The sequence below is a fragment of the Callithrix jacchus genome, chromosome 4 (genome assembly GCF_049354715.1).
Source record: "Callithrix jacchus isolate 240 chromosome 4, calJac240_pri, whole genome shotgun sequence".
In the NCBI taxonomy this organism is placed as follows: domain Eukaryota; kingdom Metazoa; phylum Chordata; class Mammalia; order Primates; family Cebidae; genus Callithrix; species Callithrix jacchus.
The window spans coordinates 43870486-44158843 of NC_133505.1; the positions used below are offsets into that span (position 1 = coordinate 43870486).

General features: G+C 43.7%; 7 protein-coding genes, 1 long non-coding RNA gene and 2 pseudogenes across 18 annotated transcripts in view; 6 read left to right on the forward strand and 4 right to left on the reverse strand.

The window, feature by feature from the left end:
- Nucleotides 1-4136: 4136 nt before the first annotated feature.
- Nucleotides 4137-154460, reverse strand: FKBP5 (FKBP prolyl isomerase 5). 8 transcript variants are annotated; one of them, XM_035295441.2, is made up of 11 exons: nt 154191-154460; nt 72237-72360; nt 66857-67001; nt 50753-50895; nt 49729-49843; nt 29355-29511; nt 22946-23036; nt 18565-18648; nt 10904-11089; nt 7496-7735; nt 4137-6459 (listed from the first exon to the last, which is right to left on the reverse strand). In XM_035295441.2, the coding sequence occupies exons 2-11, from the start codon at nt 72339-72341 to the stop codon at nt 6352-6354; spliced, it is 1374 nt and encodes a 457-aa protein (XP_035151332.1). In that variant the 5' UTR covers nt 72342-72360; nt 154191-154460; the 3' UTR covers nt 4137-6351. The 8 variants fall into 8 exon arrangements, with proteins under 8 accessions (XP_035151332.1, XP_054109894.1, XP_078225181.1 ...); XM_054253919.2 differs by having other exon boundaries at nt 49729-49839; nt 50749-50895; XM_078369055.1 differs by having other exon boundaries at nt 72237-72363.
- LOC144582129 (large ribosomal subunit protein eL36 pseudogene) lies at nt 38423-39048 on the forward strand (annotated as a pseudogene).
- A 7693-nt stretch (nt 154461-162153) lies between the features above and the next one.
- Nucleotides 162154-183864, forward strand: ARMC12 (armadillo repeat containing 12). Of its 2 annotated transcripts, XM_054253922.2 has the most exons (7): nt 162154-162590; nt 172608-173164; nt 173836-173981; nt 174186-174320; nt 182021-182194; nt 182339-182410; nt 183322-183864. In XM_054253922.2, the coding sequence occupies exons 2-7, from the start codon at nt 172921-172923 to the stop codon at nt 183652-183654; spliced, it is 1104 nt and encodes a 367-aa protein (XP_054109897.1). In that variant the 5' UTR covers nt 162154-162590; nt 172608-172920; the 3' UTR covers nt 183655-183864. The 2 variants fall into 2 exon arrangements, with proteins under 2 accessions (XP_054109897.1, XP_035151335.1); XM_035295444.3 differs by lacking the exon at nt 162154-162590 and having other exon boundaries at nt 165928-173083.
- Nucleotides 183865-183987: 123 nt separating this feature from the next.
- On the forward strand, nt 183988-188503 carry LOC108591162 (small ribosomal subunit protein eS27 pseudogene; annotated as a pseudogene).
- Nucleotides 188504-211585: 23082 nt separating this feature from the next.
- Nucleotides 211586-214856, forward strand: CLPSL2 (colipase like 2). 2 transcript variants are annotated; one of them, XM_078370657.1, is made up of 3 exons: nt 211586-211788; nt 212464-212586; nt 214661-214856. In XM_078370657.1, the coding sequence occupies exons 1-2, from the start codon at nt 211604-211606 to the stop codon at nt 212570-212572; spliced, it is 294 nt and encodes a 97-aa protein (XP_078226783.1). In that variant the 5' UTR covers nt 211586-211603; the 3' UTR covers nt 212573-212586; nt 214661-214856. The 2 variants fall into 2 exon arrangements, with proteins under 2 accessions (XP_078226783.1, XP_008992570.3); XM_008994322.5 differs by having other exon boundaries at nt 211586-211711; nt 214661-214851.
- A 1760-nt stretch (nt 214857-216616) lies between these two features.
- Nucleotides 216617-223451, forward strand: CLPSL1 (colipase like 1). The gene is made up of 3 exons (XM_002746468.6): nt 216617-216806; nt 222288-222410; nt 223158-223451. Exons 1-3 carry the CDS (start codon nt 216714-216716, stop codon nt 223299-223301), a joined length of 360 nt encoding a protein of 119 aa, XP_002746514.4. The 5' UTR covers nt 216617-216713; the 3' UTR covers nt 223302-223451.
- A 6295-nt stretch (nt 223452-229746) lies between these two features.
- Nucleotides 229747-231603, reverse strand: CLPS (colipase). The gene is made up of 3 exons (XM_002746469.6): nt 231485-231603; nt 230492-230614; nt 229747-230039 (listed from the first exon to the last, which is right to left on the reverse strand). Exons 1-3 carry the CDS (start codon nt 231566-231568, stop codon nt 229908-229910), a joined length of 339 nt encoding a protein of 112 aa, XP_002746515.1. The 5' UTR covers nt 231569-231603; the 3' UTR covers nt 229747-229907.
- Nucleotides 231604-234677: 3074 nt separating this feature from the next.
- On the forward strand, nt 234678-258353 carry LHFPL5 (LHFPL tetraspan subfamily member 5). 2 transcript variants are annotated; one of them, XM_035295464.3, is made up of 4 exons: nt 234678-235473; nt 243521-243757; nt 253095-253127; nt 257484-258353. In XM_035295464.3, the coding sequence occupies exons 1-3, from the start codon at nt 235062-235064 to the stop codon at nt 253103-253105; spliced, it is 660 nt and encodes a 219-aa protein (XP_035151355.1). In that variant the 5' UTR covers nt 234678-235061; the 3' UTR covers nt 253106-253127; nt 257484-258353. The 2 variants fall into 2 exon arrangements, with proteins under 2 accessions (XP_035151355.1, XP_017826526.1); XM_017971037.4 differs by lacking the exons at nt 253095-253127; nt 257484-258353 and having other exon boundaries at nt 243521-243972.
- Nucleotides 235625-244604, reverse strand: LOC144582131 (uncharacterized). Its single transcript, XR_013534189.1, has 5 exons — nt 244473-244604; nt 242458-242589; nt 241483-241633; nt 240425-240501; nt 235625-235790 (listed from the first exon to the last, which is right to left on the reverse strand). It is a non-coding gene; the product is annotated as an uncharacterized LOC144582131 (long non-coding RNA).
- Nucleotides 258354-264201: 5848 nt separating the features above from the next.
- Nucleotides 264202-288358, reverse strand: part of SRPK1 (SRSF protein kinase 1) — an 85125-nt gene continuing 60968 nt past the window's right edge. Inside the window, 4 exon segments of the mRNA XM_035295463.3 lie at nt 264202-266619; nt 269725-269817; nt 274020-274089; nt 284051-284158. Of these exon segments, the coding sequence (XP_035151354.3) occupies nt 266435-266619; nt 269725-269817; nt 274020-274089; nt 284051-284158 (456 nt within the window). The 3' untranslated portion in view covers nt 264202-266434.

The following is a 288358-nucleotide window of genomic DNA, read 5'->3' on the forward strand; positions in this document are numbered from 1 at the left end:
ACTGAGGAAGGGCCCACCCTGTAGCACTGGGCTGGATGTCAGCAGTGAGGTGGGCCCTCCAGCGTGGCTCTGAATGAGTGGGGAGAGTGGGGACAGCCAGGAGAGCTGGAGAGGCAGGCTTGAGTTTCCTATTTTGTAGGTGTCAGTAGCAGATGGCAGATGCTCTGTGGTGGTGCAGCCACCTGCATGCCTTGTTTTTCACTAGCCTGTGAGTCACTCAGCCCAAGGGCCCGCATCCTTCACCTCCGTCGAACAGTGCCCGGTTCACAATGGATGGGCCGTAAATGTTTGGGGGCTGGTGACAAGGGCACCAGGACTGGGCGGGGTGGTCTTAGAACACTTTCAAGGAAAATACATTTGATCTTTGTATTTGGTGAACTCTGAGTTATCTTGTGACTAAAAGTAGATTTAAGATCAATGTAGCCTGAAGGCCATGGAACCATTTTAACAGTTGTGGGCTCCCAAAATTCAAGTTGCTGCTGGTTCATCACTTGGAAAAGAATTCAAGACACAAAATCAGGCTGCAGTCACAGCCAGAATATCCTGGGCCTTTGGCCTCCACATCTCAGGTACAGGAATGAAGGGCCACTGGGATACAGAGCAGAGGCTGCCTTCAGCAGAACAAAGCCAACTTACTGAGCATCTACTAAGTTCTAGATTGGGGATGGTGGACTGGGTGCTGAAGATGGTGATGAGTAAGACAGTGTTCCTGATCCCTCAGTGGGAGAAGGGGAATCAGGCTTTACTAACTATAGGTAAAGCCTAGTGTCATGTTAGGAAGACTCTAGTACCCACAAAGGGCAATAGGATACACATGGGTTTAAGTTTTTGAGATGAAAAAAAATCAGGAGTCCTTAGTATAGAAACATGGTTGTGAGCAAATATAAAACAAACTCATCAAGTCATTCACTAGAACTAGATGAACTCGAAGTAGTCATTGCATCCCCAAATACTCATCATTAACTAGTCCTACCATTTATTTCCTTAGAAGCTTTAAGGAGATAACTTTATGCCAAGGCACAATGCCTACAGCAAGGAGTTATAAAAACACATTATCCCAGAACAGACCCAGGCTGGAAATATTTAATACCTCAAGAAAGGCTAAAACATGGGCTGGATGCTATGGCTCATGCTTGTAATCCCAGCACTTTGGGAGGTCAAGGCTAGCGGATCACCTGAGATCAGGAGTTCAAGACCAGCCTGGCCAACATGGCGAAACCCCGTCTCTACTAAAAATACAAAATATTAGCTGAGTGTGGTGGCTGGCACCTGTAATCTCAGCGAATCGGGAGGCTGAGGCAGGAGAATCACTTGAACCCAGGAGGCAGAGGTTGCAGTGAGTTGAGATCTCACCATTGCACTCCAGCCTAGGTAACAAGAGTGAAATTTGGAAAAAAAAAAAAAAAAAAAAAAAAAAAGCTTAGCCATGTGGTGTTTGCAATGTGTCAATTAAGCCAAGTTGGAAACACATGTCCCAGAATTCCTTCCCTGCTTAGTTCTGGGTTAGCAAGGACCAATGACCTTGTGTGAGATTTGAGAAGTGGAAATAATGTAGCCGCCACATTTGTTTTTTCTAATTATAGAGATAGGGTCTCACTCTGTTGCCTAGGCTGGAGTGCAGTGGCATGATCATAGCTCACTGCAGCCTTGAACTGCCCTCAAGTATCTGCTAACCTCAGCCTCTCAAGTAGCTGGGCCTACAGGTGTGCACCACCATGTATAGCTAATTAAAACAATTTTTTTTTTTTTGTAGTAATGAGGTCTTGCCATGTTGCCCAGGCTGGTCTTGAACTCCTGGCCTCAAGCAATCCTCCCACCTCAGCCTCTCAAAGTGCGGGGATTAAAGGTGTGAGCCACCGTCCCTGGCCCCCAGAGTGTATTTTAAAAAGACATCTCTGCTTAATATGCTGGTGAACTTCTCACTATAGCTTTATTTCAAAGTAGACTATGTGGCCTGTGGCTCTGCAGCCATTTCAATTACACCAGATATGTGGGAATTCTAAGGAACTACCATCTTCTTCCATGCACCAACAGCATCACTCCTCATACTAGAAAAATACCTATTTTAAAATGGTGTAAGGGCATCAGGTGACCTCTCAAGTAGCTGGGCCTACAGGTGTGCACCAGCATGTGTAGCTAATTAAAACAATTTTTTTTTTTGTAGTAATGAGGTCTTGCCATGTTGCTGGCTGCAACATGGGCTGGCTGCATCACCATTCTGGGTTCTCCCATTCTTGATTCTCCAAGGTTCCCATATCTTTAGAAGACAAAGAATCCCTGCCTTATAACCTGTGCTTGAGTTGTTCTAGCTATACACAGCAGTTACCCAAACAAGATGCTGCCAAAAATCTTAAGAGTTGTATTTAATCATGTTTCTTTCTTGGCATGTATTATTAAGGTCACATATGGAGAGTCTAGGCAATTACAGATAGTGCCTTCTCTTTGTATCCTTCCCCTACCTCCCACAGAAATCTGCACGTCAGACAAGTAGTAGAGAAAAATCTGAAGGGAAGTACTGAAGTTCTACCAAAACTTCTCAAGCCATCAGAGAATGTCCTTTAATGCACTTTTGTCAGTCATTCAAATGCACAAGAGCCAGTTGATGGAAAAAAAAAATATGCAGCTGGGTTGGGGGATTCTGAGTTTCAGAATTTTGACTAACTGGCTCAAATTCAATGCATTTCATTACCAATATTGGAGATAGTCTCCAGTCTCAGAGAATACAGGGTTCGAATGCACCACAGTAAAAGCAGAGTTGAGTGTGTTGCTAAGGCCATGTTAAGTATGGACAACGCCCCTCACTGGCAATCCTCGTGTTTTGGAGGTTATGCAAGCTGCCCCTGAATTACTGAGATCACAAATTTACAGCCAGGAATCTTCTCTGGCTCAGCCTTAAGATAAATAGGGTGATCATTATTTTAGAAAAAAAGCATGCAAATAAAAGGAATTTATTACTTTTATTGTTGAGATAGGATCTTGCTTTTTGAGGCTGGAATTCAGTGACCATGGCTCACTGCAGCCTAAATCTCCCAGGGCTCAAGTGATCCTCCCATCTCACCTGTGACTGGGCCTACAGGTGCATACCATCACACGTGTCTAATTTTTGTACTTTTTGTAGAGACGGGTCTCGCCATGTTGCCCAGGCCGGTCTCGAACTCCTCGGCTCAAGCAACCTGCCCATCTCAGCCTCCCCAAGTGCTGGGATTATAAGCATGAGCCACTGCACTCAGCTAGGAATTTATTTCATTACCAAATAATTTAACAGCAAGGAGGGAGCAATATAATTCAAATCCAGAGATGAAGCCAAGAATCCAGAGGGAAAAGGTGCCTAGAACCTGTACTGGCCCGTCTGTGGACCTCAGAGGTCCTACTGGCATACTATTCCAGCACGTGCCACCTTTTTTGTAGTGTGAAAATTAGTATTTGCAGTATACATGACATCTCCTTAGGCCTTGAGAGTCTGTGATGAGGAGTACTGATGACATATGCCACTTAAGAAAGAAAATGCACACTCAATACGGACCATCACCTGAGACATACTTACTTGTTTCAGACATTTACTAAAGGGCACAATTAAATTTTATTTTGCAAATTGAGCCTACCTTAAAATCAATTTAAAAAGGTGAAATATCCAGTGGTTAATGAAAAAAACAAAAACCTTTTATTTTTCCAATTACTTGGTCCTTGTTAGCAATGATCATTGTTCCATCGCTTTCACCCCAAGGTTGCTTTCAGGTACACCTTAGAGCAAAGAGCAGGACGATACTGTCCACTGCCACAGGCTGGAGTGCAGTGGCATGATCTTGGCTCACTGCAACCTCTGCCTCCTGGGTTCAAGAGATTCTCCTGCTTCAGCTTCCTGAGTAGCTGGGATTATAGGTGTGTGCCACCACGCCTGGCCAACTTTAGTATTTTTAGTAGAGACAGGGTTTCACCATGTTGGCCAGGCTGGTCTCAAACTCCTTATCTCAGGTGATGTACCTGCCTTGGCCTCCCAAAGTGCTGGGATTACAGGTGTGAGCCACTGCCCCCCACCTCTGACGTCTGATTTCTTCAAGTTGGCCCCCGCCATCGTTTTTTAACCAATATAGCTTTCTCTGAAAATCACTTAAGCAAAAACCAAAAACAATGAGAAGTCACTTCTTTTTGGATTTATTTAAAGAACACTCAAAAAGGTGCATCTAAATGATTTTTTTTTAAAAAAACAATGTTTTTAATTCATCATATGCTGATTCGGCAATCCATATGCAGCCTAAAAGGTGGTTGAGATGTCTGTGGACTTCTACACAAATTGTTTAAGATTACTGAATTTGATACAAGAACACTCGAAGTGCCTTCTTGAGTGGTAACGGGCACCCTGCAGTTACTTGCTCAGAACCACTCACACACCCTGCCCTTCCCCCTCCACACCCTTGCCAGTTCCCCCTGGTGAACCATAATACACACGTGGGAGACAGCTGGCATCATGTGAGTCTTGGAATAGCTTTCTTGTTATCTGCAAAAAGTCAGGTAGCCTTTTTAGTATCAAATTTCCATCTTGGCTTTACTGGAACCATACTCTACAGAGCTTTCCAAACAGTTCAGCAAGGAAGCAAAATCAACTTTTGCTCTTCCTATTTCCTAGGTGAGACTGGGGCTTTTAAAGGAAATATTTCATAAAAAAGACAAAAGCATAAATGAGAAATTAGAGGGATTTTAGTTATTAAAGGAAAAAACAAACTGGTTCCATGGAGAAGAAAACTATTATAAAAGGGAAATAATTTGATTTTTAGGTTTTAAGAGGGCCCTAGTCAAATACAAGTCTTTTGATAAAACCACCATAAAACTAAAATATAACTGCCAGTGTTTTTTAGGATTTAAAAAAGTGAGATGTTCCAGGTTTAAGTGAATGGTTCCCTGGGTTGCCAAATGCATTCCCGTGTTTCTTAGGCTGAGGGAATAGAGAGCCATGCTCAGTCTGTTTACCCGTAAGGACTAAAATTCAACTACATGTACACATTTATTTTAAGACTTGCCCTAGTTCAATGCTTAGCTCAAGTACTGGAGATTTAGGCTACTGGCTGTACCTGCATGAAGCTATCTTCAACTCTTTCACAACTCTCGCCAGAACAGAGAAGCTTGCTAGGGCAGGAAAAGCGAGCAGCTGTGTCAAACCTGCAGGTGAAACCCCTAATGCAGAAAAGCAACTACTTACTTGTCAAGTCTACAGATTTTGTGTTTAAAAATTAAGCTTAGTATTAAAAAGTCAAAATTTTTTTGCATGAATGATAGAGGAGTGTAAATAAAGTTCCATAAGCCAGGATACATATGCTTATGAGCCAGTAATTTTAAAAAGACAAAAAAAGCTGCATGGATCCTAAATGGTTATGTAAATAGATCCACTCCAGGTCAAATATACTGTAAGAACAAGCCTTAAATTCTTCATATCAAGGATTAGAATGAAACAAGAAGCTAAACAGTAGCAGTGCTGGCAGGAAGTACTGTGTATTGAGTATTATTTCATAAAAGGAATAGAGAAAGGGAGAAAAAGCACAATTCTGATTACTCTTTTCACATTTCAGTATCTCAGAATTTCATCCAAAATAGGAAAAACTAATCCAGAAACTCCTGTCTGCTCATTATCAATGGTGAAGGGTGTTTTAGGAATGACAGGATTACTCCCCCAGGGACAGGCTGTGTGCGGTAGAAACCCACTCTCAGTAGGAGGCTGGCTGAAGAGGGGGACTTTGGGAGGTGGCTAAGTCAGCAAGCAAGTGGCCTCTGAGGTTCTGGCTTTCACGTCTGTGACACTGCTGTGGAACTGGGGAGACACGAGACCCCTCTACTGTGGGTTCTGTTGTTTAAAAATGCAACAGACTGCATTTTCAGCACTTCAGTCATTTAAAAAACAAAACCTCATCCTCCTTCCCCTACCCCACCCACCTGTGGGAAAGGAGAAATTCAAGAAGTGTTTTTTTTTTTTTAAAGGTTTCTGCAGTGCTATGAAAGGTCAAAGGTAAAGACTAACAGCCCCACGTGGTTAGGATGTTCTTGAGGGACCCTGAATTGGATACTGAAGGCTGATAGAAACTGAAATGAGCTGGACTGAAGCTGCTGCCTCCCTCCCTCCACACCACAGTCATTTCTGTTTTGTTCCACCTGGAGTGGTCCCATGCCACCCTTCAGTGAACCCTCCGGGCAGCAGCAGGGGGCTGTTTTTGGGAAGCTACTGGTTTTGTTTTGCCATTTGCTTCCAGAATCACATAGACTATAACAAACTTGACATTAAACACTGTTCAGTCCTGAGTTGGGGGAAAGCCCATTGAGGAGGGGGGCCGAGTTCATTAGGACTCTTTCCTTCTTGGCGTAGCGTCATACGTGGCCTTCAGGTTTCTCTTCTTCCACTGCATGACTGACTGTTAATTTTTCATTAGTGACCCCTTCTGAAGTCTTCTTGCTCATTGCTTTATTGGCCTCTTCCTAAGGAAGAAATAAGCAATCAAGAAGGTTAGAGGAAAAAGAAGTGAAGTAATTCCTGGCTCCTCCAGACTGTTTATCAGGTCCCAAACATTAGAGTATTGCAGTGATTTTCTCTCTGTTATCTAGGTGGATAGGTCAGGGCTGTGCTACAGTAGTTAGAGTGGGAGCTTCACCTTTCTTTGGTGTAAATAACCAGCCTGACCCATAGGACAGCTGTGGGATAATGAAGTCTGGGCATTCATGGAGACTGAGATGAGACCAGAGTACCAACTATGCTGTAGGACATATGTCTCTCTAGACAGACCTCTCCTGTCACATTTGCCAGGCTGGCTGCTGACTCTCAAGATAATGGGTATGATTGTGGGGCTCCTGTAACACCCCATTTCCTGAGAAAGTCAGAAGTCTTAATGAGGAAGTATTACCTGAAAAAAAAAATCCTGATGGTTTACAATTTTTCAAAAATGACAAAAGGGTTGGGCATGGTGGCTCATATCTATGTTCCCAGCACTTTGGGAGACCAAGGCAGGAGGATCCTTTGAAGCCAGGGGTTTGAGGCCAGCCTGGGCAACAAAGTGAAACCCTATCTTTACAAAAAATAAAAAAAAATTAGCTGAGTGTGGTGGTGTGTGCTTGTAGTCCCAACTACTCAGGAGGCTGAGGTGGGAGGATCACTTGAACCAGGGAAGTTGAGGCTGCAGTGAGCCATGATAGCACCACTGCACTCCAGTCTGGGTGGGAAAAATGTTGGTGCAAAACTGTTTTTGCCATTGAAAGTAATGGCAATTACTTCTGAATCAATCTAATACAGCTGAAGGGAATTTAGTTCTCTCTCCTTTCACAACGTCTGCCTTGGGTGAGTGGAACTGCTGAACTGCCCTACTCAACCTTTGGATCCAAAGCAGCCTCGGCCTCAGATGAGATTGGAAATCGTTTTCCCTACTCTTGAGCCTCTTGGGTTAACTGTTCCTGTCCCTTAAAATCAAAGGGGCACAGTCAGGCTCTTGATCCACCTGCAGTCAGTGGGCTCTACACACACCTTGGCATCCTGCTCTGCAAACTTCTTGAACATGTTGGCGTATATCCTGCGGTCCCGCTCGTTGTGCTCCTTGGCCTTTTTCTGGCACACGATGATCTGCAGTCTTGCAGCCTTGTTCTGGGGGTTTACTTCCAACACTTTCTCAAAGTCACCTTTGGCTGACTCAAACTCGTTCATGAGCAGCTGGGCTTCACCTCTTCTATACAAGCCTTTCTCATTGGCACTGTCCAGTCCAAGGGCCTAGGAACAGACAGCATATATTTCAGAAAGGATGAATTTTGAAATTCAGTAAACAGTTTACCAAAGCTCTCTTGCCAAAAGAGATGGAAATAGTGTATTTAAAAAATGGTGCTCAAGATAATTATATACTACTGATCAAAATTTACTACCCAAATTATTTTCTGCACGTAATGCAATTTCTAGGAAGATCTCAAGGGGATTTGAGAGGGGCTCTTGAGAAGTTCATTTTAAAGTTCCTTAGAAAAAGTAAGTGCCCAAGAATGGCTGGGGGAAAAAAAATGGAAGAAAAGAAACGAGGCACTTGTTCTACCAGAGAAAAAGACATACTATAAAACTACTGAAATTAAGACAGTTTGGTTACTAGTTTGTGGACAAACAGCTCAGTGGGACAGAATAAATCATTCAGAAACAGTCATGTGTCTGCATATAAAACATTTGAAAACAACGAAGGTGGTATGTGAATCAGTGGAGAGTTAACTTTAAAATAAATGGGGCCAGGATGGCAGCTGTCCACATAGAAAGTAGAAGTTAAGGCCGGCTGCAGTGGCTCACACCTGTAATCTCAACACTTTGGGAGGCTGAGGTGGGTGGATCACCTGAGATCAGGAGTTTGAGACTAGCCTGGCCAACGTGGCAAACCCCATCGCTACTAAAAATACAAATATTAGCCGGGTGGGGTGCCTGTAATCCCAGCTACTTGGGAGGCTGAGGCAGGAGAATCCTGGGAGGCAGAGGTTGCAACGAGCCAAGATCGTGCCAATGTACGCCCCAGCCTGGGCGACAGAGTGAGACTGTGTCTCCAAAAAGAAAAAAAAAGTTAAATTCTTACCTCACATTATAAAAACAAAAATAAATTCTAGATCATATTTACATATAAAAAACAAAATGTATCAGTTATTTTTTATTTTAAAACACTTAGAGCCTAATTTTTTTTTTGAGGCAGGGTCTCACTCTGTCACCCAGGCTGGAGGGCAGTGGCTCAATCACAGCTCACTTCAGCCTCCATCTCTTGGGGTCAAGCAATCCTCTCACCTCAGCCTCTGAAAGCCCTGGGATTACAGGCCACAGGTATAAACCACTGTGTCTGGTTTACACCTCAGTTATTATATTTTTTTTCCTTTTTTAAGGAAAAGGGAAGGGGAGGGGAGGGGAGGGGAAGGGAAGGGAAGGGAAGAAAAGGAAGGAAAAGGGAAGGGAAGGGAAGGAAGAGGGAAGGGAAGGGAAGGGAAGGAAGAGGGAAGGGAAGGGAGGGGAAGGAAGAGGGAAGGGAAGGGAAGGAAAAGGGAAGGGAAGGGAAGGGAGGGGAAGGAAAAGGGAAGGGAAGGGAAGGGAAGGAAAAGGGAAGGGAAGGAAAAGGGAAGGGAGGGGAGGGGAAGGGAGGGGAGGGGAGGGAAGGAGAAAGGGAGGGAAGGAGAAGGGGAGGGAAGGAAAGGGGAAGGGAAGGAAAAGGGAAGGGAAGGAAAAGGGAAGGGAAGGAAAAGGGAAGGGAAGGAAAAGGGAAGGGAAGGGTGGCCTCAGTTATTTTAAAAATCTTGGTGTAGGGAAGTCTTTTCTAACTAAAAAGAAGATAAATTTGACGAAATAAACATTAAAACCTTTAAAGAGAAAGATATAATCAACAAAGTTAAAATAAAATTGCTGAGGTGTGATGGCTGATGCCTGTAATCCCAGCACTTTGGGAAGCCAAGGTAGGCGAATCGCCTGAGGTCAGAAGTTTGAGACCCGTCAGACCAACATGGTAAAACCTTGTCTCTAATAAAAATACAAAAATTAGCCATGCATGGTGGGAGGTGCCTGTGGTCCCAGCTGCTTGGGAGGCTGAGGCAGGAGAATCGCTTGAACCCGGGAGGTGGAGGTTGCAGGGAGCCGAGACCAAACCACTGCACTCCAACCTGGATAACAGATGCTGTCTCAAAAAAAGAAAGAAAATAAGGAGAACAGGCTTCCCACTGCCAAAGAAAGGGTTAGTAGTGATGCTATATGAGTACTTCTGTCAATAGAAGACAAATAATCTAGTCAAGGCTGTGCTGGGGGTGGTACCTCACAACTTTAATCCCAGCTCTTTGGGAGACCCCCATCTTTACAAAAATAAATTTAAAAATTAGCAGCATGTAGTGGCATGCACTTGCAGTCCCAGCTACTCAGGAGGCTGAGGTGGGAGGATGACTTGGGCCTCAGAGTTTGAGGCCATAGTGCACTACAATCATGCCTATGAATAGCCACTACACCCCAGCCTGGGCAAAAGAGCAATACCTTGTCTCTCCACACACACACACACACACACACACACACACACACACACACTCTCTCTCTCTCTCTCTCTCACACTCATTCTCTTTTTCTCTCCACTCTGTATTAAAAAAAGAAAAAAAATGTATAAAATTAATAACTGGTCTTGGGAGACAGGATGTGATAGGAAACACTAATCCACAAAATTCAAAAGTAATCTCACAAAGAATGAACAAAATAGTTGCCTTTTGTTTTTCTTATCCATTTACGTCTACCTTTATGATACATTCAATGATTAGTTTTTACTTTTACCCACACTACAATATACAGTGTTCACTCTGAGACCAGAAAGCTAAAACAGTATCAGCTGGTGTATAAATATCAGAACAGTACATATGATAAAACACTGTTATGGAGTACTGTGTGTAAGCGCTCAGAGACCAAAGACAGCATCAAGACAAATATAAAAATGAATAGGCTCTGTGGGCCTTTCAAATTATTTATGCCTATCAGTGAATAAATGATAATAAAAACTGACCTATATATATGCTTCATATGAACAGCTGCAGTCTGTTAAAGTCCAAAAAAGCTTAAGTTAAACCTGCTCTTAATAAACTGAATCTGAGGAGTTCTATATCTACTCTGATACAAACACTACAGTTATAAGGAAGGCCATGGATAAGAATTACTTAATTTTAATCAAAACTTTTCTTCAGAATGCATTATCACAAACAGTCTAGGTATCATAAAAGTCTGACTGTAATAACAATCTTTCTGAATTTCCCAATTAATACTGAGAAACAAATAATCCCAAACATTCAAATAAATAAAAAAGCAAAATGAAAAATCCTCCAACCTTTGGCTGAGAGGAAGCAAAAGATGGAGATGGAGAAAAGGTCTGGAATATCTAAAGCCCATCTCACAGGAGACATGTGTTACCTTGTCACAGCATTCAACAGCTTTGGCGTATTCTCTAAGCTTCAGGTAGCACATGGCCAGGTTCAGAAAGGCAGCAAGCAGAAATGATTCAGAAGCTTTCGATTCCTTTTCTGATAAACCATATTCCATCTCTAACCAGGACACTATCTTCCCATACTGAATCACCGCCTGCACGTATTTGCCTCCCTAGGAGAAAAAAGCATCATTATTGGTACTTCACTCTTGAGGGTACAAAAAAGAAGCAAATTCTCAGAGCAACCCCTCAATCAAACCCTGGTACACCTCCTCTTGGAGGTGGCTCTCCAGGTACCTTCCCTTCGGCCTTTCGAGCTGGTTTGGGGCAGCGCCTGAGCACTGCCTAGTGCTGCTCCCTAACATTTCCATCTGTCCCTGTGGCAGGTGTGCAGCAAGGCTTCTGGGCTACTTTCTTTGGCGCTAATATTGTTTTTTTAAAAAAAATATTAAAGAATATTAGCATCACGCCTGGCTCTGGTGCTAATATTCTTTAGTCTTTCAAAAGGATTGTGACCAGTTTTAGACAATGCCACTAAAAGTAAGAAGAGGAAGTTACTTTTCTCTTCAGCACTTCACAGCAACTACTGTCTGGTCAAGTGCTAGTTCCAAACACAGCAAATCTCATTTGAACCAGTCTCCGTTGTAACTACTAAACTCTTTGTCATTTGTAGTGCAAAAGCAGCTCTAGACAGTATGTAAATCAATGGGTGCAGCTGCATTTCAGTTAAACTGTACTTACAAAAACAGGCAGGGGGCCAGATTTGACCAGCACACTGTAGTTTGCTGACCCCTGATCTATAGGCAATGGGAATATGAATAATTGAATAAACAGCATACAACATAAATAACAACCATAAAACAATATATATCACAAAGCAAAGGTCTGCCAGTCAGCTATGTGAGAAAAATCCTTCTCATACTCATATTTTTGTTCTCACCTAATTAGAAGTAGAATTCTAACAATTTTAACAATCACATCAATTAATTAGATATATATATGCTCATATAAGAAATTCTGGGAGCTGGGCACAGTGGCTCACACCTGTAATCCCAGCACTTTGGGAGACTGAGGCAGGTGGATCACTTGAGCCCAGGAGTTTGAGACCAGCCTGGCCAACATGGTGAAACCCCGTCTCTACTAAAAATACAAAAATTAGCCAGGCATGGTGGCACGTGCCTGTAATCCCAACTACTTGAGAGGCTGAGGCAGGAGAATTGCTTGAACCTGGAAAGCAGAGGTTGCAGTGAGCCAAGATCGTGCCACAGCACTCCAGCCTGGGTGACAGAGTAAGACTGTCTCAAAAAAGAAAAAGAAAAAAGTAAACAACTCTGGTGCTGAGACAATGTGTTCACTGTGATTTTAAGATGAATGAACTGGGGGATCGCTGGTAAATACACAAATAGAAACAGGAGTGCAAGTAGGGATTCTCTTTTGAGGAGGTAATGGTAAGCTCAAAACCACAGATACATCCTGCCAGATGGCAGAAGAGCAGCCACAACTATTAGGACATTAAATTCAATGCCCGAACAGCAGTGTTAAGACCATGTTAGTAGGATTTACCACAGTCAAAATAGCGCGTACGTCTCATCACCGAGTTGACTCTCCCCACAAATACTCCAAACCTCACCCAAGGACTCTGAGTAAGAGAAAAACCATAGAGCAGGTCTAACAGGATGTGCCTGTCATACCGGACTTCAAGCAGGTGACGTAAGAAACGAGCTCTGCCTGTGGAAAGGAAGTCCTGATGTGGATTTTCTGGTGATGAAGATGGGGCAGACCTGTTCCAGCTGGAAGGCCTGGTGTGAAAGAGGGCCAGGCTACATCTCTTGAACATCCTTCTTCCCAAGTCACTCGCTTAGGAGAGGGAAGACTGGCACTAAAATAAAAGTCTGTCATTCTCTCTGCCTTAGGAATGTGTGATACAGGTTATTCATAAGAACATGAAACCAGGGCACTTTATTATAAATACTGAAATTCTCAAGGAAATTAGATTTGCTATGGACTGAATTGTGTCCCCCATCCCAAATTCCTATGTTGAAGCCCTCACCCCCAATGTGACATCTGCTGATGAAACATTTGGGGAGGGATTAGGTTTAGATGAGATCATGAGGGTGGAGCCTCATTGGATTAGAGCCTTTAGAAGAAGAAACATGGGGGCTTGCTGCCCTCTGCCCTCTCTCCATTCACATGCACAGGGAAAGGCCATGTGAGGACACAGTAAGAAGGGGGCTACAAAGAACCAGAGGAGAGGCGATCCCCAGACACTGACCCTGCTAACACCTTGATCTTGGACTTACAGTCTCCAGAAGTAAATTCTTGTTGTTGAGCCACCCAGTGCATGGTATTTCGCTGTGGCAGCCCTAGCTGCTAAGACAATACTTATATTTTGTTATAGCCTTAGGCCTACCACTCCTCTTTTGGATGCTACAAAAAAATAAGAATAAAGTCCTCACCAGTTTCAGGCTGGCATTTTCTTTCTGTCACCACCTGTTCTCTTGCTGGTCTTTGAGGACAGGCAGTATGTCCTCTCCCTTTTGGAATATCCAGGGTTTAGCACAAAGAGGCCTTTAATAAAGGTGTGCTGAGTAAATACTGAAGTCAAAGAAATATATGGAATCAAAACTTTTCTAAAGTGGTGTGGTGGCTCATGACTGTAGTCCCAGCACTGTGGGAGGCCAAGGCATGAGGATCTTTTGAGACCAGGAGTTCAAAGCTGCAGTGAGCTATGCTTACACCATTGCACTCCAGCCTGGGCGACAGAGCAAGACCCTGTCTCTCTCTAACAACAACAACAACAACAACAACAACAACAACAAAACATTTTTCTATTATTGGAAGCAAAAAAGGTGTGGGTAGAAATGAAAGGTATTGTTTCATTGGGATCAGGTGGGAAGGACAGGCATTTCCCCAGTCATGCCTCATTTCTTCATCCTCTCTCCTCCATCTCTAATATACGTATTAACTTTTCTGATTATCTCCCCATACATTGTATAGGGAAAGAAAAGAAGATCCAAAGACCTAGATCTGATCATTTCAGTAAGTTCTAAATAATCAGAATGGTAGAAGGCTAAGGTAAAGCAAAACAAACAAACAAAAAAAAACAGGTACTAGACTTAATAGTTCTTTTACATTTATAGGGCATTTTAATTTTTTGAAAGCTCTCTCATATATCATATAACTTTACTTAGACTTCAAATTCCGATGAATGAAAAGTCTGTCCAGAACTCCCTGCTTCTGAGGTACTAAAACAGTTCCCAATTGAGGGGTGATTTTGCCCCCTCAGGGAATAGCTGACATGTCTAGAGGCATTTTTGGTTGTCTTAACTGGGTAGGATACTACTAGCATCTAATGGGAAGAGGCCACGAATGCTGCTAAGCATTTGACAATGCACAAGACAGCCCCACACAACCAAAGATTACCCCACCCCAGATGTTGATAGTACTGAGGGTGAAAAATGCTGCACTAAAAGGAGGAGAGTGATAAAAGAGTGGGCTCTTCTCAGAAATTTTTTTAAAACCTCAAATCCTAGAGTCATAAATGACTTGTTTCTAAATCACATTCCTGGTATCTTGGAACAGCAAGGGTGGTGAAAATACAGCAAAGCCCCATGTATCTGAAGAGCTCAGAGGTTGAATGATTCTCCTTAACCAGCTTGTTTTAGAAATGCTTTCTTCCCAGGAGAAGCACAAGGGGGCGCAAGAATCTCATATCACTGCAGTGTCCCTAGCCTTCTCACCACTCCGCGGCCAAGTCAGAACAAAGAAAAACACTGAGCAGGTGTGAGTTAATGCTCCTGTCCTGCAGAACACTGTCAGCTATGAGGGCAAATATTGTGTCTGTTTAACTGGCTTGCACAACGTCTGGCTTAATATCATGCTGTTACCTATACTTAATAATTATTTTCAGAGCCAAAGAAAGAGTTCTTTCTCATTTTTCTTCTCTTTGGTATTCCAAGGCTGAAATGAGGATTTACATCCTCAATGGCAAAATCATTCCCACTTAAAAGCTGAGTACAGGGCCGGGCGCGGTGGCTCACGCCTGTAGTCCCAGCACTTTGGGAGGCCGAGGAGGGTGGATCACGAGCTCAAGAGATCGAGACCATCCTGGTCAACATGGTGAAACCCCGTCTCTACTAAAAATACAAAAAATTAGCCGAGCATGGTGGCGCATGCCTGTAATCCCAGCTACTCAGGAGGCTGAGGCAGGAGAATTGCCTGAACCCAGGAGGCGGAGGTTGCAGTGAGCCGAGATCGCGCCATTGCACTCCAGCCTGGGTAACAAGAGCGAAACTCCGTCTCAAAAAAAAAAAAAAAAAGCTGAGTACAATTCAACCCTACTCAGGAGAGAGACTTTACCCAGGTAGGTATAAACCAAACCAAGAGATCAATGGAAACAGAATTCCAATATGCAGATGGCATGAAATATAGATTTTTAGTTCAGCTCAGCTCTGTTTTCACCCACACATCTGGACTCTGTGCAAATGCATAACATGCCAAGTCAAATACCCTGGAAAGACAAGGCCTGAGAGGGCTATATGGCAGATTGAAACCCGCCCTCAAAGTTGGGAAGGGAATATGTACAGGAAACTATCTACTAACCATTTTGAAGTTTTACAGCTAAAGCGAGCAATACTGCTGGGATCTTTTACCTATAATTATAAAGGTGCCTCCAGGGAAGTTTTTAGTGGTACAAAACATTCAGAGACATTCTGGGAGAAAAGTCTTAGGTCAGTGGTTTTGAATCTTTCATTAATTTTTCCCCAATGGACTAATGTTTTGATAGATTTTGTCTATCAAATTCCATGTTAAAAATAATTTGTTCCATATGTATGACTGCTGATCCAGATTTTATTCCAAGATTGTGATTTTAAGAAGGTTCACAATATTACAACATACACAAATCACTCTTGCAGTTGTGATGCTAATAAGCAACAAAGTTAAGTAATTACAGACACTGCTTTCTGCTACTGATTACTAATTCTGGCCATCTCTCTGTAGATATATTCAGAACACAGCTATATGACACATGGCTTCATAACATTATTTCATTACCAATAATGTTCTCCAAAATTCTGTATCATAGCAACCAATTAGAGCCTCTGAATAGCTGAGCTGTTTTACTACACTGAATCAATATAATTCTAGTCAAAGGCCAAAAGCCTTAAATCTTTCCAAACTGTGAATATTCTATTTAGAATTATTGAGAAATATATAAAATACAGTTAAGGATTTTTATGGACTTCAGAAATACAGAAAATACTGTTAAGGACCCATGATCTTAAGAAATTTTGTAGAAACGTTTTCCACTCTATTGTTTTATGTATTTGGATATACAAACAACCCATTTAGAATCTTACTTGAATAGTTTATAAGTATCCAGTATACCTCAATTAGAATTAAAAACAAAAAAACACTCGTTCTTGAGTTTAGAAACTCACAGAAATTCAGGTTGGAGGGAAACCTGGGGAACATTTATTCTAACTCCCCTATTTTTCACTTGAAAATATAACCTCTTTGGACCTTAAATGACTTTAAATCATTTGAAGAGCCATAAAGCCCATTTTTCCCAATTCCAAGCTCATGCTATCATACCCCAATCCTTTCTGGTGATCCATAAAAGAATTTAGTATACATGGCTGTGCACGGTGGCTCATGCCTGTAATTCTATCACTTTGGGAAGCCAAGGCGGGCAAATCATGAGCTCAGGAGTTTGAGACCAGCCTGACCAACATGGTGAAACCGCGTCTCTACTAAAAAATACAAAAATTAGCCGGGTGCAGTGGTGCATGCCTGTAATCCCAGCTACTCAGGAGGCTAAGGCAGGAGAATCGCTTGAACCCAGGAGGTGGAGGTTGCAGTGAGCTAAGACTCAGCCACTGCACTCCAGTCTGGGGGACAGAGTGAGACTCCGCCTCCAAAAAAAAAAAAAAAGTTTAGTATACATAATAGATAATGATAAATAAGAATAAACATACAAATAATTACATATTATGTAAACCTACAACTTTAGATTTGTTTGAATACTACCCACAGTAAGAAATATGCAATCCAGGACATACTCATACACAAATAAAGTTTTATGCAACAAAACTGATTCTCTGTCGGGCGCGGTGGCTCATGCCTATAATCCCGGCACTTTGGAAGGCCAAGATGGGCAGATCACGAGGTCAGGAGATCAAGACCATCCCAGCCAACATGGTGAAACCCCGTCTCTACTAAAATATAAAAAGTTAGCTGGGTGTAGTGGCGCACGCCTGTAGTCCCAGCTACTGAGGAGGCTGAGGCAGGAGAATCGCTTGAACCCGGGAGGCGGAGGTTGTAGTGAGCCAAGATCTCGCCACTGCACTCCAATCTGGCAACAGAGCAAGACTCGGACTCAAAAACAAAGCAAAAACTGAATCTTATAACTTACTGCAATATAATTCCACAAAACTGATACCATGACCCAATAGTGTGTCTCAGCTCAAATTCTGAAAATACATGGTGCCCTCTGGCTGTGTTAAATTTGGGTTGATTATATATTCTTACATAATTCTCTAGTTGTTTCCTTTGGATTAACATTGCTACTCCTCCCTCCTGACAAGGTTGAAACTTAATAATAGCATGTCTCATAGCAGATGTCCCACAAGGTACACTTATGCCTCACTGCTTTATACTGTTGAAAAACATCTAATTTCTGTTCATTTATTACAGTGGCAGAAAATGAAAGAAACCTTGAGAAAACTCCCATTCTCTCTCTAATTCTCATCACTGAGGCCTTTCTGCCTGACATAGAGAAAGCATATATTTTGGATGGGGAAGGAACACTGATTACAACAGAATGAAGTGCAGTTTCTTTTTTTCTTTCATCTAGAGGTTTTAAGATCTAAGTGAGAAAATATCACACTCCTACATGCTCCAAGAAGGGTTTTTGAGAAGCAGTCTATGATGAATATCATTCAGGAATATCTAGAGATTCCTCACAAAAGCAAGTGTGCAGGAATCATCTTGACTGTTAGAAGCAATCAACAGTCTCCTGTCAGTTCCTTTTGAAATCTGTTCTCTTTCCTTTTGTCATATGTCCTAGCGACTTCATCAATGTATAAGGGGAAATGGGCGGGGCATGGTGGCTCAAGCCTGTAATCCCAGCACTTTGGGAGGCTGAGGCAGGAGCACTGCTTGAGACTAGAAGTTTGAGGCCAGCCTGGGAAACAAAGGGAGACCCTGTCTCTAATATATGTATATTAAAAAAAAAAAAAAAGGAAGGAAGGAAGAAAGGAAAATAATGTGAAACTTACCCCTATGAATTCCATTATTTGCTAACAATTATCCTATTCATTATTTTTTTTGAGTGCCAACTATGTACCAAGCCAGATGCTTTAGGCATGAGTGATATTGTGGTGGCTGGGGACGCCAGACCTGGTCTGCCTATATGGAAGGTTACAATCTAGAGCAGAATGTGTAAAAGAGGAATCTGTATTTTTTTTCACATTAATTTACTCTTTTCTCACCATTTTTCACATTGAAAATGACAGATTTGTAAAAATTCCAACTTATTTTTACTAACGGGAGTGTTGATAAAATTCAGAGTAGGGACTATCAGCACAACTCACTGACACTTGAGTAAATACTTTGAGATGGAAAGGATGGTAAGGGACTCACACACCTTGAAGTATAAGGTTCCCTTCTCTTTGACAATGGCAGCCTGCTCCAATTTTTCTTTGGTATCCATCTCCCAGGATTCTTTGGCCTGTGTGTAAATTTATGACAATGGTTAGATGAACACAGAGAGAAAAGCATCAGTTGAGACCCATTCGAACACAGAGCAGTTAATTCTAGAAGATACTCCAAACTTAAAAGACTCTGGCTGTTGAAACTGTGTCAGTGCCAATTTACTGCTAGGCCAGTGCTTCTTTACACTTTCCAGCATGACCAAGCTGCAGCTTGAACAGTGTTGCTCAAGAGGGAGGAGCCGCAAAAACACAGTAAGGAACATACTCTGGTAAGGACTGTTCAGACAAAGTGAATCTTAAGAATATAATGTGAAGCCACGCAAAGTTAGGGCCATGCCTTATCTCCCTCTTGCAAACCTCTCCACTAAGTTGTTTCTCTCAGGCCTTTGTTTTTCAACTCTAAAATGGGAACATGGTAGTTGCATATTCATAGAGAATTTTCAAAATTCAGGGTCAGGTTGTCTCAACACTCCAAAACAAACGGATATACTACTAATACTGCTAAATTACATCAACTTGCAGATGTATACAGGAGGATTTCAAGCAAAACATAACTGGGAATAAAGCTCATGCAAAAATCCACTTTAGAGCCATAAGTCAATGACTTCATTATCATCTGCTAGGTTGTACTGTGCGTATCATTACTTCCTTCATTACAGAAATAACTGGTCTTGCCATTTTAAAGCTGGATCTAGAAGGACCATAGAGTCAAGAGAACAGTCTGGAATCCTTCTGGAAAAGTGGCAATGGGGGTGGTCAGTGCTACTGACTGCATATAAATTATGAAGTTTAAACTGGTAACTAAAATTCTTGCTATTCAAAAGACAACAAGTGTGTGTTCCTGTTGTCATAGCCCCTGCTATCCTCTACTTTATTACTATTTTTTGAGACGGAGTTTTGTTCTTGTTGCCCAGGCTGGAGTGCAATGGTGCTCACTGTAACCTCCGCCTCCCGGGTTCAAGTGATTCTCCTGCCTCAGCCTCCCAAGTAGCTGGCATTACAGGTAAACGCCACCACACCTGGCTCGTTTTTTGTATTTTTAGTAGAGACAGGATTTCTACATGTTGGTCAAGCTCTTCTTGAACTCCCAACCTCAAGTGATCTGCCCACCTCTGCCTCCCAAAGTGCTGGGATTACAGGTGTGAGCCACTGTGCCCAGCCACTATCCTCTACTTTTTAAAAGTGAATAATGAAAGGGTTACTAGTCTTTCTGGCAACTCACGTAATTCTGTTTCCTAATAATGTAGCTCAATTATTCAAAAACTTAGTTATGGTTCAATTCCAGGTTTTGGCACTAAAACAAACAAACAAAAACACCTAGTTAACAAGTCTCTGTATTGTTTTTTTTCTTTTTGAGACAGAGTTTCGCTCTTGTTACCCAGGCTGGAGTGCAATGGTGCAATCTCGGCTCACTGCAACCTCCGCCTCCTGGGTTCAGGCAATTCTCCTGCCTCAGCCTCCTGAGTAGTTGGGATTACAGGCACGCGCCACCATGCCCAGCTAATTTTTTGTATTTTTAGTAGAGACAGGGTTTCACCATGTTGACCAGGATGGTCTCGATCTCTGGACCTCGTGAGCCACCTGCCTCGGCCTCCCAAAGTGCTGGGATTACAGGCTTGAGCCACCGCGCCCGGCCCGACTTCAGTCTTTATGGAATATAAATATACTCTTTTTTTGAGACAGGGTCTTGCTCTGTCACCCAGGCTGGAGTGCAGTGGCATGATCACGGCTCACTATAGCCACAATTTCTCAGGCTCAAGCAATCCTCCTGCCTCAGCCTCCTGAGTAGCTGGGACCACAGGCATGTGCCACCACATCCAGCTCATTTTTTCTTTTTTTTTGGTAGAGATGGGGTCTCACTGTGTTGCCCAGGCTGGTCTTAAATTCCTGGGCTCAAGCCATCCTCCTGTCTCAGCCTTCTAAGTAGCTGGGACTATAGGAATGTGCTACCAAACCCAGCAAATTTTTAAAATATATATATATTTTTTTTTGTACAGAGGGTGTCTCAATGTATTGCCCAGGTTGGTTTTGAACTCCTAAGCTCAAGAATCCTGCCTCAGCCTCCCAAAGTGCTGGGATTATAGGTGTGAGCCACCATGCCTGGAATATAAGTATATATATATTTTAGATGGAGTCTTACTCTGTCCCCCATGTTGGAGTGCAGTGGCACGATCTTGGCTCACTGCAACCTCCACCTCCTGGATTCAAGCAATTCTCCTGCCTCAGCCTCCCAAATAGCTAGGATTACAGGTGCCTGTCACCACACCCAGCTAATTTTTGTATTTTTAGTAGAGAAAGGGTTTCATCCTGTTGGCTAGGCTGGTCTCGAACTCCTGACCTCAGGTGATCCACCCGCCTCAGCCTCCCAAAGTGCTGGGATTATAGGCATGAGCCACTGCGCCCAGCCTGGCCTAGAATATTCCTAATACTACAAGGCAGTGGATTAGATCACATTGCCCCAAATATCATCATATACCTTCATGTGATTTCAATTATACCAAGCAGCAGTGTATGAATATACTCTTGGAGCAATGACAGGGCACAGGCTTGCTATGGCACACCACTGGGAGAGTGCTCCTAAATAAGTAGCGTCCAGGGGAAGAGGGTGCTTTAAAAAACGGACATAGGAGGCCAAGGCGGGTGGATTGCCTGAAGTCAGGAGTTCGAGACAAGTCTGGCCAACATGGTGAAACCCTGTCTCTACTAAAAATACAAAAAAATTAGCCAGGCATGGTGGCATGCACTTGTAATCCCAGCTACTTGGGAGGCTGAGGCAGGGAAACTGCTTAAACCAGGGAGGTGGAGGTTGCAGTGAGCCAAGATCACACAACTGCACTCCAGCCTGGGTGACAGAACAAGACTGTCTCAAAAAAAAAAAAAGAAATAGGAAAGCCAGAGGTCTATGTAACCACATGCTAAAGACTATCTTCTCTCTAACAGTAAGAAAAAATACAATATGCTACGAAGGCAGCATTAGGGGATCAGTGCTGAGCTAGCAGCCTCAATCCGTGGTCATAACCAGAGCATATGTTTGTCTGGAGGACATGGAGTGGAAGGGGTATGATTAGAAATGTCACTGTTGGAGGAGAATTTCAAAGCAGGCCTCCCCTCACCTTCTTAGCCCAAAGGTACAGGCCCACAGGAGAATGATTTTTTTTCTGAATCTACAAAATATAAATGGTCATGTTTCTATTCATATGAATGTGCTTAATGTGGCCAGGGACAGTGGCTCACACTGTAATCCCAGCGCTTTGTGAGGCCAAAGCAGGAGGATGGCTCAAACCAGGAGTTTGAGACCAGGCTGGGCAATACAGTGAGACCCCATGTCTACAAAAAATAAAATTAGCTGGGTGTGGTGGCATGCGCCTGTAGTCCCAGCTAGTTGGGAGGCTGAGGTGGAGGATTGCTTGAGCCCAGGAAGTCCAGGCTGTAGTAGCTATGATTGCACTCCAGCCTGGGTGACAGACTAAGATTCTATCTTGGGAAAAAAAAAAAAAGGCTTAATGTACAGAACGTGGAAGTAGCACTATGCAGGAATAAAAAAAAAATTCAAATGTAGTCCTTGAGGAGCTCCACAAAGGGTGGGGCTTTGGAAATGCCAGGGGCATGTGGCTGAAGATGACAGCAGACCTAGCTCAGGTATATGCTGTGTGTCTAGTTCAGCTGCTGGGAGCCTCCAGAGTGAAACTGAGATGGAAATATGTTCAAGGAGGCGTGCTGTCCCTGGAATCCAAGGCAACTGACAAATTCTCTCTCTTCTCCACTTGGAGAAGTATGAAAAGAAAAGGCCCAGGGTTAGGAGGTTTCTTTCTTATATTCCTGGTCACGGAGCCTAGTGGCCCTCGAAGACTTGCAGTTGGGATAACAACTTGTGGCTACAGTGCAGGCCTCTTCGTGACTCCTGTGAAGGGTACAATCCGTTCAGCTCTGAAAAGCTGCACCCCACTCCCCCAAGGAGTCACTTGGCAGAACGTGAACCTTTCTGTCCTCAACCCAGGGAAAAAAAAGTACAAAAAGAACAAGTCTAGGAACAAATAAGGGAACAAGTCTTGGATTCTACCCAAAAAAGTTAAAAAAAAAAAAAAAAAAGCTGACACATAGGAACAAAATAAGAACACGGAGCTCCTTCGTTGTATATCGGCTGTGCTATGTCAGTTGTCCCATTCTTCAGCAGCAGTGCTGGAGGCAAGAGACAAACTTGATAATGAATAAACACCATCCATCTATACCACCTACTAAGATAAGATACTGATTTATAGGAAGTGGATGCAGAAGACATCTACCATGATTTTAAGGAAGTTGGTATTTTCTCACCTTTTCGAAGCTTTTAAGTGTAACTTCATAGATAAGCTCAGCATTAGGTTCAATGCCAAATTTAGGCTTCCCTGCCTCTCCAAAACCATATCTGAAATGGAGAGTAAAAAGTAAAACTTTAAAAGAATTGGTGTATTTCCAGGCACTTCCTTTAGTATTTTGAGGCATCAACAGAGGCATTATTTGCAAGATACATATATGTCAGACACCCAGAAGACAAACCAGATGTTGACCAGAACATACAGTGTGAAGTATCATTGCTACAGTTTTCCTAGAAACCAGGCTAGGTTTAGTTTTCTCCTTCACATTCACGTGTAATGCAACACCTGTACTCCTTCGGACAGCTTGATTAATGGGATTTTAAATGTCACTGCCTTTTTCTATACTTGATTTTATATCTAGTTCTTTTTATAAAATGGCCATGATTTAGCTACTAGGAATTTTCCCCTAAGTTTTATCAGCAGGAAGGACAGGGAAGACACAGCCACTGTATTTGTTAGGGTGGTATTCATCAGAAGTGTGTTCTAATAAGGTTTTAACTTTAAAGTGCTGTCACCTTCTAGTAGTACCACTTCCAGTCACATAAATGAAGGGGAAAGGCTCACATATCAGGAGAGAAAAGTTTTCACATTATTTAAGTTTTTTAAAAGCACATGAAAAAACACAAATAACATAATGATATACTCAAAAATAAGCTGCCTTAGCAAGTTCTGACACCCTCTCTAGAGAAATATTCTTATGGCTGGTAGCTATCAGAGTGTAAGATTCTATACCTTTTAGCCAAAACTTACTGAATAAAATAACCGAAGACATATACATTTGTTTTTTGGATCAAGTAAGATCTCCAGCAAGTTAAATGTATTTGGGAAGCAGACATTTACTAGAATGGGAGCTCTAGCAGAGCTCTGTCTGGTTCAACTGTTTCCCAGTGTTTACAACAAGGCCCAACATATTAGTCAAGTGTTCACTGAAATATATTCTGTTCCCATTTGTTGCAAGCCAAGCTGTTCTTTAATATGTGAAATGGTATTACAAAAAACTTAGTAAACTCAAACTTTCAGGGACAGATTGAAAGAGGTCAAAAGCAGGTTGATCTAATACCTCCAGTTTTCTCTGGGGCAAAGGGCGTGAAAGGAAACACTCACATTTTGTTGCTTGCATCACTTTCTTTACCTTTTGCCTGAATTTTCCAGGAATAAAAATGCTTACTCACTCATCTCCACTGTTACACAGAAAATGGAAGCTGGAGCCAGAAAGAGGAATAGAGATACAAGAGCTGGTAGGAATGAGGAGCAGGGCACAGGGCATCTTTCACAAAGACATAAAAAAGGACATAATTACCAGGGACCAATTTTAAGAAGTGATGCCTAGTTTTCTACTTTGAGATCTTAGATGTATATATGTACTATTTTGTTTCTGCCATCTGATAAATAAAAAATAAAAATCCATAACTACCTCAGTAGGTAGGTGAGTCCTTGCTAAGCATATGTTTACTGACAGCATGTTACATTTGAAGTCCTGTGCTAAGCAGTTGCAAATGCAACAAATGATCTGGCATTTGCCTTAGACCAGTGGATCTCAACCAGGGTGATTTTAACTCCTCTTCCTTCCAGGGAACCTTTGGCAACGTCTAGAAACATTATGGGTTGTCACAACTATGGAGGTGCTACTGGTCTGGTGGGAAGAGGCCAGGAATACTGCTGGATATCCTACAATGCATACGACAGCCCCCTATGACCAAGGATTAGTAAGCCCAAATTGTCAACAGCACTGAGGATGAGAAAATCTGCCTTAGAGGACCGGGGGAGGTGGGGAGTGTGGGGGTGTATCAGGAGAGGCACCAAGTATCCTATTATTGAGGGTATTAAAGAAGACTAAAGGAAAATATTTCTACAGTCTCTCGCAGGTGAAAATGAAGCAGTTAAGATACGTGGTGTGGCGCACATTATCCTGCGGAGGTGGAAGCTCACGCCAAGCTATTATGGCAGCACTATCCTGACTTCCGTATTACGCAGAAAGTTGTTAGCCTGTGTAAAGAAGGAACCAGGGTACCCAACTCATCTGACTAAAAACACCACAAGAGGAATCTTAGGACCTAACCAAAAGATAATCTAGACTATAGTAACAGAAGAAATTCAGTATTAATGTCCTTGAATTAAGACTAGCCTCCAGAGATTAGAGATACAAATAATGACTATTAATGACCATTAAGTTTTAAGGTGCATATAAGAAGCACTTGGATTACAAGCTCTTATCAATCACTCCCTTTTTACAGATGAAGAAACAGAGGCTCAGAGAGAAGTGCTTCCTGAGAAGTCATACAGAGAGGCAGTGGTAGAGCCAGGGTTTAAATTCAGACCCTGTGTGTCCCCAGAAAATGTAGTGTTTTGTTTTTACTCATACTGCCTCATAACTAGACACCATGGCTCTTGGTAGCCTGGTGTTTTTTGTTTTTTTTTTTTGAGATAAGAGTTTCCATCTGTCACACAGGTTGGAGTACAGTGGCCCAATCTCAACGCACTATAACCTCCGCCTCCCAGGTTCAAACGATTCTCCTGCCTCAGCCTCCCCAGAAGCTGGGATTATAGGCGCCTGACAACACCCCTGGCTAATTTTTGTATTTTCAGTAGAATGGGGTTTCACTGTGTTGACCAGGCTGGTCGCGAACTCCCGACCTCAAGTGATCTGCCTGCCTCGGCCTCCCAAAGTGCTGGGATTATAGGTGTGAGCCACCATGCCCGGCCAGTAGCCTGTGTTTTTGTTTGGGGTTCATGCATGACAGAAACATAAGGAAAGGGAAGGAAAAAGTTAAAACTATCTACACTTGACCTAAAACAAAAAAGATTTATTAGTTTCAGTATTTAAAACAATACAAAGGGAAGATAATGTCCCAATAAGAAGAAAGAAAATCGGACTGTCTGGAAATGTTTTATGAATTTCTTATGAAGACATTCTAGGCCAGACGCGGTGGCTCACGTCTGTAATTTCAAACACTTTGGGAGGCTGAGGTGAGAGGACTGCTTGAGTCCAGGAGTTTGAGACCAGGCTGGGCAACACAGTGAGACTCTGTTTCTACAAAATGAAAGAAATTAGCCAGGCATGGTGGAGCACCCTGTAGTCCTAGCTACCTGGGAGCCTGAAGTGGGAAGATCTCTTAAGCCCAGGAGTTCGAGGCTACAGATTATGACACTCTACTCCAGCCTAGGTTACAGAGTGAGACCCTGTCTCGAGGCGGGGGGTGGGCAGGTGGGAGGAGAAAAAAACCATTCTTCCCAAGAGTCTATCAGAGTATCAGACTCAAAGAGAAGGTCTGCCTTGGAAATTTGCTGGAGAATGAAATACAGATGTCAGCGAGAGCTATTTGAAGATATGTTCTGCAACATTTAGATGCAATGTTTTATGTAAGTGGGAACCTGAGTAAAACAAGTAAATTCACTGCAAGCACTGAAAACATGCTTAGCCTGTAAGGTTTTTATACACACACACACACAGAGCATATAAGAAGTACACATACATACACATACATATATACAGCTTGTAGGGGTTTTCTACATATATATATATAGTACTATGCAATGCATATGCAGCAGTCTCATATTATACAGAATGCACTCCACATAATTCCTCAACATACCAACCAACACCTTGAACAAAAATTATGTTCCTTTCTAAATATGCTACATTATTTCCATAAAACACATAAAAAACTTTTTTTTTTTGAGATGTTGTTTCACTTTTGGTGCCCAGGCTGGAGTGCAATGACACGATCTTGGCTCATTGCAATCTCCCAGGTTCAAGCGATTCTCCTGTCTCAGCCTCTCAAGTAGCTGGGATTATAGGCAAATGCCACTGTGACCCACTAATTTTTGTGTTTTTAGTAGAGACAGGGTTCCATCATATTGGTCAGGCTGGTCTCGAACTCCTGATCTCAGGGTATCTGCCCACCTCAGCCTCTTAAAGTGCTGGGATTACAGGCGCGAGCCACTGTGCCATAAAAAACTTTTATTCCTAGAAATTTATGAAAACCTATTGACAACTTTTATGCCTGGAAAGATCTGTGAAGTCTATCTCATGTTAAACAGGCTTTCCTTTCTCTTGTGGTCTGAGGGTAAAATGGAAGAGATAGCAAGCCGTCACAACAGCAACGAAAGCTCACACACTGTGGGCTCATGTGTGCCCTACACGTGTAGGGTTTCATTCAGCTCTCCATAACTTTATGAGGTGGATACTGTTATCCCCATTTACAGATGGAAGTCTGAGGCTTAGGAGAGTGAAGTGCCTTGCCCAAGTGCACACAGCTGGGAAGTACAGAGTAGGGTCTAACCACTAATGATAAAACAAACAGTTTAAACCTGAAAATAACTGTTTGCATTAAAAAATATAAAGACAATTTCTATTTTTCTTTGCCATTAAATTTGAGACATCTGTTCCCACAACTGCCTTTTCAGCCAGGCAAAAATGTAATGTATATAAACTGGTTCACATAACATGTCCTCATAGTATATACAGAGTTTCTCCTAAGGGAGCTTAAATTTTGAAAACATACATTAGACATAAATCCACCTCTCTGAATTTAGAATTACTATTATGATGACTTGAAATGATGATTAAAACTAATCAGAGATGGCCTGGTGCAGTGGCTCATGCCTGTAATCAATCTCAGCACTTCGGGAGGGTGAGGCAGGCAGATAACTTGAGTCCAAGAGTTGGAGACCAGCCTGAGCAACATGGCAAAACCCTGTCTCCACAAAAAATACAAATATTAGCCAGGTATGGTGGCGCACACCTGTAGTCCCAGCTACTACAGAGACTGAAGTGGGAGGATCACCTGAGCCCTGAAGGTTGAGGCTACAGTGAGCCATGATCATGCCACTGCACTCTAGCCTGGGTGACAGACTGAGATCCTGTTTCAGAAAAAAAAAAGTAACTAGAGATTATTTGGATATGGAAGAGACAGCTTTTTCTATGCTCTATCTGAATTTTAAGAAGTGTCTCCTAGAAACAGAATTAGTTTCACCTAAGAGTAAACTACAAATACAGAGTAAATATTAATATAAATAAGACGCACTGGAGTGGGGGCTATGGTTAGTGGATAGAGGAACCAGGTAGAGACAAAGAAGGCATTATACAAAGGGTGCTTCAGTGAGGGCTTTTAAAGAGTTCAAGGTAGAGCATTTTGGAAGGATTTTCAAGTGGTAGTTGCATGGTTAAAACATCACCTCAAAAATATTATTATGGGCTGGGCATGATGGCTCACATCTGTAATTCCAGCACTTTCGGAGGCTGAGGCAGGTGGATCAATCACTTGAGGTCAGGAGTTTGACCAGCCTGGCCAACATGACGAAACGCAGTCTCTACTAAAAATACAAAAATTAGCCGGGTGTGGTGGCAGGTGCCTGTAATCCCAGCTACTCAGGAGGCTGAGGCAGGAGAATTGCTTGAACCTGGGAGGTGAAGGTTGCAGTGAGCCGAGATCATGCTACTGCACTCCAGCCTGGGTGACAGAGCAAGACTCCATCTCAAAAAAAATACATGATTATGGATCAAGTGCTGGGGCAAAGGTAAACTGCCGCTGGATTACTACAGAGGCTACAAAATAACACTGCAAAAGGCATAACATCACCCACTGGCAAGTGCAGGTCATCAAGATTCTCAGTAACTCAGAATCCCACTGTCTGAAATCCATAGAGCCAGAGGGAGGATACACAAGATAAGCAGATGCACTCTCATGCAGAAAGAATCAAAACACCCTGGGTTCTCTCAAGGCTCTGTTTCTCAAGACAGAAGGGTTGGATTCATGGTATAATTTTAGATCTAAAAATAATACTCAACATGTTTTCACAAGAGAGACTGTCAGTGTCTGATAGTTCTAAGCTTGGAAGTGCTAGTGGATATCCTTATGATGGGAAAAATTTAGGCAAAAAATGAGTCATCTCCATTGCCTTTATATCCAGGAAGAATGTGCTTTTCTTTTTTCAGGGCCTCTGTATTAGAACAAGTGGCACAAGTTCAAGTGGTAGTAAATCGTCCAAATGCTTCTCTGATTCCCAACCCCCATGTTTTCCTGCCTCCTGCCTAATTTAGAAAAAAGGGAAGAGGGGGTGAGAGAACCACATATGAGAAGGGTCCATAGCTGCCTGTCTTGGCAATACTGCAGGCAAAACAAATCATCATAAAAGCAAAAAGTGCCTGTAAGTCCTTTTCTGAACCCATATCAATCAAGTAAACATGCTCACAAACCTCTGTGATAGTGTAAGGCCCATTAATTTATGTGATGACTAACTGCAGCCTGATTTAATTGTTTCCGCTGTTGGATCAACTTCACTGAAAATGCCAAAACGTTGAATGAAAAAGCATATCCCTGTCCTTTAGGTGACTCCACTGTGTTCCAAACTGGTACGCTGCTTACCGTGGTCCAAGATGTAAAATACATTGTTCTTCCCGCTGCATTTTCTCCAGAGCTTTGTCAATTCCAATTGGAATGTCGTGGTCTTCTCCTTCACCCACAGTGAATGCCACATCTCTGCAGTCAAACACCCTTCCACCACAGCGGCCTTCCAGGTGGACTGAGGGTAAGGAGACAGCAAAGTCAACAGAGGTGCTTCTTAGGACTGGCTAATTCAGTGATGTGATAAAAATGAGTGGCCAACAGTGTAGCAAATACCATTTCCCCTTTCTCATTTCATAAAGAAACACACGCAGTATGTCTTGGTGAAGCTTCATCTACCCAGTCTGAAAGTTTAGGAGCAACCATATTTCTTTCCAAGTTAAACTTGTAATTACTGATATTTGTATCAGTCTAGTAGGTAACAAACCAGAAACAGGTTTATTACAGGCATGACCACCACGTCTGGCCTAGACTCTTACATTTCTAGGAAAAACAATTCTCTGAAACTTTACAACTACTTTTAGTATTAAGGGTATTTATTCTTTCCATTTAGGTTTTTGATGCAAAAAGAAAAATGGATGGCTGGTATGACAGCATAAGTGACCAAGCAATATAATAATTTGGATTTCATAAGAAAATCCTGACTGGGCGCAGTGGCTCATGTCTGTAATCCTAGCTACTTGGGAGGCTGAGGCACAAGAATCCTTTGAACCTGGGAGGTGGAGGTTGCAGTGAGCCAAGATCATGCCACTGCACTCCAGGCTCCCTCCAGCTTGGGATACAGAGGGAGACTCCGTCACACACACACACGCACCCTTTATTTCTACTTATGTAATATATGGCCTCTATTCACATCTAGAGATTTCCTAAAATGCTTCTTTTCTGACTGATCTACTTTAGATCAATAACTTGTGGAGAAACTAAAAATCACTCATTCTGTAATACTCATTCCATGCCCAATAAGACAACTATTATCTTCAAACAAAAATTCAGTTCTAACTTGTTCTGCTTTTGATCTCAATGAAGCTCTGAAATTCTATGATTCAATGACATGATAATATCACTCTCAATATCAACAGAGCCCAGAAACCAGCTTCAAATCTAATTTCTGCAATTAATCATTTAATTGAATTACCTCTAGCCCAGGTCTGAGAAATGAGAGAAACTGAAGAATGAACATGAATGGTGTAGACACTAGGAGCCAAAATGTTCCCTGAACATGTATGCTCTAAAACTTTCTACCCTTTTCCTCTCTTTTTTCTTCTGATTTGCTAAATCTTCTCTGTATTGTTCCAACTGTACTGCCAAAATGAGTACTGCCCCCACCTTTTTTTTGAGACAGAGTCTTGCTCTGTCTGTGGCCCAGGCTGGAGTACAGTGGCATGATCTTGACTCACTGTAACCTCCACTTCCCAGGTTCAAGTGATTCTCCTGCCTCAGCCTCCTGAGTAGCTGGGACTATAGGCACGCACTACCACACCTGGCTAATTTTTGTATTTGTAGTTGAGATGAGGTTTCATCATGTTGGTCAGGCTGGTTTTGAACTCCTGACCTCAGGTGATCCACCTGCCTCAGCCTCTCAAAGTGCTGGGATTACAGGCATGAGCCACCAAGCCCAGTCCACCCTACCCTTTTTTAGCTCACCAGTATTAATATCATCTTGATGTATTCCCCTTGCAGACACAGAACGGGGTCTAGGAAACTTGGGCCAAACTAGAAAGGGCCTAACTCTCGAGTCGGCTCCTCCAAACTAGGGCTAGCGCTGGACTGGCTGGGCAGAACTGGACTGGCTGGGTAGAGATGGTATATGCATTTTAGTTTATGTCCTACACTCACAGATGCTGATAATTCCTTCTGTTATATTTACTTTTAGAATGCTCTACATAAAATAAAAATTAACTTGTGGGAAATTGACAGTTCTTCTGAATTGGAAAACATTTTAAAAACAATTCAACTTTAAAATTTTCAAATATAGTCGTACTTCACTTAAGGATAGGGATACATTCTGAGAGATGTGTTATTAGGTGATCTCATTTTGGGAACATTTTAGAATGTACTTAGACAAATCAAGATGGTATAGCATATTGCTCCTAGGCTATAAATCTGTATAGCATGTTACTGTACTGAATACGGTAGGCAACTGTAACACAATAGTATTTGTGTATCTAAACATTGAGAAAGTAGAGTAAAAATATGGAATTATAATCTTATGGGACCACAGTCCTATGTGGAATCTGCTGTTAAACAAAATGTTATATATAGCACATGAGTGTACATGCAGACTAGAGAGGATCTACAGGGAGTCTGATGCTTAAGATATTTTTACTGAATTCTCTAAGGGTGGTGGCACACACCTATATTAAGTCCCAGCTACTTGGGAGGCTGAGGTGGGAGGATTGCTTGAACCTGGAAGTTCGAGGCTGCAGTGAGTTATTGCGCCACTGTAATCTAGCCTGGGTGACAGAGTGAGTCTCTGTACCCCCACAAAAAAAAGATATTTTTACTGGAGTAAAAATTGATGTTTCTAAGGAGATTAAGAGTTCTAAAAAGTTTACATTCCTAAATATTTAAAAATCTGCCAATGAAATTTAGACTAACGATAACACTTTTCTTGCTTTTTTTTTTTTGAGAAGGAGTTTTACTTTTGTTGCCCAGGCTGGAGTGCAATGGCACAATCTCAGTTTACTGCAACCTCCGCCTCCCAGGTTCAAGCAATTCTGTCTCAGCCTTCTGAGTAGCTGGGATTACAAACAAACACTGCCACCACACCTGGCTAATTCTGTATTTTTAGTAGAAACAGGGTTTCACCACGTTGGTCAGGCTGGTCTTGAACTCCTGACCTCAGGTGATCCACCTGCCATGGCCTTGCAAAGTGCTGGGATTACAGGCATGAGCCACCATATCCGGCAACACTTTTATAAAAGAAGATTTGCTGAGCAAAGTAAATTTCAGCTCATGTATTGTGGAATGTCTCAAGTATAGAGATTTATTGTCGTAGTAGCTTACAACTTAGTTAACAATTTTTTTTGTCTGAAGTTTATTGTTGGAAGTATCATCTTCCTCCCTTAAAGGAGAGTACATTTAGTGGGGGAGGAAATTATCAGTACATTTGTTGTGGCTTTCGGTTGATCAAGTTTGAATGTGTTTTCAAAACAGGAAATCCAGAGACTCTGCAAGGATTCCTGCCTGTGTGTTAGTTTCCTAGGCAGGGTTTTCAGCTTGATGTATGTATTTGATATTAAAATTACATAAGTAATTCCAGAAGTTCCCTTTAGATGTGATAACCCATCATTAGGGGGAAAAAACAGTGGCTACTAATAAACACTTTGGGGTAGATAAATGAAGTAACCAGGCCAAAACAACATCAAACTATAACAAAGGCATGATTAAGAAAGCAAAATATTCACTGTAGCTAGTCTCTCTTGGAGAGACAATAAATGACAGAACTAGGGTCTAATGCTGTAATAGGACAGTAAAAACTTGTGATAGATCTTATAAGTATTTTCTACTTTACATGTGGACCAATCTTTTTTCCTGATAAATCTAATCCCTCAAAACTGGACCCTGCAGCATTATAAAATTTTAAATGGGTATGTATCCAGACACATACACCCCAGTTTATATGTATATAAGAAACCATCACCTTGTAATATTGACAATATTTGGAATGTCAGAGTAAAAGGAGGTATCAGCCTCACGGTGAATATAGTCCATCGATTCTCTACATCTACAAGCAGCAAATGGTATTGCTGGGTTAACTGGTTTCTAAACTTGGAACACTGATATGACAAGGTCTACAAGACTGCTGACAAGAACTCATACACCACTTGGAGCCATGGAAAGACTGCTGATTGCCACAGTAGGGGCCCCACTTGTGGTAACAGATGCAGATGTGCACAGCTCCTATAGCTCCACTTACTCTTTTTAATATTAGTTTAAAAACTGCTACCAAAAAACCCAAACCAAATACAAAACAAAAACCATGGCAGCTCTGGCTGTGGAAGACCTGTGGTTGTTTTTTGACCTGGCATCTTTTAGTAAAATACTAACTTAATAAATATTTAATAATAACCATCATGACTCACTGGGAGTGCAGCCTCTAGGGCTCAGGAGGTCTGTTGCTAATCCCAACAAGCATAATTTACGGGAAGTAAATCATCTATGACGTGCCCAAAGAGAATAAAAGTACATACAGGATGCTTCTACTTAGGGCTTTTTTGGTAGAGAAAGAAATAAACAAGTTAAAAAGAGACATTTTTTTTCTTGACTTAAGGACTATGTAACTTAAAGGGGGAGGGAGGTCCTCCAAATCCCCACAAAGTCAAACCAAACCAAATTACCCAAGCTTAGCTGCGCAATCGGAGTGTAACCACATCAAGCAAGCTGCAAAACATCACTTAAACTGGAGCTCTGACTTATTGTTCTCTTACTGCCCTAGAGCAATTTTGTTTTGAAGAGCACAGAACACCCTGTTCTGAATGTGGCTGGCACATGAACTGGATGTGCTGACAGCAATTTGTACTTCGATTAAAATAGGAGGGGGAGAAAGGAAAGAGAGTGCATAGCAGTAACAAAAATGAAATGCAAGAACCCCTAAACCATGCAATTTGTATTTTAGGAAGCAAAACTGAGAAAGCCTCCATAACTTAAAAGAAAAAAAAAGGTGCTGTAAATGCTCCAGCCTAAAGACGTTAGCTCTGGTAAGTGTCTATTTTTCCCTTTTCTAATTATAGTAGTTGGTGTCTGATCGCTTTGCACTCATTCTCAAAACAATGACTGGGTCATGGGGATCTGAATGGGAATGTTGTAATGGCATTACTACTAGACAAGACTGGTTATCTGGCCAGAGAAAACTAGGTTGTGATAGGTTACTCCCACTGGGTAAGGGTTTTCTTTGTTGCCTAATTCATGCCAAATGGGCTTCTCTCTGCCTGTGTCTCCTGCCTAATACAGCATAGTATCTAAGAGAGTAGGATCTTAATAACCCCCTGAAAGGCAAGCAGAGATGGCTTTCTAAAAGCAGAAGAACAAAAGAAACATATTCATGCATGGTGGTCAGATTTCCCCCAAACTGTCCCCCTTCCTCTTCTGCATTGTTTTGTACTATTTAGAGTGAACACACACCACTGTGAGACTGCTTACAGAACTGATGGACAGATGTTAACAGGCATGGAACCTGGCTCCTGGAACTGAATAACATTTATGCAAATGATTTCTTTTCCTTAGTCTAAAGAAGAAGCATACACCCAGCAACAAATTCTCCACGAACACCAACCCTCACCACTCTTCCCTTCACACTACTATAGCACTTGAGTTAGACTTGGATTCCAGTCCTGTTCTGCCACTTCAATTATGGTTTTAGGCGAGAAGCTCAGTTTCTTCACTGACAGAATGTGGATAACATACTAGCTAAATAATAATTATTGAGAGGATTAAATGAGATACTGAATTAGAGCTTTTAATCTAGCACCTGATATTCATTCATTCATATGTTGGGGTGTCTATTCTGTGAAACATTTGTTAAGTGGCTATACAGAGATGGACTAAATGAATGTTAGCTATAATTATTTTCCTGCATCTAGTGGTAAATTATACAAGATTAAACATGTTTTAGATTTCTAAGAAAACATTTAATGGCTCAACACAGAAAGCTGTCAAAGTATGAATAAAATTCTTAGTAGGCAAAGGCAGTATCTTGTACTTCTTTTGTGTCTCACAGTACCCAGCACAGAGTTCAGGGCCAGCAAGTAAATATTTATTTAATAGCTAATCTTAAAATAGGGCATTAAGGACAGGGTGGCAATTTTTACTAATTTATACAAATTTTCCTTTTTGAATCTATTAGTATTCCTATTTTAATACATTCTAGGAAGCTATACAAATTCTGTATTGCTATGGAACCTTTGTTTTTTAATACTATTCTAAAGTAAGTGACCAATTGGCTGGATTTTTCTTTTTTTTTTTGTAACAACAAAAACAACAACAAATGACTATTTTCTTTCTTTTTTTGAGACAGTCTTGCTATGTTGCCTAGGCTGGAGTGCGGTGGTGCGATCTCGGCTTACTGCAACCTCCACTTACTGCAACCTTCACCTCCTGTGTTCAAGTGATTCCCGTGCCTCAGTCTCCCGGGTAGCTGGGCCTACAGGTATGCACCTGCATTAACCACGACCAGTTAATTTTTGTGTTTTCAGTAGAGACGAGTTTTGCTATGTTGGTCAGGCTGGCCTTTAACTCCTGACCTCAAGTGATCCTCCTGCCGTGGCCTCCCAAAGTGTTGGGATTACAGGCGTGAGCCACCGTGCCCAGCATTTTTTTTTTGAGTTGAGGGTCTCACTCTGTTGCCCAGCCTGGAGTGCACTGGTGTGATCATGGCTCACTACAGCCTCACACTCCCTGACTCAAGTTATTCTCCTGCCTCAGCCTCCCTAGTAGTGGGGACTATAGGCGCACACCTGGCTATTTTGTTGTTATTGTTAAAGATGGCTCTCACCATGTTGCCAGGCTAGTCTCATACTCCTGGCCTCAAGCAATCCTCCCACCTTGGCCTCCCAAAGTGTTGGGATTACAAGCATGAGCCACCATGGCTGGCCAAAAAGACTTATTTTCTATTATGATTTTATTCTACCTGAAGACTTGAAGATACCTTTTTAGAAGAAACAAACTATATAAATCCAAAATATTTGAAAGAATAAACAGTGGCCACTTTAGACCAAGTACCATATTACATTATTTTGTGAAAACATATAATAAAATGGTTTTAAGAATTTGCTCTCTATTCCTGGACTTATTTCCCAGGGCATTCATAAATACTTTAAAAGCATATGAAAAACAAAAATATAAAGTCTCACAGCTCTATCAGATCTCAATATGGGCAGATACGGAATCTTGCTTCTATTCTGAAGTTTTGGTACCTTTTTGATTTTGGTGTTTCATTTATAAAGAACACATAGCTAGATACTGATCTCACCTTATGAGAACTTTTCCCCTTAATAGGTGACTTTATTCCATTCATATTTTTTGTAATCACTGATGGGTGGTTTTATTCTCATATTAGGTTTTCTAAAATCATTTTTGCTCAACTGGTGAAGTTTTCCTTGTTCCTCTACTTCCCTACTCCACATGGGGTAGTTTGGAAGTTCTACATGCTATTCTTACTAGTACTTTCCATTAAAGCTTGATCATTTAAAGGTATACATATCTTCATCAATGTTCAGAATTAATCAGCATAAAGCATTCAATAAACTCCAACATCCCTTTATTAAAAAACCCTCAATAAACTAAGCATCAAAGGAACATATTTCAAAATAATAACCACCTATGACAATATCTTTTTTTTTTTTTTTTTTTGAGACATGGTCTTGTTCCATTGCCCAGGCTGGAGTACAGTGGTACAACCATAACTCACTGAAGTCTCCATTACCCAGGCTCAAGTGATCCTCCTGCCATCAACCTCTAAGTAAGTTGGCACTACAGGTGCATGCCACTATGTGCGGCTAATTTTTTTTTTTTTGTAGAGACAAGGTTTCAGCATGTTGCCCAGGCTGGTCTTGAACTCCTAGGCTCAAGCAATCCTCCTGCCTTGGCCTTCCGAAGTCTGGGATTACAGGTGTGAACCACTGCACCCAGATATCAATATTATACTGAATGGGCAGAAGTTGTAAGTATTCCTCTTAAGAACTGGAACAAGAAAAGGATGTCCACTCTTACACTTCTATTTGGCATAATACTGAGCCACAGCAATCAGTATGTGGCAAGTCCAAGGCAGAGCAATCAGGCAAGAGAAAGAAATAAAAGGCATCCAAATAGGAAACTAGACCTCTACCTCTCACCATATATAGAAACTAACTCAAGATGGATTAAAGACTTAAATGTGGGGCCTCAAACTATATAAATCATAGAAGAAAACCTAGAAAATATTCTTCTGGATATTACCTAGGCAAACAATTTATGACTAAGTCCCCAAAAGCAAATGCAACAAAAAGAAAAACGGATAGTTGAGACCTAATTTAAGCTTCAGCACAGCAAAAGAAACTATCAACGAAGCCAACAGACAACCTACAGAATGGGAGAAAACATTTGCAAATTATGTATCTGACAAAGAACTAATATCCAGAATCTACAAACAACTTAAGCAAATCAACAAGAAAAAACCAAACAGCCCCATTAAAAAGTAGGCAAAGGACATGAACAAGCAGCCAACGAACATGAAAAAATGCTCAACATCACTCAGCATCAGAGAAATGCAAATCAAAACCACAATGAGATTATCATCTCACACCTGAGTCAGAATGACTATTATTAAAAAGTCAAAAAATTACAATGTTGGCAAGGTTGTAGAGAAAAGGGTATGCTTAAACACTGTTGATAAGAATAGAAATTAGTTTGGAAATTTCAGCTCCTGTGGAAAGCAGTCTGGAGATTTCTCAAAGAACTAAAAATCAAACTACCATTTGACCCAGCAATCCCATTACTGGGTATACAACCAAAGGAAAAGGAATCATTCTATAAAAAAGAATGATTTGCACTGGCATGTTTACTGCAGCATTGTTTGCTTGTTTGTTTTGAGACAGTCTTGCTCTGTTACCCAGGCTGGAGTACAGTGGCGCAATCTCAGCTCACTACAACCTCCACATCCTGGGTTCAAGCAATTCTCCTGCCTCAGCCTCCCAAGTAGCTTGGACTACAGGCATCCGCCGCCATGCCTGGCTAAATTTTCTATTTTTAGTAGAGGCAGGGTTTTACCATGCTGGCCATGCCGGTCTTGAACTCTTAACCTCAAATGATCCACCCACCTTGGCCTCCCAAAGTGCTACGATTACAGCTGTGAGCCACCATGCCCAGCCTGTTTTGTTTTGAGACAGGGTCTCGCTTTCTTGTCCAGGTTAGAGTGCAGTGGTTTAAATATGACTCAAGTGATCCTGGACTCAAGTGACTCTCCCACTTCAGCCTCCTGAGTAACTGGCACTATAGGCATGCACCACCATGCCTGGCTTTTTTTTTTTTTTCCTGTAGAAATGGGGGTCTCACTATGTTGCCCACTTTGGTCTCAAATTCCTGGGCTCAAGTGATCTTCCCACCTTGGCCTCCCAAAGTGCTGGGATTAAAGGCATAAGCAACCATGCCCAGCACAGCATTTATTCTTAAGCACAGTTACATTCTTAGTAGCAAAGACACGGAATCAACCGAGGTAACCATCAATGGTGGACTGGATAAAGAAAATGTGGGGTTCCTTCCGCCATGGCTGCCGCTGGAGAGCAGCAGCAATGGCTCTGTGCTACCCTAAGGCCATGGGCCTCAACAAGGGCCACAAGGTGATCAAGAACATAAGCAAGCCCAGGCACAGCCACCACTGCGGGCACCTGACCAAATAAATACACCAAGTTCGTGTGGGACATGATCTGGGAGGTGTGGCTTCGCCCCATACCAGCGGCGTGCCATGGAGTTAATGAAGGTCTCCAAGGACCAATGGGCCCTCAAGTTCATCAAGACAAGGGTGGAGAGGCACATATGCACCAAGAGGAAGTGAGAGGAGCTGAGCAATGTCCTAGCCACCATGACGACAGCTGCTGCCAAGAAGGACTGAGCACTCTGCCCTGCCCTTTCTCCAAAATAAAGAATAGCTGGACAAATTTGGAAAGAAAAAAAAAAAAATGTGGTACATATACATCACGAAATACTATGCAGCCATAAAAAAGAATGAAAGGATATTCCTCTGCAGCAACATAGATGCAGCTGGAGGCCAGTATCCTAAGTGAATTAACACAGAAACAGAAAACCAAATACTCCACGTTCTCACTTTTAAGTAGGAACTAAACCCTGAGTACACACAGACATAAAGATGGAGACAAGAAACACTGGGGATTCTAAAAGCAAAAAAGGATGGAGGGGTACAAGGGCTGGAAAACTACTTGCTGGGTACTATGTTCACCACCTGGTGATGGGTTCAATAGAAGCCCAAACCTCACCATCACAGATAATATGTAACAAACTGGCACATGTCCCCCGAGTCTTAAATTAAAAAAAAAAAAAAAAAAAAAAGAATTAATTAGCATAGTCTCCCCTGGAACAAGAAATTGAGACAACTGGTTGTGGTAGTACACACTTGTATTCTGAACTACTTGGGAGGCTGAAGCAGGCAGATCTCTTAAGCCCTCGAGTTCAAGACCAGCTTGAGCAACATAGCAAGACCCCATCTCTAAAAGGATAAAAAAAGTTAGCTGGGTTTGCACCTGCAGTCCCAGCCACTCCAGTGGCTGAGGTGGGAGGATGGCTCGAGGGCAGGAGTTTGAGACTGCAGTAAGCCACAACTGTGCCACTGCATGCCAGCCTGGGCAACAGAGTGAGACCTCATCTCTAAAAAATTTTTTTAAAAAGAAAATAATCTTGGACATTTTGCCTTTTCCCCTTCATTTCCTACCCTCACCACCTTCTGTTAAAATGACCCAGAATCCAGACTGTTATATTATTATTATTTTGAGACAGTCTCCCTCTGTCATCCAGTTTGGAATACAGTGGTACAATCTCAGTCAGGTCACTGTCACTTCCGTCTCCTGAGTTCAAGTGATTCTCCTGCCTTGGCCTCCTGAGTAGCTGGGATTACAGGTATGTCCCATCATGCCTGGCTAAATTTTGTATTTTTAGTAGAGACAGGGTTTTGCCACGTTGGCCAGGGTGGTCTTGAACTCCTGGCCTCAAGTGATGCACATACCTCGGCCACCCAATGTGCTGGGATTATAGGTGTGAGCCACTGTGCCCAGCCCAGATTGTTGCATTATTAATATTACTTTTAACATTACAGCTGTACTGCCTCAGAGATCTTTCAGGATAAATGTATCCAATATGAAAATTTTTTTTTCTTGCTGTTTCTTATGCCTTCAGTTGTTGCTTCTAGACTTTTTTGTTTGTTTGTTTTGGTATATCCCCACAGTATTTTTTTCAAAAAGAATGAGTCTGCAAATTAATTTTGTTCTCATACATAAATGATAGTTTGGGTGAGTACAGAATTCTAGGTTTGAAATACACATAGCTATAGACAATGATCAAAAGTATTGTCTTTAGTGTAGTAAGATTCTTATTTCTTCGCACATAGCTTGTTCTTCCCTGGAAGAGTTCAGGATTTTCTCGTAAGCTATAGAATTCAGAAATGTCACCAGGATATATCTGGGTGAAAAACCACTCCTTCCTCCTGGATACCACTATCAACTGGCCTTTCAATTTTAAGATTCTTTTTCTTTTATCACCTATTGGAAATTTTCTATTACATGTTTGATTACATGCATATTACCTCTCCTGGATTTTTTATCCATGTCTTCTAATTTCTTTTTTACTTTTCATCCCTCTTTTTATCTGTGTTCTGAGAAATCTTTGGCTATCTTTTAGATCAACAGATTTCAGGGACTGTCCATTTTGCCCTTCAACCCTTCCTTTGAGTTTCAGTTTTGATTAATGATGCTCGCATTTTCAGAAACTTTCTTGTCCTCCCTTTCCTTATCAAGGAAGCTGGCTTTTTGATTTATGAATTTGATGTCCTATTAATGATTTCTGAAGACAATCATTGGTATTTTTAAAGTTCTCTTCTATTTCTTTCTTCTGTTCAGTGCTTCTTTTTTTGTGGTATTTGCTGATGATTTTTTGTTGTTTGGCCGTATTATAAAGGAAGGATTCAGAATGATCAAATGACTATAGTTAGCTGGCACCATTTTTCTAAGCAACTGGATATGTTTCCATGGCAGGCCTTTTCCCAAAAGGGTGGGCTGATTGTGGGGATCTAAGGGTGAAGATTCCACAAATATTTGTTAGGCATTTACTATGAGCTGAGCATGATGTGCACAGAAAAACTGATGTCAGGAGCAAAACACTTTAGCATTATTTACTGTGAAAAGCTGTCTTTTCACTTTTTTCCCCTTTATATTTGTTTTAAAAGTTTTTTAAAAAAATACATTCATTTTCCCTAGTCCAAGTCCTAACATTTAGAGCCTTTGAGGCACATTTTATTTTATTATTTATTTTTAAATTTATTTTATTATTTTTGTTTTATTTTAGAACCTGGCCTTGCTGGTTTTAGCTTGGGAGAAAAAGTCACAGCCAGGTCCTAGTCTAGTAGTTTTCAGTCCTTGACTGCAAACTAGAATCACCCAGGAGTTTTAAAAAAAGTACTTTTGCCTGAAGTTCCATCTTCTGAGGTTTGAGATTCTTATTTAACTGGTCTGTGCATCAGAATTTTTAAAAGCTCCCCAGGTAATTCTAAATTCACCAAAAGTTGAGAACTACTGCACTGGAGATTTACTGGCCCTGTAGTTTCATTCTGTTTCATAACAACCCTGATGACAAAACTAAGAAAAAAGAAAAAAAAAAGAAAAACAACCCTGATGATTGCTACTTGGGCTCCCTCACACCAGCTGACTATGAGCTTGGAGTTCCGCCTAAGCCTGTTGAGGAGAACGGTATGTACCTCTGCGGAAGTCCTCTTTACACCTGTCTTGGGTTGGATTTGCTGAGACTAGTTTCCATTGGTCCAACTTCATTGACTTTACATATTACAGAAATTCTGATCCACTCTTACATTCCTCCCGTTTCCAGCAATATTATTGATTTCTTCTCCTTTTGAAAACCTTTGTCCCCTCCATCTATCATTTCAGTGAGCTTTGAAGAAGGAAAGGAGGCATGCAAATAACTGGAACCTGTAGAACACTGCTGAAAATTTCACACTTAAAAATACTGCTGACTGTCTACATTCTTTGCATTCAAATGTGGCTGAAAGTACTGAGAGGCAAGAGAACCACATACAGCCAGCATTTTGATGGGCCTCTTCCAACCACTAAAGTTGACAAATCAGACTATGTGAGAGACTAGGGGATGGGGAAACAGTAATTGGTAGCTATTTAGACCTTATGTTAGCCAAATTAGATTTTCTAAGAAAGCAAAGCTTAAAAGTAGCAATGTAACCACGACTTAGAATTAAACTTAAGCATGAGGACTGAAGCAGCAGTCATCACAATCGTATCAATTAGGGTACCTAAGAACACAGTGACTTTTTAAATGAAACAAACAACTTTGAATAAAAATTACAAGATGGTCATCTTAGTTGACACAAGAAAAAGGATACTGAGACAGATTATAAAAATTGACTTGTAAGCATTAGGATCTTCATGTAAAGAGTAAAAATCAAAATTTCTTTGAGAAAGAATAAATCCCATCAAACTAATGTAAGTTTTCTCTTCCACACAGAGACAAATTATGAAAAGGAAGTAAAAGTTCACAATTCAGTAAAAGCCTTTTTGAGTCCATAATGTTATTCTTCCCCCCAAACCTAGAGAAATGATTTAGATAAGATTACTATTAAGATACATGATTAATTTGAAGACTGTTATTAGAGACAAATTGGGTCTATAATAACCATAGTAGAGCCAAGAGGATATGCTGACAGACGACATGTAGGAGATTAAAAAAAAAAAAAGAGGAGTTGGCTGGATCCAGTGGCTCATGCCTGTAACCCCAGCACTTTGGGAGGCAGAGGTGGGTGGATCACCTGAGGTCAGGAGTTCAAGACCAACCTGGCTAACATGGTGAAACTCCACCTTTACTAAAAATACAAAAATTCGCTGGGCGTGGTGGCATGTGCCTGTAGTTCCAACTACTCAGGAGGCTGAGGCAGGAGAATCACTTGAACCCAGGAGGCGGAGGTTACAGTGAGCCAAGATTACACAACTGCACTCCAGCCTGGGCTACAGAAGAAGAAAAAGAGGCATCAAGGATCTTTTTCCTTAGATTAATTAAAAGGAAGCAAAACAAATTAGAGAAACACAATATATAGGGTAGAAGAAATTAAGTGTCCACTAAATGTCTGACACTTTTTTTCATAACTGTTTGTATTAGTCCGTTCTCGTGCTGCCTTGAAGAACAGCCCGAGACTGGTAATTTATAAGGAAAAGAGTTTAATTGACTCACAGTTTCACATAGCTGGGCAAGTCTCAGGAAACTTACAGTCATGGCAGAAGGGGAAGCAAACACGTCCTTCCTCACATGGCATCAGGAGAGAGAAGTGCCAGCAGGGTTTCCCTGCCAGACACTTATAAAACCATCAGATTGTGTGAGAACTCACTCTATCATAAGAACAGCATGGGGGAAACTGCCCCCATGATTCAGTTACCTCCCACTGGGTCCTTCCCATGACACGTGGGAATTATGGGAACTACAATTCAAGATGAGATTCTGGTAGGGACACAGCCAAACCATATCACTGTCACACAACCTGTGGTAGTGAAAATTATTCCCCTTTTACAGATTTTAAAAACTGGTATTTTTTGAGATGGAGTTTCGCTCTCACTCAGGCTAGAGTGTAGTGGCACAATCTCTGCTCACTGCAACCTCCGCCTCCCAGGATCAAGCGATTCTCCTGACTCAGCCTCCCAAGTAGCTGGGATTACAGGTGCCTGCCACCACGACTGGCTAATTTTTTTAGTACAGATGGGGTTTTGCCATGTTGGTCAGGCTGGTCTTGAACTCCTAACCTCAGGTGATCTGCCCACCTTGGCCTCCCAAAGTGCTGGGATTACAGGCATGAGCCACCACACCCGCCTAGTTCCAGTTTTTATATCTGGTTTCGCATCTAAGTGTATTTGGTGATGCTACAAACAAAAGGCAAACCAGTAAAGACTGAGATTTCAAAAAGAAAAAGGAGATCTTGGTTTTAGATGGGGACCACCTTTAAGGTAATCTTTGTTCTCCTCCCCCAGATAGCTAACTTGTATAAAGGAGGAAAAACCAGGACATTTTAACCTTGATAAATGAAAGCATGACACAATACATTTCTATAAAATAGATTTGTCACAGAAAACCAAGAAGGTCTTTTGAGTGAAAAAGCAAAATCAACCATTTACTCTAAAATTTCCCAGGAAAGTACATTCTAACAAGATGAAAGGCAAAAGATTAGTCATTGCTCATTCTTCCTTTCCCTTTCCCCTTCCTTTCCTTTCCTCCCTCCCTTCCTTCCCTTACACACACACACACTCTCTCTCTCTCTCTCTTTTATTGAGACAGTCTTGTTCTGTTGCCAAGGCTGGAGTGAGTGGCATGAGATCACAACTCTCTGCAGCCTTGAACTCCTGGGCTCAAGAGATCCTCCTGCCTCAGCCTCCTGAGTAGCTGGGACTACAGGCATGTGCCATCACACCTGGCTAAATTTTAAATTATTTGTAGAGACAAGGTCTCTATGTTGCTCAGGATGGTCTCAAATTCTTGAGGTCAACCCATCCTCCTGCCTCAGCCTCCCAAAGTTCTGGGATTACTAGTGTGAGCCACCACGCTTGGCTCCCTTTCTTGAAACAAACGGAAAAAATAAAATGACATAAAACATAATGAAATACAGGAAGAAAAGCCAGGATCTAATGATATAATTAATGAGACAGGAACAGGGTGGAAATAATGAGGAAATGGGAACAGGTTAATAGGGATAAGGGGTAAATAACACTTTTGAGTATATTGTTTTTTGCATAGTTTAGAATCATGGTAATGTTTCACATATCCAAAACAAAACAAACAATTAAAATTAACCAGAACATGGCAGGAACCCAAAATGGAATATAAACAGTAACAAATGAACAACTTGTTACAACTGAGTAACACAATCACACTGACTGGGTTGAGGAAGAAAGAAGTTATCTGAGTTAGATAGCGAGTGTTTTTTACTCAATATGCTTAGAAATAAAATCAAAAGAAAAAGAAGGAAGTGTTTTGAATATACACTATAAGGCTGATGACAAAAGGAACTAAACACAAATATTTCCTAAAGTCAGTTTGTCACAGGGGTCTAGCTTAGCAGTTCCAAAAGCACCTTACATATACACTATTATGGAGCAAATGAGTATGCTGTGAAGAATTGAGAGCACTTTCTTACTTTTGGAGAAAGGCGTTTCAAATAAGCAAAGGGCAAGCAAACCTGCAGTGTTGGATTGGAACTGCAACTGCCAGTGTGTGTTCATGGTTTTAATATCTGTACAGATTGGCCAGGCACGGTGGCTCACACCTGTAATCCCAACACTTTGGGAGACCAAGACAGAAGAATCACAAGGCCAGGGGTTTGAAACTACCTTGGCCAACATGGCAAAATCCCATCTCTACTAAAAATACAAAAAATAGCTGGGTGTGATGGCAGGCACCTGTAATCCCAGCTACACTGGAGGCTGAGACAGGAGAATCACTTGAACCTGGGAGGCAGAGGTTGCAGTAAGCTGAGGGTGCACCACTGCAATCCAGCCTCGGTGACAGAGTGAGACTCAAAACACAAAACAAAACAACAACAAAATAGATATACACGCATCATAGATACATACAGATATATGTGTATGTATGTTGAGGTCTATATATTTATTCTCTACTGCTGTCTGCTAAGAGGGTCTAGGAATGATGATATCTCAAACTTGAACTCCTGACCTCAGGTAATCCACCTGCCTCGGCCTCCCAAAGTGCTGGGATTACAGGCGTGAGCCACTGTGCCCGGCCGGGAATGATGATATCTCATAGCAGGAGCAAACCTAGCACCCCGATCTTGGTTTCTAAATGCCTTTCTCCAATAAGAGCAGTCAGAGCTCTTTGGAGAAATGGTTAGTTCGAGGTCTAGGGCAGGAAAATTTTAAGATGAGCCAAGAGGGTCTTGTGGTACCAGGAAGTAAGGAACTGCAAAAAAACAAAAAAAAAAAACCAAAAAAAAAACAATGGGGATAATATTGAAAGGACACAAAAACAAACTTAAAGGAGTTTCTAATTGTCAAATCTGGGACAATAGGAACAATAAAATAAATAAGAATAGTAATGAATAACAACCCATAGAATAAAATAAATATCCACAGGTCCATACTGATATAAATAAACTGAATATATATACAGTAGGATTCCAATTAACGTAGAGAGAACAATAGCAACAGAAAAATTACCATTAGTCAAATGCCACAATGACTACTGCATGCAAAAATCAACAAATGCCAAAATGAATGTGTAAAGTTGTGATATAAAACAAGATAGTACTTCCATCCTAATACTTTTTAATTACAAAGGGAAAACAGTAACTTTGCAGTAGCAAAACATGGTTTCCCACCTTAACCTAGTGTTCTAAGTTAACATCACCAGTAATGGGACATCCCTATCATGTACCTCTTGATAATGATGAAAGGCACAACATCACTTCAGTGGTATTTTCCCCAAAATGCAAAACCTCAATCTAATTTAAAACATAACAGAAACCCAAATTGAGATATTCTACAAAATCATCAGTTGTCTTCAAAATAGTAGAGTAGGCCAGACATGGTGGCTCATGCCTGTAATCCTAGCACTCTGGGATGCAGAAGCAGGTGGATCATCCAAGGTCAGGAGTTTGAGAACAGCCTGACCAATATGGTGAAACCCTGTCTCTATTAAAAATACAAAAATTAGTAGGGTGTGGTGGCGTGTGCCTGTAGTTCCAGCTACTCAGGAGGCTGAGACAGGAGAGTTGCTTGAACCCAGGAGGCAGAGGTTGCAATGAGCTGAGATTGTGTCACTGCACTCCAGCCTGGGTGATGGAGCAAGACTCCATCTCAAAACAACAACAACAACAAAAAAGTAAACACAATGCTGGATCCTAAGTTTGATCTTAGACCAGTAAACGACAGGAATGTAATATAGTAACTGGTGAAATTAAAGTAAGATCTATAAAATAGTTACCAGTACTACATCAATGTTAACTTCTTGATTTTTATAAATGCACTGTGATTAGGGGTAAGATGTTAACGTTTAGACGAAGCTGTGTGAAGCTTATAAGGGAACCCTTTATACTAGTTTTGCAACTTTTCTGTAATTCTAAAATTATTTCAAAACAAAAAGTAAAAAAAAAAAATTGACTCCCATCACAAATATTACCAAAAGCAAGATTTGATTTAATTTAATCTGCTCTAAAGTAATCTCCACAGTGGTAATTTTGTGGTATTATCTATAATTGGAGAAAGCTTTTCCTCTTAATTTAGTTGACAAAACCCTCCAGTTTAAAAATAAATATTATAAATTACTGAATCTAGGGAGTTCCTGTATCCATAGGAATAAACCTCTATCTTTGTATATACATTTGAGATTTTTCATAATAAAAATTTAAAATACACATTATAGACAAGCTTAAGTGCTTACTAATATAGTGAAGATGATTTGCTATCATTCCTATAACTTTTGTAAGCATTTAGAACTCTATGATGCAGTTTTAGGGCTAGTAGGACCTTAAAAATCAAGGGGTCCAACCCTGTCTCACTGCATAGGAAAGAAGCTAACTCCCAGGGGTGAGGTCTAGTTGGAGCCAGCCTGAGGCCACGGCTGAGACTGGAATCCTATCTCCCAACTCCTAGTCTAGAGCTATTTCCCTGATATGCTATATTTAAAGCTCTTCATTTATTAAAAAAAAAATTATCCCAAATGACAGAGCTAAACACTTCAATTGCAGTAGCACAGTATTTGTAACTGCTTCCCAAAACAACAGAATTTAAACTGATTTGCCAGACTCGTAGAAATAAAATATGGGTTGAAAGTATTATATACTTTAAAAATAAGAAATTCAGCTATTCTAATTTTCTGTTTTAAATGAACTCTTTAATTTACTTTTTTTTTTTTAAGAGACAAGGTCTCACTATGGTGCCTAGGCTAGAGCATACTGGCTATTCACTGGTGTAATCATAGCACATGGTAGCCTTGAACCCCTGGCCTCTAGTGATCCTCCCATCTCAGCCTCCCAAGTAGCTGGGACTACTGGTGCACACCATTATACTTGGCTTTTGAAATCTTTCTTTTAAATAGACCTTTTATAATAACAGTTCATGTTCCTATCCTTGTTGAGTGATGTGATTTTTGTTCTTTTTTTTTTTTGAGACGGAGTTTCGCTCTTCTTACCCAGGCTGGAGTGCAATGGCACGATCTCAGCTCACCGCAACCTCCGCCTCCTGGGTTCAGGCAATTTTCCTGCCTCAGCCTCCTGAGTAGCTGGGATTCCAGGCATGCACCACCGTGTCCAGCTAATTTTTTGTATTTTTAGTAGAGACGGGGTTTCACCATATTGACCAGGATGGTCTCGATCTCTTGACCTCATGATCCACCCGCCTCGGCCTCCCAAAGTGCTGGGATTACAGGCGTGAGCCACCGCGCCCGGCGATTTTTGTTCTTAATGGAAGTATTTCTCTGTTTTCCCATAATTCTCTTCTGAAGGATTTCAGCTCACTAATGACAGTTCTCAAATATTTATCCATGCAGAAAGCCTTCATTAAACACCAAATGTGTGTCAGGCACTGCAGGTAATGGATGAAAACAAAAGGGTGAAGAAAGGTTCCGGTCTTCAAGCACTCACAGTATACTGGGAGAAATGGGCAAATACTGATTATAATATAAAGTGACAAACAGTCTACACAGTGGTATATACAGTTTGCTCTGGGAGGGAGGAAGAGTCAGCTATTTCAGCCCTCAGAGCTGCCCCTACTCCCACTTAGCAAATGAAGCAATAATCTGAATAGCTTCAGGTTACTCAATGAACAGCAAAGCAGGACTTGAACCTAGGTCTCCTGATATGGAATAGAATGAACACTATTATCCAATATTAATCTAAATGATGAGCTATTTTTTTTTTTATCTTGATGATAGCTGATGAGATGGATCTGAGTCCTAAAGGGGATTACAATCTACTACTCGTGTTTAGTAACTCTGTAACCTTGGGCAATTTATTTGACATCTCTGAACTAACTTTTCTCATCTGGGGATAAGAAATCTAACCTCTTAAGGTTGTTAAAAAATAAATGAACAAATTTATCAGGCAACTAATATAGTTGTTGGCACACCAGAGTCCACAGATTGAGAATTTCTTGTGGATGAAATTACTTTGTATTTATTTTTGAGTTTGTAGAGGCTGGTAGGGTGCCTGTAGATGTTGAATTAATATTTACTAAATAAAACTATTATTAAATAAATGTTGAATCTGAAACTATTCTTTTTTCTTTTTTGCGGGGACAGAATCTTGCTGTTGTCCAGGCTGGAGTGCAATGGCACAATCCTGGCTCTCTGCTGTAGCCTTGATCTCCAGAGCTCAAGTGATCCTTCCACCTCAGCCTCCCAAGTAGCTGGGACTAAAGGGACGAGCCACCACACTCAGCTAATTTTCTTGATGTTTTCAGTAGAGGTGGGGATTCACTATGTTGCCCTGGCTGGTCTCAAACTCCTAAGCTCAAGAGATCCTCCTGCCTCAGCCTCCCAAAGTGCTGGGATTACAGGTGTGAGTCACTGTGTCCAGCCAATATGTTCATTTATATAAAAGATTATTTTTAAAGTCTCCATTTTGTCCACATAAATGGAGCCCAACTTTTAAGGATTAGTTCCCTCTTACTTCAATACTTACTTTGTACTCTTGCTCCTTCATTTGGATTTGAATATCCCTCTCCTCTCCGTTTAGTTCTCCGGATAATGCCTCCATCTTCAAGTAAATCCTCTCCTTTGAAATCAAGAAGCTCTACCTAGAAAGCAAAAAGGAATTTAGCTGAGAAAAGATCAAATAAAGCCAATTTAATATATGTGAAGGCAAGGGCAACCAATTCTTTCATTTTATAAAATAAATGTTTAAAAATATATATATATATTCATCTATGTATCTTAATTATTGGAAAAGTAGCAAACAAAACCCACTATATTTTCTATACTTGGAACAAATTTCATGTAATAATAATGTCTTGGACTATATCCTAAGGGACTGCAGTACAAAGATAGGAAATACTAGGAAAACTACCCTGTGGGCAAAAAGCCAGAGCTACAAGGTAGTGATATAAAATTATTTTATTTGAGGCCATGACTTTCCCACCCTGGATTTAGAGTTTCCTTCTCAAAATGTAAGAATAAATCTCACGAATGTGGCCTATGACTGAATACAAGGTGTATCTTACCTAGCTAGGGTGGTTCTTAAAAATCAAGTTTTGCCAAATACATGTCATTCAGCAGAGGATGAATGATGTTTTATCACTATCAACAGCTTCTAGAGAGGTGAAATCTATAATATAGAAATCTTTATAATATGAAAGTACCTGCAACTTGACATAGGCATATTTCAACATCTATCACCAACATTTCCATCCTGTATTCTGGTCAGTTTTGAGTATATCACACTCACACCACAGACCAGAATCTTTATTTCCAAGTGTAGTGTCTTGTTTATTTGGATATGAACTTTCTGTGCTAGAAGCATGTTTCTAAGAAAGTACTGGCACGCACAACCTTGGGTGTGTGGGAAACAATTCAAGAAGCCATGCTCCAAAATAAATAAGTTGGATCTGATACTCTATAGCAAGCTTAGCTCCTTTTCCCACTGTTGCTTCAAAGCCATCTCTATTATAGAGCAGATGCTGACAAGGCAGCATCACACACATACTTGCCTCAAAAAAGAGAGTTGCATTTGAGGGAATTTTAGGAAGACTGCCAGTTGCTCCATATGCATATTCTGGTTTGCACAGTAAATGGCATATCTCTCCTTTCTTCATGGTAGCCACCCCAATGTCCCATGCCTTGATGACTTGGCCTAAGAGAAAGGAAAAGGTAGTTGAAAGCTATAAGGCTTCTTTTAAAAGATTTAACTTTCATAAACAAATATTCAAAGTTCCAGTTCTTCATACTGTGTATTCAGCTAGAACGTATGGGCCACAAGATGACAGAACTCAGTAGAAGTTACACACAAATAAATAAATTAAGATTTTTTTTAAGGCTATCATAAAAGATTCCCTGGTGATTGGCCCAGCACTTTGGGAGGCTGAGGCGAGAGGACTGCTTGAGCCTAGGAGTTTGAGACCAGTCTAGGCAACACAGCGAGACCTCATCTCTACATTAAAATAACAAAAACAAAAAACAATAACCAAAAAAAACCACAGCTGGGTATGGTGGTGCACAACTGTAGTCCCAGCTACTCCAGAGGCTATGGTGGGAGGACTGCTTGAGCACAGGAGCCCAGGAGGTTGAGGCTTCAGTGAGTCATGATTATGCCACTGCATTCCAGCCTGGGTGACAGAGTGAGACCCTGTCTCAAAAAGGATTCCCTGCTGAAAGGAATGAAAGTAGTATAAATTCCTAAACTACTCAAAAATGAAGTCTTTGAAAACTAGTGGTAACATTATCCATGAAATATGGCTATGTTGCAATCGTTGCTTAATTTATCATTTCAACTATATATAATAAGTGCATATTTTCTAGGCAGAGACAGAACAAAAATAGTACTGAAAAACAGAGTTTGTCCTAAGGAAGCTTATAATTTCGTTGGGTAGACAAAAAACAACAAAACAAGAAGTAACCAGAGTATAAATTGCAAAGGGTCCATGAGACACATTTCTTCTCAAAATTTATAATCAGAAGAATGTTTCTTTTGTAGAATCAGCTCCCACTGATTCTACATTGTAGTGAGTTGTATAAGTATTTCATCATTTATTACAATGTAATAATAATAGAAATAAAGGGCACAATAAATGTAATGCATTTGAATCATCCCAAAACCACCCCCCTCACCAGGCTCCCGACCTGGGTCCATGGAAAAACTACCTTCCACAAAACTGGTCCCTAGAGCCATCAAGGAAACTAAGTTAAATTTATTGCTCAATTGTAGAACTATATTAGGTTATATAATTGTAATCTCAATGTTTATAGTTCCTATGATGTGCATCATTATCTTACTGTAAGTAGTATCAAGTCCTTTGGGAAAGAGTAGAAAATTTAGGCAATTCAAAAGGCTAAACTACATTTTGGCTGGGCGTGGTGGCTCACACCTGTAATCCCAACACTTTGGGAGGCCAAGGTAGGCAGATCACTAGAGGCCAGTAATTCAAGACCAGCCTGGCCAACATGGTGAAACCCTGTCTCTACTAAAAATACAAAAATTAGCTAGGCATGGTGGTGCGGGCCTGTAATCCCAGTTACTTGGGAGGCTGAGGCAGGAGAATTGCTTGAACCTGGGAGGCAGGGGTTGCAGTGAGCAGAGATCACGCCACAGCACTCCAGCCTAGGCTACAGAGCGAGACTCTTGTCTCAAAAAAAAAAAAAAGGCTAAATTACAAATGAGGTACTCTATCAAAAACATTAAGTATCTGGGGACTGGGCACATTGGCTCATGCCTGTAATCCTGGCACTTTGGGAGGCAGAAAGATCCCTTGAGCTCAGGAGTTCGAGACCAGCCCAGGCAACATGGTGAAACCCCCATCTCTACAAAAAAATGTATTTAAAAAATTAGCCAGGCAAGGTGATGCCTGCCAGCTACTCAGGAGGCTAAGGTGGGAGCATCGCTTGGGCCCAGAAGGTCGAGGATGCAGTGAGCTGAGATCATGCCACTGCACTCCAGCCTGGGCAGCAGAGTGAAGACCCTGCCCTGTCTCAAAAAATAAAAACAAAAATTTAAGTATTCAAAGTGGGATCAAATAAAAGACGAACCCCAGAAGAAGTGAATTTAAAATGAGCTGGTGGTAAGATATTAAGACAAGGGAAACCCTACATAACAGTATGTAAGCAGGGATAGATAAAACATTTGTCATTCATGACTTTAGCTTAATCTTTATTAACTACTACAACTTTTCAAAATGTCAGCTACATTTATTTCAGTTAAAAATGTATGTAAGTGGCCAGGAACACTGGCTCATACCTGTAATCTCAGCATTTTGGGAGGCCAAGTGGGAGCATCCGCTTGAGCCCAGGAGTTTTAAGACTGGCCAGGGCAACATTGTGAGACTCCATCTCAACAAAAATTTTAGAAATTAGTGTGGCATGGTGGCACATGCTTATAGCTCCAGGTATTTTGGAGGTTAAGACAGGAGAATAGCTTGAACTCAGGAGTAAGAGGCTATAGTGAGCAATGATTATGTCACTGCACTCCAGCCTAGCTGACAGCAAGATCCTGTCTCTTGAAAAAAAAAAATTATTCAAGTAATACATGACTATTATTAAAACACCCACGAGAGAGATGAAATGTGAAAGCTGAAAGGTCATCCATTTGCTCCTTATAAGTCACTGTTATGTTTCTTTGGTATTCTACTGTGTGCTGTCACTTTTAAAAAAAATTAAACACCCAAATGACAGCAAAGTAGACATTCAGTTCTTAACTATTTTTTCATTTAATATATATCTTCATCCTCCTTCTCCATCAGTAGAAAGGCAGATGTAAACTTTAGAGGTCAAAAATGCAGCATATTGTAACCTCAGACCACCAGGATTTGAATACCAAGTCTGCCCTTTACTATCTGTGTAAACTTGTAAAAGTTACTTAATCTCCGTGCTTCAGTCTCCTCACCTGCAAAATGGAGATAATAACAGTACTTGCTATATAGTAACAGTCATTGTAAGGATTATTAGATAAAACATATCAAAGGCATGGCACAGTGCCTGGCACATATGTATTTGATGAAGAAAAGACATCATCATCACCATAAATACAAATAGACGTACCTCATTCTTAATGGATGCATAATACTACAATCTCCTATTGATAATTACCAACAGTAATCTAATGAGACTACCTGTCCATTTATGCTTGCCTATTCTGCATAAGTATATTTGGAGGGTAACTTCCTGTAAGTGCAAAGGTGATATGCACTTTAAATTTGATAACTATTGTCCAACTGTCTTTACAAAATGGCTACATCAATTCTTTTTTAAGAGACAAAAGTGCTCTGTCACCCAGACTGGAGTGCAGTGGTGTGATTATAGCTCACTGCAGCCTCAACCTCCCAGGCTCAAGCAGTCCTCCCACCTTAGCCTCCCAAGTAGCTGGGACCAGAGACATATGCCACCACATTGGGCTAATTTTCTTTTTTCTTATTGTAGACAATCTCATCATGTTGCCCAGGCTGGTCTCAAACGCCTGGGCTCAAGAGAACCTCCTGCCTCAGCCGCCCTAGTAGCTAGGACTATAGGTGCATACTACCGTGATTTTAAATTCTTCTGTAGATATGGGGTCTTGCTACATTGCCCAGGTTGGTCTTGAACTCCTAGCCTCGAGTGATCCTCCTGTTTCAGGTTTCCAAAGTGCTGGGATTACAGGTGTGAGCCATTGCATCAGCCCAGGTTTTTTTCCCTTTTTAAGAGACATGGTCTTTCTATGCTGCTCAGGCTGGATTGGTTCAACAAACTCCTGGTTCAAGTGATCCTCGTACCTCAGCTTCTGCGTGGCTGAGACTACAGGCACCTGGCTTCAACTGATTTTTAACAAGAGTTTGAGAAAGAAAAAGTAGCCTCCCCAACATCTGGAAACTGCTTGAACAATTACAGCTAGACCTCAGTGTTCTTTGAAGCTGGCCTAGGGATTACAGGGAGGCCGTATCATTCTCCTGTGGGACATAAACAATCTCACAAAATATCAACATCGGACAAGGTCACTCTGAGACTGTGTTCAAGTGAGACAAAACAAAAATACTTCACAATTTTGTCTGGTTGGGCCCAGTGGCTCATACCTGAGGTCAGGAGTTTGAGACCAGCCTGGCCAACATGGCAAAACCCCGTCTCTACTAAAAATACAAAAATTAGCTGGACGTCAAGGTGGGTGCCTGTAATCCCAGCTGAGGCAGAGAACTGCTTGAACCCGGGAGGCAGAGTTGCAGTGAGCCGAGACTGCACCACTGCACTCCAGCCCCACTTAAAAAAAAATGTTTTTTTTTGTCTAAGCCTAGAGAAAAAAACAAGGTCACTGTGCATTTTACAAAACACCAAACACCCCCCTCTCCTGGCTAATATGAGTGACTACTGCTTCTCTACCAGTTCTAGCTTTGGTCTCACTCTACTCTAGTTGGCCTACCTCCTAATAAGATATATTAAGACAGCCTAACGTAGAATCACTGCACATCCTAACAGCATCTAATCAAGAAAGCTCTGCTTTCCTAAAATTCCCCCAAATCACCTAATACAAGCCCAAGACCTATAAAATATCCCTTCTAACACTCTGAGATACTCCACAGTTCGCATGGTGTGCATCCTCCCTCACAAGTAGTGTACCAACATGTCCAACTATAGGTGTATTTCTAGTGGTCTGTGGCTGCAGGGCACTGACAAGGCCCACTCCATTTACGGGAGCAGTGTGTGGAACCACACCACAGGAAACCAGTTGTATCACTCAGCGTATTTGCAAACAGAACAGAGAGCATCAATTAGTCTGGAGTGGGGTAAGCAAGCTTCTATACCACATTTCCTTAGGTTAAATTCCTAGATGTAGAATTACTGGACCAAAAGCATAAATATTTTCTTGTTTTTGAGACAGTGTCTCACTTTGTTGCCCAGGCTGGAGTGTAGTGGCGCGATCTTGGCTCATTGGGTTCAAGCGATTCTCATGCCTCAGTCTCCCAAGTACCTGGGATTACAGGCACATGCTACCATGCTTGGTTAATTTTTGCATTTTTTGGCAGAGACATGGTTTTGCCACGTTGGCCAGGCTGGCCTCAAACTCCTGACGTCAAGTGGTCCGCCTACCTCGGCCTCCAAAATTGCTGGGATTACAGGCATGAACCACTGTGCCCAATCCCCAAAGCATAAATATTTTAAAGATTTCTCATCTTTAGGATGTTAGTCATGGGTAAAATACAGGGAGAATATATAAAGTCACTTTATTCTTATACTTCATCAATTTTACTAGCTTACACATAATTTACTTTATCAATTTCAGGAGTCTTACTCCATTTGTAATAAAATATGAAACAAGAATATATATGTACACAAATGCGTTAATACAGCTATCACTGAATTTAAGTGCTTTATATATATGTAACTACAGGCAGGTGAAAAAGTTTAAAATCATACAACGCCCAGTATAAAAGCAATGCATTAAACTTTTCCTTTCTTTTGTAATATTACATTTTTTCTGGTTTAAAAAAAGTATGTAACACATTTTAAGACACAACATTTTGATCCCTGAACATTTTTATTTATAGTAAAGACTACAGTGACCACTTCAGAACATTTTGACTACATGTTTTCTCCTTTAGTTAAAACACACACACACACACACACACACTCAATGAATTTACCACCTTAGCTATTTTAAAGTGCACAGCTGAGTATTTTAAAGTTTATTCACACTGTTGTGCAACCAATCTCCAGAACTTTTTCGTCTTGCAAAACTAAAATTGTATACCCATTACACATTTCCTCCTTCCCTAACCTTTGGCAACTTCTATTCTACTTTCTGTTTTTATGAATGTGACTACTCTAGATAGACACCTCATATATGTGGAATTCGTCTTTTTCATCACTGGAGTACTTCATTTAGTATAATGTCCTCAAGGTTCGACCATGTTGTAGCATCTGCTGGAATTTTTCTTTAAAATTTAAATATTCCACTGCACCTTTATATCACATTTTGTTTACCTATTTATCTACTGATGGACACTTGAGTTGCTTCTACCTTTTGGTTATTGTTAATAATGCTGCTACAAACATAAGTGTACAACTATCTCTTCAAGACCCTGCTTTCAATTCTGTTGGTTATATGCCCACAAGTAGAACTGCTAGATCACATGGTAACTCTATTTTTAATTTTTTGAGGAACTACCATACTGTTTTCCACAGAAGCTGCACTATTTTACATTCACACCAACTGTGCATAAGGGTTCCAATTTCTCTACATCCTCATCAACACTTGCTGTTTCCTGTTTTTCTAACAGTACCCATTCTAATGGGTATGAGGTTGATATCTCACTGTGGTTTTGGCTTGTATTTCCCTAATGATTAGTGATGTTGAACATCTTTTCATATGCTTGTTGTCCATTTTTATATCTTCTTTGGAGAAATTTCAAGTCCTTTGCCCAGTTTTAAAAAATTTTTGTAGAGATAGGGTATTGCTATGTTGCCTAGACTGGTCTTGAACTCCTGACCTCTAAGTGATCCTCCCACCAAGGTGTCCCAAAATGCTGGGATTACAGGTATGGCCACTGCAACTGGTCCTTTACCCATTTTTGAATTGGGTTATTTTGTTGTTTTTGTTGAGTTGTAGGAGTTGTTTATGCATTCTGGGTATTAACCCCTTATTAGGTATGAATTGCAAATATTTTTCTCCCATTCCAGAGGTTACCTTTCATTCTGTTATTGTTTGATATGCAAAAGTTCTTAGTTTTGATGTATTCTAATTTATGATGTACAGTAATTTATATTTAATTGTTTTGCTTTTGTTGCCTGTGCTTTTGATGTCATGCCAAGAAACCACTGCAAAATCCAATGTAATAAACCTTTTCCTCCATATTCTTTATTTTTGAGACGTAGTTTCGCTCTCGATGGTATGTTCTCAGCTCACTGCAACCTCCCAGGTTCAAGCGATTATCCTGCCTCAGCCTCTAGAGTAGCTGGGATTACAGGTATGTGCCACCACACTAGCTCATTTTTTATTTGTAGTAGAGATGGGGTTTCACCATGTTGGCCAGGCTGGTCTTGAACTCCTGACCTCAGGCCCGCCTGCCTCAGCCTCCCAAAGTGCTAGGATTACAGGCGTGAGCCCCTGCGCACAGCCTAGTTTTATTTTAAATTAGCTATAAAAGGGCTCTAATAATCATCCTTATTCCCTACCAATAGGAACGAATCATGAATTAAATAAATTATATATTTTGTTTTGTTTGAGTTAGGGTCTCGCTCTGTCACCCAGGCTGGAGTGAAGGCCTGTGATCATAGCTCACTGCAGCCTTGACCTCCTGAGTAAGCTGGGACTATAGGCGTGCACTGCCATGCCTGGCTAATTTGTGTATTTTAGTAGAGATGGGATTTCACCATGTTTGCCAGGCTGGTCTTGAACCCTTGGTTGCAATCGATCCTCCTCCCTTGGCCTCCCAAAGTGCTAAGATTACAGTCATTATGTTTAAGACTCTTTTTAAAGTGTTCATATCTTATGTTACATTGTATTTTTGTCATTTCTCTAATTACTAAGAGAACTAATCACAGGATAATCTCTCCCCACCTTCATGGCTTATAATTAAAAAAAAAAACAGGGAAAGAAAACAGATATGGTGGCATTATCTGTCCTGCAACAGCCATAAAGATCAACTCTGCCAGGCTAAATTGTTACATACTTGAAGGTAGGGGTCATATTTTAATTATTCTTTCCCAAACAACTACAGTATCACAATATTGTAGTCAAAAAAAAGAACAAAGCCATGATGTAATATTAAATTTAAATGGAGTAGGAAATTTGCTTAGCTCTCCACAGCCTAAATCAGCTCCTCCCTGATAATCCACTCAGCAGTGGAAATTGGAGGCATTCCTCCTCTACTGCAAAGTATCAGGAAAAATCAAAGTAAGTACTTTCTTAAAGTTTGCTGTCTTTCTAGCTTACACTTTTGGGGACAATTAGAAAAATTAGGTATTTTAGCCTAGAAGCTTTCCTTACAAATCTCCTGAATGCTCCATAACATGCAAAAAAAAAAAAAAAAAAAAGTAAATAGATATTAAGAACCTATTGGCTGAGCACAGTGACTCATGCTTGCAATCCCAGGACTCTGGGAGGCTGAGGCAGGAGGATCACTGAAGCCTAAGAGTTCAATGCTGTAGTGAGTTATGATGGCGCCATTGCATTCCTCCCCTGATGATAACAGGCATGGTGGTGTGTGCCTGTAAACCCACCTACTTGGGAGGCTGAGGCAGGAGAATCACTTGAACCTGGGAGGCGGAGGTTGCAGTAAGCTGAGATCACGCCACTGCACTCCAGTCTGTGTGACAGAGTGAGACTCCATCTCAAAAAAAAAAGAAGAAAGAAAGAAAGAAAGAAAAAAAGAAAGAAAGAAAGAAAGAAAGAAAGAAAGAAAGAAAGAAAGAAAGAAAGAAAGAAAAGAAAAGAAAAGAAAAGAAAAGAAACGAAACGAAACATCTACTGTTATCAGACACTCGATAAATACTGCTAACCAGGACCTACTTCATTTCTGTACCTGGTTTGGGGTATGTTTTTTTTTTTTTTTTTGAGATGGAGTTTCACTCTTGTTACCCAGGCTGGAGTGCAATGGCGCGATCTCAGCTCACCGCAACCTCCGCCTCCTGGGTTCAGGCAATTCTCCTGCCTCAGCCTCCTGAGTAGCTGGGATTACAGGCACGCGCCACCACGCCCAGCTAATTTTTTGATTTTTAGTAGAGACAGGGTTTCACCATGTTGACCAGGATGGTCTTGATCTCTTGACCTCATGATCCACCCGCCTCGGCCTCCCAAAGTGCTGGGATTACAAGCTTGAGCCACCATGCCCGGCCTGGGCTATGTTTTAAGCTTGAAGATCTAATATAACTTAAGAGACTACCTGAATTTGAATCCTGGCTCTGCCATTTACTGTATACTCTTGGGCAATTTACCAAAGATAACACAAGATTCTGTTTATGTGAAATTCTAGAAAAGGCATAATTACAGTAACAAAAACCAAGTTAGTCACTGCCTGGGGCCCCAGGTCCAGGAAGGAAAGTGACTTTGCAAAAGGACATAAAATTACTTTTTAGGGTAAAGAAATTGTTTTATATTTTGATTGTGGTGGTAGTTACAGAAATATTATCAAAATTCATCAAACTATATACTTAAAAGGGTAAAACTTTATTATATGTAAATAATACCTCAATAAAAAACATTCAAAGTAGCTTCAACACAAATGTTAATATGACTGTCACCTAAATTATACTAATTGTTTAGAGAATCCAAAAAATAGTAAGATTGGTATGTGAATTAAATGAGATAATACACATAAGGCCCTTGGCCTGGCATTGCAAATACTTAAAGTAACAGCTGATTAGTCTTTCAACATATATTTTCCCCTTCTTACCCCAGTATGCTACTGGTTGGCTAAATTAACAGGTATTTTTACTAATGATCACAGATCATAATGTAACAAAAGTAAGATTTTATTAATGTAACAGGCAGATTACTCATATTTACTTCATTATGGCCAAATTTCTCTAATAAAAGGATAGTATAGAAATGTGAAGAATCCGAAAGTATTGGCTTATTTTTCTCTTATTCCTCAAATCTGAGGGAAAATGATAAAAAGTAGGATTTTTATCTTTGTGATTCACAGGTGTGTTAGTCACATATGAAGAACATAAAAAGCAACCTCAATGAAGTGGCCTCATATCAGATATACCACCAGGCTTTTACAGGGGTGAATGGAGAGGGGTGAAGCTTAAGTACTCTTGGATTTACTTTTAAGAATAGGGTAGAGGTTCAGAGCGATGGCTCATGCCTGTAATCCTAGCACTTGGAGAGGCTGAGGAGGGCGAGACCAGCCTGACCAACATGGAGAAACCCAGTCTCTACTAAAAATACAAAATTAGCTGGACGTGGTGGTACATGTCTGTAATTCCAGCTACTCAGGGGTCTTCGCCAGGAGAATCGCTTGAACCTGGGAGGCATAAGTTGCAGTGAGCTGAGGTCGTGCCATCACACTCCAGCCTGGGTGACAAGAGTGAAACTCTGGCTCAAAAAAAACAAAAACAAAAACAAAAACAGAAACAGAAATTAGCTGGGCGTGGCAGGTGCCTGTAATCCCACCTACTTGGGAGGCTGGGGTAGGAGAATTGCTTGAACCTGCGAGGCAGAGGTTACAGTGAGCTGAGATGGTGCCACTACACTCCAGCCTGGGCAACAGAACGAACTCTGTCTAAAAAAAAAGAATAGGGTAGAAATAATTATTTCATCCTCCAAATCTATCACCTTCTTCCACTTTACTGAAAATATATTTGCTGTGGGGAGGAGGGTAAAAGAACAGAACTCCTATTACAGACTTATGTATGAAAATCCTCAGTCATTTTTAATTCAACTTCTTTTTAAATGGGCTATGACCAGTTCTAAGAATTCACATCTCTAATATTTAGTTTAGAAAACCTAGTGAGGGAAACCACACCTCTTCACTCTAATTTCTGTAACATATTCCACAGTAGTAATAATCAGTTCCCTTAGATTGATTCTGTCTTTCCCAACTTCCTGGGGCTAAGCCAGATGATTGAGCATTTTTTCAAAGGTTTGTATGCTTGCATGCATAGTCAACAGATAGAGTCAGGGCTGAAGATGTTTTAACACAGTTTTTACCAATCGATTATAAAACCAATCAATAATCCTAACACTGCAACAATAGTAATCAACATCTGAGTGCATACCATGTGTTAGGCTGAATGTTAGGCGATGGTGTACATGATCTTACTTAATCCTCAACATAACAGTATATACTTACATAATCATATATAATATATGATTATCATTACCTTAGATAAAGAAAGCAAAGCACAGAATTTAAAAGATGGTACAGTTATCTGGGTGTGGTGGCTTACACCTGTAATCCTAGAACTTTGGGAGGGTAAGACAGGTGGATCACCTGAGGTCAGGAGTTCGAGACCAGCCTGACCAACATGGTGGAACCCCATCTCTACTAAAAATACAAAATTAGCCAGGTGTGGTAGTGTGTGCCTGTAGTCCCAGCTACTTGGGAGGCTGAGGTAGGAGAATAGCTTGAATCCAGAAGGCAGAGGTTGCAGTGAGCTGAGATCATGCTATTGCACTCCAGCTTGGGCAACAAGAGCGAAATTCCATCTCAAAAAAAAAAAAATGGTATGGTAAAAGCAACAGATGTATACAAACCAAGTGTAGGTATAGCTTGGGATGTTACCTTTTCTTCTCTCTCTCTCTTTCTTTTCCTCCCTCCCTCCCTCTTCTTTCTTTCCTTCCTTCCTTCTTTCTCTTTTCTCTCTCTCTCTCGCGATGGAGTCTCTCTCTGTAGCCCAGACTGGAGTGCAGTGGCTCAATCTTGGCTCACTGCAACCTCTGCCTCCTGGGTCCCAGTTCAAGCAATTCTCCTATCTCAGCCTCCCAAATAGCTGGGATTACAGGCATGAGTCACCATGCCCAGGTAATTTTTGTATTTTTTAGTAGACATGGAGTTTCACCATGTTGGCCAGTCTGGTCTTGAACTCCTGACCTCATGATCTGCCCGCCTTGGCCTACCAAAGTGCTGGGATTACAGGCGTGAGCCACTGCGCCTGGCCATGATTATCTTTTCAATGGGATTTTACGGATAGGTTCTTATAGTTCTATTTTAAATAGTGAAGTCATACTAGAATCCCTAAATTAGAATGACTTTCCATTGAAATATTTCTATTTAGGCCGGGCACAGCGGCTCATGCCTATAATCCCAGCACTTTGGCAGGCCAAGGCGGGCAGATCACGAGGTCAGGAGATGGAGACCATTCCTGCTAACATGGTGAAACCCCACCTCTACTAAAACTACAAAAAATTAGCTGGGTGTGGTGGCTTGTGCCTGTAGCCCAGCTATTCAGAAGGCTGAGGCAGGAGAATGGCTTGAACCCAGGAGGCAGAGGTTGCAGTGAGCCAAGATGGTGCCATTGCACTGCAGCCTGGGTTACAGAGTGAGACTCCATCTCAAAAAAGAAAAGAAAAAATATTTCTGTTTATTCTCTTGGGAGAGGTACAATATAAGGGATCAATGAACAATATTTATGCTATTGTCCATTTATACTATTTTCTGCATTTTGATAAAGTACCTACTGCTATAAAATTTAAGTATAAAACGATAGGCGAGGTGCAGTGGCTCACGCCTGTAATCCTAGCACTTTGGGAAGACGAGGCAGGCAGATCGCCTGAGCTGAGGAGTTTGAGACTACCCTGGGCAATATGGTAAAATCCTGTCTCTACTAAAATACAAAAAATTAGCCAGGTGTGGTGATGCACACTTGTTGCCACAGCTACTCGGGAGGCTGAGGCACAAGAATCACTGGAGCCCCAGAAGTAGAGGTTATGGTGAGCCAAGACCACACCACTGCATCTCATCTTGGGCTTTAGAGTGAGACTCCATCTCAAAAAAAAAAAAAAAAAAAGTGGGGGGAAAAACCCACAAAACTATAAACTCCCAAACCAGTGTTTCTCGTTTTGTAGGCAACTAAATACATTATGTTATAGATGTTTTACCAGAGGTATATCGCTCTATACTAGTATTTCCAATTACCATCTTAAGGGGGCCTCTAAAGGTCTCTTTGTGTTGGTATTAGTTTTTTATGGTTTTTGTTCCCGCATTCTTTACAGATTGAACAAGAATGGAATCACGTAGGCTCTCTATAGACTTCCTTTTACAGAAGCAGATAAGATTAAGTGGCTTACTCATGTTAACATAACACAAAGAATAGTGAAGACAGAAACCCTGGCTTTCTAACATCCGGCTGGAAGCTTTTCCCATGAGACCACGCTGGCTCTAGACAAGCATACCGAGGTACAAAGTCAACTGAAAGTTGCCCCTTTTTTCTCTCAACTTGCATTTTTAAAAAACAACTCGGCCAGGCGCGGTGGCTCAAGCCTGTAATCCCAGCACTTGGGGAGGCTGAGGCCGGTGGATCACAAGGTCAAGAGATGGAGACCATCCTGGTCAACATGGTGAAACCCCGTCTCTACTAAATATACAAAAAATTAGCTGGGCATAGTGGCGCGTGCCTGTAATCCCAGCTACTCAGGAGGCTGAGGCAGGAGAATTGCCTGAACCCAGGAGGTGGAGGTTGCGGTGAGCAGAGATCGCGCCATTGCACTCCAGCCTGGGTAACAAGAGCAAAACTACGTCTCAAAAAAAAAAAAAAAAAACTCAAAAAATCTTTTCACCTTGCTTAAAATTCTAGGAAACTCATTCACCATAGTGTTTTTGCTGAGAAAATATTAGTAGAGAAGGTAGCAATATAAATTCTCAACAATTCTTAATTCTACTCACCAAGATAACTGCTAAAAGGTGACCTGTTACCTTAACTCTATCAACTTCTTTTAGACAGAAATTCTAAGGGTAAAGTAAGGATTTAGCAGGTGGCAGGAACAAGGGGATCTGACAAGGCCAGTCACTCTTAAGTCACCTAAATAACGATGCCATACCCATTCTGCCAGCCCTGGAGGTTCATATCCCGAAATCAAGAAAAATGAAAAAAAAAATTCTAAAATAAGTGTCATAATTATCTGCCACAAGACTGTGATTTTTACTGCTATCTTATTCAAACAAAAGATTAATATCACATGAGCCATTAATCTACTAAGGACCCAAAGGAGAAGGGAGCAGTGGCATGGTCAAAACTGGAGCCTGGAAAGAGCATACCTGGATGGGAAGCAGAATTCACCAGGCACACAAATGATACAGAAAGCAGGGAAGGCTGAGTGGCAAGAGACAGAAAGTAAATCCTCAGTTCCTACTTACTATTTCCTTTTCAGATCCATGCTTAGTTAGCAATTCAACTAGATATAGAGCTGAAGGAGAAGGGAATGAAGTCCACACTGAACCTTAGCAGTGAATAGGGTGAATACTTTTTTCCCTAATCTAGGAACAAACTACAATTGCTTGTCTGGCAGACAAGAATAAAAGCCGTAACTCAGCCACCAACTTCCAATAAGCCACTTGGTCTACAAAGTTGAATTTGATGTATGGGTTATTATTCCTACAAGATTAAAAAATAAGACTAAATGAACTAAAGACATTTAAAAGCATTTGAGGCCAGGCATGGTGGCTCATGCCTGTAATCCTAGCACTTTGGGAGGCTAAGGTAGGCAGACTGCTTGAGCCCAGGAGTTCAAGACCAGCCTGGGCAACATGGTGAAAGCCTGTCTCTACAAAAAAAAAAGAAAAAAAAAATACAAAAATTAGGCTGGGCATGGTGGCTCATGCCTGTAATCCCAGGTATTTGGGAGGCTGAGGTGGGTGGATCACTTGCAGTCAGGAGTTCAAGACCCGCCTGGCCACCGCGGCAAAGCTCCATCTTTACAAAAAATACAAAAATTAGTTGGGCGTGGTAGTGCACGCTTGTAGTCCCAGCTACTTGGGAGGCTCAGGCAGGAGTATCTCGCTTGAACCTGGGAGGGGGATGATGCAGTGGGCTGAGATGGTGCTACTGCACTCCAGCCTGGGCAACAGAGTAAGCCGGGCATGGTGGCACACACCTGTATACCCAGCTATTTGTGGGGCTGAGGTGGGAGGATTACTTGAGCCTGGGAAGTTGAGGCTACAGTGAGCCAGACCAGGTGACAGATTGAGATGTCCCCCCAAAAAAATAGCATTTGAAAATAAATTAGTAAAAAATCATATTTAATACTTGAAAACAGTAGTTCTCAACCTTTTTTCCTCAGGACCCCATAACATCTTAAAAATTGAGGACTCCAAAGAGCTTTTGTTTATATGACATATCTATTGATGTTTACTATATTAAAAGTTAAAGATTAGTTATTTAATAATTTTAGAACCCCATGTTAATAAGTAGTTTAATTTTGTATTTTTATATTTCGTATTTTCCAAAACAAAAGAAATTAGTGAGAAGAGTATCATGTTTTAGAATGTTATACATGGAGAAATGTTTGACTTGTAACATGAGAAAACCAGACTCTCATATCTATTTCTGCATTCATCTGTTGCAATTTTGAATGAAGTACATGAGAAAAAAATCCAAACCCACAAAGATAGATAGTTGAAAAGGGTAGGAGTCCTTTAATAACCTTTTAGATAATTGTGAATATAACTATCTGATACTACATCAAAACTGTACAAATTATAAGTTTTCATAAAAGTCAATTACAATGTAGAAACTGAAAGTATACCAATGAACTTTTCTATTGGTCTAACTTTGAATGAATTGTTTATTCACACATGATCTTGTAACATCTTGCACTGGTCACTGATAAAATATTGGTTCTTAGCTATAAAGATCTTCCAATCATTGTATAAGATTTAAAACCACACTCATTAATACCCACTGACCTCATCAGAAAAGCCTTTGGAAGCTGTCAAGCTCACAGTGGCAGATAGGAGTTCTCCTAAACTATAATTTTTACTTGAAAACTTAATGGCAAAAAACATTGTCAGTTGTTTTTCCTTGAAGTGACAGACTTACTCCATTCATTCTCAGAAAAACGCCTGCCAAATACTGAATCAAGTCTGCATGATTACAGTCTACCCTTTCAAGTAAAAATGGTGTTTCATGAAATAAATGTAGTTAGTTCAGATCTCAACTAAAACAAGAGCACAAGTAGTTTTCCTTGAGACAACCATCATACTTCAGGGTACAGAAGTGCTCTATATGTGCTTCCCTTTCTGTCACAGAATATCAAAGTGATGTGAAACTTGGGGATTGGGTTTTAATAAAACTAATAATTTTTACTGCTTTATCAGGACATTCTTACATGAAACTAGCTTTTTCCTTTATGTATAGTGAATGAGTGGCAGTGGAAAATACTATGACTACTGGAACAGCTTGCCTTGATTTGTGTTAAGGAACCAGCAGTTTTTTTTAACCACTGAAGCTTTTGTACCATCAGTGCAAATGTCAGTTCAATAAAAAGGCAAATAATATCTTAGTATTGTGATGAAAGCAAATGACATTTGGGACCCCCTAAAAGGATCTCAGGGAGCCCTAGGGATTCTGAGACCTTCTTTGAGCATTACTGCTCTAAAATATGTTTAACTTCTAGAAAGGATAGAATCAGCTGCTTCTACATATTATAAATAGTAATAAAGCTAAGTAAAACACAACTCAAAAAACTACCCTTTTACCTTTGCCAATACTAAAGACAAATGGTTCATTTCTATCATGACTGGAATCAAACTTCTTTCCATTTGACAATTTTCCGTTGTAATGGACATAAACTTTGTCTCCAATCATTGGTGTTTCCTCACCATGCCCCACTCTTTTGACAATCTAGAAAAGACAAACATTAAGAAAAAAAAGGTGAAATTTTTACTTGTAATCAGAGAATAAAAAGTTCACATAGTCCATCCCAAGACACCCAGGCAGATCTGCAAATATGCTATTATCCATTCTTTCTAACACCTTCCTTTATAGTCCTCACAGAAACTCTCATTGTTAGAAAACTGTCCTTTACCAACCTGTCTCTTATATGTACTTTTATTGCTAATCACATTATTTATTCCTTCAAAGAATTAACCAATAAATCCTGTTCATTGGTTTAATGCCCTATATTTTGACACTAAATTCTCTCATAACACAGACTTGTGAGCTAGTCCATGTACACACTAACTTAGACCAGAAAGAATGGTAGACTTTTAAAAATATTCCAAAAGAAGCTTAAGCAAAGTTTCAAAGGCATAACTGTATTTCCCTCCTTTGCTAAAAACATTAGCTTCTGACTAAATTCTGCTTGTTTAATTTCAGAAAGCCCAATTTCCTGGTAAAACAGGTTACACTTCCTATATTTGAAACATAGTCTATCTGTAAAAGACATGAGTATCATTGCACAGTTTGATATGATACTAAATAACTTGTTTTCTAGTATTTAGCTATCTTAAAATCCAGTGTATTTATTTTGTTCTTGGCTGAGCAAGCTGCTAATGTAGTTAGTCAGTTCTGGAAAAAGAAAAGCAAATACAGGTGTGTGGTGGTATAATTTAGTTTGTCAATCATCTATCCCAAATTAATCATTTTTAGTAGGTAACAGAGGATGGTAGCTAACATCTGATGAACATCTTTTTGGGAGAGGAGTCAGCTCTGAGTTTATTTAAATAATTTGACCATTTGCTCCTAAATTCTTTTTTGACAAGTAAACCCTCTGCCTAAAATAAACATCACATAAACACTGTGAACTTAGATTACATAGCTTTCTTAACTCAAAAGCCCAAACATCTTTATTTTATTTTTTGAGACAGGGTCTCACTCTTCCAATCAGGCTAGAGTGCATGCAGTGGTACCATCATAGCTTGCTGCAGCCTCTGTCACCCAGGCTCAAGTGATCATCCCACCTCAGCCTCCCAAGTAGCAGAGGCTACAGGCACATGCCACCATGCCTGGCTAATTTTTTTATTTTTAGTAGAGACGAGCTCTTGCTATGTTGCCCAGGCTGGTTTGGAACTCATGAGTTCAAGTGATCCTCCCGCCTCAGCCTCCTAAAGTGCTGAGATTACAGGTATGAGCTACTGCACCCAGCCTCAAACATTCTTTAAAGGCAAAGAAGCATTACTGCCTTTCTAGGACTTCAAAAGAAAAAAAACAGTTTCAAAACATTAATCTAAAAGATATCTTACTATTCTTCAAGTGCTCATGTTCATGAACTGGCTATGCTCAACTGTCAGCCTATGTGGAATGACTCTGCACTTCCAGGACTATAAACAATAACTGGGCATTTGGGATGAATGGCTACCAGAGAGTCATCCACACCAGCAACTGGTACTATGGTATCACTTCAGGCTTCCCTAGCAAGATGAACTTGTGCCTAAATCTAGAGTTGCCTTAAGGACATAATCTAGGTTCTATACATCTTTAAAATACAGATCCAACTTTTGTCTTCCTCGGATAGTTACTGAATTTCCAAACCAGCACTGGTTCTTTTTTTAAAATATATAATAGTTAATAAGATAGATTATTAGAGGACAGGCACTATGCTAAGTGCTTCACCTAATCCTAATAACTCTGTGAGATTAATGGCATTATTATTCTAATTTTACAAACAGGAACTTAATCACAGAGAGGCTAACTAAATTCCTCTAGCTTGGCAGTTACTAGACCTATTTAAATATTAACCAAAAGACTCATGGTGAAATCCGAGGCTCTAGACAATGATAAATGATATAATTTAAAGGGCTTCAAATCTCAAACGTTTTTTAATAAGCCTAAAAACCTTGCAATTAGATTTACTCCCTAGAACAAAACAGAATCTGAAGCAAGTTGGGGATCATGTTCCCTGGGCATGGGCACTCTGAAAAGATGAAAGGGGAAGTTGTAAACAGAGGCAGGGAGATGCTGAGGACAGCTGGCAGAGCCTCCACTGTCTCTAGAAGCTTCCTGGAATTTAGGAGGAGTAACTGTGACTACGAGGTTGAGAAGCCCTCTAAAAGAAAACAATAGGATGTAAATCTGTAGCGGAGAACACTTATTCTATAGCTACAAGTCTCCGAAAGTTGACTTGGCACATAGCAAGCTAACAGCAATTCACATATATTCAGAAGAGATCCTGGCACAGAAGAAAGGCTTTCATATAAGCAAGGTTAGACAAACAAAAATTCTTATTTGCTACTGCTGGCATAAGATATTAAAACTCAGCATCCTGGTAATATTTAGAATGCATCAGATAAGCTTTTCAGGAAAAACAAAACTTAACTATACAAAACTTTGTGTTAACAATGGTGTAGGAGAAATAACTTAATGTGTCTAAAGCCACTTAACCTCTCTCAGATTCAGTTTATTTACTTATAAGATTGTAGAATCAAGAGATGCTCTGACAGTCTCACCACACTGTTGTAAGAAACAACAAAAATTCACATGAAAATGATTACAGGGAGAAGAAATACATACAATCATGCTTTGCTTAAGGACAGGGATATGTTCTGAGAAATGTGTCCTAAGGTGATTTCATCCTTGTGTGAACATCACAGAGTGTACGTACACAAACCTAGATGGCCCGGCCTACTTACTACACACCCAGGTCAGGTGGTTTGGCCTATTGCTCCAAGGTTACAAACCTGTACATTTTGTTACTGCACTGAATACTGTAGGCAACTATAAAACAGTGGTATTTGTGTATCTAAACATATCTCAACATAGAAAAAGGTAAAGTAAAAAAGGGTGTAAAAGAAAAATATTGTACACCTGTACAGAACACTTACTATGAATGGAACTTGCAGGACTGGAAGTTGTTCTGGATGAGTAAGTGAGAAAGTGAGTGAATGTGAAGGCCTAGGATATTACTATATACTCCTGTAGACTTTATAAACACTGGACACCTAGACTATACTAAATTTATTTAAAGCTTTTTTTTTTCCTTTAATAATAAATCAATCAGTTTATTGTATCTTTTGTTTTGTTTTGTTTTGTTTTTAAAGAGTTTCACTTTTGTTGACCAGGCTGGAGTGTAATGGCATGATCTCAGGTCACTGAAACCTCTGCTCTGCCTCCTGGGTTCAAGCAATTCTCCTGCCTCAGCCTCCCAGAAAGCTGGAATTACAGGCACCCACCTTCACGCCTGGCTAATTTTTTGTATTTTTATTAGAGATGGGGTTTCACCACACTGGCCAGGCAGGTCTTGAACTTCCGACCTCAGATAGTCCACCTGCCTTGGCCGCCCAAAGAGCTAGGATTACAGCCATGATCCACCATACCCAGCCAACATTTTTACTTTGTAAACTTTGTAATTTTTTTTGGCTCTTGACTCTTTTGTAGTGACACTTAGAATACAAACACACTGTACAGCTGTGTAAAAATATTTTCTGTCTTTATATCCTTATTCCTTTATATCCTTTATCCTAAACACTTATTCTATCAGTGTTTTTCTATTTAAAAATTTTTTTTATTCTTTTATTTTTTAAACTTTTTTTTTTGTTTAAAACTAAGACAAACACATACATTAGCCTAGGCCTACAGAGGGTCAGGATCATCAATATTACTGTCTTCCACCTCCACATCTTGTCCCACAGGAAGGTCTTCAGGGGCAATAACACACATGGAGCTGCTGTCTCCTATAATAACAATGCTTTATTCTTGAATACCTCCTGAAGGACTTGCCCAAGGCTGTTTTTTATTTGTTCGTTTGTTTGTTTTTGAGACAGGATCTCACTCTGTTATCTAGGCTAGAATGCAGTGGTATGATCATAGTTCACTGCAGCTTGGAACTCCCAGGCTTACATGATCCTCCTGCCTCAGTCTCCTAAGCAGTAGAGACTACAGGTGCATGCCACTATGCCTGGCTAATTAAAAAAAATTTTTTTCTACAGATAGGGGTCTTACTATGTTGCCCAGGCTGGTCTTAAACTCCTGGCCTCAAGTGATCCTCTTGCCTTGGCCACCCAGGGATACTGGGATTACAGACAAGACCCTGCACTCAGCCAAGGGTGTTTTAGTTAACTTTTTAAAAAGTAAGTAGAAGCATACTCTAAAATAATCTTAGAAAGTACAGTAAGTATATAAACCAGTAATATAAACATTATACTATACATAACTGTATGTGACTGCAGTGCAGTAGGTTTGTCTACACCCACATCACCACAAACACATGAGTAATACACTGTACTACCATGTTACAAGCGCTATGACACCACTAGGCCATGGGGATTTTATAGCCCCATTATAATCTTATGGGACCACCGCTGAAGGTACAGTCTGTCATCGACTGAAATGTCATTATGTGGTGAATGATCGTATAGTGTTTAATGGTAAGAACGCTAGTTCAAAAGTAAGATATATTCTCTGAGAAAATTTTAATGGATATCTTCACTGTATACTAGAACACTGCATGTAAAAATAAACCCCTTCGAACTTTTCAAGTTAGCTTTTCTTTTCTTAAAAAGTCTTTAAAATTGGCATTAGCTAGCTTTGGTGTACTAAAATGATACATTAAAATAGTAACCCATTTGTATACTTAGAATAGGGAAACATAGCCCTTTAGAATGAGATATAACTTGGACTCGAACCCCAGGTAAATCTGCATTCACTAAGATATGTGATGTTGGGAAGTTTAATTTACCTAGCTCAATCTCAATTTCAACATCTGTAATCTGGGATTAAAAACTAAAATCTCTAGCTGGGTGCAGTGACTTGTGCCTATAATCCCAGCTACTCAGAAGACTGAGGTAGGAGGATCGTTTGAGGCCAGGATTTCAAGACTAGCCTGAGCAACACAATGAAACCCCCTCTCTCAAAAATTTAATTAATTAATTAAAAAATAAAGTCACAGCTACTCAGGAAGCTGAAGTGGGAAGATCACTTGAACCCAGGAGTTAAAGACCAGTCTGGCCAACGTAACGAGACTCCAAATCTTCAAAAAAAATCTTGGGAGTTATGAAGACAAAATGAGAATCTAGCTATAGTGTTTATTACTTAGTAACCCTCAATGAACACTGTCCACCCGAGACCCCCTCAGAAAGATGTTATAAACAATCTTTCCAGATAGCAGATTTCCTTGTATGTCATTCAGCTTTGTGACCTCACCTTTAATACACCCCTGTCTTTTTTGGAGGTAACATCCTCTCCCTGCTCAGCAACAGTGGCTGCGGGGTTTTCTCGACTGTTCTTGGCACCTTCATCAGTAGTCATTGTCTTTTAAGTAGAGAACCTGCTAAGAAGAAAAATATTTCATCACTTCTTTATGAATCTTTAATGCCCCTGAAATCTGAGCTCTACCCAACCTAAGATTTATTTAGGGCCAGCAAGCTTAGTTACTGAAAACAAAAACAAAGGCATTTGCTATGAGTATGTATTGATGTCATTGAGCATGTAAACAAAACATCATCCAATTCTTCAATTTCCCATCTAGCTCTGGTCTCAAAACAGAGAACAGTACAACTCAGTTTTGGTAGTGATTACATTCCTTAACATAACATGGTGAGCAGTCCCTTCACAACTTTGAAAACATTCTCTTCCTATAGCCATGTTCTTGACAGAGGATTAAGACCTTATCAGTTCTTAATAAACGAAGTGACAATGTATCAATCATAGTGAGAAACAGAACAGGCTTTAGAATCTCAGAGACCCAAGTCCAAGTCCTAGCTCCAGCTCTTGACATTTCCAATTTCCTTAATTTCACTGAGCCTTCATTTCTCATCTGCAAAATGGACACAGTACACGATTCATAGGGTTACAGTGAGGCAGCAGTGAGATAACACTCGTTAAGACATCAGCAGATTGATAACTTAAACATGTTTAAGCATTATTTATGATCATGATTGGGCCTTCTGTAGGGTCATTTTTCATCTTCTGCTCAAAATACCTACGGAATGAGGTTCTTCCACATGGCATTCAAGGCCCTTCACAATCTGACCCTAATCTATGCTTCAGTTCTAGCTGCCATTATTTTCTTTTACTTTCTTTCAAGCAGCTCATGCTGCAGCTAAACTAGGCCAATTCCACTTCTACAACAAGCCCAGTGCTTTCCCATGGTCATTCTATCTTCACTCCCTTGGTTTCCAAAACATCCACCTCCCTCAAATGCTACTGGGCTGGGCACTGTGGCTCACGCCTGTAATCCCAGCTCTTAGGGAGGCAGAGGTGGGAGGATAGCTTGAGCCCAGGAGTTTGAGACCTGCCTGGGCAATATAGCGAGACCCCATTCTCCACACAAAAAAGGAAAAAGACAAACAACAACAAAAAAGTGTAACTCCCCTCAAATGTTACTCTGTCACACCAATCTTGACCCTCTACTTTTAGGTCATTTTGCCCTTTTATGTACTTCCTCAGCTTTCCTCTCAATTCATTGTCTATAAGAGACTTATAAGACTTTATGCCTGTTAGGTTTAAAAGATCCTTCAGAGCAAGGTCTATGCTTTGTTCATATTTAAATTCTCTAGAATGCCTCTACCTTTTAGAATGGTAAGACAGAAAGTGCAAGGAAATTGTCTTGTAATCTAGGGGGGGTCTTCCTCTGCTCCTTACAAGCTGTTTGATGTGGAGCTACTTTAACTTCTCTGAGACTTTCTTCCTTGCCTAATGTATATGTTTAAGGTATACTATTCAAATGTTAGCTCTTATTGTTATTGTTGGTCACCTGACAGAGACTTTTTCATGCAAGACAAGCCAATGTAACAGGCTAATCATAGGCGAAACAAAACACACCCAGCCACTGCCATGATGAATTCCACAGTGCTCCCTGCTTGGGCAGGGAAAATTAAAAATGAACCAATCCTACAGCTATTCCACATTAGGCTAAAAACAAACTTAAGGCCCCCTAAAGTAATCTTCTGAGCATTTCTGTCTACGAAGAGTCTTTCTGCACATGTGGAAAATGTCTTATTGATTCAACTATAATTAGACAACTAAAACATATATTGTAGTATTTTAACTCATTTCCAAATGACCACCATTGATTTCAGTTCAACAATGACACAAATACAACTGTTGTGCCCCAAAATCTTCAAAGAGAACAGCAAAAACCAGGGCTAAGTCCTTCTGCTTTAGTTTCTAGTACAGTTTATACCAAACATAAAAGATTCAACTGTTTGGCTCTGGATAAGCGAAAGGCCAGCACAAATCATTCTCAAACAAACAACAAAATTTAAGTCCCTAGCTTTACATAAGGCTGGCTAGATAATCAGGAAAATCAGATGAATGGGATTTGTTCCCAGGTTCTAGAAACCTACTACTTGTAACACACTTCTGTGATGCACAGAAACTTGTAAAAGGCATTTCAATAACACAGGGAAAAGAAGTTTTAAATATTTGGAGCGTCCTGGACTGGATGCCTGGGAAAATATATGCCCCCCAAAAAATTTCCTGGGGCTTCACAGAGATACTGACATCCATCAATAGACCCCTGGTTAAACTGAGTTTTAAAGCATCGAACAAATTAAAACCACCAGGTGAGCAGTTACAGGAAAAGTACCCCACAGATTACTTATTATTAAAAAAGAGAAAGGACCTTTCAAATAAAATGATCCGATTGATACCACTTTAAGAAGTGATCTGCATCATAACCAAACTCTGCATCACTAATAATGAAAAAACTATTATTGCGTCTCCTAATGTGACGTAGTAATGTGATATAGATGTACTATCAGCTTTAACTTTTTTTTTTTGAGACGTAGTCTCCCTCTGTCGCCCAGGCTGGAGTGCAGTGGTACAATCTCGGCTCACTGCAACCTCTGCCTCCTGGGTTCAAGCAATTCTTCTGCCTCAGCCTCCCAAGTAGTTGGGATTACAGGCACACACCACCATACCTGGCTTATTTTTTTGTATTTTTTTAGTAGAGATGGGGTTTCACCATATTGGCCAGGCCAGTCTTGAACTCCTGACCTCATGATTCACCCGCCTCGGCCTCCCAGAGTGCTGAGATTACAGGTATGAACCACTGCACCCGGCCTGTGCTATCACCTATGTGGTATTCCTATAAAAATGTTTAACCAGAAACTAACTAATCAAGAAGAAAAGACAAAAACAGATTGTGGAGCATTCTACAAGACCATTGGCCTAGACTCCTAAAAAATGTTAATGACATAAAGAACCAAAAAGGTGGCGTGTGCCTGTAGTCCCATCTACTCAGGAGGCTGAGGCGGAAGGACTATTGATTGAGCTCAGGAGTCTGAGGCTGTAGTGAACTGTGATCAGGCTATAGTACTCCAGCCTGGGCAGAAGACAGAGAGAAAAAGAAAGAGAGAGAGGGAGGTCTGTTCCAGATTAAAGGAGATTATAGAGATATGACAACCAAGTGTAATCAGTGATCCTTGGCTGGATCCTGGGTTAGGGGACAAAACATTATAAAAACTTGGAAAAGCAGGCAGGGTGAAGTGGCTCACGCCTGTAATCACAGCACTTTGGGAGGCTAAGGCAAGGGGATCACAAGATCAGGAGTTCAAGATCAGCCTGGTGGCCAACATGGTGAAATACCATCTCTACCAAAAATACAAAAATTAGCCAGGCATGACGGTGGGTGCCTGTAATCCCAGCTACTCAGGAGGCTGGGGCAGGAGAATCGCTTGAAACCAGAAGGTGGAGGCTGCAGTGAGCCGAGATCATGCCACTGTACTCCAGCCTGGGCAAAAGAGCAAAACTCCATCTCAAAAAAAAAAGCTTGGAAAAGCAGACTGTATATTAGCTTATTATTACTATGTTAGCCTTCTGGAGTGTGACATAGTATTATGGCTTTATGTAAGGTGATACCATTGTTCATAGGAGACAAATGCTATAGTATATAGGGGTGAGGTGTCATAATATCTCCCACTTGCTTTCAAATCATTAAAATGCTAGAGAGAGCACACATGCCCAATGTCACAAAAAAATTTAAAACAAAGCATTGAGCAAACATAACTACAACACATCCAAAGACAATGCTTTCTTCTGAGTGTTATTCATTTAGAGTTCAGCTAAATTTTTATTTTTATTTTATTTTTTGAGACGGAATCTCTCTCTGTCACCCAGACTGGAGTGCAGTGGTGCGATCTCGGCTCACTGCAACCTCCGCCTCCCAGGTTCAAGCAATTCTCTGCCTCAGCCTCCCAAGTAGCTGGGATTACAGGCACCCACCATCACACCTGGCAAATTTTTGTATTTTCAGTAGAGATGGGTTTCACCCTCTTGGCTAGACTGGTCTTGAACTCCTAACCTCGTGATCCACCTGCCTTAGCCTCCCAAAGTGCTAGGATTATAGGCATGAGCCACCGCACCCAGCCTCAGCTAAATTTTTAAATGAAAATACTGTCAATGAACAATGTTTTCAGGCTGGGCAGGTGGGATCACTTGACGCCAGGAATCTGAGACCAGCCTGGCCAACATGATGAAACCCGTCTCTAACAAAAATACAAATATTATCTGGGCTTGGTGGCGCGTGCCTGTAATCTCAGCTACTCGGGTGGCTGAGGCAAGAGAACTGCTTGAACCCGGGAGGCAGAAGTTGCAGTGAGCCGAGGTCATTCTACTGCACTCTAATCTGAGCAACAGAGCAAGACTCTGTCTCAAAAAGAAGAGAAAACAAACAAATGAACAAAAAAAAACATTTTAATTTGGTTCTAACCTTGCTATTTTGGAAACAATGGCTTGCTTAAATTCAAGTAAATAGGCAACTTGTATAAACAGATTTAGTAGCTTTCTAAATCCCATTTGATAAAGAAATTAGCTCTTCATTTTTTGGCTCCAACACTTCAAGGGATGCAAGTAATTTTAGTAATCTCAGAAGATGACTCTTGTCAGTAGTACTAGTCCATATAAAGAGAAACACGATGAATAATTAAAACACAAAGATAAAAACAACAAGAAAACAAACTTTTGAACTTTCAAAAGCAGATAAATCTGGAAGAATAAAGAAATATACTGAATTTTCAAACTATTTCCCTTAATTCCAGTTAACCATTAGGAGTATAGGTTTTTGGAAGCTAACAAAACAAATAAAACTTTTTCCTTGATTGAATGTTACATGAAAAAGACAGTAAGAACAGACAATTCCTAAAAATCTTAACAACACAATGAGACAGTTTCACTGTTTTTGTAAGACAGACTTTTCTTCTTTCCCTCACTCTAGGTTTATTCTGGATTTAAAATCACTATGTAGCTATGGATATTAATCTATGATAAAGCTTATTGTGCTGCACTGTCCAAAGGTGGAAAATTGCTATCTAGTACATTAGAAAGGGAACACACAGTACATTCTGTTATGGACATGGCAGATAAGCATATACTCTCCAAAGTGCTAGTCAGCAAATACCTGAGACAATAACAGAAAAATGAGAATACACTTAATATTTCATCAACAGTATACTAAAAACTTCAGTTAACACAACTATCCGGTCCACCAAATGTTAAGTCATTTTAAAGCTATATCCACCAATTCCTCATGTAAATTACTGTGTTGTTCTCTTTCTTAAAATATCAGCATCTTGCCTCAGATTATGCTACTAACCGGAGAGTTTTCAGAAAGATATTTTTTTGGTGAATTTATTTTTCTTCTTAGTACAAATAATTACTGAAGAAAACAAAGCTAACAGATCACACTTGCCCTGACTCTGAGTGCTGAGTTGGATAAATTCCTGTTTTTAAGTAGGCAGAAATCAAAAGATTATATTAAAACAAAAGAAAACAAAAAAACTAGAAAATATTAGACTATCCAAATTGCTATTACATAATAAAAGATGAACCTGAATATAGTATTATTCTCCTTAATATGATTTTATCCTATTTGGCCTCAAAAAGGTCGAACAAGGACTAAGTCATTAACTTCCTCTCCCCAGGAAGATGGTGGGATGACAAGAAAAAGTTTTCTAAATTTGCAAAACTCTGAGATGGAAAACAGGAAAAGGTGTTCATAACTGAACCAGAACTTTGAGGGACTTTCTGAACACCACACAGCAGATGAGGTCAAATGCAAGGAGAGAGCAAAAAAGAACAAGTTGCCCCCCAAACACCAACTGCTCTTCCCAGGGGAGCCTGGAGAAGCTCTAGGCCTGAGGTCAGTCAAGAAAGCAGGAGTAAGCCACAGGAATGCACTGGAGAGAGGCATCTGGGGGAAAAAGCAGAACCTATGTTTGGATCACTTAGGCCAGGTAGGTTTCTTTCCCTCCAGAGGGCACACGGTGGCTCCCATCTTTTCTTCTCTGGAAGACATAATAATCTTTATTCTTGGGAGTTCAGACCCATCACAAGGATATGTCAAGGTACTTGTCTTCCTTCCTGAATTCCTGCAAGGGTCTTGATATCCTGGCCCTTAACTGCTGAAGACAACAAGTCTTGGGGGATCTCCAGAAAATTTTTCTAGTATTATTTCTTCTCCTTTGATGACTCTGTCCTCTAACTCTAAAAGTATTATTAGATAGACTTTGGACATTTTGGTTTTATCCTTCAGGTTTCTTACATTTTTCTAAACCTGGGCTAAACAACACAATCACCTGAGGAGCTTAAAAGAAAAGCTACTGATGCCTGGACTCCACCTGAGAGTCTGGATTTAATTGGTCTGTGATGGGGTGAGGGTAACCATGTTTTTAAAAAGCATGTTAGATGATCCTAATGTGCAGCCGGATATAGTTGAGAACCACTGGATATTTCTCTCATTTTCCATCTTTGTCACTTTGCTTTATATCCTAAGAGACATTATTTGATGGAATTTTTATTCATTCATTCATTGTCTCTTAAGAGAGGGTCTCGCTCTGTTGCTCAGGCTGGAGTATAAGCGGTACCATTATCGCTCACTGAAGTCTTGAATTCCTGGGCTCAAGCAATCCTTCCCTTTAGCCTCCTGAGTAGGTTAGGATTGCTCAGTAGTTCACACTTAATGTTTTTATAAAAAATTTTTTTGGTAGAGACAAGGTCTTGCTATGTTGCCAAGGCTGCTCTCAAAGTGATCTTGGGCTCAGGTGATCCTTCTTCTTTGTCCTCTTAAAGTGTTGGGATTAAGAGTGAGCCACCACGCCTGGCCTGATGGAATTTTTACATCGCCATTTGGTCATCAGCTATGTTCAATACATCATTTGGCATATTCAAGGGATTTTTAAAAGAATTTAGTGGCCAAGTGTGGTGGCTCAAGTCTGTACTTCTAGCACTTTGGAAGGCTGAGGTGGCCAGATCACTTCAGGTCAGGAGTTCGAGACTAGCCTGCCCAACGTGGCGAAACCCCATCTCTACTGAAAATATAAAAATTAGTTGGGCATGGTGGCGGGCGCCAGTAATCCCAGCTACTCAGGAGACTGAGATAGGAGAACCACTTGAACCCAAGAGGCAGAGATTGCAGTGAGCTGAGACTGTACCACTGCACTCCAGTCTGGGGGACAAGAGGGAAACTGTCAAAAAAAAAGAGAGAGAAAGAAAAAGAAAAACAATTCAGTAGGCCCGGCGCAGTGGCTCACCCCTGTAATCCCAGCACTCTGAGGTGGACAGATCACCTGAGGTCAGGAGTTCGAGACCAGCCTGGCTAGCATGGTGAAACCCTGTCTCTACTAAAAATACAAAAAATTAGCCAGGCATGGTGGTGGGCACCTGTAATCCCACTATCTGGGAGACTGAGGCAGGGAATCACTTGAACCCGGGAGGTGGAGGCTGCAGTGAGCAGAGATCACAGCACTGCATTCCAGTCGGGGCCACAGGGTGAGACTCCGTCTCAAAAAAAAAAAAAAAGAAAAGAAAGAAAGAAAGAAAAAGAATTTAGTAATGTTTTTCATTTTTTTCATATTCTTATCTGATTGCTCATTTTTTTAGCACTTAATCTTTAATTTGTAGATGCAATTACCTCTGAAATCTTTCTGAGGATACTACTGATAATAAAATGGAGCACTTCTTATAAGTGAGTATTTGGCTAAAAGTTTTTTTTTTAAAGGAAAAAAATGCCTCAACCTTCTGGGAGGTGGCATTTTGTGTATCCTCTAGCATCTCCCAAGAACACTAGGCAGTGGGGATTCTCCAAAGTTTCAGACAGTAAGAAGTGAAAATAAGAGAAAGGTAGCATATACTTTTAACATGAAAGTTAAAAGTAGAAGAGAGATGTATAGAGAGGCAAAAGTAACAGATGAGAAGTTTGATACTTATACTAGGGTTATAAAAAGGGAAAAGATGAAATTATTTGGGTGAAAGAGAAGTGGAGAGCAAAGGCTTGAGAAGAACCAGACAGGCTTAAGTGCATAGGGAAAAGAATCTAGGGGAGACAAAAAGTAATGATGCAAGAATAGGAAGAACAAGGCACAGATCTGTTCATCAGCTAAACACAGATCACTTAATTCCAGCTAAATTTTAACTGTATGGCTAAATAAAAGTATTTCACAGTTTTTCCCTCAAGAGGATAGTCATGGGAATATTTAAGTAAAATTTGGCAAATGCATACTATAAAAATACACAGTTTTTGAAAAGGATGAGATAAATAAAGTAGGGAATCATTTAGCTAAGAGTCTAAACAAAACATCCAAGCAACTTAATTGGGAAAATATTTTATAAATGTTCATCCATTAAAAACAATGTCAGGCCCAGTGGCTCACACCTGTAATCCCAGCACTTTCAGAGGTCAAGGTTGGAGCCCAGAAGTTTGAGACCAGCTTGGACAACACAGTGAGACTCGATCTCTGCTAAAAATAAAAAATTAGCCAGGTGTGGTGGCGCATGCCTGTAGTCCCAGCTACTGGAGAGGCTGAGGCAGGGCAGGAGTATCAGGCCATGATTGCACCACTGAACTGCAGCCTGGGCAACAGAGCAAGATACTATCTTAAAAAAAAAAGTAAAAAGGAATAGCATTGTAGTAAATGAAGTGTATTGTTATGGTGCATAGTGCCCGGTGATGATTTTGTTCTCTGGACGATTAAAAAAAAAAAAAGTCAGTTGATGATGCCACAATAGGCTAATACTTGTAATACAAACAGTGCAATTTATTTTTTATTTTTATTTTTTAACAAACTGCGAAAACAGTGTTACCTCTGGAGAATGAGATATAGGAGAAGAAGAAGGAATTTTCACTTCTTAGATTTTATTTTTATATTATTTAAATAGTTTAACATTAAACATGATCTTTTTAAACTTAGGGAAATAAGATGAAACATTTTACAGTTCCACTCATCAGGACTTTTTATTCTTTCTCTTCAATTTAATTCAAACATTTTGGAGTGCTTTTTATTGAGAGCAAGAGAACTCTGGCTGGCGCATGTTGAGCAAGGGGTGCTTGTGAGATATCCAGAAGGTTATCGGAGACAGGGCCTGAGCTCAGGAGAGAGTGTGGGTGACAGTTACATATTGGGGATTCATCAGATTCTACACAGTAATTAAGATAACAGTATTGTTGCAATTATGTACTACGAAGCAAATAAACCATGGCTCTCAAACTTTTAATGTTCAAGTCTCACTTTGATTAGGTTTAGCATTCCTAACTGGAAAATCCAAACTCCAGGATGCTCCAAACTCTTAAACTTTTTGAATTCTAACACGATGCCATAAGTAGAAAACTCTCCACCTAATACTTCTGCTTTCTAATGGTTCAAGGTCTACAAATTTTACTTCATGAACTAAATTATTAAAAATAACATATAAAATTACCTTCAAGCTGCATGTATGAGTACATATGAACATACATAAATTTCATGTTTACACCTGGGTTCCATCCCTAAGATACTGTATCTCATGTATACATGTATGTGTATGAAGTCAATCGACAATGTGACAATGGGCTAATACAAGTGATACAGTGTGGTTTATCATAGTTATTTGCAGCAACCAACCACAGTTCCTAATTGTTTGTAGATTTTAGTGGGTATAATCATTTTAGAGCACTGGATTACAATTATGCAAATATTATATATTATTACATGCCAAAATATCTTTTTCCCTTAGGGAAATATGTAAATATTCCAAAATCTAAAAAAAAATCCAAGATCCAAAACACATCTGGTCCCAAGCATTTTGGATAAAGGATACTTGACAACCTACAGTACTTTTGGCAGCATAATTGAATAGGTTTTTTTTTTTTTGTTCTTTTTTTTCTGAAACAGAGTCTCGCTCTGTTGCCCAGGTTAGAGTGCAGTGGAGCGATCTCAGCTCACTGCAACCTCTGCCTCCCGGGTCCAGGTTCAAGCAATTCTCCTACCTCAGCCTCCCAAGTAGCTGGGATTACAGGCATAAGCTACCATACCCAGGTAATTTTTGAATTTTTTTAGTAGAGATGAGTTTCACCATGTTGGTCAGTCTGGTCTTGAACTCCTGATCTCATGGCCTCCCAAAGGTATGAGCCACTGCGCCTGGCCCGAATAGTTTTTAAAACTCGACCAGCACTAAAGAAGTCAGCAAGACTACTATGATGTAGTAGTCTTGATTTTAAAAGATCTATAGCACTTAGAAAGTGGCTGAAGTTACTGTACTATTCCTCTCATTGTCTTTTAATACCATACCATTGTATAAATAAAACTATTTACTGCTCTTTTACCCCTGAAGCAACCTGAATCCTTCTCTGGCACTTTCTTGACTCTACACCCTGCCTCTTTGTTGTTGTTGTTGCTGAAGACTGAGCCTTGCTCTTATTGCCCAGGCTGGAGTGCAGTGGCACAATCACAGCTCACTGCAACCTCCGCCTTCCGGGTTCAAGCAATTCTTCTGCCTCAGCCTCCCAAATAGCTGGGACTACAGGCATGTGCCACCAAGCCTGGCTAATTTTATGCATTACCTCTTACCTCTCAGAAGCTGTATCCAGCTCCATACCAAGTCAAGAGACCCCCTTAGCTCAAAGGTAAATCTGACAGGCCTCACTGTTAAAGTTATGACAGCAGTTGGGTGCAGTGGCCTGTACCTCCAGCAACTTGGGAGGTTGAGGTGGGAAGACTGCTTGAGCCCAGGAACTGAAGTCTAGCCTGGGCAACATAGGGAAACCCTGACTCTTAAAAAAAGTAGTTGTGGGCCAGGCTTGGTGGCTCACGACTGTAATCCCGGCACTTTGGGATGCCAAGGTGGGTGTATCACTTGAGGCCGCCAGGAGTTCAAGACCAGCCTGGCCAACATAGTGAGATCCCCATCTCTAAAAGGAGACAGAAATTCAAAATCATAACAATAAATTAATTAAAAGCTGAAGGGTAAGTAGGAGCTATTCACTTATTTATTCAACAAATATCTACTGAACACCTACTATGTGCCAGGCGCTGTTGTAGCAAAGTATTACAACATTAAATAACAGAAAACATTCTGTCTCCATGGAACTTACATATTGATAAGACAGCAGGAATGAGCCCCTATTACTTGTCTAGGTTTTTTTTATAGAAAAGTCAAATTTCTACCTGTGCCACAGTGGTAGAAGTATTAATTTGAGGTAATTCACTAGGGCCAATGAGGTTGGTTCCAAGTCTCCTGATGATTTCTAAGAATCAACCAACAAGGTAACATATGACAGAAGTCTATAAACACTCTACACGTACAGAATGTGTTCTATTCACTTCATACTCCCACCACCTAGTATAAGTAAATGGTACAGAAGCAGTACTCAACAAATCATGAGATGAATCAATCATTATAAAGATGGGAAAATATAAGACACTATAAAGAACCAGTGCTGAAACACAATTACAAGCTGACTATATTCCTTCTCTAAATTTAATCTGAAAAATCTAATCTGGAGAATTACACTATACCTGAGTGTTCAATTATAAAAGTAAAAATAAAATTCCGTTCTATCAGGAGTACTAATTAAGAACATCCAAGCATAATTAAAATCTATCTCTGAAGTGCATTATTAGAATGTCTGTGCATATACAACACATAGCAGATTTATCTTATTAATTAGATTAGTTTGGCTTAAATACGGACAGTCAAGAACAGAGGACCATACCTAGCTGCCAATATTTGAGTATACGTTAACTAGCAAATGGAGGAAGAGAGGTTTCAGAGAGTTGAGATGCAGAGAGAAAAAACCCAAGGCAAAAGTTTTTAATACTACATCCTCTTATAATACTGTCTCATTAAAGCACTATCATATAAATTGTTTCCCAAAGTCTATTATATGCCAAAGAGAAAAACTGTACAAGAGTAGCATTTGGGGTCTGTATAGAAAGAATAAAAAACCTTGGCCATCTTAAATCCCCACCATAAAAATACGGAAGGAAGAAAGGACCAGTAAACTCAGGCCTACTTTTTCCTTTTGAGACATGTTTCACTTTCGTTGCCCAGGTTAAAGTGCAATGGTACAATCTTGGCTCACCACAACCTCCAGCCCACAGGTTCAAGCAATTCTCCTGCCTCAGCCGAGTAGCTGGGATTACAAGCATCTGCCACCATGGCTGGCTAACTTCATATTTTTAGTAGAAATGGGGTTTCTCTGTGTTCATCAGGCTGGTCCTGAACTCCCAACCTCAGGTGATCCACCAGCCTTGGCCTCAGATCCATTATTAATTAGCTGTGGAATCTCTGGCCCCTCACTCAGTTTCTACACCTATCCTTTCAGGGTGTTAGACTAGAATAATATCTAAGGTTTATTCCAATTCTATTATTTTGTATTTATTCATTAAAAAGTTTTACATTTAGGGAAAATGAAGTTTGCTATGTGGAAGGAAAAACAATTCCCGCGGAATAGAAAGTTATCTTAATACAGTTTACTTTCCATTGCAATCCTGACTTCTGAGCTTTACTCCCTTATATATATTAGTTTTCTATAGATGCCATAAGAAATTAACACAAACAGGCCAAGTGAAGTGGCTCATGCCTGTAATCCCAACACTTTACAAGGCCTAGGCAGGTCGATCACTTGAGATCAGAAGTTTGAGACCAGCCTGGCCAACATAGTGAAACCCTGTCTCTACTAAAAATCCAAAAATTAGCCAAGCATTGTGGTGTGTGCCTGTAGCCTCAGCTACTCAGGAGGGTGAGGCAGGAAAATCACTTTAACCCGGGAGGTGGAGGTTGCATTGTGCTGAGATCATACTGCTGTACTCCAGCCTAGGGAAACAGAGCAAGACTTCGTCTCAAAAAAAAAAAAAAAAAAAAAGAAAGAAAGAAATTAACACAAACTTAGTGGCTGAAATAATACCAATTTATTATTTTATAGTTCTGGAGATCAGAAGTCCAGAATGGGTCTCACTGGGCTAAAATCAAGGTGTTGGCTGGGCTGCATTCCTTCTGGAGGCTCTAGGAGAGAACCCATCTCCTGGCTTTTTCCATATTCTAGAGGCTGCCCACATTTCTTGGCTGGTGGCCCCCTTTCTCCATCTTCAACCAGCAATACTGCATTTCTCTGATCATTCCTCTGTAGTCATCTCTCTCTCTGAGCATGGTTGGGAAAGTTTCTCCACTTTTAAGAATTCATGTGATTAAGTTCAGCCCACCTGGATAACCCAGGATAATCTCCCCATTTCAAAAGTCTTTACCCTTGTTCATATCTCCAAAGTCCTTTCTGCCCTACCAGGTAACATATTTACAAGTTCCATTTTTGAGGAACAATTTATTCTCTCTACCATTAGTACCTAATCATCAAATCAAGATCAAAAGAACTTCTCTCAAGCTTGGAATTCCACTGACTTCCTCCATTTGGCACTTAGGGTGTCTCATAACATTCTTCCCTTTCCTTTTCTTTATCATCCAGTTGGATAACAATGTTTTAATCTAAAATAAATTTTAACATTATATGTCATTCTGAAAATTCATTCAGAAATTCAGAAAACATAAAGTAAAACATCTGGTTTCTCGATTTTGTCATAAGTTAAAATTACAAGTAAATTTGCTATACACAATGCATGTGTTACCTCAAACCCAATCACTGAAAAATTATTTTAAAAACTAGTCTCAGTCCCTTATGTGCTTCTGAAATTTGAGCAGCATGCTATAAATGTTGAACAACACACGAGGTATTTTTTTTTTACAGATTTTGAGACATAATTAAGCTACGATAAATTACACATTTAAAGTATACAATTCAATAAATTCTGACATATGTACATATATCCATGAAACCATAATGACAATTAAGATGATGAACATAACTATTACTCACAAACATTTTCTTCACAAGTCATCCATTTGTAGCTCAGGTCTCCGGCCAATCTGATCTGCTTTTTGAGTAGATTTTACAGAATTTCATAAATGTGTCATTTTTTCTGACTTCATTTCCTTACTAAAATTATATTGAGAATAAAATATGTTATACGTATCAATGGCTCATTCCCTTTTATTGTTGAATAGTATTCCATTTTATAAATATATCACAGATGTCCCTGTTGATGCACATTTGAATATATTCAATTTTTGCCTATTACAAATAAAGCTGCCATGTATTTGAATACAAATCTTTATGTGTTCATATGTATTCATTCCTCTTGGATAAATGCCTAGGAGCAAAATGGCTGCATCACTTGGTAGTGTCTATTTTAAGTCCTTAAGAAAATGCCAAACTGTTTTCCAAAGTGTTTGTACCATTTTACATTCCCAGAACAAGTATATAAGAGTTTCAGTTGCTCCACATCCTCACCAACACTTGTTACTGTCAGGCTTTTAAACTGAACACATTACAGTGGTATATTCTTATAGTTTTACTCTGTATTTCACTAATGACTGATGATGTTGATCATCTTTTTTTAATGTGCTTATTTGCTGTTCATGTATCTTCTCTGACAAAACTTCTGTTCAAACCTTTTGCCCAATTTTTACTAGGTTGTTTATTTTATTATTATTGAGGGTTTTTTTTCTTTCTTCTTTTTTTGGAGACAGAGTCTCACTCTGACACCCAAGCTGGAGTGCAGTGGCACAATCTCAGTTCACTGTTCACTGCAACCTCAGCCTCCTGAGTTCAAGCGATTATCAGGCCTCAGCCTCCCGAGCAGCTGAGGTCACAGGCCTATGCCACCATGCCTGGCTGATTTTTGTATTTTTAGTACAGATGGGGGGGTTTCAACACATTGGCCAGGCTGATCTCAAACTCTTGCTCAAGGGATCTGCCCACCTAGGCCTCCCAAAGTGCTGGGATTATAGGCGTGAGCCACTGGAACTGACCTTATTATTGAGTGTTGAGAGTTCCTTATATATTCTGAATACAAGTCTTTTATCCGATTATCTTCTATAAATATTTTCTCCCAGTCTGGGGCTTGTCCTTTTATTCCCTTAAACGTGGCTTTCAAAGAGATATTCTTAATATTAATGAAGTCCAATTTATAATTTTTTTCTTTTATAAATCATGCTTTTGGTGTTGTACCTAAGAAATCTTTACCAAGCCCAAAGTCATAACAATTTTCTTCCAGAGATTTTATAAATTTGGGCTTTCCATTTAGGTCTATGATCAATTTTGAGTCAACTTTTATGTATCATGTAAGGTATAACTCAAGATTCACTTTTTTATATATGAAGACCAAATTGTTCCAAAACCTTTGTTTTCGAAAGGACAATACTCTTTCTATTTAATTGTCTTGGCAGCTTCTTCAAAAATCAACTGACTATATATTTTTTCTGGACTTTTCTATTCTGTTCCATGAATCTGTTTATCTTTATACCAGTTACCACATATACTGTGTTTTAATCACTGTAGCTGTAAGTTTTGAAAATCAATGTTAAATCCTCCATCTCTGTTGTTCTTTGTCAAAATAGTTTTGGCAATTCTAGATCTTTGCATTTCCGTATGAATTTTAAAACCAGTCATCACTTTCTATATCTTTGGGGAAAACTGATGACAATATTGCATCTTCCAATCTTTGAACACAGTATCTGTTCATTTATTTAGGTTTTCTTTAATTTTTCTCAACAATGTTTTATAAGCTTGCAGTTAGAGAAGAGCTTGTATATTTTCTGTGAAATTCACCTTTATTTAATTTTTTTTTACTGTCATTATTATTTTTAAATTCTAACACCTGATTGTTCATTTGTTAGTATATAGAAATACAACTGGCTTTTCTCTATTGAACTTGTATCCTGTAAATTTGTTAAGCATACTTAATTGCTCTAATATCATTTTTGTAGAAATCATAGGCAATCATGTCATCTGTGAATAAAGAGAATTTTACTTCTCCCTTTTCAATCTGGAATACTTTTTCTTATCTTATTGCACTGGCTAGAACCTCTAGAAAAATGGTGAATACAATTGGGAATAGCAGATATCTTGACTTGTTCTAAATATTATAAGGAAAGCATTCAGTCTTTCAGCATTAACTATGATTTCAGCTATTGGTTTTTCACAGATGCTCTTTATCAAATTGAAAAGTTCTCTTCTTTTCCTTGTTTGCTGAGTTTTTATCAGTAACATGTTAAATTTTGTTAAATTTTTTTTCTGCATCTATTTAGCTGATCATATGCTTCTCTTGCTTATGTGGTACATGACATTGGTTTTCAAATGTTAAACCAACCTTGCATACCTGGAATAAACCCTATTTGGTCATTGCATTTTATCGTTTTTATATATTATTGGAGTAAATTTTGCAGGCTGGGTGTGGTGGCTCACACTTGCAATGCATTTTGGGAGGCCAATGTGAGTGGACTGCTTGAGCCCAGGAGTTCGATATCAATCTGGGCAACATGGTAAAACCTCACCTCTACCAAAAAATACAAAAATTAGCCTAGCATGGTAGCAGGCACATATAGTCCTAGCTACTCAAGAGGCTGAGGTGAGAAGATGGCTTAACCCCAGGAGGCGGAGGTTGCAGTGAGCCATGATCACACCACCACACTCCAGTCTGGGCAACAGAGTGAGACCCTGGCTCAGGGGGAAAAAAAAAAGAATTTTGCAACTATGTTCATGAGGGATATTGGTCTATAATTCTCTTTCCTTGTAATGCATTTGTCTAACGTTGGTAGACTAGATTTGTCTAGTTTGGCATTTGATAATACCAGTGCCATAGAATGACTTAAGAAATATTCTATCTTTATCAACTTTATGAAGGAGGTTGTATAAAATTGGAATTATGACTTCCTAAAATGTTTAGCAGAATCAGGAATACCATGTAGGCCCAGAGTTTTCTTTGGGGAATTCAATTTCTTTAACAGATACAGGACTTTTCAAGTTGTTTCTTCTTCAGTGAGCTTAAGTATTTTGTATCTCAAGGAATTTGCACATTTCATCTAGGTGTCTAATGTATTAGTATAAAGTAATTCATATTCTCTTATTTATCCTTTTAATAGTTATAGAATCTGAGCTTCCTCAGCAATTATTTCATTCTTGATATTGGTAATATGTGTGTTCTCTGTTTCCTGATTAGTCAGGTTAGAGGTTTGTCAATTTTATTGTTCTCAAAGAACCAGCTTTTGATTTCACTGACTTTCTCTGCTAGTATTCTTTTTTTCTATTCTACTAATTTTGGCTTTTATCCTTAACTCTTTTCCTCTGTTTACTTTGGGTTTAAATTTCTCTTCTTTTTCTAATTTCCTAAGGTGAAAGCTGAGGACGCTGATTTGTGATTTTACTTTTTACCCAATACAGGCCTTTAGTACTATGAATTTTCCTCTGATCATGTGCATTAACCACAACCCACAAATTCTGAATATTTTCATTAAGTACAAAATACTTTCTAAATTCATCTTTGATGTTCTTCTTCGACCTGTGGGCTTCTTAGGAATATATTAGTTTCTAAATATTTAGGAATTTTCTAGGTATCTTTCTATTATTGACTTTTAATTTAATTCCCTTTGGTCAGCATATACATACTCTATAATAATCTAAGTCACTTTAAATGCATTGACATTGTTTTATGAACCAAAATATGGTCTATCTTATGAAATGTCCTGTGTGCAACTGAAAAGACTGTGTATTCTGCTTGTACAGCATAGCATACCATGTAAATGTCAATTAGGTTAGTTGATAGTGTTTTTGACATATTCTAAGTCATTTTTTGTCTACTTGTTCTATCAATTATTGAGAGAGAGGTGGGGTACTGAAGTCTCCAACTATAATTTTAGATCTATTTCTCCTTTTAGTTCTGTCAGTTTCTGATTTATGTATTTTGAAGCTCTGTTACTAGGTGCATAAATATTTAGGACTATTAATTTCACTTGATGAATTGACTCCATTATCATTATTGAATGATCTTCTTTATTGCTGGTAATATTCTTTGCACTAAAATCCAATGTCTGAAATTAGTATAGCTATTCCAGCTTTCTTTTGATTAGCATTAGCAATAAGACATCCTTTTCCAGGCCAGGCACGGTGGCTCATGCCTATAATCCTAGCACTGTGGGAGGCCGAGACGGGTGGATCATGAGGTCAACAGATCGAGACCATCCTGGTCAACACGGTGAAACCCTGTCTCTACTGAAAATACAAAAATTAGCTGGGCATAGTGGTGCGAGCCTGTAGTCCCAGCTACTCAGGAGGCTGAGGCAGGAGAATTGCTTGAACTCAGGAGGCGGATGTTGCCATGAGCCGAGATTGCGCCACTGCACTCCAGCCTGGGTAACAAGGGCGAAACTCTGTCTCAAAAGAAAAAAAAAAAGACATCCTTTTCCAACCTTTCAATTTCAGCTCTATTTGTATCTCTATACATAAAGTATGTTTCTTATAGGCAGCATACAGTGGGTTTTGCCTTTTTATTCAATCTACTAAGCTCTGCCTTTTGAGGTGTTTAGACCACTTATATTAAATATGATTTTAATATAGTTTGGTGTAAATCTGCCATCTTATTTGTTTTCCATTCATCACATCTGTTCTTTGTTCCCTTTTTCATCTTTTTCTTGGATCTCTGAGTTTATAATTATCAAATTTAGAAATTTCTTGACCATTGTTTCTTCAAAATTATTTTCTGTATTTCCTCCTCTCCTTAAGACTACAACTACATACGTATTAGGCCACAGGAAGTTGTCACACAGCTCACTGATGCTCTATTCATTTTTTTCCTAGTCTTTTTTTCTTTCCTCTCTGAGTTTATTTTGGATAGTTTATGTTGCTATGGCTTTATAAACTACGGTTTATGTTGCAAGTTTTCTTTTTTTCTCTCCCCGTACCTTCCCTCCTTTTTTCTTTCCTTCCTTCATTTATTTAAGAGACAGGGTCTTCCTGCTTTATTGCTCAGGCTGGAGTGTAGTGGCATGATCATGGCTCACTGCAGCCTTGACCTCCTAGGCTCAAATGATCCATCCACTTCAACCTCCCAAGTAACTGGGACTGCAACTGTGCACCACCATGCCCAACTAATTTTTAAATTGCATTCATTTTATGGCCGGGCATGATGGCCTCACACTTATAAGCCCAACACTTAGGGAGGCTGAGGCAGGAGGATCATTTGAGCCCAGGAGTTTGAGACCATACTGGGCAACATGGCAAAATCCCATCTCTATGGAAAAATAAAAAAATTAGCTGGGTATGGTGACACCATGCCTGCAGTCTCAGCTACTTGGGAGGCTGAGGCAAGAGGACTGCTTTAGCCTAGGAGGTTAAGGCTGCAGTGAGCCGTAATCATGCCACTGCATTCTAGCCTGGGTGACAGAGTGAGACCCCATCTCCAAAAAAGAAAAATAAAAATAATTTTTTTAAGAAGAAAAAGTATATTTTTTAAGAGATGGGGGGGATCTCAAACTCCTGGCCTCAAGCAATCATCCCACCCTGGCCTCCCAAAGTGCTGGGATTACAGGCATGAGCCACTGCACCCAGTCTGGCTTCAAGTTTTCTAATCTTTTCTCCTGCACTGTCTAATTTGCTGTTAAACCCACGCAGTGTATTTTTCATTTCCCACATTATAGTTTTCATCGCTAGATGTTCAATTTGGGTCATATCTTCCATATTTGTATTTAACATTCACAATGTTTCTGGGTACTTTCTTCAATGTATGGAATATAGTTATAATAACTTTTAATATCTCTGTTTACTAATTCCATCATCTGTGTCATTTCTGGGTCTGTTCCTAGTGATTGATTTTCTTTTTCATAGGCTATATTTTTCCCACTTCTTTGCAAACTTGTTAATTTTTTACTGGTGGCTAAAATAAATTTTTACCTCAGTGAGAGCTAGATATTTTTGCATTCCTACAAATACTGAGCTTTGTTCTGGGATGCAGTTAAGTTACTTGAAAACAGTTTGATCCTTTGGATACTTGTTTATTTTTTATTATTATTTTTAATTGTACTTTAGGTTCTGGAGTACATTGCAGACCATGCAAGATTGTCGCATAGCTACACACATGGCAACATGGTTTGCTGCCTCCATCCCCCCGTCATCTACATCTGGCATTTCTCCCCATGTTTTTAGGCTTTTTTTATTTTTATTTTTGAGATACAGTTTCACTCTGCAGTCCAGACTGCAGGGTAGTGGCATGATCACAGCTCACGGAGACCTCTGCCTCCCAGGTTCAAGTGATTCTCCTGCCTCAGCCTCCCAAGTAGCTGGGATTACAGGTGCACACCCTGCACTCAACTAATTTTTTTGTATTTTTAGTAGAGACAGGGTTTCACCATGTTGGCCAGGCTGGCCTTGAACTCCTGACCTCAGGTAATCTGCCCCCCTCAACCTCCCAAAGTGCTAGGATTACAGGCATGAGCCACCATGCCCAGCCTTTAAGCTTTATTTTTTAAAAATTTATTACTATTATTTTTTTAATAGCTCACTGCAGCCTTGAATTCCTGGGCTCAAATGATCCTTCCACCTCAGCCTCCCAAGTAGCTGGGAATACAGGTGTACACTACTAGGCCCAGCCCATTTTTAAATTTTTGGTAAAGACAGGATCTCACCAGGCTGGTCTTGTAACTCTTGTGCTCAAGAAATCGTCCTGCCTCAACCTCCTAAAGCGCTGAGGATTACAGGTATGAGCAATCATGCCCAGTCTGCTTTTAAGCTTTGTTGGAGGGATGAGAGCATTCCTCACTCTAGGGCTACATTTGCCTCACTACCGAGGCAATACCTTTCTGAGTAATCTTCCCTATGTCCTGTGACTTACGAAGATTTTCTGGTTTGGGTGGTGGAAACCAACTATTCTTGACCCTGACAAAGAATTAGGAATTCTTCCCTCAAATTCTTTTGGGTGCTTCTTTCTCTAGTTTTTGGTAGCCTCCACACAACACATTCACTGATCTGTTCTCATTTGAAGACTTACGGGGACTGTCTGCAGACCTCTAGAGTGCTCTAACTGTGCAGCTCTCTCCTCTCCAAACTCCGGCCACTTTGGCCTTCCTGGACTCAAGCTCCATCTTCTCAACTCAAAGAGATTTCTGTGCTCTGCCTGGGGTCTCCCTCCGTACCCTGAAACCTAGAACTCTTGTTAGGCAGTAAGCTAGTATATAATTATAGGCTTTATCTTGTTTGTTTCTGCTTTCTTGGGATCACTAGGTCCTGTGCTGCCTGTTGTTCAGTATGAAACTGATGCTTAATATATTTTGTCTAAGTTTTTGCTTATTTTATGATTACAGCCAAGAGAATAAATCCAATCTTGCTATTCCATCTTGGCCAGAAGTTCAAGGCCATAAGTACAAGGGAGACATAGTAAAAAGACACGAATAAGGGGAAGAAAGTGTCTTATACACAGTGGCTGAACAAATTTTGACAGTCTGAAATGTAAAGGGGATAGGTTTTTCATGTCTCTATAAAAGTCAAAGCCTGTAACTAATGCTTTATTTTAAAATAGATACTATGTGTACATATTTCAAGTCTAGATAACTGAGTCTTATTTTGTTTCTTCAATCTATATAAAAATGGCTATTTTAAACCTTGCAAGAAAAAAAAGAAAGCCGGGTGCAGTGGCTCATGCCTGTAATCTCAGCACTTTGGGAGGCAGAGGAGGGTGGATCATGAGGTCAAGAGATTGAGACCATCCTGGCCAACATGGTGAATCCCCATCTCTACTAAAAATACAAAAAATTAGCCAGGCGTGGTGGTGCGTGCCTATAGTCCCAGCTACTCAGGAGGCTGAGGCAGGAGAATTGCTTGAAACCGGGAAACGGAAGTTGCAGTGAGCCAGGATCGCGCCACTGCATTCCAGCCTGGTGATAGAGAGAGACTCTGTCTAAAAAAAAAGAAAGAAAGAAAAGAAAAGAAAGATTGTGATTTTACATTTCAGAAGGCCATAACAAATATCACAATAAAAAAAACTGAGACAAAACTATGTTTCCCCTTGAGTAATTCAATTTAAAAATATGCCAGATAAATAATCTTAATACTTCAAAGTTATAATGCTACAAAAGTTACCTTTGGGTGACTTTGTATTAATAGGCTTTAGCAGATCTTTAAATTTCTCTTTCCCTTTGGAACAAACCCCAAATGCCCACCTATTATACTACTTAAATTAGAAAGAAAACCCCAAACTATTTAGAGCACAAACACTCTGCAACACACTTGCAAATAACAAGTGAACAGCAGCCATCACCAAGCCACAGAGCTCTCCCTTCTCTGTGTAAACTTTTAACTAACCCTAGCACCACCTGCAGATCTCTTAAAAAGCATATAATTTCAGGCTGGGTGCCGTGGCTCATGCCTGTAATTGCAGCACTTGCTTGAGCCCAGGAGACCAGCCTGGGCAATATAGGAAGGTCCTGTCTCTACAAAATAAAATAAAAAAATTAGCCAGACGTGAAGGCACACACCTGTAGTCCCAGCTACACACTGGGAGCTGAGGTGGGAGGATCATCTGAGCCCAAGAGATTGATGCTGCACTGAGCTGTGATCATGCCACTATACTCCAGGCTGAGACACAGAGCAGGACGTCTCCAAAAAAAAAAACTGTATTTATACACACACACACACACACACACACACACACACACAAAATTTCATAAGAAAACAATATATATTCTGCCAAAAATTGACAGAACTCAAACAGAGGCAAAAAAGCCAGTGAAGAGCTCTGCTTGAACAATTTCCTTTTCCCCCTCCCCAAATCACTTTCCAACAAAAACGGCTTCTGTAGCTCAGACTATACTGACTCGTCGCCTTCAGGGTACTCTGCCACTGTTCATTTCACTTACCAATGGGAATTAGATAAACTAGCCAGATTTCCCAAATGTCATCCAAAGGTTCTGATGAAAGTCCTAAGCTAGGGTGTGAGAAAGAGGCTTTTAATGGGGAGTGGAAAGACAGATAAGAAAGTAAACAAAACGGACTGGAGAGGGAAAGGAGCATTCAAGGAATTGAGTATTATATCTGAGGCTGGCCCACTCTAATCATAACCCTACCTCAGCTCCTCACCTTCACACAGTTTTCCTAGAAAGATGGGTACCTGGATTTTATCTACAGAGTGAAGAAGGGTTGTATTTTGAGTTATTTTATTAGCCAAAACTTAAATTTTAAAAATTATAACTATGTTATATATAACATAGTTTGGGAAATAAAATATGTTAACCATATACAAATATTACAATTTTACGGTGCTTTTTTAAAAAAATAGACTATTTGTTAGAGCATTTTAGGTTCACAGCAAAAGAGAGCAGAGTACAGAGAGTTCTCATATACCTGCTGCCTGCCCCGAGCCTCCTCCACTATCAACTCTGACACCAGAGTGGTACGTTTGTTATAACTGATGAACTTACACTGGTGATCATTAACAATCCATGAATCTACATCATTATCACCCAAAGTCCATAACAGTTTACATTAGGGTTCAGTCTTGATGTTGTATATTGTATAGGTTTGGACAAATGCATAATGACATGGATCCACCATTACAGTATCAGGGTAGCTGACCTGTCCTAAAAGTCCTCTGTGCTCTGCCTATTCATTCCTCCATTTACACTAACTCTTGGAAACCACTCTTTTTTTTTTTTTTTTTTGAGACAGAGTTTCACTCTGTTACCCAGGCTAGAGTGCAGTGGCACAATCTCAATTCACTGCAATCTCTACCTACCAGGTTCAAGTGATTCAACCTCCTGAGTAGCTGGGACTATAGGCATGTGCCACCACACCCAGCTAATTTTTGTATTTTTAGTAGAGACAGGGTTTCACCATGTTGGCCAGGCTTGTCTCAAATTCCTGACCTCAGGTGATCCGCCCGCCTCAGCTTCCCAAAGTGCTGGGATTACGGGCATCTTCTCCCTCCACCCTGGGAAGTCCCAGTCCCATCCTGGTGTGAGAATAGATTCGGGCTTTCCTGCTCCACCTGAGATAACCAACTCTCTTCCATAATCAGGAAACCAAATGTCACCTTCTCAAAGAAATTTTATTTTCACATAGCTGAAGTACAAAACATAGGTGACCATTTTTAATAAGCATAAATCTTAAGCCACAGAATATCTACAAGAATTATGACTTTAAAATACAACCAATTTTTGTATTTCAAAGATATCTGTACTCAAATAAATCAATTTCTTTAAAAAAAAAAAAATGTAGCTGGGTGTGGTGGCATGTGTCTTTAGTCCCAGCTGCTCGGGGGGCTGAGGTAGGAGGATCACCTGAGCCTAGGAGGTCGAGGCTGCAATGAGCCATGATTGTGCCACTTCACACCAGCCTGGGTGACAGAGTGAGAGACCCCGTCTCAAACAAACAAACAAAAAGTCCATATACAGGTTTTTGTCTGGATATATGTTTTCAACTCATTTGGGTACACACCAAGGAGCATAACTGCTGCATTATATAGCAATGGTATGTTTAGTTTTCTAAGAAATTGCCAGACTGTCTTCCAAAGTGGTTTTACCATTTTGCATTACCACCAGCAGCAAATGAGACTTCCTGTAGTTCAACACCCTTGTCTGCATTTGGTGTTGTCAATGTTTTGGACTTTAGCCAGTTTAATAACTGCAGTGGTATCTCATTATTGTTTTAATTTACAGGTTTTTTTGTTTTTCTTTTTGAGACAGAGTCTTGTGCTCTGTTGCAGTGGAATGATCTCGGCTCACTGCAACCTCCACCTCCCAGGTTCAAGTGATTCTTCTGCCTCAGCCTCCTGAGTAGCTGTGATTACAGGCACATACCACCATGCCTGGCTAATTTTTTTAGCTTTAGTAGAGACAGGGTTTCAGCATGTTGGCCAGGCTGGTCTCAAACTCCTGACCTCAGGTGATCCACCTGCCTCAGTCTCCCAAAGTGCTGGGATTACAGGCATGAGCCACCGTGCCCAGCCATGTTTTAATCTGCAATTTCTAAATGACACACAATGTTGAACATCTTTTCATATCTTTGTTTGCTATCGATGTACCTTCTTTGATAAGGCATCTGTTAAAAGTATTTTGCCCATTTTGAAATCAGGTTGTTTTCTTATTGCTGAGTTTTAAGAGTTTCTTTGTATATTTTGGATAACAGTCCTTTATCAAATATATCTTTTGCAAAGTCTGTAATTTGTCTCCTTATTCTCTTGGTAAGGGTTCTTTTAAACATTTATTATTATTTATTTATTTTATTTTTCTTTTTATCTCAGCATCTTCCCAATAAACATTTTTTCATACAGTTGCCATCACAGTGTACCTAATTTTATGTTCTGATGCTTCCAATTTAACACTACGCACATTTTTAAATGTCACTATGAGATAATGAGATTTAGTAGTATTAAAATAACTAAAATTATAAATGACTACATTATATCCTATTGAATGCTCTCCAAACTGATCAATGAAATCCTTGCCAAAATCTAAGCTGGCTTTGTGGCAGAATTTAGCAAGCTGATCCTAAAATTCATATGGAAATGTAAGAGACCCAAAATAATCAAAACAATCTTAAGAAGAAAAAAGTGGTAGAACACAAACTTCATAGTTTCAAAACTTACTACAAAGCTACACTAATCAAGACAATGTGGTAGTGGCAAATGGACAGACACACAGATCATGGAATAGAACTGAAAGTCAAGAAATAAAGTTACATTTAGCTGGGCATGGTGGATCACGCCTGTAATCCTAGCACTTTGAGAGGCCAAGGTGGGTGGATCACCTGAGGTCAGGAGTTCTAGACCAGCCTGACCAACATGGAGAACCCTTTTTCTAAAAAACCAACCCGGTGGCTCATGCCTGTAATCCCAGCACTGTGGGAGGCTGAGGCGGGTGGATCACAAGGTCAAGAGATTGAGACCATCCTGGTCAACATGGTGAAACCCCGTCTCTACTAAAAATACGAAAAATTAGCTGGGCATGGTGGCATATGCCTGTAATCCCAGCTACTTGGGAGGCTGAGGCAGGAGAATTGCCTGAACCCAGGAGGCAGAGGTTGCGGTGAGCCGAGATTGTGCCACTGCACTCCAGCCTGGGTAACAAGAGCGAAACTCCGTCTCAGAAAAAAAACCAACCAACCAACCAACCAACAAAATAAACTTACATTCATGGTCAACTGAGTTTTTAAAAGGGTACCAGGACAATTCTGGGATAAAGAACAGTCTTTTCAACAAATTGTGCTGGGACAACTAGCTCTTCACATGCAAACGATTACAACATTGGACACACAACCTTAAACCATTTACAAAGTAACTCAAAATGAATCAAAGACATAAATGTAAAATATAAAACTACAGAACTCTTATTAGAAATCATAGAGGTTGGCCGGGCACGGTGGCTCACGCCTGTAATCCCAGCACTTTGGGAGGCTGAGGCGGGTGGATCACGAGGTCAAGAGATCGAGACCATCCTGGTCAACATGGTGAAACCCTGTCTCTACTAAAAATACAAAAAAATTAGCTGGGCATAGTGGCGCATGCCTGTAGTCCTAGCTACTCGGGAGGCTGAGGCAGGAGAATTGCCTGAACCCAGGAGATGAAGGTTGTGGTGAGCCGAGATCGCGCCATTGCACTCCAGCCTGGGTAAACAAGAGAGAAACTCCATCTCAAAAAAAAGAAATCATAGAGGTAAGTCTTCATTGACCTTGGATTAGGCAAAGGTTTCTTATGTAAAACTGAAGGCCAAAGTAAAAAAAAAAAAAAAAAATAGAAAAACTGAACTTCATCAAAATTTAAAACTTCTGTGTTTCAAAGGATATCATCAAGGAAATGAAAAGGTAATGCACAGAATGGGAGAAAAATTTTGCAAGTCATACATATAATGAGATCTGTAGCCAGAATATACTAAGAGGCCAGGTGCAGAGGCTCACACCTGTAATCCCATGTAATTATAAGTAATTAACATAATTTAAAGTATGGGTTCTGTTCATTACATATGTAATCCCAGCACTTTGGGAGGCCAAGGTAGGAGGATCACTTGAGCTCAAGAGTTGGAGATCAGGCTGAGCAACATAGCAAAACCCCATCTCTAAAATAAATATATATATGTGTGTGTGCGTGTGTGTGTATATAAAGAAATCCTCCACGTCAATAAAAAGACAAAGCAATTTCAAAATGAACAAAAAATTTGAACAGATCTTCTCCAGAGAAGATGTAACAAATGGCCACATGAAAAGATGCTTGGCCAGGCACTGTGGCTCACACCTGTAATCCCAGCGCTTTGGAAGGCCAAGGTGGGCAGATCACCTGAGGTCAGGAGTTCGAGACCAGCCTGGCCAACAAGGTGAAACCTTGTCTCTACTAAAAACACAAACATTAATTAGCCAGGCATGGTGGCATGCGCCTATAGTCCTAGCTACTTAGAAGGCTGAGGCAGAAGAATTGCTTGAACCAAGATCATGCCTCTGCATTCCAGCCTGGGTGAAAGAGCAAGACTCCATCTCAAAAAAAAAAAGATGTTCAACATCATTAATCATTAAAAAGATGCAAATCAAAACTACAATAAGATACCAAACATATCCACTAAGATAACTACTATAAAAAAGATAAAAAGCTGTATACAGTGGCTCACACCTGTAATCCCAGCACTTTGGGAGGCCAAGGCAGGCAGATCATTTGAGATTAGAAGTTTGAGACCAGCCTGCCTAACATGGTGAAACCCATCTCTACCAAAAAATACAAAAGTTAGCTGGGCATGGTGGTACATGCCTATAGTCCCAGCTACTCAGGAAGTTGAAGCACAAGAATCGCTTGAACCCGGGAAGTGGAGGTTGCAGTGAGCTGAGATCACACCACTGCACACCAGCCTGGGTGACAGAGTGAGAGCCTATCCAAAAAAAAAAAAAAAAAGAGAGAGAAAAAGAATAACAAATATCAAAAAAGATGTGGAGAAAGTGAGACTCTTATTCACTGCCTTGGAGAATATAAAATGGTGTGGCTGCTTTGGAAGATAGCCTGGACTTCTCTAAAAAGTTAAAGAGTTAAAGCATTTGCCCCAATAATTCCATTCCTAGGTGTATTCCTAAGGAAAATGAAAACATATGTCCACACAGAAACTTATACACAAATATTCATAACAGCACTGTTTATAATAATAATAGCCAAAGAATAAAAACAATCTAAGTGTCCATTAACTGATTAATAAAGAAACAAAACATGGTATATCCACATAATGGAATATTAACCAGCAATGCTGTACTGATAACATACTACAACATGGATGAGACTTGAAAGCACTAATGTTAAATGAAAGCAGCCAGTCATGAAAGGCCATGCATTATATGATCCCATTTATATGGAAGGTTCAGAATAGGCAAATTCAGAGAAACATAAAATAGACTGGTGGTTGCTTAGGGTTAGGGAAAACAGGAGGAAATGGGGAGTGGGAAATTTCTTTTTAGGGTTATAAATGTTCCAGAGTGGGACAGCAGTAATAGTTGCACAAATCTGTAAAATATGCTGAAAACCACTGAATTATACACTTTATTTACCTTATTTTGTTTTATGTATGTATTTATTTATAGAGAGATGAGGTTTCGCTATGTTGACCAGGCTCATCTTGAACTCCTGGCCTCAAGTGAACCTCCCATCTCAGCCTCCCAAAGTGCTGGGATTACAGGCATAAGCCACCACACCTAGCCTAAATTGTACACTTTAAAGGGGAGAATATTATAGTATGTGAATTTTATCTCAATTAAGCTGCTAAAAAATTATTCTACTGAATGGATGACCATAATTCATGAATGATATACACTGCTTCCAGCTTACTGATACTCTGTAATACTGCTATGAACATTTTTGTGCCTAAGCTTTTATCACATGTAATTCAAAGTATGGCTTCTTGGTGGGCACAGCGGCTCATGCCTGTAATTCCAGGCACTTTGGGAGGCTGAGGTGGGCAGATCACCTGATGTCAGGAGTTTGAGATGAGCCTGGCCAACATGGTGAAACCCCGTCTCTACTAAAAATACTAATAGTAGCTGGGCGTGGTGGCAGACGCCTGTAATCCCAGCTACTCAAGAGGCTGAGGCAGGAGAATCACTTGAACCCAGGAGGTAGAGGCTGCAGTGAACAGAGATCACGCCATTGCACTCCAGCCTGGGCAATAAGAGTGAAACTCTGTCCCCACTGCCAAAAATAAGTATGGCTTCTTGAACACAGTAAACACAGTCTGCTTGAATGAGAATCTTAGCTTGACAATATAGCAGCTGTATGATCTTGTGCAAGTCACTTACCTTCTTTGTGCCTCAGTTTCCCTATCTAAAACAAAGTTATCAGTGTCAACATCTCTTGGGATTGTGAGGACTAAAGTAACACACATAAAGGGCTTTGTACAGTGCCTGTTACATGGTAAACTTTCAACACAGTAGTAGTAGATATTGTAACTGTCGTTTAGTTTGTATTACCTTCTCTTTTCAAATTTTTTAATATATATTTTTTTTTTAGAGGCAAGGTCTTCCTATGTTGCCCAAGATGATCTCAAATTCTTGGGCTTAAGTTATCTTCCTGCCTCAGTCTCCCAAGTTGCTGAGATTTACATGCAAAAGCCACTGTGGCTGGCAAGTTTGTATTATTTTCTTAAGATTCCAGAAGTGGTATGACCTCATCAAAAACAGTAAGAATTTATGTGTCTGATTTTTTTTTTTTTTTTTTGAGACAGGGTTTCACTCTGTTGCCCAGGCTGGAGTACTGTGGCACGGTCATGGCTCACTATAGCCTCAATCTCCCAGGTTCAAATGATCCTCCCACCTCAGCCTTCCAAGTAGCTGGGATTAGAGACATGCACAACCACACCCAGCTAATTTTTTTATTTTTATTTCTGTAGAGATGAGGTCGCACTCTGTTGCCCAGGCTGTTCCTGAACTCTTGGGCTCAAGCAATCCTCCCACCTCGGCCTCCCAAAGTGCTGGGATTATAAGTGTGAGCCACCGCGCCTGGTTGTGTCTGAATATATTTCAACAAAATACATCTCAAACTAGGTATACTAATATTTGGCGCCAGTAGTAAGTATATGTAAATATATAAGAGAACAAGGATTACCTAGCTATCATAATTACATTAAATTTGTTTTGTTAATAGAAATCTCATTTTAAATGTGCATTCATTTTTGCTTCTTTTGGCCCTTAGCTGTTTGAAAGCCAATAGTTTTTTTAATTATGTTATGAATCCTACATACTATGAATACCTACTGAATAGGAAATGTCTGTAAGACCCTGTTCTCGGGGCTACAGAGGAAACTGAATTAAGTTAACCCTAGGATTTTTTGTGAAGGCAAAAAAAAATTTTAATTCCAAATAATTATGATTACATAGAAGAAAGCTACAAAGTGTTTCTGAGTCCAAAACGGGGAGAAGATGTCAGTGTCTGAACTGGTTCTTGAAGGATGGGCATACTTTCAACTGGCAATGGTGTGGCAAGAGTAAAATCAAGGCTGGTAAAACAACACAGCATGTTTCTAGCCTAAGCAGCTTAAGTACAAAGTGGCTTGGGGCAGGAATGATGAGAGACCAAGAGCACAAAGAAGACCCTCTAAAACAGAGCCAGTGATCATGTGAACTGAGGGGGCGGGCTTCTCACAAGGCAAACTGTGCAGAAAGACATGAAGACACAAAGCATCATGACCCATCCAGGGAGGTGCATGTGATTCCATTTGGCTAAAGCTACGGGTACATGTGGGAAAGACGCAGATGATGCTAAATAAACAGGCAGAGGCCTGACCGTGAAGGACCTTGTGTGCCAGAATAAAGTACGTGAACTTTATACCAAAGGCAACAGGAACTGAAGCATTTTTAAGAAAAGAAGTGACAAGCAGACTAGCTTTAAGAAAAAATCACTCTGACACTCCAGTGGCTTCCCATCTCACACAGAATAAAACCCGAAGTCATCCTTATGCTTAATACCCTATATATACTGATCACTGGCTATCTCTGAAATTATTTCTCCTCTGCCCTCACTCACTGCTCTGGCAACAGTGGCCTTTTTGCTGCCCCCTCCCATATCCCCTTTCCTCAGGGCCTTTGCACTTGCTGCCCCCTCTTCCCTGGATACTCTTCGGAACTCTTCCCTGGACAGCTATATAGCTCGCTCCCTCACTCCCTTCAGGTCTGCCTTCATGTTTAAACATTTTCTTATCGGAGTTGCTTTTACTGTTACTGGAAGTAAAAGAGCAAAAATCGACTATAATCAGCCCCTGCTATGTTTTCCTCCAGTGTATTTACAGCATCTGTATACTGCCTGTCTCTCCTTACTAGAATGTAAGCTTTATGATGGATCCCTTCAATAACCATGTGACATTGGGATTGTTATTACTGCCATGTCCAGACAGCAAAACTAAGCAATGAATTAAGTAATCTATCCATGGATATACAATGCTAGTGAACAGTGGAACCAAGGAGAATGACTCCAAAGCCTGCACTCTAACCATTTTACATACTGACTCCCCAGTAGTGTCCCAGGTCTCTGACTCTGATTCTAAAGCATTTCCTGTGAACAGGCTCCATGCTGACAAGCACTAAGCCAGCAAAAACTCTGAATTCACAGTATGTCCTTCTAAAAAGACATCAATTCTTATCATTTGTATTAGCCAAGTTTTAAAAGCTAGGAAATATTTTTAAAATAATCAATCAAAATGTACAAGGTATCTGGACTTTAATCTATCCAAAAATTAGTTGTTGTTTTTTTAGCCCCACAGATATTCAAACAAGATGAAAAGATTTTATCAACTAAAAGGAACACAGCCTATGATACCAAAACTGCTTTCCCAAGACCCTTTTACAGGTATCATATTCAGTTTCAGAAATAAAACTCAATATCTTTAAAATCATCATCAAAATTTTCTGACACACCACTCCCAGAGGAAGAACAATGTGGTATCTACAGGAAAACATCCAGCAAATACAGTTATCATATGCACAGTAAAAGAATGAAAGGTAGGCTCAGTAACATTTCTCTTGATTCTTTTCCCATGCCTGAAATTATTAAATTTCCTCTCTGCCTGGGCATTCTTTCATCCCATCTCCTGTTACTGTCAGTATCCTCTCTTTAAAATGTAGTTTTCAATCAACAGTTGCTCCCATCAACCACTTCATACCAGAACTCATCCACTCTTAATTTCAACTACTACCTCTGTGAGTATAACTCCCAAATCCTAATAGAGATAGTAGTTGAAATTAAGAGCGGCATAATTTCTCCCTGTTTCCTTCTCCAATCTTTGATTTCCCTCACTTCAGGACCCTTGTACTTCCTTACATTTTTAAGGAAAATTAACTTTTTCAAAATTGGACCCTTCTCCATTTACTTCATAATCTGTATTATCTGGGCATTCTCCTAGGTTTGCAACTTCAACATAATTTTTCTCCACTTAATCAATAGGACCTGCCAACTATTCATTGTGTTTCCTACTATCTTAATTTTGACTCCATAGCTATCACCACATTCTGAGTTTTCTTCCTATCTCTTGTGAATTATTACGGTTCTCCAGAGGACCCACCTATCTCCAGGCAGCTCACTCACTTCCACTCATTCTGTATACACTGCTAGTGAAGGCTTTCTCAGCACACCTACTACATTATTCCCTAATTCAAGGACCTTAAATAGTGCCCCAGCACAACAAATCTAAACTTCTCAAACCAGCACTTGGTCTTCTGCTCCTTTAGAACATCACTAGCAAATGTTTATCTTAACCATCCTAAAAAGATAAAAACCTAGAAACCCAACATTGTGAACTTCCACATCTGAATCTGTACAATGCACACTATGGGTCTGTAGAGGTCATAGTACACCACCTTCCACCTAACTTCAACTGATCACATTAGCCAATGGAACTATAGACAGTCCCCGACTTATGGTTTGGGTTATGAGTTTCAACTTTTTTTTTTTTTTTTTTTTGAGATGGAGTCTCACTTTGTCACCCAGGCTGGAGTACAGTGGCGCCATCTCGGCTCACTGCAACTTCTGTCTCCTGGATTTAAGCAATTCTTCTGCCTCAGCCTCCCAAGTAGTGGATTACAGGTACCCACCACCACACCCAGCTAATTTTTGTAGTTTTAGTAGAGACGGGGTTTTACCATGATGGTCAAGCTGGTCTTGAATTCTTGACCTCAAGTGATCTGCCTGCCTCAGCTTCCCAAAGTGCTGGGATTACAGGCACGAGTTTCAACTTTATGATGGCGAGAAGGCCATACACTTTCATTAGAAACAGTACTCCAAGCACCCATACAACTATTCTGCTTTTCACTTTCAGTTTTCAATAAATTATGTGAGATATTCAACACATTATAAAATAGGCATTCTATTAGATGCTTTTGCCCAACTGTAGGCTAATTTAAGTGTTCTGAGCACAGGTAAGGTAGGCTATGATGTTCAGGTTAAGTATATTAAGTGCATTTTCAACTTACGATATTTTCTATTTACAATGAGTTTATCAGGATGTAAAACCATCATAACCCAAGAACATATATATTACCTAATCTCATCTTTTGAACATCTCGAGTCACCACAACAAGGATTCATTTTCATAAGTTTAATCCTCTATCCACAAAATAAAAGTGTGTACAGTTATCAGAAAAATAACACTTCATATCTTTAGTAAGAGTACAAATTGGAAGAATATTTTTAAGGGCAAATTTCACAATATTTACTGAAAGTTTATGAGCAAATATCCTTTAGCCCAGCAATAACACTTCCAGGAAATAACCTGTAGATATTCTCACAAGAACAAGCAAAAATACATGTAGAAACACTACTATTATAGCAAAAAAAAGGTGGGGGGAAGAGAGGTGGGTTTCCTTAATAGACCTATTACATATCTCTACAATGGAATATTTATAAAATTAAAAATAAAGACACAGTTACAAACGAACTGATATGGAAAGTTTAAGAACGGCATAAAGGAAAAAAATGCTATTTCCAGAATAGAATGTAATTGTTCTATTTGTGTAAAGAAAATGTGTATGAAGAGAAAATATCTAGAAAAAATATAGTAAGCCATGAATAGTAGCTAATTCTGAAGAATGGGGCTCAGGAGAAAAAACAATAAATTTTCACTTTTTGTTTTATATATATGTGTGTGTGTGTGTGTGTGTGTGCATACATACATAACATTCCTTTTTTAAAAACATAACTAATTTATTAAATTTACATTAATAAAGAAAACAGTATAGCAAAGGCTTTTAACCTTAGATGAATATAATTGATCTTGATTATTCACAGCACAAGAAATATGAGCTATTAAAACTGCATAATGAGAAACTTATCCATTCAACTATTTATAGAACATTTACTACATGTCAAGCATTATGCCTGATACTGACATAATGGTGAACCAGAAAGACCTAGTCCCTGCTCCCAAAGAACTTACAGAAAGGCCTTTTGGACTCCAATGTTTCTGTCTTCCCTGTAAGAACCACTCTGACTTACAAGTGTGTGCTCTCACTGTGCCTATTACGTTTATGGCTCCCATAAGACAGATATTAATTAATAGAATCACGATACCAAACAAAAAGAAAACTTAAAGTGATTAATTCCTGTTTCCTCCGTAATAACAAAAATTATTATTATTATTTTGAGACAGAGTCTCGCTCTGTCTCCTAGGCTGGAGTACAGTGGCACAATCTCAGCTCACTGCAACCTTCACCTCCGGGGTTCAGGCAATTCTCCTGCCTCCACCTCCCAAGCAGCTGGGATTACAGGCGCCTGCCACCAAGCCCGGCTAATTGCTGTATTTTTAGTAGAGACGGAGGGTTTCACCATGCTGGCCAGGATGGTCTCAAACTCCCGACCTCAGGTAATCTGCCTACCTCAGTCTCCCAAAGTGCTAGGATTACAGGTGTCAGCCACCACACCCGGTCCATAGTTACTTTTTAAAGTTATTAGAAGCACAATCTGTGGAAAGAACAATTCAACAAGCACTCTTTTAAATAAATACGAAGTAACCTAGTTGGCTAGGCACAGTGGCTCATGCCTGTAATTCCAACACTTTGGGAGGCCAAGGTAGGTGGATAACCTGAGGTCAGGAGTTTGAGACCAGCCTGACCAACATGTTGAAATCCCATCTCTACTAAAAATACAAAAATCAGCCAGACGTGGTGGCAGGTGCCTGTAATCCCAGCTACTCAGGAGGCTGAGGCAGGAGAATCACTTGAACTCAGGAGGTGGAGGCTGCAGTGAGCTAAGACCCCACCACTGCACTCCAACCTGGGTGACAGAGTAAGACTCTCTCTCTGTCTCAAAAAAAAGTAGTAACCTAAATATTAAATGAAGTTTAAGGGAAATTAGCTAACAACATTGAAAAAGGAAATAAAATTATAGGAAAATTTTATTTTATTTTCCTCACTAATTTACTTAATTTTTCTACAATGAATATGTAATAAGAAGGTAAAAGTTTTCTACAATGAATATGTAATATAATAAGAAGGTAAAAGTTATTATTCAAAAGAATCCTCTAATGGCAACAACAGATCAGCTACTGTATAAAATCCAACTCCTTTTCCCACTATACCTGGCTTTTTATGTTCTGGCCTTGCTGAGGCTCCTTGTGTCAGCCCAGAGCCCATTCCTCTTTATGCTGGAAACAGCATCGGACTTTCCTCTAGGAAGCCCTGCCCCTTACCACTTAGGCTAGGCCTAGTGTCCAGTTTTTGCCAGTCATTGCTTCCTATCCCCTTGACTACCACAGCAGTTCAGGGGTAAATACTCGACCCTAACAGACCAAAACCAAAATCAATCCTGAAAAGGACTAATTTTAATGAAACTATTAAATTGATTATAATTAAGTGACAGGTAATACAGCTAAAAATCCTTTTAAAAACTTTGTAATAAATGTAATTTTCACTTACTGTGGTCCCTAAATGTTTTGTGTGGCTATTAATTTCAAATCATAAAACTGGAGTGGAATAGTCATGTTACCTCTTTTGTTAAAACGCACAATGAAACAACAACAAAATATAATGGCATAATTTCCATTTCTAGGAAGCTATCAGAACTTCATGATTGTCTCAAAGAATCAGAATGTTAAATTCCTATCAATCACATCCTGTTAAAATACTAAGTATAGAAATAGTAAGAAAATACAGTTCAACCAGGCATATACGTTAGTCACATTTCCTCTGACAAATTTTTTTATAACTTCAAAAATAAAGACTCCCGGCCGGGGGCGGTGGCTCAAGCCTGTAATCCCAGCACTTTGGGAGGCCGAGACGGGTGGATCACGAGGTAGAGAGATCGAGACCATCCTGGTCAACATGGTGAAACCCCATCTCTACTAAAAATACAAAAAATTAGTTGGGCACGGTGGTGTGTGCCTGTAATCCCAGCTACTCGAGAGGCTGAGGCAGGAGAATTGCCTGAACCCAGGAGGCAGAGGTTGCGGTGAGCCGAGATTGTGCCATTGCACTCCAGCCTGGGTAACAAGAGCAAAACTCCGTCTCAAAAAAATAAAAAATAAAAAAAAATAAAGACTCCCGTAGGAAGTATTTTATATGGAACGTAAATGCCACAATATATAAGAAAACACTTAAGATGCATTTAACTTTCCAAAAAAGTTTGATCAATTAATTATTTTCTTCTCAACTTTAAGAAAGCTATAGAATGTATTAATAAATCACAGGAAAATAAAGTTAAATTCAATGTAAGAAAACAGAAGTTAACCATCAGAATTCCCTAAGACTGAAATAGGCTATTTTGTAAAACAGGGACCTCCTCTTCCTTGGAACTAAGCTAAAACTAAAACTCTGGAATTCTCTGGAAATAAGACATCCTTGAGGAATTCAATTGATGTGCCAGCTGTTTTATTTCTTGAAAGAATATAGCTGAACACATACAATAATCTGTTGCTTTTTTTTTTCTAGTATTGCACAATGTTCCTGGCCTACAATGCACATACTGTATCTATTATCATATTTAAGCATCTGACAACATTGTTATAAGAATCCTTAATATTCATCTCTAATTAAATACATACATAAAATTTTCAGTCTTCAAAAGAGCATGGCTTTCAGTAAAGTATCATATATATTTTTTCCACATAGTCTAAATACAATACATTTCCTGACCTTTTAGCTTTCAGTTTCCTGATCGTCAGTGGCTACAGCTCTAGAGGCAATACATAAACACATCCCAGCCATGGTATTTCCACTTTTGACAACAGTGGACATGAACTTAATATGACCAATATAATTATAGTGCATTTAATGGTATCTGACGGCTAAAACAACAACAGCAGAAATTCAATTATTTTCAAAATTAGAAATATAAATTATGTTCTATATGCAAGAATTCACGTAACAAACCTTTAAAAACTTATAACTCAAAAAAAGTGTCTCTCTTGTGAAAAACTGAAAAGGCTTTCTTTATTAGACAATAACTATAAAACCTATCCTGTTTCCTTTTTTCTCTTGCTTGCCAGGAAGCTCAGAGCTAAATTTAATGTTCAAACACAGAAACGATCTGGCCTCAGATTACTAATGTAAAGATTTCTTCCCATGCCCTCATTCTGCTCATTATTTCTCAGGTGATTTATGCTCATTTTCTACCTTTGTTTTTAATGGTCTTTGCCTGTTTTGTTTGAATCAAAAACTATCAAATCCTTTTCAATAAATAAGTTCATATAAATTATAAATTAAATAATGACCTTAGTTTGTATCTTCACACCACTGCATAACCCACTAATGCAATTCATAGAAAATGGAGGTTCTAAAAGGTATCTTTGCTGTTTTAAAGTTAATTATTTCACGATTCACTTTTAGAAAAGCCAATGACAATTTTTTAAAATAAAAGAATAACAGAATGAAGCAAGGATCGAAACTTAAACTACTGGAGACACTGAATTAGGAGGATTCAAAATTTTTTAATGTTTTAAGTTTATTAACAAAATTGGTCTGGCAAAGCTAGGTAACTATCATAAAAAAATAAACTTACATAAAGGGTATTAAATTCTGAGCAGGTGTGATGGCTCACATCTGTAATCCTAACACTTTGAGAGGCCGAAGCGGGTTAATCACTTGAGGTCAGGAGTTCAAAACTAGCCTGGCCAACATGGTGAAACTCTGTCTCTACTAAAAATACAAAAAAAAATTAGCCGGGTGTGGTGGTGGGCACCTGTAATCCCAGCTACTTGAGAGGCTGAAGCACAAGAATCACTTGAACCTGGGAGGCGGAGATTGCTGTGAGCCAAGATTGTGCCACTGCACTCCAGCCTGGGCAACAGAGCAAGACTTCGTCTCAAAAAAAACAAAACCAAACCCCTCATTAGCTGCAGAGTGGACAGCAGGTATAAAACCAGACCCCTCATTACTGCTATCCGTGTCATTAGCTGCAGAGTGGACAGCAGGTATAAAAATATTGAAATAGTCTAGGAATCTAAGAAAAAGGGGGAAAACTCAGTCACATGTTTCAAAATCATAAATGCACATATACACATGAAAATGTTTGTATATGGTAATACCAAAATTTGTTAAATGGAGATAAAAGGGAGGTATTAATTAAATTAATAAGCCAGGTACAGTTACTCTTGCCTATAATCCCAGCACTTTCCAAGGCCAAAGTGAGATGATCCCTTGAGCCCAGGAGTTTGAGCCCAGCCTGGACAAAATGGTGAAACCCTGTCTCCACAAAAAATGCAAAACTTAGTTGGGCATGGGGATGCACACCTGTAGTCCCAGCTACTTGGGAGGCTGGGGCAGAACGACTACTTGAGCCAGGGAGGCAGGGGTTGCAGTGAGCTAAGATCACACCACTACACTCTAGCCTGGGAAACAGAGGGCAACCCTGTCTCAAAAAAATAAATAAATAAACAAAAACAATAAAAGGAAAAGAAACTACAATTCAAACTGACAAATCTAGCCAAAATCTTAAAAAATATATCATGAATTTTAAAAACTCTAAAACACAGTCATATTAATAATGGAAAAGGGAAATGAATGCACTTAATAACAGAAAAGACAGCCTATAAAGTGCCTAACTTTATATGAAAGCTCCCCACTTTTAGAAGATACAAATAAAATGATAATAAATGGAAGGAACAAGACAGCCAAATAGTACTTATAAAATGAAAGTGAAAAAGTCAATTATCCCTTTCTCTCTCAAGATATCAGAATTGCAGGGTTTTCTGCACATTTGGTGGAGCCATACCGGAAAAAAACAAAACACAACAAAACAGAATTGCAAGGTTAATACCTAAAGAAGTTAAATCACAAAAATCTATATTCTAAGACTGAAGTTAACAGCAAAATTTGTTAATATGTAAATTTAAAAGGCTAGCAACCCCCCACAAATATAGCTTAACAAATTGTTTTTAAGCAGCAATAACATAATTCAACATAAGAAAACATTTAAAAAATAGAAACAGAAGTTTCAACACATTATATGAAGGGGCTAAGAGAAACCTAAAGAACTCCAAAAACTACTTTTGAGGCATTTATCTTCTCTCTTAGTAGCAATAATTAGAAGATAAAATTTGTTGTTGTTTTTTTTCTTCACTGGCTCCAGTAATGGCTATAAGCAAGACAAAATTTGATATACAGGGTAATCATCCAAATATAAAACAAGTCACAGATCAGAAAAGGGAAAAAAAAAATCCCTTTTTACCTTCAGAAAAACGAAGACAAGAAAAAGAAACCAAACCATGAGAAATACAAATAAATAATCTGATACAAGGTATTGAGAACATGGAAAAATAATTTGTATAGACATTTGTGAATTATATGATTCAACTTCACAGTGTTTAATATAGAAAAATGAATATTTCAGTAAAAATCAATCTAGTCTAGCAACTTGCTTTTTTTTTTTTTTAAGAAGTAATGTGGCAGACTGCAAAGGTCTAGGACATCTGTATAAAACCCAGGCCACTTTTTACTTCTTTAATCCTGGGAAAGAATATAGAACATGAAAAGTTTACCATTTGCAAAATGATTTATTGATTATGCTTATAGAGACTAAAAAGTATTTGTACATTGTGCAAATTTTCAAAATGCAGAGAGGGCAAATGTATTTAAACATATGTTTCAAAGGAAGAAAAGGAAGTGATGTGATAGTGAACTGGTGCTTGGGAACTAACATTATATATGAGAAAAAATTACCAGCCCTGTAAACGGGAAGAGAATATTACTGAGCAACTGATATGGCCAGACACTAAGCTTAGTGCTTTACGTATACCTTATATCACATTACATCTAGGTAGAAAAACAATGTAGAAGAAAATGCTTGAATACATAACACACCATTATGTGTTATGTGTGGCATATATTAAAATCTAAGAGATTGGCTGGGTGTAGTGGCTCCTGCCTATAATCCCAGCACTTTGGGAGGCCAGGGCAGGCAGATCACTTGAGGACAGGAGTTCGAGACCAGCCTGGGCACCAACACAGTGAGACCTCATCTCTGCAGAAAATTTAAAAATTAGCCAGGTACAGTGGTGTGCGCCTTTAGTCCCAACTACTTGGGAGGCTGAGGTGAAAAGATTGAGCCTGAAAAGGAGCTGTGATTGTGCCACTGCACTCCAGCCTGGGCAATAGAGAGAGACTTTGTCTCAAAACAAAAAAAGAAAAAGAAGAAAGAAAGAAACAAAAAGTCCGCTCTTTTGAGAATACTATTTATGTTTATAATACTATTATAATTTACAACTCTAAAAATGAGAGCAAGAAACCCTCTCCTCAAAGCAGATTTTGGAGTGTTGGTTTTAAGCATTACTTTAAGAATAGTGATGCTCATCTGAGAAATAAAATCATGGGCTTATTAATAAGGTTGAATTATTATCACATAGTTCCTGTAAGTAAAATTATCTTTTGTCTTGGTGCTTAACAGTAATAATACAAAATTTACGTATTGTACTACTAAAATTCCCACCCAGATGTCTGAGAATCACACTGAGATGATAGTAAAAAACAGCCTTCACCCATTCAAAAGTGGACAAAGGATATGAACAGACACTTTTCAAAAGAAAACATTTATAAGGCCAACAAACATATGAAAAAATGCTCATCATCACTGGTCATTAGAGAAATGCAAATCAAAACCACACTGAGATACCATCTCATGCCAGTTAGAACGGCAATCACTAAAAAATCTGGAGACAACAGATGCTGGAGAGGATGTGGAGAAACAGGAACACTTTTACACTGTTGGTGGGAGTGTAAATTAGTTCAACCATTGTGGAAGATAGTGTGGTGACTCCCTAAGGACCTAGAAATAGAAATTCCATTTGACCCAGCCACTGGGTATATATCCAAAGGATTATAAATTGTTCTATTATAAAGACACATGCACATGTATGTTCCTTACAGCACTATTTACAACAGCAAAGACCTGGGACGAATCCAAATGCCCATCGATGATAGACTGGACAAGGAAAATGTGGCACATATACACCATGGACTACTATACAGCCATAAAAACAATGAGTTTGTGTCCTTTGTAGGGGCATGGATGAATCTGGAAACCATCATTCTCAGCAAACTGACACAAGAACAGAAAATCAAACACTGCAGGTTCTCACTCACAGGCAGGTGTTGAACAATGAGAACACATGGACACAGGAAGGGGAGCATCACACACTGGAGTCTACTGGTGAGGGGGGAATGGGGAGGGACAGCAGGGGGTAGGGGGGTTGGGGAGGGATAACATGGGGAGAAATGCCAGATATAGGTGACGGGGGGATGGAGGCAGTAAACTACCTTGCCACATAGGTACCTACACAACAATCCTGCATGTTCTGCACATGTACCCCAGAACGTAAAGTGTAATTTTATATATATATATTTATATATATATATATATAAACAAAAAACAAAACAAACAAACAAACAAACAAAAAAACCAGCCTTCATTTAGTCCCAAAAGGGGCAGCCCTGCTCATTTATTAGCTGTGGATCTTGAGCATATGCCTCTACTTCCTCTGCACCTCAATTTCCTCATCTGTAAAACAAGACGGCTGGACTAGAGGATGGTTCCCTTCCTTCTTCCCTTTCTCCTTCTTTCTGGTCCTTTTCGCTTTATGGCTTGGTGATTTAGGATCTAGACTGGGGTTTTGGGAACAGAGAGGAAATACTAGCAGAAACCCACTAAACTTCGTAGAAAAGGAGTAAGGATTATGTAAACAACTAGAATATGGAGAAAAAGAGAAAGCCAAACACATTTACAAAAATAAATGGACAAATGACAAATAAAGAGGCAAAATGGCTCAGTTTAGAAGATTATGAGCTTTACTACCAAAATTAGCTTAAATAGAAGTTTCAGTTACTTTGAAATCAAGAAAGATGGGGAGAAACACTGGAGATACAGACTTAGAAATGATTTGTAACACATAAGACTCAACTTCCCAAGTTCCCTCAGTATATATGGAAGAGATGCCACACTCCTTGACTTAATCATTCATGACTCTGCCCTGACAAATTCATCCACTATTCTCCAGCAGGCTATCCCTCTGGCCAATTTGGTTTCATCATTTCAAACCAACCTAGAGTATCTCCCCTTCATTATTACTCAATGTTCTATCTGAAATGCATTCTCCCTTCTCTCAACTTATTAATAATATGTTACCATATTGTTAGAACAATGTTTGAGGAACCATTCTAAGTGTTTTATATGTATTAATTCATTTAATTCTCTCAACAATCCTAGCAGAGAGGTCAAATCACTTGCTTAAGATGATGCAGTAGCAGAACTGGGATTCAAACAGAAGCAGTCTGGCTCCAAAGAGACTGTCAACTTGCTAATTAGTCCTTCAAAGCTCAGATCAAGTTTTGTCACCTTCCTGAAGTTCTCATTTCCTTAGCAATTATTCCTGCCTCTTGAGCCCTTAAGTCAACCACTCATTTGCCACTTACCATTGGATCTAGGTTGTTATTCATCTTTTGTGCATATGTCCTATCTTTCCTGAGCGCAGGATCATGTCCTATTCATTTTGTTAACATTGCTTAGAACCTAGCAGAACTTAATAAATATCTGGAACACAGTAGTACTTATTAATGAAACTACAATAGTATTTAATATTTACTGAAGACAAACTAGGTGCTGAGCTAAGCACTTTACATGTATTGTCTCATTTAATCCTCACAACAACCTTGAGGTAAGTACTCATTTTGTCCCTCTCCCATGTTATAGATGAGGAAACTGAGACTTACAGAAAATAAGCATCTTATCCCATATTACAAAGTGGTAGGGATAAGATTCACTGAAGTCTTACTTAAGAGTCTACGCCATACTCTTAATCCCCAGGCTACCACAAAACACCTCTTAACAATTCAATTTGCACTTAGCAGCAGCAATACTTCAGCATTACTGAATGGTGTGGATTCAGGATTAGAAGTTCAGCTGCTGCCTTTAAGAAATTCATAGTCCATTATGACTTCAGGATCAAACTTTTATCATTGCCAAGAGTGACTATCATCAAAACTTATGATTTTAACTTATATTTTAGGGGCAAAATCAAAACAATCCTTGGAATTCTCTTCTACACCATTTTATCTACCTTCATGCTTGCCCACCTTCTCTCACCCTAGGACTCATCTCTCCAGTTCCTGTATAACAGAGTAGAAGAGTCCCAACTATTGAGAACGATGAACAACTATTGAGACATATGAATTTAAATCAGTAATAGCTTCGACTCAAGGGTCTATCTGATAAATTCCACAATCATAATGAAATATGGGTAATGAAGGATAGCTGGAAAAAAGCAGCAGCAAGAAGCAGAGAAAAAGGGATTTGAAGTCATACTGTAAAGCAAATAGAAAAGGAAAAGGCTAGAAAAGCAGGAAAGTGGATACAAATATTAATAGAAGGTGAAAGTAAGGGTCCAGAATAAATTCAGTGAAAAGATACAGATAAATCTAAATCCACTTTACAAATGCTGACTCCTTTAATTATTTCTTCTTCTAACCTCTAATGGAAACAGAAAAACATGTATGCAAAACAGCACCTGAAAAATCACTAACTAGGAACAGCATATAGATTAGGTGTTTTGTTTTGTTTTTTTTTTTCTGAGAAACCACTCATCTTAGAATTTCAGAACTGCAGAGGGACCTTAAGATATTACCTAAAATCCAACCTGCTCATTTTACACATAAAGGCTCAGAATGGCTAAGTAATTTTAACACACCCAAGATCATACAGCAACTTAGTGGCAACACTCCTGAATCTCATTCTAGGGTCTATCCTACCATACCAGGCTTCCTGGGGATAGTTTATTTTCCTTCTTTTTCCCCCCTTAATAATTATTAAATTAATTTCTGCATAAGCATTTCCAAATCCTTATATTATCTGTAGTTCCATCAGAAGAAAATAATCAGATGTTCTGAATTATCTAGGGTAATATATTATTTCATTCTCTTATCCCCAAAGTCAGTAATTACTTAACCTAGGTCTTGGTTTGTACCAGGAGAAAATTTTAACATTTCCCAGAAGGGCAGAAATAAGAAAAAAATCTCCATAAATGGACCAAAAGCAAGTCAAAACTACCACCCATCTGGAAAGGAATCATGCCCAAGACCCCTGGAAGCTAGACAACTGCTAGTGGGTAGAACAAAGGAGGTCAGTTATAATCTCATTTCTATTTTATATCCTCCAAACTAGGCTCAACTCCTATCTTTCTGACAAACCAATTCCAGAAGCCTGTAAAGAGAAGGCAGAGTAATGAAACAGAGTGTCATGTCACTTTAAGCAAAGGTAGATTTTCAAAGGGTCAGGAAATATGAGACACAGGATAAGAAGAGAGTCTTCAAGTAAATCCAAAGACCTGTACGTTCTGCCATAAAAACATTAGAAAGTCTTAAAAATGTGTTATATATACTCAGTTCAGCATTTCCCTTACTACAAAGCACTTGCCAATATTCTGGGCTGGGAGGAATTCATCCTGGGCCACAATGTGTGGTCTAAGAAAGTCTGCTGCTGAAACCCCTTGAAAAATCACGGGCACTGCCAGCCACCACTATTCCACCAGGTTATTTGAGCTGAGTGATTTGGCAATCTTCCATATCACCTTGGTTTAAATATAATTATTACCTATGCCTTAAAAATGATGTGTCTGCCTAAAGGCTGATTGAAGCCAATCTCTCTCTCTCTTTTTTTTTTTTTTTTTTTTTGGTAATTTAATTTTTAATAACAGAAGCTCTCTCTATCATCCAGACTGGAGTGCAGTGGCGTGATCATGGCTCATTGCAGCCTCAACCTCCTGGGCTCAAATGACCCTCCCACCTCAGCCTCTCGAGTAGCTGGTACTACAGGCACATGCCACCACACTCAGCTATAACTGAGGCCTTCCCTGGAAGGGAAGAAAATATCCTAGTTTACATCGGGGGCATATCTTAATTTTGATATGTATGAAGTTCATTAAAGATTCAGGATAACATCCTGCTTTAACATGTTACCCAATTAGGACAAGTGTAGTGAAAATGAAAAGGACAAAAAGATAAAGAGACATAAAGTTAGAAACAAAAGGATTTAGTGATTCACTGAGTTTAAGAAGAGTCAAAATGACCAGTAAGAATAATGGAGTCATAACATTAAAGAGGGAAGTCGGGAAGAGAAGTGTTTTGGCTGGAGGGAGTGGGGAGGGGTCATGTTGGCATACAACTGCTACAGAGATGGTATTTAAATATATTTCATTTCAAGACATAAGTGACTATTTAGACCTCAAGTTTAGACAGTGATGTAGGTTTGAGGCCTAAAAAAAGGGTGGCAGCTAAAGCACTGCAATGATGTTTTTAGAGAAAGAAAAGGCAACAGAAAAACATTTAGACAACTGCATTCCTCAGATATTACACTAACCTAACTTTCCAGATGAAAAGTACCTTATTCTACACATACAGAGTATTTGAACTAATTTATTCTAATGAAAAGCGTAAAAATTAATCTTTCTTTTTCTTTTCCAGGCTATGAATTGACAATAAGAGGCTAAAGACAGAAAGTTTCATAATTACCATTTGTCCAAAGTTGATCTCTGAGCTAAAACACAATGCTTTTTTATGTTTCTCTATTTATAACAAAACTTTGGGAAAAAACTCAGAAAAATCTGGTACACTAATACTGCCACTGTTTTATGATCTCTGTGAGAATTTAACAGTTTAAAAAAGCACACTGGCTGGACGTGGTGGCTCATGCCTATAATCCCAACACTCTGGGAGGCCAAGGCAGAAGGACAGCTTAAGCCCAGGATTTTAAGACCAGCCTGGGCAACATAATGAGACTCTGGCTCTACAAAAAAATTTAAAAATCAGCCAGTCATGGTGATGCATGCCTGTAGTCCCAGCTAATGTGGAGGCTGAGGTGGGAGGACTGCTTGTGCTTGGGAGGTCAAGGCTGCAGTGAGCTATGATTTTACCCCTACACTTCAACCTGGGCAACAAGCAGGACTAGGACCATGTTTCAAAAAAATAACAAAATAAAAATAACCAAAATGGCAGTAATCAATGAATCTGGGGAATGGGCACATGGAGGTTCATTAAAGAATCTGGAGAGTGGGTATATGGAGCTTCATTAGACTGTTCTCTCCAGTTCTATGTGTGCAACTTTCATAATAAAAAGTCTAAAAAGGTCTACTTACAGACATTTTTTAAGTCCTATCTTCAGTTAAGGCCAACGATTCAAAACAAAATTCTAGCAGACACTTTTTGAATAATCTTTTCTTCATTCTCAACAGATCAATTAAACACCATAGTGTTTAACTGGACCATAAAAGGGGAAAAGGCCTCGTCTGTCATTTCAGAGACACATGAACATGTTTATTACATGGGAAAAAGTCAAGTCTTTTTATCCATGTTGATTGATATGAGACATCTGTTATTCTTCAAAGATTTATGCTTTTGTTGAAAAATATATAGGTTAAATGACTAAAGAAAATGTGGTATATATGCACAACGGAATACTACTCAGCCATAAAAAGGAATGAAATAATGTCTTTTACAACAACTTTGATACAGCTGGAGGCCATTACTCTAAGTGAACTAACTCAGGAACGGAAAACCAAACACTCCATGTTCTCACTTGTAAGTGGGAGATAAACTAGAAATACGCAAAGGCATACAGAGTGATATAGTGAACTTTGGAAACTCAGAAGAGGGCAGGGGAAAGGGACAAAAAAACTTCATATTGGGTACAATGTATATTACTCAGGTAACGGATGCACTAAAATCTCAGAATTCACCACAATATAATTCATCTGTGCAACAAAAAACTACCTGTACTCCAAAAGCTATTGAAATAAAAAAATATTAAATTTAAAAACTAATAAAAATAGGTCAAATAAATGTATTATTTTCATCAGCAAAGGCAAAACAAATGTTTATCTTAAATGTCAATGATTAATTTGTTGAAGCATCTGGTTAGCCCTACAGTTACTTCAAACATCTTCCACTCCGCTAAAAAACCAAATAAACAACTTTCTAATGTAGATGGAAAAAACCGAAATATTTTTTAAAAATGAACCAGGCAGGCACAATGGCTCACACCTGCAGTCTTAATGCTTTGGGAGGCCAAAGTGGGAGGATCACTTGAGGCCAGGAGTTCAAGACCAGCCTGAACCACATAGCAAGTCTCTGTCTCTATGATTTTTTTTTTCCTTTAATTAGTCGGTCATGGTGGTGCATGCCTGTAGTCCCAGCCACTAAGGAGGCTGAGGCAAGAGAATCATTTGGGCCCAGGAGTTCCAGGCTGCAGTGAACTATGATCACACTACGGCACTCCAGGCTGGACAACAGAATTAGACCCTGTTTCAAAAGAAAAAGAAGAAAAGAACCAATATCCATTAATTATGCCTAATACTAAATTGTACTGAACACATACCAAAAAGTATATAAAATAATAAGTAGGGAGGAAAGTTAAATTTTTTTAGCCATTATTATTTAAGCTATGATTTAAATTGATTTAATCTAAATCAAATCACACTACTGAGGCTGTGGGAACATTAAAACTAGCAGACAGTGACGGATTCACCACTTAGATTTACCACTTACCAACGATCAAAAATAGTTTAGTTTATAAACACCAATGTCTTTCCTGCCTATGAAAAATAGCACCACCCAAAACAACAAGCAGATTTGTATGCCTCCTCTTCTTTGTCTGGTAAGTTCTAAGATAGTATAAACTGTTCATATCTGTGTAACAGCTAGCACATTGTAGGTGTCCAACTCTTCTAACAGAAACAGTCACCACTTCCAATTCCCAGAAAGCTATTGCTAGGTTTCAGTCGCTTTCCCTAGGTGACATGTGTAGGATAACAAAATAAAGTGGGTTTTCCTCATAGGCAGTTCTACCTTGAATCATTTTCAGGATCCTGTTTCCCGTAACAGAAACATGTTGTCATGAGTCTAAAGTGAAAAGCAGCATAAATATATATACATGAAGACAAAAGACAGTCAATGATTTTCTCATTATTAAACCATCAGTTAATTCCTAAGAGTTATTTCTTGTTTTTTAGATAACAAGATCATCCTCATTTTCTTTTTTTTTTTGAGACAGAGTTTCACTCTTGTTGTTCCCAGGCTAGAGTGCAATGGCGAGATCTCGGCTCACCGCAACCTCCTCCTCTCAGGTGCAAGCGATTCTCCTGCCTCAGCCTCCTGAGTAGCTGAGCTGGGATTATAGGCATGGGCCAACAAGCCCGGCTAATTTTGTATTTTAGGAGATATGGGGCTTCTCCACATTGGTCAGGCTGGTCTTGAACTCACGACCTCAGGTGATCCACCCGCTTCAGCCTCCCAAAATGCTGGGATTACAGGCGTAAGCCACCACACCTGGTGATTATCCTCATTTTCAACAAATTTTTTAAGGTTTCTTTCCTTTATTAAAATAAAATTTTACATACTATAAAATCTTAAATTTGAATCAACATGTTTGAATAAATGTACATAACAATTGGCAAACTGTATAAAGGTATACAGAAGTTCCTTGTACTAGTCTTGCAACTTTTGTGTAAGTTAAAAATTACGTGAGAGCTTATTTGGAGGTTCTAGCAGGGGAGCGCAGCTACTCGTATACCCTTGACCGAAGACCAGTCCTCCTCTATCAGGGATGGTCATCCTCTTCGACCGAGCACGCAGCTTTGGGAGGGACACACATGGAGTGGTAAGAGAGGAAGGGGACACCCGCCTAGCCAGCCAAATCAGCCAAATCAACCCTGGTGATCAATGGGGTGACAAGATGTCGCAGCCAGATTGCCCTCACATCCTAAAAATTATATGAAAACAAAGTTACCCAAAAAGTATATAATTGAATTACCATCACTCAAGTCAAGCTACAGAATATTTCCACCACGCCAGAAAGTTTCCTTGTGCCCCTTACCAATCAAAACCACTACCAAGAGGCAACCACTGTCCTGATTTCTATCACCATATCTTAGTTTTGCCTGTTATTGTATTTTTCATAAATGGTATCATAAACACTTATACATACTCATCTGTGCCCAGCTTCTCTTGCTGTGAACAGTAGTTCTGAGATTTATCAATGTTACTACGTGAATCAGTAGTTTATTTCTACTGTGAAAAAAGTTGCTATGAACCAATCATTTTGTGGGCATATACTTATTTTCTCTTGGTACAGTAAGATTTCATTGAAAAGAAAAGTTTTACATATAAATATGCCTGGGAAATAAAGCAGTATAGATACTGCTATAAATACATAAAACATATAGCAACTATATAGTTATATATAATGCAAAAAAGATATTTGATATCTACACATATATGTGTAATATACACACACATATACAAGCCTGAATAATTCTAAAAAGTCCACCAGAAAGATATTTTAAAAGAATTTATGGCCGGGCGTCGTGGCTCACACCTGTAACCCCAGCACTTTGGGAGGCCAAGGCTGGTGGATCTCATATGAGGTCAGGAATTCAAGACCAGCCTGCCAAAATGGTGAAACTCTGTCTGTACTAAAAATACAAAAATTAGATGGGCATGGTGGAGGGCACCTGTAATCCCAGCTACTCAGGAGGCTGAGGTGGAGAATTGTTTGAACCCAAAAGGTTGACGTTGTAATGAGCCGAGATCGTGCCACTGCACTCCAACCTGGGCGACAGAGCCAGACTCCGTCAAAAAAAAAAAAAAAAAAAATTTGCCAGGCGTGGTAGTGCACACCTATAGTCTCAGCCACTCAGGAAGCTGAGGCAGGAGAAACACTTGAACCTGAGATGCAGAGGTTGCAGTGAGCCAAGTTTGAGACACTGCACTCCAGCCTGGGCAACAGAGTGAGACTCCGTCTCAAAATAAAAGAATGTATAAGGTTCGTAGTGAAAGTAAATCTAAGATGGGAACGATGAGCATCTAATTTTTTCTTAGTAATTTTATGTTTTAACCTAACGATAATTCAAAAGGGAAACAAGTATCTCTCCATGTAAATTACCTTGTTAGGTTTCAAGGAAACATATTTTTCTCTTGAAACAAACATCTCCTCCAAGCTAGAACTTCAAAATAGTGTTACCATCCACTAGGTAATAATTTTTTTATGCTAGCAACAAAACCCAAAATGTGTGTTCAGAATACAAGACTGTTTTATTGTGTTGCTTTTTTAAAAAGTTAAACATGGAAAAACTTAATTGGTTAATAATCTAACATGGGTAAAGAACATTCCATGCTCATTCAGAATACATTCTGATGCAGACTCAATCTCTAGGATGTTTTCTCCATTTTAAAAAGTAACCTATCACACACAGCATTATATCTGTGATTGGGACATCTTGACTTTCAAATTCACTGTGCAATTTTCAGCTAACAATGGAGGAGGTTCTTTAGTTTCCAGAGATAGGAACATTGAGAAATGAATACAAATCTAACCTTTGAAAAGATCAATCTGAAATTTGCAACCCTACTTTTTACATGAAATGACCATTTTCTGGGGACTCCTCATTTATAACATCTATAAATTGCCAAAACTAAAACAGAATGCTACAAATGATTCTAGAAATTTACCACTGCCCACTTAGAATTTCCAACTACAAAAGAGAAAAAACAACCCTCTTCCACTCTAATTTTTGTTCACCTCTTACTCTTCTTTCCAAAAAATGCACAGTCTCAAAAAGATACAATTCAAATGTACAGTTTTAAGCCAGGCATGTTGGCTTGAGCCTGGGATCCCAGCACTTTGGGAGGCTGAGGCAAGGGGATCACTTGAGCCCAAGAGTTTGTGTGGAGGCTGCAGTTAGCCACCACAGTTCAGCCTGTGTGACAGATCAAGACGCAATCTCTTAAAAAAAAAAAATGTATGTATATATATATATATATATACATACATACACACACACACACACACATATACATACATAATGTATATATATTTTTTCATAAAAAGTATAAAAAGATACATAAGCCAATCTCTGTAATAAGTATATGTATGTGGACTGGGTACAGTGGCTCACACCTGTAATCAACAGTTTGGGAGGCCAAGGCAGGCAGATCACAAGGTCAGGAGATCGAGACCATCCTGGCCAAGATGGTGAAATCCCATTGCTACTAAAAATTTAAAAATTAGCTGGGCGTGGTGGCGCATCCATGTAGTACCAGCTCCTTGGGAGGCTGAGGCAGGGTCTCATTCTGTTGCCCAGGCTGGAGTACAATGGCTTGATCACAGCTCACTGCAGCCTCAACCTCCCAGGCTCAAGTGAGCCTCCAATCTCAGCCTCCCAAATAGCTGAAACTACAGGTGCACTCCATCACACGTGGCTAATTTTTCTATTTTTGTAAAGAGGGGGTTTCGCCATGTTTCCCAGGCTGGTCTTGAATTCCTGGGCTCAAGCAATCCACTCGCCTTGGCCTCCCAAAGTTCTACGATTACAGGTATGAGTCACTGCACCTCACCACCTTTTTCTAAGAAGAAAAACACCTTGATTAAGCCTTGATTTTGATAACAAAAATGACAGCAACTCCAAACAACTACAATCACAACGTTCAATATCTTTTGCCTGATTGTTTTAGAGAACTAAAATAAAATGTTATTCGCATTTTTTTTTAAATATTTTGATTCCAGACCAAGGGTAAAAAACAAATACAACAAATATATAGACCTCACACTCCCTCTGGTGGACCTTCACTCTCATTAACCAAATGTTTTCCAAAAGGCTATAAGTAGGCCCTGCACTGTGGCTCACACCTATAATCCCAGCACTTGAGGAGGCCAAGGCAGGAGGATCACTTGAGCTCTGGAGTTGGACACCAGCCTGGACAACATAGTTAGACCTTGTCTCTACTAAAAATTAAAGTTTTTTTAAATTAGCGGGTTGTGGTGATGGCTGCCCCAGCTACTTGGGAGGCTGAGGTGGGAGAATCACTTGAGATCAGAGGTTGGGCAGGAGGATCTCTTGAGCCCAGGAAGTCTGCAGTGAGCCCACGATTACGCCACAGCACTTCAGCCTGGAAAATAAAGCAAGACCCTGACTCAAAAAAGAAAAAAAACCTAGAAGTAAATACTAAATTAAGCATAAAATGTAGGTTCTCTAACAAACTACTATAAGAAGTAGAAATTATTTTGAGTAGAATTTTAGTGTTCTAAATATTGCTAAAACATTCTTATCAATCTGTTAGTAATGTGATAGTACATATGGCCCCACTGCAAATTATTTTAACCAGTTTTATTTGGCAGTACTGTCTTTTACATAGTAAACAAACATCTTATTTGCAAATTAAATCACACTTAAGTGTTTATTGTTTTAAATAGTTTTGTGATACACATACCGCCATCCACCCAGTCTCTACTGAATACAGATTTTCTTTTTCTTTTTTTTGAGACAGAGTCTCACTCTCACTCTGTAGATTTAATTTTTCTTTACACTTTTGGGGATATGATGACAGGATTTTAAAATGCACTAAAATATATTGCAGAAAAATTCAGAAATATAAAATATTGAAAAAAATCTAATCAGCTAGGTTGGAAAGTTCAAATAGTTTCAGAATTACAAAATACAGATTATTTAATTGTTAAACATGAATTATAAAATTTAGTGTGCCCAATATGTACAATATAGATTCTTCTTTAGGAATTGTGAAAACTTAATTAAAGGTCTTTAGAGGAATTCTTCATGCCAGGTACAAGTATATTACTGTTAAATAAAGCAATACTAGGCCAGGTGCAGTGGCTCATGCCTGTAATCCCAACACTTTGGGAGGCCAAGGCAGGTGGATCACCTATCAGGAGTTCAAGACCAGCCTGGCCATCAGAAACCCCATCTCTACTAAAAATACAAAAATTACCTGGGCATGGCGGCGCACGCCTATAGTGCCAGCTATTCAGGAGGCTGAGGAAGGAAAATCTCTTGAACATGGAAGGTGGAGGATGCAGTCAGCCCAGACAGCACCCTTGCACTCCAACCTGGGCAACAAGAGCGAAACTCTGTCTCAAAAAAATACAACACTACTAATGTCTATAATAGTGCCATTTGATCTGTCCTCAAAGTTAGCTGTTTTAATATTAGTCCTTGTTTTCCGTAGCTTTATTTATTTAAAAATACTTACTACCACCTCCAAACTCAAAAACAGTTATACTTGAGGGTAAATGGCTTTATTGGGAGTGTTTATACAATAAACACTCCCAATGTTTATTGTATGGATGTGAGAATTCAACTTATGCTTAATTTTGAAACTGAAATTGTGGTTGATAATTTTATAATATCATCTATTACAAGTTAAAGTAGACAAAAATCAGTAATTAAAATATCGAAAAACTGATTTTTAAAATGGGCTTTTAATTAAACTTAAAGTTAATAAAGCTTTAACTTTTACAGTTAAAATACTAAAATATACTTATATGTAAATAAATTATGAAATATAACTTTATTGTATGTGGTATATATATACATCACCATAAACACAATAATTATGAATAGTATTTAATATATTCCTGTACACTAGAGGCAATTACATAAATGATCAAAATAATGGAAGCTACAGTCTTATTCAGATCCTTACAACTATTTATATAGAATAAGCCCTCTATATACGAGGATGAGTCATTGTTCAACGCATCTATCCACACTAAGCATCAAAAAGCCAACTTATTTTTTAACAGCAGTAACTTCTACAGGTATACAAACAGGATGTTCTTTCTTCTCCAGACTAATTCATCCTAAGCGGAGAAGCCTTTAGGAAACAAAACTGAACCCAAAATATGCATTATTTTCCAAGAATAAACAGAAAACTAAAGATTAGTTGCCTAATTCAATATTTTAAGCTTTTCATGTTGAACTGATTAAAAGTATGTTTTAAAAAAGAAATTCACAAAAAATTCCCATAACTAAAAGAATAAAGATTCAGAAACATACTTTTGTTAAATGTTAGAAAGACAAAGACCTCACAGCTTGTTTTGAAGAAATAAAACAATTTATAAAGACCATCTTTGATTTTTTAAAATCTAAAATAGTCACAATTATTGGTTAAAGAATTTATGGTTCAATGGAGAACTCTTATCAGCTATTAGCTAACTTTAATTTCCTAGGCAAATAAGTAAAATGACCATTCAATGAATAATAAACTAGCATAATTAAATCAAGATGAGTAACTGTTCTTAACTTAAACTTCATCTCTGAAGTATAATCATACCTAATACAGGTATTAGAAGACACATTAGAAGAAAAAACCTGAGTAAATCAAGAGTTTCTCACAAATAATGAGTATTAATAACCCTCGTTTTAAAAATGTTATTTCTATAGAATCTCTAAATTGGTCAGGGCCCTAACTGTAGATTGTCAGGCAGAGATCAGCTGCGGGAGAGGCAAACAGAAAATGGTGAAGTGAAAGTATGACAATAAAAATTTCCCACCAGAGTAAGAATCTTTTCAAGTCGATTCTTGGCTTTTGATTCAAACACCAAGAGAAGCAGCTCCCTTTAGAGAATTACTTCATAATTCCCTAAAGTAAAAACCCTTATGGGGGAGGTGGATAGAATCCCAGACTATTAGAAATATTTAACCGAAATATGCTTTAACTTTCCACTTGCCCACAATCTAACAAAATTGGAAGACAATGAAAATAAACACTCCTCTTAACCCTCAGAGAGGCAAAGAAAGCTCCCATTCAGTACGAAGCCTTATTCCACTGGAAAACATACTCCTGAAAAGTAAATCCAAAACCACGAGCTCAAACTGCCTCATGCAGAATTTACTGAACGGCGGCCAAACGCTGTACACACTGTCCTGAACCACACTGAAGGGTATCTAGAGTTCTGCATCTCCGCTTACAACTTGAACCTTACTACGCTTTCGCCACCACTACTGAGCCCGATTTTAAAAGGGAGACTATGACGTTCCCGCCGGCTCGTGGATCGAAGAAAGGCACTCTGCACCCTGACGCTCGAAGAGTCTTTTTGGCAATTTTGGTTTTTGACTCTTATACGGTGACCGGCGCACCTTTTTGGACGATCAATTGTGAGGCGGAAGGCGTTTTCACATCCCAGAACTCAAGAGCGTAAGGAGCCCGGGCACAGCGTTCAGCCTCTTGGGTCTGGCCCGGGAGTGACGCGGATCACCTGTTAGACGGCGCCGCGCTGACTCCTCCACGAGCGGCCGTCTGCGGCGCTGAGGTTCCCCGACGCTTGTCGGGGGCAGCAGGTGAAGGCGGGGACCGTCCGCTCACACCCAGAGCGCGGCTACCCCGCCACCTTCCCCTACACAGACCCGCCAGGTGGGCAAGTCCGCCCCACGCCCGCGGCGTCCCGGCGCTCGGCTCGCCCCGGGTTCCGGTTGTCCCCGCGCCCAGGCCCGAAGGCGAAGTTAGGCTCCCGACCGCAGCGGTGTGGGTTCGGGCGCTGCCCCGCTCTCCGAGGGTCCCGCCGCCGGTCCCGGCGAGCCGGGGGCCGGAGACCAGAGGTGGCGCGGGACCTGTGATCCCCGGTGGGAAACAAAAGCCCAGTGAAGACCAGCGGGAGCGACCGGCCTCGCATCCGCCGGGAGAGCGCGGCGGGGTCGCGGAGCTGCGCCCGCGGCCACCCCGCTCCGCGCCTCCCGCGGGGAGCATCGGCCCCGCTGCCCCGGGGGTGCGGCGAGGGGCGCCGCAGTGGGGCCGGGGCCTCCCGCGCGCTCCCCTCGAGGCTTCCGGGCCCTGCTCCCCCAGACACGCGGCTCCTGGGCTGCGAAGCCGCGTGGGGGTGGGAGCTGAGGCGGCGAGTGCGGCCGCGGCGGGACCGGGAAGGACGGCGTTCGGTTCCCGGGGCGCCGCGGCCAGCCGCCCCATTCCCGCGGCCATGGCGCCGGTACCTGTCGCCGCGGGGGCTCGCCGACTCCGTCACTCTCTGCCTCGCTAGCGCGCCGCGCACCCTTCTGCCCGCCCAGCAGGCCTCCCGCGCGCCGGACACCGCCGCCTGAGACTGGCAGCGCCCGCCAGCGGGCCCGAATCCCCGGGGCAGCGCCCGGCCCCGTCCCGCCCCCGCCGGCCGCAGGACCCGCCTTCCATAGGGCCCCAGGGCTGTCAGTCCGCCCCCAAAAGACGCGCGGGCTGTCGATCCGCCTGTCCGGATTGGTGGCCGCGCGCCGTCCATGCAAATAAGGCCCCGCCCCCATTCGTTGGCTTCTCCGCCTCCCCTGGCCAGCCCACGTGTCTGGCCCTTGCCCTTTGTGGGGGCCATAGAAAAGGGATGGTGGAAGCCGACACCCCCTCACGACATCTCTTACCTCCCCAGAAATTAATGCCTAAGCAAGGTAGTTGACTTCCCGTCTGTATCGTGTCTCTGAAGGCACTGCCCCTCCTATCTGTCCACAGGGCCTATTCAGAGGCAGGAGAGGGGCAGGCCAGGCTGTTTGGGTTAAGTCAACTGGCCAGGTTAGCCATAGGAAGCCACCCCATGAAGTCAAAGATGCCCAGTCAGGTCTGGGGAAATCCCACCTCGAAAAACAGTTTAGCAGATATCACCTCCCTCTGGACACCCAGTGACTGTAACGACCATACTTTCTCTTGGCTTGCTACCTTTCAAGCAGGAGATCCCAGGCGATTAAAACAAGAAGAGGCCTTAAAAACAGCTGAGTTCGGTGGGCGCGGTGGCCTATAATCCCAGCTTTGAGAGGCCGAAGCAGGCAGATCACAAGATCAAGAGATCAAGACAATCCTGACCAACATGGTGAAACCCCGTCTCTACTAAAAATACAAAAATTGGCTGGGCATGGTGGCGCACACCTGCAGTCCCAGCTACCCGGGAGATTGAGCCAGGAGAATCTCTTGAATCTGGGAGGCAGAGGTTGCAGTGAGCCCATATTACACCACTGCACTCCAGCCTGGCGACAGAGCAAGACTCCATCTCAAACACACACACACACACACACACACACACACACACACACACAAAACGGCTGGGTTCTTCAGCCAACTCCAAAGGGAAGACTACTGAGCAAAAGCAACTTCAGGACGGACCTATCTTCCTCCAACCAGATGACTACCTCTCAGTTGATCCCCTAGAGATGCAGCAGCTGCACCTGGGCCTTAGGGAATCTAACTCAACTCGCTCATTTTAGTGGAAACAGAAACCTAATATCCCATAGCTAGTTGCCCATGGGACCTAATAGTTACCTGTGGAAACCTAATGTCCCAGAGCCAGATTAGAACTCATGTCTTCTGGCTCCAAACCTGTTCTCTTTGCACTATACTGCATCCAAATATTTATGAAGAGCCTCGTCTACAAATCTCCATGCTGCCTTCAAGAAATAATGTCTGCAGAAAAGACAAATAAAGCCAACACTGAAACCGCCTCGAGAGCAGGGGCTCTGTCTCAGTCATTTGACTATTCTCAGTGCCTAGAAGCTTCCCTGTTTACCAGCTGCCAGGGAGAGTCACTGAAACAACTTACTGGTTCATTAACGCAGAAAAACAAAGTTGATCAAAATTCCTCCGCATACTAACACCAATTGATTCAGCATCTACTATGCTTAATAACAGTACATATTAAGCTCTATGCTATGTGCAGGGTATATATGACCCAATCCTCAAGGGCTTCAGCCTAGGAGACAGTGACATACACATAACAAGTCAGTTCTTCTCCTCTTGTTATAGGGGTTGTGGCGGATGTCTGCATAGGGCACAGCGGGAGGCCCCAAGGAAAGAGGAATCAGCTTTTCTTCTAGGAGAGTCAGGGAAGGCTTCATTAAAGAGGTTACCTGACAGTAGAGCTGAATCTTAGAAGATGAAGTAGGTGTTTACCAGACAGAGGGGTGTGAACGAGGAGGAAAGGGACTTCCAGGCAAGAAGGGATGGCATGAGCAAAAAGCATGCAGACCTGGAAAATCCTAATAATTGAGGGAACAGTGAGGAGCAGTGTGGGCAAATCTGCAGAGGGCCGTGTGGACGTGTCACATGTCTGGGACCAGGCTCTTCCAGGAGGAAGACAGAAAGGCAGGATAGGCTGCCAGGCTGTGTTGTAATACACCGCAGCAACAACAACAGGCCCTGTAGATACAGCTACAGGCTTCTTTTTTTCTAGGCCAGAGTCTGTGGAGAACAGTCAGTTCCACAGTTCCAATGGCAGCCTGGCTAGCCCCACCCACTCTCCCAGAAAACCACTCTGGTCACTGCACTTGCCTTCCTTGGCATTTGGAAACACGTGTGCTTGCGTTTTCCCTAAACATTGCTGTCCTTCAGAATTCCAAGATGATGTGGGCTATGGCTGCAGACACCTGGGTGTGGGATGAGCAGCCCTTTCCTAAGGCACAGCGTGGTTCTTTGCAGGGCCTGTAACTAAGGCCAGCTCCATGAATGTGTGACCCGTGAAGTACACAGGGCCCTGTACTTAGAAGAGCCCTGTGCTTGGTTTAATGCTCTGCTGCAGCCATCTTGAAATTCATAGTACTTCCTAAACAAAGGGCCCTGCATTCTCATTTTTCACTGGGCCTCGCAAATTATGTGGCCAGTCCTGCTTGTCACTGGTAGTGACCCTGGGTATGCTTGTGGAACTGCTCAAACCTCATATCATTTAAAAAGCACTTGGCATTCACCAGACTTGTTCACATGCATTTTATCACTTGATTCTCTTTTTCTTTCTATTTTTTTTTTTTTTTTTTTTTTTCAGAGATGAGGTCTCACTCTATTGCCCAGGCTGGTCTCGAACTCCTGGACTCAAGAGATCCTCTGACCTCAGCCCCCTAAAGTGTCAAGTTTACAGATGTGAGCCACCCTGCCCGAACTTACCACTTGATTCTCACAATGGAGTAGGCCGGTATGACTCTTTATTCTCATTTATTACTTAAGAAAATTGAAGTTTGGCAACTTTCTCCAGGTGGCACAGCTAGGAAGTAGCAGAGCTTGTATTTGAACTCAGCCCAGGCAAGCCCTGCTCCACTTACTATCAAGCTACCTCCATCTTGGTTTCAGAATCCTTTTTTTTTTTTGAAACGGAGTTTCGCTCTTGTTTACCCAGCTGGGGTGCAATGGCGCAATCTCAGCTCACTGCAACCTCCACCTCCTGGGTTCAGGCAATTCTCCTGCCTCAGCCTCCTGAGTAGCTGGGATTACAGGCACATGCCACCATGTCCAGCTAATTTTTTGTATTTTTAGTAGAGACGGGGTTTCACCATGTCGACCAGGATGGTCTTGATCTCTTGACCTCGTGATCCACCCTCCTCGGCCTCCCAAAGTGCTGGGATTCCAGGCGTGAGCCACCGCGCCCGGCCTCAGAATCCTTTTAAAAGAAGCTTTGTACACTAAGGTTTTTAAGAGTCAGAATGCATGGTAGAGTTGATATCTATCATTTCACGGCTGCCTGTCACCTTTTGAATAGTTTTTCATTAGTTTTTAACAGTTCTCAGCCATTATATGTTCAAATACTGTTTCTATCCTTTTTCTTCTTTCTGGGTTGAAACACATTCAATCTTCTTACTTTATCCCTTTCTTCTGTATTTTCTGTCTCTTCTCCTTCCATGGTTTGTCCTAATAAGTTTCTTCTATTTTCAGCTCATTCTCTTTTCAGCTTAAAAAAAAAAAAAAAAATCTCCTCTTAAACCCAACCATTGAGTTTCATTTAGTTATTCTATTCTTTAGGTCTAGAATGAATTTATATTTGGTTCCCTTTCTTGCTTGCTTTTCTTTTCTCTCTCTCTCTCTCTCTCTCTCTCTCTCTCTCTCTCTCTCTCTCTCTCTCTCCCTTTTTTGTTTTGAGACAGAGTCTTGCTCTGTCACCCAGTCTGGAATGCAAGGGCAAGATCTCAGCTCACTGCAATCTCCGCCTCCCAGGTTCAAGCAATTTTCCTGCCTCAGCCTCCCCAGTAGCTGGGATTACAGGCACATACATCACACCCAGTTAATTTTGGTATTTTTAGTAGAGACGGGGTTTCACCATGTTGGCCAGGCTGGTCTTGAACTCCTCGCCTCAAGTGATCCACCTGCCTTAGCCTCCCAAAGTGCCGGGATTACAGGTGTGAGCCACCGCACCCGGCCTCTATTTGGTTCTTTCTCAAATCTGCTATGCCAATTCATGTAGCTCTCAGTGCCCTGTTATAATTTTCAGGCTTGTCTTTTCTCTCCTTAAACATAGTATCATTGTTTTATGGTCTATAACTGATAATTCCACTGTCTGCTTCCACTGTCAGATTTTGGTTTTGCTTTTTACTCAAAAAAAAAAAAAAAATAGAGATACAGTTTCTTTACGTTGCCCAGGAGGGTCTCAAACTCCAGGGCTCAAGGGATCCTCCTGTCTTGGCCTCCCAGAGTGCAGAGATTACAGGCATGAGCCATTGCATCCAACCAGTGTTTATTTTTGTTTTCATTTTCAAGACAAGGTCTCACTCTGTCACTGAGGCTGCAGTGCAGTGGTGTGGTCATGGTTCACTGCAGCCTTGACCACCTAGGCTCAAGTGATTCTCCCACTTCAGCCCCCCAAGTAACTGGGACTACAGGTGTGCACCACCATGTCTGGTTAATATTTTTTATTTGTAGAGGTGGGGGTTTCACTACTTGCAGAGGCCAGGCTGGTCTCGAACTCCTGGCTTCAAGTGATCCTCTTGCTTCGGCCTTCCAAAGTGCTGTGATTACCAGTGTGAGCCACCACTCTGTGCTCCATTGTTCAGTTTTTACTGATTGTTTCTCATGTCACATACACCTGGTTGTGTTTTGGACATTGTATTTTTAAAAAATCATTTTAATTAACAATAATTATACCGTCCTCTGGAAGAGATTTCCATTGGCTTCTACCAGGATCTAGGGACCAGCAGTCTGGGATCATCTTAACTCAATTTCAGGGCTCCAGACTTTCTGAGCCACCCAGTGACTCAAAGCTGGACTGCAGTCTGTAGAAGGGTTTGGTTTGATTGGTTGGTTGGTTGGTTCCCCTTTACTCAATTTGGGGTCCCAGTTTAAGATTGAGAGCTTTTTTAGTTGTATATTGTTCCATAGCAAACTACTCCAGAATTTAGTGGCTTAAAACAGTTGTCCAGCTAACTTTTTTTTAAGGACCAGATAGTATATATTTTAGACTTGCAAGCAACATGGTTTTTGTCACAATCACTCAACTCTATCATTATAGCACAAAGCAGCCATAGATAATAGATAAGAAAATGCATGTCTGTGTCCCAATAAAACTTTACGAAAACAGGCAGCCATCTTCAATCTGATAAAGGGCATCTGTGAGAAACCCACAGCCAACACCATACTTAATGGTGAGAGGATGGATGACTTCCCGAGGAAATAAGACAAGGATAAGAGAAGAATGTCCATTCCAACCACTTCTATTTATTTTGTTGTTGTTGTTGTTTTGAGACAGAGTCTTACTCTGTCACTCAGGCTGGAGTGCTTGATCTCAGGCTTGATCTCAGCTCACTGCAACCTCTGCCTTCTGGGTTCAAGCGATTCTCATGCCTCAGACTCCCAAGTAGCTGGAAATACAGGTGCACACCACAATGCCTGACTAATTTTCCGTATTTTTAGTATAGACAGGATTTCACCATGTTGGCCAGGCAGGTCTCGAACTCCTAACGTCAAGTGATCCACCTACCTTAGCCTCCCAAAGTGCTAGGATTATAGGTATGAATCACCACATGCAGCCATTCCAACCATTTCTATTTAATATTATACTAGAGGTTCTATACAGGGCAATTAGGCAAGAAATACAAGTTAAAGGAATCCAACTAGAAAGGAAGACATAAAAATATCTCTTCACAGACACACGATCTTATATGTAGAATATCTTAAGGAATCTACTAAAAAACTATTAGAACTTCCGGGCGCGGTGGCTCACGCCTGTAATCCCAGCACTTTGGGAGGCCAAGGCGGGTGGATCACGAGGTCAAGAGATCAGGACCATCCTGGTCAACGTGGTGAAACCCCGTCTCTACTAAAAATACAAAAAATTAGCCGGGCATGGTGGCGCATGCCTGTAATCCCAGCTACTCAGGAGGCTGAGGCGGGAGAATTGCCTGAACCCGGGAGGTGGAGGTTGCAGTGAGCCGAGATCGCACCATTGCACTCCAGTCTGGGTAACAAGAGCGAACTCGGTCTCAAAAAAAAAAAAAAAAAAAAAAAACTATTAGAACTAACAAATTCAGCAAGGTTGCAAGATAAATAACAAAAATCAATTGTATTTCTATATACTTTCAATGAGCAATCCAAAGATGAAATTAAGAAAACAATTTCATTTATGATAGCATCAAAAAGAATAAAATACATCTTATTGGAATACATTTAACGAAAGAAGTACAAACTTAGAAAATGACAAACATTGTTGAAAGAAATTAAAGACAGTCCCTTTTTTTTTGCGACAATTTTGCTCTTGGTGCCCAGGCGGGAGTGCAATGGCATGATCTCGGCTCACCGAAACCTCCACCTCTAGATTCAAGCAATTCTCCTGCCTTAGCCTCCCAAGTAGCTGGGATTACAGGCATGTGCCACCACACCCAGATAATTTGTATTTTTAGCAGGGACAGGGTTTCTCCATGTTGGTCAGGCTGGTCTTGAACTCCTGACCTCAGGTAATCTGCCAGCCTTGGCCTCCCAAAGTGCTGGGATTACAGGCTTGAGCCACTGCTCCCGGCCCAAAGATGGTCTTTAACGGAATGTATGCAGAGGTTTTTAAAAAAATAAATTAAAGACCATCTAAATAATTAGAAAAACTGGCCAGGTATGTTAGCTCATGCCTGTAATCCCAGCACTGTGGGAGGCCAAGGTGGGAGGATCTCTTGAGTCCAGGAGTTCAAGACCAGCCTTGACAACATGGCAAGACGCTTGCTCTACAAAAATTAGCCTGGCATGGTGGCATGCACTTATAGTCCCAGTTACTCGGGAGCTGAGGTGGGAGGATTGCTTGAGCCCAGAAGTTGAAGGCTGCAGTAAACTGAGATCATGCCACTGCGCTTCAGCCTGGGCAACAGAGCCAGACTCTGTCTCAAAAAAAAAAATTGGAAAAAAATCCTATGTTTATGGTTTGTAAAACTTAACATTGTTAAAAATACCAATTCTTTCCAAATTGATCTTTTGACATAATTCAATCCCCATCAGAATCTGAGATGACTGTTTTATAGAAACTGACAAGCTGATTTTAAAATTTATATGGAATTGCATTAGACCAAGAATAGCCAAAACAATCTTTAAAAAGAAAAACAGAGTAGGAGGGTTTCTATTTCCTGATTTCAAAACTTACTACAAAACAGCAATAATCAACTCAGTGTGATACTGGCACAAGGATAGACTTATAGAGAAATGGAATAGAATTGAAAGTCCAGAAATAATCTCATTCATCTATGGTCAACTGATTTTTGACAAGGGCGCCAAGCACTGGTGAGAATATAGAGAAATCAGAATTTTCATGCATTGCTGGTGGGAATGTAAAACAGTACGGCCTCTGTGGAAGACAGTTTGGCAATCCTAAAATGTTGAATATAGAATTACCATATGTTCCAGTAATTCCACTCATAGGCATTTATCCAAAAGAATTAAAAGCAGGAACTCAAACAGATACTTGGATACCAATGGATATATCAGCATTATTTATAATAGCTAAAAGGTGGACACAACCCAAATGTCTAACAACTAATGAATGGATAAACAAAATGTGGTATATCCACACAATGGAACATTATTTGGCCATAAAAAAGAATGAAGTGCTAATAGATGCTACCTTGAAACATATAAACCTTGAAAACATAATGAATGAAAACAGTCAATCACCAAAGATCACATACTACATGATTACATTCATATGGAATGTCCAGAACAGAGAAGAAAGGAGATAATACATAGATTTCTTAGGCCTAGAGGTGTAGGAGAAAGGAGGATGGGAAGGTGATAGGTGAAGGACACAGAATTTCCTGTTGAAAATTATTATAAAATGGACCATGGTGATGATAGCACACATATGTGAATATACTAAAAACCACTGTGCTGTACACTTTAAGTGGGTAAACTGTATGGTATGTGCATTATATCTCAATAAGGCTGTTAATAAAAATAAAAGAACAAATAACCAGCCATGGGTCATAGTTTGCTTACTCCTGGCTTAAAATAACAACTATCATATTTACGCACTATTATTTGTCCGTTCTCACATTGGCTATAAACAAACATAGCCAATGTGAGAACGGACAAATAATAGTGCGTAAATATGATAGTTGACAAATAACAGTGAGTAAATATGATAGACTGGGTAATTTATCAAGAAAAGACGTGGCCGGGCGTGTTGGCTCACTGTTGTAATCCCAGCACTTTGGGAGGCCGAGGCGGGTGGATCATCAGATGTCAGGAGTTCGAGACCAGCCTGATCAACATGGTAAAACCCTGTCTCTACTAAAAATACAGGATTAGCTGGGCATGGTGGTACATGCTTATAATCACAGCTACTTAGGAGGCTGAAGCAGGAGAATTGCTTGAACCTGGGAGGCGGAGGTTGAAGTGAGCAGAGATTGTGCCATTGCACTCCAACCTGGGCAAGAAGAGTGAAACTCCATCTCAAAATAAAATAAACTGGGTGCAGTGGCTCACGCCTGTAATCCCAGCACTTTGGGAGGCCAAGGCAGGTGGGTCATCTGAGGTCAGGAGTTCGAGCCCAGCCTGGCCAATATGGTGAAACCCTATCTCTACTAAAAATTCAAAAATTAGCTGGGCGTGTTGGTGGGAACCTGTAATCCCAGCTACTCGGGAGGCTGAGGCAGGAGAATCCCTTAAATCCAGGAGGCAGAGGTTGCAGTGAGTTGAGATTGTGCCACTGCACTCCAGCCTGTGACAGAGTAAGACTCCGTCTCAAAATAAGTAAACACATACATAGAAAAACAAAAGAGGTTTAATTGGCTCGTGGTTCTGCAGTCTGTACAGGAAGCATAGCAATTTCTGCTTCTGCTTCCAATCATGACAGAAGGCAAAAGGGGACTAAGGCCTCTCACATGGCAGGAGCAAGAGAGAGAGGGAGGGGGGAGGTGCCACACATTTTTAAACAGCCAGATCTCACTCACTATCACAAGAACAACACCAAGGGGATGGTGCTAAGCCATGCATGAGAAATCCACCACCGTGATCCAATCACCTCCCACCAGGCCCCACCTCTAACATTGGGGATTACTGTTCAACACGAGATTTGGTGGGAACACAGATCCACACCACAACATTTGCTCATGATTCTGCAATTTGGACAGAATTCAGCAGGGACAACTAGTCTCTAGTCTATGTGGCAAGGGTGGGGCAGCTTGAACAGGGCTGAATGATCCACTTCCAAAATGGCCTTACATGGAAGGCAAGTAGGACCCTAGCTGTGATGCTGGCAAGGTTCTTCAGCTCTTCTCCACATGGGCTCTCCATAAAGCCAGGTTGGGTTTCTCACAGCGTGCTTATCTCAAGGTGATCAGACTTCTGAACATGGTATCTGGCTTCCCCCACAGAGCAGATATGGAAATTGTAAGGCCTTCTTAAGGTTTACGCTTGTAACTGACATAGCATCCCTTCTACCACATTCTCTTGGTGAAAGCAGGTTACAGCCCAGTCTAGGTTCAAGGGGAGAGAACTAACAATGGTGTGAATACATGGTTCTCTGGAGACCATCAAAGTACTCTATCACAGTCCACCTTCTGTCTCCTAATTATTCACTTGCTCTTACATGTACAATACACTTACCGCCCCATAAGTCCCCCATGAAGTCTCACCCCATTCATGTGCCAGTATTGAGCTGGCAGTCCATACTTTCCTCATCTAAATCAAGGCCAGGTATAAATGAGGCTTCTCAATTGATGCTCCTCTCAGTCTGAAGATCTTTGAACTAAAGAGACAAAGTTATCCACTCCCCATACACAATGGTGAGACCAGGAAGGGAGAATCATAATTGGCATTCTCACTGAAAAGGAGGAAATGGGCTGGGCACAGTGGCTCCTGCCTGTAACCCTATCACTTTGGGAGGCCGATGCAGGTGGATCACCTGAGGTCAGGAGTTCAAGACCAGCCTGACTAGCATGGCAAAACCTCATCTCTACTAAAATTACAAAAATTAGCCAGGTGTGGTGGCCCATGCCTGTAATTCCAGCTACTCAGGAGGCTGAGGCAGGAGAATCACTTGAACACAGGAGGCAGAAATTGTAGCGAGCTGAGATCGTGCCTCTGCACTCCAGTCTAGGTGACAGAGTAAGACTCAGTCTAAAAAAAAAAAAACGCAACTACCCTGAAGAACTGGGATCTAACTAAGGAATTATGTCCAACTGGATTTCAGAATTGCTACAGACCTGTGGCTGCTATGTGCCTGCCATTTCCTCCTTTTTATTTTATGTTTTATTTAGACAGAGTCTCGCTCTGTCACCCAGGTTAGAGTGCAGTGGCACCATCTCAGCTCACTGCAATCTCTGCCTCTTGGGTTCAAGCGATTCTCCTGTCTCAGCCTCTGGAGTAGCTGGAACTACAGGCATGCGCCACCATGCCTGGCTGATTTTTGTATGAAGCTGTCTTCTTTTTTTTTTTTTTTTTTTTCTGATTGAAGCTGTCTTCTTAAGGCTTAAGCCAGAGTGGCACAACATCACTACCACTATTTTCTATTAATTAAAGAAGGTCACAGGCCAGGGGTGATGGGTCATGCCTGTAATCCCAGCATGAGGCAGGTGGATCACAAGGTCAGGAGATCGAGACCATTCTGGCCAACATGGTGTAACCCCATCTCTACCAAAATACAAAAAATTAGCCTGGTGTGGTGGCACGCGCCTGTAGTCCCAGCTACTTGGGAGGCTGAGGACGGGCGATTGCTTGAACCCAGGAGGCAGAGAGTGCAGTGAGCTAAGATCGCGCCACTGCACTCCAGCCTGGCAACAGAACAAGACTCTGTCTCAAAAAAAAAAAAAAGCAGGTCACAGGGCAGCCCAGAATCAAGGGATATGCAGGGTATGAATAGCCATAGCCATGGCTCAGTCTACTACATGAGTGATTTGTCAGAGCGTCCAACCTTGGTAGGCCCTGAACTCCAAATTCATACCCTTAATCCCAAGAAGCTTTCAAAGGTATAGCTCAACCTATTCCATGGCTCCTTCAGACTAGCAAATGCCCTCGGGCAAAGGCAGGCCCACGTGCTGGGCTCACCTCTCTGGTAGAGTCACCACATTTAACAAATAAAAAAGGCCGGGCACAGTGGCTCATGCCTGCAATCCCAGCACTTTCAGAGGCCAAGGCAGAAGGATCACCTGAGATCAGTAGTTTAAGACCAGCTTGACCAACATGGCGAAACCCCCTTTCTACTAAAAATACAAAAAATTAGCTGGACATGGTGGTGCATGCCTATAATCCTGGCTACTCAGGAGGCTGAGACAGGAGCATTGCTTGAACCCAGGAGGCAGAGGTTGCAGTGAGCTGAGAGTGAGCCGTTGCACTCCAGCCTAGGCAACAGAGCGAGACTCTGTCTAAAACATTAATTAATTAGAGGCCGGGCATGGTGGCTCATGCCTGTAATCCAGCACTTTGGAAGGCCGAGACAGGCAGATCATCTGGGGTCAGGAGTTTGAAACCAGCCTGACCAACATGGTAAAACCCCGTCTCTACTAAAAATACAAAAATTAGCCGGGTGTGGTGGCGCATGCCTGTAATCCCAGCTACTCGGGAGGCTGAGGCAGGAGAATCACTTGAACCTGGGTGGTGGATTTTGTGATGAGCCGAGTTTGTGCCATTGCACTCCAGCCTGGGCAACAAGAGAGAAACTCCATCTCAAAAAAAAAAATTTATTAATTAGTAATTAACTAGTTAATTAAAAAAATTAAAAATAGGTTGTCCAGTTAAATTTTAATTTCAGATAAGCCACAATACTTTTTTTAGCGTAAGTATATCCCAAATATTACAGGAACATAATTTGCATATGAAAAAAGTATTCATTGTTTATCTGAAATTCAAGTTTAACTGGGACACACACTGAAAAATTATCCATTATGTGAAATTCAGATAAGAATTTAACTGGGAGTGCTGTGCTTTTGTTTGTTTGTTTCTTGAGACAGGGCCTCACTCTGTTGCAAAGCTAGAGCGCAGTTGTGCAATCTCAGCTCATTGCAGCTTTAACTTCTCATGTTCAGGCCAGCCTCCACCTCAGCCTCCTGAGTACCTGGGACGACAGATGTGCAGCACCATGCCCCACTAATTTTGTTTATTTTTTGTAGAGACAAGATCTCACTATGTTGACCAGGCTGGTCTCGAACTCCTGGGCTCAAGCACACCTCCCACCTCAGCCTCCCAAAGTGTTGGGATTGCAGATGTGAGCCACCACACCTGGCCAGGAATGCTGTATTTTCTGGAAAAAAAAAAAAAAGGAAAAGAAATACAGAAGAAGATACTGAACCTCATTCATAACGTAATGAAAATTATGCAGTTTAATATAATGATATGCCATTTTATCTACTAGATTATATAAAAGTTTGATAATATACAGTATAGATAAGGATGTGGGAAATGGGGCAAAGCCATTTTTGTTTGTGGGAGTGAAGATTGTGTAACCTCCCTTGGCAGAGAATGTAACAATGTTTATCAACTTTTAAAACCCACATACTCAATGACCTAACATTCCACTTCCAGGAATTCATTCTATAGCTATACTCCTACATGTTAGCCAAACTATATATACAACAATGTTCTCTGTGGTATTTGTAACAGCAAGAAACTAAAGGTAATTTGATCATCAGTAGCAGGAGATTGTTTTACTAAATTATGGCTTTGCCATTCAACATATGCAACAATTTATTTTTCTTTTTCTTTTCTTTTTTTTTTTTTTTGAGATGGAGTCTTGCACTGTTGCCCAAGCTGGAGTGCAATGGTATGATCTCGGCTCACTGCAACCTCTGCCTCCCAGGTTCAAGCAGTTCTCCTTACCTCAGCCTCCCAAATAGCTGGGATTACAGGCACCCACCACCACGCCTGGCTAATTTTTTTGTATTTTTATTAGAGATGGAATTTCACTATGTTGGCCAGGCTGGTCTCAAACTTCTGACCTGGTGATCCACCCACCTTGGCCTCCCAAAGTGCTGGGATTACAGGCGTGAGCCACCATGCCTGACCTCATATGCAACAATTTAAAATATGATATGTATCTATGTACTTACATGGAAAGATCTATAAAATATATCAGGTGAAAAAGCAAAGCATAGAACAGAGTATAATAGATGCTCCCACTTCTATTTTTGAAAAATTGTATATCTATAATTAAATGTAATTAAAGTTCCAATGGAACGTTATAGAAAAATATGCAAGAAACCCAGGCTAGAGTGCAGTGGCATGATCTCAGTTCACTGCAACCTCCGCCTCCCAGGTTCAAGTGATTCCCTTGCCTCAGCCTTCCTAGTAGCTGGTACTACAGGCATGCTCCACCATACCTGGCTAACTTTTATATATGTAGTAGAAATGGGGTTTCACCATGTTGGCTAGGCTGGTCTCAAACTCCTGACCTCAGGTGATCCACCCACCTTGGCCTCCCAAAGTGCTGGGATTACAGGCATGAGCCACCTCGCCTGGACTTATACAATGGAATTCTATGTACGACTTTTTTTTAATGAGGCAAATCTATGTATACTTGTAACAGGATTGTTAGTTGTGCCCCAATATCCATTCTCCTCTTCTCCTTCTGATTTTTGAGCTGGGTACATGGCTATTTGGAATAAAAAATAAATTTCCAGGCTGGGTGCAGTGGCTCACACCTGTAATCCCAGCACTTTGGGAGGCCTGGGTGGGCAGATCACCTGAGGTTGGGAGTTCAAGACCAGTCTGACCAATATGGAGAAACCCCATCTCCACTAAAAATACAAAAAATGAGCCAGGCCTGGAGGTGCAAATGCCTGTAATCCCAGCAACTCGAGAGGCTGAGGCACGAGGATAGCTTGAACCTGGGAGGTGGAGTTTGCAGTGAGCCGATATCATGCCATTGCACTCCAGCCTGGGAAACAAGAGTGAGACTGTCTCAAAAAAAAAAAAAAAAAAAAAAGGAATAAATTTTCCAGCCTCCTTTGCTGGTAGGTGTGCCCTTGTGTTCTGTCTGATTTTTTTTTTTTTTTTGGTGTTGTTTTTTGGTGTTTTTTTTTTTGCTGACTTGATGCAGATGTAATGGCAGGAGCTCAGACAGCCACAATGGAACATGAGGTTCAACAGCTTCATGTTGAAGATGGCATAAAAAAACAACAGAAGGAATCTAGGTCCTTGATAATTATGGAATTCAGTATTGCCTGGCCACTTACCTCTGGACTTCATTAGAGACAGAAATCAATGTCTAATTTTGTAAGGCACTAATATTTTTAATTTTCTTTCACTAGCAGCCAAACCTAATCTTAACTGACACATATTCTATTAGTGTGTTTTCATGCTGCTGATAAAGACATACCTGAGACTGGGCCAGTTACTGAAGAAAGAGGTTTAGTTGGACTTATAGTTCCAAATGGCTGGGGAGGCCTCACCATCAAGGTGGAAGGCAAGGAGGAGCAAGTCACATCTTATGTGGATGGCAGCAAGCAAAGAGAGCTTGTGCAGGAAAACTCCCCCTTCTAGAACCATCAGATCTCGTGAGACTTATTCAGTATTACAAGAACAGCATGGGAAAGACCTGCCCCCATGATTCACTTACCTCCCATCAGGCCCCTCCCACAACACGTGGGAATTCAAGGTGAGATCTGGGTAGGGATACAGCCAAACCATGTCACATATAATGATGTGTAATGACTTCTAAGATAAATTGTTAAATAAAAAAGCAAGGTGCAAGCAATGTATACAGTATAATACTATTTTTGGAAAAAAGTGCAGAAAGATATAACTATGTTTGCCTATGGGCAGCATTTTCCAGAAGTATATACTCTTTGAATTTTTTACCATGTGCAAATATAACTTATTCAAAAGTGAACTTCAAAAAATCAGTTTTATACTGGAATAGGAATATAAAAAATATTTTTTAAAAATAATAAAAATCAGTTTTAAACTAATTAATAAATGATTTGTATTTCTAAACCATAACAATTTGATAAAACTATGGTTGGTTTTTCTTTTCTTTCTTGTTTTCTATATTTGTAGGATTTTAAGATATTTACATGCAAAATAGAACAGTCCCAGACAATAAAAATAACTTATGCTTTAAATATTTCTGTTTTGCTGTTATGCAAACCCTTTAATTCCCAGGACCCCAAAGGTCACTGTATGGAACATACATTTTAGAGCTGCAAGTCCATTAAACAATCTGTAATTGAGCATCTATGATCTATCAGGCACTACTTTTAGGTAAACAAAACAGACAAAATATGTTTGTTCATGGAGCTGATGTTCTCACGGGGCAAAGAGAGTAATGTGCTAAGAAGTGTTGAGAATTCCATTAGAGAGGGTAGTGAGGGAAGACCTCTGAGAAGGCAATTATTTGTGCTGAGGCCCGAATGATGAGAATTCCAGAAAATGATCCAACACCATGCAGAAACAGAAGGGGCAGGAAGGGTAGCTTCAGAAGAGGTAGTAGGGCAGCATCTGTGTGCTTCAGTGAAAAATCCTCTGCACCTAACCGAAAGTGCGAAACATAAGACTGGGTGCAGTGGTTCACGCCTGCAATCCCAGCACTTTGGGAGGCCTAGGTGGGAGGATTGCTTGAGCCCAGGAGTTCGAGACCAGCCTGGGCAACATAGGGAAACCTGGTCTCTACGAAGCATAAAACAATTAACTGGGCATGGTGGTGTGTGCCTGTAGTTCTAGCTATTCAGGAGGCTGACAGGGAGGATCACCTGAGCCCAGGGAGATTGAGGCTGTAGTGAGTCATGATCATACAACTACACTCCAACCTGGGCGACAGAGTGAGACATTGTCTCAAAAAGAAAAAAGTGTGAAGGCCGGGCGCGGTGGCTCACACCTATAATCCCAGCACTTTGGGAGGCCAAGGCGGGTGGATCACGAGGTCAAGAGATAGAGACCATCCTGGTCAACAAAGTGAAACCCTGTCTCTACTAAAAATACAAAAATTAGCTGGGCATGGTGGTGTGCGCCTGTAGTCCCAGTTACTCGGGAGGCTGAGGCAGGAGAATTGCTTGAACCCAGAAGGCGGAGGTTGAGGTGAGCCAAGCACTCCAGTCTGGGTAAGAACAGCGAAACTCCATCTCAAAAAAAAAAGAAAAGAAAAAAGTGTGAAAAACAAAAAGCCAATGATACCAAGAGCTGGCCAAGATGTGGAATAGTTGGAACTCATACTCTGCTGGCAAGAACGTACAGCCACTTCGGAACACAGTTCGGCAGTTTCTTTTGAAGTTAAGCATACACACATTTGCCATGCGACTCAGCAATTCTGCTCCCAAGACAAATAAAAACATGTGTCCACAAAAGGAGCTGTACAAGAGTGTTCACAGCAACTTTTTCATAATAGTCTGAAACAACAAACAACCATAACGTCCATCAACAGGAGAATGAATGAACAAACTGTGGTGTAGCCATCTAATGGAATACAATATGGCAATAAAGAGGAACAAACTACTTATATGTGCAAAAATACAAACAAATCTCAAAAACGTTATGTTGAGCAAAAAAAGTCAGATACAAAAGAGTATATACCGTGTGACTCCATTTATGTGAAATTCTAGGAAACATAAATCTAATCCATACTGATAGAGAGCAGACTGGACAGGTAGGGATGGGCCTTTGCTTGGGCCAGGTAGGGATTGACTGCAAAAAGAAACAAAGAGGACCAGTATAGTGGCTCATACCTGTAATCCCATCATTTTGGAAGGCTGAGGTGGGCAGATGACTTGAGTCCAGGAAGTGAAGACCACCTTGGGCAATATTGTGAAACCCTGTCTCTACAAACAAACAAACAAAAAAAGTCAGGTGTGCTGACTCACACCTGTAGTCCCAGCTTCTTGGGAGACTGCAGTGAGAGGATCACCTTAGCCTGGGAAGTGGAGGCTGCAGTGAGCCATGATCTCAGCACTGCATTCCAGGCTGGGAAACAGAGTAAGACCCTGTCTCAGAAAAAAAAAAAGAAAAGGAAAGGAAAAGAAAAAGACCGGGAGCAGTGGCTCATGCTCATAATCCCAACACTTTGGGAGGCTGAGGCAAGGGGATCACCTGAGGTCAGGAGTTCAAGACCACCCTGGCCAACATGGTGAAACCCCATCTCTACTAAAAATACAAAAATTACCCAGGTGTGGTGGTGCTCGCCTGTAATCCCAGCTATTCAGGAGGCTGAGGCAGGAGAATCTTTTGAACCCAGCAGGCGGAGGCTGCAGTGAGCTGAGATTGCACCACTGCATCCCTGTCTGGGTGACAGAGCGAGACAAGAGAAAGACAGATAGAAAGACAGAAAGAAAGCGGGGAGGGAGGGAGGGAGGAAGGAAAGAAACAAAAGAAAAAGAAACAAGGAAACTTTTAGAGTAGAGGAACTAATCTATATTGTGATAAAAGTTCATCAAACTGTACACTTAAATGGGTACATTTTCTTGTATATAAATTATGCCTCTGTAAAGTTGATTTAAACACAGTGTGTGTTTGTGTACTTACCAGTCTGGTACATTATATCTCTACTTCTGCTTCTTGTTTTTTGAGACAGAGTCTTGCTCTATCACCCAGACTGGAGTAGAGTGGTGCAATCACAGTTCACTGTAACCTTGAACTCCTGGCTCATGATCTTCCTGCCTCAACCTTCCAAGTTGCTGGGACTACAGGTGTGTACAATCACACTAGGCTAATTAAAAAAAAAATTTTTTTTTAAATTTAGAAACAGGGTGTCCCTATGTTGCCCAGGCTGACCTCAAACTACTGGGCTCAAGCAATCCTCCCACCTCAGCCTCCCAAAGTGCTGGAATCTTAGGCATGAGCCACCACACCTAGCCTCTGTATTTTCTAAAAAATAGCTTGCAAATAATTGTTTGTTACCCCCTTTCTTTTTTCCTTTTATCCCCTGCACCAAAGTGAATTAAGCCTGTCACCTGGAATTACTAACTATTAAGGCCAACTCCATCATCTCAGCCCTCACCACAGAGATGTTTGTCTCCATTTTACAGGGGAATCTTAGAGAAGGCTTTTGCAGGATGGGAGGTGTCAGGAGAAAGCCTCAGAAGTGGATAAGGAGGGCAAGGGATGGTAGGCATCTTCCAGGGAGATACACCTGGAAGCATCAAGGCCCTCACAGTTTGCTAAGGAACAGCTCTTTGGGCCTGGCACTAGGACAGGCTCTGTTTTGTAAGCCAATCCCCTCACTATCTGCCTCTTCACAGCAAGAAGCAAGATTTGTTTACTGTCCCAGACTAGTTCTCAGAGATCTGAGGGCTATCACTGCATAGCTAGATGTTGTTTTCACCCTGTTATGCAAACCACCAACAGGTATTTCCAAAGCCTTGCAACATGCAGGTAAGCTGGCTACCCTCAGGGAGATGTTGAGGCACCAGTGCCTTGTTTTCTGAGACTTAGCTCTGACAGGCAGGAACTGGGCTGACCCTAGAACTGAAGCTGGCCATATGTGGCCTGGACATTCCCCAAAACTATTTAGTAAGGTTTCATCACAGCGTTGCTTTCCTGTCCAGGTCCTGTGGGCACAAAGCAAATCTAATCTTATCCTAAAGCTGGGTGTGGTGGTGGGTGCCTGTAGTCCCAGCTACTTGGAAGGCTGAGGTGGGAGGATCACTTGAGCCAGGGGGTTAAGGCTGAAGTGAGCCATGATCACACTACTGCAAAAAAAAAAAAAAAAAAAGGAAGAAAGAAAAAAATCTTACCCCAAGAAGCCAGCATCAGTAGAGTGGGTATAAGTGAGCAGAGGTAAAAAAAGGGGAGTGACTCCTTGGGGCATCTGGTGAGTGAGGAGGATGTGGCTCAGGTCAATGGGAGCCACACTTGTTGGGGAAACCCTAGGACTAGAGTGAGGCAACAGCCAAGGCCAAATCCTGTGGCCTAGAAGAGGGACAGCCTGATGGAATTTTGCCTCATCATGAAGACTGTTGGCTCCAGTGGCAGTATTAGCTAACATCTACTAGGCACTTCATGAAGCTGGACCGTGGGTGGTCTAGATGCTCTAAGGCGCCTTACTAATTTAATCTCGAAAGACAACCTTATGCAGTAGACGCTACCACCCTCTGACAGTTAAGGAAATGGAGGCACAGAGGTTTTAAAGGACCAGCCTTTCCAGCAAGCAGCAGAACTATGACTTATGCTGTAAGCCACAGCACCTCTCAGAAGTCAGTGTAGGAGGCTGAAGCTGCCGGCTGGAGGGTGGGGGCCCAAGAATCAACACACTCTTCTGCCCTGTGGATTCTCATCTGAGCTTTTTCCCAGACTGAAATGCTCCATTTGCATAAAGGGTAGCAGAGAATGTTAAAATGCAGCCACTTGCCCAAAACTGTGCAGCCACCCAGAAGGGCTGTGACCTGTCTCTCTGGACGCACACCCTTACATCCTCTCTCCCCTACCTTCCTGGCCTGCCTGTCCTACTACCTTAGGATCTAAATGTTTTCTTGACTTTGTGCCCTTTACCCTTCTCTCTGATTGTCAAAATCTGTCAAGGCTCAGCCCAAATCTCACCTCTTCCAGAAATCTCTCACAGACATTCCTGAAACAATTCTGTCCCCAGTCCATCCACTGAGAGGTAAGGCTCTCAACTGAGGCCTTGGGTCACTTCTCAGTGGATCTATCTCCCTGGGGGCATAACCACAGGGCTTCCTCAGTAAGTAGTTGATACCCACCCATGGTTAAGCAGGTCCTTAGAGGGTTATGAGGACATCTGTCTTCAGTGACTTGAAAAATCTTAGGCGGCTGGGCTGACAAAAATTAGTCAGGCATGATGGTTGGTGCCTGTAATCCCAGCTACTCGGGAGGCTGAGGCAGGAGAATAACTTGAATACAGGAGGTGGAGGTTGCATTGCCTCCCAAGTCTATAGGTGTGTACTACCATGGCCGCCACCATGCCCACCTAGTGTTTATATTTTTGATAGAGACAGGTTTTCACCATGTTGTCCAGGCTGGTCTTGAACTCCTGATTTCAGGTGATCCACTCTCCTAGGCCTCCCAAAGTGCTGGAATTACAGACTGTCTGGCATTCCATTAAATTTTAGTGAGCTAATCATTTATTCATTAATTCATCAGATAGATATTAATTGACGCCAGTTGCTCAAAGCTATATGAGCCGGCAAATACTTCTTTTTTTTTTTTTTGAGACAGAGTTTCACTCTTGTTACCCAGGCTGGAGTGCAATGGCGCGATCTCGGCTCACCGCAACCTCCGCCTCCTGGGTTCAGGCAATTCTCCTCCCTCAGCCTCCTGAGTAGCTGGGACTACAGGCACGTGCCACCATGCCCAGCTAATTTTTTTTAATTTTTAGTAGAGACGGGGTTTCACCATGTTGACCAGGATGGTCTCAATCTCTTGACCTGGTGATCCACCAGCCTCGGCCTCCCAAAGTGCTGGGATTACAGGCATGAGCCACCGCGCCCAGGGAGTTGGCAAATACTTCTAACAGTGAGTGAGTGCAGGGATTAACAGCACAGCATCTTCAGCCAAACTGGCTGTGAGGAAATCCCACTCTACCACTTACTGGGCATGTCGCCGTAGGTCAATTAGTTACTTCACCTCTCTGTGTACCAGTTCTCTCATTTAGAAGATGGAGATGATAATGATAGCACCTACCAAGGTTGTTATGAGGCTTACACAAGCTTATATATATACAAGCATATATATCTATATGCAAAGGAGTCAGAACAAAGCTAGGTCAAGGAGGAAAAGGCATCCAGGCGGCCGGGCGCTGTGGCTCATGCCTATAATCCTAGCACTTTGGGAGGCCGAGGCGGGTGGATCATGAGGTCAAGAGATCGGGACAATCCTGGTCAACATAGTGAAACCCTGTCTCTACTAAAAATACAAAAATTATCTGGGCATGGTGGTGCACACTTGTAGTCCCAGATACTCGGGAGGCTGAGGCAGGAGAATTGCCTGAACCCAGGAGGCGGAGGTTGCGGTGAGCCGAGATAGCACCATTGCACTCCAGCCTGGGTAACACGAGTGAAATTTCATCTCAAAAAAAAAAAAAAAGAAAAGAAAAGGCATCCAAGCAGCAGAAACGGCATGTACAAAGGCTCAGAGGCGTACACCAGTACAGCAAGCTGAGGGAACCAGGAGGAATTCCATGAGGCTGGAACTTAATGTGCAGCTGGGAACAGGTTGAGAGTTGCATGCTGGGCAATGTGGGGAGACCTCATCTCTAAAAACATTTTTAAAAATAAGCCAGGTGTGGTGGTGCACCCCTGTAGTATGAGGTACTCGAAGGCCAAGGTGGGAGAATCACTTAAGTCCAGGAGTTCAAGGTTGCAGTGAGCTATGACTGTGCCATTGCACTCCAGTCTGGGCAATAGAAACCCTGACTCTCAAATAAAAACAAAATAGGGAAGACAACAGGAATATCAGTTTGATGGCATGCCTGTATTTTCTGGGGAGGGGTGGGCAGAGGTGGTGGGCTTGGTGTGCAGCATGTCATGTTTGAGTTCCACTCTTGGAAGTTCTTCTGCCTGTGTGATGTTCCCCAGTCTCTTACACCAGACACACACTCTTAGAAGATAGATACTATGTCTGGCTGGTCACGGTGGGTCACGCCTGTAATCCCAGCACTTTGGGAGTCCCAGGCAAGCGGATCACGAGGTCAGGAGATTGAGACCAGCCTGGTCAACATGGTGAAACCCCGTCTCTACTAAAAAATACAAAAATTGGCAGGGCATGGTGGCTTACGCCTGTAATCCGAGCACTTTGGGAGGCCGAGGCTGGTGGATCACGAGGTCAAGAGATCGAGACCATCCTGGTCAACATGGTGAAACCCCGTTTCTACTAAAAATACAAAAAAATTAGCTGGGCATGGTGGCGTGTGCCTGTAGTCCCAGCTACTCAGGAGGCTGAGGCAGGAGAATTGCTTGAACCTGGGAGGCAGAGGTTGCGGTGAGCTGAAATCACGCCGCTGCACTCCAGCCTGGCGCCTGGTGACAGAGCGAGACTCTGTCTCAAAAAAAAAAAAAAAAAAAGAAGAAGAAGACAAAGATAGTTACTATGTCTTACGATTTCTGTGCCACCTCATCCTTCCTACCTGCCCCAACCCATCCCAGGCACATGCTCTGTGCTAAGGGACTACAGCTAAATTGGGTTTAATGGAATCCAAGCTTCTTCCCTGCCTAACTCTTGAGATCTGATAATTGGGTCGCAAACATTACACCTCTACATGGCTGGTCTCTGGATTTCTGCTGTGCTGCTCTGGAGGAGTCTGAGAGAAGCCACCCTTCTGTTGAAAGGGGCTAGGCTACCTGGGACCCTGCTGCCAGCCCAAAAGCTGCCACATCGACCTTAGGACTGGGCCCTCTTCCAATCCTTCCCACCTCCCCACATGGGAGAGCATGGGCCTGGGGCAACTGTAGCAATAGGAAGAATGGATGGACTGGAGGGAGGAGTGTAGCAGTGAGAGCAAAGACCAGCCTCATGTTTACTGGTCTCACCAAACCTCAGCTCTTTGGAGACCTTTGCTCCTAGAAGTGATGGAATCCTTACCCCACCCCTCTGCCCCCCTTCCTGCCAGGCACCCAAGCAAGGTGCTATTCCAGAGTAAACCCACAGCTCTTGAGCTTTCTTTCATTCCCATTGGGCCATCAGTAGGAAAAACTAACAGAAAAAACTCCCGTTGAATGTAAAGTCAGAGGCAGCTGGGAACCAGCAACTGAGCCTGCACTTCCCCTGCAGAGTCCTCAGCTGCAGGCGTATGATCTGAGGGTGGAGAGGAGCCCCCCGTCACGAGGAAGCATGTGAGTGTGTGTGCCTGTGTGCCATGCATTCATGTCTCTGTGTGTGCTCTGTGTGCACGTGTGCTCATGTGCATGTATGCATCTGTGTGTATGCCCTCATGTGTCCACATCTGTGTTGCCCATTACGCATGTCTGTGTGTGCCCTGTGTGTATGTGAGATGAATGTGCACTCATGGCAATGCCCACCCAGGGGAGGGGCAGGGGAGCTGTGGGAGCAGTGGGGTACATCTTTGCAAACTTGCTGCTGTGGGCAGGTAGGTAGGAGTGGGTTTGGATATGGTTGTGGGAGCAGGAGCCACGTGTCTGTTGTGAGGGAGGATTTCTGCCGGGGTGTTTGTGAATGATGACTGGATGACTGAGGTGGGGCAGCCATGCTTCTGGCTGAGGCCCCGCCTTCTCATCCTTCCTGGGGTCACCTCCCAGGGCAGCCACCTTGGCCAGAAGTGCCCAGGTTTGATGCTCTGGCCTGGGCTGGCATGGCCAGCAGAAAGCACAATGTCTTCAAGGCCCAGTGGAAGGACGACATCAGTCTCTGAAAGCTAAGGGGGCATGTGGAAGTGTAGGGTGGGACTAAGAAATCCCTTCAATTCCTCCAACAGTGGCTGACAAAACAGACCCCATATCCAAGGAAAGCTGTGCCCTAGGATGGGAGGATTGCAAAATGGAGGAGGCTCTGTCTGTTCTGGTAGTGGGGACCTGGGTGACACCACTCTCCAGATGCCCAAGGACTGCGGGGCCTCTGGGGACAGCATTTGAATTAGGTCATAAATGATTAGGAGAATGTCAGAGGAAGGAAGTAGGAGGGGAAAGGGGGCATTCTAGGCGGCAGAAACAACCCGAGCAAAGGCACAGAGGCGGGAAAATGGAGGGTGTGCTCCAGAAGCTGCCTCCTGCATGTTCATGGAATAAAGCTGAGGCCCAGAGAGAGGAAGTGTTTCTAAGACCTAGCAGTAGCCTTGAGGTCCTCTCACTCCAGGTCAGTGCTTTTTGTTACCCTAGAAAGCTTACAGGAGAGCACACCAGGGAGTCAGCTGTTGGTTTGGTTTCCTTTGCTTTCTTATCCCCAGCTAAGTCTCAATCAGGGATCGATCCTTGTTCTTGGCCTTCCTCTGCCAGCAGCTAGCTGTGTGATTCTAATAAGTCACTTCCCCTCTCTGGGCCCCTCATCTCCAATATGAAGGAGGTATAAGGCCTTGCTTCTACCTAGAAATGCCAACTCTGACTCTCTAAGCTAAAATGTGGCTTATTCTCCTATGCCCAGCACCCGGCAGAATCTATAGCACTACACGGGTGCTCAAATAACTGTTTTTGAATGAAGAAAGGAAGGAAAGAATGAAAAGCATCATGACTCTTCCTTAGCACTCTGCTTTGACAGCCTCAGCCTCTCCCCGCCCCAGGCAGGACAAAGGATGCAGGAGTCCCAGACCTTGAAAAGGAAGTCAAGGAAAACAAATAACTTAACTACATGGGGGCCCTAAACTCTGCCTCTGGGTGGATGCCCCTGAGAGAACCTTTCCTTGCAGCCTTGGCCTTGCTGAAACTGTGCAGTGGTCAGGGCCTGGAGGAGGGGCAGGGACCTCTAGCAGACCCAGAGGCAGCTAGGCCTGAGCCAAGACTGGCCCTCCCCTTGCTCCCTCCCCACTCACAGCTTCTCTGCTTCAAGAAGTGTCCCAAGCCTTCTGGTCCCAACCCTGAGGGGTTGGGCTGGCTCTGAAACCTCCTGTTTCCCAGGCCAATGATACCTTCATTTTTCCAGTTGCAATAACCCCTTTTTTTGAGGCCCCCTCCTTTCATGTTAAGAACTTTATTGCTCATTTCCCTCTTCCGTGACAGCAGCTGTATTTCTTTAACTTTGTGAAACACACACACGATCTATGGTGGTAGAAGTCGGAATCAGTTGCCTCTGGGGCGGAGACTGACTGGAAGGGGACACAAAGGCATTTGGAGGTAGTGAAAATGTCTGAAATCTTGATCTAGGTGATGGTTACATAGGCATATATATTTGTCAAAATTCATCAAGCTGTACACTTAAGATTTATGCATTTTACTGTATGTGGAATGTATGTTGATTATACCTCATAAAGTACTGCTAGCATCTAAAAGATACACATATGGAAAAGTACATGAAACATACATGTTCAGTTTAATGAATTATTTAGCCAGCGCCTGTGAAACACCACCCACGATACCTGGTGCCCCTGTGTAATCCACAGAGCTTGGATATAACCAAGCAGTTTCCCAGGGACCCCAGCACCCACAGACAGGGCACCTCAACTCCAGACACCATGTGCCTCTCGCTTCCCGGATTCATGGAAACATAGAGGCCAAGGATGGGGCAGAGCCCATGGGCTTTGGAACCTAGAATTTCCCATCAGTTCAACACCAGGCTTGACCACGATTCCCATTCTAGTGAATTGAAGGAACAGAAAACACACCATTTCCCCTTTCTGGGAGGGGAGTTTCCGTACTGGCCTCCTCCAGTGAGTCTTGGCTGGGGGGTGGGGGTTGTCCCTAGTTAAAGTCAAGGAGAACTGTGCCTTCCCTGCATCCCTGCTAAAAATAACTCCAGGCAGTGTTGCTGCCACTGAGCAGCAGGAAGGACAGAGTCGTGTTTTGCTTTAAACCTAGAAGCAGCTCGGCAATTGGGGGCTAGGGTGGGGTGGGAGAGCAGGCTAGGGATCTGAGAACCCTGGCTGTGCTCAGTGCACCCCCCCCCACCCCCAGCTGCAGCTGGTCTTCCGGGGGTGCCTGGGAGGGGTGTATGTGTTAGCGCATGCACGCGCATGTGTGGTGACAGGGCCTCCCAGTAGCAGAGCAGGAAACCAGGGAAGGCTGGGAATGTGTGGGGAGGGGTCTCTGTCCTGCTAACTGGAGCATGCAGCTGGAGGGCCAGGCGTCACGTCACGTACTCCATGGGGTCCCTACCTCCTCTGAGAAGCGTTCTGTTCCTGCAGCCCACGCCAGGCTCCCTGGGGTTGGAGAGGCTAGTCTTCTGCAGCGTGGCCGCCTGCCCCTCAGGGCTCCTTGCACACACGGGGCTGGAGATGGTTGCTTGGTAGTCCTTGTCTCTGTCTGGCTTCTGCTCTGCCCAAAGATATTGGGAGGTCCTCAGGGGTGGGTGCAGTCCGGCAGCGAGGAATTTCCCTGGAAACGGGAAGTACAAGATGTGTCAATATGGGATCCTAGCAGAGGAGTGAGAGGCTGAGTAAAGGGAAGGGAAGAGGCCCTCCTGGCTGCTCAGTCTTGCTCTCTCCTCCCACCACTCCCCTGCCTGTCTTATGCATCAGAGGCCTCCAATTGTTGGTCTCTCTTTCTGTATGCTTGTCTTGGGTCCCCGGCTCCTTGGAGCCAGGATCATCCTGCAGTTGGCCTCCATTTTCCAAGGTAACAATAAAGAAGAATCACCATTCATTTCACAGGTACCCCGTTCCAGGCACTGTGCTGACTCTGATGTGGATGTTCTCATTTAATCCTCCCAGCAAACCTGTGATAGTGGAATGATTACAATTCCTCCCTATTTATAAAGGAGGAAACTGAGGCTTAAAGTGGTGAAGTGCTAGTCTAGGATCTCACTGGCAGTACCTGACAAAGACAAGGCTTGAAGTCATGATATAGAACACAGAGCATGTCCAAGATGACTGTCCAGGAGACAATAAGAATTTTAGGGCCAGGCATGCTGGCTCCTTCCTGTAATCCCAGCACTTTGGGAGGCCGAGGCGGGTGGATCACCTGAGGTCAGGAGTTCGAGACCAGCATAGCCAACATGTTGAAACCCTGTCTCTACTAAAAATACAAAAATTAGCCAGGTGTGGTGGCAGGCACCTGTACTCTCAGCTACTTGGGAGGCTGAGGCAGGAAAATTGCTTGAACCCAGAAGGTGGAGGTTGCAGTGAGCCGAAATCATGCCACTGTACTCTAGCCTGGGCAACAGAGCAAGACTCTATCAAAAACAGAAAAAAAAAAAAAAAAGAATTTTAGAAATTTGATATCTGGGCCAGGCACGGTGGCTCATGCCTGTAATCCCAGCACTTTGGGAGGCTGAGGTGGGCAGATTCCCCTGAGGTCAGGAGTTGGAGACCAGCTTGACTAACATGGCAAAACCCTGTCCCTACTAAAAATACAAAAATTAGCTGGGCGTGGTGGTAGGTGCCTGTAATCCCAACTACTCGGGAGGCTGTGACAGGAGAATCGCTTAAACCCAGGAGGCGTAGGAGGAAGCAGTGAGCTGAGATCGCACCATTGCACTCCGGCCTCGGTGACAGAGCGAGACTTGGTCTCAAAAAAAAAGTAAAAAGAAATTTGACCATCCTAGATAATTTAGGACACATGGTTGCTGAACTTGATGATTTTGTTTAAAAAAACACACGTATATATACATACAAACACCAAAATAACCCCAAAATAGTGGCTTTACATTCAAAATTTGTACTCCCAGTTGTGATTTTGACCAAGAAACTAACCATCCTGACAAGTCTCAATTTCCATCTCTAAAAAATGGGTACAATAATCCTTGCCGAGGATTACTGGAGAGTAGTGTATTTGAACCCAGCCTTTTTTCTAAACCTAGAAAACACAAAGCTCCTTCATGCCTTGAGGCCTTTGCATGTGCTGTGCTGTTTCCTGTGCCTGAAACCCTCAGCTTCCAGATGTTCACGTGACTGGTTTATTCTCGTCCTCCAGGTCTTAGCTCAAACATAACCTTCCTCCGAGCAGCCTTCCCTGACTACCCAACAGACCCCCATCACACTCAATTGCATCCCTGTTTCATTTTCTTCTTTGTACATATCGTGATCTGAAATTTCCTTACTTATTTTTTCTGTTTGCTTTTTTATGGCCTGTTCCCCTCCCAACTGCCAAGGATATAAATTTCTTGAAAGCCAGAGGCCAGGCGTGGTGGCTCACACCTGTAATCCCAGTACTTTGAAAGGCTGAGGCAGGTGAATCATTTGAGGTCAGGGTTCAAGACCAGCTTGGCCAACATGGTGAAACCCTGTCTCTACTAAAAATTCAAAAAACATTAGCCGGGCATGGTGGTGGGCGCCTATAATCCCAGATACTGGGAGGCTGAGGCAGGAGAATCACTTGAACCCAGGAGTCGGAGGTTGCAGTGAGCTGAGATAGCGCCACTGCATTCTAGCCTGAGCAACTGAGCGAAACTCCGTCTCAAAAAAAAAAAAAGAAAGAAAGCTGGAACCTCTGTGGGGTTGAATGATCCATTCACGGTGCTCAGAGCAGTGCCTGGCAAACATCAGAGCTTGCTAAACATTTATGAATGAATGAATGAATGAGCTTTGAAAATAGCATTATATTTAAGTGACTGACTCTCACGGGCCTTGCTGAGAGCAGTGAATGTGGGCTAATGGGGGATCAGAGGAGAGTGCTTTGGGCCTGGCTCTGGCCCAGGCTCAGCCCTGAAGCTCCTGGGCTGCAGGGAACCATGAGGCTGCCTGGGCTTCCGGCTGCTCCAGGATAAAGGTCAACTCTTGCTGGAACACGAGGTTCTGCACCATCTGGGCTTGCCTGCCTCTGGCTTCATCTCCCCAGGCTCTCCAACCTGCACTCCATGTCCAGCCAGACCAAACAACTCCCAGTGCCCACCAGAGAACACCGGGCTGCTTCACGCCTGTGTGCTTTTAAACACACTGTTCCTTCTACCTGGAACACCCCGCACCCTTGCTCTGCCTGGCCGGTTCCTCTCTCCCTGAACCTTCTGCTCTGGCCACACCCAGTCCCCAATTTCCCCAGACACTGTAATGACCTGTTTTTGTGCATTTTCGCAAGTAACCCAGGGACTCAGACTTCCCAAGTAGCCCATATAGGGCAGTGACCAGGTTGTGTGTCCCCAGTTTGTAGTGCAATACTTGGCACACACAGTAGGTGCTTAATAAATGCTGAGGCACAGTTTTTGGACTTTGGTTCCCAGGGCATTAACTCAATTCCGGGGACACAGAGTAGGTGCTCCATAAGTGCCCACTGGATTAACAAGGCTGAGCAATCTGATACTGGCAGAAGCTTGGGGCAAGATGAGGCATAGGGGCAGGAGTAAATGGAAGACACTTCCTGGGAAACAAGATGGTGTCAGAGGGAAGAAGCCAGAAGGGATCTTGGGAAAATTCCCAGAAGACTGAAAATACAAAAAGCAAAATAGGCCAGGCACAGTGGCTCACATCTATTATCCCAGCACTTTGGGATGCCAAGGTGGGTAGATCACTTGAGGTCAGGAGTTTGAGACCAGCCTGGCCAGCATGATGAAACCCCATCTTTACTAAAAATACAAAAATATTAGCTGGGCATAGTGACGCACATCTGTAGTCCTAGCTACCTGGGAGGCTGAGGCAGGAGAGTGGCTTGAACCCGGGAGGTGGAGATTGCGGTGAGCCGAGATCATGCCACTGCCCTCCAGCCTGGGTGACAGAGCAACACTTCATTTCAAAAAAAAAAGTAAACACAGATAGATGGAGGTAAATAGGACTCTCAGTGAACAAGGACAGAGAAATACAGAAGGAAAGATAAACGAAGAAGAATGAACTCAGAGAAAGAAGAAGTTCGGAAAGGCAAAATGTGCCCACGAGAGCCATAGAGGACAGACTGCCAGAGACCAGGACAGGCCAACTAAATACATTATGTCTGGTGCCCCTGCTTCATCCCCTGGGGGTAGGGGCTTGGGCAGTGTGTGCCGTGGTCCCTTCCTTGGGTGACAGGGCTGAGTGAAAGTCCATACATCATCAGGACATCTTGGAAAACGCTTCCTCTCTTAGCTCAGGAGAGGCCCTGTGATAGGAAACAAAGCACCCCAGAGAACAACTACAAACCTGAGTTTCTTGCCCTTAGGCAAGCAACTTAGCTGCTCTTGCCTCAGTTTTCCCAGCAGGAAGGTGGGCCCTATTCTTACTTGAGAGACATATTAAGACCACACTGAGTTAAGGCAGGTGCACGAAATGTATACAGCCGGATACAGATGCCAAGGACTGATGTCATGGTAGTGCTTTCTCCCAAAGGCCTGTTGTGAACGGGTCCTAAGCGAGGCTGTGACACTGTCACTAGGTGCTGCAGACAGACCTGATTTCGGAGCCCTGGAACCCAGGCTCAGCCTCTGGTTTTTGGATCCCAGAGCCAAATCAATACAACCAGGCAGTTTATTCCTGGGTGGAGGGTGAGGGGCAGCAGGCATGCCAGCCGGCCAAGAGACACACGGAGCCCACAGCCAGCAGGCCTGACCATCCAGCTCCACTGCTGAGACTGTCCTCTAGGGCCATGATAGCATCCAGATTTCAGCCTGTCAAATGGGCTAAAAACAATTTTCTAGCTGTTAGATCACACCTCAAGGCATGTACGAGCTCCAAGGAGGCAGAGTTCTCTTTCATTTGAAGGGAGAAGGGAATAAGGCTCAGGCTTGAGAAGTGAAAGATTTGCATTTTAGGTACATAATCTCAGGAATCTCACAGACTATTTTGAAGTGCTGGCTTTGGCTGGGTGCAATGGTGCACACCTGTAACCCCAGCTATTTGGGACATTTACTCAGGAGACTGAGGTGGGAGGACTGATTGAGCCCAGAGGTTGAGGCTGCAGTGAGTACAGTGGGGCCATACAGTGGAGTACAGCCCCACTGTACTCCAGCCTGAGTGACAGGGTGAGACCTTGTCTCAAAAAAAAAAAAAAAGGTGCTGACTTTGATGTCAGACAGACCTGAATGTGAATCTCAGCTCAGCTTTTTCATTTCTCTGAGCCTGTTTCCTTAACTTTCAAAGTGGGCTAACAATAGCACCCACCCCCAGAATTTGTAAGGGGTAAATGAGATCCTGTAAATAAAAGCCTGAAATTAACCTTGGGTCTAGTAGTGAGTCTCCTGGGCTACAGTCTTTGGGTTCCAAACTCTGGTGGGGGGTGGTGTGCAGAGATAGCTCCCCATATAAGCAATCAAGATTAGCCATCATCATGAACAATAATATCCCATGCTCCTGAGGGAGGAAGGCCAGATCATAAATGTATTGATCTCTCAATATTTAAGCCACTTTGAGGAGATTAAACTGGTCACAACTCAGAAAATCACTGAGAAATCACCAAGTGTCAAATTCCATTAGGAATATGTGACTCATGGGGTGAGAGGATGGGTTGATCCCCCTCCCTGCTGCCAGGCTACCACCTCTTCTCTGTGACTGACAAGGAAGGATCACTGATGACCAGGTCTGCCAAGCTTTTGGAGGCAACTTACGTAGTGCTGTCACTTGTCTAGCTGGGCTCAGGAATATTGCTAAAATGCTTGGGAAACAAGGCTGGCAAGGGGAGAGGGATCAGCCTTAAAGGTCCAGAGAAACTTCAGACCTGGTGTGGAGACTCCAAATCTTTAGAGGCAGTTTCAAGGCTGGGTGATGGGAGAGAGAAAGGACTGGGGGCTTCACCCTTCTGGAGTCTAACTTCTCCCCTCCAGGATCTCTCTGCACCCCACCCTCCCACCCCCAGCAAGAGTTTAGAACCTAAAGACTGGGAGTAAGAAGTAGGAGACTCATTTCTTGATTCATGGGGGGTTGGGGAGCCCAGGTGGAAGATGGGGGGATGAGAGCAGGGGTAAGTGACAGCAGGATGCCACGGCTAAAGAAGGAAGTATAAATATAAAGCGGCCAGTGTAGGACTGGACAGAGGCCATATGAAACACACGGTACATTCCGGCCCCAGCATAACAAACTGTACCAGCCTTTTTGAGAGCTGTGAGCACTAAAAAGGGGAGGGACGAGCAGAGGTTCCTTCGAGGTTGGCCCTGCCTCCTCCTCCCCCACTTCTCCCACAGCTCGGGGCACCGCAGGGAAAGTCCTGATGTTTCTTTTGCAACCACAGGAAACCTACCATCCCTGCTCACACTCTGTACCCAGTGTTCCTCCCAGCAGCTCCAGACTGGGAGGGAGCAATGAGTGTGTATGCGTGGAGAATGTGGGGTGCAGACAGCCACAGCAGCCAACATCCGGAAAGGCAGCAAGCATCACTTGGATACTGACTGGAAGTCACAGCCTGTAAAGGCTGCAAGGGAGGTACAGATGACGGTGAGGAAGTGCCTTGTGCAAGGTCACACAGGCAGTTGTTCCCCAGGGTGGGACCAGAGTGCATCCAGAACTAGGCAGTGCTGGGCAGCTCTCTTGGGTGTAGCATGTAGGAGTGGCAGGCTAGGGAACAGGCAGTGCCCAGGGACTGAGGGTGGGGAGCCCAGATCCAAGGCTGCCTCTATGCTCTGGTTGTCATTGGGAAAGCAGGCCTGGCTTGGGCACTGCCCCTCCAAGCCTCCCAATCCTATCCCCGCTACCTTAAATATTAGAGATAATGCATGTGAAGTGCCTAGCATGGAGGTTGTTTTGTGGTGATGTCGACCAGAATGAGTCATGTCCACCCCTCCCCTCTCCTCCTCCTCCACACACACACAGCTCAAGGCCTAGAACCTCCTGGGATCTTTCTCCCATAACACCACCTTCTTTCTTCTGAGTCCCTATAGCTATTACACACATTTGGTACTTACCACCTGCTGCTTTGGGTTATTATTTAACCTTACATCCAGTTCGTTTGTCTCTTCAATTGCCCAAGGGGAGGATATAATTTCAACATACCCAATATTTATTGAACATGAACTCCCATGTTGAGCCTGGCCTGTGGGGGATGAGTTGGAATGGCGGCGGGGGGCGGGGGCAGTGGAGGAGAGGGCTCAGAGAAGAAGCAGACTTTGTTTCTGCCTCAAGGACTTTCTAATCTGGTTAGAAGAACAGGATTAGTAAACAGATCGCTAGACTATGAGACAGGCCACACACTGTGCTGTGAGAAAGGTACAAACTGAGTGTGCTGGGCGTTCAGAGGAGACAGGAATCAGATTTGGCTGGCACTGTTTCAATGAAGCTTTATAAACTGGAGCAAGAGAGATGGATAGACAGGAGGACAGGCATCCTGGCATGTGAAATGGCACAGCAAACTGTGGAGGTGGGAAGGAGGGAGAACAAAGGACTTCAGGAGTATCTTAACCTCATAGTGACATTCTTTAGCAGGATCCAACACAGAGCCTTCCACATGGTAGACGTATTCACTATATAAATGCTTTGTTCCCTCCTCTTCGTTTGGAGAGGGTGGGAACTTTTTCTCTCTCTCTTTTTTTTTTTTTTTTAAATAGAGTCTTGCCTTCGCCTACAGTGCAATGGCACGACTTCCACTCACTGCAACCTCCACCTCTTGGGTTCCAGCAATTCTCCTGCCTCAGCCTCCTGAGTAGCTGGGATTACAGGCGCCCTCCACCATGCCCGGCTAATTTTTGTATTTTTAGTAGAGACAGGGTTTCACCATGTTGGCCAGGCTGGGCTCGAACTCCTGACCTCAGGTGATCCATCCGCCTTGGCCTCCCAAAGTGCTGGGATTACAGACATGAGCCACCGCAACCGGCCAGGGTAGGATTTTTAGGACCAGTATTTAGTGATGTCTTTCCGCAGAAGGATGGGTAAGGAGAAAATGTGGCTCTGAATAAACCGGGAGGTCGCGGGGAGCGGGGGACCGGGAGGGGCGGGGGTTGGTTGGGGCCAAACAAAGTGAAGGGTCAGATTCAAGGGGCAGTTTGGGGTTGTCTTCCTTGTCTTTGCCGTTCTTCCACCCTACCGTCCACACCCACCCGACAGTGTCTGGGCTCTCCCGACTCCCGGCATCCTGCCAGGGATTTCCCAAACCGTCCAAAAGGGCTGGGCTTGGTTTGCCAGCCCCGGGAATCCCTGGAGTCTCCGTGTTCCTGGCTTCTGTGAGGGATCAGACAAGTGGGGCGAGGAAAGGGGAGGCTCCTCTGGGGATCGCTTGAATTGGCCCCCTCGACACAGGCTTCCGTTGTCACGTGACTGCATCCCAGGTCTCGCAAGTCTGGGGTTGGCGTGCTCCAGCTATCCTCCTCCCGCCTCTGGGACTGAGTGCTGGAGAGGCACCGGCGGCAGCTTGGGTGGCTCCTTCTCCTCGTAGAGCTTCCCACACCTGCCCCCTCCCCTAGCTGTGCTAATCCAGGCACCACCCAAGCCTGGGGTACCCAACCAGGGGCAGATGGGGGATGGCTAGGTCTGGGTGCTGCAAAGCCGGTGAGTGGGCAGGGTTGAGGGGCCCACGCGCTCTCCCGAGGTTGTTCGCCAGCCCCTGCCCCAGCGCGCACTTGCAGGGCTGCGGCGGCCGGGAGGCTGCGCGCCGAGCGCAAGTCGCGAGCACAAACAGGGCGAGGAGGCTGGTGTGAGCGCCTGGGCCCGCTGCCAGCGCGCCGGGGCTGGAACACAATGTCCCGAGCGGGCGGGCGGGCGAGCGCGAGCGAGAACAGCCTGACTCAGCAGCTGGGTAAGTGGGTGTGCTCGCTCACCAGATCAACCGCTCTTGCAGCCTGCGGTCAACGACGACCAGGCACTCCGCGGCTCCCTGGAACGGGAGGGGCGAGCGCACGGCCGGCTCCTTTGCTCGCGCCCGAGCCTGCCGCGCGGGACCTCCACGTGGCCGGTTTGCGCCTCCCTCTGCCTTCCCGCCCCGCTATTAAAGCGTCTCCCAGCCCCCAGCCTGAGCGCAGCCCGCTCTGCCTACCTGGGAGGAGCACTCTCCTCACCCCACCAGACAGGTGTGGCCAGGCACACAGCTGCTGTGTACATGTCCTGTTTTCCCCAAACCTCACCCCTCTGGGACGCCTCTGAAAGTCTTAGCATGGGGGATTAACTCTTAGTTGCAGAGGTAGGAGATTGTTCTGAAGTAGTGGTGGAGAAGGGAGCCCAGGAAGAGGGTCCTAGGAGAAAAGTGGGAATTAGGGGAAGAGGATCTCCTCTATCTCTGTCCTCACCTGACCCAGAGTTCAGAGTCTCTTCCTGCCTTCTCCCCTCAAAACCACTAGGCCCCTGAAGTTTCCTCCTCCAAGGGAGGGAGACACAGGTGGTGTGGTGTTTTGAAGCCTGAGACCCTGCTTTTCCGCAGCCTCCAATCCTGCCACCTAGCCACTAAGCTCCTTCATTCCTCTCTATGCATGGGAAATGGGGTCCCATTTGGGGTCCCCACTGGGGACTTATGCTGTCTCTACGCTGTCTCCTGGGGTCTTATAGGGCCATTGTGAGGATGACAGTAGCCCAGAGCAGGGCTCTTCTTGAGGGTGAGGACCTGTCCCACATCCCAGCTTCCTGGGGTGCCTGCATGGTGCCCGGAGGGATGCTTTGTGCCTGGAGAGTGCCAGGGTGGGCGGGGAAGAGTGATTCCGGGAAAGGCCCTGGCAGGCAGCACAGGCCTGGGCTCCAGGGCCTTTGAGGGTGGGACTAGGGGAGGGACCTCAGGCTGCTGAAGTGCCTCACCTGGGCCTCAGGCCCCGAGGCCCATCTGATGGCGTCTCTGGCACCCTCTGTGGCCAAAGATGAGGAGATGGGCCATGGGCCCCCTTCCCATACATGCATCACACTTCCCACACAGGCTCTCACCCAGCCAATGCACACTACAGCTCCGGTCGCGAGGCACCTAAACTGCCATCTACTCCCACCTTCTTCCTGATGCTTGAAATCTGTCCATTATCCCAGGTCAGTGATTGCTCGAGGCTGTGACAGGGACACTCTGAGACAGTAGCCTACTGCCCTTCTGGACTTCCCTATCTCCAAGTCCAGTCATCTACAGGACACCTGCCTTTACATGGCCTAGAAATGACTGAACTTATCGTCATGGCCCTCACACCAGCTCCTCCCCATGCCCACCATGACCCTCCCAGTCCTGAAACTCACTGCAAAGGTGGATTAATTTTTAACTATGTTCTCTCCTTCACCATCCTATGTCTGATCTCTTATCAAATTCTGCAGATTCTTCCCTTTGTTGCTTTTATTTCAAAAGGTATTGTTTGTTCATTACTTTTCTCCTTCACCCTTTCCCCTCCAGCCCATAGATTCCACCTTTGGCCCAAATTCTCACAGCAGCTGCCACACTGTCCTTTCTTTTTCCTTCCTCCTACACACCCTGCTGGAGTAATCTTTCTCAAACACCATTTATTGTGTATGTTATCAACGTCAGACTTCTCAACCAAGCACACTGAGTGCACTAGCTAATCTAGTGTAGTTGCTGTGATGGGACCTGAATTCATTCATGGCATGTCTAGGCCACAGGGACTAGTGCAGTGCCTCCTGCATAGCAGGAGGGCAGCAAATGTTCCTCAAGTGACCCATCCATTTGCTGGTGTTCCCTTTCCATCCTTCTGATGCTCTCTCCTGCGGTAGTCTCCCCAGTCCCACCAAGCCTATTGGCTTCCCGATGTTCACTGGGGCCCTTTTGAGTGCCACTATTTTTCATTTCCCCAAATCTTCGGCGGGGGTGGGGGGGGGCGTTGGTGGTGCTGGCGGTGGCTAGTGGGGAAGGGAGAGACTGACATCCAAGTTAATGTCAGGGAGTTTGTGGCAAATATCAACTGCAAAACCTTAGGTGCAATGAGGGCAACTGCCTGCTTGGAGTCTGTGCTCCAGTAAGAGACAAAACCACAGAGGATGGCAGAAGGTGGAAAGGAGAGTGGCACAACTAGTGGCTTCCCTCTGAGCCTGTGAGCTGACTTTTTTTTTTTTTGAGATAGAGCTTCACTCTGTTGCCCAGGCTGGAGTACAGAGGTGCAATCTCAGCTCACGACAACCTCTGCCTCCTGGGTTCAAGTCATTCTGCCTCAGCCTCCCGAGTAGCTGGAACTACAGGCGAGTGCCACTATGCCTGGCTAATCTTTTGTATTTTTAGTAGAGACAGGGTTTCACTATATTGGCCAGATGGTCTCGAACTCCTGACCTCAGGTGATTCACTTGCCTTGGCCTCCCAAAGTGCTGGAATTACAGGCGTGAGCCACCACCCCTGGCCTAATCTTTTCTGTATTTTATTGCTTAGTTATGCCCTGCCGTATTTTAAACCCCTTCTCCAGCAGTCTGTAAGCTCCTTAATGGCAGGGACAGTGCCAGACATCAGAAATCTACTTATTTTTAGAAGCAGGCCTGAAATACTTTGGAGGCCATATAAAACTTGGGTCTGGATCCTGGTTCCAACATTTAGCTGTTTGGCCCTGGTTAAGTACCTTGAAACCTCTCTGAGCTAGTTTCTTCGTCTGCAAAAGGCACTAGTAACACTTGTCTTGTAGACTGAGGGGCAAAAAATTGCAGCGAATACAAAACACCAGGAAAGTGCCTGTTGCACTCAGTAGTTTATTATATTCCTTCCCTGCATGGTTAGAGCCTTTCCTGAATTGGGAGAAAGGTGTTCCTTAACTACTGCCCATACTGAGACACTTTAAACTTCAAAAGGGACACTGTTAATAATTACGTCGGTTCTTGGGTTCCTGGGATGCGGGGTCACCCTACCCTAGTTCACAACTGGCAGGGTTTGGATGGCACACAATATCCCAGTGCCTAAGCACGGCGCCAAGCGTAACGCTTAATAAGGGCCTGTTGAATCGACGAGCTAACAGAAGCTGTCCCTCACTCCGATTTTTGGACATCATTGAGTGAAACAAATTGAAAAGCCCTCCCACGCCGCGCCCCCACCCCCACCCCATCCCAGAGCCACCCGCAGCCTCAATTCCCTGAGGTCTGCCCTTCGCTAGCCCACCGCCCCGCCCCCGGTTGCCTTGACATCGGTGACGTCAATGGGGGCGTGGCATCTATCCATCCTCTCCCAGCGCCCTGGGCCCCTACGCATCTGAACCTTGGGGGTAGGATGATGTTGGTGGCGCTTGACCCTACTCGCCCCCCGCCGGGCCAGCATCTAACTACGCCCGCCTGGTCGCCTTTCTCGGGCGCTCAGTTGTCTCGAGTGTGGGCACCCCACCCTCACCAGGGTGAACTATAGGGGGTTTCATAGAGTGCCGGATCCCAGTGAGCCCTCCACCCCTCCACCAGCTGAGGGCCACAGATCCTGAGAACCCGGGCCCAGCGCTCGCCCCTTCTCGGGCAGCCCTCTTGCTGCACGTCCAGTGGGGCGGGCGGGAAGAATGGGACCCCCAGCCGGGGAGGCGCGCAGGCGCCGCCGAGCGCGGGAGAGAAGGAGTTAAACTAGGTGCCGGCGCCGGGCGCGGCGGGAGTGGGGGAGGGGAGCGAAGAGAAAGTGAGAGCGGGGGCGGAGCGGGGACGGGAGCGAAAGAACATCCTGTGCCCGTCGCCGGATGCGCGCGGGGGGAGGAGGTAGTCCGGGGAGGGAGAGCAAGACGGGGGGAGACCCGGGGCGGGGAAAGGCGCGGCCTCCTTCCCCCACAACCTCCTCCTCTGGAGGCGCTGGCCCCCTGAGTCCCCGCGCCTTCGCCGAGGCTACGCAGAGGCCCGGGAATTTGGTTCCTGGGCTGGAGTAGGCGCTAGCTGGGAGGAGATGATCTCGGAGAGTATGGAATCCACGTCAGGGCAGGGGCGGCCCCCAGCCTTTCATCTCTTGGCTTTCTGCAAGGGAAGCTCGCACGTGTTGAGCGTCCCCTGTGCTCCGAGAGTACACACATTCTCTCAGTCAGTCCTGACAGCGGCACTTCAGGCAGTAGACAGGAATTCATAGACTCGCTTTTTAGAGGAGGAAACAGACTCAGATTATGGAATTTGTCCAAACCTCACACTGCTGGGATTTGAATGCAGGCCTGTCGAACTGCAAAGGGCTTTTCATTGGAGTTTAGGGTAGGGTAATTTCCCCTTAGCTTCTATGCACAAAAGTGCTGGGCCGCTGCAGCGTCAACCTCTGGAATGGCGATGTCTTTTCGTAGAGGACCCCCAATAGCATCTGGCTGGAGCTTCTGTCATTAACTAGGCTCAAACACCCATTGCCAGGATACTGGTAAAGAGAATGAGGAAGTGGCCTTAGGGTTCTACAGGTAGTTGGATGATTCTTAGGAACACAGTTTAGGGGAATGTGTTGTAGGGCCCCTGCTCCTCATTTAGATATTTGTGGGGGCTTCAAAGAGGACTCCAGAGTCACTCAAGGCAGTGACAGGCAGTTACATGGATTACAGGAGTTGAGATTGATTTACTTTTTTTTTTTTTTTTGAGACGGAGTTTCGCTCTTACCCAGGCTGGGGTGCAATGGCACAATCTTGGCTCACTGCAGCCTCTGCCTCCTGGGCTCAGGCAATTCTCCTGCCTCAGCCTCCTGAGCAGCTGGGATTACAGGCACGCACCACCATGCCCAGCTAATTTTTTGTATTTTTAGTAGAGACGGGGTTTCACCATGTTGACCAGGATGGTCTCTATCTTTTGACCTCGTGATCCACCTGCCTCGGCCTCCCAAAGTGCTGGGATTACAGGCTTGAGCCACCGCGCCCGGCCCAATTAATTCACTTTTAAGAAGACCAGGGAGTCCTGGTGTGGTGGCTCAGGCCTGTAATCCCAGCACTTTGGGAGGCCCAGGCAGGCAAATCACCTGAGGGCAGGAAGAGTTTGAGGGCAAATCGCCTGACGGCAGCCAGGCCAAAATGATGAAACCCTATCTCCCGGCCCGGCGCGGTGGCTCACGCCTATAATCCCAGCACTTTGGGAGGCCAAGAAGGGTGGATCACAAGGTCAAGAGATCGAGACCATCCTGGTCAACAAGGTGAAACCCCGTCTCTACTAAAAATACAAAAATTAGCTGGGCATGGTGGTGCGCACCTGTAGTCCCAGCTACTTGGGAGGCTGAGGCAGGAGAATTGCTTGAACCCAGAAGGCGGAGGTTGTGGTGAGCCGAGATCGCACCATTGCACTCCAGTCTGGGTAACAACAGCGAAAATCCATCTCATTAAAAAAAAAGGAAAGAAAAGAAACCCTATCTCTACTAAAAAAATACAAAAATTAGCCAGGTGTGGTTTTGTGCATTGCTGTAGTTCCAGCTACTCGGGAGAATTGCTTGAACCTGGGAGGAGGAGGCTGCAGTGAGCCATGATCATGCCACTGCACTCCAGCCTGGGTGACAGAGCAAGACTCTGTCTCAAAAAAAAAAAAAGAAAAAAAAAATAGGCCATTGCAGTGGCTCCTGCCTGTAATCGCCGCACTTTGGGAGGCCGAGGTATGAAAGATGGGAGGATCACTTGAGCCCAAGAGTTCGAGACCAGTTTGGACAACATGCATGGCAAAACCCTGTCTCTACAAGAAAATACAAAAAATCAGCTGGGTGTGGTGTCACACGCCTGTGGTCCCAGCCACTTGGGAGGCTGAGGTGAGAGGGTGAGGTTGAGCCTGGGAGATCGAGGTTATAGTGAGCCATGATAGTGCCACGGCACTGCAGTTGGGGAGATAGAGTGAGACCCTGTCTTAAAAAGAAAAAAAGCAAAAAAACAAAACGAAAAATCATGACCGGTGTGAGAGGTAAGAGGGTAAGTGGAAGGAAGGGCTGACTCATGTGCTTTTCAGTCTGGGATGCATTTAGGGCTACCATCTGTGTTCTCACTGCCTACCCACACCCCACATGTTGTCCAGGTGAAACCTGGTAAGATAATTAGGATTATAGTCAACATTTTTTGAGCTCTGTGTGCTGGGCACTTTTCCAAGTGCTTTACTTAATCCTCACAAACAATCCCATGAAGTAAGTCTGTTTCCATTTTACAGGAGGGGAAAATGAGGCACAAGGAGATGACAAAGCTAAGTCCGTGACTGAAATGGTTTTTTGTCCCCGCCCCGTCCCCAGATGGAGTCTTGCTTTATTGCCCAGACTGGAGTGCAGTGATTCTATCTCGATTCACTGCAAACTCTGACTCCGGGGTTCAAGCAATTCTGCCCCAGCCTCCTAAGTAACTGGGATTACAGGCGCACACCACCAGGCCCGGCTAATTTCTGTATCTTTTATGAGAGATGGGGTTTTTCCACGTTGGCTGGCTGGCCACTCCTGATCTCGTGATCTGCCCGCCTAGGTCTCCCAAAGTGTTCGGATTACAGGCGTGAGCCACACTGCACCAGGCCCTGAACTGATTTTGAACCCTGGCTAGAACCCATACTTATTTACTAAACGCAACTGTGCTTAACACGAGGAGAACATCAGCCTTGAAGGTAAAAAGCTGGCATAGCCTGGTGCAGTGGCTCACGCCTGTAACCCCAGCACTTTGGGAGGCCAAGGTGGGCAGATCACAAGGTCAGGAGTTTGAGACCAGCATGACCAACATGGAGAAACCCCATCTATCCTAAAAATACAAAAAATTAGCCGGGTGTGGTGGCGCATGCCTGTAATCCCTGCTACTCAGGAGGCTGAGGCAGGAGAATCGCTTGAACCTGGGAGGCGGAGGTTGAGGTGAGCCGACGTTGTGCCATTGCACTCCAGCCTGGGCAACAAGAGGGAAATTCCATCTCAAAAAAAAAAGCTGGCATAGATGTCAAAGAGGTCTGTGCTTGGGCAGCCCACGTCCCTTTCCTCGGTAAGGGCAGGTAAGTAACTCATAGCTGGCTTTATTTTGGCGCTCAGACTTCTCTTTAACCAGTGGTTCCAGATTTCTGGATTTGACAGAAAAAGCAAGAAAAAAAAAAATGAAAGCCAGTTTCCCATAGAGTTGCAGCTTTTAATTTACACTCCCTAAGATCGTGCAGAGCCAAGCATGGTGGCGCACGCCTGTAGTCCCAGCACTTTGGGAGGTGGAGGCCAGCAGATTACCTCAGGTCAGGAGTTTGACACCAGCCTGGCCAACATGGAGAAACCCTGTCTCTACCAAAAATACAAAAAATTAGCCAGGTGTGGTGGTGCATGCCTGTAGTTCCAGCTACTTGGGAGGCTGAGGCAAGAGGATTGCTTGAGTGTGGAAGCAGAGGTTGCAGTGAGCCAAGATCGCTCCACTGTGCTCCAACCTGGGTGACAGAGTGAGACCCCCTTCTCAAATAAAGAAAAAAAAAGGAAAACAATTATTCCCAAGAAAATATGGTCAACGGACTTTAAACCAACAAATAGACATTCCTTTGTCTTTTTTGTTGTTGTACTGTGGACTAGTGAAAATGTGACTCTGGGAATGACTTGCCTCGAATCTCTGAATCATTTGAGGGCAGAACCAGAAGAAATGTACTTTAGGTGCGGCAAGAGGGAGTTAGGATGCAGCCAAGAAAGAAAATTTTTTGGCGGGTTTTTTTTTTTTTTTTTTTGAGACAAAGTTTCATCCTTGTTGCCCAGGCCGGAGTGCAATGGCGCCATCTCAGCTCACTGTAACCTCCGCCTCCCAGGTTCAAGTGATTCTCCTGTCTCAGCCTCCTGAGTAGTTGGGATTACAGGCATGCACCACCATACCCAGCTAATTTTGTATTTTTAGTAGAGACGGGGTTTCTCCATGTTGGTCAGGCTGGTCTGGAACTCTGACCTCAGGTGATCTGCCCACCTTGGCCTCCCAAAGTGTTGGGATTACAGGCGTGAACCACCGTGCCCAGCCTCTTTTTTTTTTTTTTTTTTTTTTAGACGGAGTCTCGCTCTATCGCCAGGCTGGAGTGCAGCGGTGCAATCTCACCTCACTGCAACCTCTGCCTCCCAGGCTCAAGCAATTTTCCTGCCTCAGCTTCCCCGAGTAGTTGGGATTACAGGCATGCGCCACCATGCCCAAATAATTTTTGTATTTTCAGTAGAGGCAGGGTTTCACCATGTTGACCAGGATGGTCTCAATCTTTTGACCTCGTGATCCGCCTGCCTTGACCTCCCAGAGTGCTGTGATTATAGGCATGAGCCACCGCAACTGGCCTGGAGGTCTTTAAAGAACAGGTGAGCATCATATGTGCTTAGGAAGCAAGGGCTGCAGAATCAGCTCCATGGGATGGAGGGGCCGGTAACTCTGGGTCCCACCCTGGAGAAGGGCAGAGCAAGACCTTGTTTTGAAGGATTTATTCTCAGATCCACCAAAGTAGCCTTGGAACCTATATGACAGTTCCCATCAGGCAGTCGTTTTCTGCCCGGAATTCAGTGGAGATGCGATGGGATTGCATGGCAATAGGGAGGCTTCCATGGGCTTCTACTCACCCCTCACTGCAGGGAGTCTGTGTAGTCACCCACCTTGGGGCTGAGTGCCGGCAATGACCCTTGAGGAGGGCTGAGGATGGAAGAGAGCAGGGGAAGAGAATGGTCACCCAGGAGTGTTGCTTGTTTACTGCCTGCTGCCTAGGGTGTAATGGGCCACGGTTCTGAGTGGGCAGGCCTGGCTGGCCGCAGCATCATTGAAAATGCTGTTTTCCTGTTTCCCTACCTCCCTCCATCCTGGGTGCAGCCCAGGATCCAGAGCCTTCTGTTCCATTTCTCCCAAAAAGGGCTCAGGACCATGTAGGTGAACACCTGTTCTGGTGCAGCGTGCTAAGCATTGGCTATGCGCCTGGCCCTAGTTTGGAGCTTGCCACTTGCCTGTTCTGTATCAGAAAGTGGGTTCAGAGGGTGTGGGGAGACCCTGCTGGGGAAGAGGGAAGGGTCTAGTCTCACCTGCTCCATCTTAGTGGTGGGCATCAAGGCCTCTACAGGTGGGCTCACATCTGGGATGGTGGCATCTTCTGACTCCAGAGGACTTCCCAAGCCTCATCTCACCTATGGGGAGGCTGAGAGGTAGTGCTTCCAGATTTAGTTGAAAGGCACAGACTTACCCACATTTTAATCCTGGAGTTTCAGAATGGTAAATTTGAATCCCTTTAGGTTACAAATACAGAAACAGACTAAGGAAAAGGTGATCCCTCTCTCCGCCAAGATCATTCTGGTTAGATGGGTCCGGAGCCCCAGTTACTAACTCTGTCATTGTTCTGCCCCCAAGTTCTTAAAGAATGACAGAACACGACTTAAACCACCTGCTAAGTACACAGTTCTGTGTTGGATGCTGAAGATGCAAAGATAGCTGCCCTCAAGAGCTTTATGTCAAACAGGAAAATACCAGGGGCAACACACAGATGCTGGAAAAGGGTGGATTTGCCGCAGAGTCTGTGCATGTTTCTAAGATGCTCCCCTCCTTTTCATCCTCTGATGCAGGGAGGGAACCCTACCTGAAGAAACACCCCAAGGCCCAGGGGTAGATTTAGGGTGCAGAGATCACAGATGGGAGGGCCAGGGAAGTAAAGGAACAGGGCTGTCAATGGGCTCACCCCAAACACCTGTCCCAGAAATGCCCTAAGGCCCCTGCCCAGAAATGGACCTCTGCTTCCCTCTAGTGGGGGAAAGGCAACCTCTGGCGCTGCCTACTGGGGCCCCACCAACCTTGTTCGCTTAAGAACAGGGGATGTAAAGGACCTTCTGCCCTCTCCCTTTTTTTTTTTTTTTTTTTTTTTTTTTTGAGACGGAGTCTTGCTCTGTTGCCTGTGTTGGAGTACAGTGGCGCATTGGCTCACTGCAACCTCTACCTCCCAGGCTCAAGCAATTCTCCTGCCTCAGCCTCCCAAGTAGCTGGAATTATATGTGTGCACCACCACGCCTGGCTAATTTTTTTGTGTTTTAGTACAGATTGGGTTTCACCATGTTTGCCAGGCTGGTCTTGAACTCCTGAACTCAACTGATCTGCCCGCCTCAGCCTCCCAAAGTGCAAGGATGACAAGTCTGGGGCCACTGCACCTGACCTCATCTCTTTTCAAGCGCCCCTGGCTGCCCCATTTCCTGACCACTGCTCTCCATCCCATCATCTCCCCAGTTTCCTTTGTTGCCTGGGTTCCGATTCTCGTACCCTGGTTCCCGACCCTGCCAGAGTTCTGGTTCCGGAAGGCTCCCCACAGGTGCCTTGGGCCTAGCTCTTACCCAGGCCGAGGGCGACACTGAAGACATGGGCAAGAGCATCCCCCAATACCTGGGACAGCTGGACATCTGTAAGAGTGTAGTAAGCCTGGCCACAGGCGCCGGGGCAATCTACCTGCTCTACAAGGCCATCAAGGCCGGCATAAAATGCAAGCCACCCCTCTGTAGCAACTCGCCCATCTGCATCGCCCGTGAGTGTCCAGTCCCTGGGGAGAGGGCTCTGCCCCAGGAGGCACCTGCTCCCAAGGCCTCTGCTGTGGGAGGGCCCAAAGGTGATGCCTCCAAGTTCTGCTTTCCTTCGTCTTTCTCTTCTCCATCTTCCTCTAGCCCACCCTGCAGCGCCATAGGCAAGGCCCTGCTAGAGATGCTGGCTCAGGGTCCCTGGATCTCACTCAAGTGGATCCTCAGACTCATCTGGTAGATCTCCAACTACTACTTCACTCTGGCTCCCAGGATTCCACTTCTGGGAAACTTCAGCAGCTCCTCCCATCCCTTTTTTTGCCCGAAGAGCTTGAGGCTTTAAGGAAAGGGAAAATTGGCGGACTTACTATACGACCAGAGCTTCCACTAGTTCATGTGGTACTTTTGTGTAGAGTAGGAAAATGAGCCCCTTCTGCAAGATTCTTTATTGCCATCTGCTGGAATATCGCTGCCATATACTGGTGATGATGAAATACTACTTGTTACCACCATATGCCAGACAATTGCTAGAGTAAATGAACAAATCTATGCTGTTATGTTACAGACAATACAACATAAGATAGGGTGTCCTTGTGCAGTAAACATTCATTCAGCTGTACCTGGTGGTCCTGCCTATGGTGAGAAAGCTTCTCTGAAAAGGCAAGGCAGCTTTGTCCCCAGGCCCCTGTCCCCTACTTCCCAACCCCATTCTTTTCATCACTTCTGAGTCCACAGCCTGAACTGGGCTGGGGTGGCTGTCTAGGCCTGGCAGTCGAGCGAGAGCGGCACGGGCGGGACTCGGGTGAGCTCCGGAGGCTCCTCAACTCTTTGGAGTGCAAACAGGATGAGTACGCCAAGAGCATGATCCTGCACAGTATCACTCGCTGTGTATACTTGTTGGAGGCTGAGGTGAGGGAAGTCCCCCCTAGCCAGCCTGGCCCCTGGGGGTTACGGCCGATCCCTGCCCCGGGACTGGCCAGACTGTATCCTGGGACCTGTCTCTTTTGGGCTGATAGCGGGAGGGGAGTGCTGAGGGATCATGGTGACGTGGGGGGCAGTGGGCCCAGAACACCCGCTTCTCCTGCCTCTTCCATCTCTCCCCACATACTCCAGGCCTCTGCTTGTACGACGGATGACATCGTGTTGGTGGGTTACATGCTGGATGACAGGGACAACAGTGTCAAAACTCAAGCTCTGAATACACTTAAAGCTTTCTCTGGCATCAGAAAATTCAGGCTCAAAATCCAGGTGAGCCCGGGGCGAGTGGTGGGGCAGGAAGGAGGTCTATAATCCTTAAGTCCTTTAATTGGCGTAGGATAAATGTTCCAGAAGTTTGTTTGGGTGTGAATTTCTAACCCAGAAATAAGTGGGAAAACGGTGGTCACATTTCCAGCAGGGTCATGAAGGCCTTTGAATTTTAGGATGAAACTGAACTGAGGCATTAGTGGTATCTCTGAGCCCCAAATAACAGGACCCCCCCTCAACTACCCCCAAGCTCCCTGCCACTGCCAAGTTCTTTCTGACAGCAACCAATTCCCGACAATGGCTGGGTGTTCAACAGTTCAATTCAGTTCAGACACTAACTATCCACAGTCAGGCCAGACCTCACAGGTTAAGGGCTGAGTCCCCCAAAGCTTCCCCCCAACTTCAGGTACCCGTCACAGGTCTGACTTCTGATTGGCCTGCTATGAATTTGGGGGTTCCCACAACTCCTTTTTTAGATTTAGTAATTTGTTAGAATGGCTCACAGGAAAGGACTTTACTTACCATTACTGTTTTTTTTTTTTTTTAAATAAAGGACATAGGAACAGCCAAATGGAGGCGATGCAGAGGGCAGGGTGTTGGGGAGGACGCGTGGAGCTTCCAGGCCTGTTCCTGGACCAAACTGAGGGCTGAGCTGCTATTTCTTGTGGCCCAATAACGAGATGCAGATGAACTGGGGAGGAAGAGGTGTTTATTTCTGTAACCATTTACAGGGAGAAGGCTTGGAAATTATCGCCAGACCAACTCCAAATTACAAAGTTTTCTAGAGCTTGTATACCTTCTAAGCTATATGTCTATGTGTAAGTGTGCCTTCATCCAAAGACAGAGTGATTAACTTCTTTTAATCTGTAACTAAGGTCTGAGTCCTGAAGACCTTCCTCTGGCGCCTCAGTACATTTACTTGATCTTAATGGGTCCAGGTGCTGGGGTGATTACCCTTATTTTGTCTCCTGCTAAATCACAGGAGGTTTGGGGAGTTCCTTCAGACCCCAATAAACTTGTTTGTGGAGGCCTGGGGGAGCCTCTTCAGACCCCCAATAAAACTTGTTTAATCCTAAATGGGTCCTGTTAAGAATTCCTTCATTATTTTGTCATGCTTTAAGGCCCGGGAAAGACCAAGGCAAAACTCTTGGTGAGCTTCTGTTACACTCCAGCCTTTGTATGAGGTCACTGGCTTTCAATATTTAACTTAACCACGCTGTCAGTACTAAAGCAGTTGTTAGGGAGGTCTGCCACAGGCCCACTTGAGGAGGGCCCTGCTGTTCCCAGCACCTCCACACGTTCAACAACCAGGAAACTCTTCGAACTCCATTAGAGGTTTTTATTACATAGTCTTGAGGAATTAAGTCATGTGCAGCTGCTCACCCCTCCCCAGAAGTTGGGGGTGAAGCTGAAAATCCCAGTCTTCTAATCATGCCTTGGTCTTTCTGGTAACCGGCAGCTATCCAAGGGCCCTGCCTGGAGTCACCCCTCATTAGCATAAGCTCTGTTGTGACCAAAAAGGACTGGTTTGCAATAACAAAGGACGCGGCTGTCACTCAGGAAATTCCAAAGGTTTCAGGAGCTCGGTTCCTGGAACTAAGGACAAAGATCAGATGTATTTTTTGTACTCCATCCCCTGTGCCTGTGTTGATCAGACACACCAATGTCAGGGCCACGGATTCCTTCTCCACTACTCCATAGAGAAAATGTAAAACACTACATGTCACTTCCCCATTTCCCTGTTATCATGCCCCCAGACTTACTGTATCCACACCCATCCTCCCTGCTTTCCTGCTGGTGCCATGAAAAAATGGCTTTCTCCCGGTCTGTGGCCAGTAATAGTCTCAATCCTGCCTCCCACCCCTTCCTTGGGGGCCTCTCTGATTGCTTATGCCCTCCACCCCTGGCGGCCTCCCACACTCCCCGTCAGCACGCAGTAGGCTCCAACCCCTCCCATCTTACATAGCAAAACCAGAAAAGCCTCTCCTTTGACGTCTACATCTCTTCCTGGCAAATAGTCTGTCTCTCCCAAATTAAAAAAAAAAAAAATGTAAAACTTGCAAATATTGTATATGTGTAAGATAGAAAGAATAACAATAAAACAGAACATGGCCAGGCCAAGACATAGAGCACAGCCCTCCCACATCTCAGCTGCCTCCCCCACCAGAGGCAGTCATTGGCCTGCACTTTGTTTAGAGTTCTGAATCTTCTTTGTAGGATTATCATATGTGTATGTATCCCTGCATAGTCTAGCAGGGCGTGGCAGATAATAAAGAGTTGAAATATAGTCTGGTATGTTTTTAAGCCTCATGTACGTGGAAATAGATGGTTTCTTTTCTGTGGTTGGCCTTTTCTCTCTGCTGTGTTGAGAGGTTCTTCCTTATTGGGCAGCTCTCCTTTTTTTTTTTTTCTTTTTTTTAGACAGAGTCTTGCTCTGCCACCCAGGCTGGAATGCAGTGGTGCGATTTTGGCTTACTGCAGCCTTGATCTCCCAGGCTCAAGTGATCCTCCCACCTCAGCCTCCCTAGTAGCTGGGACTATGGGTGTGCACCACCATGCCTGTCTAGTTTTTGTATTATTTTATAGAGATGGAATCTCGCTATGTTTCCCAGGCTGGTTTTGAACTCCTGGGCTCCAGGGATCCTCCCACCTGGCTCTTTTTCACCGTTCTCTGATGGTCTCTTTTGTGAATACCCTGCCACTTGCCCATTGCGAGGCATTTGCGTTGTTACCAGGTGCTTGTCACACCCACATTGTGCTGTGAACATTCCTATGTTCGTCTCCCTTGTGCACCTGAGAGAGGATTCTAGGGGGTGTACACAGGAGTAGAATGACTTGGTCAAAGTGTATACCCAACTTTTCCAGGAGGATAGTATCCATTAACACCCCACCAGCCCTGCACAAGTGTTCTATTGTGTCCTAACCTCACTAGTGTTTGATAATTTCTAATTTTAACGTTTTTTTTTTTTTAGGCAGAGTCTTGCTCTGATGCCCAGGCTGGAGTGCAGTGGCACGATCTTGGCTCACTACAACCTCCACCTCCCAGCTTAATTCTTGTGCCTCAGCTTCCAGAGTAGCTGGAATCACAGGCGTGCACCAGCACACCTGGCTAATCTTTTTATATTTTCAGTAGAGACAGGGTTTCACCATGTTGGCCAGGCTGGCCTCGAACTCCTGAGCTCAAGCGATCTACCTGCCTCAGCATCCCAAAGTGCTGGGATTGTGGGTGTGACCCACCTTGCTTGGTCAGGCTGGCATTCTCAAGCATATCATAATCACCTGATGACTTGTTAAAAGCAAAGATTTTGGCTGGACGTGGTGGCTCACACCTGTAATCCCAGCACTTTGGGAGGCTGAGGCAGATGGATGGCCTGAGGTCAGGAGTTCGATACCAGCCTAGCCAGCATAGTGAAACCCCATCTCTGCTAAAAATACAAAAGTTAGCCGGGCATGGTGTAATCCCAGCTACTTCGGAAGCTGAAGCAGGAGAATCACTTGAACCCGGGAGGCGGAGGTTGCAGTGAGCCAAGATTGCACCATTGCACTCCAGCCTGGACAACAGAATGAGACTCCATCTCAAAAAAAAAAAAAAAAAAGGCAAAGATTTTGGGACCCCATGCCTGGAGAATTCAGTTCAATAGGAGAATGTTGTTTTTCACAAATCCCCCAGGAAATTCTGATGCAGGCGGCCTGAGCCCTACTCTTTCTTTTCCCCAATGTCTGTATCTTGAGGACCTGACCCCTGGTCTCTTTCCAGGTGAAAGTAGTTACTCCCTGATCTCAATTTCCATCTAGTTGTGCTCTTCTGGATCTCAGTACCCTGTGGGCTCCCCTGCCTTCCCCATAGCCAGCTGCAACTAGGCATATCCACTTAGATACTCTCCAAGTCCTCTAATTCAACACATCCAAAATGAGCTCACCCTATTCCCTAAGTCAGGCCACTCTCTCCAGAGGGCTCTTAGGCCATCAGGCCCTTTGGGTCTGCCTTGAGGTTCTCAGTATTAAGTGCAAGATTGGTGATGGGCTGCACCTCCTTGCCCTAACCCCAACCACGTACACTGCCTGCTTCATGCTCTCACATACTCCCATGCATCTGCTGTTCCCTCGTTCTGAAACCCTGCCCCGGACTTGCTGACTCCAACCTGTCCTGCAGGTCTCCACGGCTCATGAGGGGTGGGGGCAGGGAAGGGCAGGGTACCGATGGGAATGCTCACTTCCACTCCAGGACTCTTGCTTCCTTCTTACATGGCCCATAAAGGTGAAGCTCACGAGGTTGCCTGTCTTTGATAATACCTGTGGGTCCAAGCATTTTGTATCTTAGAACCTAAGATCCCTTTATTCACTCAATCAATGTAATATTGAACACTGTGCCAACATGCTGTTCTATGTACAGGAGAGAAAGCAGTAAACAGAACAGGGAAGATCCCTGTGCTTGACGAATTTGTAGTTTAACAGGGCAAGGCAAACAATACACAATAAGCAAAATATATAGTGTGTTTCATGTGGTAAGTGCCATGCAGAAGAATAAAAGGGTAGGGGTGGATAAAGGAGGTTGGGTGCGGGTGATGCAGGTTTCAAGAAGAAAATCTTTTGGGACATTGGGCTTGGTGAAGAGTCCATGACACCAAAAGCATGACCTATAAAAGGAAAATCAATGCATTAGACTTTATTAAAATTAAAAACATTTACTCCATGAAAGATCCTTTTAAGAGGATGAAAAAACAAGCTGCAGACCGGGAGAATATGTTTGAAAACCACGTATCTGATAAAGGACTCAGCTAGATTATATCAAGTGCTTTCAAAACTGAGTATTAGGCCAGGAGTGGTGGCTCACGCCTGTAATCCTAGCACTGTGGGAGGCCAAGGCTGGAGGATCACAAGGTCAGGAGTTCAAGACCAGCCTGGCCAGCCTGGTGAAAGCCCATCTCTACTAAAAATACAAAAATTAGCCAGGCGTGTTGGTGGGCGCCTATAATCCCAGCTCCTCAGGGGACTGAGACAGAAGAACTGCTTGAACCTGGGAGGCGGAGTTTGCAGTGAGCTGAGATTGCGCCACTGCACTCCAGCCTGGGTGACAGAGTGAGACTCTGTCTAAAAACAAAAACAACTCTGAAGGTGAAAACAAGCAGTCCAATTAGGAAATGGCAAAAGACATGAACAGATATTGCACTGAATAGGATATATGGATGGCAAATAATCACATGAGATGATGTTTAATATCACTAGCCATTAGGGAAATGCAATGAAGACCGTGCTGAGATATTACTATGTACCTATTAGAAGATCTAAAATCAAAATTAGTGACAATACCAAATGCTGGCAAAGATGTAGAGAAACTGGATCTTTCATATATTGCTGGTGGGAATATAAAATGGCACAGCAGCCACTCTAGAAAATAGTCTGGTAGTTTCTTTCAGAACTAAACATACGTTTGCCAACAGCAGTTGAACTCCTGGGCATTTATCCTAGAGAAATGAAAACTTACATCTGCCCAAAAACCGGTATACAATTGATAGCAGTCTTATGTAGAATAGCCCCAAACTGGAGATAACCAAAAATGTCTGTCAATAGGTGAATGGTTAAACGAACTGGTACAGCCATTACCATGGAATGCTACCTAGTAATAAAGAGAAACATAATATTGATATGCATAACAACTTGGATGGCTCTCAAGGGCATTGTGCTGAGTGAAAAAAGCTGTTCTCACAAGATCACCCAAAAGGTGGTTTCATTTATGTAACATCTTCAAACTTGAAAGGTCGTATATAGAGATGGAAAACACAAGTGGTTGCCAGGGCTTTGGGCTGGGAGAGCAGGTGGAGTGACTCTAAAGAGGTCTCTTGAGATAGATCTTTGCGGCAATGGGACAGTTCTGGTGGGATAATCTGTTGGTTGCAGTCATGGTTACACAAATATGTGCATGTGGTGAAATGACATAGGACTATACACACATATTATACCGATTTCCTAGTTTTTATATTGTACTATAATTATGCAAGATGTGACCATTGAGGGGAACTGGGTGAAGAGCACATGGGACCTCCCCGTACTATTTTTGCAACTTCCTGTAAATTTATAATCATTTCAAAATAAAGGCCAGGCACGGTGGCGTACACCTGTAATCCCAGCTACTCAGGAGGCTGAGGCAGGAGAATCGCTTGAACCCAGGAGGCAGAGGTTGCAGTGAACCAAGATCGCACCACTGCACTCCAGCCTGGGCAACAGAGAGCAACTATCTCAAAAGAAAGTGAAATAAAATAAATGAAAATCTAAAAAATATGTGTGTTACACATGACAATGCTATAGAGAAAAATAAAAATAGCAGTGGGGGTGGTAAGGGAGGCTGGGATGGGGGTGGTTAGGGAAGGGCTTACTGAAAAGGTAACATTTTAATAAAGTCTTAAAGGAGGTAAGAGAGTGAGTTGTGAGTCTCTGGGGTTAGAGTGTGCTAAGCAAAGAGGACAGCCTATGCAAACACACACTAAGACAGGTGTGTGCCTGGCATGTTCATGGACTACCTGTGAGGCCATTGTGTTGGGAACCTTGGCCGTGAAGGAGAGAAGACGAGTCAAAGAAGTAGTAGGGAGAGAGGGGCAGAACATATCAGATGGTGTGCCACTGTAAGGACTTTAGCTTTTAGCTTTTTTTTTTTTTTTTGAGACAGAGTCTTGCTCTGTCGCCCAGGCTGGAGTGCTTTGGTGCAATCTCTGCTCACTGCAGCCTCCACCTCCTGGTTCAAACAATTATCCTGCCTCAGTCTTCCGAGTAGCTAAGATTACAGGTGTGCACCACCACATGCAGCTAATTTTTGTATTTTTAGTAGAGATGGGTTTCACCCTATTGGCCAGGATGGTCTCAAACTCCTAACCTTGTGATCTGCCTGCCTCAGCCTCCCAAAGTACTAGCCGGGACTTTAGCTTTTTACATTGAATGAAATAGGGGCTCTTGAGCAGAGGAATGACTTGTCTAACATGTCAGCTGTTCTGAAAGTAGATGCCGGGGGACGAGAATGGAAGCAGGGAAACAGGAGCCTGTTGCAGAAATCCCGATGAGATGACAGTGGCTTGGAAGAGGGTGGCACAAGAGGGGGTGATGAGAAGTGGCTTGATTTTCTATGGATTTTGAAGGTAGTGCCTACAGGATTTTCTGATGGATTGGAAAAGGGATGTGAGAGAAAAGGAGTCGATGCCAGCAATTTTTGGCCTGAGCAACTGGAAGGAAGGTGTAACCCGTAGTTGAGACAAGGAAAGCTATAGAAGGAGTAGGTTTGGGGATGGGGGAGCATGTTAACTCTGAGAGCTCTATTAGACATTCGGGGAGAAAAGTGGAACTGGCAGCTGCATATGTGAATCTGGAGTTCAGGGGAGGGGCGGCATAGCTGGACCTAGAGACAAAGGGGAGAGTCACCAGCATGTGGATCGTATTTAACCCCATGAGTCTGGGTGATACCAGTAAGGGAGTGAAGCAGGTAGAGAAGAGGAGGTTGGGCAGAAGAGCTAGGAAAGAAGTCTGTGGAAAAGAAGCCAGATAATTTCAGGGCAGTGGGAGTGGCCAACAGGGTTGAATAACGTTGAGAGTTAGGGAGAACTATCTACTGGGTTTGGCCCAGTGGACATCCATGCGGATGGTGAAGAGTGAAGTCAGATACTGGAATAGTGGTGATCACCTGCACAAGTAGGCTCTTCTCTTCTCCCCCACCCCAGGAACATGCCATCAAGGTACTCGAACTGATCTCCACCATCTGGGACACGGAACTGCACGTTGCGGGTCTCAGACTCCTCAACAACCTTCCGCTGCCTGACTATGTGCATCCACAGCTGAGACGGGTGATGCCTGCCTTGATGGAGATCCTGCAGTCAGACTACATCCTGGCACAGGTGCCTGAGGACCATGGCCAGGGCCTTGCCTTGCTGACCAGCCCCAGCACAGCATTCAGAGGGAGGAGGAGCAGAGGTTTATGTCTTCCTTGCACAGGCCCGGACTCACCTGCCGTCTCATGCTTTACTCTTTCCTTTTTTCAGGTGCAAGCCATACGTCTCCTGAGCTACCTGGCACAGAAGAATGACCTTCTCTATGACATTCTCAACTGCCAGGTGAGAAAGAAATTGAAGAGGGGCTGATGAATGCCAACTCAGGTATTGTGGGGAGGGAAGAATCATGGCATCTCCAGACAGGTTTACCCCTGATGAATTATTTTATGTCTCTTCCTGCCTCTGCACTAAATGCATTGAAACCCATCCCTCTTCTGTTCCCCCGAGTAGAAGGGGACTCCATATGTTGGAAGGGGGATTCCCTTTTGAGGAGTTTTCTGAACTCTGAGAGTTCGGAACACAGGAGACAAACAAAAGTTAATGTAGGTATTTTAATATTGGGGGAAAATGACTATGGCAAAGAGCATTATTAGGGATAGACAAGATTAGACTGTGATAATCAGTGGTTCAGTTCACCAGAACAGTAGGGCAACTCTAAACTTGTATGCACCTAATAACATAGTCTCAAAATATATATGACAAAATTGAAAGGAGAAATTAACAAATTAACCACTACAATTAACAAACATACCACTGCAGTGGGAGATCTGGAATATTTTAACCACTCTTGCAGCAACTGATAGATAAGAAAACTAAAACTAGTGAGGATATACTCTTAATGAATAACACAAATAAGCTTGAGCCATTAGACATAGCCAGAACAGTATTAAATGCACAGTCCTGTCAAGCACACACACAATATTTGTGAAAATAGGTCACACACTAAGCCTTGAAGTTTGTCTCAACAAATTTTCCAGAATGAATATTACCATATCACTCATGTTTTATGATCACAAGGCTATTAAGTTAGAGGACAGTAATAAAAGAAAAACTAAAAAAATTACTATATACTTAAGTCTGAAATTTAGATATATTGGGGAGTTTAGGCAGTAAGAGGATACAAGAACAAGAATTTTAGAACCATTCTCTAAAATTTTTTAGAATGAACCATTCTCTCTCTATTCTCATCACAGGTTCACTCCAACTTTCTAAGCCTGTTCCAGCCCACACAACCAGGGAGTCTTCTGTACGAGGTACTGGTGTTTGCTGAACGGCTGAGTGAGGGCCGGAATGCACCCCACTACTGTGCCGTGAAATGGCATTACAACGAACAGTCCCTGCATGAATCCCTCTTTGGGGAAGAGTCGCGACTGGCAGACCAACTGCTTGCCCTGCTCATCCACCCTGAGGAAGATGTTCAGATCCAGACCTGCAAGGTCATTGTCAGCCTGCAGTATCCCCAGGACTTGAGAGCCCGGTCCTCCACCTGCCGGTCCAGTGGTTCCTACTTTAAAGACATGGAATAAAATTAAGGAGAGCCAACAAATGAGTATGAGAGAGAAACTTGAAGTTTCTTGAAGCTTGGATGTTTGTCAGTGGCCTTCCAGGGCTGGGTAGAGCTTTCATTCAGCATAATCTCTGCTCCAGCATGTGGCACAGCACAGGCTTATCTCCCAAAACACATCCCTACTTCTATGTCTGGGGGACTGGCTCCCCTCTTCTCTTGCTGCTTTTCTTGCCTTTTCTTTTTTTTCTTTTTTTCTTTTTTTTTTTTGAGATGAAGTCTCCGTCTGTCACCCAGGCTGGAGTGCAATGGCACGATCTTGGCTCACTGCAACCTCCACCTCCCATGTTCAAGTAATTCTTCTGCCTCAGCCTCCCAAGTAGCTGGGACTACAGGCACCCACCAGCATGCTAGGCTAATTTTTGTATTTTTAGTAGAGATGGGGTTTTGCCATGTTGGCCAGGATGGCTCTTGCTGCTTTTCAAATCAATGTGAAGCCATTGGCTTCACATTGAGAAGGGGTTTGGAAGAAGGCAAGCTTGGGGACTGAAGGCAAAGATAATCAACAGGACACAGTATAGCGTTGGATTAGTTAGGATGTGCCAGGCTACGCCACAGTAACAACACTCACACCTCAGTGGCTTAAACATGGCAAAGGCTAATTCTTGTTTACACTGCATGCCCAATGCAGATCAGCTCAGGGGTGGAAGGGCAGGCTTCTGCTCCACAGCACCCTCATATAGAGAACTAGGCTGAGGGAGGCTTCTTCATTGTGTTTCTACAACCATTACAGAAGGACAGGGAATGTGGCAGTGATAACTGTCACCACTTCTGCTCACATCTCATTAGCCAAAGCGGGTAAGGAAGATCATTCTTTCCATGTGTCCCAGGAAGAATTGATAATACTTGGTGACAGCATGAATGACAGAGAGCTGCAGGCATACTCTGGGTCAGAAAGGGAGCTCTGGAGTCAGAGTGCTGGCTTTCAGTTCCAGCTGTGTCATTTCTAACCATGTGACGTCAGGGGGGCCGTTAATCCTATTTGAGCTTCAGGCCCTTCATCTGTAAAATGCATATAAGAATAGCACTTATTTCACGAGGCTGTTGGGAGAATTAAAGGGGGATGAGATAACGAATGTAAGGCACAGCGTTCTGCATTCCTTTCTCAAAGATGTGCTCTGAGGAGTTATGAAATCATCACTGAGAAAATGAAAGATCCACACTGGGGAGGTCGTTGGAGAGTGTTGCTTCCAGCGTTTCTCCAGTCTCTTCAGGTTAGAGTCCTAGAGTTCTCCATGAAGCACCCTGAAATGTCATTGAAACTTAGCTTTGGAAACCAGAACAATGGTGTGAGTAATACCATAACTGTGAAGTTTTCAGAAACAAACCAAATACGGTCACTCATTTTCCGATTTTCCCATTTATTTGCATTTCCCACTTTTCATTCATTTTTTTTTTTTTTTTTTGAGATGGAGTCTCGCTCTGTTGCCCAGGCTGGAGTGCAGGGCTCAATCTCGGCTCACTGCGACCTCCACCTTCTGGGTTCAAGTGATTCTCCTGCCTCAGCCTCCTGAGTCGCTGGGAGTACAAGCATGTACCACCATGCCCAGCTAATTTTTGTATTTTTAGTAGAAATGGGGTTTGACCATGTTGGCCAGGCTGATCTCAAACTCCTGACCTCATGATTTGCCTGCCTCAGCCTCCCAAAGTGCTGGTATTACAGGTGTGAGCCACTGTGTCCAGCCCATTCATTGTTTTATCTGTGAGTCCTTGCTGGGAAGCAGTCGTGGTTGTTAATGGTGTAAGAAAATGCTACAGGAGAGAAACCTAATGTTGGAGCTATTCCCAGCCTGCCTCTGCTCAGTCTAGGACACAGAACCTTGTTCAGCCACAGGCTCCCAGTGTTCTTCAGAAGCAGGATTTGAAAACCAGCCTCATCCAGGACCAATCCTGGCTTTTTCCTGAAAGGAAAACAAACCCAGAAAGGAAAAGTGGACTGGGCATGGTGGCTTATGCCGGTAATCCCAGCACTTTGGGAGGCTGAAGCGTGCAGATCACCTGAGGTCGGGAGTTCAAGACCAGACTGGCCAACATGGAGAGAAGCCCCATCTCTCCTAAAAATACAAAATTAGCTGGGCGTGGTGGCGGCTGCCTGTAATCCCAGCTACTTGGAAGGCTGAGGCAGGAGAATCACTTGAACCCAGGGGGCGTAGGTTGCAGTGAGCCCTGATCGTGCCATTGCACTCCAGCCTGGGTGACAAGAGGGAAACCCCATCTCAAAAAAAAAAAAAAAAAGGAAAAGTGACTTGCTCAAGGTCATATGACTGGTCTGGGGCAGAAATAGGATTAAAACCTCCTTCTACTGAGCTTTTCTTTCCCCCTCACATTCTTTGGTTCAAGCCCCTCAAGAGTGGATCATGGATTCTAAGCTGAAAAACTATGGAAATTGAGAAAGATCTTGATGCTCCTGGCTTTTAGAGGCCAGTTTAGGACTGCAGTGCTTAAGGAAATCTGTCCCCACTTAATCCCTAGCCAAGGTCATTTCACTCAGGTGGAATAGGGAGGGTGTTTCTTGATGATGATGGGGTGATCAGAAAGAGTCAGAGCTCATGGAGAGGCCAACCTCATCACTGTCGCCCAAAATGAGTGGGCAGTCACTACCAAATCCGGATCAGCATCTCTTGCTCCCTCCTGAGTTCAGGCCTGCGGCTGCTCCTTCCTGCTGCTGGATACACTGCAGTCACCCCAGTGGAACTTGTCAAATGCCAAGATTGCCTCCCTACCAGCTCCATGTGTGCCCATGTCACCAACAGGTGTTGGGCATCACCTTCAAGTTCTCCTCCCCACCACATGCACCCAGTTCTCCCATTTCCACTGCTACTGCCCTCTCAGGACTTTCCTAATTCTTCTTCTTCTTTTTTTTTTTTTTTTTTGGAAACAGGCTCTCACTGTCTCCCAGGCTAGAGTGCAGTGGTGCAAACACAGCTCACTGCAGCCTCAACCTCTCAGGCTCACGTGATCCTCCCACCTCAGCCTCCTTGGGTAGCTGGGACTACAGAGTGGTCCCAGTGTACCACCATGCCCAGCTAGTCTTTTTATTTTTATTTTTGTAAAGACAAGGTTTCGTCATGTTTCCCAGGCTGGTCTCAAACTCCTGGGCTGAAGCGATCCACCCTCCTTGGCCTTCCAAAGTGCTGGAGTTACAGGTGTGAGCCACCACAATGGGCCTGACTGTTCCTTTTTCTGGTTTCCATCCTCTCTAGTCCTACACACTCCAAGCTAATCTCACAATCCCACACGGCACCATCCTCAAAAATCTTCAGGGGCACTCTTTCTGGCGGTGACAACCTACCCATGAGAACATGCCTCTTGCAAAGGATCTCCATCCCTCTCCAGAAGAGGAGAAGAGGAAACGCAGGAAGAAACGCCTGGTGCAGAGCCCCAGTTCCTACTTCATGGATGTGAAATGCCCAGGATGTTATAAAATCACCATGGTCTTCAGCCATGCACAAACGGTAGTTTTGTGTTGGCTGCTCCACTGTCCTCTGCCAGCCTACAGGAGGAAAAACAAGGCTTACAGAAGGATGTTCTTTCAGGAGGAAGCAGTGCTAAAAGCACTCTGAATCAAGATAGGTCGGAAACCATCTCAATACACACATTTTGGGGGAAAACCCTTCAGGGGCTCCCCATTGCCATGGTGAAATTTTTCTCGTCATCAAAGCGAAGACGCATGATCTGATAGGTATAAATGTATTCTCAGCAAAAGGTTGAATTTTGTCCTCAAAGATATGGTCACTGGACCCCTTTTTTACATGTCAAAAGCAAATGAGTTAGTTTTGCATTCAAGGCTCTTCACAGTGTGATCCTCTTGCTGGCACAAACCTGCTGTGCCAAACCTCTGCAGCAGTCAAACTGGAGCAGCTCGTCATGGCTGCCCTAATCATACTGTGTGTACTCTTGCTCCAAACTTGTTTCCTTTGTTTTCCTTTAAATTACTATTAAAAAGCGAAGATGCCTCCAAACTTTTTAAGAGACGGGATCTCACTATATTGCCCAGGCTGGAGTGCCATGGCTATTCACAGGTGTGATCCCATGACTGATTAGCACTGGAGTTTGACCTGCTCCGTTTCTGACCTGGGCCAGTTCACCCCTCCTTAGGCAACCTGGTGGTCCCCCAATCCCAGGAGGTCACCGTATTGATGCCGAACTTAGTGCGGACATCCGATCAGCATTGCACACTACAGCCCAGAACTCCTGGGCTCAAGTGAGCCTCCAGCCTCAGCCTCCCGAGTTGCTGGGACTACAGGTACGTGCCACTGCACCTGGTGCCTCCAAACTTTTGATACAACTTTCCCTCTGCCTAGAATGCTAGAATGTCCTTCCCTCTTCTTCCCACTGGGCTGTGCCTTCTGGTTTCATCAAAGCTGGCAACGCACTGCAGCCTAGATCTTTTTGGAACATACCAGCCTTTGGTGCATCCTGCAGCACTGCTCATCTGAACCTCTCACTTGGCATTTAGCAAATTAAAGCTTGAATCTTATATACCTTGTTATTTTATTTCCTTTTTCAGTAGGACATATTTTTTGTTTGTTTGTTTGTTTGTTTGTTTTTGAGATGTAGTCTCACTCTGTTACCCAGGCTGAGTGCAGTGCTATGATCTTGGTTCACTGCAACCTCTGCATTCCCCAGTTCAGGCGATTCTCCTGCCTCAGTCTCCTGAGTAACTAGGATTACAGGCGCCTGCCACCATGCCCAGCTAATTTTTGTTAATTTTTTTTTTTGAGATGGAGTCTGTCTCTGTTGCCCAGGCTGGAGTGAAGTGGGCACAATCTCGGCTCATTGCAACCTACGCCTCCCAGGTTCAAGCAATTCTCCTGTCTCAGCCTCCCAAGTAGCTGGGATTATGGGTGCATACCACTATGCCTGGCTAAATTTTGTATTTTTAGTAGAGACTGGGTTTCACCATGTTGGCCAGACTGGTCTCAAAATCCTGACCTCAAGCAATCTGCCTGTCTCAGCCTCCCAAAGTGCTGAGATAATAGGCATGAGCCACCATGCCAGCCTGCTTGCAGTAGGACATATCTGACTGCTTATCAAAGCCTTGAAGGAAGAGCCTGTTCAGGGCAGGCACATGATAGCAATTGGCTGATGGTAATGAAAGGAATTGGCGGTGAGCAGATCAAATGGGAGTGGTGGTCTATTAGTTATGTGTTGCCATGTAACAAAATTATGAGAAAAGCTGTATCAGTCTGGGTCTGATCAAGAGAGAAACCTCATAGTAATTTAACAGGAAATTTCAAGATGATTATTAAAACAAAGGATGAAGTAACAAAGAATTGGTTAGTAAGGAGTTATGAGAACCCTACGGAATAATGAATAGCTGCCATGAGGAGCAGTCTGTACCTCCCAAGGCTGAGATACAGCACCCAAGAAAGACATACCCTCTCCCCACCCAGGGCTGAGACCCAGACCTTGAGTAGAGCACAGCCCATGGCTCACGAGGTGGCAGAAAAGTCACTGTACTGTCATGCCCCCCAGTAGATCTCGCCAGAAATATGCCCTCTAGGATGCCAAGGAAAGCTCTTCCCAGGGAGGTGTGGAACCAGAGACTTTCCACTACAGAGCTAACCAAGTGGGGTGCAGGGGAAGCTGCTGCCCACTGGGTGCTGCTGGCCTTCATGTGCTGTGGGAGCTGGCGCTGGAGAGGCTGTGGGTGCTGCAGGAGCCTGATGCTGGAGAAGCCATCCGCACACTGGTGCTGTGTGAGACAGAAGTTGGAGGCATTCTGCTTACACTACAGCCCAAGGTGGGCAGTGCCAGGAGAAGCTGCGAGCCACTGGGCATTGCTGGCTACTCCAGGGACTGGGTGCTGAAAGCTGTTTGCACAGCAGGAGCCTTTAAATCAAGCACACTGGAACCAGGAAGCAAAAAACGTTTTCCTCCCACAGTGTCTCTCCAGCTCCCTTCCTCTTAATTTAAATATCAATAAACATACGTTCTCTCTCACAGGAATTTGAGAGCATCTTGACTGGGTAGTCTGGCTCAGTCAAACTGTGGTTACAGTCATGCTTTTTGTCAGGGACTGTTGTTATTTGAAGGCTTGACTGGGGCTGGAGGATCCCCTTCCACGACAATGCACTTATGGGACTGACAGGTTGCTGCCAGCTGTTGGCAGGAGACCTTGGTCTCTCTACACGTGGGCACCTCCACAGGGGTGTTTGAGAGTCTTCATGACACAGCAACTGGCTTCTCTTATAGTAAATCATCCAAGAGAGAATAGAGCAGATGCAGCAATGTCTTTTCTGACCTAACCTCAGAAGTCATACACTGTCACTTCCACCACATTGTATTCATTAGAAGTCAGTCTAATTAATGGGGGAGGGGAAAAACAAACAAACAAAAACAAGCAAAAAAGCAGTCCAGCCCCCATTCAAAGGAGGGGAATTAGGCTTTACCTATTAAAGAGAAGAGGATCAAGTAATTTGTGAACATTTTAAAAAACCACAGCCAGGCACAGTGGCTCACGCCTGTAATCCCAGCACTTTGGCAGGCCGAGGCAGTTGGATCACTTGAGATCAGGAGTTCGAGACCAGCCTGACCAACACGGTGAAACCCCGTCTCTATAGAAAAAATTACAAAATTAGCCAGGCATAGTGGCACGTGTCTGTAATCCCAGCTACTTGGGAGGCTGAAGCAGGAGAATTGCTTGAACCCAGGAGGTGGAGGTTGCAGTGAGCCAAGATTGTGCCATTGCACTCCAGCCTGGGCAACAAGAGGGAAACTCTGTCTCAAAAATAAATAAATAAAATAACCACTCCAGGGCCTTGTCAACAAGGATTAATTAGACACCTACTGTGTGCTCAGGAGCTAGATGCGTCTGTATCCCCGAAGAGACATTTCCTGCCAAGGAGAAGAGAAATTCTATAACCAGTAGTTGACACTCCATCCCTTGCCTCTGTCTTCTTCTTCCAGTTGTTTAGCTTGTTTTCTCACCTGCAGACCTCTTTGACCATCGGGCCATTCTATTTCCAAAGAAACATCTCTTGCCATCTTCTCATTTAATTCTAAGGTCTGGAGAAGAAGAGCGGCTTGAATTGGATCTCCAGAGAGGAGAGAGACAAGCTCTCCAGGTTGAAACACTTGGACTTTACAGGAAGGGAAACCAAACAAAGTTTTCCTCTGATGGGATTATGATAGGGGCAGGGTGCTGGTAGATGATTTTGGCAGGGCAGATTGCCAGTTACCCCTCTAACTGATTTTCTGAAGGAGATGTATGAGAGACAGAGACAAAGAGAACTCCAGCCCCACTGCATGGCTTCTGGTAGGACCCCAACACAGGTTCTTAAGCAATTGGGCTAGAGTCCCTGGCCGTGTCTTAAAACTTAAAGCAAGCAGGCGCGGTGGCTCACGCCTGTAATCCCAGCACTTTGGGAGGCCGAGGCATGTGGATCATGAGGTCAGGAGTTTGAGACCAGCCTGGCCAAAATGGTGAAACCCCATCTCTACTAAAAATACAAAAATTAGCCAGGTCCAGTGGTGGGCACCTGTAATCCCAGCTGCTTGGGAGGCTGAGGCAGGAGAATCGCTTGAACCCAGGAGGAAGAGGTTACAGTGAGCCGAGATAGTGCCTCTGCACTCTAGCCTGGGTGATGGAGCAAGACTCTGTCTCAAACAAACAAACAAACAAACAAACAAACAGATAACTTAATGCAGGGGCTGCACATCTGTAATTCTAGTGCTTTTGGAGGACAGGCATGGGGATCACTGGAGGCCAGGAGTTCCAGACCAGCCTGGGCAACATAGCAAGACCCCCATTTCTACAAAATATTAAAATATTAGCCAGTTGTGGCAGTGCGCACAGTAGCCTCCCAATTACTTGGAAGGCTAAGGTAGTAGGATTACTTGAGCCCAGGAGTTCAAGGCTACAGTGAGCTGTGATTGCGCCACTGCACTCCAGCCTGGGTGATAGAGTAAGACCCTGTCTCTGAAAAAAATAAAAAACTTTAAAGCAGAGCCTTTCCTTTTCTCTAAACTCACATTTTACCAATGACGACTCTCTGGGCCCAAAGCAATAAGAACTCTGGAGTTGCTCTTATGAGTGAAGAAACAAAGAAGAGGAAGAGAGAAGAAAGACTGATTTAATTTTTATGAAATTGGATTTTTTTTTCATCATCAGCAAATACAACTTTTATACATCTCTGATAATAATAGATGGCTAACGTGGTAGGCAGCCTTCTAAAATTATCCCAGTGACCCCCACTTCTTAAATATGCCCTGTTTAATTTGCGGCCCTTGAATCTGAGCTGGAGCTAGTCATTTGCTTCTAACCTAGAATATGGCAAAGTGAAAGCATGTTTCTTTTCTTTTCTTTTCTTTTTTGAGATGGATTCTTGGCTCTGTCGACCAGGCTGGAGTGCAGTGGTGCGATCTCAGCTCACCGCAACCTCCACCTCCTAGGTTCAAGCAATTCTCCTGACTCAACCTCCTGAGTAGCGGGGATTACAGGCGTCTGCCACCATACCCAGCTAATTTTATTTTTAGTAGAGATGGGGTTTTGCTCTGTTGGCCAGGCTGGTCTCAAACTTCTGACCTCAGGTGATCTGCCCACCTCAGCCTCCCAAAATGCTGGGATTACAGGCATGAGCCACCATGCCGGCCACATGTTACTTTTGAAGTTAAATTACAATAGACTGTGATTTCCTCTTGTTCCCATTCTCTCTTGCCCTTTCACTTGCTCATGCTGATAAAGGCAGCTGCCAAGTTGTGAGCTTCCTTGTGGACAGGCCTACATAGTAAGGAACCCGGGAAGGATCCAGGCCAACAGCCTGTGCAGAGCCAAGGTTGTGAATTCAACAGCCTGCAAGGAACCAAAACCCGCCAACAACCTCTTGAATAAGCTTGGAAGCAAATGCACCCCCCAGTGGACACTGAAGATGACTGCAGCCCCAGCCAGCACCTTGACCGCAGCCTTGTGAGAAACTCAGAACCAGTGTACATGGCTAAGCTGTGATAGATTCCTGACACACAGAAACCATGAGATAAAAAATAATGAGTTAAGCCACCGATATATTTTGGCTCTGTGTCCCCACCCAAGTCTCCCGTCAAACTGTAATTCCCAATGTTGGGGGAGGGACGTGGTGGGAGGTGATTGGAGTATGGGGGCAGATTCCCCGCTCACTGCTTTCGTGAAAGTGACTGAGTTCTCACGAGATCTGATGGTTTAAAAGTGTGTGACACTTCCCCCTTTGCTCGCTGTCTCTGCCATGGTAAAATGTGTGAGCCACTGCATTCCAGCCTGGGTGACAGAGCAAGACTCAAAAAAAGAGGTGTGCCTGTTTCCCCTTTGCCTTCCACCATGATTGTAAGTTTCCTGATGCCTCAGCCATGCTTCTTGTACAGCCTGTGGAATTGTGAATCAATAAACCTGTTTTCTTAATAAATTACCATCTCAGGAAGTTCTTTATAGCAGTGTGAGAACAGACTAATACAGCCGCTAAGCTTTGGGGGAATTGGTTTATGCAAAACTAACCAATGTAACAGGTGATTGTTCCAAGGGTCCAGGCACTGGGTCAGGTCTCTTCTTCCACTCAAGGATGGGAAGAAGAACACCCAATGCTACACTCAAGTGCGCTCCTTTAATGCCTGTGACCCCTGCCCACAAGTAACTGCGGCCATCTGTGTGTTCAGGAACATGACATGGATTCCTTTGAGAGAAGCAGGAAGGGCATGGAGAGAGAGCTTCCTCCTCTACAACCCACTGAGCCCAAGAATAAACCAAAACCCCAGCCTGGGAGACCCCCTTTCCTCTCCAATGTCTTCCTTTCCTCAAAATCCCCTTATTGCCCCTGAGCTGCTCAGTCATTGCCACCTTAGAATGCTCTTTTCTATGAGCTGGGCCAAGGAGTCCTACAGTCAAAACTAAGTGACAGCCAGGAACAGTGGCTCACGCCTGTAATGCCAGCACTTTGGGAGGCTGAGGTGGGAGGATTGCTTGAGCTCAAAAGTTTGAGAATACCCTGGGAAACATGGCAAAACCCCACCTCTACCAAAAAAAAAAAAAGAAAGAAAAGAAAAATTAGCTGGGCATGGTGGCACATGCCTGTGGTCTTAGCTATGGGAAGGCTGAGGTAGGAGGATGGCCTGAGCCCAGGAGGTTGAGGCTATGGAGAGCCATGATTGTGCCACTGCACTCCAGTCTGGGAGACAGAGCGAGACTCTGTCTCAAACAAACAAACAAACAAAGTGATGCCTATTTTTGCTGGGTGTTGTGGCTCATGCCTTGTAATCCCAGCACTCCAAAGAAAAAAAAAAAGATGATGCCTATTTTTCATCATATGGGAGGAAAAGTTAAGTGAATAGACACTTTTTCCCATTTTCCTGCTTGCTACACCTTATCTGCTGATAAGTAACAGATGGCCAAATGTATGAGCAAGGAGCAAAGAGTAACAGAAATGTGATTTCTTTTTTTTTTTCTTGAGACAGAGTCTTGCTCTGTCACCCAGGCTGGAGTCCAGTGGCCTGAACTCAGCTCACTGTAACCTCTGCCTGCAGGGTTCAAGTGACTCTCCTGCCTCAACCGCCCAAGTAGCTGGGACTACAGGTGCATGCCACCATACCTGGCTAATTCTTGTATGTTTAGTAGAGACGGGGTTTTACCATGTTGACCAGGCTGGTCTCGAACTCCTGACGTCATGATCTGCCTGCCTCAGGCTCCCAAAATGCTGAGATGACAGGCTTGAGCCACTGCACTGGCAAAATGTGATTTCTTAAAATAGTTTATGTGTTGGGCTGGTGCAGTGGCTCATGCCTGTAATCCCAGCACTTTGGGAAGCTGAGGCAGGTAGATTACTTGAGATCAGTAGTTCAAGACCAGCCTAGCCAACATGGTGGAACCCTGTCTCTACTAATAATACAAAAATTAGCCAGGTGTAGTGGTGGGTACCTGTAATCCCAGCTACTTGAGAGGCTGAGGCATGAGAATCACTTGAACCCAGAGGTTGCAGTGAGCTGAGATCATTCCACTGCACTCCAGCCTGGGTGACAGTGTGAAACTGTGTCTCCATAAACAAAAAAAGTGTATGTGTTGTTTGAGATGCAGTGACCTAGTTACATACAATACAATGAGAAGAGGAAATGAAGGCAGAGAAAGAGAGCTGAGTTCCTGAAGTGGGATTAAATCTCTTGATGTTTCCTGGTGTGCTACAGAGAGCACCAGAGGGTCCACCAAGACCAGTGTGAGAATCACAGCTGCTTCTAAGGGAGTGAGCTGATTCCTAAGATTTGACCCATGGGTGGAATCTGGAGGAAGGTTCCCCAGTGGTGAAAACACTGGAAAGTGGCACCGCGTAATGTATTCTGTCTTCTAATGCTAGAAACCATAACCGCTGAGCATCAGTGATATCCTCTCAGCACATGGTTGACAAATTTTTGTTGTTTACAAGAGCTGGAAATGTGGGCCACTGTGTCTGGCACAGCCCCGTCAGTGGGGGTGAGTCAGGATGACAAAGGGAATCGAATTCTTGCTGTGGAACCTCTTCATTCTCATATTGCCCTGGATACTTGTATTCTGGAGAATGCTGGAGTCAAATGTGAGTCCAGGAGAAAAAGAGGCCATGGAATGGAGATTTTGTGGTTAAGGAGCTTGAAGACAGGACTCTTAGGCATAGGTAGGAGTGTAACTTGTGGAATTAGAAGGCATGTTCCATACTACCTGTATTCATTTTCACACTCCTATCAAGAACTACCTGAGACTGAGTAATTCATAAAGAAAAGAGGTTTAATTGACTCAGCAGTTCTGCATGGCTGGGGAGGCCTCGGGAAACTTACAATCATGATGGAGGGTGAGGGAGAAGCAAGCACCTTCTTTACAAGGCGACAGGAGGGAGAGGTGAGAGGGGAAGTGCCACACTTTTAAGTCATAAGATCTCATGAGAACTCACTATCATGAGAACAGCATGGGGGAACCTTCCTGGATGATCCCCTCACCTCCAATCAGGTCCCTCCTTTTACATGTGGGGATTATAATTCGAGATGAGATTTGAGTGGGGACACAGAGCCAAACCATATCACTACCCAAAGCAATGTACAGATTCAATGCAATTCTTAACAAAACACTGCGACATGCTTCACAGAAATAGAAAAAGAATCCTAAAATGTGCATGCAATTACAAAAGACCCTGAATAACCAAAGCCATCCTGGGCAAAAAGAACAAGATGGAAGGTATCACATTACCAGACTTCAAAATATACTACAAAGCCATAGTAACATGATAGTACTGGCATAAAAACAGACATGTAAACCAATGGAACCAAATAGAGAAACCAGAAATTAATCCACATATCTACAGCCAACTGTTCTGCTTTGTTTTTGAGACAGCGTCTCACTCTGTCATGTAGGTTGGAGTGCAGTGGTACAATCATGGCTCACTGCAGACTCAAACTCCTGGGATCAAGTGATCCTCCTGTCTTAGTCCCAGGTTAGGGACTACAGGTGTGCACCACCGTGCCTGGCTAATTTTTTTTTTTTTTTGACAGAGACTCGCTCTGTCACCCAGGCTGAAGTGCAGTGGTGCAATCTCAGCTCACTGCAACCTCTGCATTCTGGGTTCAAGCAATTCTCTATCTCAGTCTCCCAAGTAGCTGGGATTATAGGGTGCCCACCACCATACCTGGCTAATTTTTGTATTTTTAGTAGAGATGGGTTTTTACCTTGTTGGTCAGGCTTGTCTTGAACTCCTGACCTCGTGATCCATCTGCCTCAGCCTACTAAAGTGCTGGGATTACAGGCGTGAACCCCCACACCCAGCCTAACTTTATTTTATTTTATTTTTTATGGAGACGGGGTTTCACCATATTGACCAGGCTGGTTTCCAACTCCTGACCTTCTGATCAACCCACCTTGGCCTCCCAAAGTGCTGGGATTACAGGTGTGAGCCACCTTGCCCGACCGACTTTTTTTTTTTGTAGACAGAGTCTCACTCTGTCACCCAGGCTGGAGTATAGTGGCGTGATCTCGACTTACTGCAACCTCCGCCTCCCTGGTTCAAACAATTCTCCTGCCTCAGCCTCCCAAGTAGCTGGGACTACAGGCACCCACCACCATGCTCGGCTAATTTTTTTTTTTTTTTTTGTATTTTTAGTAGTAGACACAGGATTTCACCATGTTAGCCAGGATAGTCTTGATCTCTGATCTCATAATCCACCTGCCTAGGTCTCCCAAAGTGCTGGGATTACAGGTGTGAGCCACCGTGCCCAGCCAATTTCTTTTTTTAATGAAGATGGAGTCTCACTAAGTTGCCCAGCTGGTCTCAATCTCCTTAGCTCAAGTGATCCTCTCACCTCAGCCTCCCAAACTGCTGGGATTATAGGTATGAACCACTGCACCTGGCCAGCCAACTGGTTTTTAATAAAGGTGCCAAGAACACTCATTGAGGGAAGGCCCATCTCTTTAATAGATGGTGCTGGGAAAAGTGGATATTCAAATATAGAAGAATGAAACCCCCACCTTTCATCCTACATAAAAATCAACTCAAAATGGATCAAAGATCTAAACGAGAGACCTAAAACTATAAAACAACTAGAAGAAAACATAGGGGAAACACTTTAGGACATTGGTCTGGGAAAATATTTTATGAATAAGACTTCAAAAGAACAGAAAACAGAAGGGAAAATAAACAAGTAGGATTGCCAGGCATGGCGGCTCACACCTGCAATCCCAGCACTTTGGGAGGCAGAGGTGGGAGGATCATGAGGTCAAGAGATTGAGAACATCCTGGCCAGTGTGGTGAAACCCCATTTCTACTAAATATACAAAAATTATCTGGGAGCAGTGGTGCACACCTGTAGTCCCAGCTGCTCAGGAGGCTGAGGCAGGAGAATTGCTTGAACCTGGGATGTGGAGGTTGCAGTGAGCCAAGATAGTGCCATTGCACTCCAGCCTGGGTGACAAAGTGAGACTCTGCCTTGGAAACAAACAAACAAACAAGTAGGATATATAAAATAAAAGAGGCCGGGTGCAATGACTCACGCCTGTAATACCAGCACTTTGGGAGGCTGAGACAGGCAGATCACGAGGTCAGGAGTTTGAGACCAGCCTGGCCAACATGGGGAAACCTCCTTTCTACTAAAAATACAAAACTTAGCTGGGTGTCATGGCACATTCCTGTAATCCCAGCTACTTGGGAGGCAGAGACAGGAGAATTGCTTGAACCCAGGAGGTGGAGGTTGCAGTGAGCCAAGATCATGGACACAGCACTCCAGTCTGGGCAACAGAGTGAGACTCCATCTCAATAAAAAAACAAAAAGCAACCCCCACCCCCACCGCCCAAAATAGCTTCTATACCACAAAGAAAACAACAGAGTGAAAAGACAACCTACTGAATGGGAGAAAAGATTTACCAACGACTCATTTAACAGGGGATTAGTATCACGCATATACAAGGATCTCAAATATCTCTACAGCAAAACAAACAAACAATTTGATTTAAAAAGTGGGCAAATGGGCCAGGCATGGTGGCTCACACCTGTAATCCCAGCACTTTGGGAGGCCAAAGTGGGTGGATCAATACAAAAATAATTTGCCAGGTGTGGTAGCACACAGCTGAAGTCCCAGCTACTCAGGAGGTTAAGGCAGGAGAATCACTTGAACCTAGGAGGTGGAGGTGGAGGTGGAGGTAGAGGTTGCAGTGAGATCATGCGACTGCACTCCAGCCTGGGCAACAGAGTGAGACTCTGTCTCAAGAAAAAATTCCATTGTATGAATGTGCCATGATTTATTTAAACAGTTGGCAAATCTTAAGTTATTTATATTCTTATAAATGATGCTGCAAGGAACTAGATCTTTGTATCTATCTACTTCCTTGGCATGTATGAGAATATTTCTATGGGAAAATTCCTAGAAGTGGAATTATTAGGTCAGAGACTGTGTTAGTTATTGCCAAATTTCCCTCCAAAGAAGTTTCATCAATCTTTTGCTCTTACCAATAATACCTTTCCCACCCCTTGACTGACCCACTGTGTCACAAAACTTTAGCAATCTTTTAGGAAGAAAAATGGCATATCTTTCTGACATGATCTGGGTTTACATTTCTCTTATCCCAACTTAGGTCAGAAGTCATGAGATCAGACAGAGTAAGACTTTGTCTCCAAAAAAGGGCAAATGACCCAATGACCTAAACAGACGTTTCTCGAAAGAAGACATACAAATCGCCAGGAATTTTATGAAGAAAATGCTCAGCATCACTAATCATCAGGGGACTGCACATTTTGATGACAGGCTGCCTTTTATCAAAAAGACAAAAAATAAATACTGGTAAGGATGTGGAGGAAAAGGAACCTGTATACACTATTGGTGGGAATGTAAACTAGTACAGCCACTACGGAGAACAGTATGGAGCTATGTGAACCCCAAATATTGGAGACAGTTCTCAGTTAATGTAGAAAGTTTGCTTTGCCAAGGTTGGAGGACAGAGCCTCAGGAGGTCCTGACCACATGTGCCAAAGGAAGTCAGAGCACAGCTTGGTTTTATACATTTTAGGGAGAGGAGACATTAATCACCATATGTAAGATGAACATTGCTTCTGTCTGGAAAGGCAAGAGAGACAACTTGAAGCGGGGTGGGGGGTAGCTTCCAGGTCATAGGTAGACAAGGGGCAAATGATTGCATCCTTTTGATTTTCTGACTAGCCTCTCCAAAGGAGGCAATCAGATATGCCTGTATCTCAGTGAGCAGAGACACTGACTTTGAATAGAAGGAGAGGCAGGTTTGCCCTAAGCAGTTCCCAGCTTGACTCTTCCATTAGCTTAGTGACTTTGGGGCCCCAAATTTATTTTAACTTCACATGTACCACAAAAGGCTACAAATAGAACTACCATTTGATCTAGCAGTTCCACTACTGAGCATTTATCCAAAGGAAAGGAAAACAGGCCAGGCACGGTGGCTCACACCTGTAATACCCGCACTTCGGGAGGCCAAGGAAGGTGGATCATGAGATCGGGAGTTCAAGACCAGCCTGGCCAAGATGGTGAAACCCCATGTCTACTAAAAATAAAATTTAAAAAAAGCCAGGCGTGGTGGTGGGTGACTGTAATCCCAGCTACTCATGAGGCTGAGGCAGGAGAATTGCTTGAACCTGGGAGGTGAAGGTTGTAGTGAGCTGAGGTCATGCCACTGCACTCCAGCCTGGGTGACAGAGCAGCTAGATTCTGTCTCAAAAATTAAAAAATAAATAAATAAAAATGAAAAAGGAAAGGAAAACGGTGTGGAAGAAATATCTTCCCTCTCATGTTTATTGCAGTACTATTCACAATAGCCAAGATAGTGAATAGACGTGAATGTCCAACAGCAGATGAATGGGTAAAGAAAATGTGATATAGGGCCAGGCACAGTGGTTCATACCTGTAATCCCAGCTCTTTGGGAGGTAGAGGCAGGAAGATCTCTTGAAGCTAAGAGTTTCAGACCGGGCGAGGCATGGTGGCTCATGCCTGTAAACCCAGTGATACAGCTCCGGTAACTGGAGAAACACCAGGGTTCTTTGTCTCTTGCTGATTAGATAAACGACACGGACACATGTGGAGTGGTTTTAAGGAACAGAAAGTCTAATAGGCAAGAAAGAAGAAAACCACCTTCCCATAGTGTACAAACCCCGTGTGCCACAGAAAAGCAGTCCTTTATACTGGGAGGCTGGAGGAGGCGGTGTCTGATTTGCATAGGGCCCAGGGAATTGGTTTGGCCGAGGAGGGCGGGTCAACTGAGTTCAGGAGTTTGAGACCAGCCTGGCCAACATGGTGAAATCCGTCTCTATTAAAAATACAAAACTTAGCTGGGCTGGTGGTGCATGCCTGTAATCCCAGCTACTGCGGAGGTGACACAGGAGAATCTTCTGAACCTGGGAGGCAGAGGTTGCAGTGACCCAAAATTACACACTGCACTTCAGCCTGGGCGACAAAGTCAGACTCCATTTCAAAAAAAGAAAAAAAAAATCTTTAGGACCAGCCTGTGCAATACGACCCAACTGTACACATATATATATCGTGTGGCGGGCTGCTGTCAGGCACTTTTCCCCATAGTGGCTGCTGTAGCATGGTTGTTCAGCTTTCCTTTCCTCTCCTGGTGTTCCTCCCTGCACTGCAGGGCAGGAAAGCTCAATACCTGAGTAGTAGACCCAGGTGTGATTGCTGATAACATGCATTGACTAAGGCCTAATATCCATGGAGGTAAGGAAGGGCAGTGGCATTTATGGGAGGCATACTTTTTTTTTTTTAAGAGACCGGGTCTCACTATGTTGCCCAGGCTGGAGGGCAGTGGGTATTCACAGGCACGATCCCACTACTGATCAGCATGGGAGTTTTGACCTGCTCCATTTCCGACCTGGGCTGGTTCACCCCTCCTTAGGCAACCTGGTGGTCCCCACTCCTAGGAGGTCACTATATTGATGCCGAACTTAGTGCAGACACCTGATCGGCATAACACACTCCAGCCCAGAACTCCTGGGCTCAAGCGATCCTCCCACCTCAGCTACCCAAGTAGCTGGGACTATAGGCACGCACCACCGCGCTTGGCATTTTTTTTTTTTTTTTTGCTAAGGAAGACTCAGGTAATACTTTTTTTTCCTTTGGAGATGGAGTTTCGCTCTTGTTGCCCAGACTGGACTGTAACAGCACAATCTTGGCTCACTACAACTTTTGCCTCCTGGATTCAAATGATTTTCCTGCCTCAGCCTCCCGAGTAGCTGGGATTACAGGTGTGTGCCACCATGCCCGGCTAATTTTATATTTTTAGTAGAGACGGGGTTTCTCCATGTTGGTCAGGCTGGTCTCGAACTCCCGATGTCAGGTGATCTGCCCGCCTGGGCTCTCCAAGTACTGGGATTACAGGAGTGAACTGCTCCTGCCCCCCCCCACCTTTTTTTTAAGAGACAGAGTGTTGCCCAGTGCAGTGGTGTGATCACAGCTCATGTAACCCCAAACTCCTAGGTTTAAGTGACCCTCCCACCTCAGCTTCCTGAGTAGCTGGGACTATAAGGTGCACACCACCACACCCAGCTAATTTTTTTTTTATTATTAAATAGAGACAAGGGTATCACTATGTTGCCCAGGCTGGTCTCAAACAACCGTCCTGTCTTGGCCTCCCAAAGTGCTAGGATTACAGGTGTGAGCCACCATACGGTCCTCCAGGCAATAATTTTGCTGGAGTGCAGTGGTGCAATCGTAGTTCACTACAGCCTCAATCTCCAACCCCAAACAATCCTCCCACCTCAACCTCCCAAGTAGCTAGGACTATAGGTGCACCACCACACAGGGCTAATTTAAAAATTTTCTTTTTGTAGAGATGAGGCTTTGCTATGTTGCCCAGGCTGGTCTTGAACTCCTGAGCTCAATTGATAGTCCCACCTTGGCCTCCCAAAGTGCTAGGATTAAAGGTGTGAGCCACTGCACCTGGCAGGCAATAATCTTTCACGGCAGCTTCCTGAATCTGATATCACAGCTAAGGTGTGTGCTCCTAGGACCACTACTGCAGTGACAACTACCTGCCTCCTCACCTGCCTGATGGTGGCAGGGGTAGTAGCTCCCCTACAGGGTTGTTTTGTTTTGATTTTTAAGTCATTCCTGGAATTCCTTTCTACTTAAAATAAGTACGGTGGTGGCTGGGTGCGGTGGCTCACGCCTGTAATCCCAGCACTTTGGGAGACCGAGGCGGGTGGATAACGAGGTCAAGAGATCGAGACCATCCTGGTCAACATGGTGAAACCCCTACTAAAGGTCTCTGTATTTTTAGGTCTCTACTAAAAATACAAAACATTAGCTGGGCGTGGTGGCGCGTGCCTGTAATCCCAGCTACTCAGGAGGCTGAGGCAGGAGAATTGCCTGAACCCAGGAGGCAGAGGTTACGGTGAGCCGAGATCGCGCCATTGCACTCCAGCCTGGGTAACAAGAGGGAAACTCCATCTCAAAAAAAAAAAAAAGTACGGTGGTGTCTGTTATCTGCAACTAATCTCAGATGATAAGGTACCTGACCTAGGATAGGTATCCCTAAACGTTTGTTGAATACATGAATGAATGATGATGAATGTACAGGCAAATGGAGACCAGCAAGATGTCTGCAGTGAGTTGGACAGACGAACCTAGCGCACTCAATAGAGTGGTATCGACAGATGGTAAGTGGGCAATGAAACCAATTTGGTGCATCCTAACTGCATTTTTTTCATTATTTATTTATTTTTTTATTATTACTGTTTTTAGATGGAGTCCTGCTCTGTCACCCAGACTGGAGTGCAGTGGTGTGATCTCGGCTCAGTGCAACCTCCGCCTCTCCAGTTCAAGTGATTCTCCTGCCTCAGCCTCCCAAGTAGCTGGGATTACAGGCGCTCACAACCATGCTTGGCTAATTCTTGTATTTTTAGTAGAGACAGGGTTTCACCGTGTTGGCCAGGCTGGTCTCGAACTCCTGACCTTGTGATCCGCCCATGACAGCCTCCCAAAATGCTAGGATTATAGGCGTGAGCCACCCCACCCAGCCCTAACCAGTATTTTTAAAAGATGAAATAGAAAATTATTAAAAATCTCAGAGAAGATGGCATATGGTGAACGTAAGTATTGTTTTGTGAAACCTTACTTCCATACACGCATCTACACATTGTATATATGCACAAGCACACACGTTTGCAGTGGTGATAATCAAACCAGTATAACAGACACCAACTAATTGGAGCTGCTAGTTGTCCAAATACCTGTGTAAAATGTACCTTTACCATGGGTTGTAGTAAAAAAGAAAAAAAAGCAATTGAAATCTATCGGTCTATAGAATTCAGCTTAGGCTTCCTGGGGGTCGGTGGGGGGCGGAACAAGTTTCTAAGACCCTTCCTTCAGTGTTGCCCTTGGCTAAAGGATACTGTTGATGGTTCCTTCCTGCCCCAGGGAGCTGTTCCTGAATCCAGATGGTAAGTCTTAAGCAGAGCAAACCTCCGTGTATGGCAACTTGGGATGTTATGGGCACCTGTAATTCTGCCTACTCAGCATCCATGTCCCATTCCTCAGGAGGCAGCAACCCCTCCATCTCCCTGCCTTTGGGGAGCTGCCCTGTTCAGGCTCCATGAGGTTCTGCCAAGAAAAGTCCCTGGTCCCCCTGACCTTCTGGGGATTTCTAGATGGGTGCTGAAGGGAGGTGCATAGAGCTGTGTACAGCTCCCTGCTGCTCCCCGCTGTGCACAGACAGCAGTCCCCCTCCCTGAGAGAAAATGAGGCTGCCTGAAGGCTGAAGCTGAAGAGAGAGACACCTGTCAGTGGCTCCTCTTTGGAGCCCTGAGGCCAGCCTCACATAGGAACTGACCCAGTACTGCTTCTTTGGGTTTTTATTTTTTAAATTACATAATTTGGCTTGGGTTTTTACTTGCAGCTACAAGAGTTGAGATTCCCTCGTGGCTCCTTGAGGTGGGCAAGGGGCCCTCACTGCCTAGGCGACTGGGTACGAATGTGGTTTAGACTCACCTAGTGGGAGAAGGAAGGGACGAGGGTCATCTGGTGCCAGTGAGTCTACACACGCACCCCATGCACAGGCAATGTGGGCAGGATGGCAGTGTAGGGCATCCCCCTGCTATGTGCCTTCTGGAGAGCTCTCTGCTGCATGAGCCTTTCGCCTAAACACAAAGGTTGTAGGGAGCCCTCCTTGGCCCCTCTAAGGAAGGTGCCTGTCATAGGCTAAGCTGCTTGGAGAAGTTCAGTCCCCTCCCATGGGTGAAGGCAATGGGGCAGCAAACCTGGCCGCCAGCCACCACTGCCCACTCTGTCCTTCAGGCCAAAGCCCTAGGGCCTAGGGACCAGCCCGGTCCAGGAGGAGGACACAGGTCAGCTCCCTCCCCCGTTTCCAGACCTATCTTTCTCCCAAGCTGAACTGATAGACCCTCAGCAGGGTCAGCCTGTCCCGGGAAGACATAAAATGAGAACTGTGTGTTCTGAGCCCTGCCCCTGCTTCAGAGTATGTGTGTGGGTGGGGTGGCTAGAAGCTGGGAAAGAGCTGATCTCCCTCAGGGCACGAACGCTGGGGCTCTCCTTCTAAAGACCCTCCCTTCCTCACAGACAGAACCGGACAACCCCACCCTCACCCTGCACCCTGACTGAACGTCTCAGGTCCCCCTGCTCTGACTCCAGCACTGCCACCACCAGCCCAGCTTTTGACCGAGGAGTCACCTCAACTGTGGTTACTCTCACAGTTCCTCAAGTTCCCTGGAGCACTGACTGCCCCGTCTCCATCCTGCATCCTCCACAAGCCCACACTGTCTCCCTGTGGTTCTACCCACAGCTACTCACTCTCACCTCCAAACCTTGCCCCTCTGTCCCCTGCTTGGAAACCCCTAGTCTCTGCTTGCCAAAGTCCAGTCCCCCTTCAAGGCTTAGCAAAACAGCACGGTCCCCTCCTGCCCGGGGTCCAGGACACACAAGCTTGAGGCCTCCCTCCACCTCTTCACCTCCAAACCCTTCCCACTCCGGTCCTCTTCTAAGGCTTTGTTGATCTCTCTTCGAATTTCAGACTCTTAGGGCACCCACTGGTCCCTCACTCTCCCCAGATGCCTTTGAGAGCTCCTTCAGGAAGGACTTGAGCAGTTTTCACCAGAGCAGTTCTCCCTGGATTTCAAAGTGACAAGACATCCAAAAAATCTTGGGAACTGACAGAATTTGTGCACATATATTTAATATATTGGCCAAAAGCTGGGCTCGGTGGCTCAAGTCTGTAATCCCGGCACTTTGGGAGGCTGAGGCAGGCAGATCACCTAAGGTCAGGAGTTCAAGACCAGCCTGGCCAATATGGTGAAACCCTGTCTCTACTAAAAATACAAAAATTAGCCAGGTGTGGTGGTGGGTACCTGTAATCCCAGCTACTTGGGAGGCTGAGGCAGAAGAATTGCTTGAACTTGGAAGGCACAGGTTGCAGTGGGCCAAGATCGCACCACTGCACTCCAGCCTAAGTGACAGAGAGCAAGACTCAATCTAAATATATATATATATATATGCCAAAAAAGAACATAAACAATGAAACAAAACTACTGAGGCCAGGTATGGTGGCTCATGCCTGTAATCCAAGCACCTTGGAGGCCAAGGTGGGTGGATCACCTGAGGTTGGGAGTTCAAGACCAGCCAACATGGTGAAACCCCGTCTTAAAAGAAAAGAAAGAAAGAAACAAAACTGCTTACTGTATCATGGCTATTACTGCTTTTTAAAGATATATTTTAAATATTATTTGTTTATTATTTTTTACCTCCAAATATCATCACAATTTTATTTAATTATTATTACTTTTTTGAGACCGAGTCTCTCTGTCACTCAGGTTGGAGTGCGGTTGCGTGATCACGGCTTACTGCAGCCTCAACTTCCCAGGCTCAAGAGATCCTCTCACTTCAGCCTCCCATGTATTTGGGACCACAGGCACATGCCACCATGCTCAGCTAACGTTTTTAATTTTTGTAGAGGCAGAGGTCTCACTTTGTTGCCAGGCTGGTCTTGAACCCTTGATGGCCATTATTTCATAAGAGCACATTTTAACACCAAAGAAGTAGAAAAGGCATAATTTCAGAATAAAGAATCACTCTTTAAATTAAATACATTTCCAGCCTAGGCAACATGTCTACTAAATTAGTAGACACTACCTCTATTAGAAATACAAAAATTAGCTGGGTGTGCTGCACGTGCCTGTAGTCCCAGCTACCTGGAGTGGGGCTGAGGCAGGAGACTCACTTAAACCCAGGAAGCGAAGGCTGCAGTGAGCCGAGATCACGCCACTGCACTGCAACCTGGGTGATGCCTCAAAACAAAATTTAAAAATAGTAATAATAAATTGAATACGTTTACCTTTAACAAAACACTACTACGTTATCCTTATTGTTTTCATTTTGCTGCAGACCAGTGAGAATATTGTTATGGAAACTACCACTTGGGCCACCAGAAAGAGGCAGGAGAAGAGAAGTAAGACATTAGAGACTGTCAGAGGAGGGGAAGGTGAAGGGGCAGGAAATTGGGGTAAGAAGTTCACCAAAGGTTCTCCCTGTCCTGAACTGACCCCCTTCTGCTCACTGAAGTCTGAGGTGGCCAGTTTTAGGCCCTGGGCAGAGCTGTGGCCATGCTGACAGGTCAGTGATTCCCGGCCTTGGAGGCCCTGGTGATCTGATTCCTACTCCCTGCAATACAGAGGTACCTGGACATGTGCTTGTGACCACTGCTGGCAGGCCATGGTACAGGAGAAAGAGCACAGCACTTGGAGTCAGGAGCCCAGGGCTAGGCCTGGCTCTGCTACTTACCAGCTGAGTCACTGGGAGAAGTCCCTGCCCTCTCTGGGCCTCAGTTTCCTCAACAGAAAATAAAGGTTCTGAACCAGTCGTTTTTGAGGAAACTGGAAGATCTCCAGCTTAAGAAAAAGAAAACAAAGCATGCACGTAAGATTTTATACAGAATTCCAGGACCTTCAGTGGGTTTCCCAGGGGCTACCAACCCTGACACACAGCTGCTGGCCCCTTGACCTCAAATTTACCACTTTCCTAAGCAGTCAACAATACTTCTCAAGTGTCTAATACTCATGTGTCTTTGGGCAAAAGAAGCTAGTGAAGCAGTACAAGGAAGTATCCGTCCTAGGCCTCCTCTCCAGTTCACAAATGGTCTGCGTGGATGGGTCGCTAGTCAACCAAGATAACAGAACACACATATGAAGAGAGCTCAGACTGAGACTGCTGGAGGAGGGAACACAGTAATGATGGGAAACCCCTTACTAGGGGCAAAACTCTCTGGCTGCCAATAGCAGTGTAGAACAGTGGTAAGAACTTGGACCCAGGAGCTAGAATGCCCTGCATTTATATCTGACTCTGCCATTTAATCTCTTACTTGGGCAAGTTACTTTACCTTGAGCCTTCAAGTTCCTAGTCTGTAAAATAGAGATAAGGGTTACAGGCTGGGTGCAGTGGCTCATGCCTCTAATCCCAGCACTTTGAGAGGCTGAGGCGGGCAAAGGACCTGAGGTTGGGAGTTCGAGACCAACCTGACTAACATGGAGAAACCCTGTCTCTACTAAAAATACAAAATTAGCTGGGCATGGTGGCGCGGGCATGGTGGCGCATGCATGGAATCCCAGCTATTTGGGAGGCTGAGGCAGGAGAATTGCTTGAACCCAGGAGGTGGAGGTTGTGGTGATCCAAGATCCTGCCATTGCACTCCAGCCTGGGTAACAAGAGCAGGACTCCGTCTCAAAATAAATAAATAAGGCCGGGCGCGGTGGCTCAAGCCTGTAATCCCAGCACTTTGGGAGGCTGAGGCAGGTGGATCATGAGGTCAAGAGATCGAGACCATCCTGGTCAACAAGGTGAAACCCCGTGTCTACTAAAAATACAAATAATTATCTGGGCATAGTGGCACGTGCCTGTAATCCCAACTATTCAGGAGGCTGAGGCAGGAGAATTGCCTGAACCCAGGAGGCAGAGGTTGTGGTGAGCTGAGATCGCGCCACTGCACTCCAGCCTGGGTAACAAGAGTGAAACTCCGTCTCAAAATAAATTAAATAAATAAATAATTTTAAAAAGAGTTACAGAGCAGAGGCCTGGCGTGGTGGTTTACCCCTGTAATCCCAGCACTTTGGGAGGCTGAGGTGGGAGGTCAGGAGTTTGAGACCAGTCTGGCCAATATGATGTGAAGCCCCATCTCCACTAAAAATTAGCTGGGCGTGGTGCCACACACCTGTAGTCCCAGTTAACTTGGGAGGCTGAAGCAGAAGAATCACTTGAACCTGAGAGGTTGAGGTTGCAGTAGCCGAGATCGAGACACTGCGCTACAGCCTGGGTGACAGAGCGAGACTCCTTTTCAAAAAAAAAAAAGAGTTACGAGTTACACAGCAGAAATGATGGTAGATGCTAAACAGTCCAAGCCTCCCATGCAGAAGGTTGGAAGGTTGGGGACATGTGACTAGTTCCAACAGGTGGTTTGAAGGCAGGTCTTCTATGGTGACTTTGGAGGCTAGTCTTTTTTTTTTTTTTGAGATGGAATCTTGCTCTTGTTGCCCAGGCTGGAGTACAATGGCACAATCTCAGCTCACTGCAACCTCTGCCTCCTGGGTTCAAGGGATTCTCCTGCCTTAGTGTCCCGAGTAGCTGGGATTATAGGCATGTGCCAGGACACCAGGCTAATTTTTTTTTGTATTTTTAGTAGAGAAGGGGTTTCTCAACTTTGGTCAGGCTGGTCTTGAACTCCCAACCTCAGGTGATCCGCCCCCGCCTCAGCCTCCCAAAGTGCTGGTATTACAGGCATGAGCCACTACTCCTGGCCTAGTCTTTTATTTTTTTTTTGAAACAGGGTCTCACTCTGTTGCCCATGCTGGAGTGCAGTGGCACAATCATAACTCATTGCAGCCTCAACTTCCAGTGCTCAAAAGATCCTCCTGCCTCAGCTTCCGGGATAGCCAGGACTACAGGCATGTGCCACCGTGACTAGCTAATTTTTTTTTTTTGTAGTGATGAGGTCTCACTATGTTGCCAAGGCTGGTCTTGAACTCCTGAGCTCAAGAGATCCTCTTACCTTGGCCTCCCAAAGTGCTGTGATTACATGCATGAGCCACCATGCCCAGCCAGAGGCCAGTCTTATAGATGGCATGGCTACAGGATGGAAAAGGGGGCTCTTGCCCCAAATCAGACTTTACATAAAGCATGATTGTGCCAAGCCACTAAATTCCAGTTCTGTTGTGACAGCCAGTGTTAATTACTCTGTGACAGCTAGTGTTAATACAGCGAGGGCTCACTGAAATAACGGATACAAGGCCCTCTCAGTGCGGTGAGGGCTGTTATTCTCGGAGAAAATACCTAAATTCCCCACCAAGACAGGATTCTTCAGTTCATTTTTTTTTTTTTTTTTTTGAGACAGAGAGTCTCTCTGTGTCGCCCAGGCTGGAGTGCAGTGGCATGATCTCGGCCCACTGCAACCCCTGCCTCCTGGATTCAAGCAATTCTCTGCTTCAGCCTCCTGAGTAGCTGAGATTACAGGCACCCACCACCATGCCCTACTATTTTTTTTTGTATTTTTAGTAGAGACGAGGTTTCACCATCTTGGCCAGGTTGGTCTTGAACTCCTGACCTCATGACCCACCGGCCTTGGCTTCCCAAGGTGCTAGGGTTACAGGTATGAGCCACCGTGCCCAGCCCTCAGTTCATTTCTTAAGCAAAACTTCAAAAGCAGAAGCAGGCTGGACATGGCGGCTCAGGCCTGTAACCCCACCACTTTGGGAGGTCTACGCAGGAGGATCTCTTAAGACTGTGAGTTCAAGATCAGCCTGGACAACATAGGAAGAACCTGTCTGTATAAAAAAATATTAACAATACAATTTATTTATTTATTTATTTATTTTGAGACAGAGTTTCGCTCTTGTTACCAGGCTGGAGTGCAATGGCGCGATCTCGGCTCACCGCAACCTCCGCCTCCTGGGTTCAGGCAATTCTCCTGCCTCAGCCTCCCAAGTCACTGGGATTACAGGCATGCGCCACCATACCCAGCTAATTTTTGTATTTTTAGTAGAGACAGGGTTTCACCTTGTTGACCAGGATGGTCTCGATCTGTTGACCTCGTGATCCACCCACCTCGGCCTCCTGAAGTGCTGGGATTACAGGCTTGAGCCACCGCGCCCGGCCTCAATACAAAAATTTTTTAAAAACAGAAATTTAAAAAAGCGAAAGCAGAAAGGTAGGGTGAGGTGGAAGCTTCATCCACAGGGAAGTGCTGAGGAAGGCCCCGGTTCCACAATTGTTGCTCTGTGCAGCTCTCTCTTTACCCTCCTCCCTATTCTGTTTTCTTCTCTTCCCACCCCTCCATTTCGCCCCCACATCTTGACTTTCACACAATTCAGACGAATCTTTAGGCAATTAATAGAATGTTTAAAACTGCTAGAGATTGAAGACTTAGAGCCGGCCCTGGTGGCTCATGTCTGTAATCCCAGCACCTTGGGAGCCCGAGGCAGGTGGATCACGAAGTCAGAAGTTCAAGACCAGCCTGGCCAAGATGATGAAACCCCATCTCTACCAAAAATACAAAAATTAGCCAAGCACCGTGGTAGGTGCCTGTAATCCCAGGTACTTGGGAAGTTGAGGCAGGAGAATTGCTTGAACCAGGGCGGCAGAGGTTGCAGTGAGCCAAGATCGCGCCACTGCACTCCAGCCTGGGCATAGAGTGAGACTCCGTCTCAAAAAAAAAGACTTAAAGATCATCTTGTCTCACCTCCTGGTTCTTACAGAAGCGAGTGTGAGCAGCACCAGAGAGTGAGGCTGGATTATCCCTAAGGTAAGGGGAGACCAGGGGCTGCAAGGGCAGACAGAGAATCAACATCAGGAAGGAAGCTCTTTTTGTTTCAGCGTATCGGTTTTGTGCCGTTTATAAAAATAAAGTTTTGGGGCCAGGCGCGGTGGCTCACACCTGTAATCCCAGCACTTCGGGAGGCTGAAGCAGGACGATCATTTGAGGCCAGGAGTTCGAGACCAGCCTGAGCAATATAGGGAGAGTCCCCCCGCACCCGCCACCGTCTCTACAAAAATTTTTAAAATTACCCGGGTGTGGTGGGGCCCAGTTGTAGCCCCAGATACTCGTTAAGCTGAGGCAGGAGGACCGCGCCACTGCACCTCAGCCTGGGCGACAGAGCGAGACTCTGTCTGGAAAATAAATAAACACAATAAAAATAGGGTTTTATCTTACATTTTCAAGCTTCTACTTGGAAGCAACACGTCTGGAAGCCCCCTAGGGCCCCTACCGTCTAGAATCCCGCCTGTGCGAGCCTGAGCGCCGTTTCCCCTCCTCCTTCCCTTCCTCCGGCGCGCAGCGCCGCGTCCGGCCCGACGACCACAGCGTCCTCGCCCTCCACGCCCTCCTCCGCGGGGGTGGCCTGGGGCGCCGGGTCACGTGGCCGGGGAGAGGGTTTATCCCGCAGCCCCCCGAGCCCCGCCGCTGCTCTGCCGCGCAGGCCCATGGCCGCAGCCCTGGCGCTGGTGGCGGGGATCCTGGCGGGGATCCTGGCGGGGGTCCTGGCGGAGGCGGGGCTGCCGCGCTGGAGCGCGCTTCCGCACTTTAAAAAGGTGAGCTGGGAGCGCACCCAGCCCGCCGCGACAGCAGTGAGGGTGGCCCCGCAGCCCGGGCAGCCTCGGAGGGAGAGGTGGGTCCGGAACCACCCAGAGCTGGGGGGCATCCGCCCAGGCGGGCAGCTTGGGGCATCCTCGGACTGACTTTAAAAGCCTCTTCACTTTCCCTGGAGGCCGCGGAGCGGAGAGAAGTTGGCCTATGACCGGCACCCTCGCTCCCCCCCACCTCCCCCGTCCGTGCCCCTTTCCGATGACCTCTGTCCTGGGCTCGCCTCCCTCCCCGAGGTGCCCCCAGCCAAACCCTCCCTGCCAGCTCTGGTTTCTCCCCCTCTTCCCGGCCTCCCCTCACTGCCCAGTGATTCTTCCAGGCACGAGGGCTCTCCCCTCTTCTCTTTCTCTCCCTCCCTGTCGAGCACACAGCCCCCTCATTCTCATCTCCCAAACCCCACACAGCAAAGTGGGATTTAAGAGTACACACACCCTGTGGGACTCATGGAGGTGAAGGGGGTCCAGGAAAGGAGAGGTGGAGGGAAAAGTGCTAATCCCTCTCTCCTCTCCTCTGCTTCCCTGGGTCCTCCGAGGGAGGGGTGCGGCCGGTGCGGTGGGGGGTCTGGAAGGGACCAGGGGCGACAACCTCATGACTTCGCCTGGACCCCTGGGTTCTTTGACAATGAGGGGAACCCTCCCCTCCTCTCCCACACAACTCAGGGATTGTCCCAGCCTGGCAGACATCCTGTCTGTCCCCACAGAGTATCACAGACAGATGCTTCCACCACTCTGAGTGCTTCAGTGGCTGCTGCCTCCTGGACTTGGATTCGGGTGGAGCCTTCTGTGCCCCCAGGGCCAGAAGAACCATGATCTGCTTGCCCCAGGTGAGGCTCTGGGGTGGGGCAGCCTCTTTTGGCAAATAGAGAAGTGGGCAGAAGGGGTTAAAAAAACACCTGGCCCCACCTGTTTTTTCACCTCTGTCTGGAGTGCCCTTCCCCTTCTCCACTTGGCAAACTCCTACTCATTGTGCAAAACAACTCCAGCCACCTCCTCTAAGAAGCCTTCCCTCCTTGGAGCTCTTGTATCCTGGGCTCAGACCCTCAGCAAAGCATGTATCTCCCTAACGTTTTTTTCTCTGCCTCTCCCAGTGGTTGGAACTCTTCAAGGGCAGGGATTGCATCATATTCATCTACGAAGCATGTACCCCCAGCTTAGTGTCTGCACATAGTAGGTGCTCAATAAATGCTTGGTTTTGTTTGTTTTGAGATGGAGTCTTGCTCTGTCACCCAGGCTAGAGTGCAATGGCACGATCTTGGTTCACTGCAACCTCTGCCTCCCTGGTTCAAGCAATTCTTGTGCTTCAGCCTCCCAAGTAGCTGGGATTACAGGCATGCACCACTATGCCCAGCCAATTTTCATATTTTTGGTAGATATGGGCTTTTGCCATGTTGGCCAAGCTGGTCTCAAACTCCTGACCTCAGGTGATTCACCTGCCTCAGCCTCCAAAGGTGCTGGGATCACAGGCATGAGCCACAGCACCCGGCCAATTAATTAATGCTTGTTGAATGAATATCTCTTCTTTCACATCACTGAGGCAGGGTAAGTGGGAAATGACCTTCTCCTTACTAGTCCCCATCTCCCTGCCACAGGGACATGATTTTTTGAGACAGAGTTTCATTCTTGTTGCCCAGGCTGGAGCGCAATGGCGCCATCTCGGCTCATGGTAACCTCCACCTCTTGGGTTCAAGCGATTTTCCTGCCTCAGCCTCCAGAGTAGCTGAGATGAGAGGCATGCACCACCATGCCCAGCTAATTTCTTTTTTTAAATTAGAGACGGGGTTTCTCCATGTTATTCAGGCTGGTCTTGAACTCCCAACCTCAGGTGATCTGCTTGACTTGGCCTCCCAAAGTGCTGGGATTACAGGCGTCAGCCATGGCACCCGGCCGACATGATTTCTTGAGAGGAGCATGGCACTGCAGTGGCAGGACCACAGCTTTGGAGTTGGTCCTGAGTTTAAATCCTGACTTCCAGCACCCTATCTTTGCAACCTCAGGCAGGCCATCATGGCTCTCTGAGCCTTAGTTTCCTCATCTACAAGGAGTGGTTAAGTACCTACCTCACCAGGCTGTTGGGAAGACTACGTGGTCCTGGCACGGACAGTGTGCCATCCAGCATGGTTGTCACTTGCTGCTAGGAATGCAGGGAGCAGAATGCTCAGGACCCCCTGTTCCTGCTCTCCTGGCCCTGGGCACAAACCTTTCTGGGGTGGATGGGCCTAGCCATGGGCCCAGCCTCCGTGTCCCTGTATGGGGAGTTGCCAAGGCCCTAAGGAAGCAGCAGGGCCCCTGCCGTGGCCTACAGCTGAAGTGGCTAAAGGGTTTTTGTTGTTTTCAGATGGAGTTTTGCTCTTATTGCCCAGGCTGGAGTGCAGTGGCGTGATCTTGCCGCACTGCAACCTCCCCCTTCCAGATTCAAGCAATTCCTCTGCCTCAGCCTGTGGAGTAACTGTAATTACAGGCATGCGCCACCATGCCCAGCTAATTTTTTATTCTTAGTAGAGACGGGGTTTTACCATGTTGGCCAGGCTGGTCTTGAAATCCTGACCTCAGGTGATACACCTGCCTCAGTCTCTCAAAGTGCTGGGATTACAGGCGTGAGCCACCACACCCGGCCTAGAGAGTCTTGTTATTATGGCCATTTGTTCTGCTTTATCTCATTTAGTCCTCATAACAACCCTATGAGGTAGGTATTTGTTATTGTCCACATTTGACAGATGAGGAAACTGAGCTGGAGAGGTTCATTAACTTACTGAAGGTCACCGCAGTTATCAGCTGTAGAAACAGCACAGGCCTGTCTTACTCCAGCCCTGGTACTCTTGGTTCTGGTTTCTGAGAAGTTGAAGTCCCCATCCTTCCTGCATCCTGGTGACTCCCAATTCTCATACCCACTCCCTGCAGACCAAGGGAGCCGTCAACATCATCTGCCCTTGCCGAGTGGGCTTGACGTGCATATCTGAGGACTTGATGTGTTCCCGCCGGTGCCATATCATTTAGAGGAAGATGCAGGCTGGTCACTGCTCCTTTGGGGCCAGAGGCCCTGGGCACCACCAACTTGCTCCAAATCCAGCTCCTGAGACATTAAAGTCATTTCCTGGCCCTGGCCTCTGTCTGTACTTTCTGGGTGAGGGGACCTGGTGGGGATTGTACCAGTCTAGGGGGCAGGCAAAAGGAGAGACTGGAGGCATGAACGAGCTTCTCATTGGGTTTGGCCCTGTCCGGAGCTCAGGGTAGAAATGGAATGGAATGGAATGGCACAGGAGGAAGGGAATGGCGCAGGGAGGGTGTAGGGGAGCAGGGGCTGGAGGGCTGGAGGGCAGTGTGGAAGAGGCCGGATTGAGGAATGTGCCTGGAGTGTTTATGCTGGGGTGTCTGCGGAGGGGTGTGTGTAGGGAGAGACTAAGTGGAGGTATCTGAATGTTCTGCCGGGCAGGTGGAGGGGAGCAAAAGGGTAGAGGTCATTAGAGAGCTGGTGAGAATGTGTGCAGTAGAAATGCGAAAAGGCCTGTGGTGGGAAGGGGACCTGTGCATCCATGCCTCCGCTCTCAGGCACCGTCAGTTCCACTGCATGGACAAAGAAACTGAGGCCCAGAGAAGCCACGTGACTTGCCGTAGGTCACATAATGATCATTGGGGTAGCAGTGAGGACTCTTCTGCTGCAAATATCTGAAAACCCAACCAAACTGGTCTAGGTGAGGAGGGGATTTATTGGTGATCAGAAACGGAAGCCTGGAGGTCAGGCAGCCCTCTGGTAGGGCCAGAGCCAGCAGCTCTCAGGCTGAATTCCTTCCCGTTGGTCACGAAAGTTCCAGGTGTCATCTAATAATAACAGGTAGGATTTACTGAGCACTTCTTATGTTCCAGAAACTGTGCAAAGTGCTTTCTTTTTTATTTAATTTAATAATTTGAGGCAGGATGTCACTCTGTCATCCAGGCTGGAGTACAGTGGCTCAATCGCAGAGTACTACAGCCTCAAGCCCCTGGGCTCAAGGGATCCTCCACATCAACCTCCCAAGTAACTGGGACTACAGGTGTGTGCCACCATGCCCAGGTAATTTATTTCCTTTTTGTTTTTTGAGACAGAGTTTCACTCTTGTTGCCCAGGCTGGAGTGCAATGGCTCGATCTCAGTTCACCACAATGTCTGCCTCCTGGGTTCAAGTTATTCTCATGCCTCAGACTCCTGAGTAGCTGGGATCACAGGCAAACACCACCATGCCCAGCTAATTTTTGTATTATTAGCAGAGATGGGGATTCTCCATGTTGGTCAGGCTGGCCTCAAACTTCTGACCTCAGGTGATCTGCCCACCTTGGCCTCCCAAAGTGCTGGGATTACAGGCATGAGCCACCTCACCTGGTCTCTCTCTCTCTCTTTTTTAATAGAGATGGTGTCTCACTGTATTACCCTAGCTGGTCTTGAGCTCCTGGGCTCAAGTGATCCTCCTGCCTCAGCCTCCCAAAGTGCTGGGATTACAAGCATGTGACACTGCGCCTGGCCCAAAGTGGTTTCTTAACTGTATCGACTCATCTTTCTGTGACAACAGGTGCATAGTAGGTGTAATAATTATCCCTGTTTCACAGACAGGTTATTGAGGCTCCTAGAGTAAGGGTTGGAGCTGAGACTTGAACCCAGACAATCCTGCCCCAGAGGCCAGGCTCTTAACTGCACCTTGTACATTCATACTGTTCCTTGCAGAGAAAGAAAACATTTCTGTTCCACAATTCTCAGCAAACATCCTAAGATCGGTCCTGATTGGACTGGCTTAGTCTGCCTGAACTAAACCTTGTGGTGGAATTTGCTGATTGGCCTAGCCCGAGCTTTGTGCAGGATGGGAAAATTCTGACAGCATCGGGTGCTGGTTTTACCAGTGTTCCCACAGCCCGGAGGACACCCACACAGTTGGTGTGCAGGTTATTCAGCTGGACCTTGGAAAAGCCACCACCACCTGTGGGCCATGATGCTACCCCAGTGGCTGCTGCTGCTCCTTCTCCCCTCCTTTCTCTTAGTCCTCACCAGGGGTTCATTTTCTCCAACAAACAAGCTTTTGGTAAGAAAGCTGGAGAGTGCAGTCGCCTCCTTCTCTACTGTCCTGTACTGTTTGGGGAGGTGAGTGGGCGTGGAGGCTGGTGTGGGAGAAGTCCGGAAGTGGGGGCAGCAGGGAGTGTTGCGTGGAGGATGTCTCGGAGGAAAGAGAAAACACCCTGGTCCTGGGAGCTGTGCCAGGGCAGTGCCAGGTGCTGCTGCCACAGAGGTGAGTGTGAGAGAGCCCCCCCCACGCCCCCATGCGCACATGTGGTAATGGAGACAGATATTCACTCATAAAACACATTTTATGGAGTACCTACCATATGTAAATTCTGTTTCTACATTTAGGGATATGGCTGATAAAAATCCTTGTCCTTGTGAAGTTGTCACTCTAGTGTGTGAGGCAAAGAAGTAAAATATGTTAATATTTATCTCAGGTGATAAATATGCAAGGAAAGGGAAAATAAGAAATGGGCCATGGGAGTGGTGGTGGGAGAAGAGTTTGCAGGTGTTTTGTTTGTGTTTTGAGATGAAGTCTCACTTTGTCACCCAGGCTGGAGTGCAGTGGGGCGATCTCAGTTCACTGCAACCTCCGCCTCCTGGGTTCAAGCAATTCCCCTGTCTCAGCCTCCTGAGTATTATACGTGCCCACCACCACACCCAGCTAATTTTTTTTTTTGTACTTTTAGTAGAGATGGGGTTCTACTGTGTTGGTCAGGCTGGTCTCAACTCCTGACCTCAAGCAATCTACCCACCTTGGCCTCCCAAAGTGCTGGATTACAGGCGTAAGCCACTCTGCCTGGCCAGAGTTTGCAGTTTTAAATGGGGTGCTCAGGGAAGAGCTTACTAAGAATGTGAAATTTTAGCAAAGACCTAAAGGGAGTTCCTTCCTAATGGCAAAGCAGGGAGGTCTCTTGAATAAGAACATTCCAGGTGGAGGGAACAGCCAGGGCAAAGGTCTAGGGGTGGAAACGTGCCGGTATATTCAAGGAATAGCAAAGTGTAAGGACTGCAATGTGTAAGGACTTTAGTCCAAGGGGCTGAGAAATACAGCAGTGAACATAAGAGCAGAAGATCTGTTTCCTAGAGCTGAGGTGCTAGCAGGGGGAGATAAATGATTTTTTTTTCTTTTAAGAGACAGGATCTCGCTATGTTGCCTAGGCTGGAGTGCAGTGGCTATTCACAGGCGCGGTCCCACTACTGATCAGCACGGGAGTTTTGACCTGCTCTGTTTCCAACCTGGGCCGGTTCACCCCTCCTTAGGTAACCTGGTGGTCCCCCGCCCCCAGGAGATCACCATATTGATGCCAAACTTAGTGCGGACACCAGATCAGCATAGTGCACTACAGCCCAGAACCCCTGGGCTCAAGCAATCTTCCAGTCTCAGCCTCCCAAGTAGCTGGGACTACAGGCATGCGCCACTGCGCCCGGTGATAAATGATTTTTTAAATGTATAAATAAGATGATTTCAGAGAGACATAAGTGTTGTGAATAAAGTACAACCAGGTGATGGGGACTGTTCTGCTCGTGTCCAGGAAGGCTTCAGCCAGAGGCAGGAGAGGGAGGCAGCCAGGCAAAGAGCACAGAACAGGGTCCTCCAGGCAGAGGGCCAGCAAGCACTAATGCCCTGGGGCCAGGCCAGGTATGGATTCAGAACCCCTGTAATGGCTTGGAATTCAGAGAATGATTTTGTGAGAATTATCTTTTTAAAAAGACACCTCTAGCTGTTCTGGGAAGAATTGACCTGAGGTGGCTGGGGAGGTGGAAGTGAGAATGGGGAAGGTGAGGGGCACCTGGGGGAGGTCACTAGTAAGCATGTAAGAAGGGAGGCCGTGAGGCAGCTATGGCCAATCCAATCCTCCTTTCTTGCTTTATTTTCTTTCCTTCTCTCTCTTTCTTTTCTTTTCTCTTCTTTCTTTCTTTCTTTCTTTCTTTCTTTCTTTCTTTCTTTCTTTCTTTCTTTCTCTCTCACTCTTTCTTTTTTTTTCTTTTTCTTTTTTGTTTGAGATGGAGTCTTGCTCTGTCACCCAGGCTGCAGTGCAAAGGCACGATCTGGGCTCACTGCAACCTCTGCCTCCCAGGGTCAAGCCATTCTCCTGCCTCAGCCTCCCAAGTAGCTGGGACTACAGGCATGTACCACTATGGGTGGCTAATTTTTGTATTTTTAGTAGAGAGGGGGTTTCACGATGTTGGCCAGGCTGGTCTCAAACTCCTGAACTCAGGTGATCTGCTCGCTTCAGCCTCCCAAAGTGCCGGGTTTACAGGCGTGAGCCACTGTGCCCGGCCTTTATTTTCTTTTTCTTTTTTTCTGAGACAAAGTTTTGCTTTTGGCTCTTGGTGCCCAGGCTGAAGTGCAATGCCTCTCAGCTTCAAGTGATTTTCCTGCCTCAGCCTCCAGAGTAGCTGGGATTTCAGATACATGCCGTCATGCTCACCTAAGCTTTTATTTTTAGTAGAGATGGGGTTTCTCCATGTTGGTCAGGCTGATCTCGAGCTCCTGACCTCAGGTGATCCATCCACCTCAGCCTCTCAAAGTGCTGGGATTACAGGCATGAGCCACCACGCCTGGCCTATTTTCTTTAGAGCACATAATCATACGTAATAGATAGGATTACACATATATAATATAAATATTACTTACTGTTTTATATATATAACATATATATGGTAAAAATTACACCTTACTACGTGCCCAAATCTTGAATTTACACAGAAATTAATGGATTTGAACCTATGCAGACCCCTCATCACTACCATCAGAACAAGATATAGGGCATTTTCAGCTCCTCAAAAGGCTCACTCTTACTCCTCCTAGTCAATAGCACCAAAGGCAGCTGTGTCTTGAACTCTGTTAATATAATTTTGAACTTTGCATGATGAAATCACACAGTATGTACCTTAAAAAAAAATCCTGGCTGGGTGCAGTGGCTCACACCTGTAATCCCAGCACTTTGGGAGGCCAAGGCAGGTGGATCATCTGAGATCAAGAGTTCAAGACCAGCCTGACTGACATGGTGAAACCCCATCGCTACTAAAAATACAAAATTAGCCAGATGTGGTGGCGGGCGCCTGTAATTCCAGCTACTTGGGAGGCTGAGGCAGGAGAATTGCTTGAATCCAAGAGGTGGAGGTTGCGGTGAGCCGAGATCGCGCCACTGCACTCCTGCCTGGGCAAAAAGAGCAAAACTCCATCTCAAAAAAAACAAGAAAAAGAAAAAGAAAACAGATTGTTCATGTTTCTCATCAGACTTAAGGTCTTTGTTAACGTTAATGGTGGAGGTTATTAATGAGGCATGTCCAACCCCCGCTTCCCGTCCTGGCCTGAACCAGTCTTTCAGGTTAAATTTTAGAGTTTGTTGGCCAAGGAGGGAGTCCATTCAGATAGTTGCAGATTGCTGGTAGGGGGAGCCTTCAAATTTTATTTTTAGTTTATACTAGCCACATGTAGTTACTTAGATTTAAATGGATTAAAATTCAACAAAATTTAAAATTCAGGCCAGGTGTGGTGGTTCATGGCTGTAATCCTAACATTTTGGGAGGCCAAGGTGGGAGGATTGTTTGAGTACAGGGGTTCAAGACCAACCTGGGCAACAAAACGAGACTCCTGTGTCTGTTACTGGTAGAAGGCGTCTGAGTTACTGGCAGAGAATCTGTATGCATTTGCAGCAACCTCAGTTCTTGCCTCCTCAGAAGAAAGAATTCGACTGGGGGCATAAGGCAGAAAAAGAGACTGAGGCAAGTTTCAGAGCAGGAATGGGAGTTTATTAAATAGCTTTAGATCAGGAAAGAATGAAAAGTACACTTGGAAGAGTCCTAAGTGGGCAACTTGAAGAACAAGTGCAGTGTTTAACTTTGGTCCTAGCCCTTTACAGCCTGGCCCACCTCCAGTGTCATGTGCCTCTCACCCTGATTCTTCCCTTAGGATGGGCTGCCTGCATGTGCAGTGTCCTTACCCTTGGGAAGTGAGCACACTCAGGGTGTTTAGGAAGTTGTGCGCATGCCCATCTGAGGCTTTCTTCCCTTTTCCGGTGGAGCGTGCCCCCGGAAGTTCATACTCCTCCAATTTTTTCTCTTAATGTGCATTCCCGGGCTCACTCATCCAACACCTGAGATTTTATTGGAAGCCCTTTTTGCTTCTACCTGCCCCTGCATTCAATGAACACTTTAATGTTAACGTCTGTGGACCATTAGGAGATTGTCTCTCCTGGGAGCCTAGCTGCCAAATTATCATTTTTAGAGAGGTAATGAGATCATTGTTGAACCATCATCTGACGTTCTTGACGGGTGGGCGAGAGCCCTCTGCTACCCTACACATGCCTGCCTGTAACATATCTACAAAAAAAAATTAAAAATTAGCTGGGCATGGTGATGTGTGTGTGTGGTCCCAGCTACATGGGAGGCTAAGGCAGGAGGATTGCTTGAACCCAGAGACTGAGGATGTAGTGAGCCATAATTGCACCATTGCACTCCAGCCTGGGTGACAGAGTGAGATCTTGTCAAAAAAAAAAAAATTCTAACACTTTGGGAGGCCGAACAAGCAGTGGATCATCTGAGGTCAGGAGTTCAAGACCAGCCTGGACAGTATGGCAAAACCCTGTCTCTATTAAAAATACAAAAATTAGCCAGGCGTGGTGGCACACACCTGTAATCCCAGCTACTCAGGAAGCTGAGGAAAGAGAATCACTTGAACCCAGGAGGTGGAGGTTGCAGTGAGCTGAGACTCGGCCCCTGCACTCCAGCCTGGGCGACAGAGAGAGACTCTGTCTCAAAAAAAAAAAAAAAATTAAATTCAGCTCCTAGGTGCATTACTGCATTTCAAGTGCTCAGTAGTGGCTAGTGGCTATTGGACTGAGCAGAAAAAGCACATTTTCATCATTGCAGAAAGCTCTGCTGGACAGTGCTGCTCCAGAATGTCAGCTGCAGGTGGACAGGGACTTCTGTTTTTTGTTTCCACCTTCATTCTCAGTGCCTGGCACTGTTCAGTATTTACCTGTTGAATGATTATTGAAATTGTAAGGCAGAGAGATTTTGGGTAGCTGTGATCAATCATGTTAATTAATGTCCTAAGCCCCAATACTGGGTGGAGGTCATTGATGTGTGTGTGGGTGGGGGTGCGGGGTGGCGGGGGGGGGAAATGCATGTAGGTGACCATCAAGCACAGATGAAAGGGTAAGTGTGAGTTTTTGGGAGAGAAGGCTCTGCAGCAGAAAAGTGCAAGAGAGAGATTGGAAAGTCTAGACCACCCTGTTGTGTAAGAGAAGCAACCTATATTGAGGGCATCAAGAGGAAACTTTTAAAAAACTGTTCAGTCCTCTCCAGGCACCGTCTGTCTACACAGACTTACCCTGGACCCCAGGTAGAGACCGCCCTACCTGGCAGGAGCCAGAGGTGTTGGTGGGAATGCAGTCTGGGGAGGAACCCTGTAGGGAGAAAGCCCTGGGAATGGGCGGCTTGGGCAGAAGGCGGGCAGTGGAGCCGGGCGACGCCGTGTCCCTCCCTGCAGGATCTCAAGGAGTTTTGCCAACGGAATCAGGATTGCAAGTCTGGGTGCTGCCGACAGGCTCCAAACACCTGCGAGGCGCACTGCACGGAGAAGGGGTCCGAGAGCAGCTTGTGTCAAGTGCAGGTGGGTATCGGCTGCTCCCAGGGAGAGCCAGAGGGGATCCAGGGGAAGGAGGAGCCAGAGCGGGCCCAGATTCCTGGAGAAGGAAGAAGCGTAGGTAGGCGGAAATGCCCTGGAGCCTGGAATTCTCCTGTGGGACTGCACCTCCAAGCCTTCTGGGGGAGCCTGTTGATGGAACCAATATGGGAGCCCACCCTAGGGACTTGGAATCTTGGACGTGGGTGGGAAGGCGATGCTTCACTCTCTAATGTGGGTTCTCATTCTCCAGGGGTCCTCTCAGCAAACCCCAAAAGTAGTATAGTAAATGAGCACATCTAGGTCCGGCCTCTGCCCCAGACCCCGTCTACATCCAGCCCAGGAGTTCTGCTGTGGCCTGGGTGTTCCTGGTGGAGGATGGGCAGAGGCAGCCTCTGAACTGGGTGTGTGGGGGAGGAAGTTGATTTGGCCATAGAAGGATTTAAAGACAAGACTCAGAGGCCCCACCATGGTGTGTTCATGGACTTAGGACAGCCATACGGGTCAGTGGCAGGCAGGGTGACAAAGACTGGAGCTGGGAGGGCAGTGAGCAATCCAGGTGCCAGCCTAGAGAAGGCAGCCAGAGGCACCACTCTGAGCAGCTGGCAAGCTATCCTTTATCCCCGGCTCCTGGCTGTGGGCAAGCACGTGGTCCCTGGAGTTGGGCTGGGCTGGGCTTAGGGGCTAAGGGAAGAGCTGCCTCCAAGGTCAAGGTCAAAGTCCTATCTTTCCCAGGCATACTTTGGCCAATATAGAGAGTGTCCCTGCCAGCGGAACCTGACTTGCGCATATCCTAAGAATGCGAAATGGCTTAGCATCACCTATGGCTTTTGTCAGAAAGTTGAAAAGAAGACGTTGGCCCGCAGAATGTTCTTCTAGTGCTCCCTCTTTCTTACTGCCTCCTCCTCTTCCGCCTGCTCTCCTCCCTACCCAGAGCTCTGGGTTCCACCTTGTTCCCCGGAGCCTCCGCCATGAGTGGAGGGAAGGAGGAAGGAGTGATGGACCATCATTGAAATAAAGAGCTTTCAATGTTTGCAGCCCACAGAGTTGGGGCCTGAGTGGGCTGGGCTGGGGTGGGCATGGTACAGGTTTCTGGCAGGTGGGAGGTGAAATGAGGGAGGAAGCAGGAAGGGACACTGTTGGGCTTGGGGGTCTTTCCCCAGTGGGGGCATGAATGAAAGTCCCCCAAAGGAGACCAAAGCTCCCTTCCCACCCCAACCCCTTTCTGCCTTCAGCCCAGTCTATAAGCTACCCCCTGAAAGCCTTGTTTATACCTGATATTCCATGACCTTAAATTTCAGAAATGTGAAAGAAGGAACACAAAACCTCCATGTGTATAAAGAATTGATGGTGTTTATTGAGCACTTCCTAGATGCCAGGGGCCTTACACACATGATCTCATTTAATCTTACAACAAACCCGTGCAGTCAGTCCTGTTATCCTCTCTGTTTTACAGGTAGGGAAAGAGGGCTGAGCAACCTGTTCAAGGTCAGACAGCTGGAAAGTGCTGAATCTGAATCTTTTGAGAGGCAAGAGAAGAGGGGAAAGAGAAGGGAAGAAAGAAAGGAAGGAGAGCCTAGGAAAGTGAGAAAGAAAGACTGGAGCAGCGACTGCGATGTGGGGTTGGGGAGAGAATGAGTCAAGTGGAGTTTTAGGAAGTCTCACTGTGTGTGTGAGGCTTTTCCAGTTAGATGCTAGCTTGTTTGTTTGTGTGTAGTGCCCATTATTCAGGTTACATTTTGGAGTTAATTCAGATTTTGGACCTAAGGTTCCATATTCAGCCACCAGAACTGAGCCAAATGTGCCCTTCAGGATGTTGGGCTTAGGATGCAAGGGCTCGGGAGTTTGGACGTAAGCTATGGTTGTACTTAGAACACCCCCTTGTAAGTCACAGAAAAATGATGTGAACCATGTCTTGGTAGAATTTGCTATCCTGTACTAAAGGTATCAAACAGATAACCAGATTTCCATCGTGTCACATGAGCTCTCCCCATTCAGAGAAAACCTATGAAATGACCACAGGAGAGGTGGCAGGCTGGACACTCAGCCTCCAAGGATACCCAATGTCTAAGAAGTTAGAAAAGGAAGGGGAGAATGCGAAGCCCAGAAATAAACCCAAGCCTGTACAGTCAACTAAGTTTCAACAAGGGCACCAAGAAGACACCATGGGGAAAGGATAGTCTTTTCAATAAGTGGTGTTGGGAAAACTGAATATTCACATGCTAAAGAATGGAATTGGACCCTTATCTTATAGCATGCACAAAAATAAACTCAAAATGTAAGACCCGAAACCGTAAAACTCTGAGAAGAAAATACAGGGGAACTATTACGCAACATTCATCTTGACAATGATTTTTTGGATTAGACACCAAAAGCACAGGCAACAAAAGCAAAAATAAACAAATGTGACTACATACTGAAAAGCTTCTGAGCCAAGCATGGTGGCTCACGCCTATAACCCCAGCACTGAGGTCAGGAGTTCGAGACCAGCCTGGCCAACATGGTGAAACGGTGTCTCTACCAAAAATATAAAAATTAGCTGGGCGTGGTGGCACATGCTCATAGTTCCAGCTACTCGGGGAGCTGAGGTAGGAGAATCACTTGAACCCGGAAGGTGGAGGTTGCAGTGAGCCGAGATTGCTCCACTGTACTCCAGCCTGGGCAACAAAGCAAGACCCTGTCTAAAAAAAAAAATTAATTTGAGGAAATTTTATGATTTTATTTTGTTTTGTTTGAGACAGGGTCTCACTCTGTCGCTCAGGCTGGAGTGCAGTGGCTCCATCTCAGCTCACTGCAGCCTCATCTTTCTGTGCTCAAGTGATTTTTCCATCTCAGCCTCCAGAGTAACTGGGACCACAGGTGTGTGCTACCAGGCCTAACTAATTTTTAAGATTTTTGTAGAGATGGTGGGGGGTGTCTCACCATGTTGCCCAGGCTGGTCTTGAACTCCTGGCCTCAAGCAATCCTGCTTCGGCCTCTCAAAGTGCTGAGATTACAGGTATGAGCCACTGTGCCCAGCTGAAATTTTGGTTTCTTTCCAATATTGAATATTTTCATCCAGGAACATAAAATCCTTTAAAACAAAGTTGTTAATATTTTTTTCATAAACATTTTTAGCATCATATGGAGAAAACAAAAAAGGAAGGGAGTTGGGGGGAAGATAAGTTGTGATGTGATCAAATTGGTTCCACGTGTCGGCGGAGGAAAAACTTTCCCTCCATTCTCTTAGATTCAGTACTGGAAGGCCTGAGAACTAAACTGATAAAAGAGAAACAACAGATTTTTATTCAGAATGCGGGGGAGTTCACGTAAAAATGTTACTCTAGGAGGAAGTTAGAGTTTGAGGATTATGTACCGTCTCAATAGAAGAAGGGGAGGAGGAGAAAGGGCACTCACAGGAAAGTAATTTTTAGGAAAGATCAATGGGCCCTTAGGAGAAAAAATGGGAGATTTGGTAGTTTCATGACCTGTTCTGTGTTTTGTTTTGAGACGGAGTCTTGCTCTGTCACCCAGGCTGGAGTGCAATGGCACGATCTTGGCTCACGACAACCTCTGCCTTCCAGGTTCAAGCGATTCTCCTGCCTCAGCCTCCCAAGTAGCTGAGATTATGGGGGTGCGCCACCACGCCTGGCTAATTTTTGTATTTTTAAGTAGAGACGGGGTTTCACCATGTTGGTCAGCCTGGTCTCGAACCCCTGATCTCGTGATCTGCCCACCTCAGCCTCCCAAAGTGCTGGGATTATAGGCGTGAGCTACCACACCTGGCTGACCTGTTTAGGTGTGGTGCTGACTTTTCTCCTCTTCAACAATGAGTCCATTTTCCCTGGTTTTGAGAAACTCCTGGAAAGGGGATTTATGACAATGGAGCTCTTTTGCAGGGCTCTGCATTTAGGCAGACGGAGTTTGGAAAAGAGCCTGTTCTCATCCAGCCTGGGCAGCATGGTGAAACCCTGTGTCTAAAAACAAACAAACAGCAATAACAACAGCAACAAAAGGGTAGCCAGGAGGTGGCATGTACCTGCAGTCCTAGCCTTGGGAGGCTGAGGCGAGAGGATCACTTGAGCACAAGGAGGTCGAGGCTGCAGTAAGTCATGATCGCACCACTGCTTTCCAGCAAGCAAGAAAGAAAAAGGCCCATTCTCAAATGCCTTCTGCTCAAAATAATTTTTATGCCACAGTGGCATTTTCTAGACCCCTTCACAACCCATGGTGATTCTGCTGCCCCTATAGGAAGAGTGGTCATTGGTAGAGGCTGCTGTTGTCAGAATCCAGAGAGATTTGCAGGGAGTAAAGTACAGATGCTCCTTGACTTATGATGGGGCTACATCCTGATAAAACACATTGCTTAAGTTGAAAATATCTTAAGTTGAAAATACATTTAATGGGCAGATGTGGTGGCAGGCATGAGCCTGTAATCCCAGCACTTTGGAAGGCTGAGGTGAGGATCAGCCTGGGCATCATGGTGAAACCCCATCTCCACTAAAAATACAAAAATCATGCAGGCATGGTGGCACACGCCTGTTGTTCCAGCTACTTAGGGGACTGAGGTGGGAGGATCGCTTGAGCCCAGGAGGTCAAGGCCATGATCATGCCACTGCATTCCAGCCTTGGTGACAGAGTGAGACCCTGTCTCAAAAAAAAAAAAAGAAAAAGCATTTAATATACCTAACCTAGTGAACATCATAGCTTAGCTTAGCCTACCTTAATGTGCTCAGTTAGAATGCCTACATTAGCTGGGCAAAATAACACAAAACCTTTTTTTTTTTTCTGAGATGGAGTTTTTGCTCTTGTTGCCCAGGGTGGACTGCAATGGCTCAATCTTGACTCACTGCAACCTTCACCTCCCGAGTTCAAGACATTCTCCTGCCTCAGCCTCTTGAGTAGCTGTGATTACAGACATGTGCCACCACACTCAGCTAATTTTGTATTTTTAGTAAAGACGGGTTTCTCCATGTTGGTCAGGCTGGTCTCAAACTCCCAACCTCAGGTGATCTGCCTGCCTCGGTCTCCCAAAGTGCTGAGATTACAGGTGTGAGCCACCGCACTCAGCCCAACACAAAGCCTATTTTAGAAGACAGTGTTGAATATCTCATGCAATTTGTTAACGTTTACTGAATGCATATCGCTTTCACAACATCATAAAGTTCAAAAATTGTCAGTGAAACCATTGTGAGTTGGGACCATCTGGTTCTCTGAGCTATGGTTCGACTGTGCCTCTGCTGTGCAGGCCAGTGATCCTGAAAAGCAGCAGAAATTGAGTCTACAGCAGCACTGGCTGATGGGAATAAAATGCAAACTATGTAATGTTTGGGGTCTTGGTCACTTGCTCCTGCAGAGCCAAAAACCCAACTCCCTACTCACTTTTGGAGACCAGGGACATTTTCCTTATGCCCCCCGCCCCACAATCTAAAACATGGTGCCAGCCACAGTATGGTCATTCAGTGGACACCTGAGGAGGACACGAATGCAGATCTCCGGGACTGAATGTGGCACCAAGGAGCATGACTTAGCCCTGCCTCAGGGCCTGAAACCCCTCTTGGGTTAAGGCATTTAAGGCTCCTCTTGTTGAGCACATAATTCCTACGTGTCAGACACCATAACCTGGTTTCTCGGTAGCCCTTCCTCCTTCCCTGCCCCCTTCCCTGCCGACTGAAACCCAATATTGTTTGGGCATCAAAGTGCCTGGCCCCAAGAGAGGGATCTTATTCCCTTTGCTTTCCTAGCATCCCTTGCAGCTAGAGGTCATCAGATAACCCAGTTCTAGGCACTGAGATATGAAGAGGAAGATAAGAAGAGGGTATGGGCTGGGTGCGGTGGTTTATGCCTGTAATCCCATCACTTTGGGGGCCAAGGTGGGTGGATCACCTGTGGTCAGGAGTTCAAAACCAGTCTGGCCAACATGATGAAACCCCATCTCTATTAAAAACACAGAAGTTGGCCGGGCGTGGTGCCGGTGCCTGTAATCCCAGCTACTAGTGGAGGCTATGGCAGGAGAATTGCTTCAACCTGGGAGGTGGAGTTTGCAGTGAACTGAAATTGTGCCACTGCACTCCAGCCTGGGCAGCAGGGTGAGAATCCGTCTCAAAAAAAAGAAAACAAAAAGGAATCATAGAAGGAGGCAGTGGAGTTAGCTGGCACAGTGCCAACATTTTCTGATTCTGTGACGTTGGGCAAGTTCCTTAACCTCTCTGAAACTTGGTCTACACAGTTTGGTTTATCTATAAAGTGGAGATATGAAAATCTCCCTCCTGCGACCCTTGTGAGCATTTGCTGGCACAGAGTAATGTGCCCTCGATCACGTCAGGGTCACCACCTGGGACGTGGGACACCATCTGCGGAAGCCTGACCTGCAGACCCTGACTCAAGTGATGGATGAATGAATGCACTCTCACACTGTTATGGAGTTTCTGTAGGCTAGGGATGCCCGCTGGCTGCTTTCAGAAGGCGAAATACATCCAATCCAACCAGACCCTCTGTCTGTCCACACATTTATTCCTTTAAGATTTTACAACGGAGGTTCTAAGTTAACACACTTGTGGATAATTAACATGGTTAAAAGAGTGGTTTTACGACTGACAAAAGCTTTAGGTTCCTGGGCCCAGAGTAAATGCTATTAACAGGTAATTCCCTTTTGATCTTCCCCAGGGAGAGCCACCCAGCACAAAATTAACCTGAGTAAACAGAGTGGAGACAAATGGGTGTGGGTAAGGCTTTGATCCGCTCTCTCTCCCTAACTTAATTTAATGGAACGGCTGGTCGCCTTCGGCCTGCCCCAATAAAACCTTTTGGCCTTCGAAAAGGTTTGAGACTAATCTGTAACTTTCCCTAATATATCTTTACTATTTTCCGTAATAGTGAATCTCAACAGAGTAACCTCACAGCAATTGAGAGTGGTCAGACCCCTTAACACATGAGTTATGTCAACTAGATGTCACATTTGAGAATTACGTCCAGAAAAGAGGTGAGAGCCCAGGACAGGGGACTGGTAAGCTCTGATGCAGCATGAAGAACATGGGCCATTTAAACTTACCCCCACAAGGGTGTGTGTGTGTGTGCCCGCTTGTCTCTTTGAGAACCAGAGGGACAAGGAGGGCATCCCAGGCAGGTGTGACTGCTCCTCAGAAATGGAGAGCTTCCCAGGCTGGCTGGGCTTCCTTCACAGCTTTGTCTCCAGTCTTCAATCTGTTTGGCCGCATCCTCTCTGGCCCCAGACCATCCCTGCTTCTTCTGACCTGCCTGAAGCCTGCCCTGGTGTGCCAAAGGCGTGATGCAACTTCGGGGAAGATGCTGACTCAGAATGAAAGAATATGCAGGAGACTCGGAAAGGTTTGCGGGAGGCCTTTAATTGTCAAGAGCCCAGTCAGAAAACAGAGGCGCTGGTCAAGGACGTGGCCAGTCCAGGAGAGGCTCTGGAGCCGGGGAAAGATGCCCTGCACCTTGAGGCCTGCAGCATGCTGGGCTAGGGGTGGGAGTGGGTGGGTGGTCTCACTGCTTGGAGCGTCCAGCGTCGTGGCAGACGCCAAAGTTGGTGTTGGTGATGGTACCCGTGATGGTCTTGTCTGCCTCACAGGTCAGGCCACGCTCACAGGGACACTTGTAGTAAACCCCGTAGAGCGTCTGCAGAGACACAGCCAGTGGAGTCAAGGTAATGGGGGGATACGTGGGACATCACTCGCTTCTGCCTGATCTAGAGAACCAGTAGGCCAGCCTGTGTTTTTGGACAGTGCCTCTCCCACCTGCCTCCCCAGGGGTGTTGTGGGCCCTGGAGACCCCAGTTCTGACCTCTGCTCTGGCTCACTTGCTGTTACTAGCTTGATCTCTCTGGGGAGCCTCTATTTACCCAGCCATGAAATGGGGATAACAAATCCCCAGCCCCACCCATCTCACTGGTCACTTGGGAGGGTTAAGAGAGATGATGGGATGGGAAAGTGCTTAGACACCTGTCGACCTCCCTCTCGCCTCCTCAACATTCAGTGTCCAGGCTGATCCCCTTCCCTGACCCCACTCACAAGCGTTCAGGGCCCTCCTCCCCATTCTCCCCCACCCACGCCAAGTCCTCAGGCACTCACCTTGGGAGAGCACTCGCTGTTCTCACTGGCCAGGGGTGCGCAGCGGGCCAGGCTCAACGCGCTCGTGTGGTGGCAGCATTTGCTCTTGCACTGGGCACTATTCAGGCAGAGCTCACCTTCCTCCTGCCAGGGGCAGCCGGTCAGCCCAGGACCCACTCCCTCAGGTCCCTTCTCCACTCAGACCCGCACCTGCCACCCACTACGCTGACAGTGTTTCCCCTGGTGGAGATGTGTGTAAAGGAATCCAACCTTTGAGTTTGGTGGCTTCTGTGCCCCCCACTCATGTGAGAAGTGGGGATGCGGTGATAGAGACACAGCCCTGCACAGGGAGGGAGTCAGAACCCCCAGGTTCTAGTACCGCTGTACTACCAACTCCCTGTGTGAGTTGGTAAGTCACTGCCTCCCCAGCCTCAGTGATCCCATCTGGAATGTGCACATGAGGCCCCTAGACAGGCTCTCCAAGCGTCTCTGGGTCCCACACTTCTTTGAGGAGACTGTGAAAATTGCATCTCTCTGCAAGACTCCTTCCTCCCCCAACAGATCTGACCTATAATCTCCAAGGGTCCTGGACCTCCAGGTCCACCCATAGCCCTGAGTTAAGAGAGTTCAGAACCTTTTAATTGTGTGGACGTTCTGGAAGGGCTTTCTTAGCCGTGACTGAGCATCCTGAACTGTCGGATGCACAGAAGCTGGAATGATTGGCAAAGCATTTTCCCAGGATGGAAGCCCAGGGCTCTGGATTTTTATAAAGCTCCCTCATAGCCAGGTTGAGTTGCTGCTCTGAGCATGCTCCAGTTGGAGCTGGAGAGGAGCTGATCAGCCTTTCCTGTGGCCCCCAGAAAGAGGCACAGGACATGGCAGTAAACTGAGGGATGTGAGATGCCACTCCTCCCAGCCCCTGCCAGTCCAGGTGGGGACATCAGAGGTCAAGGTCCACGCTTACAACATCTCCATCTAGGGACTCAGGAGGCCCCCTTCTGAAGACCCTCTTACCAGGTGTATAACAAGCCCCCGGGGGTCAGGAGCCGCAGAGGCCACTGAGAGGGCAACGAGCAGGAGGATCAGGATCTTCTCCATGGCAAGTGGGATAGCTGGTGTGGGTGGCAGAAGACAGAATCAGCCGTGGTGATGGGGCTATAAAAGGGGTCCTCACCTCATGTGACCCACCTGTATCCCGCAGGGCAGACCGTGGGCAGAGGCGCAGCTGTGGCCAATCTGCTGGAGGGGTGGGTCCTGATAAGGAAGATGGGCGAGTACCTGGTGGCCTTTTGAGTGTGTGTGTTGGTGATAATCGTGTTGCATCATGGTTAAGAGTGTGGACTATGGACACTTTTAGCTCTACAAGTTATTAGTGAGGCAAACTTGCTGACTGTTCCAACTATTATTCTGCCTTTCATCTTATCTGTCAACTAAGGATAATTTAAAGAGTTGTGAGGGTTGAATTAATACACATTTATATGTGTTACAGATATATAAACATTATTGTATACAATTATAAGAATATATTTATGCTATATGTTCCCATATGCCACATAAGCGGTGAGTAAGGGCAGCTGCCCTCGTGTCCTGAGCTACTGGGCAGTACCTGGATGAGTCCGAGGCAAGAGAGGCACCTACAGCGTGAGTGCCTACTTACGTTCTGTCTTCTCAGGGCCTCTCTGCCTCACCATAGTCAGGCCTTGACTTTGGCTCACCCAGGCCCAGGTGTCTAGCTGTGTCAGACTCCAGGGATGGGGGTCCCAGCCTTCCACCCCTCAACCTTCCTTCAGTTTCCATGGGGTAATCCAGGGCAGGCCCAGGTCCCTGGGGCTGACAGCTCCGTACCCCCAGCAGGCCAAGGTGTGTGTGCTGTCACTCTGGCACCCTCCCCCGGCCCTCACACCAGGGGGCTGCCTGCAGGAGTGACTTAAGGGCCCTAAGGAGGCCCTTCCTACATGTCTCTCTCCCCTTTCCTTTCTACCTCACTTCCAGCATCAGACTCCCCTTTTGTTAAGGTTTCCACTCACGCTGCCCCTTACCCAAGGCCATGTGTGCTCATGAGCAGTCGCTAGTCCTGGCTGAGAATGAAAAGGACTTGTGAGCCTCAGATGAAGCGGGGACCTCAGGAAGCTGGGAAAGGCACAGCTGTCTGAGTTTGTTCAGGCATGGGAACAGAGCAGCTTTTCCTGAAGGACTGGTCATGGCAGCCAGAGGCCCCTGCCCTTCTTCTCTCCATCCCAGAAGGTAGTAGACAAGACAGCTCCACTGAGAGGCACAAATTGGGTTGCCTCAAGCACAGCATTTTTTAAAAATTTGAGATGGAGTCTTGGTCTGTGTCACCAGCCTGGAGTGCAGTGGCATGATCTCAGCTCACTGCAACCTCCGTCTCTCAAGTTCAAGTGATTCTCTTGCCTCAGCCTCCCAAGCAGCTGGGACTACAGGTGCCACCACGCCCAGCTAATTTTTTTTGTACTTTTAGTAGAGATGGGGTTTCACCATATTGGCCAGGATGGTCTTGATCTCCTGACTTAATGATTCGCCCACCTTGGCCTCTCAAAGTGCTGGAATTACAGGTGTGAGCCACTGTGGCCAACCAACACAGCTTTTAATTTAATTTAATTTAATTTAATTTAATTTAATTTTTTGAGACAAGGCCTTAACTCTGTCACTTAGGCAGAAGTGCAGTGGTGCCATCTTGGCTCACTGCAGCCTCCACCTCCTGAACTCCCATCTCAGCCTCCTGAGTAGCTGGAAGTACAGGCGTGTGCCACAACACTTGACTAATTTGTATTTTTAATATTTTATTTTTAGTAGAGACAGGGTTTCACTATGTAGGCCAGGCTGGTCTTGAACTACTGATCTCTTGATCTGCCCACCTCTGCCTCCCAAAGTGCTGGGATTACAGGTGTGAGCCACCACGCCCAGCCTGAGCACTTTCTTTCTTTCTTTCTTTTTTTGAGAAAGGGTCTGTCTCTGTTGCCCAGACTGGAGTGCACTGGTGCGATCTTGGCTTACTGCAGCCTTGACTTCCAGTGATCCTCCTCCCTCAGCCTCCCAAGTAGTTGAGACTACAGGCAGGCACCACCATGCCTGGTTAAATTGTGTATTTTTTTGTAGAGGCAGGGGTCTTGCTATGTTGCCCAGGCTGGTCCAGAATTTCGGAACTCAAGTGATCCGACGGCCTGGCCTCCCTAGGTGCTGGTATTAGAGACCATGCCTGGCCTTTGAGCACTTGTATATGTGTCCTGGGCTAAAGATGTATTTTACCCAGCCCTTATGTGAAAGATACTATCATTTCCTGCATTTAATAGATGGAGAAACTGAGGCTCAGGAAGGCAGGTTAAGTCCATGGATGGTTACTTAGCCAGTAAGTAGCTCGTTCAAGTCTAGATCTGTTGAAAGCCAAAGTCCATGTTTTTAAGATGGTCTTGTCTTTCCTTAGCTCCTGATGTTGGTGTTATGATTTTTATTCTTTTGTGTATACTTTCCTGAATTTTCCTAGTTCTCTCCTCTAGCCATGTATTTACCTATAAAATAAGGATAACTGTGTATATATATTTAAAGGAAAAAATATGTAACAACCACATAGAAACAAGGGGAGAAAGACATTGTATTGAACAAAGCATGTACGTGCAGGTCTGCGAAGGTTCATAAAGAATGTTGTTTGCTATATTTTGTAGTTGCTTCTGTTATCACACAATCGATCTGCATATACAGACATTTTATATATATTTATATAGACTACATATATACATATATTATACATGTAAATTTTTCACTGTCTTTGAGGGCAGGGCCCTGTCTTTTTTTTCTGTGGTTTTGCTTAGATGTCCTCCAACATAACCTTAACATATAGTTAGGCTTTTAGAAATTGTTGATTGAATGCTAACGACGAAAAATCAGTGACCAGAAGACAACCAGAAAAGGCTTTGCTGACCTTTTCTGAGGTTGGAGGTTCTGGGAAGGCGACTAGGGAGCCGGGTAAGGACGGGGTGGGATGGGATGTGGACAACTCTTGTGTGGGGGAAAGCGTTTCTGCGGCTGGAATTGAGCAGTAGGAATGTGTCAGCCGCAGCCCCACCCCTCCCAATTCTTGTCTTGGTTCAGGAAGGTGAACGGGGTCTTGATTCCCCGTGGCGGGGCCTGTAGTGGGCGCTCTGCCCCTTCCCCGCCTCTGCTGCAGGCCCCGCCCCTCGCCCAGAACCCCGGGGCGCTGGCCGCGGTGCTGAAACGGCGCCCTCCGCCGACGGAGGAGGGGGCGGGGCTCTCGGGAGCTGTGAGCCCGGAAGGGAGAGGGGCAGGGCGGCGCCAAGCAGGCCTGAGACCCTGGCGGGCTTGGGAGGAGGCAGGAGACTGGAGACAGCCTCGGCTGGAGCGGACACAGGCCCCTGGCAAACTTCCCTTGACCAAGCCAAGGCTGTCCTTGTCCTATTAAGTCTCTTCCCCTTGCCTTGGAGGGACCTCATCTGGTGCCCTGACCGCAGCCTCCTCCCGAAACCCCGCCCGGCGGTGACCTGCTTCTAGGCCTCCGTCCACAAAGCCACGGACTTGCAGCCCACGGGACCCCAGCCCAGGGCCTGCAGCCCTCACCATGGTGAAATTGCTGCCGGCCCAGGAGGCAGCCAAGATCTACCATACCAACTATGTGCGGAACGCGCGGGCCGTGGGCGTGATGTGGGGCACGCTCACCATCTGCTTCTCCGTGCTGGTCATGGCCCTCTTCATCCAGCCCTACTGGATCGGCGACAGCGTCAACACACCGCAAGCAGGCTACTTCGGCCTTTTCTCCTACTGCGTGGGTAACGTGCTGTCCTCCGAGCTCATCTGCAAGGGCGGTCCCCTAGACTTCTCCTCCATCCCCTCTAGAGCCTTCAAGACTGCTATGTTCTTTGTGGCCTTGGGCATGTTCCTCATCATTGGCTCCATCATCTGCTTCAGCCTGTTCTTCATCTGCAACACAGCTACGGTCTACAAGATCTGTGCATGGATGCAGCTGGCTGCTGGTAAGCGGGGATGATGGGAGGGCAGGCAGGGGCCCACCTCGGGGCCACAGCTGCAGCTGCACCTTCCCATCCTCTTCCAGGGCTCTGGGCCTTATATTCAGCTGTTCTCCCATAGCCCAGTCCTACTCAGTGCTCTACAGAAGATTCTGAGGAGTTGAGAATCTTAGAATGGCAGAGGCAGGAAAGACCTAAGAGATGAAACTGTCCAACCCTCTCATCTTACAGATGAGGTTCTGAGCCCAGAGAGGGAAAGTGACTTGCCCAGGAGCACACAGTTCCTTGTCCTGACTCCAAGTCCATCACATCAGTTTTTGCAGCTGTGAGAGAGAGAAAAAAGGAAGCTTCCATTGTTGGCCATATGGGAATAGGACCCAACCCCAGCACAAAGTAGTGACCCCATTCAAGCACATTCTAGATGCCTTCATCTCCCACCTCTGGGCTTTTGTTCTTTTTAAGAGTGCCCAGAACTGTCCTCATTCTCTCCCTCCCACCCCAAACTGCTCTCAGATTCTAAGGTCTCTTGTTGATTTTGGAGTGTTGCTATTAATGCAGGATATGAACTTGCCTATAAAAACTTTCATCTAAAGTCCCCTCTTTCATTGGGGAGTGAAAGTCTTTTTTCCTTGATTATGGGATTCTATACTTAAGGCAGCAAATGGAGTGATATTTTGTGAGGTGGAGGAAGCTATCTAGGGTCCTGGGTTTTGTTTTGTTTTTGTTATGTTTTGTTCTGTATTGTTTGTTTTGAGACAGAGTCTCACTCTTTGGCCCAGGCTGGAGTGCAGTGGCATGATCTCAGCTGACAGCAGCCTCGACCTCCTTGGGCTTAGGTGATCCTCTTACATCGGCCTCCCAAGTAGCTGGGACTCCAGGTGTGCACCACCATGTCTAGCTAATATTTTTGTGTTTTTGTAGAGATGGGGTTTTGTCATGTCGCTCAGGCAGGTCTCAAACTGCTGGGTTCAAGCGATTTGCCCATCTCAGTCTCCCAAAGTGTTGAGATTTCAGGAGCGATCCACAGCACCTGGCCTAGGGTCCTTTAAAACTATGTGGGGGCTGGGCACAGCAGCTCACACCTGTAATCCCAACACTTTGGGAGGGAGGATCACTTGAGCTCAGGAGTTTGAGACTAGACTGGGCAAGATGGCAAGACCCTCTCTCTGAAAATAATAATAATAATAAATAAGACAAAACTGTGTGGTAGGCAGCCACTTGTGCCCTAAGGCAAGACCTCCCCTTCCCTTTTTCCTGCTCATAGCCCAGAAAGGCTTCTTGGTCCTTGTGCCAGGTGGTCTTGCTGTTCTCTGTAGCCCGAGAAGAGGGGTAAGACCTTGTGCTGCATCCTCTGGTACCTTGGTCCCTGCCCACGTTAGGGCCCACACACAAACTCGCCATGCCGGTGAGATGTCCAGGAGTGGTGCCGGGGATTGGAAAGTAAAGTAAAACCATCTTGACATCATTGGTCAGAATGAGAAGTAGTGTTATCTTTAAGAGGGAGAATGAGACAGGCATCTAAATCCCAGACCACTAAACATGAAGAGTCAAGACTGCAGAGTTGGAGGGGACCCAAGAGATCTATATCCATCCCCCCACTATAGATGAGGAATCTGCTGCTGAGAGAAAGTATCAGACTTGGCCAAGGCTATAGCAGATCAGTGGGCAACTGAGGACCTGAAACAATTAAGGCAGCAGTTCTCAAGAAACTAGATGTATTCGGCCGGGCGCAGTGGCTCAAGCCTGTAATCCCAGCACTTTGGGAGGCCGAGGCGGGTGGATCCCAAGGTCAAGAGATCGAGACCATCCTGGTCAACATGGTGAAACCCTGTCTCTACTAAAAAAAAATACAAAAAATTAGCTGGGCATGGTGGCGCGTGCCTGTAATCCCAGCTACTCAGGAGGCTGAGGCAGGAGAATTGCCTGAACCCAGGGGGCGGAGGTTGCGGTGAGCCAAGATCGCGCCATTGCACTCCAGCCTGGGTAACAAGAGCGAAACTCCGTCTCAAAAAAAAAAAAAAAAGAAACTAGATGTATTCCTAAGATGTTTTTATTGAGCCACATATTTACGTAAGTATAATGATTTATGACATACTTTTACATATATTATTTGGAAGGGTCTCAGCACAACCCATTGAGGTGGGTATTTCTCCATTTTACAGAGAAGGTTCCTAGTGGGTAACTTGTCTTTGAGCATGCAAGTCGGAAGGGATACACTTTTGATTCCAAATCTTGCACTCAGGCTACTCAGATGGTTTCAGAGCTCCCAGCAAATCTGCTTGCCACCTCTCTCTTCTCTGTAGTCTCTCTGTTTGATAAGGGAGAGGTGGGGGCAGGGGTGGGCAGTGGGGAGCAAGGTAAAGGGTGGCCATGTCAAGAATGATGGTGGAGGCAGGCACAGTGGCTCATGCCTGTAGTCCTAGCACTTTGGGAGGCCCAGGAGAGGGGATTGCTTGAGGCCAGATGCTCAAGACCAGCCTGGGCAATATAGTGAGACCCTATCTCTATTTAAAAAAATACACACACACACACACACACACACACACACACACACACAGTCAATTAAAAATAATAAGGCCAGCTGCGGTGGTCCACATCTGTAATCCCAGCACTTTGGGAGGGTGAGGTGGGCAGATTGCTTGAGCTCAGGAGTTCGAGACCAGCCTGAGCAACATGGCAAAACCCTGTCTCTACAAAATTCAGCTGGATTAATATATATATATATATTGACACCATATATATATATATATATATATATAGACACTATATATATATATAGACACTATATATATATATATATATATATATGAACAAAGAGGAAATGAAGATTTAGCAGTTTTATGCCAAAGAGGAGTGAAATCTATAAAGAACTATATAAATAAGCTCCTCCTAAAACAATAGAAGGAAGCGTAATACATTGAGGCGGGGAGGTGGGACTCTGATCTTTCCATTTACTGTGCATTTGTTTGACAATGATACGCTTGCCAGCTGTTCTTCCTTATCAGGGTTATGGGCTGCTGGAGACACAACCATCTCTCTCATTCTCAGGGCTGTCTGCACACCCCTATTCCCCTGAAACATCCCCCAACAGGTGGCATGTGTGAGTAGACAGTGCCAGGACGGGGAGGGGTTGCCAGGCCATCTGAGTTAGACACTTTCTGGGTTGCAGAGCTGGAGACACTGATAGCAGAGGTGGCCAGGTGACATCTCATGCAACATTTACGTTGGGGAAAGGCAAGAATGGTGTTATGTTCCATTCTGTTGTGCTGTGGAAGGGGGAATGAGCCGAAGGGAGAGATGCAGAGTGGTCCCACATCCAGCAGCTGGGAGATACATCCATTTATTAGCTACCCTTGTCAAGAAGTCTGGGAGCAGGGAAGGGGCAGGGACAGAGGAGGAGGAGGACTGATGCTTGGGGCAATGTGGGACTGCAGATTAACAAGATTAATTGGGCTTCTGGGTGCCAGGAGTAGGCTGGGTGTGGTCCCAGCTCCTAGAAACACAGGTAGGCCAAACTGCTTGTCTTCTATGAGTCTTGGTAACCTCATGTCTTAGTCAGTTCTACTTAGTTCTATTTAGTCAGGGCTGCCATAACAAATTGCTATAGACTAGGGGGCTTAAACAACAGAAATTCATTTCTCACAGTTCTGGAGGCTAGAGGTCTGAGATCTGGGTGCCAGCATGGCATTATCACGAGAACTCTGGTGAAGGCCTCTTCTGGGCTGTAGACTACTCACTTCTTGATATCCTCATGTGGTGAAAAGAGGGTAACAGGGCTCCCTGGGGTGTCTTATATTTATTTATTTGCATTGATGATGATTATTATTGAGTGAGGGTCTCAAAAATTATTATTTTTACCCAGGCTGGAGTGCAATGGCATGAACATGGCTCACTGCAGCCTCGACCTCCCAGGCTCAAGTAATCCTCCCTCCTCGGCCTCCGAAGTAGCTGGGACTACAGGTGCATGCCACCATGCCCAAATTTTTGTATTTTTTGTAGAGATGGGGTTTCAGCATGTTGCTCAGGCTGGTCTGGAACTCCTGAGCCTGCCTCAGCCTCTCAAAGTGCTGGGATTACAGGTATGAGCCACTACACCCAGCCTTATTATTATTTTTAATCGACAGAATAATTATACATATTTATGGACTACAGTGTGATATTTTGATACATGTATACAAGCGGGACTTGAAATCCAGGTAGCCTGGTCTAGTTGTTTCTTAGATTTTCCTACTGAGAAAATTAAGGTAATTAGCATATCCATCACCTCAAACATTTATCATTTCTTTGAGTTGGGACGATTTCAAATTTGCTGTTCCGGCTATTTGGAAATATATGATAGATCGTTGTTGGTTACACTCACCCTACAGTGCTAGAGAACACTAGAGCTTATTTCTCCTGTCTAGCTGTACTTTTGTATCCACTGACCAGCCTTCAGCTGTCCCCGCTCCCCTCTGGGGTCCCTCCAATCCCATTCATGAGGGCCCCACCCTCATGATCTAACCACTCCCCAAAGGCCCCACCTCCTAACACCATCCCACTGGAGGTTAGGATTTGAACACAGGAGTCCTGGGGGGAACAAACAGTCCACTGTACCCCATCTGTAGAACATAGCGGCAGTGGCCGGGCACAGTGGTTCATGCCTGTAATCCCAGCACTTTGGGAGGCCGAGACGGGCGGATCACTTGAGGTCAGGAGTTTAAGACCAGCCTGGCCAACATGGTGAAAACCTGGCTTTACTAAAATACAGAAATTAGCCTGGTGAAGTGGTGCATGCCTGTAATCCCAGCTACTTGGGAGGCTGCGGCAGGAGAATTGCTTGAATCCAGAAGGCAGAGGTTGCAGTGAGCCAAGATCATGCCAAAGTTCTCTAGCCTGGGTGACAGAGCCAGACTCTGACACTCTGACACACACACACACACACACACACACACACACTCACAGAACATAGCAGCAGTACCTGCTTCAGTGGGGTTCTATGAAGATGGGATAATAGAATGCATGTAAAACACCTTGCACATGGTAGGTGCTCAGTACCTGTGAAAAACATAAAAAACAACTTTATCAGTCAGCATGGGAAGTGATGCCACAGTAACAAACCACTCCCACATCTTGGTGGCTCAGAACAAAGATTTATGTATTTCTTGCTTATGATCTGCTCTCGCTGCTCTCTCCTGGGACCCTCGCTAGGAGCATCAGTCACCATCACTGTCCTTGCATCAGAGGGAAGGGAGTTCTGGGAGGTCTCCCACTGCAGCTAAGTGATGTGGCCCACACATCTCTGCTCACATGTCATTGGCTAGAGGAAGGCAGATGGCCTCACTTAACCTCAAAAGAGTGGGGCAAGGAAGCACAATCTTGCCTTGCACCTGGAATATTCGCGAGCAGCTCTAATGACATCCATGTCACTGAGGCGGCTTCTGTCTGACTCTAATGTCAATAACAATAGCAGTGACCATGTACCATGTACAAGACACTGTAGGAAGTGTTTTCTGTAAATGATCACACTTAATCCTTAACAGTGCTATCAGTCAGGTACTTTGCAGATGACAGGATGGAAGTCACAGAGGGTAAGTAACCCAGCCTAAGAACACTGTGCTGGCTTCTACTTAGAGCCTTGAGACACCACAACTGGGGTGGACACCCACTGTTCCCATAACCAGGTGGGGTGCTCACAGGGGACTGTGGCACTCACACCCTCTTTCCAAGTCAGAGCCCCTGGGCTCTTTTCTGAAGCCCTCACAGGAAGACGGTGCAGGAGGGGAGGGGCCAAGGGAGGAAGTGATGGAGAGAATGCAAAACCTGGAAGGGCAGGTCCTTCCCACCGTCACCTCTGCCCTTTAAGCCAGGGGCCCTGCCAGGCACTGGAGGGCTGGACTCACCAAGTGGGGAAGGCCCGGCTACATAGGTATTGCCGAGGAGCTGTGGATGGCTCCCCCTCCTCCACCCTGGGTATCTTCCTGAACACTTAGTTTATCACTGAACACTTAGGAGGTCTGAAATGTCACCACTAATTACATTCAGTCCCTTGGAGAGATGTCATGTTCTGGGGGTGGAGGGAATAAACTTTGAAGTCAGGAATGGAGAATTCAGGCGTTGGCTCTGGCATTGCTGGGTGACTGGATGGCTGGCAAGTCACTTGGTTTCTCTGAGTCCTCAGTTTTCTAATCTGTAAAATGTGGATATTAATAAGCAGCTCACTTCACAGAACTGTGGTCACAGTCAAGATGGTACATGAAGTATTTTGTGATCTATAAAGAACTATAAAAAAAAGAACTATATAAATCAACTTCTTCTAAAACAATCAAAGGAAACGTAAAACATTTAGGTAGGAGGTGGGACCCTGATCTGTCCATTTACTGTGCATTTGTTTGACCTCCTGACCTCTGCAGAACCAGTTGGGTCCAGGGAAGGTAACTTTTTGTCCAAAGGGGTGCTTCTCTGAGGGGCTCCTGAGTGGGGTACTAGAGAGCCTCCAGACCTGCGGGAAAGCGGCACAACCAAGGGGAGCACCCCCTGCCCGAGGGGCAGCTGTGCCTGGGGCTGCCCCAGTTGCATTCTGGATTATGTCACCTGTCTGTGCTTCACCCCAGTAAAGCTAAGATGGGGGATAGTTTGATGGAAGGGGATGGAAGAATTGGGGGGAAAGTGGGGACAACAGAATTTTTAGCTAAATACTAAGTGAAGGTAGGCATAGGGTGGGATCATAACTCTCACAGCCAACTCTCATGGAGTGCCAAGTCTGTGTTAGGCACTGTTCTAAGCTCTTTTCCAGTATTAACTCATTTGAACCTCACTGTAACCTCAACAGGAAGATTGGGGTTATTATTATCTCCATTTTATAGATGAGGAAACTGAGACAAAGAAAGCTTAAGTATGGCTGGGTATGCCTGTAACTGCAGTACTTTGGGAGGCTGAGGGGGCGAATCATGAGGTCAGGAGATAGAGACCATCCTGGCTAACATGGTGAAACCATGTCTCTACTAAAATTACCTGGGTATGGTGGTACATGCCTATAGTCCCAGCTACTCCAAAGGCTGAGGCAGGAGAATTGCTTGAACCCAGGAGGTTGCAGTGAGCCAAGATCCCGCCATTTTACTCCAGCCTGGGTGACCAAGCGAGACACTGTCACACCAAAAAAAAAAAAAAAAAAAGAGAGAGAGAAAGCTTAAGCCGCTTGCTCTGAGTCACATAGCTAGGTAGCAGCAAGCTGGGCTTGAAATCCAGGCAGCCTAGTCTAATGTTTCCCCACCTGGAAGAGTGCTTTTGAAGACAGGGGTTATTGAACCCAACCATGACCTAGGAACCAGCATTTTACCTTATGTTTCTGTGCACAGGTTATATGCAAAGGAGCCAGCATAAAAGATTCAGCATGTGCAACTGCACATGCTGTACTGGGTAAGGGTGAGGAGGAAACCTGTTTGCTCCAGTGGAAGGCTTTTGAAGGAAGCAGCCAGGGAGGCTGGAAAGCCTTCCTGTATTCATCAAATCTAAGATACCTGAGTTGTAGGACACATCGTTATTCTATGTACTATAAAAACAAAAACAACTGGAATTCAGTTTGTGACAAAATATTAAAAACAAAAAACAAAAAACAAAAACAAAAAATACTGATAATCCGACCATGGCCTGACACTTTCTTATTACACGTATTTCAGAGATGCTGTAAGTATGAAAAAGAAATGTGCATCTCAGCACTGATGAGTTCTTTAGGCTGGGATCAGATACTGGAGGGCTTTGAAGCCAGGGTAGGTGGTGCCTTGTTGAGCCCAAGGTGAGGAGAATGGCTGAGGGCCTGGCAGGGCCACCTGCTGTGGTGGCAGAGCCTGCCTGGGCTGAGGAGCTCAGCTGGGTCTTAGGGGCCAGTTGCTTTAGCCCTCAGAGCCTCCGTTTTCTCACCTGTGTTTTGCAAGAAGTGTGGTAGAGGCTGCCTCTCCTGCCTCCTGAGGCTGTTAACAGGAGAAGGGAGGTGACAACATAACAGCCGGGCAAGGTGGGAGGTAGTGAGCTGGGCACAACTGGTCTGATGCCATCTGCACCCCTCCTCCCCCCTCAGCCACAGGCCTAATGATTGGCTGCCTGGTCTACCCTGACGGCTGGGACTCAAGTGAGGTGCGGCGCATGTGTGGGGAGCAGACGGGCAAGTACACGCTGGGCCACTGCACCATCCGCTGGGCCTTCATGCTGGCCATCCTCAGCATTGGCGACGCCCTCATCCTCTCCTTCCTGGCCTTCGTGTTGGGCTACCGGCAGGACAAGCTCCTCCCTGACGACTACAAGGCAGATGGAACCGGTAATCCGCCCACCAACTCCATAACAGTGTCCCCTGCCTGGAGAACCTGGGGTGTGTGTGTGGTTCATCTTAGCCAGTCTTCTGGGGCTTGGCCCCTGGCCAAGGGATGGGGACACCAAGACTAATCGGACACAGCCCTTGTCCTCCCTGAAGCCAAAGGCCAGTGGAGGGGTGCAAGCTAGCAGGCAACAAGGCAATCTGTGATAGAGTAGTATCCCCCTCACCCCTCTACACTCCCAGAGGCTGTAGGGGAGAGACCCAATCCAGCCTTGGGGGCTAAGTGTGGTCCCCCCTAGAGGGAGGCACTGAGTCTGGGTCTCGAACTAATAATCCTGGGAGTTTGTTCTGTGGAGAGGGAAACAACAGGGGGATGAGTTGCTGGGGAAGGAGGAGAAAGGCAGAGACCTTGAGGACAACCCAATGAGGGTGAAGAAGTGACAGCTCCTGGAGTGCAGATGGCGGGAGCCCGAGATCCCTGGAGGAACGGCAGCCTTGGGGTTCTTGTAATGTCTGTCCTGTTTCAGTTCCCTCCCATCCAAATCCTACCTGTCAGTAATAAAAGTCAGCTGTGGCTGAGTCACTCCAGGCCCAAGTGGACCCTCCAGGAAGCCCTCCCTGAGTGCTTCCCATTCCCTCCTTCCTAGGGTGCTTTCCACTCCTGTTTCTCATTGGGCTCTTCCCCTGCCAGTCTTTTTCAGAGCACAGACTTACTCACCAAGTCAGAGGGCAAGGCCTGTCTTGCACCCCTGCGAATCCCCAAATGCCTGGTCTCAGCAGGTGGCCATCACTGGGACCGGTTACACCTCAGGGACCTCTCCAGTCTCTTTTCCCCATAGCTGTTTTCACATTGGCCCTTGTACTAGAAGAAGCAGCCAAACTCTTCTGTCCACTATAACCAAGGACTCTTCCCACATGAGGAACTTGAAGCCCAGAAAGGAGAGTCACTCAGAAGTTCCCAGAATGGGCCAGGCACGTTGTCTCACGCCTGTAATCCCAGCACTTTGGGAGGCCGAGGCGGGTGGATCACGAGGTCAAGAGATCGAGACCATCCTGGCCAAATGGTCAAACACCGTCTCTACTAAAAACACAAAAATTCGCTGGGCATTTGGCACGCGCCTGTAGTCCCAGCTACTTGGGAGTCTGAGGCGGAAGAATCACTTGAACCTGGGAGGCGGAGGTTGCCGTGAGCTGAGACCACGCCACTGTGCTCCAACCTGGCAACAGAACAAGATTCTGTTAAAAAAAAAAAAAAAAGAAGTTCCCGGAATGGCAAGAGCCCAGAACTCAGGTCCTCTCTGGCCAAGCCCAGGGCCCACTTCTTCATAAGGAAGTGATGGAAAACACTTCATCTTCCTTTGGGGATGGGAGAAGGATAATCACCTGTTATGTGGTTAAAGATGAAAACAAATTACTAGAAAGAGCTGGGCCAAGGAGGAGAGAAGAGGGAGATTTCTTCCCATCACAGTAGGATAGAGGGAAACGCCTGGGGCTTGGATCCCTTGAGGATTCTGTGAAGGGAAGAAAAAAATGAATGAGTAGGGCAGGGTGCAGAGGCTTATGCCTGTAATCTCAGCATAATCTCGGCCTCAGGCCGAGGCAGGCAGATAACTTGAGGTCAGGAGTTTGAGACCAGCCTGGCCAACATGGTGCATCCCCATCTCTACCAAAAATACAAAAATTTGCTCGGGGTGGTGACACCTGTAATCCCAGCTACTCAGGAGACTGAGGCAGAATTGCTTTAACCCAAGAAGCGGAGGTTGCAGTGAGCTGAGATGGTGCCACTGCACTCCAGCTTGAATGACAGAATGAGACCCTGTCTCAAAAAAAAAAAAAAAATTGGACCTAGTGTTTACTGAGCCACTTCCATGTGTAAGAGTGATATAAGGGTCACTTTTATTTAATCCTCACAGCAACTCTGAGGAGATGCTGGAGCGAGTGATTTTGGCAGCAGCCTGTATAACCAGGGCTTCTCCAGTGAGGGAGGCTTTTCCAAGGAGCACCAGCAGGAGCTGCTGGAGGCATTTTGTCTAGCTCTTGGCCTCAAGGCAGAGCCACCCTGAAATCTGTTCGGCCACATGGACAGAGTTTGTTTGTTTGTTTGGAGGGAGGGAGGGAGTCTTGCTCTGTCACCCATGTTGGGGTGCAGTGGTGCCATCTTGGCTCACTGCAATCTCCACCTCCTGGGTTCCAGCAATTCTCCTGCCTCAAGCTCCCTAGTAGCTGATTACAGGTGTTTGCCACCACGCCTGGCTAGTTTTTGTATTTTAGTAGCCACGGGGTTTCACCATGTTGGTCAGGCTCTTCTCTAACTCCTGACCTCAAATGATCCTCCTGCCTCAGCCTCCCAAAGTGCTGGGATTACAGGCATGAGCTACCACGCCTGGCTGGACAGAGTATTTTTATATTACCCATTTGGATTCTTTTTCAGAAGAGACTCTTTTTGTCAAAAAGTAATTCACATAAATCCTCTTTACAGTGTTTTCTTATAAAGAGATGATTTTGTTCCTCTGACATTTTCTTTTTTTTTTGAATCGGAGTTTCGCTCTTCTTACCCAGGCTGGAGTGCAATGGCGCGATCTCGGCTCACCGCAACCTCCGCCTCCTGGGTTCAGGCAATTCTCCCGCCTCAGCCTCCCAAGTAGCTGGGATTACAGGCGCACACCACCATGCCCAGCTAATTTTTTGTATTTTTAGTAGAGATGGGGTTTCACCATGTTGACCAGGATGGTCTTGACCTCGTGATCCACCCACCTCGGCCTCCCAAAGTGCTGGGATTACAGGCTTGACCCACTGCGCCCGGCCGACATTTTCTTTATTAATCAAACTGTCCATTCACTTTCGTCTCCTTCCTTGTTCCACTCCTTTTATATCCCATGTCCCTTGTCCTCAGTCTTTTCAGATTTTTTTCTCCATGCTTTAGTTCCCTTACTATCATACAGAGTTTGTTTGTTTGTTTTCTTTTTGTTTATTACCTTTGAGGAAACACCTATACAACCTTTCTGAATACATCTAGTTATTCAATGAAGTTCCCCATGTCTTCTGTAAAAGTACGGAATTGGGCCCGGTGCGGTGGCTCACGCCTGTAATCCCAGCACTTTGGGAAGCTGAGGCGGGTGGATCACGAGGTCAAGAGATCAAGACCAGCCTGGCCCACATGGTGAAACCCTGTCTCCACTAAAAATACCAAAATTAACTGGGCGTGGCGGCACGTGCCTGTACTTAGGAGGTTGAGGCAGGAGAATTGCTTGAACCCGGGAGGCGGAGGTTGCAGTGAGCCGAGATCCCGCCACTGAACTCCAGCCTGGCACCTGGCGACAGAGCAAGACTCTGTCACAAAAAAGAAAAATAGTACGGAATTGGGGTCAGAAGAGTCAAGTTTGAGTCCCAGTTCCTCCAAGTCACTTTACCTCAGTGTTCTTTCCCGTTAAAAAGGAGAACACTAATCCTGTGCTGCTACTTCCATTCTTGTGAGGCATGAACAAAACAATGAAAGCAGAAATGAAGGTCTGCACAAGGACGTCGTTGCTGATCCACTCCCCAGGGGTTAAGGAGGCAGAGGAGAATGAATGTGGGCTCTGGAACCAGAACTGGATTTAAGTTTTGGCTCCATTTTTTTTGTTTGTTTGTTTTTTTTTGTTTGTTTGTTTTTTTTTTTGGGGGGGCTCCATTTTTAACTAGCTGTGTGACATTGCAGAGACAACGTAACCTCTAAGCCTCAATTTCCTCATCTGAGCCTCATTTTCATGGGGGCAGGAGGCAGGTTTTTCTTCATTCAAAGAAAAATACCAGCCGGGTGTGGTGGCTCCCGCCTGTAATCCCACATGATTTTTGGGAGGCTGGGGTGGGCAGATCACAAGGTCAGAAGTTCAAGACCAGCCTGGCCAATATGGGGAAACCTTGTTTCAACTAAAAATACAAAAATTAGCTGGATGTGGTGGTGGGCACCTGTAGTCTCAGCTACTTGGGAGGCTGAGGCAGGAGAATCACTTGAACCCAGGAGGCGGAGGTTGCAGTGAGCCAATATTGTACCACTGCACTCTAGCCTGGGTGACAGAATGAGATTCTGTCTCAAAAAAGAAGAAGAAGAAGAAAAATATCTACTTCAAAAGATTGTGTTCAGGAACAAGAAAAGGATGTCTGCTCTCGTCACTTCCATTAGCATTGTGCTAAAGGTTATAGCCAGGGCAATTAGGCTAGAAGAAGAAATTCTAAAGTTAGGAGGAAAAAGTAAAACTATCTTTATTAATAGACGATATGATCTTGTATATGGAAAATCCAAATAATCCACTAAAACACTATTAAAGCTAAACACAACTTTAGTAAGGTGGAAAGATACAAGAATATATAAAAATTTACTGTATTTGTATACACTAGTAATGAACTATCCAAAAATGAAACTAAGAAAACAGTTTTATTTAAAACAGCATCAAAAAGAATAAAATATTTAGAAATGAACTTAACCAAAAAAGTGTAAGACTTGTAAATGAAATTACAAAACATTGTTGAAAGATTAAATACTTTAAATGGAAAGATATTTCACATTTCTGAATGAGAAGACTTAATATTGTTAAGATGCCAATACTCTCAAAACTGATTTACAGATTCAGTGCAATCTTTATCAAAGTCCCAGCTGGACTTTTGTGGAAATTGATGAACTGATCTTAAAATTTATATAGAAATGCAAGAGACCCAGAATATTGAAAACAATCTGAAGAATAAGAAAGTTGGAAGAGTCACGTGTCCTAATTTCAAACTCACTTCACAGCTACAGTTATCCAAATGATGTGTGACTGGCTTAAGGACAGACATGTAGCTCAGTGGAACTGAATTGAGAGTCTAAAAATAAATCCAAACATTTATGGCCAATAGATTTTTCAACAAGGATGCCAAGACTATTTAATGGGGGAAAGAACAGTCTTTCCAACAAATGGTGCTGGAACAATCAGATGTCTATATGTGAAAGAACGAAATTGGACCTCTACCTCACACCATATACAAAAATTAACTCAAATACCTAAATGCAAGATATAAAACTATAAAAATCTTCTCTTTTTTTTGAGAGCGAGTTTCGCTCTTGTTGCCCAGGCTGGACTGCAATGACTCGATCTTGGCTCACTGCAACCTCCACCTCCCAGATTCAAGCAATTCTGCCTCAGCCTCCCGAAGAGCTGGGATTACAGGCGCCTACCACCATGCCCAGCTAATTTTTGTATTTTTAGTAGAGACAGTGTTTCACTCTGTTGGTCAGGCTGGTCTTGAACTCCTGACCTCGTGATCTGCCCACCTTGGCCTCCCAAAGTGCTGGGATTACAGACGTGAGCCATTGCACCTAGCCCTAAAAATCTTAAAAGAAAACTAGGTATAAATTTTTGTGAACTTGGATTAGGCAGTAGTTTCTTAGATATGACACCTAATGCACAAGCAAAGAAAAAAACAGATAAGGCCGGGTGTGGTGGCTCACGCCTGTAATCCAAGCACTTTGGAGGCCAAGGCAGGTGGATCACCTGAGGTCAGGAGTTCAAGACCAGCCTGACCAACATGATGAAACCCCATCTTAAAAAAAAAAGAAAGAAAGAAAAGAAATAGATAAATTGGCTTTCATCAAAATTTAAATTTTTTGTGTTTCAAGACACCATAAAGAAAGTAAAAGGACAACCCACAAAATGGGAGAAAATATTTGTAAATTATAATTGGATAAGATCTAGAATCCAGAATATATTAAGAACTCCTACAACTCAACAATAAAAAGACAGACTACCCAATGCTTAAAATGGGTAAGGGATTTGGATAGACATTTCTCCAAAGATGCTATACAAATGGCCAAAGAGCACACCAAAAGATGCTCAACATCATTAGTCATTAGAAAAATGCCAGTGAAATCCACATTGAGATACAATGTCACACCCACTAAGATGATTATAATAAAAAAGGTGAATAAAAACAAGTGTTGGTGAACAAGTAGAGAAATTGGAACCCTCCTTCACTGCTACTGTAAATGTGAAATGTTGCAACTGCTGCAGAAAGCAGCCTGGCAGTTCCTCAACTGGTTAATCATAGTTACCATATGACCCAGTATTTCCACTCTTGGGTATATATACACAAGAAAACTGAAAACAGGTTGGGTGTGGTGGCCTATAGATTTATGGCCTGTAATCCCAGCACTTTGGGAGGTCCAGGCGGGTGGATCATGAGATCAGGAGTTCAAGATCAGCCTGGCCAAGATGGTGAAACTCAGTCTCTACTTAAAATACAAAAATTGGGCTGGGCGCAGTAGTTCACACCTGTAATCCCAGCACTTTGGGAGGCTGAGACAAGCAGATCACCTGAGGTCAGGAGTTCAAGACCAGACTGAACAATATGGAGAAACCCCATCTCTACTAAAAATACAAAATTAGCCGGGCATGGTGGCACATGCCTGTAATCCCAGCTACTCGGGAGGGTAAGGCAGGAGACTCACTTGAACCCAGAAGGTGGAGGTTGCAGTGAGCTGAGATTCTGCCACTGCACTCCGGCCTGGGCAACAAGAGGGAAACTCTTGTCTCAAAAAAAAAGAAAAATTCGCTGGGTGTGGTGGCAGGTGCCTGTAATCCCAGTTACTCAGGAGGCTGAGGCAGGAGAATTGCTTGAACCTGGAAGGCAGAGGTTGCAGTGAACTGAGATCGTGCCACTGCACTCCAGCCTGGGCAACAGAGCGAGACTCCATCTCAAAAAAAAAAAAAAAAAGAGAGAGAGAGAAACGTTCACACAAAAACTTATACACAAATGTTCATAGTAGCATAATAGCCAAAAAGTGTAAACAACCCATATGTGCATCACCTGATGAACAGATAAAATGTGTATATCCATGCAATGAAATATTATCAAGCCATAAAAAGGAATGAAATAGTAAGAATTGCTATCATGTGGATGAACCTTGAAAACATGTAAGAAACCAGACACAAAAAACTGGCTTCCATTTATATATGTGTGGTTCAATTTATATAAAATATTCAGAATAAGCAAATCCATATAAACAGCAGATTAGGAGGGGGCTAGGAAGGAGGGGAAATGAGAGTGACTGATAATGGGCACAGGGTTTCTTTTCAGGGTGATTAAAATGTTTTAGAATTAGTAATGATATGTGGTGGCTCACGCCTGTAATCCAAGCACTTTGGAGGCCAAGGCGGGCAGATCACCTGAGGTCGGGAGTTCAAGAACAGCCTGACCAACATGGTGAAACCCCATCTTAAAAAAAAAAAAAAGAATTATAGTTACACAATCTAGTGAATATACTAAAAACCACTGAGTTGTATACCTTAAATGGGTTAATTTTTTTTTTTTTTTTTTTTGAGACAGAGTCTTGCTTTGTCGCCCAGGCTAGAATGCAGTGGCATGATCTCAGCTTGCTGCAACCTCCGCCTCCCAGGTTCAAGCAACTCTCCTGCCTCAGCCTCCCAAGTAGCTTGGATTACAGGCACCCACCTCCCCACCTCACTAATTTTTGTATTTTTAATAGAGATGGGATTTCAACATGTTGGCCAGGATGGTCTTGATCTCCTGATCTCATGATCCACCCACCTTGGCCTTCCAAAGGGCTGGGATTACAGGTGTGAACCAGGGCGCCTGGCCAAAATGGGTAAATTTTATGTTAGTGAAATATATATATATTTTTGAGACAGAGTCTGGCTCTTGCCAGGGCTGGAGTGCAGTGGCACAATCTCAGCTCACTGAAAGCTTCACCTCTTGCTGGGCTCAAGTGTTTCTCCCACCTTAGCCTCCCAAGTAGCTAGGACTATAGGCCCACACCACCACGCTTGGCTTAAAAAAATTTTTTTTTGGTAGAGATGGGGTTTTACTATGTTGCCCAGGCTGTTCTTTAAATCCTGGTGCCCACCTCAGCCTCTCAAAGTGTTGGGATTACAGGCGTGAGCCACTGCACCCCGCTTGTTAGTGGATTAATGAAAAAAAAAAAAAGGCCAGGCGTGATGGCGCGTGCCTGTAGTCCCAGCTACTTGGGAGGCTGAGGTGGGAGGATCGCTTGAGCCTGGTAGTTCTGGGCTGTAGTGCGCTATGCTGATCTGGTGTCTGCATTAAGTTCAGCATCAATATGGTGACCTCTCAGGAGTGGGGAACCACCAGGTTGCCTAAGGAGGTGTGAACTGGCCCAGGTTGAAAACGGAGCAGGTCAGAACTCCTATGCTAATCAGTAGTGGGATTGTGCCTGTGAATAGCCACTACACTCCAGCCTGGGCAACATAGTGAGACACCGTCCCTTAAAAAAAAAAAAAAAAAAAAAGAGGATTGTGCTGAGGATTCTATACCATGTATAATAAACTAACAATGCCTGCACATGCAAGTGATTAATAAATTAATTCTTCCCCCCATTTTTTCTTTTTGCTGCCACAGTAGCAGTTCTGATAGTTCTTTCTCCTTTCTTTCCAGTATATTCACCTTTTTTTTTCTTTGAAACAGTCTTGCTTTGTCATCACCCAGGCTGGAGTCCAGTGGTGTGATCTTGGCTCACTGCAACTTCTGTCTCCAGGTTCAAGTGATTCTCCTGCTCAGCCTCCTGAGCAGCTGGGATTACAGGCATGTGCCACTACGCCTGGCTAATTTTTTGTATTTTTGGTAGAGACGGGCTGTTGCCCAGGCTGATCTCAAACTCCTGGCCTCAAGGGATCCACCCTCCTCAGCCTCCCAAAATGCCAGAATTACAGACTTTTTATTTATTTTTTTTGAGATGGTGTCTCACTCTTTTGCTCAGGCTGGAATGCAGTGGTGGGATCTCGGCTCACTGCAACCTCTGCTGCCCGGGTTCAAGCAATTCTCCTGCCTCAGCCTCCCGAGTAGCTGGGATTACAGGCGCCTGCCAACGTGTCTGGCTAATTTCTATATTTTTAGTAGAGATGGGGTTTCACCATCTTGGCCAGGCTGGTCTTGAACTTCTGACCTCATGATCCACCTACCTTGGCCTCCCAAAATGCTGGGATTACAGGTGTAAACCACTGCGCCAAGTGCTGAAATTAAAGACATGAATCACTGCATTGAATCATATTCATTTTTCATATCACTCATCTGCCTAACCCACAGCAGCTACTGTGCTCCAGTTGCCGAACAACGCCTTTAGGCACTGGAAGTACAGTGGTAAGTGAAGTCTAAATTGGAGCTTATGGTCTGGTAAGGGAGACAATCATGCAGTATGGAGTTACAAGCTGATAAGTTATGTGAACAAAAAGGTACAAGCTTTCTTGAGAGAGTAAGAGGAATCTGATGTAGTCTGGAGATAGAGTAGTGTGCAGGAAATTATCCTAAAAACGAGGCTTGGTAGTAACATATACTGTTCTCTCCTTCATTACAGAGGAGGTGTGAAGCAGAAGGAGCTGAAGGGTCGGTGAGTAATTCTATGGGTGAGTGGTCTGCGTCCCCTCAGAAGGGCTGGGGCTCTCTGCTTCCCTACTGAATCCCCAGGCAGTGGGACACCAGGGGTTGTGCTGTATGGCTGTGATTCTGCTTGGGGAGAGAGGAACAACAACCCACTGGGGCAGGAGCTACTTGACCTCTGAGACTCACTGGGAAAACAGGAAGCCTTTAATTTTACTTGTGCATTTTTTTTTTTTTTTTTTTTGAGATGGAGTTTCGCTCTTGTCGTCCAAGCTGGAGTGCAATGGCGCAATCTTGGCTCACTGCAACCTCCGCCACCTGGGTTCTCCCAAGCAATTCTCCTGCCTCAGCCTCCCAAGTAGCTGGGATTACAGGTGCCTGCCACCACACCCAGCTAATTTTTTTGTATTTTTAGTAGAAACGGGGTTTCACCATGTTAGCCAGGCTGGTTGAACTCCTGACCTCAGATGATCTGCCTGCCTTGGCCTCCCAAAGTGCTGGGATTATAGGCGTGAGCCATTGTGACCAGCCTTACTTGTGTCTTGAGAGGCAGAAAAGATCAGGGAAAGAAGAAATAATTTAAAACTGGCAGGAGGTTAGTTTCACAAATTCTTCTTTTGTGGAACCTGGCACACAAGAGCAGACTCTTTTTAGAAGTCATTATTGTAATTTGGACCCTTATTTTCAGAAAGAATTTTTAAGTGATTTGTAAGAAACATACTAGAAAACCTAAAAAAATAGAAAATAAAAGTCATAGAATAACAAATATTCAAAAAAGCTAGGCTAATGGTATTACTATCTTGAGTATTAAATTTAGCTCTATGCTCCCGGTTAGCCGAGGCAAAAAGAAAAACAGTCAAGTTAACCACTTCTTTTTTTAATCTTTTTTTTTTTTTCTTTTCTTTTTTTATTTTTAAGATGGGGTTTTGCCATGTTGGTCAGGCTGGTCTTGAACTCCTGACCTCAGGTGATCCGCCCGCCTTGGCCTCCAAAGTGCTTGGATTACAGGCATGAGCCACCACGCCTGGCCGTTAACCACTTTTAATGTCTGGTTAAAAAAGAAGCACAACAGATTAATTTATCTTTTAAGTGTCCAAACATTTGTTAAATGTGATTTAACAAGAACATTCAGGAATGTATTAAAAAAAGAAAAAGAAACCCCACAACAGTGCTGCCTCCCTAACAGCTGCCTTGAGGACCTAGAGCTGACCAGGCACGTTGTTTGGAGAGGAGGGTTTATCTCCATTTAAGCTGTTTTTATTTTTGCAAAGTACCTTCCACTCCTTGACCACATATACTTTTAAAATAATCATAAATAAAATTGTGACCTCCACCTCCCACACTTTAATTAGAGCATGATTCTCAAACTTCAGTGTGTAGACAGTCATCTGGGGATCTTGTTAAAATGCAGATTCTGCTGGGTCTAGTGGCTCATGCCTGTAATCCCAGCACCTTGGGAGACTGAGGCAGGCAGATCTCCTGAGGTCAGGAGTTGGAGACCAGCCTGGCCAACATTGGGAAACCCTGTCTCTACCAAAAATACACAAATTATCTGGGTGTGGTGATGTGATATCGCTGGCCTAGAGTTAGAAACTGTACAATGCCATTTTATAAAATGACAAAAACTGTTTCCATTCTCCTCACAATGATTGCTAACCTTGCCTTCTGTAAACTGCTAGTTTACTTTGCAGAATGCAGAGGTAAAGCTGCATACCTTCTCTTATCCGTAACTGCCAGAATTGCTGGCCTTTGTTTACTGGTAATAACCAGAATAAGCACCCCCAGATAATTCCATCCGGGCGCCAAGCAACTAAAAAATCTGTGGACCCGGGCTGGGCGCGGTGGCTCACGCCTGTAATCCCAGCACTTTGGGAGGCCGAGGCGGGTGGATCACAAGGTCAAGAGATCGAGACCATCCTGGTCAACATGCCGAAACCCTGTCTCTACTGAAAATACAAAAAATTAGCTGGGCATGGTGGCGCATGCCTGTAATCCCAGCTACTCGGGAGGCTGAGGCAGGAGAATTGCCTGAACCCAGGAGGCGGAGGTTGCGGTGAGCCGAGATCGCGCCATTGCACTCTAGCCTGGGTAACAAGAGCGAAATTCCGTCTCAAAAAAAAAAAAAAAAAAAACATCTGTGGACCCCACACCTGCCCAGATAATGTATCAACTAATGTTTATCTTGACTTCTGTAAACCACTTAAGTAACAATCAGAATGACAAAAGTCCCCTGGCCCTTGGAATGTCCGGAGCCCCCTCACCCTCCTCTCTGCCCAGGAGGTAATTTACAGCCCCGGAAATGTCTGAAGACTTTCATCCCCATCCCCACTGCTCACCCCCACTCCCAAGGTGGTTTTGCGGGTATAAAAAGGTCTTGTCACACTTCTTTCTCTGCCACGGGTTGGAAAGACGTGAGTCCTCCGTGGTCGCCGGCAATAAACCCTGCAGTTTGGCATACTTTTGTCTTGGTGTTGACTTTCTATGCTCGGTCCGATATAACAGTGATGCTCACCTGTAATCTCAGCTACTCAGGAGGCTGAGGCAGGAGAATCGCTTGAACCCAGGAGGTGGAGCTTGCAGTGAGCCAGAGCACATCACTGCACTCCAGCCTGGGCAACAGGAGTGAAACTCCATTGTTGAAAAATATTGAGTGTTATGATTGCTCAGAAATGCTGAATGTATGATAAAATACATTGTTTCCTAGGAAGAATGATGGCAAGGAAAACCTAGCCGCCCCCCTGCCCACAAAAAAGTAGAAAACTACTTGGGGCATTCTAAAGTGGCAGGACAACATATAAATATCATACAATAGCTACAACAATTCTTTAAGCATGGGACATCTAACTCTGCCCCCGTGGCTGCTTCATGGAGAATACTTTCTAGTTTGTCAGTGATCAGTGGTAAGCAGGCACCAGCTGCCTGCTTGGTATATTTTTGTGTTTTGAGAAAATGCTGAATATCTGTTTGTTAATAATAATCACCTGTTCAGAGAGAATAAATATGTGGGTCAGAGGCTGCTCAAGGCCCTCAGCCTGGAATGCTGTTAGCCCCTGAGGCTCTCAGCTTGGAAGGCTGTCGGCCCCCCAATAGACCCACTTTGCTCTTCTGTCTGGGTGTCTGCTTCTCAATTCCTTCAGCGTCACCTGGGTGGATATCTCTGCGGCAGAGCTGGTTCTCAGTACTCTGTCTCAAAAAAAAAAAAAAAGCAGATTCTGATTTAGTTGGTTGGGTGGGTCTGGGCCGAAGACCCTGCATTTCTAACCAGGACTCCTAGGTGATGGCCTGCTCAAACAGGAATCACACTTTGAATAGAAAAGCATTAGAGCATAACCTTTTTAAAAATGTTTTTGTAATGTTTATTATTGAAGTTTTTCAAAGCCAGAAACTCCACAGCACTGGTATACCACAACTTTTCTTTTTTTTTTTTGAGACGGGGGGGTCTTCCTCTGTCTCCCAGGCTGAAGTGCAGTGGCGTAATCATGGCTCATTCAAGCCTCAGCCTCCTGGTGCTCAAGCCATCCTTCCATATTAGCTTCCTGAATAGCTGGGACTACAGGTACATACCTCCTACCCAACTATAATAATTTTCTTCTGTTTTGTTTGATGTAGAAACAATGTTTTGTCTTGTCTAGGCTGGTCTCCAACTCCTGGGCTCAAGCCATCTTCCTGCCTTAGCCTCCCAAAGTGTTGAGATTACAGGTATGAGCCACCGCTCCTGGCCTGGTGTACCATTTTTTAAACCAGATTTTGGTTGTTAGACATTTAGTTTTGCTATCATAGATAATAAACTTTTTGCTTCTGTTGATAAATTCCCAAGTGGAATTAGTGCATCAAAAGGCAACCACACCTCCTCTATGTTTGTCTTTTTTTTTTCATATTACATTTTAGAAACCTAAGTTTTTACTTAAATGATAGTACTGTCTTACACATGATGAGGAAATTCACATGTCTAGATAGAACTGAAGTCAAAATTTAAGCATATATAGAGAAGTTTTTTTTTTTTTTTTTTTGAGACAGCATCTCGATCTGTTGCCCAGGCTGGAGTACAATAGCTCGATCTCAGCTCACTGCAACCTTTCGTCTACCAGGTTCAAGCGATTCTCCTGCCTCAGCCTCCTAAGTAGCTGGGATTACAGACGAGCACCACCTCACCTGGCTAAGTTTTGTATTTTTAGTAGAGACGGGATTTCACCATGTTGCCCAGGCTGGCCTCGAAATCCTGACCTCAAATGATCCACCCGGCCGGGCTTCCCAAAGTGCTGGGATTACAGGCCTGAGCCACCACGCCCAGCCTATATTGGTTTTTAAAATGACTTAATTTTAAACTCTTGCAATCTTTTGTTCTTTTGTTTTTCTTATACCACAGGTCATCTATTTCTCAGACAATGGAAAACTAGGGAATTGAATTCTTCAGAGTTAAGAACTTGTTCTTCCAAGTTTCCTTGTTCCTGGATGCTCTAGGCCTGAAGCCTGAAGCCTTTTCCTGTAACACTAAAACCGGACAGTCTCCTGAGACAAGACCTCCTACTGTACTCTTTCAGGTGAAGCAGAACTGCAATGACCCACATCAAAGATATTCAGAGGCTGAGCGGTGTAAGGAGTGCTCACCTGCTGGGGACACAAGTCCTCTTTTTAGCTCCATGCAGCACCTTCTTGAGACCTCTCCTCTGTAAAGCAAGAGGGGTAAATGGGTCCCTCTCTCGGGGCCTTCCCTCCAGGTCTGTGTCTAATGGCTTTTACACACACAAACACACACACACACACACACACCCAACCAGCTCTAAGAGGGCTACTGAAGAAGAGCTGATTGGATGTGTGGGGGTCATTTTAGGGTAAGGTGTAGGGGTTTTTTTGCTTCTCTGTTCTCATATTTTGTTTTCTTATTCCTGCTCAGCGGGCAGTAAGGAATGGAGAGGTCATCAGAACCCGAATCCTTTAACATCCACCAGGAAGTGGTGCAGGCAGCTGATGCACTTGTATAAAGTCTAATTTTGCCATCTGGAGGGCAACGCTTGTTTTTGTACCAAAACGGGCAAAAACTAGATCTAAATTAAGGACAACAGGCAGAGATTATTTTAAAAAGTGAACTTGGAAGGATATAAAATCAAATTGAACATCTACATATTAGAAACTCTCCTACCTTTATAAGAAATGGTGCAGCCTGTAAACATAACTAGATACTAAAGTAAACTTGCTTGCGTGGCGGCTCACACCTGTAATCCCAGCACTTTGGGAGGCTGAGGCGGGTGGATCACCTGAGGTCAGGAGTTTGAAACCAGCCTGAACAATATGGTGAAACCTCGTCTTAAAACAAACAAACAAACAAACAAACAAACAAACAAACAAACAACTTGCTTAATTCCTTGGTTGAAAAAAAATTGTTTTGATTCAGAGTCTTGCTCTGTTGCCCAGGCTAGAGTGCGGTGGCATGATCTCCACTCACTGCAACCTCTGCCTCCCAGGTTCAAGCAGTTCTTCTGCCTCAGCCTCTTGAGTAACTGGGATTACAGGTGTGCACCACCATGCCTGGCTAATTTTTAAATTTTTGGTAGAGATGGGGTTTCATCACATTGGCCAGGCTGGTCTCAAACTCCTGACCTCAAATGACCTGCTGGCCTTGGCCTCCCAAAGTGCTAGGATTACACAGGAGACATGATACCTGGCCCAAAATTTCTAAACACTTAACATGTTATCTCGAATTTCCAGGCCTTTTAACTGGGATATTTCTCTTGTATCACAAGGACTTGGTGTGGATTAATATTTTTCAAGGACTTAAACGCATATTACACATGTAGTTTGAAAATTCCAACTTTTAAAATTTTTTTGTGATAGGGTTTCACCATGTTGGTCAGGCTGGTCTTGAACTCCTGACCTCAGGTGATCCACTTGCCTCAGCCTCCCAAAGTGCTGGGATTACAGGCGTGAGCCACTGCACCCAGCCAAAACTCCACAACTTTTATTTTATTGGAGTCTACTTGCCCAATCCTCCAACTTTAATGTCTTTAGTAACATAAAAACAAACTTCTTTTTCAGTTAGTCTCTGGTTTATAGTCACCTTCTTTTTTTTTGGAAAAAAGAGAAAAAAAGAAAAAGAAAAACAAAAGGGAGAAAGAAAGAAAAAAAAGAATCAAAGAGAGAAAGAAGGAGAAAGAGAAAGAGGGAGAGAGAATGGGAATCTTGCTTTATGGCGCAGGCTAGAATGCAGTCTAAAAATGGGTATTGAAAACCTCTTTTATGCCAACAATTGTGCTTAACAATGGAGACAGGAAGGAATAAGGGAGGAAAATAACAAACAAGCAGCCAACCAATATTTCATTTAAACCTGTGAAATGCTATGCAATTACTGAGGAGTGATTTACTTCCAATTATGTAGTCACTTTTAGAGTAGGTGTGATGTGGTGCTGATAAGAATGTATATTCCGTGTATTTGGGGTGGAGAGTTCTATAAATGTTTATTAAGTTTACTTGTTCCGGATCTGAGTTCAAGTCCTGGATATCCTTGTTAATTTTCTGTCTCGTTGATCTGTCTGATATTGACAATGTGATGTTAAAGTCTCCCACTATTAACGGGAGTCTAAGTCTCTTTATAAGTCATTAAGAACTTGCCTTATGTATCTGGGTGCTCCTGTATTGGGTGCATGTATATTTAGGATCGATAGTTCTTCTTGTTGCATCGATCCTTTTACCATTATGTAATGTCCTTCTTTGCCTCTTTTGATCTTTGTTGCTTTAAAGTCTATTTTATCAGAGGCAAGAATTGCAACTCCTGATTTTTATTTATTTATTTATTTATTTTTGTTTTCCATTTGGTTGGTAAATCTTCCTCCATCCCTTTGAGTCTTTGTGTATCCTTGCATGTGAGATGGGTCTGGATGCAGCTTACCAATGGGTTTTGACTTTTTATCCAATTTGCCTGTCTGTGTCTTTTGATTGGGGGATTTAGTCAATTTAAATTTAGGATTAATAATAATATATGAGTTTAATACTGCCATTTGATGTTAGCTGGCTGTTTTTCCCATTAGTTGATGTAAATTCTTCATTATGTTGATGCTCTTTACCTTTTGGTATATTTTTGGAAAGGCTGATACTGGTTGTTCCTTTCTATGTGTAGTGCTTCTTTCAGAAGCTCTTGTAAAGCAGGCCTGGTGGTGATGAAATATCTGAGTACTTGCTTGTTCACAAAAGATTTTATTTTTCTTTTGCTTATGAAGCTTAGTTTGGCTGGATATGAAATTCTGGGTTGAAAGTTCTTTTCTTTAAGGATATTGAATATTGGTCCCACTCTCTTCTGGCTTGTAGGGTTTCTGTTGAGAGATCTACTGTGAGTCTGACAAGCTTCCCTTTATCGGTAACCTGATCTTTCTCTCTGACTGCCCTTAGCATTTTCTCCTTCATTTCAACCCTGGTGAATCTGAAGATTATGTGCCTTGGGGTTGCTCTTCTTGAGGAATATCTTTGTGGTATTCTCTGTATTACCTGGAGTTGAATATTGTCCTGCCTTGCTAGGTTGGGAAAGTTTTCCTGAATAATATCCTGAAGAGTATTTTCCAGCTTGGATTCATTCTCTTTGTCACATTCAGGTACACCTATCAAACGTAGATTAGGTCTTTTCACATAGTCCCATATTTCTTGGAGACTTTGCTCATTCCTTTTTATCCTTTTTTCTCTAATCTTGTCTTCTCGTTTTATCTCATTGAGTTGGTCTTTGACCTCTGATATCCTTTCTTCTGCTTGGTCAATTCGACTGTTAAAACTGAATACTTCACAAAGTTCTCGTGTTGTGTTTTTCAGCTCCATTAATTCACTTATATTCCTCTCTACATTATCTATTCTCATTAGCATTTTGTCAAACCTTTTTTCAACGTTCTTAGTTTCTTTGCATTGGGTTAGAACATGTTCTTTTAGCTCACAGAAGTTTCTTATTATCCATTTTCTCAAGCCTGATTCCGACAGTTCATCACACTCATTCTCCATCAGGCCTTGTTCCCTTGCTGATGAGGAGCTATGATCCCCTGAAGGAGGAGAGGTATTCTGATTTCGGATATTTTCAGCCTTTTTTTTTTTTTTGAGACGGAGTTTCGCTGTTGTTACCCAGACTGGAGCGCAATGGCACGATCTCGGCTCACCACAACCTCCGCCTTCTGGGTTCAAGCAATTCTCCTGCCTCAGCCTCCCTAGTAGCTGGGACTACAGGTGCGCATCACCATGCCCAGCTAATTTTTGTATTTTTAGTAGAGACAGGGTTTCACCTTGTTGACCAGGATGGTCTGGATTTCTTGACCTCGTGATCCACCCACGTTGGCCTCCAAAGTGCTGGGATTATAGGCGTAAGCCACTGCGCCCGGCCTATTTTCAGCCTTTTTGCACTGGTTTCTTCCCATCTTTGTGGATTTATCCACCTGTCGTCTTTGTAATTGCTGACTTTCAGATTGGGTCTCTGAGTGGACGTCCAGCTTGTTGGTGGAAATGTTGTTTCTTTTTTTCCTTTGGTGGACGCCCCTCCCCCACAGAGCTGGACCTTTTTGGGTTCAGCTGTGCTTGCTGTGAAACTCTGAACCGTCAGCGTTTCCAATTGCTGTTTTTTTGTGGGGTAAGGGACCAGCCGAACCCGATCACCTCGGTCCCCGCCTCGGAGCCCCCTTTTTTTCTTTTCCTAATCGAACAGTCGATTCTCTCTCAGGTGCCCTAGTCGCCCGCTGAAAAGGCACTGGGATCTATGTAATTTCCCGTGCAGCGACCGTGCTGGCTAAAACAGTGGCGCTGACATTTGTGGTGGCACTTTTCTGCCCGGCAATCTCCTGGTCTGGCTCCCGGCTTCAGTACCCCTCTCAATCGGCTGAATGGGTGACTCTGCCTTCTTGGAGCTCCAAATGTCAACTAAAAGGGTACCCAGTCCTGCATACTCTACACTGAGAACCACCGCGCCGGGATGCTGGCAAATCAGCCGTGCTGGCCAAGAGTCACGCTGGTGACCCATGGGGCTCCTCTGTTGGGAATCTCCCGGTCTGTAGGCAACAAAAATTTGTCTGGAAGTCTGGTGTCCACTCACTCCCTGCGCCTTCACTGGGAGCTGCAACCCTGAGCTGCTGCTAGACGGCCATCTTGGATCTCTGTCTCCTATAGTCACCTTTTTTTGAGATGGAGTCTTACTCTGTTGTCCAGGCTGGAGTGAAATGGTGTGATCTCAGCTCACTGCAACCTCCCTGTCCCAGGTTCAAGCAGTTCTCCTGCCTCAGCCTCCCAAGTAGTTGGGATTACAGGCATCCACCACCATGCCCGGCTAATTTTTGTATTTTCAGTAGAGATGGGGTTTTGGCATGTTGGTCAGATTGGTCTCAAACTCTTGACCTCAGGTGATTCGCCCACCTCAGCCTCCCAAAGTGCTGGGATTACAGGCATGAGCCACTGCGCCCAGCCTATAATCGCCTTTCTATATTAATAGTCTGAAGATATTTTAAAGAGCTTTATGCTATCAATGATTTCCTAACTCCCAAGGCACTATTCAAGTTTCTTTGGTGCCTTAAGGCCTTATTAAAAAAAAAATTTGTAGAGATGGGAGTCTCATGCTGCTGTTGCCCAGGCTGGAATGCAGTGCCATGATCATAGCTCACTGCAGCCTTAATCCTGGGCTCAAGCAGTCCTCCTGCCTCCGCCTGAGTGGTTGGGACTACAGGTGTCAGCCAACACACCAGGCTAATTTTTAAATTTTTATAGACACATTATGTTGCCCAGGCTGACCTTGAAGCCCTAGGCTCAAGTGTTCCTCCTGTGCTGGCCTCCCGAAGTGTGATTACAGGTGTGAGCCACTGCACCCAGGCATAAGGCCTTATTTTAAAGCAAATACAAGTTCAGATTCTATTATCAGCAAATCACCAATTTTCTGTGATATAATAAATCTAAGGGCAAAGCGGTTTCTTATAAGGCTAAATAGAAATGCTACAGTTTCAAAGGAAAAGAATTTGCAGTAAGGAAGTCCACTTATAAGGTGGAACAGCTCTGTAGCAGCTAAAGTTTCCCTGTGGACACGTAGAGCCCAGCCAACTCAAAATTAGCTGGGGCTGTAAACCCATCTGCTTGTTGGCTCTTTTGAGATAGCTACAAGCTGTCCTGCAACAGCACTAAGGTTTCCTCAAACTCTGGGAATTGTAGGTTCATACATTTAACACCAGGTGTAGGAGGCCTGCCTAGGTTGGTCAGTCTGGTGAACATACTGGTTTAATGAATCCCAGTAAGTTACATTTTAACATTATGAAAACACTAAATGTGTTCTAAGTATTGCACAATTAAAACAAATTAGAACAATTTACGTAGTTCAGGTGTAGGTGGGGAAGGATGATGAATAGAATAACACTAAAAACTACCACAAAAATGAAAATTTAAAAACTAGACAAATGTATAAAGCAAAAAGGAATAAATTATTTCTAGTAAGTCCTGACCAAGCCATCAAATAAGGAAGCACTCCAACAGAAAGCCAGACAATTTACAAATAATCAAAAAAATGCAAATACCTATGAAAACAAGTTTATGACCTCACTAGTAATCCAATAAGCAAATTATAACAATCTTCCTGTGGGGGGGGGCAGGGCACAAACTAGCAATTCATAATGGAAGAGGCCTGTTCATACTCTGTACATACAGAAAAATAGTCCAATCATTCTGCTAGCTGTCCAGATAAGTTAGGCAATATTTACTAAAAGCCTCAAAAATGTGCTCTCTGGCCCAGTTCAACAATCTATCCAAGAAATGACGAGATAAGCCTGTGTGATACATCATGCCACTGCCTTAGTAAGAGCTTATATCTCTAAAGTCTTCTGAATTTTGCACATACTGTGCATTTATAATTTGAGAAAAACAACAACCTCCAACAAAATCTGAAAAAAGTACTATTGGATGTAGGGAGAAACAATTTTCAAAAAAAAGTCTGAAAAATAGTAATCCACAAATGTTAATTTGGCTCTGTTAATTCTATTCCATCCCCAATTTAAAGCTAGAAGCAAAACTATGAACCCCACAAAATGGCAAGGGCAACTGCTAAGGGCAGACCAACTTGGGCAACAAATGAACAGAGATCTTTTGGAAACATGTAGGTTATTAAATAATTTATTGTACTGCATTTACAAAGAAAACAGACAATGCACTCAGTAGAAAGAATAAAAATGTATTCAGGGCTTTATTTTTAACTGACAGCAAATAGAAATCCTTTAGTGAGATCATGGCAATCTGACAGTATTATAATTAAGCTCAATAACGGTACATGGGGTACTTGGAAGATCAAGTTCTACAGCTGCCTATTTCCACATCTTTCAATCTATCTGGCTCCTTAAACAATAGGGGGAAAAGCCCTTATTTAGTGGAGGAGCATTTCCAAAATGAAGTTACAGGTTCTATTAAAATTTACTGTCACATCAACTGTTAAAATAGGGCCTTTTGTGTGGTTTTTATTTCAACTTAATATCACCAGAATTCCTGTAATTCCATAATTGTGATTTTACAATGTAGAAGAGAATTCAGTTCTAGTCTATTGCTTTAGATGTAAAAACAGCTGAAAACCCAAAGTGGATTAGAATTGCTGAAGGATTTCCCTGCCGTTGTTTGATACAATCTATTCTCTTGATTCTTGAAAGGTGCATAGAAAGCCTAACTTAAACTTCTTTCTACAGGAACATGTCTGATTTCAGGAGTACCCAATGAAGGATCCGATGAATGGCTTGCCAGTTACTCAGAGTGATGTTTATGAGTTAAATGGACTGCATAATGGCACCACTTTTCCTTTGTCACTGTTGGCGGATAAATGACAAAGTAGATTCCAATCTCCCATATGGAAAGGTGGTTACCCAACAGTCTCACTGGTAGCTTGCTAGTAGTAGAGCCAAGTTGCACCTCTGTGGCTTTCTGTAAATCCGAGTCCTATAGCCGCTTCGAGAATGCTGTAATCTCCAAGGCCCACTTGGTCCATGCTAAAGAAGTGGCTGTGACCCCAGTCCTGCCCCTCTTTTACTCTTCAGTATTACTGGAGGAATATGCAATATCTAGGTCAACTCTAGGAGAGGCTCATCCTAAAAAAAATAATTGCAGAGTCTTTTCTCATTTAAAACAAAAAAGCCTCAAGTACATCTCAATCATGTCAAAATTATGGTTAAAAACTGACATTACGCAGGGAAATAGCAGCAGAGAACGGCTAATCTTAAAAAACAACCAACCAACCAAAAAACCAAACCAACAGAAAACATTGCCATACCACCCTCCTCCTGGTTCTTTCATTTGGGGTTAAAGACCCCGAGCCTCTGAGAAAATGAGAAAGGCAAAGCCACAGAGGAAAACTGTTTCAAGGCCAGAATTTTGGGTAAGATAAAGAAAAGGCTGTACATGAGAGCAGGGACTGTTTGGAAAAGAGTAAGAATCTCAAGACCTATTTTTCTTAAATGGGAAAGCCCTGAAACCTAGATCTCTGTTCTACAGTCATCCTGATCCTTTAGTTATGGGGCAACAAACTCAAGTGAAATGAGTAAAGTGCCAGCCACGGATACAAAAACAAAAAATAAAACAGTCAATCAAAATAACTCTGGTCTTAGGGTAACAGAAGACATATTGGAAAGGACTGCTTATAGAACACCTGAGGTTCTCAATAAATTCCTATTCAATGGTTCACTTTTTGTTTACATTAAAAATCAAACTGAAGATTCAAAGATCTTAACTTTTAAAGGATGAAAGGAATTTGACAGTGCTTTGAACAGTGATAAAATGGTACCTAAATTTGGTGTTCATACAGCTGATTAAAAAACACAGTTTAAAAGTTGCAGGAAAAAAATGTGAACATAGAGAACAACACAAACAGTCCAGGAAGATGATGCGGCCTGGATACAGCAAGTTTAATGTCTCTGCTGTACACATGATTAACACCCTTTCCCCTCCTCATCCTTATGCTGGCAATAGGATATGCACTAGAAAATTTGACTCTTAGAGTCAATGAATAAAAGGATGGGCTCATACAACTTCATAGCTCTTTTCAAAAAGGATGCTTATAACTTAAAGGATGTCCTAATGGGAAGGAAAGGTACAGGGCAAGAGGCTGTTTCACATTTTAGTCCATTAGTCTTTGGCAGAGCCCAACCAAGGCCAAATTCACCTAGGATGCCCAATGGCTGTGGGGATCTCCACAGGGTCAAGTAAGCAAACCCAAATGAACATGTTGGATTAAAAAAAAAATCTAGAAACTCTTGAAGGAAGAGCTTCACCCTGAAAAAGGAAGAGGAAAATGCCTGGAGGGGAAGGGCAGAGGGTCAATGTGTAATTGCTGCTGTGGTGCTGGGCAGGGGCTTAGGAGTTAAGCCAAGGGTGCCGGAGACACTCGGCGGCAGTGGCTCTCTTCTCAGGGATCAGCTCCAACATGGGCAGTAAGAAATCCGTGAAGCCAGCTGCCTCTTCCTGAGACCACTCATACTTCTCCACTAGAACCTCAAAAAGGCCCCAAGGTTTCAGCTTCGTGATGTGTTTCAGGTCACCTGCAGTGAAGACAGTATAAAAAAGCCACTGACCAACACAGACAAATGACAAGATCCTCTTGTGGAAATCCAGGCACTAATCCATGTATTCTATGAGGAATCAAAATTTGCAGTCAGAATCTAATCCCAGCTTCACAAAGTATTTCTTTTCTGACATATGCCTCAGAAAGAAGTGCCTCTATTTTTCATAAGGCTCTAAAAATTTAAGGTAATTTGTTTTCTCCCCTATTCTAGAATTTTTTTAGTCCCAGTCAAACTGGGTATGACAATCAGGAACTAGGTATTTACTAAAATAAACGTGAAATGTCTATATCTTCAACATGGTCTCATATGGTGTGCAGAGGCACTCTAGCACCATACATCGAGAATAATTTGCTTATACTCTTTTTTGTGTGTATGTGGCTCAATACTTTAGTAAATGTTGCTTCATGGTGAGATAGTAATTTAAAAATAAAATATCATGTCAAGCATGGATAAAAGCAACAGAACAGAAAACCCAAATCCTATACAGCTTTCAGATACAACAGCTTCATATACTCTATACCAGGGACCCCCAACTATACACCAATACCCACTATGGTACCAGTCGGCGGTCCACCAGGTCCGCACAGCAGAGGTGAGTGGTGGGTAAGCGAGCATTACCGCATGAGTTCCGCCTCCTGTCAGATCAGTGGCTATGTTAGATTCTCATAGGAGCATGACTCCTACTATGAACTGCACATGTGAGGGATCTACATTGCATGCTTCGTAAAAGAACCTAATGCGTGACAGGACAATCTGAGGTGACACAATTTTATCCCAAAACCACCCCCCGACCCCCATCCCACACTGTCCATGGGAAAACTGTCTTCCACAAAACCAGTTCCTGGTGCCAAAAAGATTGGAGACCACTATTCTATACTATACTGAAGTATCAACCTCATTGTCTGAAGTGACAAATTTTTAAAAGACAGTCAATTATGAATGGCTAAGGTAAATGCTGCTTTTAAACTTTTAAGATGCCCAGGCACATTGGCTCATGCCTGTAATTCCAGCACTGAGAGAGGCTGAGGTGGGGGATCACTTGAGCTCAGGAGTTCAAGAACAGCCTGGGCAACACAGTGAAAGCCTGTCTCTACCAAAAATACAAAAAAATTAGCTGTGTGTGGTGGCACATGCCTGTGGTCCCAGCTACTTGGGAGGCTGAGGCAGGAGAATCATTTGAAACTGGGAGGTGGAAGTCACAGTGAGCCAAGATCACGCCACTGCACTCTTGCCTATGTGACAGAGTGAAAGCCTGCCTCAAAAAAATAATTTTTTGGAAATAAAAATTTTAAGTCTTTTCTTAAAATAGGCACAGTGAGTGTCTATTTGATTACCTACCTGTTAAACACACAGGCCTTAATCTGACTACACACAAGGAGGAACTCTTACGAAACATTTTGCAATTTTCCCACCTGAAACGAGGTTTAAGGAAGAGTAATGTGGCCAGGGAGGGTGGGTCACACCTGTAATCTCAGCACTTTGGGAGGCTGAGGCAGGTGGATCACTTTAGGTGAGGAGTTTGAGACCAGCCTGCCGACATGGTGAAACCCCACCTCTACTACAAATATAAAAATTAGCTGGGCATGGTGGCACACGCCTGTAAGCCCAGCTACTTGGGAGGCCGAGGCAGGAGAACTGCTTGAATTGGGGAGGCAGAGGTTGCAGTGAGCCAAGATGGTGCCTCTGCACTCCAGCCTAGGCAACAAAGCAAGACTACGTTTAAAAAAAAAAGAAAAGAAAAGAAAAGAAAGAAAGGGTAATGTTTCTGAGGATGGCTCCTGTCAAGAATTGAGAAAAGTCATTTTTCTCAGCACTTCTGTAGAAGTTGTAAGGAAAAAGGGAACCATGGCACAATGGGGGTAAAAAAAAACAAAACAAAACAGACTGTAGATCAGGTTTTCACATTTCAGGGTTTTTGCAATGCATAAGAAATCTATTGTTGGCTGGGTGCGGTGGCTCATGCCTGTAATCCCAGCACTTTGGGAGGCTGAGGCAGGCAGATCACCTGGCCAACATGGTGAAACCTTGTCTCTAATAAAAATACAAAAAATTAGCTGGGGCATGGTGACGTGCGCCTGTAGTCCCAGCTTCTTGGGAGGCTGAGTCAGGACAATTGCTAGAACCCAGGAGATGGAGGTTGCAGTGAGCCGAGATTGTGCCATGGCACTCGAGCCTGGGCTACAGAGCGAGACTCCATCTCAAATATATCAAGTCAAAAATGGAAAGTTTTGCTTTTTGTTTCTTTTTAATAACTAATACATAGAACTAAAGTGTAAAGTTCATTTGCATGACTAATGTACTTAGACTGATTGTGTTAGGTGTCACTGGGATGAGTGAGATGTAGTCCCTGCCCTTATTATGTCAGAAGCTTAAATTACCTGCCCTTTGGTAGAGGCAGTTCTTAGACCAAATGCCAGCAAAAAATGCGCCTGTTTTTCAGAAGTACTATAGAAGTAACCAACCAACTTTGTTCAGGCACTATATATATTAACTCATTTAGTAAGAAGTATACATTATTATCCTCATTAAGAAATCAGCAAACTGAGGAACAGTTAGATCCTGTCAAAGGTCACATGGCTAGTGGAGTAACCAGGATTTGAGAGTCCAGTACCAGTCTCTAATCATTTTTTTCCTGAGACAGGATCTTGCTCTGATGCCCATGCTGGAGTGCAGTAGCACAATCATGGCTCACTGCAGCCTGGGCCTCCCAGGCTCAAGTGATCCTTCCACCCAAGCCTTCGGAATAGCTGGGACCAAAGGTGTGTGTCACCATGACCAGCTAATCAAAAACAAAATTTTTTTTTGTAAAGAGGGGGTTTTCCTATGTTACCCAGGCTGGTCTTAAACTCCTAGACTCAAGTGATCCTCCTGCCTTGGACTCCCAAAGTGTTGGGATTACAGGTGTAAGCCACCATGCCCGGTCCGAGTCTCTCCTCTTGACCACTTTTTCACCTCTGTGCTAAGTCACAGGTTAGCATTTAAGGCAGGCCCATCATTCTGTAGGACATTGGGAACATGCGATTACCTCTTCATTTTTAAACAATTCTGCCCCCTTAATGTCTGGGAACACATTTATTTTACCTTTTTTGGTGAAAAATTCCTTGGAATATTTTCCTGCCACAATGAGCTTGCGAGGCACCTTCCCCAGAAGTTCTATGATCAATGCAATGTGATCTGTACATTTCAAACATTTCAAGAGGAGAAAAAAAAGATACATAAGAGTAACAAGTGCAGCTCTAGAAAATAGCAGACAGAGTAGCATGCACACCTCTCTGTAAAGCATTTCAGGCTTGCTTTCTATCCTAAATGGGAAGAGGAGGATTCCATCCATCTAATGGAGAATACACAAAGTCAAATTTTTGTGGATTCAGTGATAACTAAAAAAAAAAGAGCATTCATTGGTGTGAATGCTCTGCTTCCTGAAGTCTCCCTGGGTCCTAGATTAAAACTCATGTAACAACACTACCTCTGCGATTGAAGAAGTCCTGTGAATATTTCCCATTGAGGGCAAAGTGTCTTGGAATTCTGCCTATCAGCTCTATAATGTGCACAATGTGGTCTAAAATAGAATGGTAAGAAGAACAGATCAAGGACAAGCTGTAAAAGAGGTTTTTCTATGAATAGCTTTTTCAAGGACCAGCTGTTTAAAAGTTTCTACAAATAACACCAAGGATACTGAAGGGAAGAGTGACTGGGAAGGCCAAGAATTTCAGGTGGTTGGTCACCCGATAGTACCTGGCAAGTCCCCTTCTGGATTTTGGAGGCTTATCTTCATCTTTACTTCTATTTTGTCTCTATATCTAGGTTCAGGTAGGTTCTTTAGGTAAGATTTTAAAAACTGTCCTAATATGTGTTAGGCATTCTAGAACTATTACTTGTGATCATTCTGTCTCAGCCTCCCCAGTGGCTGGGACTTCAGGCATATGCCATCACACCTGGCGGACTTAAAAATTTTTTGTAGGCCAGGCACAGTGGCTCATTCCTGTAATCCCAGCACTTTGGGAGGCCAAGGCAGGTGGATAACCTGAGGTCGGGAGTTCAAGACCAGCTTTACCAACATGGAGAAACCCATCTCTACTTAAAAAAAAAAAAAAAAAAATACAAAAATTAGTTGGGTGTGGTAGCGCATGCCTGTAATCCCAGCTACCTGGGGGGTTGAGGCAGGAGAATCACTTGAATCTGGAAGGCAGAAATTGCGGTGAGCCAAAATCACGCCATTGCACTCCAGCCTGGGCAACGAGAACACAACACTGTCTCCAAAAAAAAAAAAAAAAATTTTTTTTTTTTTTTTTTTTTTTGTAGACCTGAGGCCTTGGCATACTGCCAGGCTGGTCTCAAACTCCTAGGCTCAAGCAATCCTCCTGCCTTGACCTGCTAAAGTGTTGGGATTACAGGCCTGAGCCACCACCTGGCTGATACCCTGTTTTAAAGATAAGAAAATGGAACTTCAAAAAGCATGAATGGCCTAACTTGAAACTTTAGGGATATGAGCCACAACTCAAATGAAAACCAATTATCTTATGTCTTGTCTAAAGCTTTCTTTTCTAAACTCACTTTTTAAAAATAAAAAATTAGCACAAACATTTTAAAGTATAGCTACTTGATGATCTGTAGGCCACTAAAATGTCCAAGTAATATAGTGACTTATAATCGTCACCATATGAATGTGGACCATGAGCACCACCAAGGAGGTGTGTAGTCTCTTAGCCAGGAAGTGAGGGTGAGTCTGGGACCAACCAGTACACACATCTCAGGTAGATCTGCCTTTTTTTTTTTACTCTGCAGGTAACAAATTAAGAATATAAAAGTTCTTTTTTTTTTTTTTTTTGAGACAGAGTGTCACTCTGTCAACTCAGGCTGGAGTGCAGTGGCATGACCTTGGTTCAATGCCACCTCCACCTCCTGGGTTCCAGTGATGCTTGTATCTCAGCCTCCTGAGTAGCTGGGATTACAGGTGCACATCAACACACCCAGCTAACTTTTCTATTTTCAGTAGAGACAGGATTTAACCATGTTGGCCAGAGATCTGCCTGCCTCAGCTTCCCAAAATGCTGGGATTACTGGCATTAGCTACTGCACTGGCCTGTAATTTTTGTAGAGATGGGGTTTTCCCATGTTGCCCAGGCTGGTCTCAAACTCCTGACCACAAGTGATCCACCCATCTCAGCCTCCCAAAATGCTGGGATTATAGGCATAACCACCACACCCAGGCAGAATATAAAAGTTTTTTTTTTTTTTAATGATGGCTCCTGGCCAGAAAAAAAGCTTTATTAAATACTTTCATCCTGTAAGTTATAGAATCATTACTGGTTAAACTTCCAGTTATGTAACAGGGGAAATAACATGCTGGAGACGTTCATATTATCTGGGAATTTGTGAAGGTTTCAGGTTATATCTTTCTGATGTCAAGGAGTTAGTGGTGCCATTTAAAGAGGATTTCAACCCTACAACCTTTGAGTGGTTTTGACTGAATTTATGATTTGGTAACAAGTACCTGCATATGTTTTTACCATTAACAACAATCAAAACGAGAATACCAACAAAAAACTTAGACTATAGTTTCTCTTATAAACTATAAGAGAACTTCTTAAAGTTTTTTTTTTTGTTTTTGTTTTTGTTTTTGAGGTGGAGTTTTACTCTTGTTGCCCAGGCTGGAGGGTAACAAGTGTAACAAACTATGCATACACTAGTCATGGGGTAAGTGTCTGCTTGTTCCTGCTCTTATAGGCCAATGTGCAGTAGAACAGCATGGCGGGGAGGTGCTGATGTTTGACCTAATAGTATTAACTGGTATAGGATGGAATAAATTAGAATCTAAATATCTAGCAAAGATGGTTTCTCCTTGTCCCCTTATTTGGGACTCTGCATATACATTAAAATTTTCAGGTTTAGTAGCATAAGGTACTACTCAATATAATTCTAGCCACTATGTGGTCTGTACCACACACTAACATGGAGTACCTAGGGAAATAAAGAGAAAAAAAATTACCCTCCTGAACACAGGTAGTTTCTTTTCTTTCTTTTATTTTTTTGACATGGAGTCTTGCCCTGTTGTCCAGGCTGGAATGCAATGGCATGATCTCGGCTCACTTATTCTCCTGCCTCAGATTCCAGAGTAGCTGGAATTACAGGAACCTGCCATCATGCCCGGCTAACTTTTTGTATCTTTAGTAGAGACGGGGTTTCACGACGTTGGGCAGGCTGGTTTTGAACTCCTGACCTCGTGATCTGCCCGCCTCAGCCTCCCAAAGCGCTGGGATTACAGGCGTGAGCCACTGTGCCTGGCCATACATAGTAGGCCTATAATCCCAAACCTATAACCCAGAAAAATAGCAAGCAGAGAATAGGTAAAATCAAGTAGTAATTGTAGTATCCTCTAACATGGGGCTTATATATACAAAGTATGTCCAAACTGTACCTAAATAGGCACTTATGAGAATTAGATAGCATAGCATTTTCCAAGTGGTATTCATTAGGGATATTAGCAAGCCCTACTAACATTATCTATTAAAATCCCAGAAGACCATATTTTGAGAAACAAAGAGCACTTGGTTCCATAGAGTATGAAATCTGAGTTCCCAAAGGCTCAAGGAAAGTACAAAAAGTAAAGAACACGTTCTCTATACTGGGAGGGTAGATGCTGTAGTGATCTCAAAATAATCCTCATTAATCCTACAAATAGAACATAAGCTAACTCAACTGTGTAAAATGTTTTCTTGGTTATTAACCCATTTAGTTATCTGGATGTCACCATGATAGAAAAATCAGACACATAGAGTTGTCTGCTTCCACAGTCTCTTAAACAGTAACTGGCAGCTTGGGCTTTTCCTACTGGCTACCACAAAATGTAAATCCATTCTATTTTGTTTTAAAACGGAATTCCAAACAATCAAACAAAAACAGTTTTATATCCAGAAATGAGAATGCTAAATGTTGGCAGAATTTATAGAAATAAGGACATAGTCTCTGCATTTAAGTAGCATTTGTATATTAAAACTACTGACCTATAAATACATTTAGAGGCATAATTGAGCAACAGGTTGATGAACAGGCAAACTCAAACTTGGTAAAGAATGAACCACTGATATATACATATACATATACAGAAAGGAAGATAACTAGATGTTGAAGAAAACATTGTCTAGCACACAGAAATTTTAGGTTAGCTGTGGCCTTCTGACTCTGACAGAGCTCTTTAGTATCTTTCAGAAAATATCTAAAAACCTAATATAAAGTGTATTTAATTAACTTCTCTGGGATTTATATATGTTTTGCACACTAACAAGACTAAGACTCTTCAGCACTAACAAATTATGTTGGTCAAATGTGGAAAGTTTAAATACCACACACACACATCCATGGTTACAGGGACTCACCTTCATCTCGAGTGTACTCTTCCCCTGAGTGAGGTTCAAACAAATAGTCACCTGTGGCCAGTTCAAAGGCCTAAGAAAGAGAGGATAGCATATGAAAGCACAAAAGAAAAGAAGGCCTTTGGAAAGCTTATTGCTATTTGACTCAATGTGAAGTAACTTTTGTTTCCTTGAAAAAATTTACAGATCATTTTTTTAAAATGCCTAATTCCTACAGTACATTCCTTCTATGCCCCTATCTTAATAAAATGGCGAAAACGGCAAAGACTCAGTAAATACCTAAATAGGCACTTATGAGAATTAGATAGCACAACATTTTCCAAATGGTATTCATTAGGGATATTAGAAATCCCATGTGGTTATTTCATGCCAAAACCTCCCCACCCTAAACCCGAGCAATTCAGCCCTCTTGAGTTTCTCTTTTTTGGCTGGAAAGGAGCACACCTGGATATTAAGGTAATTCCAAGTTATTATTTATGAGAAGAACAGGTCTTACATTATAATCATAATCACACATGGCTAGAAACTGAGATTCTGCACCAAACAAAAAAATTCAGACGTCTACTTATGACTCTTTAGCGTTTGACAAGTACATCCTTAACTTTTGCATGGGAAGTACTCCCTAAACTGTCCCAGATGGAGAGTTCCCGATTCCTAGGCCTTCAGAACATCAGAAGATTAAGTGTAAAGGGAGTCAGGAGCCACTCTAGCCTATGTGACTGGCAAGTCAGCACTCTCCAATCAGGAAAAGAAAAGCCAGTCTCCTGTAATAGAAAAACCTCTTTACAGTGTTTGAGAGTGTCTTAGGAAATGATATCCTTGGGAATAAGTGCCAATAAATAAATAGCATGAAAAGATAATGTCAGAGTAATGGGGGGGGGGCTGCATAAATTCTCCCTGATTACAAGTAGTCTCAAAAATCAATACAACAGCAATTTTTAAAAATGATCGTATTGATAGAGAAGCACAGTTATAAAGTAAGTGCTAGTCACAGGTCAATTTTGATTAAACAATGGTACTTAGTAGCCCAAACAACCTTAAGAATTGTAGAGTCCAGGACTTGGTTGGGGCATATTTTTTTTGTTTTTTTTTTTCTTCTTAGCTCTTGGCATCAAGATGATCTTGTTGCACATATTCTCAATTTAGACCCAAGTTTAAGTCTTGGTGGCTCACCAATGTCAGTTTCTGCAATTTCATGACAGAGCAGGCTTTCTCAAAACGGTACTGTCACCCAGAGGGAGACCACAAAACCAAAAGTTTCAGGATAGGCTTAGGAATCAAGTACTATCTCTCAATGTCAGCTATGGCTCCTTGCCAGGCATAGCTTGTTTCACATTTCATTTGTTTATTATGAAACTGAACCACAATGACAGAAGCAGATACTTGTTCTACCCTGAGTTATCCAAAGGTTTATAGTCCCAACAACACAGAAACAGATGTGTTCTTATTCACCAAAACTTGTTAATCATTCCTGACACCAGTATTTTTTTTTTTTTAATCTCAGTCTCATATATAGTATAGAGTTCGGTAAAGATACTGAAATTAAAGTTAAAAAATAAGGAGCCAGGTGTGGCAGTGCTGCATGCCTGTGGTCCCAGCTTTTCAGGAGGCCACTGAAATATTCTCAGTGCCAAAAAGAAATGAGCTATTAAGCCACAAAGATATGGAGGAACCTTAAATGCATATTACTAAGTGAAAAGCCAATCTAAAAAGACTACATACTGTATGATTCAAACTACCTGACATTATGGAGACAATAAAAATATCAGTGGTTGCCAGGGAGTGGGGGAAGGAAGGGATTAATAGGCAGAGCACAGAGGAGTTTTAGAGCAGTGAAACTATACCGTAAATAATAGTGATGGATACATTTGCCAGAACTCATAAAAGAGTAAAGTGAAATATAAACTATGGATTTTAAGTAACAGTGATGGGTCAATGTAGGTTCACTGTTCGCAACAAATGTATCACTCTGGAGCAGATCAGTAGTGAGGGAGGCTCTGTGTGTGGGGAGCATATAAAACTTCTTTTACTTTTTGTACAATTTTGCTGTGAACCTAAAACCGCTAAAAAATAAAGTTTATTAAGAAACAATCCAAAATAAAACCAGTGTACCATCCTTATCAGAGTATTTAAAAGGCAGCCAAACAGAAAAGGAGGAAGTAAAAATGTCAGTTAGCTGATGACATAATCTATTTTTTTTTTTTTTTTAATTTTTTTGGCAAGACAGTCTTGCTCAATCATCCAGGATGGAGTGCAGTGGCACAATCAAAGCTTGCAGTCGCCTGAACTCCTGGGCTCAAGTGATCCTCCTGCCTCAGCCTCCCAAGTAGCTAAAACTACAGGTGTGTGCCACAACACCTGGCTAATTTTTTCATTTCTTTTGTCAGAAATGGGGTCTTACTATGTTGTCCAGGCTGGTATGGAACTCCTGAGCACCAGTGATTTTCCTGCCTCAGCTTTCCAAAGTGCTGGGATTATAGGCATAAGCCATCAAGCCTGGCCTGACATGATCTTCTATATAGAAAACCCTAAAGACTCCACCAAAACCCCATTAGAACTATAAACAAACACAGTAAAGTTGCAGAATACAAAATCAACACACAAGAATCAGTAGCATTTGTGTAAACAACTATCTGAAAAATAAATCAAGAGAACAATCTCATTTACGATAGCTACAAAAATAATACTTAGGAGGAGAACGATCCAAGATGGCTGATCACTAACATCTCGGGATTGCAGCTCCCAGTTAAAGCGCAGAGAACGAGAGGACGCCACTCTTTCAGACAAAATTTGGTTGCTCACGGAGCAGAAGATTCCCAGTGGAGGAGTCACACAAGCCGCCAGCGCGACTCTTGTGGCTGGTGCAGCGGTTTTGCCGGCACCTCGCGCAGCAGCTCGTGGTGCAGAGTAAACGGGACTGGTCCCCCTTCTGACAGAGGTTTGGGAGCGGCTGCACAGGTCGCCAGCGTGACTCTTGTGGCCAGCGCGGCAGCTCTTGGTGCAGAGTAAACGGGACTGGTTCCCCTTCTGACCGAGGTTTGGAGCTCCGGGAAGGCAGAGTCGCCTATTATGGACTCAAGAAGGAAGCCAGACTGGAGATTCCCCGGGCAGAAAAGCACCATCAGTCTTAACGCCGCTGTTTTGGCCGGCGCAGGGGGTCGCTCATATTTCGGCCCTGGGAATTAACAAGTTGGACGTCCACTCAGAGACCTAATTTGAAAGTTGGTAATTACAAAGATGACAGGTGGATAAATTTACAATGATGGGAAGAAACCAGCGTAAAAAGGCTGAGAATACGCAAATCAGAATGCCTCTCCCTCTAAAGAGGATCACAGTTGCTCACCAACAAGGGAACAAGGCTTGATGGAGAACAAGCGCATCCCAATAACAGAATCAGGCTTCAGAAGATGGATAATAAGAAACTTCTGTGAGTTAAAAGAACATGTTGTAGCCCAATGTAAAGAAACTAAGAACTTTGAAAAAAGGTTTGATGAAATCCTAATGAGAATAGACAACTTAGAGAGGAATATAAGTGAATTAATGGAACTGAAGAATACAATACAGGAACTCCAAGAAGTATGCACAGGTTTAAACACTCGAATTGTTCAAGCAGAAGAAAGGATATCAGAGGTCGAGGTCCAACTTAATGAAATAAAACGAGAAGACAAGATTAGAGAGAAAAGGATAAAAAGGAATGAGCAAAGTCTCCAAGAAATGTGGGACTATGTGAAAAGATCAAATTTACATTTGATAGGTGTACCTGAATGTGACAGAGAGAATGAATCCAAGATGGAAAATATTCTTCAGGAAAATTTTCCTAAACTAGCAAAGTGGGACAAGATTCAACCCCAGGTAATACAGAGAACACCACAAAGATATTCCTCAAGAAGAGCAACCCCAAGGCACATAATCATTAGATTCACCAGGGTTGAAACAAAGGAGAAAATACTAAGGGCAGCCAGAGAGAAAGGTCAGGTTACCCACAAAGGCAAGCCTATCAGACTTACAGCAGATCTCTCAGCAGAAACTCTACAAGCCAGAAGAGAGTGGGGCCAATATTCAACATCCTCAAAGAACCGAACTTTCAGCCCAGAATTTCATATCCAGCCAAACTAAGCTTCACAACTGAAGGAAAAATAAAATCTTTTATGAACAAGCAAGTACTCAGAGATTTTATTACCACCAGGCCTGCTTTACAAGAGCTTCTGAAAGAAGCATCACACATAGAAAGAAACAACCAGTATTAGCCTTTCTAAAAATATACCAAAAAGTAAAGAGCATCAACATAAAGAAGCATTTACTTCAACAAATGGATAAAACAGCCAGTTAACATCAAATGGCAGTAATCCTAAATTTAAATCGACTAAATCCCCCAATCAAAAGATACAGCCAAAACCCAAAGGTATGCTACATCCAGACCCATTTCACACGCAAGGATACACAAAGACTCAAAACAAAGGGATGGAGAAAGATTTACCAACCAAATGGAGAGCAAAAGTAAATAAATAAATAAAAAGCAGGAGTTGCAATTCTCGTATCTGATAAAATAGATTTTAAAGGAACAAAAATAATGATGAGTTCGTGTCATTGGTAGGGACATGGATGAATCTGGAAAACATCATCCTCAGCAAACTGACACAAGAACAGAAAATGAAACACCGCATATTCTCACTCATAGGTGGGTGATGAAAAATGAGAACACATGGACACAGAAAGGGGAGTACTAAACACTGGGGTCTATTGGGGGGAAAAGGGGAGGGCCAGTGGAAGGGGGAGGTGGGGAGGGATAGCCTGGGGAGAAATGCCAAATGTGGGTGAAGGGGAGAAGAAAAGCAAAGCACACTGCCATGTGTGTACCTACGCAACTGTCTTGCATGCTCTGCTCATGTACCCCAAAACCTATAATCCAATAAAATAAAAAAAAAAAAAAGGAACAAAAATATAGTGGTAAAAGGATCAATGCAACAAGAGCTAATGATCCTAACACCCAGATACGTAGAGACTTAGACTCAATGAGACAGAAAATTAATAAGGATATCAAGGACTCGAACTCAGATCCAGAACAAGTAAACTTAATAAATATTTATAGAGCTCTCCACTTTAAATACAGAAAATATACATTCTTGTCAATACCACATCACACCTACTTATAGGTTTAAATAAAATACTGATTGGCCATTATTAATACCCATTTTTTTAAGAATAAAGCAATATTTCCGTTCTCTCTCCCACTTTTTCTTCCTTTCTTACTCTACTTCACTCCTTGTTTTTCTTTCCTTCTCTAAAAATATAAATAAATAAGTAAAACTTAGAAACATATTTAACCATGAGGTAAAGACCTGTACACTGAAAACTATAAAATACTGATAAAAGAAACTGAAGACACAAATGAAAACATATCCTATGTTCATTGGTTGAAAGATTTATTTTTATTTCTTGAGACAAGGTCTTGCTCTGTGAGCCAGGCTGTACTATAGTGGTGCAATCTTGGCTTATTGTAATCTCTGCCTCCCAGCCTCAGGTGATTCTCCCACCTCAGCCTCCCAAGTAGCTGGGACTACAGGCATGCACCACCAGGCTCGGCTAATTTTAAAATTTTTTTGTAGACAAGGGATTTTGTCATGTTGCCAGGCTAGTCTCATGCAATCCATCTGCCTTGGCCTCCCAAAGTACTGGGACTACAGGTGTGAGACACTGTGCCCGGCCTTACTATTGTTAAAATGTCTATACTACTCAAAGTGATCTATCAGATTCAATGCAATCCCTATCACAATTCCAATGTTATTTCTCACATAAATAGAAAAAAAATCCTAAAATTCACATGGAATCACATCACCTAAATTTATTATATCACAAATAGCCAAGGCAATCATGAGCACAAAGAACACAGCTGGGCTGGGTGTGGTGGCTCATGCCTGTAATCCCAGCACTTTGGGTGGCTGAGGCGGGCAGATCACTGGAGCCCAGGAGTTCAAGACCAGCCTGGGCAACATAGGGAGATCCCATCTCTACAAAAAATATAAAAAGTAGCTGGGCATGGTGGGGCGCATCTATAGTCCCACTACTTGGGAAGCTGAGGTGGGAGGATCTCTTGAGCCCAGGAGGTGGAGGCTGCAAAGAGCCATGATTGTGTCACTGCACTCCAGACTGAATGACAGAATGAGAGACCCTATCTCAAAACAAGAATAAAGCTGGAGGCATCACACCACCTACAAAGCTATAGTAATTAAGACAGCATGGTCCTGGCCAAAAAAGTAGATGCATAGACCAAAGGAACAATAGAGAGAGCCCAGAAATGAACCCATGCATGTATGATCAATTGATCTTGACAAAAATGCTAAGCATACAGAATGGGAAAAGGATAGTCTTTTCAATAAATGGTGTTGGAAAAACTGAATATAAAAAGAATGAAATCGGATCTTCATCTCACTCCATATACAAAAATAAAAATGGATGAAAGACTTAACATAAGGCCTGAAACTGAAAAACTACTAGAAGAAAACATAGGGGAAACCGACATGACACTGGTCTAAGCAATGACTTTTTTGGATTTGACCCCAAAAGCCCAGGGAGCAAAAGCAAATATAGATAAACGGGATAACACCAAACTAAAAAGCTTCTGTACTTTAGAAGGACATTCAAAAGCCAGAGAAAAAGACAATCTCATCCTGTCAGTTAGGGTCCTACTTGCCCTGACTCCAATGTTTGGAGACTGTTTATTCCTAATATTCTTCACAGACATGAAGAACATTTCCCCCCCTTTTTTTTTGAGACGGAGTCTTGCTCTGTTGCCCAGACTGGAATGCAATGGTACAATCTCAGCTCACTGCAGCCTGTGCCTGCCAGGTTCAAGTGATTCTTGTGCCTCAGCCTCCCACGTAGCTGAGATTACAGGCATGTGCCACCATGGCCAGCTAAATTTTTTGAATTTTTTAGTAGAGACAGGGTTTCTCCATGTTGGCCAGGCTGGTCTCAAATTCCTGGCCTCCAGTGATCTGACTGCCTCAGCCTCCCAAAGTGCTGGAATTACAGATATAAGCTACCATGCCTATGCCCCATTTCCCTTTTTATAACTGTCCTTTTAACTATTCCTCAATCATCAATGTGGTAGGCAATCTCAACTTGTTCATCTCATTACCTCTCAAGAGAGGGCCATAATTTTTCCATCAATTAATTACATTGGATGCAGGATGATCTACCTCTTCAGGCACTTCTGATATTCCAGAATTTTTGCTCTAGATCAAATTAAAGCAACATTTTGTTTTTCTATGTTGACTGGCAAAATAACATTTGAGGAACAAATTGCTCAATTTTTCATGATACTGTCTCATGTCAGATAAGTACCTTCCATTCCTTGGTCAAGAAAATTCTGACATGTGAGTGGGTCCAGAACTATAAGGCAAGATTAATTACCCCTTTATCTTTCAGCCTTACTTCTTAAGCCTGACATTAGAAATACTATATTAAATACCAAGCAGGATCTACTGCCCCCAAACAAAATAGAAATGTGGAATAAGAAAAAGAAACCAGGGTCCTCATTTTTTTACAATAAACAACTAATCCACTACTAAAAACGACATGTTTAGCAAATCCACATTTTAATAAATCAGATGCCACCTATTAACTAGCTACACTTTACAGCTGGTGGCATCTCTATCATTTATGATTTTCTATAGCAAATCAACTCAAATCAAATTCCTCAAAACACAAAACTTTAAAGCATGACAAGAAAGAAGCCTGAGATTTTATTTCAATATTCTTTTTTGTGCAACAATATTAAAACCTTACTTCAGACAGTCCACCTGCTTTAAAAACCAATGATATGCCACAACAAAGTGCTTTATAAGGGTATTATCTCCATTAACTGTGAAGACAAAGTTTTTCAGGAATGTACATAGCAAGATATCTATGACTTAAAACAGGTTGGAACTGTTATCCATCCTCTTTCCTAAGTTTTTCCCAGAGTTGCCTGTGAATATTAAATGTTAATTAAAATGAGCACAATATGTTTCTGTTCATTCATTAGGGAGTCTATGTCCCTAATAATTCATTCTATGTCCCTGTTTCCTGGGAGGAAGTCTCTAAACCTTGGATTTTCCAAGTGCTAGGTGTCTTTATTTGGGGTGGGTCTCCTGGACCATATCTAAGTTTATATTAACAAAGTGACTCATGTTGGGGCCCTATATAGTTGTTGTTGTTTTTTTTTTTTGAGATGGAGTTTCATTCTTGTTGCTCAGGCTGGAGTGTAATGGCGCAATCTTGGCTCACTGCAACCTCTGCCTCCCAGGTTCAAGCGATTCTCCTGCCTCATCTTTCCAAGTAGCTGGGATTATAGGCATGCACCACTATGTCTGGCTAATTTTGTATTTTTAGTAGAGACAGGATTTCATCATGTTGTTTAGGCTGTTCTTGAACTCCTGACCTCAAATGATCCACCTGCCTCAGCCTCCCAAAGTGCTGGGATTACAGGTGTGAGCCATCGAGGCCAGCCCCTATATAGTTTTAAGATGACAGCTGGACATACGGGAAAGACCAACCACATGATCAGAGGATTGGGGCTTTCCAATTCTCCAACCTTCAGGGAACAGAGGGGATGCTTGAAGACTGAGCTCAATCACATGGCCAATGATTCAATAAATGCCTAATTAATGAAATCTCAATAAAACTCTGGACACCTGAAGCTTGGGTTGAGTGTCCCTCGTTAGTGACACACATCAATGTGCCAAGAGGGTGAAAAGTCCTGAGGACACAGAAGCTTCACATTTAGTACTACTCTCAGACTTTCCCCTATGTGTCTTGATTTGTGTTGTTGATAATAAAACTATAACAAGCTTAGCACTTGCTGAGGGGGCAACGCAAACCCTTCAATTTGTAGCCAGTTGATTATACGTGCAGGTGGCTTGTGGACCCTGAGGCTTGTGGTTAGTGTCTAAAGTGAGGGCAGTCTTGTGGGGAACCATGCTCTTAACCTATGAAGTCTGCAATAACTCTGGGTAGTTAGCATCGAAATTACATTGTAAGCATCCACTCAAAATTTGTCAGGCAATGAATCCAGACAGTTATACCTAACAGACATGATTCCTGACAGCATGGGGCTTACAACATGGTAGAAGACAAACAAGTAAACAAACACGATTAGAAATTGTGATGATCGGGCCGGGCACGGTGGCTCACGCCTATAATCCCAGCACTTTGGGAGGCTGAGGCGGGTGAATCACAAGGTCAAGAGATCGAGACCATCCTGGTTAACAAGCTGAAACCCCATCTCTACTAAAAATACAAAAATTAGCTCAGCATGGTGGTGCGTGCCTGTAGTCCCAGCTACTCGGGAGGCTGAGGCAGGAGAATTGCTTGAACCCAAGGAGGCAGAGGTTGTGGTGAGCCGAGATCGCGCCTCTGCACTCCAGCCTGGGTAACAAGAGGGAAACTCCATCTCAAAAAAAAAAAAAAAGAAATTGTGCTGATTAAAGATCTTAAGGAGTATAATACATTTTAAGAAACAATGTACACATTCCAACATGAGGCAATTAGTAGGAAATTATTTATTATCAAATCTGACCACTGGAAGGGTTGCTTGCCAGGGATTTTATGAATAGCAATTTATGAATGACTGGGCTTCACATCTTGGAAGCTGCAAAAATGTCTGAGGAGATGCTGAACTGTACAAAATGAAGCAGTTTTCAGGGGTTTCTTTGGTCTGAAAAATAGATGAGTGCTAAAAATGCAAAGACACTTGTAATCTCCTAATCAAAACCAACAATACCCCTTAGTAGTTGTTTTAATTATTTTCCCCTCAACAATCTGTAGTAAGAAACATTTGGTTCCTTCACCTAATAGCAACTTGGCAGTAACCAAATAAATGCCAGACAGGTTTTTGAATTTGTACCTCTCTAGACATAGAATTTAGAATACCTATGATAAATTACCAGCATTACATTCTCTTCTGCTAGTTAACTTGCTGGTTTACTGAAATTAGCAAACAGGGCAACATATGTACCACTTAACAAGAGAAAGCCAAGGGGAAAAAAAGTTACCATGCATGCCGTGCTCCAAATGTCAGCAGGGGTATTATAGCCAGATCCTATTAGAACTTCCAAGGAACGATACTGCCTTGTTTGAATATCTTCAGTGAAATGTTTGTGCTGAGAAAATGAAGAAAACAGTATTTTAAACTTCATTCTAAAAAGTAACAAGTCAAGACTGCTTAATAATGGAGATGAAAATAAATTCTCTGAAGTTTTTCCCAAATCAAAGTTCTCAATTTCTTTCTTGAATAGCATTTTTATGCTATTAGCTTCTTGCCTTACACACAGCTACTTGAAATTATTCTTGCAAACAAATGAGTCTAAACTTAATAAAGATACACAGGTTTAGGAAACAACAACAGCTTTTTTTTTTTTTTAAATAGTGTTAGGCTGGGCGTGATGGCTCACACCTATGATCCTAGCACTTTGGGAGGCCAAGGCGGGTAGACTGCCTGAGCTCAGGAGTGTGAGACCATCCTGGGCAACATGGTGAAACCCAGTCTCTACTAAAATACAGAAGAAATCAGCCTGCTATGGTGGCATGCACCTGTAGTCCCAGCTAGTTGGGAGGCTGAGGCAGGAGAATTCCTTGAACCCAGGAGGTGGAAGTTACAGTGAGCCAAGATCATGCCAACTGCACTCCAGTCTGGGCGACAGAGCAAGAGCTGTCTCTATTAAAAAAAAAAAAAGTGTTAGTAGAGATGGAGATGGGATCTCGCTATGTTGCCCATGCTGGACTCGAACTCCTGGGCTCAAGTGATCTACCTGCCTTGGCCTCCCAAAGTGCTGGGATTACTGGCATGAGCTACCACACCAAGCAATCCAAACTCTTTAACCTAGCAATTAACTATACTTGTCTTTAACAATCATCTTTCTGTGCCTTTACAGGTGATGTTCTACCTAGAGTACTCTTTGCTTTTGTGATCAAATTTCCTCTAGTACCCTTTGGAGCCCTGGTCTATACTGGTTTTCTACCTGAAGCTTTCTCTGAGTAATTTCCTCTTTTCACAAATACTGTTCCCTGTTTTTAAATTTCAATAGGATTAGAGAATTATCTTCCACACTTTCCTGTCACATTTGAATATTTGAATTTTCTTTCCTGTGTATGACTCATACTAAGCTTCTTTTTTCCCTCATTATTCATTTATTTTTTATCATGGAAAATTTCAAATATATACAAAAGTAGAAAGAATAATAAACTCCCATGCCATTATATTATACTAGTGTCACCTAGCAATTACCATTCGTTGCCAGTCTATTTTCAACTGTATACCAAACCTGCCACCCACACCAGATTATTTTGAAGTACATACTAGACATTTTATTTCATTCCTAAATATGGCTTTGAGAGATCATTCTTTTTAACTATGACACCTTTGTCACCTAAAAAAAAATTTAGATTCAAAACCAAAGAATCAGAGTTACAATATTGAAAGTACACAACAAATCTTTAGTATAAGAGGTAAAAACAGACTGAGCGAGGCATATCACTATGAAATTATCCTACAGACTTCCACTGAAGGAAAAGGTTTCATATAAAGATCAAGAATCGGTCTTTAGCAGCATTATTATTTTTAATAATAGAGCTCTTTAAAAATCATGTAAAATTCCGTTACTAAATGCCAGATGCTGATGTACTAAAGAGATCAAGTGATATCCAATCAGGATCCAACAGGGTGCAACACCCATGTATTGTTCACAATTGTGTCCTAATGCCTAGGTCAGAGTATGTGCCAATGTTTGCTGAATGAGTGAATAGGTGAAAAGAACATAGTCATTTTAAATGGAGAGAGACACCGCTATGGTTTGAATGTTTGTCCCCTTTGAAATTCATATTGAAACTTAATACCCAATGTTAATAATACTAAAGAGGTGGAACCTTTAAGCCTTTAAGAGGTGACTGAGTCATGAGGAGGGTCTGCCATCATGAATGGATTAAGGGATGAGTTAACAGAGTAGCCTTGCTATAAAAGTTGAAGAGAGATTCACTCTGTTGTGGTACAAGCAACAGAAGACTGTACCATAGAAAAGAAAAGTGTGCCACATAGGTAAGAAAGCATGCATGAAGGTGTTAAACATAAAGGCACAGAAGCCTGAAACATGGTGTGGGCAGGAAACTGGCAAGCATTTGATGTTTGCACGGTGTGATATTTGTTAGAGTCAATACGTTTCTCTACAATTCATTTGCTAAAATATTTATTGAATACCTGCTATGTACCAGGCACTGTTCTAAGTACTAAACATAGATACAGCAGTAAACCAGAAAAACTTTGTTGGCATACGATATACATTCTAGGGAGAGGTTTATTAAGCAAATAAATATATATAATATTAGATTATGTTAAGTGCTGTGGAGAAAAAAAGGGAGAAAGGAAGAATGAGCATCATTGTATTTACATGAGTGAATATGATAAGGTATAAGTGTTTGGAGAGTGGTAGTTATTAATTATGTTAGGTGTTCAGGGGAAGAGCTCCCTGATAAGTGACATTTGGGTAAGGACTTAAAGAAAATGAAGGAGTTCTATGTGAAGAGGATTCCAAGCAGAAGGAATAGTAAGTTCTCTTTGCTTGGTGGTGTGTGGGCTATGGTAAGGACTCTGGTATTCATTTTGAAGGGAGCCACTGCAAAGTTTAGAGAATATATGACGTACTTACATTTAAAATGGCTGACTAGACATAGGCAGTATATGCCTCATTCACAGAGAGGAACCAGAACAGTCAGAAGACACCCAAATTTTTAACAGACTGTCTAGGAAAGAATGCTAGGATTCACCAGAGAAGTGATGGGAAGCATCAGAAGAAAGGAAAGCGTTTGAGGAAGCTGGACATGGGGATACAGTAAGACAGAAACCCCCAGCATTCCACTCTGAAATGGGTTTTACAATCTTCGTTATGGGAAAAGCCCTGGACTAACTAGAGCCTTGGGCCTGACATACAGAACTGCCTAAAGATTGGAGAGATGTTCTAAAAAGGGAATCCACAGAGAATCCCACAGGGATCCGAGTCTAAGTAGCTTCAGCTGGGTGCCATTTTGAGAGCCTTGATACCAGGAATCTGCAGACACAGCTGCAGTCACTCCACTGCTCCGAGGAAGGAGAGGGGAGACTAGGCACTCTCATCCACTCCTGGGAGGGTCCCTATCACCCTGCCATGGGCTGCTGTTGAGACCAAGATGTGAGTGGACCGCATTCCCCACAGCTTCTTCCCCATGCTGCTTGGCTAAGAGGGACCCTACCCTCTCTGGTCCCAGGCATAAAGTGCTATTTTGAGAGTTTAATGCTACGTTGCACCTTGTCCTTGGGCAAGTTTCGACTGATCTGGCTGCAGGTGCCACTTGGCTGAGGAGGGACACAGAAACCAGGCTCCTCTACGCATACCTAAGACAACAGGCTGCTATGAGACTGGGACTTGAGTGTACCATAACTCTCCAGTTTCTTGCCCATGTTGTTCATATGAGAGGGAACCTAGCTACCCACTCAATCACAGGCCAACAGCTGGCACCATTTAAAGCTGGGCTAGGCATTGCCCTTGGGCTAAGCTTGAGGCCACACGGCTGCAACTGCCACCCAGCTGGGAGAGGGACAGCAGAGACTATGCTTCTCTAAGCACACTTAGGAAAATACCCATGGCCCTGCTACGGGTGGCTATAAAACTAGGGACTAGCCCCCTGCAATCCATCACAGCTACCAACAACAACACCACAGACTGCTGGGTCCCAGCGGGTTGCTCCACCACTCTATCCTGCCATCCCCCACATTACACCAGCTGCTCAGGGGCTTGAGAACCTGCCCATACACCCAGCCAGAAACCCAAGAATCAGCCCTCAAGGACCCACTAACACCAGAGTCAATGTAAACTGTTCTGGGGCCTAAAAAAAGGAACACTCACCCCACCAATGCCACCATCAGGGTCCAAAGACTGGCTCAGTTGGCATCCAAGTCGTTGGCAAAACATCACCACAACCTAAACTGTATCCTAAGCCACAGAGGAAACTGCAGATACCCCTGACCCCGTGTACTGCCAAAAAAGTCATACAAAAACCATATTACCAGCTGGGCATGGTGGCTCATGCCTGCAATCCCAGTCCTTTGGGAAGCCGAGGCAGGTCGATCACCTGAGCTCAGGAGTTCGTGACCAGTCTGGCCAACATGGTGAAACCCCATCTCTATTAAAAATACAAAAATTAGCTGGGTGTGGTGGCAGGCGCCTGTACTCCCAGCTACTTGGGAGGCTGAGGCAGGAGAATCACTTGAATCTAGGAGGCAAAGGTTGCAGTAAGCCGACATCGTGTCACCGTACTCCAACCTGGGCAACAGA

Excerpts from the sequence above, each read along its gene's own strand:
- FKBP5 (XM_035295441.2), bottom strand. The coding sequence starts at position 72,341 with ATGACTACTGATGAAGGTGCCAAGAACAGTCGAGAAAACCCCGCAGCC. Across the intron at positions 67,002-72,236 it reads AAGACAGGGGTGTATTAAAG|ATTGTCAAAAGAGTGGGGCA; the intron begins GTGAGGTCACAA and ends TGTCTTTTCTAG. Across the intron at positions 29,512-49,728 it reads TGAAGGAGCAAGAGTACAAA|TCCACCTGGAAGGCCGCTGT; the intron begins GTAAGTATTGAA and ends CCTTACCCTCAG.
- CLPSL2 (XM_008994322.5), top strand. The coding sequence starts at position 211,604 with ATGGCCGCAGCCCTGGCGCTGGTGGCGGGGATCCTGGCGGGGATCCTG. Across the intron at positions 211,712-212,463 it reads CGCTTCCGCACTTTAAAAAG|AGTATCACAGACAGATGCTT; the intron begins GTGAGCTGGGAG and ends CTGTCCCCACAG. Across the intron at positions 212,587-214,660 it reads CCATGATCTGCTTGCCCCAG|ACCAAGGGAGCCGTCAACAT; the intron begins GTGAGGCTCTGG and ends CACTCCCTGCAG.
- LHFPL5 (XM_017971037.4), top strand. The coding sequence starts at position 235,062 with ATGGTGAAATTGCTGCCGGCCCAGGAGGCAGCCAAGATCTACCATACC. Across the intron at positions 235,474-243,520 it reads ATGGATGCAGCTGGCTGCTG|CCACAGGCCTAATGATTGGC; the intron begins GTAAGCGGGGAT and ends CTCCCCCCTCAG.
- CLPSL1 (XM_002746468.6), top strand. The coding sequence starts at position 216,714 with ATGATGCTACCCCAGTGGCTGCTGCTGCTCCTTCTCCCCTCCTTTCTC. Across the intron at positions 216,807-222,287 it reads CTCCAACAAACAAGCTTTTG|GATCTCAAGGAGTTTTGCCA; the intron begins GTAAGAAAGCTG and ends CCCTCCCTGCAG. Across the intron at positions 222,411-223,157 it reads GCAGCTTGTGTCAAGTGCAG|GCATACTTTGGCCAATATAG; the intron begins GTGGGTATCGGC and ends TATCTTTCCCAG.
- ARMC12 (XM_054253922.2), top strand. The coding sequence starts at position 172,921 with ATGGGCAAGAGCATCCCCCAATACCTGGGACAGCTGGACATCTGTAAG. Across the intron at positions 174,321-182,020 it reads AATTCAGGCTCAAAATCCAG|GAACATGCCATCAAGGTACT; the intron begins GTGAGCCCGGGG and ends CCCCCACCCCAG. Across the intron at positions 182,195-182,338 it reads CAGACTACATCCTGGCACAG|GTGCAAGCCATACGTCTCCT; the intron begins GTGCCTGAGGAC and ends TCCTTTTTTCAG.
- CLPS (XM_002746469.6), bottom strand. The coding sequence starts at position 231,568 with ATGGAGAAGATCCTGATCCTCCTGCTCGTTGCCCTCTCAGTGGCCTCT. Across the intron at positions 230,615-231,484 it reads GGGGGCTTGTTATACACCTG|GAGGAAGGTGAGCTCTGCCT; the intron begins GTAAGAGGGTCT and ends TGCCCCTGGCAG. Across the intron at positions 230,040-230,491 it reads ACAGCGAGTGCTCTCCCAAG|ACGCTCTACGGGGTTTACTA; the intron begins GTGAGTGCCTGA and ends GTGTCTCTGCAG.